This window comes from Labrus mixtus, chromosome 6 (assembly GCF_963584025.1).
Source record: "Labrus mixtus chromosome 6, fLabMix1.1, whole genome shotgun sequence".
In the NCBI taxonomy this organism is placed as follows: domain Eukaryota; kingdom Metazoa; phylum Chordata; class Actinopteri; order Labriformes; family Labridae; genus Labrus; species Labrus mixtus.
In genome coordinates, this window is record NC_083617.1 from 5,431,639 (window position 1) to 5,710,099 (window position 278,461).

Consider the following 278,461-nt stretch of genomic DNA (forward strand, 5'->3'; position numbering starts at 1 on the left):
TTGACACAGAATGACCGAGATCTAAAGACACTTATATGACATTAAAAATAAGCAGTCAGTATGTTATTCTTCTTTTCTCTTGACTAAAACAGCTTCATACACAAGGTCGTCTCGTCCATGTAAACATAATGTAAACACGGCTCCGACAACAACACAGCCAGCAGGACTCGAGCTTCTGACTCATTGTAGACAGTCATGACTCACAGAGACATTTAAGGAGGATATACTTCATATAATAGTTTAAATTGTAATGAAACTAATTTTCATTTAATTCTATATTGTGGATTTCATTTTGTTGAGAAAAAACAACAAATGATTTCAATATTGAAAATAAGAAACTTTAATACATAACAAGGCGGAGACAGTGACTGTAAATGGTTAAACTCTGATTAGAATTTTGGCTCCTCAATCCTCAGAAGACAGACTAAACAAACTTTTATTTCTACATATCTTAAGGATAAAATGAAATCAGGCGTCTTGGAAGTAAGCGTCCAGATCTTCCGTCATCTCAACCAAACCCTGGGCAGCGTTCGCCGTCGCCTCTCGAGCTGCGCCGGATCCTTGGGCTGCAGATTTTTCCTGCAACCTCTGTGGTGCGTCCATCTCTTTCTTTATTTCTTTGCCTCCTCCCAAAACTCTCTGGCTCTCGATAAAGTATTGGTTCGGATGATTGAGAGAGAAAGTGGAGTCCTCAGTCTGCTCAATAGAGAAACATAAGTGAGAGAGAGAGGGAAATAGGAATAGCGGGGTTAGTTTTCAGTGAAGTGGCCTCTCTTCACAGGAATGGATTAGGACATTAACTCACATGTTTTTTTTTTAATATTTACAATAACGAGGAGGGCCGGCTTTCACAGCCAAATGAGAGTTAAGTCCTCTGACTACTTAATCAGAGCACAGAGAGACGATGAAATGTCATTTCAGGACATAAAATGTCAAAATCACTCAGGGCGAGTAAAAACTAATGAATCAATTACCAGAGCAAGCTCTCTCTTTGACCTTTTCATAATTTTCAAATAATAATGGAATTGTGATTGGTTTTTGTAGAAGTTTTCACATCAAAAGAGAGGGAACATTTTATATTACTATGATGGATTTGTACATAACTTTCACCAGCTTCCATTAGAGTGAAGACAACAGGTTTTGTTTACACTTTTTAAGCACCCTACGGACATTTAACAAGTATTACTGTTGTTTAACGTTTGTTATCAGATTTTGGCTTCTTAAGAAAGTCAATTTGTTTCATTTTTCTATGAAAAGAGTTTGTTTATTTAACACGACTGCAGACAATATATTTGTTTTTCCCCTCATTGTTTGCATGCACTACATAGAAATACATTAGCTAACAAATTAACCAAGTATTTAACACAAAAGTCAATCAACAGTGAGCTGGGGCGCTGGTGGTCTATTGGTTGGTCCATGCACTCCATGTACGAAGGCTGGTGTCCTCGGGGCGGGGTAGCACGGGTTCAGGTCTGATCTGTGGCCCCTTCCCCGTGTGTCATTCCCCCACTCTCTCTCTGAGTTGTACTCTATCTCCACTGTCTTGTCTATACAATAAATTTGGCTTAGAAGCCAAATGTATATTTATCCATTGAGGAATTAAAGGGACAGTACAACATTTTGTGAAAGATGCCTATTTGATTTCTAATATAGCTAGGTGAAAAAAGTATTCTCCGCCAAGCTCGACCTTCGTTGTTCAAAAAGAAGCCAATGCAGAAATGCAAAAAACTGCAGTTCATTGAGTGTCCACTTAATGATGCTAAATAAACCCAAGGATCCCCCATGTCAAAATCCCCATTTTTACAACTGACGTGCTAACAGCGTGGTAAAAAAAACGATTTTTCTCTCTATTACTCTTTTCTTTATTGTTAAAAACTATGGGGGTTGCTTTTCATTAAAACACAAATAATTTGAATACCACACCCTTATTACTTAGAGATACACCTACATTTGCATAGTTTGGGGGCGTGGCTTAGTTGACTGACAGGTGGGCATGTTGTAGCTAAAGGCCTGCCTCATCAACACCCCTTTACATGTTTCTAGAATGACGCAAAGTTATGTGAAGATGGCCTTTTCAATATGGCAACCACTAGCTTTGACTTCAAAACACCTCTTCATGAACCAATGGGGTGACAACACTGAGACGACGTCCATCATCTACACAGTCTACACTCACAAATTCCTGTTAAGCTCGGAGCCATTAGCTAAGTAATGCAGCTAAGTTTAAATCGCTTTTTGTGAATTCAACACTGATGTGTGTGTGAGAGACACAATGAGAGACATGAAGAGTTTGTAAGATAGGTGACATTTTGAACATTTGAAGCAGCCAGTCTTTGTGTTCCAGTCTTTATACTTAAACTAAGATCATCTAAGCTAAGTGTCACTATATACATACTGCACAGACATGAGTTTAAACACCTTTAATCAAACTCTCACTAAAAAGCCTTTAAGTGTAATTAAGTGCACTCGTCACAGAAAAAGAAACCTGTCGTTATGATTTCTGTGCTCACTCCAAGGATTCAATCACCTCTTCAAAAAAAGACACAGTTTAATTCAGTTTGTTTAGCGGGGACCTGTGACTTTTCTGCTGAGATGAGTTGTAAGAGCACTTGTACAATTTATTAAACAACCAGAGAATTTCAAGCTGTGCTGCTGGTGTGTCATGTTACTCTAATACTGTGAAAGGGGCCTTGAGTTTTTGATGAATTGATCCGACATATTAACTGGGTGCCAGACTCAGCTGGATATCATTCCTTTAATGTCTCAAGTAAGTAAGAGTTTAAGGCCTTTTTTTTTTTTTTCCCAATCACTGCTTTCCTCTATAACCAGGACCTTGAAAGGGATGATGACTCAAGCATCCAAAAACAGCTTAAATGTGATGAGTATCCGCAGGGGACAAAACAGGACAAGGTGCTAACGGTCCTGAGTTTTCATCCATGACATGTACAAACCAAACTTCTGCTTCTATAACACGTATCCCAAGTGAACCCTGCTTCAAATTAAATCTGAGCTTACATTGTGTGTCAGCTCAAAGTACTTCTGGCAGGCGAGTTGATAGTGCATCCCTTTAACCAGCTCCAGGATCTGCAAAAAAAAAGAAAAAGGTGACATGGAGAAAAGGTCTGAGGGTGCTGGTTAGCTTCACTGTTTTCTTGCAGCATAACCGGATGCACATCAGATACTGACTTATTACATTTAACAAAGGATATCGACAACATTTTGTGTTGATGCAGCTCTGACTCAAACTTCTTTTAATCGGCTTTCGGTCTAGTACCGACACAAACGTTCCTCATTAATCATAATGACAGCTCACAATACATCCTTCACAAGATCTGTGTGAAAAAGTAATGAAAACAGATCACAGGCTTATTTGGGCTCATTTGAATATTCAAGTCCCTGAGTCAACGCTTTGTAGAACAACCGCTGGCAACGATTACACCTTCAAGTCGTCTGGCAAATCTCAATTTTGTGATCCCCCCCCCCCCCCCCTTTCTGGTTTTCTTAAGCTCTATAAAGTTGCAAAAGTATGGACTGAAGATTTTTCAAAGTCCTGGATTTGGTCGGGTCATAGCAGAGCTCTCATATTCTTGTATTTGCCAGTGTAGTGTGAGCGGGACAGCAGACTCACGGTGTCTGTCCTCATGAAATAATAAATCCAAGGTCTGCAGCAGTCACTAAACTCATCAGAGGAGTGTGTCTGTATTTTTGCTCCGTCATTATTTCCCATACATCCTGAAGGCTGCCTCAAGCATGACACAGCCACAAGCATGCTCCAAACCAGGGCTGCAGCGAGGAGCTCTTTTAGTTCCTGACAGATATTGCATTTTTATTTTATTTTATTTAATGTAATGGTGTACCAGGAACATTTGCAAAAACGCACTCTGAACACCGACGATAAAAGGGAAAACACTTGCTGTGCTGTGAGCTTTATTGCTTTTTTATTCTCTTAATACAAAAGGGGCAAACACTGCACTGATGAGATATCACTGCTTTACTTCAAATTACTTTTGAGTTTTACTCCAGAAGACTGAGCAGGAATTAAATAGATATCAAGTATCAGTCAAATATCAGTTGTGTATTTAATAAACTTTATACTTTACATGAAGTGTTGCTAAGATTAGTCCAAACGCTCTCAGCCACTGAGAACCACAGACCCATTTTTGGTTTCAGAGATATCTGTTGTTTTGTATCTATAGTTTATTGCAGTGGTTCTCAACTGGTCTAGCCTAAGGACCCATCACCAATTCCTTCATAAAAATTGTGACCCAAATTTCTGATATATTTTGTCAACCAATCAGATCTATTGAATAAAAAAATAGTCCAGTTTGGACCTCAAATGATATGAAACATGTGGGGCAACAAAGAGAAGGAACAAAACCATCATTTTTAAAAAACAATTCATAGACTTTTTGACATTTTTTCCCCACACAACCATGACCCATTGGAAAAGGCTCAAGCTCAAATACTTTTGGGTCCCCACCCACCAGTTGAGAAACACTGGTTTAATGCAACCAGTGATAAAAAATTAAAAAAACCCTTCCCCAGTGAAAGCAGATCAAGAAGGCTAAAGGGCTGACTGATCATTTGAGAGCCGTACAGTTACTGTAGACACGACACAACTCACCTGACTGATTCCACTGGGAGACACCTTGTAGAACTGGAGCTTCTGTTTCAGCAGCTCGGGGTCACTGTGACGGAATGGACATCCTGAAAACATAGAATCGAACTGTCTTTAAATAAATGAACTTATAAAGAAACAAAAAAGCAACAGAAACAAAATGAAATGTATTTGAATAAATTAGATGTATAAATAAACAATTCAGATACAAAGAGCTATAGATGTAGATCATTTGATCATCATAATGTCCATTCTTAGCTCTGACACTATCTCCAAGTGTAGTACATTAACCAAAGAGTCTGATGATAACAGCTGAGTGGAACATCACATGTGAATGGCTGCTCACAACAGCTGTCAACTCACCATGATGGTCGCCTTGGCTGGGTGCGTTTGATAAAATCACCTTCATGCAACTGTAGGGGGTGTAGTCTGTCCGTTTGCCTTCTTTGCCAAACATGTGGCGAATGCTGTAGGCGTACTGTTTGTCGAACTACAGAGAGAGAGAGAAGGGGGGGGAGAGAGAGAGAGAAGGGGGGGGAGAGAGAGAGAGAAGGGGGGGGAGAGAGAGAGAGAAGGGGGGAGAGAGGAGGAGAAGGCATTAGTGAGGATGAGAGTGTAAGAGGGACAAGGTTGGGGTGAAAAGAGACGTTGTCATACATCATGTCAGATCTGACAGGGTGTTTTCCTCTATGAAATATCGAGCTATTAGAGAGAACCTGCTGTAGACGTGTCACCGTACTCCACAGGGCTGAATTATGGAGAGTGTAACCTGGACATCTTCCCCCTCATTACTGTTGCCCCTTGTCCTGCAGAGCACATTGTTACAGCATGAAGACCACGATTTACCCACTTTTTATTCCTAAAGAAAAAACAGCGCTCTTCTTTTTTTTTTTACAGATTCTTGTTAAAGGCAGAGTCAGTAGATTTTGTCCTAAAAATAGTAAAATATAAATTGGAACTCCTTCAGTCCACCAAAAAAATGAGTACAACTCAAAATCCCACAATCCTTCAGTCCACCAAAAAAACAAGTCGAGGGAGCACAGATAGCTTAGCGGTTATGTTGCGCACTCCACGTACAGAGGCTATAGTCCTCATCGCAGCTGCTGTGGGAATCTGACCTTGGCCTCTTCGTTGCATGTCATCCCCCTCTCTCTCCTCCAAACATTTTCTCTCTCTTCAGCTCTCCTATCTAATACAAGTCCACAAAAAAATAACTTTAAAAAATAAATAAAAACAAGTCCAACTCAAAATCCCAGAATCCTTCAGTCCACATAACAATAAGTCAAACACAAAGTTCGACTCTGGGTTTTACTCAGTTCCAACTTGTAAAAAATATGCAAAGGGAACAATCAGATACTCAGTTCTGTTCAGTTTATTAAATTTAATTCAACAAACAAAATAAAATGAATTTTATTGGATGGTTAAGGTGTTGCCTTCCAATAGATCTAAAAAGAGAAAGGCTTCCCTCTGAGAGAATCTTTAATATTAAGTTAGTCACGGGGGAAATGTTTCTGTAGTCTTCTTCCCTCTAAATATCAGACCTGATCTCCTCAGTGATCAAAGACCAGATCAGAGACAAAACGGGCAAGTTGAGGATATAAACTTTGATTTAAAGACATTGTGACAAACTGTTTTTAGACTGAATAATTAAAGTAGAAAACGAAGGGCAGATTGAGTCATGTCACAAATATTTTTAAATCTCATCTTTTGATTTGCCGGTCTCCGATCGTATTCATGTTTTATATGACTTTATTGTGAGAGGGATGAAATTATGCGAGCCCTGGTTAAATATTTAGAAGAAGAAAAAAAAAACCTTTACACAAGTTCCAAAATCACAGAACATCAAGGTCGAGGACATGAGTAAACTTCATCAATAAAGTCAAGAGTGCCAGACCTCCTAAAACCTTCACACCGTCTCCTGTCCAGTTGCTCTAAAGACCCCCCCCAAAAAACCTTCATACTTTTAATGAGGGTCATTCTACACAATCTTCACAGCCAACCTTTTTTTTTGTTTATGTGCCACCATAAAAAAAATGAATCACAAGGACCCTGCCTCTAAAAATCAAACAGCGTTCGTCGACACGTGCCGAACAGAATCACCACGACTGCAGCCATCATAACACATTAACGTCGCAGTAAAAAGCCCTGAACTTGCTAATGTGACAAGCTGCAGCGGCAATTTAAAAAGCCATAAAATCTTCTTTAAGTACAGTAAATCAAATATTAATTATGTAGAGCTTCGAAGGATTCAAGAGGCAATTTCCTGATTTAAGACCCCCCCCCTTACTCTATTCAAACTTATCTTGGAACTCCACTGGCACTAGAGTGTGTTTAATATGTATTATGTGAAATAATTGGGATGTTAAAAAATCTTATGTAGTCTAAGTAAAAGTGAGCAAAGGCTTGAAACGAGGTGATATTAAACTTTCACTTCTTTCAGATGATGCAGTTTTTTCTTTTTGTCTTTTTCTGCTTAAGTTGCAGATTCAAAATCTTCAGGGGAACAAACTGAAACAGCTTCACCTTTAAAAGGGAGACTAAAATATAGTTACACCTTAGAGTAAAATGTTTTTGACCTGCCAGTTTCTAAAAACAACAGATCTGTCATCAAAACCAGTGTACTGATCAAAGTCAGACCGATATGAGATTTTTGGGGCCGATATTGATATTGGGGAGAGAAAAAATCTGATACCGATATGTCGGCCGATATCTTTCTTAGATCTGTGTCAGATCTTTAAAGATAGATACACACATTTATTACGTTGATCCATCAAATGCAGTTATCAAACATTTGTGGAAAAGACACAGTACATAACGAAGATGGTTGCTCAACTGGAAAGTTACTGTGCATGTACGTGTATCACCGCTTGAAACTCTGGAGAGTGATGATGCTTTTGTAAAAAAAAATATAGCGCCCTCCGCTGGTGACAGAGAACTGCTAGTGTAAAACAATGAAACTCAAATGAAATGCTATTTGACTGGTGAATAAATCAAGTAATAACTGAACATATCTGTGATAAAAGTAGGCAATACCGATAGTCACTGGATATTCTAATATCGGCCGATATTATCGACTGGCTGATAAATCGGTCGGGTTATTATACAGATGTTATATAATACAGCTTGAAATGTCTTTTTTCTTTACTCATATTGAATGCAACTCCTCTACATTGGATCTGTTCACCGTTTCTCTCAGGTGTAAACTGAGTTCCTGCACTTCTACCTTCATGTCAGATGATCCTGGGTATGCCAGCTGACCTCCGACCTGAGGGAATCACTACAGAATCAGAGAAGCGAGTCCAAACACAAGGGCATAAAATGCATTAAAAGGAACACAGCCACAGATCTTCTAGAGCACATCACGGCTCGGGGGGCTACATCACCATAACATCCCCCCCCCCCTGCCCACACCCGACACTCTAGGACACATTCACAAAAACCTGCGGCAACTGAGAGAGAAATAGGACACAATCAAAGGGATTACGTATGTGTGTGTGTGTGTGTGTGTGTGTGTGTGTGTATGTGTAAACTTGGCAAGGCTTCTTAGGCTCAGTCCATAGTGACTGATTTGCCTGTAGCACTGATTTCTCCTGAATGTAACACCATTTAAAATACTTCCCCTTTTTTTTAATCTGCACTGCAGGCCTTAGAAGAACCTAGAAACAATAAAAGGTTGTAGACCATAAAATACTTATAAAGTTTAGAAGTTTGATGTTGCAGAAAGGAGAAAATGGGCAGTTTTTTAAAGGTCATTAACACCAAATGCACAAGGAGAACTTTAAAGTAAAAGGTAAGGGGGACAAATTAAATCTGCAGATTCCCTTTACCCTTTACATCTGCTGCAAACATCAAACACAGTAAAACATGTGACATTTTTAAACAAAACATGGACTAAAGACCAACATAAAATCAAACAACAGTCTCTGTTCTAGATAAAATGTCAGACCCAGAAACGGCTGAGAAAAAGGGATTTATGCGTTCATACAGGTTAGCAAAGAGGGAGCCAGGGGCTAAAACAACAAGTGCTGGTATAAATAAAAAAAAACACCAACATTGGTGTACATTAATAACCCAACTTTAAGAGCAGCTAATGTGAGGTGTCATCTGATGAATCTCTTTTATTGTTTGAAAAGCGCCCAGAGGAATCCGACGCATTATGTGAAAAATGGTGTCAGTTAGTGGAAATTAATTAACCTGAAGTTAACATCTGTAACACAAGCAGTTCAAACCAAGTCCTACCCCAAGGCCGCACAAAACACTCAAGTGTGCTGCAAATAGACACGCAGCCAAATGAATAGGCTAACCTCCACGGAAAGAAAAATGGACATATCAAGTTGATTTCATCCATTTCCTCCCTCCCTCTGGTCTAATATTACATCGCCTTCTTCCTCCAGGCCTCCCTTTCGGCATCGCTGCCTCCCATCTTTTTCTCGGCGCCTGTCGCATACTAATGAGGAAGCCTTTTGTGCAGCCTGCCACAAAGTGCAGTCTCTGACTTAACACATACATCATTGTGAGAGCTGCGATGTGTTCAGCACCATTCTGCTGCTTCTGCTGTGAAACAAATGCCGGGATTTTGTGCACAGCCCATCGCACTTTCTCTGGGAGAGTGGGTACACGAGAACTAAGACACCTTTTCGAAATGGAGCACCAAAGTGGGCTGTAACACGAGTTCAGTGTGCTGTATCTGCCACGAGGCTGTTCCTCAGGGCCAATAACAGATACTAGGACAGCAGACGGCAGCACAGAAGGATGCTGCTTTATAAGCACAACACAAAACAGCAGTCAGTGACAAGGCTACTTACTCATGAACTAATCTTTGAAGTCCAGGATTTAAAAAAAAAGAAGATGTTTCTCTTGATAAATTAAATCTTTAGCAAAGAGAGACAGATAACTAAGGTCGCTTTCACAAATGAAGGCCGGTGGACTCGGTGCGATTCAGGGGGTGAAGTGTCAACAGCTGTGCACTTTTCATTTGGTTCAGTTTGGTTTCACACTGCGCTTTGCCACCCGCCACTAGTTGGGGCTGTAGCTCCGGTCAGTGGCTACTGCTAGCCGGCCTAATGCTGCACGATGACCCGAAAGTGAATATGACCCCCACGCTCTGCAAACTTATCTGACATCGTTTACAGGTTCAACCCACAATGCTTTTTGGTTCACTTCCCTTGTTTGGTCCTGAACGCGTTACTACCTACAGCAAACCGAACTCTGGTGCACTCTGGTTTTTAAGCGGACCAGAGTTTGGTTCTTTGGCTGTACCGGAGTTTGTTGGAGCATTCGCATCACCCCAAACCAGACCAAACAGGGTATCTGACAACGAGCACCAGAGTTTGTTTCAAACAGACCAAACAGCTTAGGTATGAATGCACCCTAAGATTTAAAATGGTTCCCTTGACTTTTGAACTTCACGTATTACTGGAGCTCTTTTTTGAAGCTTATGTAACATTAGCAATGCAACCTTGTACATTCTCTGCATCCTTTCCCCTTTCAGTGTTTATCCCAATGTGAAGGTCAAATGCTCATTGCAATAATAGTAAACCATCAGCATAAAACTCTTTACAAAAAATGAAAATGGAAGTAGTTTAAGTTAAGTAAGTTAGGCCTCTTACATGGAGCAAAAACAAAACTAAAGTATATGGGAAAACATGAACCGTGCTGTAATTGTTTCTTTTAAATCTTGATTTGAATTCAAGTTTATAGTTTTTCTTAAATATGTTGTGTAATTAATTTGAGTGAGAGTTGAGTAAAAACTGCATATCTGTAACCTTTACAGATCATTCTTGTTTACAGACTTTGAAGTTGGATTCTGCACACTTTTTGGACTTCTGCGCTTTAACCTATGAACCGTGCATTTGCACTTTTTATGTTTTCTCTTTTGGCAATGCTTCATTACGTTTATGTGACTCTCCCTGCAACCAATCTAACCTACAGGTTCAAATAAAATACCCTGAACCTAACTGGGCGGATGAGTCACAAAGAGTAGAGAAGTTGAAAAGTGCGGCTTTAAACTGTGCAAAAGTCCTTGTCACACACGCTACACCTTGTTTACTCAGAAATGGTCTTTCTTCAACGTTTTTTCTTTTCAAAACAGAAAAAGAGGTTTAAAAAAAAAAAACCTTCAAAGTGTCCGACAAAGCATCAGATTTGATTGAGCAGCTTTAAACGTGAAGGACTCTGGGTGTATCTTTTTTGCATCAGAGTCATGCAAGAGTCCTTTGATGCGTCTTCTGTTCACTGCTGAAACGGTGACACCAGCAGGAAAACAGAGACTTGAAAAATATTCCCCCAGCACGCACGGACTCGGTTTATGGCTGATGCAAGACATGTTCACGGGCAGAAAGAGTTCAACTACCTGAAGTTATGTGATGCCAGCCACGGGATTTACCATTATAAGTCATGTTAACAGACAAAACAGAGACCACCAGAGACAAGGCTCATGATTGATAATGTATTTTTATCATCTATTTATTTTTAATTCCTCAAACCACTTCTGAAGTGAGTGAATGCACGCTGCCTTTTTTATATTTCCCACCACAAAGACTCTCGACAACAGGGGTGTTGAAATTCATCGTTCCTGCCGAGCATCCCAATGCGGACGTGGACGTTTCTGCACCGATGCAGTGACAGAACATAACAGATTATTACATACAGCTGAATGTATATAATCTATCTGTTTTGGTTTACAATGCAAAGAGATTTAAGTTGACCATTTATTTCTAATGCCCTCTCTGAATAAAAAATGGAGTTCATGTTTATCTGACTGCTTGTCTTCATCGATGAATAAGTAGCCGTAGTATGTGCAGAAATATAGAAAACTGAGGATGCAATCCATCGTGATGTCGATTTGAATCGAATCATTGGCAGGATAATCATAACTGAATTGAAACATGAGACCATTGAAGATACACAGCCCTACCCGACTGGCCCTAATTTTTTTTTGTTAAAATTACAAGGTTCCTGGTTCGAATTCCCGTTGAAAAGAGCCTCTCTGTGTGGAGTAGTGTGGGCTCTCTCCGGGTACTTCCTCCCACAGTCCAAAGATGAATTGACACTAAATAACCCGTAGGTGTGAATGTGTCTGTCTCTATATGTCCTGTGATTGACTGGTGAACAGTCCAGGGTGTAACCCCGCCTCTTGCCCAACGACAGCTGGGATCGGCTCCAGCCCCCAGCGACCCCGAACGGAAAAAGCAGTACAGATAATGGAAGGATGGATTGAATACAGGACAAAATCGGCAAAAAGATAAGAGATACCCGATGTCCACAGGGGGCGCCAACATCAACACAAACCAAAAGTTCCTCACTGGAGCTTTAATTAAAAAAAAACACCACGACAAATCATGATGCAAAAGCCATGTCTTCACATCATGTCTTCAGATTGTTTTATATTATCGAGAATCAAACTTGTGCTGCGTTCACATGATCGCTTGATCTCACAAAGCCAGGTGCCTTTAAAGTTAAGATGTTTTGGGCAGCGATAGAGGAAAATAAATTCATTTCTAAATAAAGAGTAGACGTGCTACAAATAAAATGTATCTTAGTTTTGTCAGAAAATAGTTAGAAGACCTAGACTGACTATAAAGACAGTTTTTCCAATTACATTTCTGTCATCCAACTACCGCTATCATTTTTGCTCATATAAAACATTGAAATAAGTACCTAAAACATGTTGTTTTTGTTTCTTTTATGGCACAGAATGAAGTAAATTCCCTTCGACTGAAAGCTCATCTTTATGTTTCACAAGCTTGATAGTGCATCTCGGGAAATGACACGATGTATAAACAGAATTTCTAAAAACGGCCCATTATTCAAAAAGCCTTATTATTCAAAAACGAATCAAACACCACAGAAGAGTCTGAATCATACCTCACCTCAGAGACGCGTCAGCACAGACGAGGCATTCAAGGATGTTCCAACAGTATTAGCCCTCTCATATTCTTAAAAGCAAATCAGTACAATCCAGGCAATTATCTATTGAACAGGAAGTCGTTTTCTCTATGGACAAATAGGAAATGCATTCACACTTTTTTTAAGGCCGGAGTTTGACCCATGTTCTCAAACCAAGCTGAGTCAGACACTCAATAACATCATGTTTGAAGATGTTCAAGGCCGAGGTAAGAAAACTAAACCAAATGCCGCAGCTGTTGAATATTATAATCACGTCATATTAAATGACCCGAACAAGTGCATGATTAAATCAAATCACTGTACCAACCACCATGTGTTATCTCCAGTCGTTAGTAGCTCTTTTCCTCACGGCAGTTCTTTCCACTAAGAACCGTTTTAAGGTCTTTACTACGCCTCTGTTTTTTTATTAAGAGACACAATGACTGAATCAACAGCCACTTACGTCTTCATTAGCCTCGTCGCAGTGCTGAGTGCAAATAAAGACGCCAGTTAACTTTTTTTCTTTAAATCGATACACCTTTGAATCACCAATGAAACCAGCTTGTTGAGTGTTGAATAGCACTCTGAAGAGGCTGAAGTCAGGGCACTTGTGTTCAAGGACAAAGACAGACACGGCTCTAGGATTTGAACAGGTTGTGGAGAATCCAGAGGGGAGAAAAGTGTACGGTTACAATCTTTAACAATGATTCTCTGAGTGAAGAGACCACCTGTCCAGCTCTGTACATTTGGAATATGTAACCGAGTGGAGAGAAAGTCTCGATATGATAGAGAACACTGTTTAAGATTAATTTGCCAGACAGAAAAAAAATGTGATCTTGTTTTGAGAATGAAGTTTGATAAAGTGATTTAAATAATATAACAGGAAAGCAGGACTTTCTTCTTACCTTTGTTAAATACTGATTTAGTTATTTAAGCTTCTTCAGATCTTATTATAACACAGCACTGTGCTACATGATAAGGGCCAAAGAAAATAAGCAGCATCCACTGAATCATTGTTTTGACATCCTAAAATGGATTTATGAATTTAATTTAATCTTTAAAAAAACATAGACTGTATAAAATGGACGTAGTCTCTGTGACATCACCAATTAGTTTATAAAGTAGTGTTTTGAAGCCAAACAATGGCAGTCACCATATTGGAAATTTAACTGGCTTTTGGTCAGTCTTGTACCAGGCAAGTAAGAGTTGGATCTGAGGCATTAATTTTACTTAACAGCTACAACTACTGAACTGTCAGGTACTCTAAAGCTTCATAAAATCAAAAAGGTTGGGGGTGGGGATTCTTGTTTACTTAACATTGGTGTTAAGGGGGCTTCTTGCACATTTGCAGGCAGCCTCAGGGACACAATAAAAGAGCTGCTTTTTGCATCATGGGAGTCATAATGTGTATTTTCACCTCGGTTGATTATTTGTTATGTTTTGCTCCTTTTACGAGTTTGATATAATTGTCAGTCATTTGCAGTGGGCGATATTTTACCTTATTTTTACCTGTGCTTTGGTGTGGTGGGAGTCTAGACAAAGAGGGTGAGAGGGTTAGAATATTTTCTGTTGACAGTCATTGGTATCCTTATCATTGTAGTTATCATCGTCTTTTGGACCTTTCGTTCAGAACTTTTCCACCCTATTTTCTAATAAATCAACATATATGGACTTTGAATTTTATTTAGATACAAAGGAGTCACAGGTACAGGCCCACTCAGTCTCAGCGTAGCATCCTTTAATCTAAGCCGCCACGATAATTGGCTTCACGTTTCAACACCAGAGGTTAAAAGAGTTGTCGTATTAAAGATGTAGAAATTACCTTGTCTGCATCCACTTTGCCTCTTATGAACTCTGACCTCCAGAACTGCAGCGCCTGCTCCAGAGAGAGGCCGATGCCTTTGAGGAAGAGGCCGTACTGCATGCGACCACCATGGCGGAGATGGTGGTTCTCTCTGAGGCTCTGGTGGAGCTGCCTCATACAGAGCGGGAAGGACTTTCCTGAAAGCTGAAGGGAGACAACATTTTTTTTTTTTACTTGCATACAGATACACGGATCATATATCTGAACCTGCACCTATCTCTTCTTATCTTTCACTGCACAAAACCTTTGGTGTACCATAATGACTATCCAAGACTCAATCTCCCCCTGTAGGCAGCCTGTCACCGAGCATATCAGGACTGTTCACTTGACATATCAAGATGAGATATTCAACGCAACTTACCGAATCAATTTGTTCCAGGGAGATTTTCCCAACATTCTTCTGGATGCTGTAATCCTGTCCCACGTAGGCATGACTACAATAACAACAAATAAAAAAAAACATTACAAAGGATGTGCCAAAAAGGACAGAATTTATTATAAGCAGAAGTAATCATACAATTTCAGGCACAATGAGGGCTGCATTAAAAACTGATTTAATGCTGGAAGAACTTTTCCTTTATGTGTAATCAGGTGATTTGGTTAAAAATGAGGCAAAGACCTACAACATGAGACAGGAAATCTAAGTAACAATTAGGGCTGAGTAAAAATATAAACCCATCAGTGCATTGCAATATAGATTTTTTCCCAATTTAATATGGATCAGAAAAATCCACAAATAGATTTTCTACATTGTGATGAACATCCACTTCCTGTTTGGGCACTGTGGGTGCCACCATAGGGGAACCCACATTTTACTTTTGAATAGACAATGTCTGTGAAATACATTTTGGAGTCAGTTTTATCTAAATCAACACAAATTATGCACACATAATTTTACAAATTTCAGCAGGTACTGTAATGAATTACCGTAAAAACCTGATGCACTACCTATGATTGTTCCCTGGAAATGTCCTCACACACACCCAGTTTGCAACACTACCAATGAAAAGACTTTCATCAGTGGGTCATAGGATCAATCAGCACTGTGTTACTTCATTGTGTGATTAACAGGAGGGCTATCCCATGAAAATAAATGACATTATGACTCATCAGCCTATGAAGTTTACGGGGTAAACGATAAGTGTTTTTCTTGTAGGTACATCATAGGAGTTTGTTCTGATGCTGAAACAAAAAGGAATAAAAAGTCCAACCGCTTTGGGAAAAAGCTAATTTCATTCAACTGACAAAATCGCTAGCAGGGAAAGCCCTTCTTAAGAGACATTCATGCTCAGTATTTTTTTTTTTAATTCCATGACCTTGGAAACCCTTGAGTCCCGTGTGTGTGTGTGAGAGCTTTACATCACATTGTGTTCCCCTAACCGTAGAGATTATTGGCCTGCCCTCTAATCTCAACAACCTGCCCACTAATCCCCAGCAACAATCAGGCAACATGACTTTGTCCACCCCTATATTCATGTTCTCTCTTTAATCTAAGTAGGATGAAAGCGCTCACCTTCAGTAATAAAGATGTAATTAAGTCTGCTGCCACTAAGTCATAATTCAATGAAAGCCCTATCTTGTAGCTGATTTACATATTTCTTTAGATGGTGAACAAGTTTAAGGCTTTAATATGAAGTTATCTAAAGGGGGTCACCTTAGCGCAGAAGTCGCCTGACAATTTAATGAAATGCATTTGAGCTATTTTTGGAGAATACTGTAATGAAGAATTGATTTAAGAATTTAAATGAACAGACTTAGTTTGCATTTCAGGCTCAAACACAGAACCATTCATATTCACTGCAAAACAACAGGCAGCCTACATATCACAGGCACTGATCACAGTCGCTCACTTTACATATCCCAACCATATGTTATTCTGCCTATGCATGAGGCATACTAAGCTCTGTTTTATCTGTTTTCCCCATGAAAATTATGCAAAAATCAGGCATTTTTATGAATAAATCAAACAAATTTGAATATCCAAATTGTCCAATAATGAACTGATCACTGAGAGCATTGTAGGAGGAACAGAGCACATGATGCATTGTCCTAATTACTTCAGGACTGAGTAACTTCAACAATAGGAATAGATGATTCTGCACACGTCGCCCTGCACCACAAGTTCACAAAACATCTGGACTTGTCTACAGCGACAGATTGAGTTTACCCAGTTCTGCCACAAGCCTCCAAAAGTCCTACAGTGCCAGAGATCAATCCTGCTAAATCTCTTTTTTTTTCTCTTTTCCCTCCAACACATTCCTGGCCAAGTGGCTGCAAAGTTATTAATCCTTCTGCTTACCTGAGGTGGTTAAGGAGCGGTTGGAGCCGTTCATCAGACTGCACGGATGGTAACGAGCGCGCTGTCAGCTGCAGAGGAGAAGGACATCACATGAGTCGTGATAAATCGTGTGGGTCAAAGGACGGGAGCAGGAACATTGTTAAGTGTAAAGATTAAGTACCACAAAGAACAATGATGAAAATAAGAGGCCACGGCTTTGGAGCTAGAGACGACTGAATCAAACTGCATTTGAGAATTTAAAGAATTTGTATTTTTAAACTTAAGTAAGTATATGCATTGTTTTTTATAACACATGCAAACTGATCAGAATCATGCCAAATGGGACAGTTCACTGTGGTATCATCATCAAGCACAGATTAGATTAGATTTCATTATTTCAAACATACTAATAAAAAATAGAGTAGATAAATAATAAATACCAAAAGCAATAAACAATATGAAAACTTATCAAACCAGACAAAGATATCAGCCACAAATCAAACATGTGAGCTGCTCTTTGTGGGCGTTTCGGTGGTTCGATTACAAAACATGTAAAAAATAAATTAAGACTTCTTAATAACAGATTTAAATTACATACAAAACTAGTGAACAAGATTTCAATTTAGTAAATGCTTGGTGGTAGGTAGTGTTGTAGTCAAGACAACACTAATCGAGACCAGAGAGCTCTGAGGCCGAGACAAGACCAAGATCATAAATATCACAGATATGATCTTGGTGCGGGGGGCGTGTCACTCAGACTGTAACCAGTGCAACCTTATCTTTATACAGTAAAGTAACTTGTGCCCAAATGAAAAGGATCAGCGCTCAATGGGAGTGAGAAAGATCTTGCTTGTTTAAATAACACTCGTATGGGTTAAAGATATATTTAACATCTGACTGGAACTTTTAGTTTGGCGCCCCCTGTGGACAAAGCAGTACCTCTTATCTCTTTGCTGATCTTGTCCTGTTCATGTGTAAGTAAATGGTAAATGGATTTGAGCTTGTATATTTCTTTCCTAGTCTTCTGACTACTCAAAGTGCTTTTACACCTCAGGTCACACCTACACATTCACACACTGATGACAGAGGCTGCTGTGTAGAGCGTCCATCAGTTTTAGCTAATCCCATTCATACACATTCAAAAGCCTCCATCAAAGCAAAGGGAGCAACTCGGTGCATCTTAAGTGCCTGAGGACACAATCGGACATGTGGCTGCAGGAACTGGGGATCGAACCACCAACCTTCCAGTTAAGAGACGACCGACTCTACCACTGAGCCAAAGCCGCCCCATCGTGTTTTCTGTTGAAAAATATAATTTTGCTATCTATATAACGGTCTAATATGTGACTGACTGTGAATCTTTGCTGAGGAGAATGTCAACAGAGGCTGTTTCAACAGCTTGCCGTTTATCGCCTCATCTGAGAATTACCCCACAGCAGCAGTTACAGGCATAAAAAATAACTATAGAGAAATAATCCATCTTGTTGCTGGTGGTCTTGTTTACTTTTGTTGCCCTTGTGCAACATTAGTATTAATTTCTGTCTGTTTCATAAACATAAAAAAATCTCCTCACAGGAGCGTTAAGAAAAGACGGATGGACGTCCATCCCCAACAAATGAATGCAATCAGGGACAAGTACACCACTTCAAGGTCTGCTTTACTCATACACAAAAAAAAAACTGCTTAATGTGCTATACTTGTTATTTCTGTTAAAATGAACAGCAAACCAATAACTGGAGTCATACGGTGCAGCAGCTTTCAATTTCATGCCTTTTTAATGACACATTTTCTGCAATGCTTCCTTGTTGTCCCCACCGGAGGAGAATAACCATTAGAGTAACAACACAAACAGTCACAATGGCACAGATACAAGAAAAATAGTTTGGGAGTATTATTCCATTCCAGCAGTTAGTGGTCCGGATAATTACCAGGAAATGGGAAAAATGGCAGAACTGGACAAGGTTGCTGTCTCTATTTGTTTATCTGTTTTGATCTATTTTTTATTTTTATTTGGAAAAGATGCTCCTGTCTGTTGCCATGATGGAGGACAAGTGTTCAAGATTAAGATCAACATGTATTTTTTTCTGTTAACAATGTTAACAGTAAGTTACCAACCACATTTTTTCCGAGGAGCTCGTCAGCTCTAGGTTCCTCAGGATTGTTGGTGGGGACAACACACAGCAGAAGCCAGGCTCTTGAGTAGAAGGAGCTCCCCCAACCCTCAGCGAGGTGATCGGGCACTACTACCACCCGACCTCCCTGACGCCCAGCCACCACCATCGGACTGTGTCGTCCCCACAACAACCGCGGTCCTCATTCATGCACTGCCTGCTCCGACCTCCACCTCAGCGGCGAGGAAGTGTGGACAACAGGAATGCAATACAAAGGAAGAATCCTTCCTGCATCTTATCCCATTTTTCTTAACAATGAGTAAGGTCTTTAACCTGCTCTTTTGTAAAGCACCTCGAGATAACACTTTTTTGGTGCTATACAAATAATTATTGATTGATTGAAATACAACATGAAGACCAAAACAAAATCTAGTGTGCAATCATGAATGGACAATACAGTGAAGGGCGTTCTTCACTTTCTTTACACACATTTTTGTTGTTTCTGAGAGAAAGAAACACATAATAAGAGCAGCAGGTCAAGGTTTGATGCTCATGTTACTCAGTATGCATCCTGAGTGCTTCCATTTGTCAACTGGTTATTGTTAAAGGTCACAGGCTAAGCGGAGCCAACTCTACATCATGAACACAGTCAATACCAAGAAACAGGCCGATTCATAACGACCACACAATGAAATACGAAGAACCAACAAGACAGTATCTGGTTCAACAATAACATAACCTGTTTTATTACTGGTATCCTTATTGAAACTAGACACCTTGTCTTTTCCTTTTCCTGGTTACATAAACTCAAGACAAACAATGTCTGCTGCAAATTAATCTAACTATACTCAGAACACCTGGCTTAGGCGGAGTGATGTTGTACTTTACATCAGCACTTACGCAATGCCTCCTGCCCAATCAGATTGCTTGGTAAGAACTAACTGTTGTATAATCATGTCTGAACAACACCCAAGAGGGTTGAAGTTGAACTCACTTATACGATAACTGACCCCTCATATTGATTGCAGAATTCTCCACCACACTGTTGAATTACAAAGACGTTTTGTGAATGCATTTATCCTCACTGTGTGAATATTTCCGACTCTGATGGTGACGAGAACAGGAATCACTGACTAAATCATAAGTTAATGTCTTTTCTGATATTCTGCATTTTGTGCTTGTTCTGATATAGCTCAGGTTTTCGTATGCTAATCTCCTCTTTGCTACTATTTCCACTTCTCTCTATCTCATTGCAAATCGTAATTCTTCAAAGATTACAACAGGTAGAGAACTCGCACATTCTGCAGGCTGAGGACATAAAATCTACATAAAACCAGATTAGATAGGCTTAGTCAGGACAGTGATGATGATGTGCTTATCTTGAAGCCGTCATCATTTCCTGTGTGTCTGTAAGTCACCTTGTTTGTAGATTTCTTACAATCCATAATAGAACAAGTCAACTCATTATCTATTTAGTGCAACTGCAAAATACTGCTGAGCAAGCCGATGCCTTTTTCTTCGTGAGAAACCTTCACCCTGTTGAAACTGTAGCTCAGTTGTCTCCTCACATGCATTATAAAAATTGCCTCTGGATCCCCAAAACATCATGTTCCAGCTCCCTCGGGGCATTCAGTGCAATGCACGAGCACGTCGATACAGCGCCACCACAGACCCCCTTCCGCTGCTTTTAAAAAACCATCATGCCCGAAGGGAAAATATGCACTTTCATACTAGCTGTCCCCAGAATTCCCTCCAGACATTTTATGTCATGTATGCATACTTAGTCCCCTCATTTGAACGCTGAGATTTCTCAAGGTTCCCTCGGGGCACTAAAGGGTACAGCCACAGTTGGGACTTTAATAATCTTGCTTGTGGAACCAGGCGTACAGTGCTAGGGGAATGTATTTGCATAATGCACAAGTACAGGGAGAGGATGTAACAGAAAAAAAAAGTTGTGTAAAATAATGGGGAGAAAAGTTGTCAGAAATGGTCATTTTTTAAGACAAAGTTGTTGTACTGAAAATCTTCACATTGTAAGAGGTTTCTGCACGCTTAGTCGATGAACTGGTTTACTGTCATCACCCTCGCTAGTCGGCACCAGAATCCCTACTCTGTAAAACAAATTGTAAATATTTTGGCCAATGATGCCGCTCAAATGTTGCGCTCAAACTGCAACACAGTCACCTGCCACTAGTTGGGGCCGTAGCTCCAGTTAATAGGCCGTCTCTCCCAGCTCTACTACCTGGATGTAAACAACTACAGTAAACAGACGACATCTAGTAGGAACAGTTCAGTTTGTCATTATTCAACACAGGCATGTTGACATTAACCTGCAAGGAGGATAGACGCTGGTTGTGCTAGCACTGCTAACGTTAGCCAAAATAAAATAAATAAAAAAATCACCTTGTTTACAAGCAGACAACTTTAAATAAATTGTGCTCAATTTTGACTGTTTCCAAGTGTTTTCTTACTTTTAGACTAGTCAGTCAGTCTGAACTTATATGAAAAAAATGTAAAGGAAATGAGTCGCCTATAGGAACATCCCTACATCTTTTCACCCCTGCCATACATTATCCCACTGTCGTCTTCATCTTCTTCTTTTTTGTTCCACAGTTAAACTCTCTTCTGGCCAATTAACTTCTGTTCATGTTTCCTTCATTCATGTCACAAGCGCCGCCGTGTGAAGTCATGACGTATTGACGCGGTCAGTCAGATTGGCAGGGAAATTCATTTTAGAGCGTTGTATGTTGATATTTGGCACCAAATAATTGTATCACACAAGACGGGTAAACTATATATTGCTGTATCCATATTTAGTTCCACCTTAAGTGTATACAAAAAGAAGCAGTTAAGCGTCCTTAATGCACAAGCTCTAAGGTTGTTTTTGATCTTTTTGCTATATTACAGAACAAGAGTTTTATAACACTAATACGAGTATCTGTTTCAGCCTCTAATGCTGCCTTAACATGTACCATGTACTTTAAGAGTACGTCAGTCAGTGCAATCTACCAAAAAACAATTCTGTTCAACAAGAAAATCAACCAGTTTGAGTAAATTAAGGTTTTTTTCAATGACAAACAACAGCAGTGATGTGCTTGGAGTGAATGCAATGTTAATAGTAGTAATGTTGCAGTCAACATTACATTGACTGCAAGCACAGCACTGCTATATATTTAAGCTGAATGCCAGAATTCACAATTTTTCCACGCTTAAGTTCAACAGTGAAGAGTTGCAAACACTTACAGCGAGAGCTTTGGATAGTCGAGTGCGGAAATCGTTGAGGACGATGGCGACGATGTCCTGTTGAGGGATGTACACGTAGCCAGCTTTGAGGTACACTTTCCTCATTCGCACGAGATCCAGGGCATCTTGGAAAGGAACCTTAGAAATTACACACAATTAGCTGAGGACCAAAACACATTCCCTTGAAGTTTAAATTCTATTTGCATGCACGGTCACCATCCCATGGGCCTTCATCATGTCTACCTCCTAAAATTAAAACAAGGAGTTTGACTTAATCAGGTGATGTTCGATAAAGTTGGTTTGATTTTTGGATTCACTGAAAGAACAAGAGTGTCAGGAGGAAAGTTTAAAATGTAAATTTCACATCTTGTTACAGTCCATGGCATTTTTTCTCTTTCCTTCTGTTAACAGACTGTCGACATAAATTCACTCGACTGTGAAAGGCCACAGCAGTGATCTGACAATCAGCCAATTATTTTTCAGGCTCTCCTTCATTCTCTCTCTTTTTTTTTTTTTTTTTAAACTTTCTCCTCTCTGTGTGCATTTACTAATTCAACCCAAATGATGTCATAACTAAGGATTCTGAGATGCAGAGTCTATATTTCTGAGAGCATCAATTGGCCAATAAGTAGATTTAAACCGCCTCAGGGACACGTATCTGAACATTTATTTAATACAATAAGAAGGGCCAAACATAGGCCCTGAAGGTAGTAGTTGAGCAGACAAATCAGCAATTTACTTCAATATAGTCAATGATTCAGACAGACTAGGCAGCTCACTGGCCCGCTGCTGTAGATCAGGTTATGATCCCACAGTTTCAGAGACACTGATAAGGAAGTCGCAACAATGGGGAGCGATGGCTGAAGTTACTTCAATTCAAATTTACAAATTGACACTTTTCTTTAAATTCTGCCCATGTTTTAAAGTTTTAAATCACTTTAGAGGGCTGCAAGGTGTGTGTGTGATGTCAGCTATTAGATCAATATCTAATGACACCTCTCGCCATCGGTTAGATCGACAAGTCATCGCAATACAGGACCGATGTCATTTAAAGGCTTTATATGCAATTTTTTGATCCAGCAGATGTCGCCCTTGAGCACCAGCATGAAACCAAAACAACTCGCGCTGCATTGTTGAGTTAGCATGCTAATGCTAGCGATCTTTATTATGCTCGTATCTTCACACTGCATGTAAATTTACCTGAAATGAGCGTGATCTAGAAACACAGTTAAGCAGTGAGTACAGTATGTTATTCTTCTTTTCTCTAGTCCCTCAATTAAACAACTTTTATACACGAGGGGAGGAGTCAGCCGGCCGTCCTGGCGATGTAAACAAAGTGAAGATAGGACTCTGAAAACTCTGAAAACATCACAGACAGTGGGACTCGGGTGTTACACCCATTGTAGACAGTCATTACTCACAGAGTTATTTTCAGAGGATATTCTTGATTTATATTACATTTAAGTGTGAAAAATTGCATATAGCCTTTAAGCACATTTTTATCATTTTGAAATGCTGCCGTTTAGCAGAACGTCTGCTAAGTTTTTTCTCTGTTGTTCCAAAATTCTGAATATTTCTTTGTCAAGCAACAATAAATAATAACTGTGTCGCAAACTTAAGCCCTGTGTCCACCATGATTTTTTTCTGAGCGCCAGCTTTATTCAGTTGATTTCAAGGAGAGAGCGTTTGCAGCAGCAAGCAGCCGTCAAGAGAAAAGGCACAGCGCCCAGCGCTTTTATTTCCTGAGCGCTCCGCCTTTTTTGTGCGGCTTCTCCAAGCGCTTGACTTAAAAATCGTTCAACTTTTCAGAAAGGCCCTCTTTTCAATATGTTTGATATTCCCTGTATTTTTGCCTCCTGTGTCTGTGCCTCTTTGCTGAATGTCTGCAGGGTTAAAAATGATCTCAAATAAAAAACATGCAGTAAAAAGTAACGGAGCAGAGTCGGACATACAGCAGACGTTGTCGACAGACTGTTGTCATAGAGACATGACGGTCAGCAGTTCTTTTCTTCTCAGCGCACAAATGCTTCATGCAAGAGCTCCTGAGTGAGCAGCCAGCACTTTTCTGCTCGGGAAAAATGCGCTAGGTGGACACTTGGCCTTATGGCGGTGAATGAAGCTTCTTGTAATAATATAAAGAAAAAGTTTGAAGATGGTGAGGAGGATTATTCTACTCGTCTGTTGAGAAGATACATATTCCAAGATATAGAGAAGTTATGACTTTCTCAATAAAACATTAAGTTGATGGCACCATGCCCAGATGACTCGCAAATTGTATTCACTGTAGAATAATACTGTATAATAAAATCTGTTTCATGGAGGCATACGCACTTCACGTTCTTAACGGACAGAACAGAGGGAGAGAACGGAGGAACTCACTTTGTAGAAGTCCTGACTCTCCAGCGTGACTCCACTGACGGCGTAACTGGAGTTGACAAGTTTTTCCCTCAGAGTCTCCTTCTCCTCGACAGTAATCTGAAAAGTTATTGATGAGGATGATGAGTTTCAGTACGGAGCTGTGGAGGCAGAACTGTGTCAGAGTTAATACACTGAAGGTTGAGGATCGTGGAAAGCAAACATTATTTATCAGATGAGTGCGCTGTCGCTCGTCTTTGCCTGACACGTTATGTGACGATGAATTATAAACAGATTTTTTTTTCCAAAATCATTTTTCTTCAGCTTCATGTTGTGAAAACCTGTCAAGTGGTTCTCTTAAAGAAATCACTTAAAAAGAAAGAAAGTGAAAACACAACTTTTACCATGTTTTTACTTTTGATAAGGAAAGCTATAACTCTTTAAAAACATAATTATGAATACACATCTGGAATATTGTTTGATCACAAATCAATCTTAGACGTAAAAACTATACTTCAGGAAACACTCGAGTAGTCCTTTTACAGCGATCAAACAGCTCCATCTAGTGGAGCTCAACTGAACACCTTCAGTATGTTGTGAATGGGAACACCCCTCCTCTGTTATGGCAGGAGGGAGCACACAGAGCAGCACACCTGGACATGAAGCAGTTTTCATTTTTCAGCTGCACGGCTATCTTTAAAAAAAGAAGGCCTCTTATTGGGCAGTTTAAATATAACATATATATCAGCACAAATACACCTTAAAGTATGCACAGACTCAGTACGAATCTCCATTCAGACAGTGTTCTAACTTGTCATATAAATGCTGCAGCGTTGGGAGTACATATAGCCTGGCGGTTATGCAGCATGCCACATATAGTCTACAGCAGTGGTTCTCAACTGGTGGGTTGGGACCCAGAAGTGGGTCACAGAGCCATTTTTAGTGGGTCACGAGTCAAAAAGTCTGTAAAGCTCTTTTTAAACATGTTTAAGACGTTTGGACTTTGTATACAATTGATCGGCTTCTCTTTAGTTGTTTTTTTTTTGATAGAAGATTGTATTCAGTTAATTTGTGTATTTGCTATCATTTGTAACTCATTAAAATTCCCGGTTTTCAATTGTTATTGTTACTCCCCTCATCCCCTTGCCATCTCGGGGAACATAACATGTATCATTCTAGAAATACTGGAACCCCACAGAGCCAGAGGAGACATTTACTTTACAAAATGTTTGCTGAAGGACAAAAGTGTCCCTAAGCCACGGATAACATAGAAGAAAATAAATCCATTTTTGCAGGAACGTATATTTTAAGTAGCAGAATTCGCCTGTATAAAGTATGCTCTCCCCACAAAAAGAGACAAATATTTACCTTGTCATATTGCAGATTATTTCGCTTAAGAAATTCCACCTTGAGTGATGAACCCAGGTCATTAAAGCGGTAGCGGAAAAGATCAACTTCCTGTTGTATAAACCAACGTCTCAGGTCCTCCCTTTAAGATACAACAATGAATATTGTTATTCAATTGATCCAGCCATTACCATTAAAGTGTTTTTTATGATGTTTAAATTAACCAAGAATCAAAAATGATATACAGCAAACGCAGACTTACGTTTGGGAGTAGGCAAGTCTGAGAATGAAATGGGAGATATGGTCCTTTCTTCGTTTCTCGATCTCACTCGTTCCATTCAGAGGTTTTTTGTCATCCTTAATGAGTTAAAACAGGTACAGCATACATGAGGGCTGTCACGATACCAGCACTGTAAACTTTAATATGATACTTGTAAAAAAACTCAAACAATATTGATACCCATTTAGAAACCGTAGCAACAAAAGTAAAAGTCCTAGGCACCGAATATTGGGTAATTTCTTCAGTCAAACTCCTTAGACAGTGTCATTAGTTCTGCTCTCTGTTCGTAAGAGACAAAAATTTAACTTTTGCAACTTTGAGATACCAAAAAGACTTGAGAAACACCGGTATTTTTTACAGACCACCATGGTTCTGTCTTTTACTCTAACAGCAGGTATGAGTTACGAATATGACTGAATATCTGTGTTTCTCTAAAAGCTATGGTACTATTGAGCATCGATCATTAAAGTAACAGTTTCTATCCTTCAAAACACAAGGTATTGAGAAGTGTTGAAAATGTGACAACCTTAGTATAACTACCAAACACAAAGCCAGATTTCTAAGGGAGTGTTGTGATCGAATGCACCCGTTTATAAGAAAAAGCAAACTTCTTACAACAGGTGTTTTAAAGATACCTGCATGCTATCTTTGCCTTTGGGCTACAGTAACGTATCCTTATATTGGCAAGACAGCTGTCCACTCTACGTCCTCTTCTTGTCACTATGTGGTCACTTCGGTTGTGTTTTGAAACTTTCATAGACGACCGAGACAGTAGATGCCATGTTGTTCATAAACTTCTGTTTTGGTTGTCTGCACACTGCACTATCACTAAATGATTGATTCCTGGTGATAACGGGTTTATTACAGCCAAAAAAAAAGGTCAGTACTGCTTAGGTGTAAAACTGTTTCGATGAAAGTTAATCTAAACATACTCACAGCCTCTGGTCTGTAAGGAAAGTTCAGGTTTTTTAACTCTTTCTCCAGTTTATGTGAATACTGTTCAGAGAGTTTCACGTAGCTCACTCCCAAATTCTCGACGGTCTTCAACACTGCAGAGGAACCAAAAGCAGATTGAAATGTTATGTTCTTTCTTAAAACATTAAAACAGATTAGTCAAAAACAGTAAACTTATTTGACTATTACATACTAAGGTCTTACATTTCAGTCTCTCCACAGCAAACGTCTCAAACTCAGTGAGGGAGATGTTTTCCAGAGGAGGCTGCCCATAGAACTGCAGAATGTGTTCATACTCCGTCTGAGAGTTGGCAATGATCTTCCTCCTTCTTACAGAAAACTCCATGATTCCTGGTGGGAAGGGGAAAACAAGCAACGTATATTTCAGAGTGGTACAAAAAAGGAAAAGGCGAACCAGACAGTAGGCCACTTTAGGTCATTTACTAGAATAATATGTATAAGATAAGATAGGATAATACTTTATTGATCCCTAGAGGGGAAATTCGGGCGTTGCAGCAGCACAGACAAGAAAGCTCAAAATACACATTAAACAGAATAGATAAGATAAATAAAAACAAAACAGGGGGTATATACAGTACAAAATGAATGATGAAGTTAACTATGCAGGGAATTGTGACAGTATTTGCAGAGAATGACAAGATAAAGTGACAAGTGATGATTAAAGTGACTTGGTATGATAAATAGCTGCAAGTAATGTAAACAGCAGAGAAGAGAGGCAGTGTTGTACCACAGTAATGCAGAGTGCAGTTATATAATATAATGTAGTATAATATAATATAATATAGTGCAATATGAACAATATAGTGTAATATAATGAAATGTTATATAATATAGACTAATATAATAAAATATATAGAATGTACAGTATATATATATATATATATATATATATATATATATATATAACTACCTATTTACACATATTTTTACTAACTGTGAACATGTGCCATAGATGTAAGTTAATTATCTCTGCATCTGTCTTTGCTGTAGATATAGATACTGATCCATTTAGGCTGACTTTTTAAATAAAGAGCTTCACTGCACATCCCTAAAATGTGCAGCAGACAGTGCAGCATCCATTAAACATGCGTTTCATAACACAAACCAACATACTCCAGATGTTGTGGAGAAAGTAAAGTAGAAGTAAAACAACATCTGTGTAAGTGGAATATGTTTAAATGGGTTCTAGACAAAGTCTTTTATTGATATACAAGCAGGGAAAGGCCCTTCAAAGCCACCATTACAAAGACAATTGACACTACATAGCGATTTATAAAAACAGCAAAACACATCAGAGTGATATTTCATTTAGTCGAAACATAAGCCGTTTTGGTTTTGGTAACAACACCGTTTATATTCCTAACAGGTAACAGTAGGTCTTATAAACATAAGCAGAAAGAAATAAACAGAGACATAATCAAAATATGCGTGAGCAACTTCTACATGGTCGGACATGCTAGCTAACTTACAATCAACTACATTCAGAAAAAGAGTCTGAAATAAACAGGTCAACAATTTATTACACCAACTACGAGCAAATGTAACATTTGTATGAATAGTTTTTGTGGTTACGTACCGATTAGATGATAATAGCAGGCTCTCCTCAGCTCAATCCCGCCAAACAAAGTGGGCTGTTCAACGAACGCGGGTAAAACGATGACGTTTTTTGGACTAACCCGGAAGAGATGGCCTGTTGTCCTGGTAACGAGCGAGCGTTCGTTCGGTCATTCCGCACGGCCCGCCGTATCTGCCTCCGCGAATGAGAAGTCAAATAACTTTATATTTTTAATCTAACAAAAGTTATTTTGGGGTTTTGGGGTTGTTGTGGACTAAAATTATGGTAAAATAGTATTTGTTTGTGAAATTCAAACAGTTTAAGAGGCATTTTCCTCATTCGAAAATCACATTTTAACGAAATTAAACAACCCTCCAACCTTCTTGAATATATTTCTGGGAAGAAAAAAAGATTCAGTATTATTATTATTATTAGTAGAATTATTCAGTATTATTATTATTATTATTATTATTATTATTATTATTACTATTAGTATTAGTATTAATATTCAGTATTATTATTATTATTATTATTATTATTCAGTATTCAGTATTGATTCAGACTGTGATAAGGATTTTATCAAATGTATTTTAAGTGTTTAAACCTCTCTTGTTACTCTTTAACCACCTGTGACGTGTTATATTTCTAATTATTAGAAGAATGTGGGAAAAAGACGTTTAAATTCAGTAAATTAAAGTAAACATACTAAAAATCCAGAGGTTTGTTTTTTTCTGTATTTTCTTTTTCCCCCCTCTTCTTTTGTGCTTATAACAACACTTCCTTGCACTGTTTCCTGTGAACTTCAATTTGATTTAATCATTTGCACTAACTGGCTGATGCATGTCTGTAAACAGGTGATGTATATTGGAAATTTGAAGCTACTCGTGTTGTCTTTTTCACGGCATGTCTTTGTGTGGATGTAATATCTTGTATTTAATTTATATTAAAAAAAACACACACTTTACATCCTACTGTGAAGCCCTCATGATTTTCTAATATCATATTATGTCGTATTATGTTCGTCATCAAGATAAGCATGTGATTGCCAGTGCTCTGCTGCCATCTAGTGTCTCAAGTGGTACACACATGTTTACATAATCACTGCAGGACGAATCAGTAACACCACCATGTTAACTTACAATGTCAGAAATACTCAAACATGCCCTGTTAGGAAGTTTTGAGAGGAGGCACTTACTTAAATAATATACTTGATATTTGGAGAGCTTAATTTGCTATTTAAGATAGACTGGGTTAATCAACAGAATTCAGTCAGTTCTTTTTTTTAATTAATAAATCAATCAATCAAACTTTTATTTATAAAGCACCTCTCAGACAAATTCAGCTGCAGTTCAAAGTGTTATACAAGGAGCGGAAAAGTGATTGACAAAAGGTAGTTTGTAAAAACAATTTAGAGACTAATGCACACCAATAAGAATTTAAAAAAATATTACAGTAAAAAAAGATGTACAATAAAATAATCAGAGACAAGAAATAAAAGCAATAAGATAACAACAGGAGCGCTTCTGGTATCCCTCAGACCACATTTGCTCATGGAAGGGAATACTTTAAAAAAAAAATTGAGGAAAACTTAAGACCCCAAAACATTGGTATAAATGACCCAAGTCCAGGCACAACATATATAGGGCCACTACACCCTGAAGAAGGCACAAGCCAATACACATTGGTGTATTTTAAATGTCCCAAGCCTTATGAATTAAAGGCCTTAACTTGGAAAATTTATACCAATATGTTTTTAGTTTGAATTTATTTATTTAATAGGGACAATGCAATTTAACATCATTTCAATACAAAGCATGAAACTGATGTGCTGCATAAAGAGTATATTGCTAATTTCCAACTTGTGTCCCCAGTTGGGCCTTTGATTAAAAACACAGATTAAAATGTACAACATTCAGTTACATAAAACCCCATAACACTATATAAAATACATGTACAACAATAGAAATGCTATAAACCAGTTTAAAATAAAGTTTGAATATATTAATTAAAACAATTAACCAATAATGTGTTTATAAAGTAAGATAGACATAAAGTAGTCATGATACGAAATAATATAAATATTAAAACCATAAATCATATACTAAAATTGTAATTAAAAAGCCACCACCAACACTTTAACACACTAGGTGGCGGTAATGCGCCTAAAAGCGGAGTATCGCCCGCCATAAGAAGAAGACGTCGCATTCTGCACTCTGCTGCCTAGCAACAAGTATTGGCGAGCTGCTACTCTCATGCGCAACGTAGTTAGCTGGTGTGGAGCTTCGCGTCTAGATAGCAACGCGTTTTTATTCCGTAAATATCACAAGTTTGCTCAGTTGTCGACCGTAATTTAACTCAACCTGCCGTTTCGAAGGGGGAACATTAGCGTTGAGCATTAATTCGCTGTTTGCCATTAACGGGCGGCGGCGCAAGGAGGTTTATTTTCTCCGCGGAAAGTGGCTAGCCTTTAGCTAAGTAACGTTAACATCAGAGCGTTTCCTCTCTACGGAGACGAGCAGAGGGAGGTTGGAGATACCGGGATGCGATTGTTCGTTAGCTGGCCGGTTAGCCTTTCTAATGTTGGCGGACACTGGATGAGCTGAAACGTTATATAACAGGTAAGACATTGCCCACTCCGTCCTTTCATCCTCCCTCATAAGCACTGCCCTTTTTCTCAGGCAGCTTTTAACGGACTCCAGCAGCTGGTTTGCTACCTGAAGCTGCCAGCTGTTCAACAGGTCACATTTTGACTCGGGTTTAAAAATTTTTTTAAAAAAAAGGTGATTTCAGGAAGTTAATAATGCAACTAATCTTCTAACAAACTTAGGATATTATAGCAACTCTACCAACTATCATATCATCATGTCATGACAAGTATCTTAATATTCCGTGCCCTAAAATGTTTACTTGAAGGGGCCCCACCCTGAGGCCTTGAAACAAGTAACTGAGTCTGTTAAAATCAACTTAAACTCCTTTTAGGGAGGTTTAAAGTGTTATCTTTCACATATTAAAAACAAATGTGCGCATTAATGCCTAGGATTAACGCTGTTTTTATAAGTCAGGTTATGCCAGTCATTTCTAAAGCTGGGGGGCTTTGCACTGCCTGTAGTGGCAATCTAACAACAAAAAGTGCCACTGGAGGGAATTTTAAGTCATTTATTTATCAACAATCTTAAATACACCAACAAAAAGATGGGTGTATAGGCCTATTCTGCATCAGACGAAACTAGCTCATAAACATAGATAAAGTCTAAACGCGCCAGACAACATCTTTACACACTTGTGGTTGAAAAACTGTGTGGCTTCCACTAATTCCCTATCCCCACTCATCTGTGTCACCCCTTTCTACCTACCTGTGGCTGTAATTACCAACTATGCCCAGGTGCGCAGGGGAGGTTTGCAGCAGAAAACGTCCACACACACAAACCACAACACACATGAAATTGGCGACAACACTGCCAGCAAAGCTTGCACATTTTGTGAGAAAACTTCCAGGTAAACAAAAGACTGGCAGATAATCTACACCAGACGCCACAACTACTAAAACAAAGACAAGAAAGTACGACGAGTCATTTCTCATTCTCGGCTTCACCTGTACAAAGGTGGGTAATGAGAGAGCCACATCCTATCTGTGAGATTTGCTGCACTTTCCCCAATCAGGACAAAATACAGATCAAAGTTGGATATTGAAAAAGAAGTAAGAGTGGCAATTTGGCAGCTGCACCCAGGACTTGACAAGAAATGTACAAAACAAGCCCACACTGGTCAATGAAACTATTACAGGACTGGAAGTATAAATTTGAGATTTTTAAACGGAGTTGTTCATGTTCAGAGAGTCTGGTTTAAAAAAATATGTTTAGACTTAGAGCAATGAGTGTTGTGTCTAGAAAAGTTGTAAGTTTTATGTTGCAGTACTTTTAATTACTTCTTCTGTGAAGGCTGTTATTTTTTTCAGTTTGTTGTCACACGCTAAAGTTGCTATTCTTTACTTTTTTGTAGATAATTGTTCCAACTAAAATCTGAAAATATATGAATTTGTTGGCAAAGGGCATGACTGTGAGTGTGATTAGTGTATGTTGATGAGGAGGGGTGAGGTGGACGTCTTGAAATCATTTTCATCTGCCAAAGGGATCCCGGAAGAAAATGTCTGGGAACCCCTGTGTTATGCCGACATTGTTAGGACAGAAAAGGACAATCAAAGAACCACAATATAGATCTGTGTCATTATATGCCAATATCAGGCTTCTTGACAAACATCAGGCCACTGGCCAAAATGTGGCATGTACTGTAGTCAGTAGCCAATGTGTATCTGGTGTGGTGCATGCTGGAAAGCTAGTATACCTAACTGTTGAGTTGATTAATAATGTTAGTAACAATCCAGCTTACGTTTTCAGGTATTTTTTAAATTAATGTTGGAGAAATATGATATTTTTGAAGATAAAAGACATATTACACTGATAGAAAATAGAGTGGGATTTTCTGGCACAACTTCAACTAACAAGGTGCATGAAGTGTGAAAAGCTTGAAGAGGTCAAAATGCTCCAGCAACACTTGTAGTATGAAGAGAAACTTTATTAACAAATTAGACCCACACATTTCGGCTCGTGTCCTTCATCAGGGTCATAGAAAATCATTCCTGATTAACTGGCCAGTGAATGTCAGCAATATTTGAAATGTAATATTAGTCATTTTTGTCTCTTTAATAACTATGTTCCTCTCTTCTCCAAATATGTGTTGTGGTATAGGACATAGCAACCTTCATAACATTCCTATTTCACTCAGTTTCTTCAAATCCTCAAACATATTTGACCACACTTAGTTATTGCACTGAGAGAATAGATGACTAAACGCATGTAAAAGGAAGGAAGAAAGAAAGAGGTCTTGGGTCTTCAATAAACATGAGTTAGTTCACTTTCAATGACTGCAAATGTTTTACATAATGCAATTATTCAAAACGAAATGTTTCAAGAGGAGTAAAAATAAAGAGAAGGCTGTTTATTTTCAACCATGTTTTGCCTTCATGCTTTAACAGCTCCTGCGTCATGCAGGTCCCTTTTTAGTTGATGAATAATTTCTACTACATGCGTATTGTGACTCAGTAGTAGCAGACGAGCTGTTGGACACCACAGCCACTCACTAGGGTGTCAGTGTTCACTGCGAACAGCTTTCCCTCAATATGTTGTTAAGCACTCCAGCAGCTACACACATGTAAATGTGGAAGACCCGGTTGCCATGTGGAGTCTGCTGCTTGCAGCGCTAATGGAAGAATAAACACATCGCACTGTCACTCCAAACATCTCCCTTGTAAAATTTACAACATTTAATTTAATGGGAGCACACATAAGAGTTCAAAAGGATTCACTGTTTATGTAAAGCTTTTAACTAGAGTGCAGTCATTCCACTATGAAGTTCTTTTTAGTGTGATTCTAAAACCAGTACGATTTCACAACATTCGGTATGATGTAAAACAAAAAAACGCGAACATGAGACGATTGGATTGGATTTCAATACAGACTCAGCAAAATTGGTGCCATGAAAACTGTTTGCATTTGAACTCTACTTAATTTAGAGGGCAGAAAGTTTCAACTTAAATTCAACCAGCGACAGTATAGCAAACCATACTGGACTAATCACAACATAACACACTTGAAAATTAACAGAAATGATCAACATTTGATAAACATGTCACTAGCACAAATTCATTGTGCTACAGATGTAAATCATATGTAATAAAACTCAAGGTAATATTTGGACTGTGCAAAATTTTGCTGTTTTACTGTCACTCATAGTATCTAAATGTGTGTCTTTAAAAATGAAATTTTTTATGTCTTATACACTTCATGGTTTATGTGTTCCTGTCACAAAGTGGAAAATACCCATACAGAGTGGAACTGAGGAAGCCAACCAGACATCACCATCATGTTGGAGGAGGACATGGAAGTGGCCATCAAGGTGGTCGTGGTCGGCAATGGAGCTGTCGGCAAGTCCAGTATGATCCAACGCTACTGCAAGGGCATCTTCACTAAGGACTACAAAAAGACCATTGGAGTGGATTTTCTGGAAAGGCAGATAGTGTAAGAACTATATTTCACTGTAGTTATCATTCCTGTAATACTTTATGTCATTTATCTTTCAATGTCTCTTTTTTTCCCTTGGAGTTTTTGATGTCTTATTTGAAGCACTTTGAATTGTTGTGAAATTGAAATGTTCTGTAGGATCGGTAGGATCATAATAGCTGAAGATGAAGTTATTTGATTTAGGGTTTCAAGGGCAAAGTAACTTTTACCTCAAATCTATCTCTTTCTTGTGCAAGCTATTTCTCAGCAAAGCCTTGAGGGAGTTTTATTACATCCTGTCTGTTTGTATATTTAATCCACCAAATAGTCAACGCTGTTGGTAATCCATTAATAGATATTCTCTCATCCCCTGCCCCTCGCCCACTATGTTCTAGAGAGAGACATTTTCTTCTAGTATGCTCCTTCTTCAGATTTTTTAACACCTTTCTGGCCTTTATTTGATAGACTGACTCAGCTTTATTTCAGGGTTGAGGTTTTACTTGGTAAGCCACTTGTACCCCTGTAAAACACACTTGCAGTATAAACAGATTAATGTACTTGGAAACAGTGAGATATGAAGTAAAGGTTTGGCAAACAAACATGTATACAACAGAATAACTTGTTTTATGTGCTGGGAAGGATATTATTATACTGACTTTGCAAAAGTGGTGTCATAACTACCTTTATTACCACCTTGTTGTTTTAGTGTAAATGATGAAGAGATACGACTAATGCTGTGGGACACCGCTGGGCAGGAGGAGTTTGACGCTATCACCAAGGCCTACTACCGCGGTAAGACCCCACCGCTGTGACAGCTGAAACACTGCTGCCCTCTGACCTTTCTGCCTGCTCGGGCCGAGTTTCTAATTTGTCACAGATTTTGTGGTTTACTGGCAGCTCGGTTTTCAGTCAAAGTTGGATTGTTTTGTTCTGAATGTTTGTACATCCTTGAGGAGGATTATTTTGCATCATGTTTATATCAGACTTTAAAGAATGATCAGAGTGAAAACATGAAGTGTTGTTCTGTTGTCTTGCATTCCAGGGGCCCAGGCGTGTGTTCTAGTTTTCTCTACCACAGACAGGGATTCATTTCAGGCTATCGACAGCTGGAGGGAGAAGGTGGAGGCAGAGGTGGGAGATATTCCTACAGTTCTAGTGCAGAACAAAATTGACCTCCTTGAGGAAACTGTAATAAAAAAGTAAGTCATGATATCTTCTTTGAAAGCTCAAGCTCTGCATATGCAATTCATTTTATAGAAGTAAAGGTGTTGCCTATGTGTTGTAATTAAAGCCGTTTGACTTTTTCTTTGCATTGCAGCGAGGAGGCTGAAGGTTTGGCAAAAAGGCTGAAGCTGAGATTTTATCGAGCGTCAGTGAAAGAGGATCTTAATGTCAACGAAGGTAGGTTACTTAATTGTAGACAACTAGTAAATGCAAATGAAAGAGTCTCATTATGTGTGATCCTCTTGTAACACGTCTTCCTGTTCACTCTGTTTAGTTTTTAAATACTTGGCTGAGAAGTATCTCCAGAGACTCAAACAGCAAACAGCAGAGGAGACAGAGGTAGTGCATACAACAAGCAATAAAATAGGTAAGGAAATCTGTGTGGGCATCCCTTTTTCTGTTACATTTTAAGCTGTATCTTTTTGTAGGATGACATCATCTCAAATTGTGTTTTCTTAAAGGTGTTTTTAATACAAGTAGTAATGTCTGCAACCAGAGCTCCAGCAACGGCAGAGAGGTGATCACTCTGCGACCAAACAAACAAAGGACCAAGAAGAGTAAAAATCCTTTTGGAAGCTGCAGTCTTGTCTAAATGAAGCTCCACTCATTTTAGTGAGACTAGTTTGGTCTTTGTTGTACTCTGTCCATGGGGCCACATTGATTGACCAAAGCCCACACAGACTGGGAAACACTCTTCTAATGCTACCTTAATAAACTCAACTCTAATCCAAATCCATTTCCCAGTATTGCTGGTTGAATTTTCTTCGCTTTAACCGCGATCTGAGCACAAAAAAAGCATGTCAATGTTTGTACACTCCTGAGTCCTCCTTGTGGTAGCCTGAGGTAACAGCAACAACTGCGTATAACACCCATGTATATTCTGTAATGGATGAAATGACACCTCACAAAAAAAAAATATTTTTACACTACTCTATTTCTGTTTGAACATTTCAGCTGTGTAATATGTCTGCATGTATTTCAGAAGATACTCACATTATTTTGTACCATATTTTTTCAAACTTTAAAAAGAATATGGTTCAAACTATGCTGTGTACACTATCGAACCCAGAGTATATTCTCTGTGCAAAAGTATTTTTGTACAAATCACAACAGTGTTGAGTGATTATTATTTTCTCTCAAGTGTTGACATAGTGCCAAATCTGCTCCGTCTGAGCTGTAACTAAATATGAATACTGCAGTGGTATGGATGTAACATGAAATAAGTAGAATGTGCTCCTATGTATAACCAAATATCAATAACACTAGATAATCTTCTAAATGTCTGCTTGCAATCAACTCATTAACATACATGTTAATTACTTCAAGGACTTTGTGATGCAAAACATGAGTTGACTTTTGCTCCCTGCTCATTAAGTCAAAGCATCTCAATTCACCATCAGTTATAGCACTATGTTTGTAAATGTTTACATTTGAATCTTTCACTGTGCTTTTCTTTTTGACTTTGGTACGGCTTTGAGTGACCGCTCGGTCAGATTAATTACTGTTTCTGTACATTTTTCAAATTGCACTGTATTTTCTAACATTTCTAACCTTAGACATTCTTCTGTGAGGCTCCTTTAGTATCAAATCATTCTATTTAAAATAGAAATACAAAACGTGTGCACACTTCATCATTTTTAGGTACAAATAGTTTTAAAAAAAAAGGCAAAACTCAGCCGTGTCTGTTTCTGTGGTATGAACTCATGTGCACAAAGTAAATCTGTGCTCTCTGAAGGTACAAAAAGCGGACCAGGCAGAATATTTGACTTGTGTGTGCTGCGATTATGCAAGAAATCGAAGTCTGCTCTCACTTTACAAGGGTACTCGTGTAGTGAATGGTGCCTGAACCAATGCTAAGTCCTCAAATCAGCTAGCTGTGGACTGTATGTTACTGCCTGGTCTGATTTAAAACATTAAATTTTTTTAACTTCTCTGACAGACAACTCTTTACTAAGCAGAAAGAAATATGTGTTGAAGTCTTATATATCCTGTCAGAACATTTCATTTTCTAAACAATTGAATGTGTTTAACTTGGATTAAGAGAACTCAAACATCTTGGAGTAAGAGTGAGCATGCACATGAATGATTCAAAGCTGTTTTTTAGATCGTGCTCAATTTGAACCATTGATACTAAAATGGTGTCACATTTCCAGCACTCTCGTTTGGTTGTATGTAAACAGTGCTGTTCTGAAAAGTGTCTCATAATGTGTAATGCATGTACCTTCTTACACATCAGTGAATGTCATACCATGGTTGCAATGCCACAATGCCTTGTCCATGTTTACATTCTTCCCCATTGACCTCCATCAAGCATTCAATGCCTTCTATCGCTGTTTGTTTGAAATTGCCTGCAGAACATCTGTAAATAACTTCTCGAGCTTTCTTTTCTTTGTATCAATGTGTTTCCTTTGCCTTTTTTTGACTGAATTGATTTAAGCGCACTTTATCATCAAGATGGCATATAATCCTAAAGAACCACACGTCAACACTAACCATTACTTATGTGCTGTCACTCAGGTGTTGTAATCTGTTTCTTAATGTCTAACTGACGTCGTCAACCAATTTCATGAACATTTAAAAATAGACAAAACTTTCAGTGTGACAAAAACAACAATCGTTGGATTTCCTGTTTTAACAGTTAACATTTGTATCGCAACTTGAGGTGTTCAACACAGGTGTCCACCTTGTGTTTTAGGGGGAAAGTTGATGGAAATGAAACATAAATAAAACTTTTTTTTTTTCTTGTGCATTTGTCGTGTCATTTCAAGTGCAAAAAAACTCTTCTGCCTGCTCAATATTTAAACCCAAACTCTACTTTCAGTCTTTCACTTTTCTGCATACAGTGAAAGTTGAAGCAAATATGGACTAGATATCTTTTAAAAGTATACTGGGGGGCGCAGATGGCCTAGCAGTAAGGTCGCACCCCATGAGCAGTGGCTGGGGTCCACTGGGCTGGCAGCCTGGGTTCGGGTCCGGCCTGTGGCTCCTTTCCTGCATGACATTCCCTCTCTCTCCCTCGCTGGTTTCCTACTGTTATCTACTGACCTGTCAAAATAAAGACAAAACGCCCCCAAAATATCTTAATTTAAAAAAAAGTGCATACTGTTGCTAAAGGATGCTACTGCCTGGAACTTTGACCAGTGCCTCACATAAAAGTTGAATAAGTAACCTGCACTGGTGTGGAAGATCCTTTTTGACCTCAGAAACGCTGTCGTACAAAAGAGTCTCTCTTCCTCAGCAGGTGGGAGTGAACTCGAGCTCCACCCGCTGGGACAGATCACATGTTTTGGTTGGGAGTGCCTGAAAATGCTTACAAGAAGTAGACAGGAGTTAACACTTCATGGTCACACTTACCAATGTTTACAGCTCACTGTGTGTCACAGAAACACCTCCCTTTTGCTTCCTTTTTACATGAGATGGTTTTGGGGGAATTTATTAAATAGGTCAGTCAGAGAATTAAAATAAATATGGTGAACACAGATGTGTACTGAATGAATAATGACGTATTTGTAAGTTATCTTTAATTTGTAAGAAGTTAATTTTGAATGTGTGTAAATACTGGATGGTTAAACAAGTGTTCATTTAGGCTCTCACAGATTATGTATAATAGCATTTTAATCCTATTAAAATACCACAATGTAGGTTGAACACACCCCAAACACCAACATAAAAACAGCTTTCTATATATTCTAATCTGCATTAGGATAACTTAGACATACTCAAAGACTGCTGTTCTGAACATTGATTAGAAAGAGTGTTTTTATTCACTTTTATTTTTATTTTTTTTACACATTATCCGACAGTAAAACCGCTCAGTGCAAATACAAACTAAACTCCACAGCTTAATGTGACGTGTGTAGCCTCCACACAAAGAGGTAGTGAGTGTGTGCACATCTCAAATCCTTACCAAGTGAAGTGTTTGATTTAAACTGTGAGAAACAAGAGAAACATACTCTTTAACATTGGAATCATTGCAATGGATGGATCAATTGTGCACTTTTGTGTGCAACATGTGAAACCCCATTGTGTGTTCTATATATGAAGCAGAATATTGTAAAAGGCTGACAATAATTTGAAGGTATAACTTGACGATTTCAGAAAAAAAATGTTATTCCTTCAGGGTGATTGATGGGGATTGTTAGGCTTTCCTGTATTTTGGCCCTAAGCTTCATTATCACATTAAATAAGGGATCATTTACTGCCTCGCAAAGTTAATAAAGGGTTAAAAAAGTACTTCAAGAGATTATTGGCATTAAAGACAAGTTTTATGTTTAGGTGACAAGTCTTATTGACATCCATTGGCTTTTGGGTCGTCCAGCTTCTGGTTATCCATTATCTTGATGTTCTTTTCAGCATTCTCAACGTTCCTCACTAGAGTCTCGAGCCTCCTCTTGATCTTCTTCTGATCCTCCAGAGCGCAGCTGATCACTACGGCCTGGAACTTCTGGTCGATGGCAACAGGCGGGGCCTCGGTCACACAGGCGGCAAGCAGGGCCAGCAGCCGCTGGCGCCCGCTCGCCATGTCGTCCAGTAACTTTTTCGCCATCTCATCGATAATAGATGTGGCATTGCGCAGCGCCTCCTCCTGCTGGGAGTTTCTGATGGTGCCCACAGAGATCTCCACAGACAGCGTGCGGCCCATCAGACGGTCTGCAGTTAAATCTAACTCTTCCCTCTCTCCTAGAAAACACAGAACAAGCAGGAAATCAAATATAAGATCACATAAGGAATCCAAGCAGTGGCTATTTGTCTCAATGCATATACATTTTATAAATCAAATATTATAGGGTAACTGCGAGATTGCACTAGATCTCTGTAAGTTCTAACCTCCTCATCTGTCCTGTATGTACAGTCCTGTGTAGTTTGCTGCATGTGGTCAGTGTAGAGCTTTTTACTAGGGGTGGGTGGAGAAATTATATGAAGCATAGTAACATGAATTTACAAAAAAAGACACAAAGTATCAATCTTAGATTATAAATGAAAACATTAGTAAAACTATGCTTATTGAAAATGATTAACATTCATTTATTTTCTAATCCCCCGGTTGCTGAATGGGAGACATAACATTGTTTTTTTGTACAAGTTGAATTGTTGAATAAACACATAAAAGTTTCTGACCTAGACTCTTTAGACAATAGTGCATTTCATGTAATGTTTACGTCATGTTTTTATGACCGTGTAAGGCACTCAGTAGTGTCGTGGTACTTGTGGAAATCGGTCTCATCTTGGAATCTGAGGTAGTTTTACTTGGTTTTGTCTCAGTCTCAGACTGCGTGGACTCGAATCAAGACCGGTTTCTGTGATATTTATGGTCTTGGTCTTGTCTCGGTTTTGATCCTTAAATGTCTCGGTCTCTGAGCACACTGGTCTCGGTTAGTGTGGTCTTGACAACAACACTACAAATCACTGAACTAAGTTTGACAGACTTAAAGCTTTATTAGATAAAACAGATGTTTACTGAGGATCCCTTTAGGTATATCATTTTGTTGTTGTTGCTCTTCTTCGTCTCTATCTGTCTCTCTATTTCAGCATCGCCCTCTACCCCCTCTCAACCCAAACACAGATTTGACAGATGGCTGTTCATCATGAGTCTGGTTCTGCTCGAGGTTTCTGCCTCTTGTAGGAAGTTTTTACTTTCCACTGTTACTTTGCTAAATTTTGCTCAGTGCTGTGCTCATGGTGGATTAATGTTGGGTCTTTGTAGAAAGTAAAACAAAGAGTAAGGGTCTTGATATAACTTTTGTTATGAACTAGTGCTATACAAATAAAAAATGTATTGATATTTTACTGCTGACTTCATAAGAAATTGCTCTCTCGCAGGGATAATAAAGACAACCTTGAACCTTGATATATCACAATATTCTTGTATAACATCAAAGTTATTCTGGTAATATCAAATTTTATATTTTCTGTCTTACATCCAAGTCCTTTTTATATATATGTGTCGGCTTTTTATCCTGAAGGGAGTCGCCTTTTATATCTCATAACATGAAGAATATTTTAAATTGAGAACATAAACTGAGATCTTGGTTCATGCTTGGGTGGGGTGCAGAATCTCATGTTGCCTCGTTCCCTCCCCTGAGATTCTTGAAGAACCACCACCCTACTCCAGCGCTCAAAGCATAACCTCATTGGATAACAATGTTACAGTGAAATCCCAGTTTTTACAAGGTGGAATCAGACTCTCAAAGTTGAAGAAGTCAGAAGCCTCACCGGCACAGATGTTGCGCATTTCTTGACTGTTCTGTATGGACTGAAGCATTTCCAGGATGCACTCTCGTTCCTGCTCCATGGCCGATGCTGTTTCACGCAAAGCCTCCACCCTGACAGGACAAAAAAAACACAACACATGACCACTGACATCCGTACAACCACATCCTTTCGCAAGAAAACATAACGGGCTGCTGTAAAGAGACAGTAATAATGGCAAATCTGAGAATCAAATTCATTCTCATTTTATTACACTACACTAGAATAAGTTACCCCAATACACACCTTTTTATTTTCAATAAACTTTTTAGATATTTATTTATTTAGACTTGACTCGTTGTCGTAGCTCCTTTAATTTTCTTAGAGGTAGTTTTTTTTTTTTTTTTACATGAACATACTTATCATTAAATTAGTTCTAAATTGCCTGAAACAGCCCCTGAAGCGTCCTGCATGTACCGCACATGTTCCGGCCTGTTACTGTACCTCATTTCCAGCTGATCCAAATTTTCCAGGAGGCGTCCGGAGCGATCAGCCATGGACATCGTCCTGCTGAACTTGCACGGACCGTCGGTCATTTTCGCGTGGATTTTCGCCTGAGCCATGATGTTGAAGAATGGTTAGCCTACTTTAATGATCCGTATACCGGAGAGAAAATCCTCACTGCGTGCGCCGACACTCTGAACTGTCCGGCAGACTGAACGCTCCTCTCTCTCTCTCTCTCTCTCTCTCCGCCTGCAGCAGCTCCCAAGGGTGAACATTTCCAAACATGGGCTGTGACTTCCTTCAGTCCTGTCCTCGTAGAAGTTTCCCGAGCAGTCCAGAACAGAGGTTCCCAATACCAGGTCGGAGGACCCCCTGGAGGTCCCCTAGGAGGCTACAGTGGGTCCCAATAAACACTTAAATAAATAAATAAATGCCACTTTGACGGTTCTGGTTATTTAGTTGTTACTCCTGCATTATTTATAGGTGATTGTAAATCTTAACTTTAAGGAAATAAGGTTAAATTGCTGTATTACAACTTTGGGACACTAGAGGAAAACTTTTAGGCGGGATTTTGTTTAAAGTGGTTAATTTTTAACATGCAGGCAAAGGTAAAAAATAGGGGGGAGAAACATGATGTCAGGTCGAGGTCGCTTTGTGCAAGAGAAGATAAAACAAAGCCATTATGCATTAAATACTGAAAAAAGAACAGAGTGTATGTGGGCTTGTATGTACAGTACATGCACCTGTTTGCAGAACAAAATGTTCTAATTATTGGCACTTTCACCATCTACTAAAACAGATAGATAATATTCATTCCTGTCGTTAACGTTATGACGTTTTTTATATTTAATAATCCTGATCTTTCAGCCCTGTTCTTATCAGCTTGCTGAAGTTTTTACTTCTTCCCACTCCTCGAAATCGAAACAGAACGTATTTGAGAGCTTCTTTTGTAAGACGTTGTTCATTTGTCTCCTTTTTTAAAGTTCACTTTTCTTCTCTTTATTTTACATTTCCAAAATAAACTAACCTTTTTGTAATTACTGTCTTCTTTGCATCAAAATGAGAAGACCACATTGAAGCCTACATGTGACTTCCGCTGTGAAATTAGAGGGTGAGTGCTAAATACTACTACGTGGACTTACAAATCCTGATTAACTTGATCCATGAGTGTAAAAACTGTTTACAACCTGAGCTACATTCTCTTTAAGTATACTGTAAAGTTTTTCTCTCATTTTGTTGATTTATGCGGCAAAACAAACTGAGGTAAAGTGAACAAAAACAGTAAATGAAACTTTAAACTCGATACAGTGATTTGAAGACATTAAGAGGTCTAAATCCAACATGAAGATCCTACATGACAAAACTTAAGAAAAGGACATTCCCACCATTAGACAGGCCTTTCTTACGTTTCTTGAAATGCACTGGATTCAAAGTCTGCCATGAAACCCGAGACAGCCACTGGAGACGCAGTTGTGGTCACAGGTCAAGGGACGGCATTTTGCACGGTCATCGATGCCATGTATAGCACACATGTCGTCAAACAGAAGTGACGAGTCTCCACAACAGATGACCTTGCATAAATCCACGAGCTAACCTTCTTAAACATGCCGTCTGCTGGAATGAGTGAAATGAGAGGCCTCGTGAGATGGGAATGAGCTGTATTGACTTGTTTATTGTCATATACTGATAAATGTTTATATTGATTAAAACAGAAAAGCTTAATAGCGACATACATTTATTGAAATCATTCTGAACATAAATACCTGGTACAAAACATTTCAAATATAATGTCTGAAGAATGTTAGACGTTGTTTTTAATCATCGCCTTAAAACTCTAAGAGACTTCTTTTAAGAGCTTCTTCCAACTCTGAAAAAAAAGAGGAAAAAAGCAGAATATATTACTCAAATGTAATGCATGTGCAAACTACACACTGAACACTACAACAGCATCAAACCACATGTGGCCCTACACAACACATTGTTAATAACAGTTGTGACTTATAAAGGCCACATATTATGCAAAATACACAATGTGTTCCTAACCTGCCTACAAACCCCCCAATTAAAAGAAAAGTCCATCCTCTCCGTCTTTTGCCTGCTGCTCTTTTCAGAAAATGTGTGCGCAAACAGGCCGTTTGGAGATTTTCCCTCATGACATCACAAAGGGCAGTGACCCCTCCCCCAGGTGGGTGACACTCCCACAGCTAGGTGTTTGTTCTGCCCTCTGAGTCTGCCTTCTCACCGTGAACAATAGGACATGGAGCGAGAAAGCCCGAGCCACCCAAGCCCTTCCAGAGAGGGGGCGTGGTCAGACACAGCTCATTTACATATTTAAAGGTACAGACACAGAAACAGTCTGTTCTGAGCAGGGCTGAAATAGAGGGGTTTATAGGCATGATCAAATACAGGATCAGAGTGGATTTAGAAAAAGAAACTTCACAGACATGTTCTGGAGAGCTCTGAGACTTATTTAAACTGGTTGAAAAGGAGGAAAATAAGTGACCTTTAATTAAATATTGATATTCTCCATATTCACGTTAACATTTTCAGAGCAAAGACTAAACTTACTGTCAATAATTTATTATTTACTTTAAACAGGTTTATCCTGTCATTTCACAGAGTTTGTAATAAGCATGTTATATTTTGGTTTTAGTTGTCTGTCGCCACTCTTGAGGCCAAATACATTTGCAAGAATGCAGAAGAATTCAGAAGATAGAATAACCTAACAGACAATGCAGCTACTGCACTTGTAACCGTGGGCTGCGACGAGTGATAAACGTTCTCATGGGAAGCCAGAGGATTACATTCTTAGGGATATAAACATTTACAGTACCTTCAGACTCCCTTGATTCTTCTTCTGCACTCACAGAGACTCCATGGTCCATCTCCTCCTCAGAATCATCTGGAACACAACACGACATGACTTACACATTTAACATGCATTGTAAAAAATACAAGGAATTATGAGTCTACATAGTGTAAAAGTAAGGGGTTTATAATGTTCAGCTTTTTGTTGAATATAGTATTCCTAGTCTTAATTGCATTAATAGTTGAGCTACAGTCTTCTGTATTGATATTAAATATATTTAATACACATTTTATTGCATTGGATAAAACTAGCCGACAGAACAGTGATGCTCTATAAATGCTACTTATAGAGGAATGAGTTACACCATTGTTATGTTTTTGTTGTTGCCTACTTTCTTGCACTTCCATCTCCTTGTTGGCCTGATCCATGTTCATGACCTCGTCCAGTACGTCGTCTTCAATCTCTACAATGACAACAAACAGCAGAATGAAACGCTGCACAGACGCTGATAATAAGACGTCAAAGGGTTTAAACTGTATTTACCATCGGTGTTTGGTTTGACCTCCTGAGCGTCGAGGATTTTTACAGTGGTCGGCTCGACTTTTACGCCTTTGCTGCAGGTTCTGGATGTTGTCCTGCAAGGTTCCAGTGTGCAGTGTTGGGAGTGATGGTGTTTATGGAAACTCGGTACGTCTGTAAATGTCTCTTGGCAAGCTTCGCATTGTACTTCGAATGTCTTGACCAGGATAAAAGCTTGGTGTTTTGTGTGAATGTGAGTCTTGATCCGCGCGTAGGAAGGCAAACATGTACCGCAGTGATCACACACAAACTGACATTTGCCTTCAGCAGACAGATTCTTCATGCACTGTGTATATGTAGCCTTCCTTTCCTCTTTGCTTGTGTCGGAACCCATGCATGGACATGTCGGCTGATTGGTGCTTTCAACAACAGTGGGCTGACCAACCTCATCCATACAGTAGTAGTCCTTACTGTGAAGACTCTTGTAATGCTCCAAGAACTCTCCCTCAGACTCAAACTGCATGCTGTCGCAGAGGCCGCAGAAGTGGAAACTCTTCAACTCCCCGTTGTGCTCGTTCATGCAATGTCTGCGCACGGTGGACTCTTTGAAGAACTTCTGCGGGCAGTGTCCACAGATGTATCTCTGGTAGCTGTGACTGCTCAAGTCCTTGCAGTGTTTGTGCACGTCGGCTTCTGAGTCGAAGATGTCCTCGCACATTCTGCACATCCAGGTCTGACCTGCTGGTGGAGAAGGAGTCTCCAAGGTGCTCTGCAGGACTCTGGACTTTGAGGATAAACGTGGGGCGACTCCGCTGCTGGTGGACGGCTTGGCATCCATGACAGCGGCCAGCTCCTCTGGCACTTCCTGTTCAGTGTAATAGGTGTGTCCACTGTGAGCTTCTGACACATGCGACAAGATGTCTTGATACCGAGGCATTTCCACTTTGCACTTACAGCAGTAGAAGAGGAAGTTAGAGAGATGAGCGCCCCCGTGCATGCGACTCATATGCAGGCGGGCTATTGAGGACTCTCCCATGTGTTTGCCACACACGCCACACTGATGAAAAATCTGGTTCACGGCCAAGAGATGTTTACTGGCTGCAGCCTCCTCTGGATACTGTTGACCACACTCGCAGAACCATAACGTCGTAGTGTTGCCATTCACACTCATGCTCTGTTTCTGCCGTTTGGCTGGAGATTCTTCACCATCTCTCCTCTTCTTGTTTCTTTTTTGAAGAGGTGTTTCAGGGCCCGTGGACTGTCTCTTCCTCTGGGCCTCTTCAGCCTTCTGGGCGTGTTGAACGTCTCTAAACCTGCAGTGCTGAAGGATGGCTTTCGCCATCGTTTGGTTGACCTCCACATCGTGCTGGGTCGACTCCTTGTGCATATCAATTTCAGCTTGGCTGAGGAAGATTTTACAGCATAGGGAACACTGCCCTCTCACTTGCAGCTGCTTCATCACCTGTGCTATGGTTTTATCAGCCTTGGCTACTGCACAGCCCTGTCTGCAGTGCACGCTAATGAGGAAAAATAAAGAAAGGAAAAATCAGTTCTTCACTTCTGAAAAATAATCTGTCTGCGATGCAAGAATGTGACATCAACAGATAATAATCATCCTACATGCACAGAATAAATGAGAATGAAACTTACTTGAAATGAGCTTGAGCAGTCTGATGTGAGGTCAGTACTTTGAAACATAGAGAGCAGCGGACACTAAATGTTGTATCCCTGCACAAAGTGACCAGACGATTCTTCACATATTGCGGGATGGGAACTGGCAGCGCTCTTCCTCTAGTTTCTGTACAAAGAATAGAAGAGTAGAAAGGTACATGTATTCATATTTCTAGGAAAGCATCTAAGCTATTTCTTTTAGACAGTCACACAAGCACAATTGGAAAATCAGCCTGAAATGACAACCAAAGTAGTTCAGAATATTTCCCTTATCTAGCATGCATCGGAAACTATCATACTTTAAGGATGCATTTTGCAGTCGCATGATTACAATCACATTCATAAAAATGATATTTATACATGATTATCAATAACAAAATCCCTGTGACTGCATATAATCAGAAGATTATTAGATATATTAGATTTTTTTTTAAATTGACATGTGAAGTTCTAATGGAAATCTACAGAAAATAAATTCCTAAGCAAACTTTACCATTCATGGCGAGTGACTCTGTGAAGTGATTTTTGGCGGACATGTGCTGAAGACACTCATCTCGGAGGTTAAACAGGAGGTAGCAGGCAGGGCAGGCAAAACAGGAAATCCACTGATAGATCTGATTAATGCTGTGACCGTCAGGGGAAGATGACGATACCTGGTATAAGAAACAACAGAATTCAAGTTGTTATTCTTATTTCAGAAAGTAACAGAGGAACCATAAAATCAGATACAGTGAAGTGCACAAACCTTAGACTCCAGATGTTTCTTCCACGCTTCTTTAGTTTGAAAATGTTGACCACAGGCAACACAAGCTAAGAGCTGGGATTGAATTCCTTTAAGATTGATGGCTGGGTCGCAGGGGGAGTGATCAAACCTACACACAAGATATATTATTGGTGAACATGTCATAATGGTTTGAAGCTGTTCCACAAAAACTGAACAGAAGAGAGAAGGATCACCTTTTTAAGTGCCCACCCAGGAGGGGTGCACTGTCATAGACTCGACAACAGTTGACCACTGGACAGACGTGTCTGGTTGAACTCTCTCTCGGGAAAGGAGCTGCTCTGACTCTTCTTCCAAAACCAGTGCTGATCACTCCAGGTCTAGCACCTTCAGAAACACAGAGGTACGTTGAAATAACTTTTACAGAGCCATTTGCACCTCTCCAACACAAAGTAAGTAGCACTGTTAAAAGTCGCTGTGTGTCTGTCTCTTAAATCAAAATGACATTTTGATCATACATGTGAAACATGTGGATCATGGGTAGCAATGCTGACAGCTATGCAACAGATGAACCATTTACCTGGCATCTTTAACCACATGTCTACACAGTGCTTTGCTTCCCGATTAGCTCCATTTGCAGGGCTAAAAGATACCCCCTGTTGTCCATGAGCTCTTTGTGAGATTTGCTTCTCCTAAAAAGAAACATGAAGACATGATTAAGAACATGACAGAGCATTTTAATTTATGATAAAACCAACATTTAATGGTTTTATCATGTTACAGAACGTGTCAAATGTTCATTAATGTTGGTTTTCTAAGCTACAAAGGAAGAATAATGTTGTTTGGAGGAAAAACAATTCAGTTCATTCTAGGATAACTTCACCATTTCCCCCACATGGTGGCACCGTTGCTGCTGCAACTGGCTTTACTTGACGCCACATACAAGCCCTTTTCATTTGGCCGGCCATGGACGAAAAGCTGCCCTTTAAAAAGGTTTTGATCAAGCCCTTCCAGGGTAGCCATAAAACGTTAATTTAAAATATCACCTTTTCCTAGAGTTTTTCTACGACTTTGACAGCATTGAAGCTTCAGACTTGAATTTTCAGAGCAGTGAATGACTATTCTGCATCACTGCTTAATCTGTTTTAGGCATCGTAAGGGTATCGTATCCTTGGTCCTGAAAAGTAGGTCCCACAAAATGCATTAGGCTCTATCTAGTTTTAATTTCCTGTTTCAGGTTTTGCAAATTAAACGTGAAAGATTCGATAACAACACAAAACTAGTCATTTAATTTGGGTTAGGGTTAAGGTCATGTACATAGGCTATAGTCCTCCTCATGGTGGCAATGGGTTCAAATCTGACCTCTGTTGCATGTTATCTCCAACTCTCTCCTCCCAACATTTCCTCTCTCTCTGTAGCTGTCCTACCTGATAAAAGGCATTTAAAGCCCAAAAACAACTTAGAAAGGAAAAAGTGCTATCAGCACTGATTAGATTAAAGTGGGAACAAGAATTTTTTTTTTTACAACTTTGCTCGCATGCTTTTCCATCACTTCATAAAATGAACAACCCAATGGAGGAAAATTGTCTAGTATTGAAGTAACCTTACCTTGAATGCTCTGCATTTATTTGCTCTTTCCTTTTTCTCTAGAGCTACCTGGTGTGCTAGTCTGTCCAAAGTTGATGTAACACGCCTCCTCTGACAGGTGATTTCATCTTCAACCTACAGAAGAATATGTTGAAAATTTCAGAACGCTGCAGAAAGATATTAAATTATTGTGCTAAAAAAAAAGATTTATTTTCAGCCACTCACAGTGCCTGCCCATGATGAACATCCCTCATCCTCACTATCATCGCTCAGTAGATCAATACATTCCAATACTGGTCTGACTTGGCCCTCCTGAAACGGTACGAGACACCATGTCATTTAGAAATGTAGAGGTTCACATCTAGGCCTGAATCAAAGCAACACAGAAACTTTGCCTTGCATAACTACTCATGCCCCTTAATCTTATCCATCTGTTGCTTAACATCAAATTAAAGTGTAACATAATAGATGTCCACTTTTTGGATTGCTCTTTTTAAATAATCAAATAGTAATTCTTAGCCCAAATGAGACTGTTTTGAAATCAATTTTAGATTTGTTTAGGATTTGTCCAACCAGGGGTGAATCTTTTTTTTTTTAAACGCACTATCCAAGAAGAACAAAAAAAAGCAATTCAGTCTGATTAAAAGTCCAGTCAATGTCAACAGACAGAAAATGCAGTTTGACCTTTGATTAACTGTTTTTAACAGAGAAAGTGTACACATAACTTACTGATACAAACTCCACTTCCTCCACCTCATCTTCGTCCGCTTGGCTTGGAGAAGACATTTATCTGAGGAAAACAAGGCTCATGTTACTTTCAAAGATGCAGCCCTTATGTAGATCATGCATGTAAGTGGAGGGGCTGTAGCCTAACATATATAATATGGTTAACAGGATCCAGCCGGACGGGTGTGAATCGTTACTTTAGACCTTTAAGAGACAGGCTTGTTGACGAATGCAAAGTAATGCATGACCATTTGTTTTTTCACATTTGCCACAACAGCTGAATTACGCATAAGCTCAGGGGTTCACAAACTTTTCAACGTGTGACCCCCTAAATAAGGGTGCAAGAGACCCCCCACTGTCCAGAGAGGTGGTTAAGGCCACCACCACACCCACTCAATAATAGGACTACCCAAACACAAATTATATATAGTATTGTATTGTATTGAAAGGCTAGATGCATAATACAAGTAACTTTCATGTATAGACTTAAGCAATGAGTGGACATACAAACTTACTGAATAGGCACACAGGTGTGTCCATCTTTATGTGCAAAAAGCAGCAGACACCTTCATTGTTGCTGCCATTTGCAAACTTACATTTTAAGTATTTTTACACATTGATTTCACTTAGTGACTGGGTTTAATTCGCAAATCAACTTATTTTTGGATCTATGTTTACAATAATGAGTAAAATATACAATCTTAAGTTATTTAAATGTTAATCAATGCTTTTGGAAGGCATTTCGCGACCACCCCTCTCAGTGTCTCCACTTTGGGAACCCCTGCCATCAACAGATTCACATGAATACGTCAAAAGCTTTTTACATTTGATGACCTTGCTAACAGTAGTTCTTACAGCAGGCAGCTGTTGAAACGACGTGAGGAAAGGTTACTAAAATAGCACATGTTTATATATTTGAAAATCCACCTTACAACATTTTTTTTGCATTCAGTAAAACTTCAGTAGAGTTTACTTCAACTCGAGGCTTCTGTAAAAATAACAAAACTTAACTTACGCCTGTGCTATGCCAGCCAGTTTCACCAACAACAGTTTCACCAAAAATTCAACATAGCGACTTCCTCCTCGCTTCCTAATCGGAGAGTTTATGTTCAGTACTGCCACTGGTGGGTGGAAGCGAAATTGCGATTCTTAAAAAAAAAAAAAAAAAAAAATCAGTGTTGTTGCAGTACAGCTTTCGGCCACTGGCGGCAGCACTGAGCGCCACCCAGAGAAGAAGCGGCAAACTGAAATCACTGTGTTCAGGAGCTTCTCGGATGCTCGGAGTTCTCAGTGTCAAACGATGCTTTGTCGGCTTCAGTTCGTTCATAAGCTTAATTACGTAATTTCGGAACAACAAGGACGTTATAAGACATGGTCAACTACATTTTATTTCTGAGTAGTAACCCAAGTCACTCCTCGTGGAAACAAGCAAACAGTAACAGACCAAGGAATTACTTTTCCACGTGGGAAACTCATTTTTTCGACCGTGTGGACGCTACGTGAACGCGCTGCATCAGTTTGTGCATCACACCCACTTTAAATGAATAAATAAATCAAATATGTGGCTGACAAGTTCGTCTGTTAGTTGGTGACTTCATATTGCCAACCAGCATCTTTAAAAGCAGCGAAACGGTGACATGAACGCTTCAATCCGGGTTCCGTCTGGGCTCTGGGTAAGCTAACATTAGCCGACGTTTCCCATAGCAACGACTTCAACTGTTCTTAAGTTATGCATTATAAACAAGATGAAGTCGGACTTTTTGTTGGTTGAGTATGGTTTAAATAGAATGAGGAAGCTGGACATTACAATACCTACTTGTTATTCTTGTGACGCCTCATTTGAGAAAGTGGTAGCTTGCTGCAACATCCCATATCAAAGTAAATGCAGCTGGTTTAGTCTGCAACGTCACTTCGACTGTAAATGAAGCGCTCCTTTTTCTACACGGGGTGTGCCGTACGGGCGGGGTTACCAATCTTCCCTGTTTGATTTTCTTGGCTAAGGTTGTGAAGTTGTGGCCAACTACAGGTATGTTACCTGCAGACTTGAATAGAACAACAATATAGAAAGTAGGCTACATAAATACATAGATTTTAAGCCAATCTGTATCCACATATCACATTCCCAAAGTGGGCCGCGGTACACTGTTAGGGGGGTCGCAAGATTCCTTTCAAAAACATATAAAAATGGTTTAAAATTGGATGTTTCACCCATTCATTTGAAAATACAGTAGGTTAAAAAAGTAGTTTCTTACAATAAATTACAAAAATAATATGATGGTGTTTGGGCTATTGTTTGCTGTTTTAATGCCAGTGTTTTGACCTAGTGCATCAAATGTGGGGTCCCAAGTATCTATCACCGCTATAATGGGGGTCGCAAGCTGAAAAGTTTGGGAACCCCTGACATAGGGCTATTTAAAATGGCAAATTGTTTGTAAGAGGTGATTCAAGATTCAAGATTTTTATTTGTCACATGCTCATACAGATGTGCAGTGAAATGTAAAGACTGTTCCGCAAGGCCATGCAATAAACACTCAAATTGCTAATACACATAAATACAGTAAAATAGAAATATAATGTAACATTTAAAAATAAATATTTGAATATACAAAATGTAAAGTGTCAGTGTGTAAAGTGTTCAGGGTGTCAAAGTGCAATGTGCAGATTGGAATGTGTGGTGTGTGTGCATCATGCAGTCACAGTTCTGTTTTGTTTTTAACTGAGGAGAGTGGAGTTAACAGTCCGGACAGCCTGAGGAAAGAAACTCTTCCTGAGTCTTTCTGTGTTCGCCTTGATGTGTCGAAGTCGCCTGCCAGAGGGTAGCCACGTAAACAGTCCGTTACTGATGATCAGTTAAAATACAATTTACATGTTAATCAATGCAACAAAAAGTTGTTTGTCTGTAAGTGCACAAATAAGAGTGCTTATGTTGTAACTTTACAGCACTTAGTAATAAACCATACTCAATTCAAATCCAGCCGTCCTTTGTAAGGTTTTATAGATTTACTGTACATAGAAGTTGCTGTATTTATTTAACTTAACTAAACTTTTCATCTACTATAAACAAAACACACTGACAAATTAGAAAAATGTACATTTGTTGCAAATAACACAATTTAAATTCTTTATTCGGAATAACCCCCTTGAGATGTGTCATTTCACTTTTAGGGGGGATCCTTAAATACAGAGATGTACATACAGAAAAATAGACAAGACATTTAACAGAGCAACAGACAAAAAACAAAAAACAGGGAGAGAAAAAAAACACAACTATGTCAAATGATGATAAGGCATACAAGAGCCTACTCACAGCAGAGCATAAAATCCAATCACAGATCATAAGAAAAAAAAGTAATTTGTAATTTGTGTAAAGGTGTTGAAGCAGTGTTATTATGGACAGTTCACAGTATCACAGGTTAAACTACAACTTAAAACTCCCCCCCCCCCCAGTAGGTCTTGCAAAATAGATTGTAAAAGGTCACATAATATACAAAATACACTTTACTATGTTCCTCTAACACTAATATGTGTCCTTAGTCTGTCTACAAACCCCCCAATTATGAGAAAAATCCATCCTCTCCATCTTTTACCTGCTCCACTTTTCAGAAAATGTGTACTCAAACAGGCCGTTAGGAGATTCATGACATCACAAAGGGCAGTAACCCCTCCCCCAGGTGGGTGACACTCCCACAGCTAGGTGTTTGTTCTGCCCTCTGACTCTCCCTACTCAACATAAACAACAGGACATGGTGCAAGAAATCCCAAGCCACATCCCTTTCCAGAGGGGCGTGGTCAAACACAGCTCATTTACATATTTAAAGGTACAGACACAGAAACAGCATGTTCTGAGCAGGGCTGAAATAGAGGGGTTTATAGACATGATCAAATACAGGATCAGAGTGGATTTAGAACAAGGAACTTCATCGATGCATCGGTTCAACATTCATATCAGCTGATACCGGCCCTGTTGACAGACATCGGCAAATAATGTGGCATGAAGCGAAGTCAGTAGCCGATGTTTATTTGTTGTGCTAAATCTGTTTAATGCTGACATGTAGTACACCAAACTGCTGATTCATAGAAGAGTTTTTTTTATTGGGCAGATGAAGTCACCTGTTGAAACGAACTCTGACTTGTTTTCATTTTCAAACATGAGAGAAAATGTTGGCATGGTGGAAGTCTTACACCAAAATAAGTCACAAAACAAACAAACCGCAGTATCAGATTCTGCAATCGGCTGAATTGTTATTTGAAACATTGGCATTAGCCCTGATTTTTTTTTTATCAATCAGTGCATCTCTGCTTCAAATCTTCAATTCTTCTTTTTGAAAATGATATTACATGATGTATTTCCAACATGCTAAATATTTGACACATATATGCAATATTCTTCTGTTGCTATTTTTTTCTGTATCGGCCTTTTCACAATTGCAAATAAAACATTTTGCTCTCAGTATACCTCCTTGCTTGCCTGAGTCTTTCGTCCAGTTAAAGAAAGAAAAACACATGAAATGACACGAGTTCATCCCAAAAAATTACATAACAGCGTGGATTATGATGTCATTGTTTCCCTCCCTCACTCTGAAAGTATGTGGCTCATTTGAGAGCCTGTCTTTACAACAAGGTGTATTTAAAGTGTCCTTATAACGCAAAAATAAACCTATGATCAACTAACAGACATTACAAATAATTGTGTTTAAATAGTAATTAACAGGATCATAATGCAACAAATGATCCCTGCAGCACACTGCTGTTGATCATCACAGACGTGGATTCATTCTCTTCTATTATTCATTATTGTATTGTTATTAGTGTTATCATTATATCTTTTTGGGCAGCAGTCTGTGCAGCAGATTATACTGCGATGCTCGGATGAATGTGCTGACTCTGCCTGCCCCTGTTGTAAAAATAAATAAATAAATAAACTAGACGACTGTGCTGAGTCATGCATTGTATACCTCACTATAATGTTATCAATAGTCTGGGCTGTTGTCTTTGCAACTACATGCTCTCCACGGATTGCTGTGCGATGCTCTGCGTGTGTCAGTCAGTGTCTTTATTCTCATCTTGAGCTTTCAGCGACATAACGGAGGGAGAGGAGCCAGCTGTCTGAGGGCTGCGGGATCTGCCCTACATCTCGCCTTTTTACGATGATTGCTGCGGCGTTTTTGGTCCTGCTGCGGCCGTACAGCATCCAATGTGTGCTGCTGCTGTTGTTGCTCTTGCTCGGGACTATAGCGACAATTTTGTTTTTCTGCTGCTGGCACCGCAGGCTTCGCAATGGAAAACATCCAATAAAATCTGTGCTCTCCGGACGCACCAGGAGCCGCGGTGAGTAGCGCAGGCCAGCCGCATCTCCGCACGATGACAGCTCATCTCTGTGCACTTACATGCTCCGTATGAAGTCATATAGTCTATTTATTATGTGTTAGCAAGCAGCAAAGTCAATATCACCTACCTGTTTCTGCAGTGGGAGCTGTGGGAGAAATCAAACACTTCATGTAGGCGTCAATAAGTGTGAAGACTCTGTGATAGGATGTTTTTAGTTAAGTCTGTTATCAACCAAATGCATTACTATAGTTAATACTTGCACTGTCATTCTTCATGTAAGGCATATTCTTCTCATTCTAACATCTGTTATCTGTCTTGTAGTTGGCCTCCGATCACATCATTTCCGATCAGAGGTAGGATAAACTTTTCTCATTATGGATCAGAGTCATTTCATTCTAACATCTCTTTTTTTTAAAATCTGCAGTTATTTGTCTGAAAGCATCACGTAGCATGCACCCTTAAGATCTTTACAGGACTTAAATGACAAATGGTCCTGCCCAACAGCTAGTTTCTTTAGACTTTACAGAAGTCGACTATTTTAAGGACCATGATGTACGCATTGCGCATGTTATCCCAGTAAATAATGGAGGTGATTTTGCACTTATATTCTTTAAGGAAGGTTCAAGCTCTTTAAAGTTTATCAATCAGAGCAAACGTTAGTATGAGAGAGCCCTTAAATAAAAAAAACTCTGTTAAATGATTTATAATATAAGCAATATTATGTTTGATGCTCAAATGCGTCAAGCACAGTTTCACTCGACTTACTTCCGTTAACTTTCTTCCCCTTCAAAATAAAACATAATCTCCAAATTATTCAAAGTGTATGAAAATGGCCTCAAAACATATCCACTGCAAATCATGGCTTTTTAAATGTGTATAATTGCAAGAGCTGTCTTAGTAAACACAGTAATGTTTACATGACTGATCATTCTGAAATTGTCTAAAATAAAACTAACTTTTTTATCTGGCACAGTTCAGTAAATTTCTTCTTAACGCATCAATAATGTTTTTTTATTTTATGCAAGAATATTGCCTAATAAAAGGGACAAATAAAACATGTCTACAGTCAAGATAATGCATGAAGATAACCAAAACTAAGACAGCAACAGTGGAAAAAGTCAAACAAACAGCACAAGAACATTTAAAAAAAATAAAAAAATAAAAAATAAATCCCTTATAAATGACAATTTATATACCTCAAGTGAATGAGTGTGTGGAAGCCCTAACAGAAATGCATCAACATATATGATCTTACTCAGTTTCCTGTGATAATAAGTTTTGTTTCTGTTTGTTTTTCTCAAGATCTCGACTGATTAACCTTTTTTAATGTCGAGATAACAACGCTGGTTTTCCTGTGATAATGAGTTAATTTGTTAAATTGTTTTCTTGAGATCCAGAGAAAAATTACTGCAGCATCATCTTGAAATAAAGACATGAGTAAGTAGAGATTTCAAGCAAACAAACTGAAATTTCAAATAAAATGTAAGGATGTTTTGTCCACTTAGGGCTTCTGTATGTGTAAACATTTTACTTAAGAATTCAATTTTCAGTGCCATGTTTAATTTCTATGAGTGTCCAACAACCCATTGGTTCATGAATTACATTAATTTTAAAACAGTGTCAGCACAAAAACAAAGTTATCAGTTTTATTGTGAAAAAAAAAAAGGCAAAGATTTCAAAAGCTTGCCTTTCTGTGCAGGTTGTTATTGAACCACAGGACACTGGATCCTTGTTGGCTCAGTACTGTGGCTGCTGGGGATTCAGTATCATGTTCAAGGACACAACAGCAGGATTGCTGAGCTGTAATGTCCAAGAACAGTCTCCCTGGTCTTTATTTCCAAATATAATAAGTCCAACAACAAACAGCTCCTCAAGAAAACCTCAGAAAGGAGCTAAAGAAGAAAGCAACATGTCAAAGTGTTACACTCAAAATCTGCTCTCTTTGGAGTGCAATCCTTTAGTGATTTAGAGTTGCTGTGTCATCTTCCGGAGCATCTCTGACTCTGAAATCTAGGTCATCTACCTTTTATAGTGCCTCCCTACCTTGTTCATTTTATAATGACACCTTTTAATTTCTCTTGCCCAGTCTGCTGAGAGCATAATCTGCCGCCAGCTTGATGTTTGCTCATGCTTCCCAGGGCTTCAGGCACAGTCCACGTCATGTGAGAAGGAGCATACACGCTCGGGTGACGGAGGAGAAGCCCAATCTGGTCGAGATTCCGGAGAGTGAACCTGATTCATCATCCGGTCTCAGAAAGCGCAAAGTGAAGAAGAGAGTCCTGCCAGAATTTTACCAGTCTGTGCAAGTCACCCCCACACGCAAACCTGTAGGTACCTCCCTCTAACAGTAAATGTGATTAGTTATTAAAATACCTTTGTTTGCTTGCTCCCCTTCCACAGGGACATCAGTGCCACTCTGAATCTGGTAAGGATTCAGACATTTGTCAAAAGGAAACTACTTGTTTACAGGGTCTCAAACTTGCTCTTCCAGGATGGTCATTATTGGTCCTCATTCAAATGAAATGTGTTTTTGTTATGGGGTTCTTACCTTGTTTCCATGTGTGTGTTGTTTAGTTAGAGATGAAAAAATATGGACAAAAAAGTCCTATAAACATGTTATCTCAAACAGTCACATTCACTTTCCCATAGAGGGGGATCTCAAAGTAATTTCAAAGCACCTTTCAATGTCATCTCTATAGACCCTAAATAATCTGAACACGTTCTGTTTAAGAGGAAATCATTTTATTTTAAATGATGAAACACATGTATTTGTCACTGCAGCTTATATAATGTTATATATTAAAATAAGGCCTTCGTGCTCTGGTGTCTTCACATACAGCATGCCTATTCTAAAGGTAGTGCAGTCCTGTGTGTTACAAAAAGATGAGCTATTTATGCAACATTTACACCCAAAAAAAACCCCATTGGTCCATGCATCATTTTCACAAGATGATCATGCGGGATTTTCTCGAGGGAGAGCACAACAAATCTCTTTCTATTAGCTCTTTATCAGTCTGGTTTGACAGATTTACAATTAAGTGCTCAAACGATTATCCTCCATTTTTTAGATTTCTGTTCATGTAGTCAGCATGCTGCTACGTGTCCACTTTCTAATCCTTTCTAAGTAGATTTAACAATTTATCATGTTGGCATGGCAACACAATATGTATCCTCATGGAGCAACAGTTCAGCTATTCAGAAACTCACCACAGTTAAAAGGAAAGTAACAAGTATGCCAGTTTTACACCTGACCCATATGTTGATCCGGGTCTAAAGGTGAAAAAAAAAAACACAGCTGGGAATATGAACCGAAGGCCTCGTGCACGTTGAACCCTTTTTTGTTGTATTTGGATTTCTTTCCTCACCGGTGAATATATTATTCCTGTTACAGAAGAATTATGCTTCCACACTGACATAATCACAGAGTCAGTGGGTGTTTTTGAATGTGTCTAAATGTCAGTGTCATATATTGTATCCAGAATATTAACCATCCTACACAGCTTTTATCCCCGACTGCAAAGCTGTGACTGCTGCATGAAATTCTAATTCAGTACCCGCCTTGACATGACAATGATGTTTGAACTGTTTGTGTTCAAAGGCAGCTATTGATCTGTGTGATGCTGTTGTAACTTCCTGCTTCCATTAGTTGTGTGTTATCCTACAGATAACCAACACAAACGGTTTGCAGCTATTTAATCTTAGCCATTGTCAGCAAAAAAGACCAATCCAAAGATTGAAATCGATGGGATTCTTGCCATGCCTAATACCACAGAGGGTATGAAGAATGGACGATGCCCCTCCCCATAGTAGAATAATGAAGCCAAAATACCCCCGGTTATTGCCACTGACATGTGCTGGTGAAGAGTCGCAGTTTTCGACGCCACGCCCCTGCCGCTAACCAAAACACACGTTAAACCTATACAGTTAAAAAAGCAAAGATCCCCCAGGTCAGTTCAGTCACTACAGAACAGATTCTTGTGTTGGTTTGAAGCAAACACTCACATGTATGGAAGTTGTGTGAGTTCTCGTTCTGTTTCCTCTCGCTGTTTCTGCTCCACTCTGCTAATCTGGTGCACACAGCAACGCAGAGGCCTCATTGGTCAACAGAGCTGTCAATCTTGGCATTTCATACCTTTTATTTAGCATCAATTAACGAAGACTAAACTTCTAAAATAGAAAGATTACTGGCGCACAAATCAGCATGATAATAGCTAACATTAACAAAATTATTTGACATGTATTTAGATATTATGGTTTGAAAAATGTCCGATCTGTAACCAAAGAGGAGTCAGGGTTTATGACCTATACTGCAGCCAGTCAGCAGGGGGCGCTCCAAATCTTTTAGTTTCCCTTGAGGACATTGTCCATTCTTTATTCAGTCTATGGGTCAAAACAGATTTTAGTTTTTTTTTTTTGTTGTGTTGATGTGTTATTTGGGAAGGAGCAATGATGAACCTGACCTTGCTCAGATGATGAACAATCATGTGTTTGATGCTCATAGTGTCATTAATATTACAAAAAGGAGAATGGTTTAAGGAATTGCCTTAACCACATCAAGGTTATAATTTTGGAGGTTTATGTTCTCATTAAATCCTCATAATGTGCTTTAAGTGTGCAGACTTGACTATGCTGCATAAACTAGGGCAGGCCTAGATCAGCACTCCATGCATCATTCATGATATATTTGCATGTGCAGCCCATACTAAACTGTGCTAAATGAATAATCCAGAAGGGTTATCATGAACCATATTTTGGTGTTTTCTAACTGATGGTTTATTTAATTGACCCTGACCAGTTTGACTTATAACCGTCTGTATTTCACATAACAGGTCGAGTAACTGAAGACACACAGACTTTTTATTTGATGTATTTTTTTAAACAGTGTGCAACACAAAAATGGAATATGAATGCACACGACCTCACATTTGGTAGATTTTAATAATACATCAGGATGACTCTGCTCCTCTTTTAGGAACTAGAAATTCAGGCATTTGAAGTGGGCTAAATAGGCTTTTTGAACTCATGGATGTCCTCCAATAGCTATATTTTCTAAAATAACTGACAAAGGTTGTCAAATTGAGGTCCTTATGCCAAGTTTTCAACAGCTCCTGAGCAAAGAATAATAGTTATTAAAATTCCAAGCATTCCCTAATGGAGTGGATAAGCCTTGCATTATTAGATGATGGGGGAGGACGTCTAATAGTTCAACTTATTCTTATCCCAGTACAGTTAGCGTTTTATAGAAAAGAAAGTTAAAAACTGACTCAGGGGAATATAAATGTATTCCTATAGCAGCCCACTCAATATTTATTTCATTATATGGGGACCTTTCCTTTCCTGGAATCATACTATTCATTTTCCATGGTGAGAATTGTGTATTAGCAGAAAGCTTATCAACTGTGCAACACTAAGCTGCCTTTTCCAGCACTTGAGTTTTAGCCCATGATGAAAAGTGATGCAATGATAAAAGAGCTGCTAATATTAACCGCGTTCTGCTTGAAACAGCTCGGCAGACTGACCCAGCTCTAAAAACAGATTCTCACTGCTGCTGCTATTTTGAGACTTTAAAAAAATGAATAAAATATCATTTAAATGAACAAATACAACCTTATAAGGTGATGCTATCTGCAGATTTATGACTTGATTTTAACATGTTAGAAGTGCTAATTAAATGCTTTTTTTTTGTATCATTGTGTTGCCCCACCCTTTCCTTCTCCCTCAGGATGTGTTAACCTGCATTTGTTCTGTTGCTCAAACTCAGGTGTGTCAGGGTGCAGCAGGAAATTGCAACAGAAAGTGACTCATCAATAACTCCTCATGGGCAATTATTCCCCCCCCCCCCCCCCCCCCCCCCGATGTTATTGAAATGGGAAAATGTGAGAGATTTATCAGAGAACAACATTAAAGACATACTTCTTCATAAGGAGACGACTTTGATGGTATAATAGATGTTTGATTTCATTTTCTGGGTGTAAGGGGGTTAACATTTAAACCCAGTTGAAGCCACTTAACCCAAGTGCAATCCTTCTTTTGTGCACCCGTGGTCCACTCAAAGTTCTCAGGAGCTAATTGGCTCGACACATACGAATGCTTTCGCTTTGCCCAGTTTTGGTTTACACACCGGCTAAAGTGCAAACAGTTACGTAATTGTGTCCAGAGTCCTCGCAGCAGTCTTCTCCGTTGGGGATCTGTTGAGCAAGTCCCTGCCATGGCAATCTGTAGCAGTAGCACTTGTCCTCCTGTTACCCCCGCGTTTGATGCATTTGGAGTCACCAAGCAACACCTTCGCGCAGGGATGGCGCTCTAACACCGCGGACGCTGCTGCTGCTGCTGCTGTTGTTGCCTTTACCCGGGTTATGACGCGGAGACGCATGCAGTCTGCTGTCTGCTCTCGCATCACGGTCCAGCTTTGCCTCGACAAGCACACGGCGTAACATCCCTCCTCTCAGCCCACTGGAGATCTGACATCACCCCGCATCCCTAATGCACACATAAGGGGACGAACTCGTGGCCGGAGCATCTCTCTAAGGGCGTGGCACCTTTTTGGATATTGACGCACGAAATGTGTGACCGAAGGGTTGGAAGCTAATAAGGCGTAAACAGGACTGTTATTTTTCCTCCAGCTGACAAGTCTCCATGTATACAGTGGTAAGTCTTATTTCTGACCTGGCGGGGGAGCCAGATGCTATTGATTTCACATTGCCTTTATTTGCCTCATTTTTTTTGTATTGTTATGGATCATAAGAGCTTTCTGAGTCGAGTTAAGGAGCGTCCTCGTACCTAACATGCGCCCACATTGCGCACTTTGACCTGCGATGGTGAGAAATTATGGGATTTTTTTGAAGCGTGGGTTTTTTTTTTCCGGTGTTGTGATCCTGTATGGAGTCAAGACAAGCATTGTTCTCCTTTTTTTCCTTATCCCGGCTTTCTTTTGTCTCACAGAGCTCCAGTTCAGGGAACCCTTCCCTGCACGGATCCATGTCTTCCTCGGCGGATTTTTCAGACGAGGATGATTACAGTGTTAAATCAGGCTCGGCATCTCCGGCACCCGGGGACACTTTACCCTGGAACCTGCCCAGACATGAGAGGTCCAAGAGGAAGATCCAGGGAGGATCCGTGCTGGATCCGGCAGAGAGAGCGGTGCTCAGGATCGCAGGTGAGAGGCAGCCTTCCCTGACATCCACTCATTATTCTGTAACAAGGACAAAACAATGCAATCCACCTCTCTGCAATACGCTCAGCATATGGAGAGTACATGAGCATGCTCAGGAGTGTGTTTTTCTGGTATTCCCGGTTTTATTTGGGGGCTGTCATGACGGATCACTTGTGGTGCATGTGTCGGTATCTTGGTCTTCATTTCCTCTGTACATGGTGCCTATAAGAAATCACAAGTTTATTAAATATGTAGGGTCATTTAAAAACAAAACAAAACAAAAACATTATTTAGTCCTACATAAGCTACAATATATTTGACTTTTTTTTATCAGTAATATGCACATGTATTAGGATATAAACCATTTAATGAGATAGAAGCACACAAGGACGAGTCTTATGTGCTCACAAGTCGATAACAAAAGTCAGGTTTTCAGATAAAATAACAGAAATCCTTCTATAATAAATGGCCTCTTGTTTGTTTGCTCACTTGGTGACCAACTTGGACGTTTTATAGCTCTAAAGTAGGCCTGTTTCATCGTGATACTTTGATACTGCTTGAGGTTATAAAAATCCATCCCAGTCCTGAATACAAGGAGGGCTTGATTAAAACACAATGTAGCAGATTTCTGTAAAAAAAAAAAAGGGTCTATTTTTCTTTTCCTGTAGCTAATCTCGCACCTCACTGCGTTAATGTGTGCCCATTCAAGGCAGCTGACAGGACAGTATAGCTGCAAACATTAAGCTTTGGACATCTGACCAAAGCTATTTGAAGTCTAGCAGGTGGATTACTGTGAAAAAAGAAAGTGGTCCGTGTTACCAGCCGGTACAGAAACGCCTGACAAGGAAATTTCAGTAAAAAAACACTGTAAAAAATGAGCGACTCATTCAGCCTGACTTTGACATCGTGTTTTACCCACTGATGAAAATGAGTGCAAACCTGATCAGATACGATGAGATGTGGGCGCTTGTGTTAAGAAAGCAAAATATTATTTTTATTTTATGCGTATTTTAGCAACAATATCGGTGCAATGGACTTGTCAAGACAGACATTTTTTGCAGCGCGGGCCTTCCTATCAATGTCGTTCACTCCGGAGAGGAAGTGTCGCCCATTGGACAGAGCGCAGACAAGGGAGGGATGTAGGGCGTTTCCTTCTGTGCAACAACAGCGCCGATCACTCTTGCAGCACATATACACACATGCACATATACACACATGCACACACACACACACACACGCTGTGTCCCCGTCCGCCGCTGGTGAATGTCCAGTTTGTGGAGTCCGGGTTATGGCTCAGTACGCAGCGCAGGCTAATACTCTCTCGGACGAACAGGAATACCTTCAAGCCTATGAGGATGTTTTGGAGAAATACAAAGGTAGGATCGATGCTGATTGGACATTGGTTTTGGGTTTTGAGGCGATGAAGAAATTGCCCCCGATTGCTTTGCTTGACAGTTCAATAAATGTCAGCATTGCCCCCCCCCTCCTCCTCCTCCTCTCTGTGGTGGCTGCCTGGTGTTAGTGTCTTTATCCCTGCAGTGGAAAAGTGGGAATATTTCCTGCATGACATCACATTCAGGCTGAATATTTATATCCAGGACAAAGACTTTATTATGAGGCTTTTTAATGATCTTATTCGATCATTAGATAAGAGGATAATGAATGTTTTTTTTTAGCTGTTTGAATGGATGTATCTACTCACCCTGAAATGTGTCTGGAAATCATTTCAAGCCAGCTGATTGCCTTGTCAGACTTTATCATCACATTGAAAGGTCAATCAGAAAAACCAAGTCGGTATAGTTCAAATATTTGATTCTTTCATGATGCAAATGATCTCTTTATGTGTTATTTAGGGGGGATATTATAGGACAATCATTGACTGATTGTTCCTCATTTAACCTATGTGGTGTCTCAAGGCAGAGAGGACAATGACATAGCAGGGTGAGGCGTTAGCTCCTGTCAGTAGCTCATGTCACTTTATGTAGCTGCTCCTTTTGAAAACCATGCCATTAATTACAGCAAATCCATCACACAAAGGAGGTCCATGTTCTCCCGTGTCTCTTTGACAGCTCAAAACCACACACGTGCAGTCTGAGGCCAGGCGTGCGCTGGGGAGCTGAATTCAAACTGACAGCGGCAGTTTTTTTAACTCTTTTGCTTCATCACAGGCAAAACAACGGTGAAGCGTGGCCTGTGTGCCGTTGTGTTGAACGCCTGTTGTGACCATGTCGAGTGTTGTTTGTGTTCAGCAGAGCAGAGTCATCTGTGTTTTAAGGCTAAAACAGGCTGGAGGCTGATGTGATCATATGATGTAGCATCATTAGGAAGATGTAGCTCTGTTCTTAAGGCAGAGGAGCTGTGACACAATGAGCTCACTCATCCTTCCTGTGTCCTTCTTCTATCATCAACAGCCGTTCTGGGACATGTTTTTACCTTTAAATTATTGATTTTTTGGGGGGAATATTTGACCAGTTGTTGCATGAATAATGAACCACACAAAGAAGGGTAAGGCTTTTTTTTGTATTATGATTTAAAACAACACATTTCAAGCTTGATGGATGTATTTAAGCTTTGGAAAGATCTGAATAGTCACAATTTTTGTTAAAAATGTAGTGTCATCTTCATTTCTTGTTACTTGTTTTTCATTCATAAACGTGTGGCTGTTGAGTAATCCTGGTGGGGACTTGAGATCAGCTGGTGGGCTAATCATTACATCCACGCAAACTCACCTTTAACATGTTTTCCATCAGCTGTTTGTACACGTGTTGCCTCATTGCATACCAGCTTGGACAGCAAGACTCTCTTAACATTTATTTACTCCAGGTCAGTTCAGATTAGAGACAGGATATAGCAATGAATTCAGAAGTTCTTTGTAGAGTCCCTTGACTGCTTGTGTCTGATGATAATATAGGACAAGATAAGGTATGATAAGATAAGACCGAGCTTTATTAGATGAAGATGGACTTTATTGTCCCAGTGGGGAAACTTGCCTTGGACTGAAGGAAATTCTGTTGCCAAAAAGGAAAAGTGTTAAATTGAAAGACACCGTGCCTACGATAAGTAAAATAAAGGAATGCTGAGTTTTGTAACGGTACAAACAATAACCTTTACAATGGCGGGAAAAAACAATTATTTTACAATATGTCAAGATGAAATGTTTTAATTTGAGAGGGAAGCTCGACAAAGATTCTTCATTGAGGTTAATTTGAAGTAAACTGTACATTTGAGTTAAAGGCTGGACGATGAGTCAGAGAAATCTTTATGTCAGCGTCTAATACCCTCTTCCTTCTTAACACAATCCTGTCCCTTAATGTCAAATTGTCTTCCCAGGTACAAAGATGACCTAGATCAGTTCATTGTTTCCATATAAAAAAGATTGTTTCCTCGTCCACAGCGAAGACATATCTCTTTTGGGGCGCTGGCTAAGTGCTATGAAAAAGCTCCTGTTCTATAATTTGCGTTGTATTTGCAGCAGAGCCCCGAGCTTCTCTCCATGTGATGCATGGAGAATCAAAGAGGGACATTTTTCACAGGAAAAAATAAAATCAGCAACAGTAACCAAACAAACACAGCCTAACAGACCAGTAAACAGAACAGCCAATGGGTCAGCTGTAAAGTAGGTTGCATAATTGTCTTTGTCTCACCCAATTTAAGATTTTGGATCGGACAGTTTTTACAGTTTCGGTTTGGCCTCACAGTCATCCATTATTTCTGAGTGATGCTCGCTGTCACTTCCAGATAACAGATAAAAGCAGGAGGACAAAAAAAGTTCAGGCTTCATCGGAGTGAGCCAGTGCATGGTGTTACCTTTTGTGATCCCAATTTGTTCGAAGTATACTGAAAAGAAATCATTGATAAAGGAAGTGCTGTCTCGACTGTGTTTTAAAGGAGCGAGGGTTAAAGATTTTTAGTGACTAAGCATAACAGTTTCCATTGACTGGAGGCATGTTTAAGGTCTTATACCTCCGGCTATAAGGCATGCCACACTAATTAGGTGTTAGGCTTAATAGCACCCTGAACACAGGAATCGCTTTGGGCTGAAATTCAATGCAGGCTTTTACAAAAGACTGTAAACTTGAGGAGTGAGCTAAAGACATGGTTTCAGCGGTTAATGGGCAGAGTGGCTGCGTGGGATCAAACTGTTCCAGCAGAGCCTGTTCGGTAGGCCTTCAGCGTGCAGGGGTCATAAAGTTCCCCAACACTTGATCATCCTCTGACATCAGGGGAGATTTAATGGATTAGACATTTGGTGGTTCAGTCAGCTGTTCTCATGGGTTCATTTTGTTTTTGAGACGCCATATGGTATTAAAAAAAAACAACTGACAAGAGATTAAAAGTGAAGTTTAGAGTTTTCATTCCTGCAAATTATAGCAATAATATTTTAATCCAAGCTTATACTTTTGTCTATACTGGACTTAATACTATTATGATATAATTTGGCTTAATAGGGTACTAGCTACAATTCTATCTCTAAAAGAACACTACAGCCAGTGAGCTAAAAATCTGTTCTGCTCACTAACACAATTTCCGAAACCACATACTTACATACTGCATACTAACCCTTAGTTAGCAACACATTAAACCTTGGAAAAGCTAGCTATGCTCAGTCAATTTAACAACAACATTCATCAGTTTATTACAAATACAGCTACTTAATCATTTTAATATCATTTGGAAACATATAAAATGTATTTCAGTACGGTTACTTTTATTTGAATGCCGCTGGCGAGCTCTGCGATTGGATAGTCTGAGAGCTGCAATGCATTGTGGGGAGGTATAGTACGACCAGAGTGCTCCCGTCTCTTACTATTTTATTTCTCGAATAAACAAAATTGCATGATTTCGTATCACACTCAGTGTGACGTCATATTTAGTGTGAATAGTATGAAAGTATGCGGCTTCAGACGCAGCCTAACATCCGAGCATTCGAAAGCTCACAGCCTGAGAGTTTTATGAAAAAAGGGAGTGCTGGATACTGATTAGTAGGAATTTTCTATGAAGAAAATATACGTAATCTTTTCCCTGAATGTGAAAAGATTCATTCAGAGTGTTTGCTACAGAACCAGTCTTTAGGTTGCCGCCTATGTAAGCTGTATGTAATAGGAAGGTGTGGTCTGTAAGTGTCTGACATTTCTTCCTGTGAATCATTCTTGTCCCCATTATGACTTAAGCTCTCTTCAAAAGAAGGATTTCTGCAGATACATTAAAGAAACGTATGATTATTCAAATCAATCTTTTATGTGTTCATTATCTTGCATCAGGGACCAGTGAGAGAGCATTGTGTTTTCTGCACAGTCACTGCCTTTGTCCATCCTGCTGGGCCGTGCCCAGCCCAACCCCTCTGCTCTATGTCGACAGCCCACTCATCACATTCAAACGGCCCAGCTAGCGGCCCACACACACACGGCAGGCTGCCTCCATGGACACTGTCTGCTACCATACAAAAGACACTTTGTTTTTTATGTGAGCAGCATCCAAGTTCCAGAGACTTGTTCATGTGTCAAGTTGATGGTGTGACGCTTTGGCTTTTAGCTGCGATTTGGACGCCAAGAAGCCACACTTTTGAGAGTGGTCTGTACCCACCTCACTCAGCAGGCAGATGAACAGTCTGTAAGGCATGTTGTTAACAAACAGTTGGCCACTGCAGCTTCCCTAAAACAGACCTCTAAACGTCTGTCTTCTTAAGTTGAAATTCAGCTTAGTTTTCAGGTGAAGAACAGGAACATTTCTCTGGGAGGAAATGCTTAGAGGAGAGAGTAGTGGAATGATATGCAGCAAAGGGCCAATGTTGGATTTGAACCCACAGCTGCTGCGAAGAGGTTAATTTTAAAAACAAGTCAGACTTTATTTTCTAGAACTTCATTTTTTTTATATTCACACAGTTGAAAAAAAAGGTGCATTTGGTTTGAGAGCAAACAACCAACATTTGGTATAATCACGGGGTTATCTAATTATTAAGGGTCATTTCACAGCTACCGCAGCCAAATTCCTAAGTGCTTATGGCACACTAAGTGCATTAGATTTTTTTTTGGATCAGTATCCAACCCTGGCTGAACTTGGTGCAACCTGATTTCAAAATAAGCGTCTAGCAGGAACTGATTTGAAACTCATACAGCTGCCGGTGGTTTCAGTTTACAGGTTTAAAGATCAGATCTGTATATCTGGTTTTTCTTTTAGCTGCAATGAGCAATGTTTTATCTGGATGTTTTGATGTTGATGTCTGTCAGTTTTACAGAGTTTGATCTAAAAGTTAGAATTAAAAACAAAACAAAAATGAAAACCTTGCAGTAAATACACAGCTAGAGGTGTTCCAGTAGTTATAACTGTACCTCCTCAGCTACTGCCTTAAATGTGTCATTGTGAATTGGGGGATACACCGGCCAACACAGTATACCTACACATCAATAATATTTATCATGGCTACCTCCAACAGGTCTCAGAGCAGCAAAGAAGAACACTGCGCTGCTCTCAAAGAGTAACATTAGTAAGAGCCAGACAATGTACGCTTTAAGTGTTTTTCAATGACACTTACTAAGTCTGTCTACTTTTAAATTTCATGTTAAGATGATTAAAAATGGGAAAAACACTTTTTCAGTGTTAAATATCAAGATTTTATTCTTCTGTGGAATTTGGAGTAAGGGATTCCTTTGGTGAAGTGAGCCTATAGCTATACAACAATTTCAGTTATCACATCCATACAGCCTTTGCAGCACTGCCAACGACTTTAATATTACAGTGATAATATGCAGTGATTTACCAAAATATAAATACAGCATTTTAACGCTGACCCGACTCATTGGTGCCAAAAATTTACATTTATATATATTTTTTAAATATTTTTTCTCTAAATAGAGTTTCCTGCCAATTTGACTCACTGCTTCTCCACTTCAGGATTCCTCACAGTGGCACTAATGACATGAGTGAGGGTAACATGAGGAGAAGTTTATTGACCAAAAAAGTAGATGATAGGGAGATAAAAAGAAAAATAAGAAGACAGTGATGTGTTAATGATGAACAGCAGGGGAAAGAAGTGAAAGGCGGAGGTTATCAATCAATCAATCAATCAATCAATCAATCAATCAAACTTTATTTATACAGCACCTTTCAGACAAATTAAATTGCAGTTCAAAGTGCTTAACAAGAGTGCAGAAAAGTTATTGACAAAAAGTAGTTCATAAAATCATTGAGAGACCAATGCACACCAATAAGAATTAAAAATAAAATATATGTATAAAAATAAAATACAATAAAATACGACACATAAAAGCAACAAGATATTTAAAAAATAATAATGATGTCATATGGTCACCAAATGTCAGTGATTGAAAACATTAACCCTCCACTTTTTTTTTTAGGAACATTCTTCAGTTAATCAGAAATAATGCTGTATCATTGTGGTTGTCTTGCAATAAATAAATTATCACAGAAGGGCTGCACCCTGATATATTCGTTATCGTGGGCCATGTATGGCATGGTATTGTTTGTGATCTTCCTTGCCATTCTCATCCCTGATAATATAATTTATCCCACTTTTTTCAGGGATCAAACTATAAAGTACAAGTCATTATTGGTATCAGGATGGAATTTTTTTTTTTTATCAGAACGCCTCTATACAGAGCTTTATATGTTCTTATGCCGAAAGATAATATTGTACTTGTGGCAAAGCCTTTCATTGATCTAATCAATAGACTTCATTTCAAATGGGCGTTGTAATTCAAAACCAGCAGAGCTCTCAGAAAGCTTCCACCTGACCCATCAGTCTTCAGCTACAGAAATCTGACTCCCTGATTCAATCTTGATTATTCTTACATGTATCATTTAGATATATATGGTTTGTCCTGAGTCTAACTTTGATGCAGTCCCATGCAGACGTGTGTCCGAGTGAGATGCCTGATCAGTGTTGTATTTGTGAATGTTGTATTTATATGCTGTCATGGTGATGGGAAGAGGAGCATGACCGAACCTCATTCCACCGCTCTGACATGAGATCATCTAATGCGTCTCTGTCCCACCCTGACTCATGCTCCACAGCCTCTCTCTCTCTCTCTCTCTCTCTCTCACTCTCTCTCTCTCTCACTCCAGCATGCAGCAGATGCTGGGAAGCAATCCCACATTAGAAACAGGAAACAGATTTCTCCAATATTTCTCCGCTGTTTCATAGCTGGCTAGGAAGAAAGTAGTTCCATCTGGTTTCGATGACTCTTCAGTTTTCTTTTTTAAAATCTGAACTCTTATGAACTGTCTGATATCAGCTGAAATGATATACAGCTCATGGATGTAGCATAAAAAGTGTGAGAAGAGGATTTGGTCATCAGTGAGCCATGAGTGAAGTGATTTTACCCCTCTGTCTGCTATATTTAAAGTAATGTGATGTGTCAGACTTATTCTGCTGTTGTAGTGATGATTTTTCACCAGTAGGGGGATGGGCTTCTTTTTGAAGATGTGGCTCTCACTGATGTCTAAGAAGGTTTTTTTTTTATTTCAAGGCTGATTTCTGAATTGGGCAGGACCACAAAAGCCTGAAAAATTAATAAGAGATTGTTGGCCTTTTTGATGTGAGGAAAATCGGTGATGTTTGATATCATTGTTCAATGTAATTTCAGATGAATTGGACATAATAGCTACAGTGTTACAGTTAACGATGTTTCAGCCATCAGCATATTTTGCAGTTTTTGTGGTTGTAACTCATTTTCTCTCTTAAATCCAATATATCTAAAAAAAAATTAGAAAGTGTTGTCTCTTTTTCACCACATGGTCGCTGTCATCCACATGCTGCCTCACCCTTATCTCCTTCTCAGCCAACACGAAAGCGAACGTCAAGGAATGTGCAACCAATCATTGGTTGAACGTCTTCACCCTCACGGTCCGCACCAGAATTACTCCTCGGTTAAACAAATGGTTATTATTTTTATATGTAGGCCCTCGATGCAAGTCAAATATTATGCTCAAACTGCAACCATAGACTGGATGTAGTTACTGCTAATGGGCCTGCTCTCCCCGCTCTACTGCGCAGATGTAAACAAGCTCAGTAAACGGATAGCGTCTCGTAGGAGCAGGCAGAAGCCTCGAGGTTTGGCAGTATTCTGATCTAGAAATTCGAGATAAAAAATATATATAGGCAGTATCAGGCTTATCTTGCATATTGACCGGAGCAACCATAACCACATTGTCTAGAGATGTTAACCTGCAGGGGAGACCGATAGCTGGCGGTGCTAGCGTTTGTAACTTGAGCCACAATCAGCAATGCAAATTACATGACTGTATTCTGAGTGTTTTCTTATCTTTAGTCTAGTCGACCAGGAAATAAGTTAACTAGGAACATCCCTATTAACATCACAGTCATCCCCAAACTGACACAAATAAATCAGGGTAGCTGAGGGCTACCTGCAGCATCAGCTGAGAGCCAATGGTGTGATCTGATAGGACAAATATTTGCATGCTTGGTGCAGATGCATGGTTTGAGTAATATGATTTTTCTGATACTTGTTGTGTTTGAGGCAGTCTTTTGTGTTTTGTTTTCCATTGATTTTTATATCTAGATAGGAATAAAACATTGTATTGTTTGTGCAGCTTTTACTGAAAGAAGCTCTTATTAGTTGATTTGAGCCCATTTGGTATGCGGTTATTAGAGAGCAAGACTAATTCAGCGTGACTAAGCGTTACTTCATCTAGGATGACGCTGAAAAGCAGGAACCTTTGCTTACTGTGCTCTTCACATTTAAAGTTGGTGTCAAGGAAATTTGTGGGGTTTTTTTCTCTTTGGGAGAGAAACAGATTCTTTCGTGCAAAAAAAAATTGACCTCCTCCCGTTCACAAATCACTCAAATGTGACAGTTGCAGCTGTTGCACATATGGAGGTATTGAAGTGTTAGCAACCGTGTGTGTGTGTTTGTTCATGTTTGTAAGTGTGTATTAGCAGTCATTAATGCTTCCTCTCTCCCTGTCCTTGACTCCGCTGAGTGCCTCTGTAGTGATACCGCGTAGATTAGAGTGCTGTGCCAGTTTCACCTTCATACTCTGTTTGCTTTTCATCAACGGTTGCACAATGTTTCTGCTAAACCAAAGTGGTTATTTCGTTTCACATCTTAACAGACCTAAAACTAATGTCACTTATGGTGTTGATTAAAAACCTTTTAAATCACATTTTGCGCTATTGCGGCTTGAAATTGAGGCAATTTTGTTGAGGAAAAGGCGGAAATTTTGTGAAGCTGCGGCTCATACCCTGCCTCTCGGGTGTGCATGTTCTTCATCTCTAGCACTTAGCAGGAATTAGCTTTAGAAAAGCTGATAATGTCTGCACAGAAGCCGAGAGTTTTTTTTGCCTTTTTTCTCTCCGTTTTAAGACTGCAGACTAAAGAAAAACTCTGACTGGAAGAGCTTCTTTCAAACGTCTGGCAACCTGTTTCATTTGCAGAGCGGTTTCAGTCACATATTTGAGATGCTGCCCTGCCCAATCCGAGACGACTGAGTGTTGCATGCTCACTTACAAAGAATGAGGAAAATGCATGTGCGACTATCTCCCCTCCACTTATTTTGTTTACCACTGCCGGTAACAGAATACCATGTAAACAACCTTGCCGAAGAAGATGCACTGGACTCCATTTTTGTGCTGAGTCACCACTCCTCTGGGCCTCTATTAAAATGATCAATGTACATTAAACCATTAAAAAAAAAATCAATGTGACAAGTCTGACCAGGGTAAAACTATCCAATATTAGAATTTCAGATTACTGTTGCAACTAGCCGTTAATAGGCAGCACGTCTGTCTTCATGTCAGTCCATCACATCTTAATGAGTGTCTCTATTGCACATTCATCAGGTCAAAATACTTCATGACCAATACCTGCAAAATGATGCCTTCAGCTGTGCCTTCTGTGTAGGGCAATTACTAAATATTAGCATGTTGAAAAGGTACTAGCAATGCAGAAATTGTATATGCTTGAGGATTCGTCTGCATCATCCCTCAGAGGATGTTAGCATGCTGCTCTTAGCATTTGGTTTAAAGCAGTGATTCTTCTTATCCTGGATGTTTGTGGCCAGGATCCTACGCTGCTGTGCAAGAGGTTTACTTTAACGATACAATGATTGATTTAATAGATTATATGAGCATTTTTTGTCAAACTAAGATCAAATATCCAGTGTTACGTAGATACAGTATACTGTATGTACAACAAAATCCGGGCCTCTGCCATGCAAAAGAGATCCTTGTACTCAAACAAAGCTAATGCAAACATGCCTCTGCTTACTGAGCTGGTTTGTGACACAAGAGCTGTGAAATGAGAGCTGTTGAGCAACAATGTCTGGCGCGTCCTTGTCACAGGCTGGAAGGTTGAGGGCTTTTCTAGTGTAGTCTTTATGACTGTTTTGATTTCCCTCCCATGCGAGGTCAAGCGGATTACACAGGCTGGGTTTTGATTGCTAGGACTTTTTTTTTTTCACTCCGCTCTGCTCAGAATTTGAGGATATTTTAGGCACCCTGATGTAACAAGATGCCAAAGGCTGACACCAGCCCCCTTGTGCCAGACAATCCCCTTAAAAAAATAACAATTTCTCTACCCCACTGTTTGGAAAATTTGACAAAATCTGGTTATTCGAGATCTGGGTGAAGTGCTGTCTGTTCTGCATTATGTCAAATTTCCTAAAGTTCTGTGTGTGTGTTGCTGGGAGCTGTTTAGTATCACCCCTGCAGGCGTATGAGTGTCATATCCTGAAACTCTAGTTTTTGAGTATTTGAATGCAACACAAGACAAATGTATCTGAAAATGTAGAAACTTTTCTTACGGATGGATTGATCTCTCTCACAACAAAATAAGACCATATGAACAGAATTCAAGCCCTTTCCAGGAATACATAAAATCGACTCTTCTATATGTTAGACTCTCCTCTACCACAGGTGCTCACTTCAGTCATCTATCTCCTACGTGGAAATGAAGGACGTCACCTAAGTGGTACAGATTATGTGGTCTGCAGTTGCAGGGGCAGCGTGGTTTAGGGTTGTGGCTATTAATAGCCACAACGCACATGTGCTCTGCCGAGGTCTACAAATAAGTGTCTGAGGAGCTCTGCGGCTGTGTTTGAATGCTGTGCTCGACTTTTGGCTTTGAGCAGGTTGTACTGTAGACGGGGGACACACAGGCTAAAACTGTCTGGACATATTGGTTGTTAATTTAAGAATAGCTCCTGTGTGTAATTTTCAGCATTGTTTGCTGTTTTGATTGACAGAAACCACTTGAGTATGCTCACACTGATTACACAAGACTGCACTGCAAACTCCTACTTAATTACTACTGGTCTGACTTCCTATCATGGTGCAAATTTGCCTCTAAAGGAAATTTGAATTACTATATTTTGACAACATCTTAAAGGGCCACAAATGTCAAGAGGTTCAGATGTGATGTGTAATGAGTGTTTTTAGTTTGGCTTAAAACATCAAGCTGGGGCGCTGGTGGCGCAGTGGTTAGTGCGCGCGCCCCATGTACGGATGCTGTCGTCTCAAGCGGGCGGCCCGGGCTCACATCCCACCTGTGGCCTCTTTCCCGCATGTCATTCCCCACTCTCTCTCTCTCCCTGATTTCCGACTCTATCCACTGTCCTATCTATCCATTTAAAAAAGGCCCAAAAAGCCCAAAAATAAATCTTTAAAAAAAAAAAAAAACATCAAGCAAAAAAAGTCAGAGGCCACACCCTTTTTTAAAGGTGTATCCATCACCTCTGGTAAATATGAACTATCTAGTTACCTGAGTTTAGAGTGAAAAACAGAAACTTCTGTACAGTTCTACTGTTATTGCATGAAGTACTACATTTATTACAATAAAGACTTTTTCTTCATACCTTAAATACTTAAAAACACATCCTAAAGTCCACCCTTGCTTTTTTAGTCTCGATCATAGATTTCTTTATTAATTTTTTTAAGTTTAGTTCCAGTCCTTTCTTTTGCTTTTTTAAAATAAAGTTAAAAGCCAGACTAACCTTCACAGGGAGTGATTCTTTTTTTGCTGTTGTATGGGTTATGGGGTTTACAATGTGTCTGTTTGGAAAAATGCATTTTGTTTGTTGTCTCTTCATGAAAAAACACATGTGTGCAGTTTATGAATGATTAAGAAACATGTCTTTATTGGCAGCTGTAGAAAGGCCATCAGTCACTTACTGTAGCTCTGAGGTGAAATCACAGAATGTATTAGGTGTGGCAGAAAGTATTTATAATACCTCATTAAAAAGTCTTTATATCGATTTGATATCTGATCTGATCTTATCTTTATTACTTTTCTTGTTAGGAACAATTCATGTTGGACTACTGTTTAAAGGCTGAGAGGATTCAACGTCTTTATGAGTCATAAAAGCTTCAGTCTCTGCTTACATTTTGATCAAAGATCCTCAAGAGGGCACCAAACTATTAAACACACCTTCTTATTTTCACATGTAAGCACAGGTACAGAAATAACTTATCTCACAGCGTTTTTATTCCTGCTTCAAAGATTCTGCTTCTATTTTTACTGCTCGCATTGATGCACCTCTGCATGAAGGGTTCAGCTGCTGACAAATGATTTTCACACCCCTTTGCGTCAGTGATGTTGATCTGAGCCTATTAATCATGCTTCTTTTTTTTATCAGTGGTCTGTGTAGTTTGTGAAGTACAGTGTAGCCTCCTGCTGGGCACGTCTGAACGCTGGGTCAACCTCTGCCCTTTGCTCTCAGCCGGACAGATTCCTGGAATACTTCCTCTGCGAATCTATATTAATGAACTTTTCCGTCGAGGTTCATATATTATGCAGCAAAAGAGCTTAGAAATGGGCTTTACTAACCAAATTGGTGTGCTACTGCAGACTGCACAGCTTTATCTCTCTGTTAATTCATCTGTGGAGCCACAAGGACAGACTCATCAGCAGTGACACAGCAGAACTGTCTTCCACTGCATCACATCTTCAATACAAAGACGGATTATTTCCTTATTCCTCTGGATTCTTTTATTAACAAATATTGTTTCCGCAGACTATCAAGTGAAACATCGATGTACTGTATTAGCTTACTTAACAGGCTCTGTGCCAGCCCTTGATCTGGATGTGACAAATAATTGTCAGACCAACCCACTTTACAATTCTCTGCAGCCTTTTCACATGCACTATTTTTAGCTGAACTAAATGAAAGAATCTGCAGACAGTACAGTCGCAGAGCTCTTAAGGTACCCCAGTTATTCTGGAAGTGCATTTTTCACATCATTCACAAGCCTCTGTTGTGTTTTTTTTTTCATCTTACACAAACTGTCAAATGCACGTACCATGAAATCATAAAAACTGAATTTTGTCCTGACGGATGCAAACATTTAAATTTCTCAATTTTACTGTAGCTTTAGAATTAGTCGTTGGTTTAAGGTGGTCGTAAAAAAATAAATCCAACAAGTAACTCTGAACGGACCAACTTCCAATGAAATTCAGTTCCTTACTTTTGGGATTTTTTTTAGGTTGGATCATGAAAAGCGTTGATTACTCTTCACCTGCACGGGTCTCGGTTTGTCTCTACTGTTGTAAACATTGTGGTGACGCTTGGCAGCTGAACAATAGAGAGATGATTATCTGAAAACTCTTGCAAGCTTGAAAGTCAAGATTTTTTCGGTTGAACATGATTAGAGCGCTCAAAACACATTTGACAAGGTGTTTCCGTTTATAAAATGTATCAGGCTGTAATCAGATATTATGTTGAATTGCTCTTAAATTGCAGCTTAAATAAACTGGCTCTATCATTGCCTAAGTGCATTGGAAGCATCCAGAGGCATGTGGTTTTGAGAGCAAGAATAACACTAAACCGCGTGGAAAGTCGAAACAGTGAGTAGCCATGGAAAACCTGACAGGACTCGCTCTGGATGCTTGATGAGAAAGGGAGTCACGGCTGCCCTAGAGGCTGGTAGGCAGGCAGGCAGGCAGGCAGGCAGGCAGCAGAGAAGAGGAAGACAGCTAACTGCTTCCTCAGTTGCTTATCCAGCCGCGTACCTGAACCTCGATCCTCTGGACAGCCCTCAGGAGCTGCTGCAGAGGATGAAGTACCTGCGTAAGACTGAGAGGGAGCAGAGAGCTCACATGGTAACTCTCATGTGCTGCATGGGTCAGTATTCATCTTACTGCTTAACGTCATTTCCTTGATTGATTGGGTCGTGTCTGTGCTTGTTCATTGCTAATACTTGGTAAGATATCCTCGAGCAAAACTCGTTTAGTGAGCTGCACTGAGGGAAGGGAGGGGAGAGGTTATCTGTGCTGTTGGTCCTGTGGTCAAAGTTCAGGAAAAAACGTCTTTTTCCACATTGTTTTTGAGAGAAAATGTGGCAATGTCTTGCCGGCAGATTGCTGTTCATGTTATTGAATGTACACGTGAACAGTGTGTTCATAGAGGATCACTCAGAAGGGTTTTGTCAAGCAGAGACGTGGAAAATGAGTCACGGCTGTGGTAACTGGCCTGTATCCATCTTTGCTCTGAAACTGGAAAAATACAGCGATGACAAATCAAAGTTGTTCATTATGTCGAAGAGAGGAAAACATAATATTGAAAGTTTCATTCTTATTTCCCAGATGAATAGGAGTTGAGTTTGAGCAGACATAACTGGATGTTCACTATTTTCTTTTAAATTGCATCAATTTGCGTCTTGGTTTTTTGCTTCTGGCTGCAGGAAGTCATGTTGCTATGGCGATGTGGAATTAAAAAAAAACATGTGGTCAGCAGCAGTCAGGAGCGAGTGATGCCATGTAAGCCTCTGGAAAATGACATCCTCCCTAAAAGCCACTGGGACTCGTGTGTCTTTCATACAAAACTTAAAAAAAAAAAACTTTCATTGACTCCTTTGCACACTGACTCTGTGCAACAGGGAGCTTGAGACAAATCTACAACAATGAGCTGTTTGTTACCACTTAAAATAATACAGCCTAATAGTCTACATCAGTGGTTCTCAACCCACCACCAACTGATCATGACAAATCGCTACCCAAATGTATGATATTTTTCAACTAATCAGAGTTATTTAATGACAAAGTGTGCAGTTTTGTCCTCAGACGGTACAAACATGTGACGCAGAGGAATTAAATTGTACAAAACAAATATGTTTAAAGTCTTTTTTTTCCAGGCACACAATCTCGACCCACTAAAAACAGTTCTGCGACCCACTTTTGGGTCCCGACCCACCTGTTGAGAACCACTGGTCTACATGCAAGGCACTTACAAAAGAGAATTAAGGTGGTCTAATGATCATGGTGATTCATCGAAGGAGGTTAATGTTGCCCAAAACGCTTCTGTGGTGTTTCCTTTATAATGTCAAATAATTCACACAACGTTTTCTTTCTCCTTTCTCTCTCTCCTCCTCAGATGAAAGAGACAGAGTGCAGAAAAAGACGTTTACAAAATGGATAAACCAGCATCTGGTGAAGGTAAGAACGAATGTGTGAAAGTTGTTTTTCCCCTCCCTTTCTCTTCTAACATTGACGATGACAGAACATGTCAAAGTTAAAGTTCCTGTATATAAGAATCTCATTCATCTCTGTCCAGTGTTTCCATAAATACAGAAAGGAAACCACGTTAAAAATCCCACTTTCATTTCAAGTATCAACAAATCAATTCTCTCCAACATAAACAATCAATTTAAGAAACGTAGACAGTGTTGACAATCACTGCTCTCCATGCTAGGCCCTAACATGCTAACATTCCTCCCCAGATATTATTAACGTCTGCTTAAAGTCATTTAACACAACATGTGATGTTACACCGCTGTAGCAACAGGTTGTCTTTTGGTGACTCAGGAATTAATCGCTCACTACAACGTTTCATCTGTCTGTGCGAGTTAATGAAACACTTAAACAGCCAGACAGGCGCTGACATGTCTCACCTAATATCTCTCTGTGAAGTGAATCAGTGTCTTGTGTAATGTGATTCAAGCGTCAGTGGTACAATGAACATTGCTTTTCCCTAAAAATCACATTATTTTATGTTATGCCAAGTACAAATGTAGTCCTGTCATTCATTTATTAAAGGGAATTATTTCTTCCCATTACTCCCCCTTTCCTGAAGTGTACTGGATATCTTCCAGGTAGACAGTGTCTTGTCAGCAATAACTTTAAGAGTTGTCTTGATAGGAAAATGTTTTACTTTAAAGGCTTTATATGTGATTTTTCACACTTAAATGTAGAAATCAAGTATATCCTCTGAAAATAACTCTGTGAGTCATGACTGTCTACAATGGGTGTAACACCCGAGTCCCACTGGCTGTGATGTTTTCAGAGTTTTCAGAGTCCTATCTTCACTTTGTTTACATCGCCCGGACGACCGGCTGACTCCTCCCCTCGCGTATAAAAGTTGTTTAATTGAGGGACTAGAGAAAAGAAGAATAACATACTGTACTCACTGCTTAACTGTGTTTCTAGATCACGCTCATTTCAGGTAAATTTACATGCAGTGTGAAGATACGAGCATAATAAAGATCGCTAGCATTAGCGTGCTAACACAACAATGCAGCGCGAGTTGTTTTGGTTTCATGCTGGTGCTCAAGGGCGACATCTGCTGGATCAAAAAAAATCACATATAAAGCCTTTAAAGAAAATTCTAGTCAAAATCTAACGATATCGATATCTGTTTGGAAACCACAGCAAAACAAATGAATAGAAGTCCTTGGCAGCTAATGAAAACTTACACAAGTAATGATATAATGGATGACGATGATGATGGTTTTGTTTGATTATGATGACTTTAGGTTGGTTTTGATGCAGTTAAATGCCTTACATAACCGCTAGGCTATCTGGCCCACTATATACATTCACATATTTGCATGCTGACATTAGCCTTGCCCTGAGCACAGCCTTACAAAGCTGCTTTTGTCGATGCAGACTCCTGTCGTATTATTTGGTGTTCTTAAACTGCTAGCATTGCTAATAACACATCTTTATGGCGGCTTCAGCCTTAGACTTCTTCCTCCGAAAATGCAAATAATGTTCAACCATGTTAGAGACTGGTGGGCCACTGGTTTCCCTCCTGCCAAGTTGTATTTCTTGTTTTGCTCCTGAGGGTTTTTGCGCCCTTTGATGATCATCTTCAAAGCTTGAGTTGGACATAAACCTGCCCTGAGGGTGAATTTAAGGGTTCCGCCAATTAGATCAATCCTCGCTTTATGGCGATGGAGCCTCTCATGAATCAGTGCTAATGACCGGTTTTATATTCCAGTTGTGCCTCGAGGAAGTGCTGGCTGCAGCTCACTGGGTCACCCAGCTTGATGAGAATCTTTTAGTAAATCATGTAAATTTAATCTCAATACTCGCAGAAAAAAAAATCAGTAAATCAGATTTTTCATGCAGAACTGCGAACATGAAAAGTGCATAAACGACAAAGGAATTACATGCGTGTAAAAACGAGCGGCTGGAACGTGTTGAACTGGAGTTAATGGTTTAATGGGGGGAATCTGTAATGTTTGACAGCTAGATTTCAGCAGGCCTCACGCATGGTCGGTGAAAACTCAGAGGTGCTGAGTAATAGTTGGGGGTCTGCTTGTCTGACCCAATAACATAAGGGTCCAGGTCTATTTTGGCTCCACAGCTGTGGCTGCTATCTGGGATTACAGTTGCTGAAAGCCCTGTGTGAAAGCAGGTCAGCAGGCTGCAGGGTGATTTCAGAGGCGCAGTATTTAGGACAGGAAGGAGAGATGGGCCTGCTGGAAGGAAGAAGCCTCGGACCGGAGCTGACAAGTGCCACGCTTAAGTGCTTAGATGAAGTGTCACAATGATGTCCTGCACAAGGTGTTATGTAGAGTGCTGTATGGCACATTCATTTCTGTTCTGAGGGAATTGTGAATGAAAAAGGGAACCACAACAGGGTTCTTAAAAACGTGGCTCTAATGGAAACTGAAAAACTGAATGGCATGAGCAATACGCTATTATGGCAATACATATTTATACTTGACATTTTTGTTTTTTATTGGTGCTGTATTGTTGTATTGTACTTGTTTTCTACATATCTGTATACATATTCTTTTCTGCATCTTAATTATGTTTTGTTTAGTTGTTTTTTTTTAACTCTGTGATATTTTAGCATTATTTAGTTGGAGGCTTCAAATAAGCTCATTGAGTTTTCTGCCTCTTCCTGCACTGAATGTTGTCTATTTTGTTTTTTGTTTAATATGTTTTTTTTGTCCCTTACTGTGCAAATAAATAAATACTAATACTACTGTAAGTTATATCAAGTGGAAGAATGTGGATGACTTTTTGGTCTGTGAAATAGTCCTGAAAGTGTTCTTGCTTGACAAATGCAAATGTTATTCTTGGCTTGAAATGACACGCTGATAAAGGCTGATCACGATGTATTACGGGCTACTAGGTGTCCAGATACATGCAGACATGTTTCTACCAGAAAAGTATAATGCAGAAAACAATGTAGAGCAATTGAGGAATTGTGTCATCACTTAGTTTTTCCAGCTGAACGAAAATCAGTGACAGCACATCGTAGAGTTTTACAGCTGAGCAGACGGTGGTCAGCACTAGAATTTTTAATTATTTGTAATACGACATCATCTTTTGTTTCTGTATGAATTGAAGTTATAGTTGCACAGTGCACACTTAAAAGTTATTTTTTTAACAAAGTGCTTGTTTAGTTTGGTCAATAGATCAGGCGCCCCGTATACAGAGGCTACAGTCCTCGCTGCGTTACACACAGGTCGACTCCAGGACTCTGTCTACCCCAATCTTTCCTCTCAACAATTTCTGTCTGTCTTCAGGTGTTCTATCAATAAAGGCAAAATTGCCAAAAATAGTCTTTAAAAAATCTGTTTATTGAATAACAATTAGGTTATCTCTCTCCTCACGCCCCCACAAAATGAATATTGGTATCCGTCTTAAAATCTTTGCCTTATTATTAGAGACTTTCAAACAGAACCAACCTTGAGTACATGTAGTATTAGTAGTATTTATTTATTTGCACAGTAAGGGGCAAAAAACATATTAAACGAATAACAAATTAGACAACATTCAGTGCAGGAAGAGGCAGAAAACTCAATGAGCTTATTTGAAGCCTCCAACTAAATAATGCTAAAATATCACAGAGTTAAAAAAAAACAACTAAACAAAACATAATTAAGATGCAGAAAAGAATATGTATACAGATATGTAGAAAAAATGTATTAACTGCATACAGTAACAATAAAAAACAAAAATGTCAAGTAATTGTATAAATATGTACGTTAAGTCATAATGAACAATTGTTTAACTGTTGACGAACAGTAGGATACCACAGTTTGCTCACATTTTTCTTTCCGTCTCTTTCCAGGTACGAAAACATATCAATGACCTGTACGAAGACCTACGAGATGGACATAACCTGATCTCACTGCTGGAGGTTCTGTCTGGAGACACATTGGTGAGTTAACGTTTTTCTGCGATCTTTATTTCACTTTGTTTTGGTTCATGTAGAATTGAGTGAAATCACAAAACACTTAAACACTTTCCCCTTCTGTGAATATCTTCACCTGACTGAAGCAGCTGGTCTTCTTTTTTAATGATGTAACTGATGCAAGGATGAAATTCTAGGAGTTGATTATTAGAAATCAGATCTGTTGTGATTTTGAATCCACTCATTCAATCATATTTTCTGTAAATTATTTCATGTTTTGACCCTGTTTATATTACTGTTCTATTTAGAGATAGCTATGCAATTAACTGATTTGCTCATCACTGAGATTAGCTGGGCCGGGCTTCTAGATAAAAACAATACAAAGTAGGGAAGTCTAGAGCTGTGCAGTTTTCTTTTCTTTACATATATTCTGTTGGCTACAGTCATGGATGGGACGCTTTGTGCCAAAGTATTAGTCCGAGTGCTCAAGCAGCAGCATTGTTCAGTGGGATGTTAAACGCGTCTTACAAATAGATTTATTTTCTTTGGTTGTATTTTCCAGCAAGTTCTTCAATAATAAATGATTAACACAGTTCATCCTGCTAACCTGCCTATTTTAACGCTTATTTAACTTCTTTCTAAATATTCTTTAATTTGTATGGATGTAATGTGTTTGTAAAGAACAGATAACTTAAAGGATATGATCACATAGACAATGAAACCTACAAAATACAAAAATGGTTGTAATACATTGTAACTAAAATAAAATATATGAGAGATTTGAACAAGAAAAAGCTATTTTTACTACTAGTGCCCGACTGATATGGAATTTTTCATTACTGATATCTATATTAGGGAGAGAAAAAAAATCCAGTTATATCAACTACTTGTTTAAAACACCCCTGAATGTCTACATGGATAAGGCACCAATCTTTTAGTTTGTACAGGCTATGATTGTAAAATTTCCACGCCCTTGTTTTTTCATGCATGCCCTGTATTCAAATACCACAACTACACGAGAAGTCATTAAGCCTCTCTGTGTCAGATTCCTGGAGGATCTCAGCTGGCGATGACTCTGTTCTGAATTCTTGCAAAACGTTGTTGCACTTCTGTGGAATCAGAGCACAGCACCTGACACATGGCCCAGAATGAGAATGTTCCATTGTTTCCACAAAATGTTCTGTGATTGAGTCATGTTACGATCGTGAACAGTTTATTATTTGAGTGAAGAAAGTTGTGCAGCTATATCAATCAAAACACCATCAATCAATCTGTATTTGTATAGCGCCAATAATAAATGTCATCCAAAGATCATTTAACAAAAGAGCAGGTCCAGACTGTACTCTTAGTTTTGTTATTTACAAAGACCCAACATAATTCACAAAAAGCACAACACTTAGAAACATTCAGCAAAGTAACAGTGGTGAGGAAAAACTGAATTTAAAAGGCTTAAACCTCGAGCAGAACCAGACTCATGTTGAACAACAATGTGCTGCGACTGTGTTGGGCTTTCAGAAAGAGACATAGAATGAGACAAACAAACAACAACAACAACTGCAGCTAATGCAGACTTATTGATCCAATGCCAGTAGTAGAGGTGAAGGTAACTGTGGCATTAGCAGGAACAGCTAAGTATGATAATCGACAGATAACACTTACTTTCTCTTTCTCTCTCTCTACTGCTTGTGTAATTGAATTTTGGATGGATGAAATAATGATTGTGGAAATGATGCTACACCTTACTCGCAAAGCAGGATCTAACTTATTTATAAAAGCATAGATAGAATCAAAAAGGGCTGTCAATGTTAAACAGTTAGAATATCTTGTAGCTAATCCTGATAACAAACAAAGTCCGGCAGTCTAATCTGAAAGTCCGAGGCACTCTGATGGTGTATAAAAATTCAGACTGCCTTTCCACACTACGGACTTTGTTTGTTATCAGGACAGTCAAATATCTACAAGCTATTCCACTTCCGTCCCCTGTCCTTGAAGAGCACCTGATTACTGCACTGACCCAGTGCAGCGCTCGCTTCTACCCTCTTTTAAGTGATGAAATCTTCATGTGGGTCCAACATTATTTTTGGAAACTGTAAAGCAAAAACTGCAAGAATTAAATAGTTTAAAAAGTAATATTGTGAGTAACTTACGTCCAAATCGTGTTATTTTGACCCAAAATATTGAACAGATGATTTCATTAGTGGCCCCTATGTTCATGTAGAGTTCAAATTCAGAATATTTGTTCCCAATCCTGCACATATAGAGCACACAGTGTGCGTATAGCTGCAGAACTTTGGAGTTAGATGATGGCTATTAAAGTTCTGCACGTCATCCAGCAGACCTTTTTTCTGTATTATTTCATTTATCCGTTAACAGGTCATTCTTTCTATAGTCTTTGTGCAGCCCTGACTTCCTTAATGTTATCATGCTTACTGTATATGAACTGCATGCATTCCTGTGCAAGGAGCCCCCAGCTGTTACTCCCTCTCCAGTGTAACTAACTTTCATCCAATAAGTAGCTATCTGTTTTCTGTTTACATCCTGTTTCCTTTCTACTTTCCTTCTCCTCCTCCTCCTCCTCCTCCTCGGCTCTTTGATTATGGTTTCTGTCCATTGTCCTTCTTCCTTTTGATTTGGCCGCCATGTGTGTCCATGTCTTCCTTTCTCCCCCCCCCCCCATGTGTTGCCTTTTCGGGTGATAAGCCAAGGGAGCGTGATTTTCTGAAGACATTGCGGTTGGTGAGTGGGACAGAAGCATGCGCAGTTGAGCAGCATGATGATGGAGACACGGTGGATGATGATAAGGGGGTACGTGTGGCCTGCCCCCCCAATCCACCCACCCACCCATCCACCTTACCCCTCTTTTAACAAAAACTAAATCAGAGCGTGTTGTGGTCGGTTAACAGGAATGAAGAATCAATCCCACTGTATGATTTGTCTTTTGCTGTAGCAGAGATTATAGTTCTTATATAGGCTTTTTTTTTTTAAATGTTGCTAAATTTGTGATTACTTTGAGAAATGTTGTGTCACAAAAACCACCTCTTTTGATCAAGAATAAAAATCCCAGATTACATAATCAGATGACACTGATGATGCAGAGAAATGATCTAAAGACCCAAACATCTTCATGCTTCATGATTTGAATACACGTGTGAGACAAAAAAAAAAGCCACAAAGCAATACATTTGGCGTTTGCAAAAGTATAATCAGTCAATAAATCACGACAAAGATGAGCCCTGAAGCTTGGGTCTTTGTATCTATTTCAGTAGCTTTGCCCATCATTGAGCCATACGATCAAAGCACTCCGAGCATTGGTGAGCATAAGGACATTTTTCATCTGCTGCTTTTTTGGGTAATTGCTATTTTGAAACCTCAAGAGGGCCTCGTAATTGAATGAGATCCAGTGAACGTAAAGCCTGGGGAGTGGGGTTTATAAAATCGTATCGCTTTGCTATGGAGATGAGCTGGATTCTTCTCTTTAAGCTTTACAGCCTAAGAAACACGGCTGAAAGCAGCACAGGTCCTTTCACTGCTGCTGCTGCTGCATCTTGGCTTCAACGCATTTTCCATTCCATTACCTCATGCTGTGGCCCGAATATTCAAATGTATTAGCCAATAAGAAGAGATTAAATACAAACGAAGCATCGCTCTTAATTAAAAAAAAAAAATCACATTTAATGAAAAAGCGCAGTGAAACAAATGTTCAATATGTTTCCGCTACGATTAAGACGGTTGTGTGTGTTGTCTAGCGTTGTGTTAAAATCTTGAAGGCCTTTTTAGATATGCACATGGTTGGAAAATGTTGTGTACATGCACAGATTTTGAGCAGGCCTGCAGAAATGGCTACTTTTGCCATTGGTAGAGTTTTTTGTGTGTTCTTTTAACCTCACCAGATCAGAGGGTAAGCATGTCCTGTAACCTCATGCTACTAATCATTTTTCCAAAATGTGTTCTCTCCGATCTTAAGTCAAACCTGATCACGATACATGTCCCCTGCTCCCTCTTTTGTGTCCACAGCCTCGGGAGAGAGGGAGGATGCGCTTTCACAGACTGCAGAATGTACAGATAGCACTGGATTTTCTCAAGAGGCGGCAGGTATGGATCAATCAAAGTAAAAAATGTCTCCTCTTGTTCTTCTGTCACACTTTGGTTGAAGAATAGAATCTTTTTTTTTTGCAAACAATTGTCTTCAAAACATTTGAATGTTTAGATTTATGGATTAAGCTTGAAAATCTGTAGTAAATTTAAGATTAAAATCCATCAAAGAGTGAGGAAATAGCAAAAGTCATTCCTCGGTTTTCTGCCTTTCCTTTCCCATTTCCTCCAGCCTGAATGTGCATGTTATTAAATATGAATTTTCACATGTTGACACAGGATTGCAAACTCTCTAAAAGGCGCTTACCGCTGAATAGCAAAGGTTAAAGTGTCTGTTTATGTGTGCAGCTGCATTGAACTCTGTGAATTGCATCATGTTGTAAAAAGGCAAATACATAATTGAACTGAGACAGCTTCACACAGTGGTGATTACTTAGACTCTGCCCGTTCTACCAACATCGCACTCATGGCACCTTACGGTATGAGAAATGACAATTCGGCTGCCTGCCGCTAATTATAATAGCAGCATTTGAGGAGGCCTGACGGGGGAATCACATCAGCAGGGGGTTCAGGGAGCTTTGATTGCCCTCCCCTCCCCCCCCTCCGCGCTACAGTCGGGGTGTTGTGAGGAACACGATCAGGCTGAGCCGCAGCCAGATGTGACGTAAGACTTGAGACAAAGGATTCATAGATGGTCACAAATGAGTTGTTCTGTTGTCTTAGCTAACACTACACAACAGACGCATGCATTGAATCACAGCAGTCATTAAATGTAAAATGATCTCACTGTTTGATCTTCCCTAAATCTCCCCCTGCAGCATATTGATTTTAATTATTACAGATGATTAGGCGGGCACTGGAGGGATTAATGAATCACTTCTGTATTGAACATGTGGAGACTCTTTTTATGATTCACACCTCAAATTCTTTAAAGACACGGGATTATGATCTCCCATAAGTGGTGTGTATTTGTGTATTTTTTAGGATTATAGCATTAAATTTGTAATAGCATCATCATTTATTCATTTATTTCAACCCATTGAGGGTAAGCAATGGTGCTGAGCTACAAACAGCAACAGAGAAGATACAAATAAAATCATCAGAGAGGTCCAGGGGTTAGCAATAAAGGCAGAAACATGGATAAAAACACAGAAAAAGTCATAATATTAGCATGTAAAATGCTTGTTTTCATACTCCCTGTTACCTCACAGTCTCAGGATTACAGTAACAGTGATCCACGACATAAAGGAATGACTATATCGCCCTCTTGTGGTGCTTTTTTAAATAAAGGGAAATGTGGATGTGTTTCAACTTATTATTACACCAAATAAATGTTAAGTTGAATCCTTTTATTTTACCATTTAAGAGCAGGGATTTAGGGTTTGAATTATGCAACATATTTATCATGTGTGTCTTTTCGTTAGGTCAAACTTGTAAATATCAGGAACGACGACATCACAGATGGAAACCCAAAACTGACCCTGGGATTGATCTGGACCATAATTCTGCACTTTCAGGTGAGTGTTCTCATCTTTTTGTTTTTGTTATTCATCTGTTTTTAGGTAATTAGGTTTATTTTTTTGCACAGAAACTAGATTATTACCTCCTTCATTTCCTTGTATATATACAACTTAAGTTATGTATCTTAAATCCTTCTTGCTGTGTATCTTATGTTTGAAGTTTAAAGGTGTCTAGAATGCAAAAGACATGCCGGCATATGTTCAGATTAAGTTACATAAAAGCATGTCAAAGCACTCCAGATCAGTTTTTTATCATTTATGTGTTCCCACCCATAAGATGGATGTTCCTATCTTTGACCACAAGATGTCAAACATGTGCAGCAGACATCCTGCTGGGTGTGTGACTGCGGTCTTACTCATTTCACATCACAGTGTCTACACGGCTCCCTTAAGTTCATGTTGGATTCTGCTCTGGTTGTAACTTGATGTGTTAATATCGGGTGGCTCCGTGTCGCTGAAATGTCTTTACAGGATGATGTGAGGCATGAAAACCTCATTGACTCAGTTGTAGGAGCCTAAATGCACTTCATAATGAAGTCTGGTCTGCATGCAAAAATCTTTTAGTTTACAAATTATACACAGTAATTTACATGATTAATTGATTAAAGAGTATGTGAAAGGAATACTTTCATTTACAGTATTAACATATTGATATAGTTACAGCTCAGATGCACAGTAATATAACAAGTTAAATGTTTTAATGATTATCTTTATAATTTACTTGGATCAGTTAAATGCATGAAATGTCACGAGTGTTAAGGTGACTATATTGCTGCTTCCTCGTTACTATTGTTAGGGTTGGGTTAGTTACTGCACCCCTTTAAGGTGCGTTGATCTTGTGAGTGGAGACGCTAGTGGAGTTAATTGAGCGTCTTCTTTCAGTGGAAAACTACACCAGCTGTGATTACGTTTTTTTTTTTTGCTGTGTGCAATCAAGTAAATGCAATGTGTGATTCTACTTTGTCCTTTGCTGTCAAAAGAGCTGTAGCATTACCTTGTGCACCTGTTTTGCATATTCTAACGCTTGTTTGTTTATACAAATTATCTTTCTGTAGAGCACTCTAGTAATAAGTGATTCAGTTGGCTTCATAAAAAAAAGCAAATATACCGGCAAGTAATGCATTGAGTTGAGAGTTGAGGCATTTGTGCAAAAAAAAAGTCTGAACAGTAAAATGTGCAGCTACGTTTACAAAATACTTTTAAAGAGTTGTAATGGTTTGCTCTCCCTGAATGTTCTCAGAAATGTTCTCTCAGGGAATACTCTTCATTTTATTGCTGAAGTGACATAATTCATGTCTAGTGGGTTTGCTCTGTGTGTGCATGCCAGGAGATTCCAGGTGTCCAAGGAAGTATTCACATCTTTCCAAAAATTCTTCTTCTAACTTAAGCGCTCTCTCTCTCTCTCTCTCTCTCTCTCTCTCTCTCTCTCTCTCTCTCTCTCTCTCTCTCTCTCTCTCTCTCTCGCCCTCTCTCGCTCTCTTTCGTTGGATTATTAATATCTTTGGCACAACACACACGGCTGAGTTGTTGATTAGCAGTAGCATTGCACTTTCCTTTCAGACTTGAAGGCTGTGATTGTCATGGCATTGAGCTGGTTTATTATGTTACAACAAGAACACATATGTGTGACTAATGCGCTAAATGAAATAACGAAGGGAAAAGTAGTTGGTATCATTTTTTGCCTGGACTCAAACGCGCTGACAGGTAGCGTCTGTGATGATGCCAACACCTGCCGCTGTCATTCACACGCAAGCCCCTGAGCATACGATCCAGCAGCAGCGGGCCTGTTTCTTCTTGATTTGGGTGGATGAGAGAAACACTTCAGGAGAAAATGCAGAGCTTCAGCCATGGTACACACCTTTTGGCTTATATAAGCGAAGCTGACAGCAGATGGACATGTATGAACCGAGCACAGATTTTTATATAACGCGCCTTTGTGTGACGGGATGGGTTCCTGTCTACATGACAGAGGTTGTTGTGGGGGACATACTTATCGTGCTTTTCTTATTGCTGCAGGCTAGTTTTATTTTTTTCCAAATGAGCTTATATAAATCGAGTGATGTTGCAGCTGAACTCTTGGCCTCAAAGCTGCTGGTTTACTGTTACACTGCTGGAGTTTAGTTAAGGTGTTTCAGACACCGTCCATTGTTTGATCATGTCTGCACAGATAAGAGGCCGATTTCATTTCAAAAAGTGCCTCTGTTGGATTCCTCACAATATGTGACCTCTCTATATTTTCACCTGAGGCATGCTATTGAGAGAACATTGGGCTTTAGTAGCTGTTAAAAAGTAATCGGGTGCTTCTTGTTCGTCTTGTTTTCTTTTTCTTCCTGATGTGAGGTCACTTTCTCTGTGTGTCATAGGGTTGCCACAAAGCCAGAATTTAAAACGAGATAATACAAGCACAAATCAAATCATGTCAATAACCATTTCAATACCAAAGCAACAAACATAGAAGTCCTAGGTAAGGTTGTGAAATACTTCAATACTTGGATACTTTTGAATTGCATGTGATTTAAAATGCAATACTTTCTCTGTTATTGTATTGGTCACGAGTATCAGGAAGTACAGAAGCTTTAGAATAAACAAAAGTCTACAGTCATATTTTAACCCGGAAGCTGCAACGAGTAGAGGTGGGGAAAGAAATCGAGATTCTTTTCTTCTGAGATTTTAAATCGATTCATAACTGCCAAAGATTTTTTTTTTTGAGCTCATCAGTCCCTCCCCGCTAAGCGCTAAGGCTAGCTCTTTAACTCAGTGTGATGCCAAATGGAGCGGCAAGAAATTCAGCCAGTCCCACAGATGACTGGAGTAGATCCTGAAGCATGTACCAATCTAAAAATAGACTTTGAAACATGAATCCAGAATCAATTTGAATCGAAAATGGATCTCAATCGAATCATGACCCCAAGAATCGAAATGGAATCGATACATCCCAAAGACTCCCAAAGACTCCCAGCCCTGGTATCGAGCAACAACCTGATCACATGTGATGATTGAGAGAGATTATTTAAAAATTTGTCTGAACCCTATTTTTGGGGACAACTGCAGACACTGTCTAAATTGCACAAATACATTGGCAGTGTTTCAGGACTGAAATGTTGCCAATGTATTTGTGCAATGTAGACAAAAAAAAAGTGTAGGAGTTTGTGTGCAATGTTACCCAGTGTTGTGTATTTTTGTCGCTGTGGAATCAATACAGGTGGAGATATCGTTGGATTGTGACGAACTTACTAGAATGTAATGTGTGTTTTAGTGGCTGGTGACGGGTTCACTGTCATCACATTCTTCTTTTGAGTCTTGTCTTGTTTGTTTTGCCCTCATGTTCTCTCACTTTTACTGCGTGTTAAGTACTTTTTTCACTCATTTATCATGATTCAGTTTTCTCATTCATTCACACTTTCTTCAACATTGTCACCGATTCAAACTGTACCAAGGACAGGGTTTAGAAATCTTACTAAACTTTTCAACTTTACTGAAATGTATCACGTACCAAAATAATCTGTTACTGCAATCATCCCAGTATTTGGTAATAATACCATGATATGACCATACATACTGTATGAGATTGGGTAATCAGGAGACTGTAGTCTGAACCGTGTGGGCTGTCAGGTGACTTTGACCTTCAGGGAAACTTCACTGGCGTTCAAATATTGTGAGCTCACAGTGACACTCTGTTATTTTTAGTTGAGCTGAGAGGTGACATTACATTTACTGTTTCACACGCTGCTTTATTTTTCTCTTCCTGGCTGTGTATTTGAAGTATTCATTCATACATGCTTCTACACTGTACTTGTGCCCTCGCTCTGTTAGGCTTTCTAATCTTATAGTTGCTGTGATGGTTTTTATACGGTGAATCACGTCCTGGTCCGAGTTTTCCCCTCTTGTGAACTGCCATGGTGGTGATCTGGTCCGATAATAGTGTTTGTTTAAACCGTTGGACTTAAACCCGACCTCTGGCTCGTCCATTGTACGTAGCCTGATTAATAGACAAAGTGAAAGCACTTTGTTGTCCAGCTCGGATTTGTCCCTGCTCCTGCTGCTCTCGTTGACCCACGCTGTCCTGGTTTTTTTTTTTTTCAAAAGCTGTCTGACTGGCTGGGACTCTTGTTTGCCTCATGAGGCCAAAACTTGCTGAGCCAAAATTTCTCACAGCATAATATGTGGCCATCAGCGGGAAGCACTTGCGGTTTAAACAGCGTCCTGCCTTCACCCCTCATTATAGACACAAATATTTGGAGTCGGCTGTGACGCGCACATGCACATGTTTACTGTGTAGACGAAGCAGACTATCCAGCCCAGGAACAGGTCTGTCCACAAGTCTTTTTTTTCCTTCTCGCCCAGCTGAGAGCCGCAAGCACGTGGGGGCCTTGTCAGTGTGTGCATTTATGGCGTTTGTGCTGGATTAGCAAAGCCGGAGAAATGTTTCAAAGGTCAGGAAGGATTCCAGTGTGAGAGGAGAGACCCAGAGAGCGAGCACACGAGCATGCGGTGAGAGAGAGAGAGAGAGGGAGGGAGACTGAGAGGCTGACCGGCTTTCAGCTGTGAGTCTATGAGAGTGAATGAAAAAGGAAAAGCAAACTGCTTCATATCTGGGCTGCCGGTTTGTCTGTCACTGCTTTTTAGCCTGCTGTGAAAATGGCTTTCTGTCAGTGGGAGAGTTGCTCTTCAGATCAAGCTGTGCTCTTTGGATACTAAACACAGCACGCTGTTGGCAGTTTGTCGATGGGTAAGGGACCGTATGACTGTCAGCCATGGGAAACATCTGTGGGTGTGTTCGGGGCCCTAAGGAGGAATGCTACGTCGACCCCAAGAAAGCTCCGCTGAGGCCCGACTCCAGAGAGCTCAAAGGCCGCCGCTACTTTCAAAGGAAGAAGAGGAAATCCGACTTTCAGCTCGGTGAATCTTTCAGGATTCCTCAAGGGGAGGCCTGCGCAAGCAATGCCATTAGTGAGGAGACTGAAGAGCGGCAAGGCGGCCCGGTCGAGGACACAAAAGAGACCCAAGCAAAGCTGCTGGAAGTGCAACCACAGGTGGAGAAACATCTATCCAGGCAAGAAAGCATCAGCCGAGGTGTTTACGTCGGAGAGGTGCCCGTTTTAATCCTCAGAGATCCCTGTGATCCATCTCATGTCAAGAGGCTAGCTTACAGGTCGGGAAGGACTTCCACAGAGCAGACGGACAGAGATAGAAGCCGGTCCACCGTGGAAGGAAAGCTTCGATGCGTTAACACGACCTCCAGAGGGGCCTCGGCTAAAGACGGTCTGCTCGTGAAGAAGCTGCTCCAGCGGCAGCTAAGGAGGGCCGTCAGCTTCGGAGCAGTGGAGCACATGCTACAGCCTTTGAGGGCCAACGACAGACAAGGCAGCGAGGAAAGGTTCGCCAAGATTATATTGGGCTCTCAAGCGAACAGGAGGAGGAGACGGAGGACCATCACCTGCTCTGGTTACGAAGAACATCTACAAGCTCCCGCCAAATGTATTTCAAGTCAACACCAGGTAAACGAGGAAACGTGTTGTTAATACACGATGCTGGTGTGATTCGTGGTAGATCATTAAAAGATTTTATTGGATGTAAAGTCAACATTGCCAAAGCTGGAAGTTAAGCACGAGAATGAAACAATCTGATAAAGTAAGGCATTTACTTAGAGCAACAGGTCTTCATTTTGTTAATCTAATTATCTCATTACATCATTTTAGACCCCCATCAGAGGAGTCCATTGTTCTTGTTCAATTGTTCATTGAGCATTATGTCATCATTGTTGCTACTTTCTGTGAGTTCACAGCCATTTTTAGACACTTAATAACCCCCAAAAAAATCTCCCACATCTTAAGAAGAATGTAAACTACAGGCCTCACTTGTACAGACGACTGTGTGCGCAATCAGATGAACCTGACTGAACTGTTTATTTATGCTGCTTAAATGTATGTTAGGACAGGAACAGTATGTTGACATTTTTGTTCAAACCTGATCAGAAGTTTACCAATTGAATAATGTGCATACACAACGTTACACTCTTGGTTTTTAAAAAAGTTGCACAGCATCAGCAGAAACAGAAATTCATTTTAAAGGCAGAATGTTCAACATTTTACACATTTTACACTAAAACAGAAATCAAGTATCTCCTCTGTAAATGTCTCTCTGAGTCATTACTGTCTACAATGAGTGAGAAGCTTGAGTCCCGCTGGCTGTGTTGTTGTCAGAGCTGTGTTTACATGGACGGGACGGCCTTGTGTATAAAGCTGTTTCAGTCAAGGACAGGGGGAAAAGAAGAAGAACATACTTACTGCTCATTTGAATGTCACATAACTGAAGCTACAAGTGCGCTAACATTAGCATGCTAACACAACAATGCAGACCACAGGCAATCGCAGCTGCGAGCCGAGAACATTTTTTCCGTCGCTTGTGCTTTAATTGTGGTTAATTATGGTGCGTTCTAATTGATAACTCCTACGTTTGAACGCGAGTGAAGGGCGGTTGGAGGTGTGTCGCTGGAGGAGAGCGGAGGCTTCAGAACAGAGGAAGGTGTCGCCTAACAGCAGTTTGTTGTTTGTCTTGGTTTTGATGTCGCTGGTGCTCAAGGGCGATCAAAAAGTCGCACATTCTCTCTGAGAGAATAGGTCTGATTTTTATGTCATTGATTCATTATCTCAGTGATCTCACCACAGCTGATGTCTAGAAGGTGTGTTGTTTTAGTGAATTGAGTAGCTCATTCGGACACTGAAGTGGGTGCATGTATTGAAATTAAAACTTTGTCTCTAACTGTGGGTTAACTGTAAATCCAATATATTCATTGTTGCTGCTCTGTTTGTCTCTATTCTTCTCTGTATCCCACTTTTCAAGCCCAACTCAGTCTCAGCAGATGTTCATCATTCTGCCTCTTAAAGGAAGTTTTTCCTTGTCACTAACTTTGCTTAAATGTTGCTTGGTGCTCATGACTGATTCATGTTGGGTCTTTAGAGATAATTTAACAAAGAGTAAGGTCTTTTACCTGCTCTTCTGTAAAGTGTCTTGATATAACATTTGTTATGAATTGGCGCTATACAAATAAAGATTGATGGATTGATGAACTATGTTTACTAGTATAGAGTTGTTGTCCGTCCCCTCTTCTTGCACATTGGTCACTGTTAATGCATGATTCTAAATACTGTGTATTTTAATGGCTTTGTTTGACAATCTGCACATTATAAAACCTGTTTATAGTCTAGTTGTTGCCAGTCTTTTACAGAGTAAGAACAGGGTTATGGTTCTTCAGTGACAGACTTTGTATCATATTGATATCAATCATTCATACTTTTATATGTTTACAAAAAAAAGGACATCATTATTGATTGACACAAAATCTCTTCCTTGGTCAACAACAACTTTCAAAATGGTGCACTCACTTTACTACTTTTTAAACTTACAAATATCTTTTGAAAGTGATTGACCGCAAACTGTTTGAATGTCAATTTGGCTTAATGAGAAGGCACATGATGTATCTCATTGTCTCTCTTTAGGAAAGACAATTAAGAAAAGATAATGAATGTGTCTGGATCTGTAGGATAATAAGGTTTTACTGCAGTCTTCACCTGCTGGCACTGGCTGAGAATTAGGAGTTTTCATCTCCTTCTTTAGTGGTTTTGCTTTTTGGCTTCATATTAAGACATTCACTGAATGTGGCAATGTGGGTTTTTTTAAATGTCCTTCTGTCTGCATTCAAAGTTATTATTTGGCAAACAATAACCCAGAAATCACACATTATAGTTTGTTTGACACAGAAGGTATCACCTGGTTTCCAGCATACTTAGAGATCTGAAACTATTGTTAGAATAAAGACACAGGGACAGTGGGGTCTTGTTGAGTTTTTATCTCAGTCTATTTGAATTTGTTGTCCTTTTTTATGTTGTATTGGAAACTTCAACCTGTGCTGTGGGAAACAGACTTGTTCTAGACGGAGGTGATCCTCGTTTGTCTGGATCGGTTGGTGTTTGACACATTTCCGTTGCTGAAATAGTCATCGTATTATAGTTTTAGACGGACTTAAGGACTTAAAACCGCTTTGTATCAGAGGTATTGTTAAACTCCTTCCCTTCTTTTTCTTAATTTAATTCCAGAAAATTGTCCAGTGTTGGAAACAATACAATCTTGATTGGCAGGTCTGTGGACGGATTCTTCTCATTTTTTCTTTATGACTGTGTTACTTTGTCTTTGTTAAGCTTGTTTGAGCTGCAGAGTTTGTTTCTGTTTTGTTTCTGTTCATCTCTGTAATTGCTGTGACTCATATCACCCGGATGCAAACTAAATTCCACCTGTTGGGAAAAACCCATATTGATGAGTTGATTGGTTGATAGATTGATTGGTGTAAAACGTACTCTTTATTTCTCTGCTGCTTTGCTCTGATTATCTTCCATGTCAAACACTTTATTTACATTCAATTGTTTGGGTAACAGGAAGAATATAGTCTTAAATGTTTGAATCAGTCAGTATAACTGGTGGTTTGTTGTTATAGTTGTAAATAGAAACTTTACCTCAGATGTCATAAATGTGCTTTGAACCTGGGCCTGCCAACAACACTGTGGCCTCAACCTGTGAAGTGGCCATGTTTGTTTGAGCTCAACGTCAGCCTAATTATCAGTATAACATGTTGTAAAGTGTTGGGTAATTCATTACACAACTGTAACTCCCACTTGTGACCTGCTGACATTTTCCATGTTTGATGTGCAAACAGAACTGTAAAATAAACACATGAAGAAGGTTTGCATCTAATTCATTTCTTTAGTCTTTCCCTAAAAATCTTTCGTATTTTTATGCATTTATTTAGCGATAGGACAGTGGACAGAGTCTGACACTGGGTAGAGAGAGAGTGGGGACAGACATGCAGGAAAGGGGCCACAGGTCGGACTAGAGCACAAACTCGAACTCATTTGTGGTGGTGCATTAGATGGCATCGCTTTTGAGGAGTGGCCGTAATTGTTTTCATGTAGTTATGGTGAAATCTTAATTTCACAGGGTTATTTTTCAGTTTCTCTGGGTTGGGCCTTCTAGCGAGAGTAAGGACAAAACATGATGGAGAGGCGTTTTGGTATCATGCAGCACAGATCTTGAACTTGAAGCCTCAACTCTGACCACCTTTAAGTCCAAGCTAAAAAACATTTTTCTACATTGCCTAGTCTACCGTCTGATGGCTGCATATGTATTTTTACACTCACTTTGAATCATTGTTGTAATTATTTTTAACTATGCGCCTGTTGTCTGGACTTTAGCTGTTTCATTGCATTTAAAATCTTTAACTCCACTTAATTTTAATCGTCAATCGGCACCTTTGTTTTCTTTCATTACCCTTGAAAGCACTTTGAATTACCTCAGTGTATGAAATGTTCTTTACAGACCTAGATGCTCCATGCCTCTGAATTGACAACAGTCCCTAATTATTTTAAAATCTTACGTTTCTATTTCATGCAGATCTCGGAGATCCATGTGACAGGGGGGTCCGAGGACATGACAGCCAAGGAAAGGCTGCTGCTCTGGTCCAAGCAGATAACAGAGGGCTATGTGGGAGTACGGTGTGACAACTTCACCACCTCCTGGAGGGATGGGAGGCTTTTTAACGCCATCATTCATAAATACAGGTATTGTAACTGCAGAAGAGAAAGCTACTTCATGATTATAGAATTCTTATGTCCACTTCTTCTTCCTTTTTTTTTTAAAATCGACTTTTCCCTGCCTTACTGTTGTTTCTTTCTCTTCATTTCAGGCCCGACATGATAGACATGAGCCGCATGTCGGCACAGACCAACAGATCAAATCTAGAGCATGCCTTTGGGGTAGCTGAACAGCTGGGGGTGGCAAGACTGCTGGACCCTGAGGGTGAGGACACACACAGTCATGTTTGGTTTGAAAAAAACTCCTTTTAAACTTTGTGGAGATAAATCAGGGGAGAGGCACTTGGAATTTAGCTTGAGGAGTATTTCCTCTGACTAAAGATCATGTTGCATTTCTGACCTTTGACATTTACCTTTCTCATCAGACGTAGACGTTCAGTCTCCCGATGAGAAATCGGTCATCACATACGTCTCCACACTGTACGACGCCTTCCCCAAGGCACCTGATGGCGTTGATGGAATCAGTCCTCATGTAAGTTGATGGCACCGGTCCGCCAGTTACTCCACCCAATCTGAGTGAAAGTGCTGAAGAGTGCATTAATGACGGATATCGTTTTTCTCTGAACAGGATGTCGATATCAAATGGGTGGAGTACCAGAACATGATCAAATACCTCAGCCAGTGGATCAAACACAATGTGGCCATGATGTCAGATAGATCATTCCCAAACAACCCTGTGGAACTCAAGGTACAGAATAATTTAATCAGTATTATAAGCTTTACGATGCACAAGTGAAGCCCAAGCCTTCACATTCTTTTAGCGTTGTATATGCATAAAGCATCAATAATTATCTGCTTCAAATAGCCCGTGTGCAGAGCCTGCCTGCTGTAACTGAGACTTAAAGTGATGTTGAAGGATATGAGATGGCAGCAGTCCATTTACTGCAAGAAGTCAATAGCTTTTAACGGTGAAAGAGCTTTGGTGCAGCCGTTACAAAGACAAGGGGAGAAAGAACACGTGCAGTGAGATTTCTCCTGGTTAATATCTCTTCTTGAGAAAAAAAAAATGCACTTTTAAAAGCAGATTATAAACCCTCCTTGTGTCATCAGTTTATGACTGAGCTGTGTGTGTTTGTGTACTTGTGCATGTGCATGTACCTCAAGTATGCTGAACTGTTCTTTATGCGTTACATCAACGCCCACTGGACTTTAAAAATGTATCTTCTAACTAACTTACTGCACCTTTTGTGTTTTTTATTTTTTATTTTTATTTTTTATATTTTATATTTTACATTTTTAAATTATATTTTATATATTGTTATAGCTTCTTATACTGTATTATTTAAGTTGTTGCTAGTTCTGCTTTATTTCCTTGTTAATTGTTTAGCACCAATACACCAAGTCAAATTCCTCGTATGTGTAAATGTACTTGGCAATAAACCCCGATTCTGATTCTGAAGGTATTTGCATACATGTATATAGTATAGCAAGTGCTATGTCGCTTAATGTGAATGATTTGTGCTTTATAAATAAAGTTTGACTTCTTTAACATGTGTGTGTAATCTCCTCCTCCTTTCTTTCCTCAGGCACTTTATACACAGTATCTGCAGTTTAAAGAAAATGAAATCCCGCTGAAGGAGAACGAGAAGACAAAAATCCAGGATCTCTACAAAATGCTTGAGGTACACAAACGCAAACCAGAGGAAGCATGTGGCTTTGATCACACGTTGCCATGATTGCAGTTTTACACACTGTAGTAACAACAATTCGGTCTTTGCGGTATGTCTGCAGATGTGGATCGAGTTTGGACGTATTCAGTTACCCCAGGGTCATCATCCAAACGATGTGGAAAAGGAATGGGGGAAATTGATTGTTGCCATGTTGGAAAGAGAGAAGAGCCTGAGGCCTGAGGTTGAAAGGTATGTAGAGGCCTGGCAACATGAATACTCTGTCTTTCTTGGTTCAACATAACGGAGACAGATTGCATCTAAGTCCCGCCCACATCAAATGAAAAAACAAGTCATTTGCTCTTCAGTGATTTATGAATTGCATGAAGGGGTCTTGTCATCACTGTATGCCTGATAGAAAGAGACAGAAACATGTCTAAAGGCTGCAAAGTGGTGGGATGCACAGACACCAGGGTAAAGAACCCAGTTATAACTTATACAAGCAACTAAATGGAAAACAAAGTATTTAAGTAGGCAAAGAAAAGAACAGGATTCAGGCATCAGCAAACAACACTGCACATTCAAATTAGTGAGGGTCAGGATCCCTCAATCAGTGGAGGTTTTAAGATATTATAGTAGTCATTTCAGCGACCATGGCTCAGTGGTATACAGTAGCCATCTCACAACCTGAAGGTCAGGTGTCAAACACCAGCTCCTGCAGTCACATGTTGTTCTCGGGCCAGACTCTGAACCCAAATTTACTCCCATTGAAACGGGAATGTGTATGAATACTTATGGACAAGTTGCATAGCAGCCTCTGCCATCAGTGTGTGAATGTGTAGGTGTGTACTGCAGTGTAAAAAGCACTTTGAGTAGTCAGAGGAATAGATTAGCACTATACAAGCTATTTACAAATAGTAAATTTAAATTTCAATTAACTTTCCTCCGGTTGTACTGGGGCTCTAAAATGTCTTCTGACATGCTGATGTCTTGCCTTTTTGTGAGTGTTGCAGCACTTTCCTGCAGATTGTGGGACTGATTTTTTTTCTCTCCTCGGGTAGGCGTGGCTCTTTACAGTTTAAGGGCTGATCTATAGAGACTTAATAGCTCAATATTATAGGTTACAACTTTAAGAGACACAAAGTTGGTGATGGATATGACAAAACGTGTAATTGCTTGAGGCAACATACAAGGTTGTAAAGAAAAAAAGTAACGTAGACATGTCCTGGTTTTCTATGTGAAATGCTTAACATACTGTAAACTAGCAAGGCTGTCACAATTTTGTACAAACCTTTGAAACTTTTCAATACTTTAAAAAGAACGTTTATGAAAATGATACATCTCTGTTATTTTAATGATAATGACATGATTTAATGACAAATATGTACCTAACATTGAAAGTGTATTTGTGAAACCTACACATCGTGCTGGAGTTTCCCTGGAATTTTTGTCCCTTAAAAAACAGAAATGACCAATAACAGGTGGCCTAGGACTTGTATTTATGTAGCTGCGGTATCGAAGCAGATGGTATCATTAATTGTTTAAAACTCAGGTTTCGTGATAACCCTACTAGCCAACATGCTCCATGAGTCAGCATAATACTCCTGAGGTTGGTGCATGCAGCGTGCACCAGCATCAAATTGCAGGCTCGCTCACGCCTCTACTGAAACTGAACACTGGGCGTCAGAATCTGGGTTTGATTTTTAAAATGAGAGTGTAAATCCCCTCACTTAACATTTGCTCTCTTTGATTGGTACCAGGATTTCCGAGGTTTTTGTGCACAGTTTTGATGAATGTATTAATCAGATTTACCGCACATCTACTTGTACTATTTGCAAATGAAAAGAGGTGTTGTTCTGCTTTAACAGAGGATCAAGTGATTTGCAGACTAGGCAAAAGAAAAACAAAGGAATCTTTTTAACAAACCGCTTTCATGGACTACAGCTTAGCAAGTAAATCAGGACGATCTATTTACTTGAAAGGAGGGTAAATCTGATATCATGGGATGCTTCAGTGAAGATGTTTTATGTTTATTGACGTGTCTGCTCTCTCATGGCAAGCTCAGTCAAGTTTCAGAGCTCCTTTTCCAATGTTTGTTTGCAGGAAATATTTCATTTCCAAGGAACATCAATTTTCATATTTTGCACATTGTTGACATTGTTTTAGTTTACCATCTCCCTCATAAACACGGCGTATTTACAGCATTAAAGAAAGTTGGGTGTGGTAAAAACAGGCACAAAAAGCCATTCTAGCAGAGAGGCAGGGCTTTGTACAGTCTCAACGTGTACAAAGGTGTACTGTCTCAACCTGCTGTTTGATTTTCGTCCCCTGAGGGCAGCAAAATTATTTTCAGGGTGGGATTCATTTTACACGCTCCTCACCTGGATGGCCCTATAAATAAGAGCACGGTGAGAGCCGCCCCATCAGTAAGCTCTGCAAAAGCTTGGAGTCAAACTGTCAAGGTTAGGGCGAGGCTTGTGTCCTTACAGATGGATATTTAGGAGAACAAATGTAGCAGCGGTAGCCTGAGTGGCTTCCGAGTAACAGCATAGTGAAGAAGGATGGCTTACTTTAGCGGGTTATCGTCTATTAGCAACGGCAGCTTCACCAGTCTCGCTTCCAATGACACCATCATCACTGAGCCGTTACAAATGAACAGCTCAGTCTTTCTCAATAACAACATTTCCTTTGGATCCAGGTGAAGTGACAGCGTGTTTGACTTTTGTGAAGATTTTCTTTTGTTTTTAACTTAAGTGATAACTGCTTTTGCTAAAAAAAAAAAATGTAATCTTTCTGTGTTTGGTAGGCTGGAAATGTTGCAGCAGATTGCCAACAGGGTCCAACGTGACTGTGTTCATGGAGAGGACAAGCTGGCGTTGGCAAGAACCGCCCTGCAGTCTGTAAGTTTTCTGCAGACTCTGTTGGACTTATACTACTTTTATATGCTGTGATGACATCGTACAGAGTTTTCAATACCTTTCTTTTTATTCTCTCAAAGGATGCAAAACGTCTCGAGTCTGGTATCCAGTTTCTTAATGAAGCAGAGATTGCCGGCTACCTTTTGGAGTGTGAAAACATCCTCAGACAACAAGTGGTTGACATCCAGATTCTTCTGGATGGGAAGTTCCCCTTTGCAGACCAGCTTGTCCAAAGGTACAGAGCTAGACCGCTTGCAAAAAAAAATAATTCACTAGTTTGCTATGAATATGAATTGAACTCACTTTTTCTTTTCCTTTTTCAACACAGGGTATCAAAACTCCGGGATGACCTGCTGTCTCTGAGAGCCGAGTGCTCGTCTGTGTACAGCCATGGCCGCACGCTGACAACAGAACAAACCAAAATGATGATCTCCGGCATCACACAAAGCCTGAACTCTGGTTTCTCGCAGAACATCAACTCAAGCTTGACACCATCCTTTTCTCCTGCACTCACTCCAGGGGGGTTAGGTACCCCTGGATCCACGTTCACCTCTAGCCTTACACCGTGCCTCACCCCGTCCTTGACACCTGCCTTGACCCCCGGCATGCAGCCTTCTTCAGTCCAGAGCTACATGGGGAGTGGTGGCGGCATGGACCCGAGCAGCCTCAGGCATTTGAAACACATGCAGATCCGCAAGCCCTTACTGAAATCCTCGCTGGCGGATTCCAACATGACAGAAGAGGAGGTCAACATGAAATTTGTTCAGGACCTCCTAAACTGGGTGGAAGAGATACAGGTGAGTAAATCAGCGTAAAGTGATTTCTAATGCGCTGTGGCTTTAATTCTGCAGAGTACTGAGTATTTGAATCTGTTTTTCTTTTGTTTTAAGATGACACTTGATCGTTCAGAGTGGGGATCAGATTTGCCGAGTGTGGAAACACATTTGGACAGCCACAAAAGTGTGCACAGAGCCATCGAAGAATTTCAGATGAGTCTTAAAGATGCCAAACTGAGTGAGGTAAGCATTTTGGGTATTTCTGAATCTTCTATCTTATAATCTCTATGAAAATAAAAACGATCATAAATAATCTTAAACTCAATTTTTGTCTTAAATTTTGCTGCAGTTGCATAAAATTAAAAGAAAAAAACTGTTTGTCTTTTCTCAGATTCAGATGAACATGCCCCTGAAACTAGCCTATTCAGACAAACTGAACAACCTGGAGATGCAGTATGAGAGGCTGTTGGTAAGTGGTCTGTTTACCTTTTTAAAGTTACATCGTAAAATGTGTCTGTTCATGTGAGTTTTGTAGGCTCAACTCATGTTTGCCCCTTTTTTTTCTTCAGATCTGTTCGAGAGAGCGTCAAAGCCACCTGGAGAGCCTGCATGACTTTGTGTCACAGGCGACTCAGGAGCTCATCTGGCTGAATGAGAAGGAGGAGGAGGAGGTTGCCTTCGACTGGAGTGATCGCAACAACGGCATCTCGAAGAAAAGAGACTACCATGCTGTAAGTTAGCTGTTTTTTAAATTATTTGACTTATTACTTAATCTGTGAAATCCTCATTGCAGACAGAAAAACAGAGGCTTATTCAAGGGCTTATATGCAACATAACAGCAATCTCAGGAAAGGAGCTAAAAGCAGACATAAGAACAAAGCACAAGAACCCAAAGCAACGTCGCAGATGTCACTGACTCTGCACACCTTTCGTACTCTGACAGAAAAGCTGTGAGGGCCTGACAAGCAAAAAGAAAGAAAAGATAGTTGATAGTTTGAGATGATGGAAAGAATGCTTCTTTACAATGACTGACTGTCAGAGATATTAAGGTTTAATCTCTTCCCACAGGACCTGATGAGGGAGCTGGATGAAAAGGAGGAAGTGATCAAGTCTGTGCAGGACAGGGCAGAACGCCTTTTGATCAAGAACCACCCCGCCAGGCTCACTATTGAAGTAAGCCCTGCATGCTTTTTTTCTTCTGTATTGTAAGCTCTGCGGTCAGTATAATTATTGTCATCACTTTTTTAGAATAGCAGAAGTGTCTCCACCCTGCATTCATCGCTGCAATAATCGAAAGCTCTTTTCATCTTGTACCTGTAATTTTCCTGCTGTTATACCTGGATTATGTTTTTTTTTGTCTTCCAGGCATACAGAGCTGCCATGCAGACACAGTGGAGCTGGATTTTACAGCTCTGCTCATGCGTCGAGCAACACCTCAAGGAGAATGCTGTTTATTTTGAGGTTAGCCTCTGGCTGTTTTTTTTTTGTCTGTAAAAATTGGCAACGTGTCTTTGTCTCTCACATTCTAATTCATCATTCTTCTTCTTCTTCTGTGCAGTATTTCAGTGATGCCAAAGACTCCATGGACTACCTTAGGAACCTGCAAGATGCCATTCAAAGAAAATACACCTGCGATCGAACGAGCAGTCTACACAGACTGGAGGACCTCCTTCAGGAGTCAATGGTAAACAGATACATGAAGAGTGAGTGCAGATGGAGATTGTTGCAAAAAAGGAAAAAAAAATACATGTTTTTTTTTTTTTTTTTGCTGGGTGTGTCCATAGGAGGAGAAAGAGCAGCTTCTTCAGTACCGCAGCACTGTAGCTGGATTAGTGGGCAGGGCCAAGAATATCGTGCAGCTGAAACCCAGGAACCCTGACAGCCCTGTGAGATCCTCCATCCCTGTTAAAGCCATCTGTGATTACCGACAGATAGAGGTATACAGAAGTCCCTCTTCTCCATAATATCCCAGTATGATTTGAAAGATTCAAACATGGCCGTGCCTTTGTGACGTCTTTCTCAGATCACCATTTATAAGGACGATGAGTGCGTGTTGGCCAATAACTCACACCGGGCAAAGTGGAAGGTCATCAATCTAGCCGGGAACGAAGCCATGGTGCCCTCTGTCTGCTTCACTGTGCCTCCACCAAACAAAGAGGCTGTTGATATGGCAACAAGGTGAGATGCTAGTGTCTGGAACTGGAATGCATAAGCCCTGCAAAACTGAAATGGGTGGTTAATTTGATTTGATTTCCTTGCAGAACTGAACAGTTATACCAGAATGTCCTGGCACTGTGGCACCACTCCCACATCAACATGAAGAGTGTGGTGTCGTGGCATTATCTCATGGCTGATATACGAGCCATCCGCAACTGGAATGTGTCCTCGGTATGTTTGGATTACTGTTTTGCTCTTTTAGATCTCCAGCTGATGATCGATCATGTTGATAAGGTTCAGTTTATAAGTTTTTAAAGTTGTTTTATATCCCATGTATCTATCTCACCCAAACAGATAAAGACCATGTTGCCAGGCGAGCATCAGCAGGTCTTGAGCAACCTGCAGTCGCACTTTGACGAGTACCTGGAGGACAGCGAGGAGTCCGAGGTCTTCACGGTTGCGGACTGCGCCCAGCTAGAGAGAGACGTGCTGGCCTGCAAGGAGTACTACCAGGAACTGCTCAGATCTGCAGAAAGAGGCAAGGCTCACATTCCCATTCTCACCCTGTAAACTAGTACCTGCCGGTGCAAATTGAACAAAAACATCCGGGGGGAAACACATGGACCTTAAGCCTGTTAGTCTTTAGTTAATGCCTTTTGGAATTTTGTTGTTTTAAAGGCTTGTTTGTTAAAACACGTTTCTATGGAGATGGTTTTCTTAGCTCTGAATGAGCAGCCACAGATGCAAAATAGAGGAGAGGACATTTTTTTTAGAATACTAATATTGTATTTTGAGGACTGCAGAATGTTTTTTTTATTTCAACCGGGACACAGATATATTTATGAACACTAATTTATATTACTTGACTCCTCTTTTGCGCATTAACTTTTCATCTTTTAAAAAACAATGTGTGCATGACTACGCTTAAGTAGTGTACAAAGTGCTATGATTTAGAGGAACTGCATCAGGTCCTTGCCAACAGGATTATGATGCCATCTAGTGGTGACTATTTGTCTTGCTGCTTTATGTATAAAATCAAATGTGGGTTTAACACTCTTTTTGTTTTGTATGTAGTATCACCTGTTAAATTGTTGTGATTTTTAAAAATGATGACTAGTTTTAGCTCCAACAAAACTTTCCCATAACTTTTTGACAGTCAAATGTAATTGGTTGATTGATATTCTAATGGCATTATTTGTGCTCATTTCCACAGAGGAACACGAGGAGTCTGTGTACAACCATTACATCTCAGAAATACGCAACTTCCGCATGCATCTGGAGGCTCATGAAGAACACCTGATCAGGCAGCTCCGTACGCCTCTGGAGAGAGACGACCTGGACCAGAGCCTGCAGCGCATCACTGAACACGAGGTATCCATCTCGGTACAAATGATCTCTTCAAATTGTGAAATCCTCAGCCGTGGTTTTACTAAAATCGTGATTTTCTACATGCTACCTTGCAGAATAAGACATCAGAGCTGGATAAATTGAGAGGGGACCTTGACGTCATGAAGGAGAAGTGTGAGGTGTTCCTCAGACAGGCTGCAGGTTCTCCTTCAGTGCCGAAGCTTTCCTCTGAACTCTCCGTCCTTGTTCAGAGCATGGGCCAAGTGTCCTCTATGTCCTCCATTTATATGGACAAGTAAGACTAACTTCTTTGTGCAAGAGTCGAAACAGTGACTTTTCGATATTTTGACTATTTATTAAATGGATTTAAAAAATGAATGTAACGGGGTTCTCTTATTTTGCAGACTGAAAACAGTGAGCTTGGTGGTGAAGCACAGTCAGAGTGCTGAGGCGCTTGTGAAGGCCTACGAATCCAAACTCTACGAGGAAGATGCCATGAACTCTGATGTCAAGTCCATTGAGGCGGTCATTTCAACACTGAAGGTAAACTAAATGTCGGATTCAGCATTTCACCAACTTTGGCAAACTTTTTTTCTTAGCTCACTTTTGAGACATCTCTCCTTCAATGTGATTTTTAGCAATGGCGGACAGAGATCGACGAGCAGCAGGAGGTGTTTCATGACATGGAGGACGAGCTGCAGAAAGCGCGAGTCGTCAGCGAACGCATGTTCAAGGCGCACAACGAACGTGACTTTGACCTGGACTGGCACAAGGAGAAGGCCGATCAGCTGAGTGAGAGATGGCAGAACATTCACTCCCAGATTGACAGCAGGTCAGTGTTCACTGCTTCTTAAAGCATTCAGCATTCAAATATTACAAGTTTGATTATTTCTGTTGACTATAACTTTTCAATTTCAGGCTAAGGGACCTGGATGGTATCGGCAAATCATTGAAACACTACAGAGACTCCTTCAGTAATCTCGATGAATGGGCGAGAGAAATGGAAGCATCCCAGCTGAAGGCCCAAGAAAACAAACCTGAAGATAGCAAGGCGCTGGCTGAGCTGTTAAACACACAGAAGGTAAAACAAGGATTCAGCTCTTGAAAACAAGACAAAGAGTTTACATTTATTTGGATTGCTAAATATGCATTTCAAATATTTGCCTTTTTTCAGGTCCTTGTCGCTGAAATCGAACAGAAACAAGGCAGAATTGACGAGTGTCAGAAGTACTCTGAGCATTACTCGTCCTCCATTAAGGTAAACTGTTTTTTCAACAATTTTTTTTTACCGATGCTTATTAAGCTTTCTTATGGTTTTACAATATGTGCATTTAGCAACTTGTGTAATTTCTACTTCAGCTTTGTTGGGCAAGGGTCAAGTGAAGATCTGAACTGAAAAACTAGGTTTCACCTGAGAAGGAAAACAACCTTGTAACCTCTCACATCTCTTTCCAGGATTATGAACTTCAGCTGATGACCTTCAGAGCGATGGTCGATTCCCAGCACAAATCCCCTCTGAAGAAACGGAGGATGCAGAGCTGTTCTGATTCCATTCAGCAGGAGGTAAAACGGTTAATACACTTACTGAGGACTGGAGGCTTGAGCTCTTAGTAAAACACATCTCAATGACAAACTTGTGTTCTTTTTTTTGTCTTTGTCACACAGTTCATGGATCTCCGAACACGCTACACCGCTCTGGTTACCCTCATGACGCAGTATGTGAAGTTTGCAAGTGAGACGCTGAAGAGAACGGAAGAAGAGGAGGTGAGAGAACCATCTCTGAATATTTCATGGATTTCCATACTTGCTTCCATACACTATAGCGGCTCATGCAGCACATTTTTAGACTTGTGGGGGCTATATGGATGCTTTAAATTGTACATTTTCTCCTTGCATTTTCTCTTTGCATGGTTCCTAGACCTTCTGGTTTGCATTCAAAATGTTAACCTCATTCTTATGTTCATTAAATAATGAAGTAACAGACAATGTATTTCTAAGCCTTCTCTGCCATAAGTTCTTTAATTCCTCCAAGGGTCGTATTTCTTTATTTTTGTGGTCGGCTCGTCGTGAGTGGAGATCTTTGCTTCAGTGCCCAGAAGAAGCAAAGGAAATGCATGTGTGCATGAATATTTATGAGTATAGCTGGTGATGGTGACCTGCTGGGAGGAGAGAGACTTTTTTATTCCTCGACAGAAAGTCTTTCTCGTGTAGAACTTTCTACAAGACATGCAGCCTCTCCAGGAGTTTGTGTCCATATTTGTTTTGAGATGTATTCTCAGATCAATTTTCTTAAATTGTCATGAGAAGGGAATCTGAGGGTAAAGACACTGATCAAATCAATGACAAGTACTTTAAAAATGTTTTTTATAGAACCAGATTCCTTATTCGTAAGTGTTAAACCTGCAAAATATCGCCAATTTCAAAATCAGGCGATCTTGAAACTGCACTTTCCTGGAGGGATTGTTTGATATTTCTGCAGCTTTCTGGTAAGAAGTAAGAATTTCATGCTTTTTTACAATATGGATTGAGCTTTTAAAAAAAAAGTGGATGACATATTTTTTTGCATTATAGAACAGAAAGGCTAATGACAAAGCAGAGAATACAAAGCGGACAGAGAGCATGGAGCTCCAGAAAGCCGAAGGGGAAGTAGAGGTTAGTCAACTTAGACAACAAATCCTGGACCAGGAGGCTCTGCTGGTTGAACAGCAAGAACAGCTGGAAGAGTTGGAAGGAGAAGTGGAAACACAACAGAAGACGATTGATGATCTAACCTTTCAGAAATCACAACTTGAGCATGACGTTCAGCAGTATAGCACCAGGTTAGACATAGCAGTTAAAGACAAAGCTGCCAGTGACGAGGAATTAAGCCATGCAAAACAGCTAATAGAGCAGTTAGAGGCCAAGTGGGCGCTCACTCAGGCAAACCTAGAGGACATCTTGAAAAAAACAAATGAAGATCAGGAAAAACAAGGCCCCCAACTTCAGAGGATGTTGCACATCGAGGAAAACATTGAGGAACAGTTGCAAAGTGAAGTCCACTCTGCGGTACCAGAGAGTCAGTTGACAGTTCACAGTGAGTTATCTGCAGTTAGAGAAAATGAAAGAAAGATGGGAGAAGCCCTTCAGCAGAAACAGGAGGAGCTAGACTTGGTGCAGAAAAAAGCAGAGATGGCTGAAGAGAAAGCAGAAAGTTATAAAAAGCTGTTGGATGACAGCAATAACAGGGTGAAGAAACTGCAGATGGACATGGAGAATGAAAGGAGTACCATGAGGCAGAAAATAGAGGATGTCCAGCAGGAAGCACATAACATGAAGAAATCCATCTATGAACTTCAGGAGGAAATCAGATCTCTCCAGAGAGAAAAGTCTTCGTTGGAGCAAAGCACATTTTTCCAAAGCACCGAGGTGGAAGGTCTCAAAGAGCAGCTGAAGGTCACACAAGGAGAGCTGCATAAGAAAAGCTCTGTGGAGCAGGACAATGTTTTTAAAATCAACAACTTGGAAGAGGAGGTAACGTCAAAGCAGGCCGTAATAGATCAGCTGAAGTCTAAATGCAACGAGCTCACGAGGATAAACGCCTCGTCTGATAGCGACGTAAGAGGCCTTCAGATCCAAACAGAGTCGCTGGAAAAAGAACGATCATTTTCCGAGCAAAAGATCAAGTCCTTAAAGAGCGAGATAGAGAGCTGGAAACAGCAGCTTCAAGCGGCTAACGATGAAAATAACTCAATGAGGAGATCCGATCAGGCGTCGCATCTCAAATGCAAGAACCTCGAGGCAGAAATTCAAAAAAGTGAATTAGTTGCTGTACAGCTGCAGAAAACGGTAGACGAGTTGAAGCAGATGAATACAGAAATGGAAAACAATCTGAAGAACGCGAGAGTTAAACTCGATCAGGTGAAGATGGAAATGGACAGTAAAGATCAGCAGGTTAAAATCTTACAGTCTCAGGCAGAGAGCACCAAGTCTCAGGTTAGAATTATTGAGGAGGAACTAAATAGGAAATCCATAACCTACCATGAGCTCCAAATGAAACTGCAGGATTACAGTGAGGAGGTAAGGGACATGAACGAGCTGCAGCAGAAAATCAAAACATTCAACTCTAAAATGATCAATTACGAGAGTGAGATATCCAATCTGAAATTAGAGCTGAAGTCGGTGTTTGCTGAGAGGAACTCTGCAAATGAAAAGATCCACATGCAAAACATTGAAATTAATGATTTGAACATGACGCTAATGGAAAAAAGCGCAGAACTGCAAAAAGAAACCGCTGAGAGTCAAAAACATCGCAACAAAGTCCAGGCGTTAGAAGATGAGCTTTTTAATCAAAAGATCAGTATGAAAGGGGTAAACTGCAGCTCAGAGGAAATTATAGAGAACCTAAAGCAGGAGATGTATTCACTCCAGAACGACAAGAAAGCAACAGAGAGGAAGCTAGAGACTTTGAATATTAAAATGTCAGAGTTGAACTCTTCCCTGCAGAGAACTAGGGAGGAATTGTCGAAAGAGACCCAAGAGAGACGAGCCAAAGAATCTAAAATATCGCAGCTCGAGTCTGAGCTTCAGAGAACCAAAGTGACAATAAAAGAAGCGGCGTCGAATTCTGACAAATCTCGATCAAATCTGCAACATGAAAACACGATCCTTAAGAGGGAGAGAGGGGAGGCGGCGGAGAAAAACATCTTGCTGGGATCGGAAGTCAGAACGCTGAAAGAAAAGCTGCAGGGAGCTCAAAGAGAAGCTGAACAGAAGCAAAGAGAAAACTCTAATCTGCAGCTGAAGGCCGAGCAGATGGAGGATCAACTTGAGAAGTGCAAGAAAATGTTAGAGGAGTTAAAAAACAAACTAGACCTTCAGAAAGAGGGCTACGAGAGGCAGCTGGTGCTGGTGCAGACGGAAATAGAGAAAAAGCTTGTTTTACTGCAATCTGAAATCTTGAATGAAAGTGGCAATTCAAATCAGCAATTGCACGGTGCAGGAGTGGCAGACCTGGTGAACAAGTATTTCAAACAAGACATCACACAGATAACAGTTCATCAAAACATGGCTGAAACAAAACAACAGACAGACCGACAGCTGCAGATCAAAATGGACAAACTGGAGCAAGACAGAACAAAGCTCGAGCTTGAGCTCTCAAAGGCAAAATCGCAAATCGCCCAACTGGAAGACAAGCTGAAACTTAGCTCGAAAACAAGCACTCAGCAGCGCAATGAGCAGTCAAACGAGTCGGCCAAGGTGAAACAGCTCCTGGCAGAAAGTGAGCGGAAACTGATGATGAAGGACAGGGAGGCAAAATCTCTTCAGGGGCAGATAGATTTGTACGTCAAAGAGATTAAAAGTCTGAAGGAAATGCTGTCAACGCTCGGGGTCAACATGAAGGCTGAGAACCAGATGATGAACTATGGGAAAGACAACGAGGCTGCTTTGTTGAAGATGGGACAAGCAGCGATGCAGACAGCAGTTCCCTCATATCGATGTCCAAAATGCAACTGGGAGGACGAGGATCTCAAAATGAAAGTGTCCTCACAGGTAAGGAGGAAGTTAGCTCAGCTATACTGCAACACAATATCATAGTCATTATCAAGTAAAGATAATTTACTGATTGTTATCTTTAGCTTTTCTGGTTATCTATAACAGCGAACAATAATCTTCTGTAACTAAAAGAGATCTTCCATGTCATGTCTACAGATATCAACAAAGGAGAGAGAAAACCCTCTAGAAGGGCAGAAACGAGTCACACAAGACAAAATGGAAGTGATTCATTCAAGCCTTCCTGATTCACCAACAAAGAAAGTTTTGAATAGCTCTAGTAATCAAACGTCCACTGTGCTCCAAAAAGAAACGCAGAATGTCACCAGTACGAGCCAGACCAAATCCGAAGAGCCCACTGCTGTGGCGACGCAGGGATATTTGGCTCTGTGTGGGCTGACAGACAAACAGACGACTAAAATACACAGAGTCATCCGGACGACGACGTATCAGATCAACGAAACATGTGACGGTGTTAGCACGTCAGAGAAGAAAGCAGACAGGGAAGACAAACTGAAGAGTGCAGTGTATTCAACTTCTCAAAAGTTCCCAGAAACCAAAGGCAACACAAATATTCAAAGCTTAATCAAATTTAAGTTCTTGGATCAAGAGATTTTGCGGAAGTTGGAGGTGGGCCTCATCACAATGGAAGAGGTGCAGGCCTCACTCGCTCAGTACATCGGCAAACCAACTACGATTGCTGGGGTTTACGTGGAGTCCAGTAAAAAGAAGATATCCTTCCAGGAAGCTGCTGAGAAAGGCTTCTTAGCTAACACATACGCTCTTGAGTTTCTCGAGGCTCAGGCTGTGTCAGGAAGCCTGACAGATCTGTCCACAGGACAAATGCACTCGGTAGAGGAGGCCCTGGAGAGAGGTATCATAGAAAAAGGCTTGAAAGATAAACTAATGGAGGCAGAGAAAGCGGTTAGCGGGTACGCTTATGCTGGCCGAAAGCTGTCCGTGTTTCAAGCTATGGATAACAAAATTCTGGATAGATTCAAAGCCAAGAAGATCCTTGAAGTCCAGGTAGCAACTGGAGGATTGATCGACCCAGAGACCGGCGTCAGGGTGCCGGCTTGCATTGCTGTTGACCATGGTCTTTTGAACGAAGAGTTTCTTCAGGGTCTATATGATCCAACCAGTAACCCCAAAGGTTTCCACAACCCTGACACTGGACAGAAAGCATACTACGCAGAAATACTCAAGACCTGTCTTTTTGACGTGGACGGCGGCGTGTTCCTCTTCCCATTCGGTCAGAGACATCTAACAATCAACTCGCCCACAAGTTGCCATAGAGCTTCTGTTGTCATCAGCAGTTCTGGCAATGAAATGTCAGCTTACGAAGCTTACAAAGCGGGACACATTGACAAGAGGACCTACCATTTTCTGTCACAGCAGGAAAGTGAGTGGAAGGAAAAGTCAACGGTCGACACCAACGGAAGCCCACGTCACATCATAGCTGATGTCAGAAGTGGCCGACAACTTTGTCTAGAGTCCGCAGTAAGTCAGAGGTACCTCGAAGCATCTGAGCTCGAGAGCTACCGCAGCGGGCTTCTCAGTATCTGCGAGATCGCAGACATCATATATTCAAGGATGGTCGTTGTGGAAGATGTAAACAGCCCAATCGCTGGTCTTTGGGACGTCAATCAGAAGAAGAGGATATCAATACTTCAGGGTTTTCAGCAGGGTTTTACCGATAAAAACACAGCGCTACGCCTGTTGGAGGCCCAGGCCTGCACTGGAGGAATCTGCGACCCCGCTTCTGGGGAGAAGGTTCCTCTCTCGGACGCTCTCAACAGAGGTTTATTAGACGAGGGATTGAGCCAGCAGCTCCAACAGTTTGAGCAGGCGTACAATGGCATCGTCCATCCCAAGACTTCAAAGGCCGTGTCCATTTCCAAGGCCGTTCAGGAAAATCTCTTCCCAAAGGATGCCGGTTTCCGCTGCATTGAATTCCAGCTCCTGACTGGAGGATTGATAAACCCGGACACTCATGACAGAGTCTCACTTGAGGAGGTCATCCAGAGCGGCCTGATTGACAAAGCCACTGCCGCTGTACTCAAAGATGAGAAATTCCTCAACAAAAGCCTCACCTGTCCAAAGACCAAGAGAAGAATCGCATTCAGGGAGGCGCTCGAGAGAAGCGTGTTCGACTGCCACACAGGGTTAAGGTTACTTGAGGCCATAAAGATTCATGGTTTTGGAGCCAAATCGACATTTCATCATATTTGGACATATAAGCAATAAGCAGTTGTACATAGCAAAAACTAAAAAAAAAAAAAAAAGTTTGTGTTTGTCTGTGAAGTTACCCTTCATGACTTCACTGTTGAATAACCTTTTCAGTTCATTTCTCTTCATACAGTGGTTGATGCATCTTACAATGATATCTGAGCTTTGGTGTTTAAACTCTCATTAAAATGTTTGTTTTTTTAGGTATCCCACCATTTAAGGATTTGCCGCTTGCTTTCTTTCTTTAAGCAGATTTAACATTGTTGTCAAACCCCCCCATCTGTTTGAATTTCTAGAGGTCTGTTGATGAGGAGAAGAGAGAGCATGGTGATAAAGTTAGCAAACTATTGCACTGGATGTCCAATGTGAAACAGACTTCAAACAATGGTGGAAATGCCCAGAAAGATAGCAATGCCAACACAGACGCTTCTAATAAGCCCCAGGTAAATAACGTGTGCTGTTTGTGGTGTTTTCATTGTGTCTTGTTGTTCATACCCTGCCACATATGTTTGTACATGAGACAATGCTTTTGGTTTGATGGTGAAGAGTATTTTTCTAGCATAATCATATCACAGCAATTTGGTGTCACAGTGAATGATTTATAATAATAAAAGAATCACTGTCTACTTTCTGATCATTTTATTTATAGGGTTTCTAATTACTTTATCAGATCTGATGTTTCCCCCTGTCACTTAGCTCCCAATGAGATGTTTTGTTTTATTACTGATTTCATGAACGGACTCACATGTATGTTGCACAAGCACAAATAATTCAGAACAATCAGCCCAACTGGTTATCGATGTAACACAATACATTTCCCATGTTTGTCTAAGAAACCATTCACTCCACATTTAGTCCGAAGCTGACATTATGCTACTTAATTAGGATTTAAAAGTATAATTTCACTAATGCATAATAGCAAACGTTAGCAATGCAATACCATTTTAGTTGTGATAGATTAGCGTCAACGAGCAGTTTGGTAATTTTTAAGGTCAGTCCAACTTATTGACGTATTAGAAAGAGACTAAATAAGGAGTGCAGATTCTGTCTTGTTTCAAAGGTTTTCGCTTACTTGGCAAAATCTGGCACATTTCCAATTTTCACTGTTGCTATTTGTATACACGTTGTACTTTTATGTTACCAGTTCAGACCTGTGTCAAATATTGAGATAAACAATGTATCAATAATCAGTGTAAGAGCAAACTATCAGGCCTCTTAATCACACTATTATTTTATTGCATTTGAGTAATCAGTGAAGCTTTTGCTGTTTTATCAACTATAAGCACAGGATGCTGACATTTTAATATTATTTTTTGTAAACATAACAAACACAGTTAAAGTTAAATGTAGGAGCATGAATGAAATGTTTTATTATTATTGGTATTAATTAGAAAATGTTCTGACTTTATTCCACATAAATATATGTCAGTAAGGTTTATCTTTGCTAAAAAAAAATGTTTTTGATTAAAAAAGTGTATATTTTAACATTTTATATTAATCTTATAGTTTGTTTAATTTGCATTTATATATTAAAACAGAAAAATATTGTCGATAAAAAGATCAAAATCAACAAATTTAATGCCATAATGACAGCTTTGGACTTCTACTCTATAACTATAATAAGTTATTATAATTTGACACATTGAAAACATTTCTCTTATTCAGTTTCTGACTACAGTGAAAATTTTCCTCATTTTCTGACCATTCATTGAAAGCAAATGGAAAATACCCAAAGCTGCGAAATACATCAGTAGACAAAAGAAATCCAAAATAACGATGGAGATAAATCAACTCCTCGTTATTGCATACATAACAGAGCTCCAACAAACTTTAGAGTCTCTGCAGAGTTGTTCTATCGGAGTGATTTTACATTCCTTTTTTTAAAGTATTTATCAATTTAAAGAAAATCTACATTTAACATATTTCATCAAAGTTAATAGAAAACCCTTAATGGGATGTTTTATAACGATTTGAGTGTGTGTGAATGTGTGATCATTTGTGAGCTTTGTTTCTTCTTACTATTATCACACTGGTGGCAACAAAATTGTATAATAATAATAATAATTAGAAATGTAATCATACAGTCAAAGTAGAGCTACATTTCACAGGTTATCATGTATTAATGTGCTATGATTCTATGTTTAAGGTGTCAGTGGAAGAAATGGTCACTAAGAAGGAACAAATTGCAGAAGCATTGAGAGCCACCCAAATGATGCTGAACAAACACAGTGACAAGTAAGTCAAGCTACTGTTGACCCGCTCTGAACTTAAGACTTAGTCCACCTTGAGCAGCCTCAGGCTCACCCTTTGTGTCTTTGTGTCTCACAGGATGACAGAAGAGGAAAGAGAAAAGGCCCAGGAGCAGCTGAAGACGCTGAATCAGGCGTACAGTGAACTCTCTCAACATTGTTCGGATCAGACGTCCTCTGCAGAAGAGGTTGGGCTCTTGGCTGTTTCTTTTACTGCGTGGTTTGCATTTCTGTCCTATAATGTGTTATGAAACAGTGCCACCTGATGTTCGGCTGCATGACTAACCTTTTTACCTTCTCTCCAGTACAATTTGAATTGTCTTTTGCATCTCTCTCTCTCTCTCTCTCTCTCTTTCTCTCTTTATTTATTTACACTCGATGATGAGGGACAGAAAACAAGATTTAGGAAATCTGAGTATGCTGTGAACATGCTTTGCTGCACCCGGCTTTGGTCTGATAGTCACCATAATTAATGTTTTCAACCTGAAACATACACAGTAAATCAGATTGGATGCATACCCATTTGCCAAACAGTGTGTGATTTAACTAACCAACCTCTTTTTGCAAGATGCTGGAAAACTGCATTCCCTGATGCATGATAGCTTTATATGTCACACTCCTGTTGCAACCATGAAGCAGATTTGCACTCGTGCACATGATGTTTTAACATGTCTCCTTTTGTCTGCTGGTGAGTTAATATTTTGTCTTGTTTTTGAATACTTCAAATCAAAATTAATTTACTCTAAATACAAAATATGGTACTAAAAATCACTTCAGTAATTTTTGACATTTTCCTTTTTACCTTAGGATTCTAACTCCAGTGATGCTAAGCTTGTAACTGTACCCACAAGTGTCCCGATGGATGTCATGCCTGGAGTTTCCCCTCCAAAGACTGAGACCTCCAACCTCTCTAAGTCCAACCAGCCTGTGTGTCTGACCTCTGACGATGCGTTCAAACAACATGACGTTTATAAATCCAACCTGAACCATTCCCCAAAGTTGAATGAAGCAGACAAGTGCATACAGGGTTCACACATCACTTCTGTGTCTCTCTCTGATATAACGTCGGCGAGGGAAGGGGCCACATGTAACGACCCGATCATTAAACTGATAGATATCAAACAGGTCGGTGATGGAGTGGAGGTGTGCTACAGCGGGGACACACTGTCCCTGGAGGGGGCGTTTCAGTCTGGTGTAATACCTGCCTCCGTCTATGTAGAGATTCTTCAGAAGCAAAAGAGCCGTCATGATGTGATGGATTTGAGCTCTACCGCAGATCAGACACCCCTAGATGTGCAGGAGGTTGAGGCTAGTGAAGTCAACAGTCTGATATTAAAGTGCCTCAGCAGAAATAAATCACTGACACCAGGAAGGAGTATTCACACCCTCAGCTCATCTGGCGAGGCTTCAAGTGATCGGGAGAACATGTCGAGGCCGTCGGGTGCTGAGGTGGATGTAGCTGACTTCAAAGAAAGTCAAGATGTGCCAGAGGATGTTATGAGTAGTATATCAAACCTCCAGAATGCCGATAGACTGAAGGTGGATGCAGCGGTTCAGTGCGATATGATGAGCTCAAGCAGCACACTCATAGTACTCAGGAATCAGCAGTTTGTTGGACTTGTGTTGCCTCCCTTTGGGGAAAACCAAACAGTGTCTGAATCATTCCTGCGTAGTCAACAACAAATCACCACAGACAAGTTTACAAGCAGATGGTTTAGCGATCGGAGCAAAATAGCAGCTTTTTACATTCCAGAAAACTCCGAGGTGGTCGATATCGACTCTGCCGTCCAGCATGGTTTTATCGACTGCTTTACAGCAGAGGTTTTGAAATCTATAGAAATCCCTGATGTGTTCCCTGATGTGGATGAACTTAATGAGAAGTTTTCATCTTGGCTCATGTATAAAAAACTCACACTTGATGGATGCTGTAATGCTGCGGATGTTTCAAGTGTAGAAAACATCCCGACTACAGCTGAGGCCGAGCAGCTGTTCATCTCCTACCTAATGTTGAACAGTTACATTGACCCAAACACAGGACGGAGGGTTCTCATACTCGACACACAGCTCAGTCAGATGGTTCAAATCTTTCTCCGGGATTCAACATTTTCTGAAAACGCTGAGAAAAATGTAACCTCTTTGACTTTAGATGTCGGTCATCAATCAGACGTGGTCGGTTTGGAGAGCCCGTTGCACATAAATGAGGAAACAGAGGAGATGATGAAATACACACAAGACACATTTGCTCCTCCTTATCTCGTCTCCTCTGCCAATGGAAGAATTTCATTTGAAGAAAAAATATATGCAAATGACGAGGCACTAAAACAGCATCCGCTCAGAGATTTTTTAGTTTGTAATGACACTGATATGGAAAACGCAGAGCCTGAAGAAGCAGATGAAACCGTGTGTCAAAGCTGGACAAAGTCAGGAGAATCCGCAGAGAGACTTTTTGAAAATACTTTACAACATGATAGCGTTGGAGGCGACTGTGAAGGTGACGAAGTTCCTTCTCTTCCAGACATTTCAGACTCATCATCGTTAGGGATGTTTGACTGTGAAATGACTGTGAAATCCTTCCACCAAACAATCACCTACACCCACGACGCTGACTCACTTTGCAGTGAATCAGAGAAAGTAGATTTCAGCCAGGCTGACTTTTTTTGTTCGGAGGACTTTTCGGAGGCTGAAAATGAGCAAGACTACGTGGTTCATCTTCTAAAAGCAGAAATAGAGGAAGTGTCTGTTGTAGATGTCACCTCTGGGAGACATAAACTAGAGGAACTGGAGGAAGCTCCCGGTGAGCGAATGGTTGAAGAGATGAAAAAACTGCTTCAGATGGATTCAGATGAAGAAGACGTTATTGTGGAAGATGAGGAGAGCACAATGTTTGATTCAAAACAGGCAGACTCAGATTTTAGCATATCCTCAAATACACTTCTTTCCATGGGTACAGAGAAGAACCTTTTGGGGACAAGTTGCACCAATAGTTTCAGTGAGTCATTGAAGTCAGAATTGGTCGAAGATGACCGCAAAACAAACATTTATCAAGAAGAGAGCAGCGCTCATTTCATTCCTGATGATCACAATCTGGGCTCTAATATTATTAATGAAGCTGAAAGCACACCGGAGCCGGTCGAGAGGAAGGTTGCTGTCCTTGTGCTTAATCTGACCAATCAGGAAGCTAATATCAAAGAGATGGAGAGTGAGAGTGGAGATGCAGAGGTGGATTGGGAGACAACAGGAAACGTAGATAAGATGAGTAATTCTCCACATCGTTCCCCTCCCTCGGTCGGTGCTCATGAGACCGCGATGATCTCACCCTCGTTGTGGCGTCAGGTTACTGCGGAGTGCGTTCATCACGCTGAGGGAGAGCATTTACCGGCCGAAGACGATGACTCACAGGGTGCAATCAATCTGATGGACACAGCTGATGAATCAAGCGCTGTGATAGAAAACTCTGCTACAGCTACACAGTCACGTCCAGCTCGTCTGAGTGACAGGATTAGTCCTGAAGTTCAATATTCAGCATCTGCTAATTCAGAATCTGACATTTCTACCACTGATAATGAGTGTTTCATCGTTGGGTATGATGTCGAAATGGGAAACCAGACAATAGGCGAAAGCGAATTAGACATTTCTTCATCGCATCGCAATGTGTTTCTCGGGGAAAGTCAAATTGAGAACGACACATGTACAGTTCGGTCACCTTTGGACACCGAGCCAACTTTAAGTGGAGATTACTCATCGCTCGGGGCTTTGGTTGAGAGTGCAGTCGTTTCTGTCTCCAGGGGTACTTGTAACAATGATGACAACATTGCAAAAGATGGCAGCAGAACAGCATTACCTCAGCAGGCAGCACTTGATTCAGAAAGCGAATTAAGTGTTGAAACTGAGCCACAATGTTCTCATAACGGCCCGGGTATGTTTGTTCAGAGATCTCCTCAGTCTCCTGTTGTTTTTGATGAAGAGGCTTCAACCAATACAACCAGTCTGAAGTGTTTTAATGTACAGGATTCAGAAGGTTACACTCTTTTGTCAGGTTCACACGGCATTGAGTTAAGCCCACACAGTCTTCCCCAAGAGAGGCAACACAGGGACATACTTCCAGATTCCAGTGACATGAATCAGATCTCTTTGTCAATGAATACACAAATGCCAAAGGCAGAAGATAAACTAAATGCAGATATCGGTGCAGAGATGAATCCAGGAATGTCTGAAAGTGTAATGGGTGTAGGATTAGGATCTGATATTCAATCAAAGGAATTAAAATCAGATCAATGTGCTGCTGAGCATCACCAGGAAGCTGCTGATTTCCTGTCAGAGAGCTGCAGTACATCTTCAGCTCCATCTTTGTTTTCTGAGGCTGTAAGGACATGTTCAGATGACCCGGAGGTATTGCTTGAAGCGATTAGTGTCAGTGATTTGCAAAAGGCACAAACACAAGACAGTGACTGCACGATTGCTATAATTGCAAATACTCCACAAAATACAGACGAAGAGAGAGACACATTGCACGGACTTATAGAGAGCGCTCAACCCGATCTCCTCATGGACCTGCTGAAGCAAAATGCCCCCGATGTGAGCAACAAAGAAGGGGGAAGCTCGGAGCTGATCCTGCAGGGGGACAAAGACGGTGAGAAGACAGAAAAGTCTGAGGCTCCAAACATCCAGCTGCAGCTGCTGGAGGTTCTCAAGTCTGTTTCCTCGAGCCAAGACCTGTCGATGCTTCAGGAAGTGATGGACACGCTGAACTCTGCTCTGGGGGGGGATTCTCAGGAGGAGCGGAGGCACATACTGGAGAGCATCAAGGAGGAGAGCTCAGGGGGGGAAGATGAGGGATCGGAAGGGGGTGACTGTCAATCTGCTGCGACAAGTCACCGATCGTCTCCTCAGTCGCCCGTCCGGTCAGATACCTGCAAAGTAGAGGAAGTCAAAAACAAGGTCGATTTTTATGTTGATGTTAAACACTCCTTTAGTTTTTGAAATAAGAAACATATGCTTTACTATTGTTTTGACTTTTCCTCTCCAACAGCTGTACTCAATCCAGGATTACTTGGAGTGTGTGGGGAGACTTCAGGATCACGCTGATGTTTTAGATGATGTCGGAAATGACCTTTTAATGCAGGCTCCTCTGGGTAACCACATGGAAGAACTGCAGATCCAAATAGAGGAATGTCAGGTTAGAAATAAACCACTTAATCATGTTTTTTTTATTGTATTGTCACATTATAGCATATGTGTTCTCAATTTTTCATTTATGTACATCCATATGTATGCATTCGATTTGTGCTTTTTTATCCAGTCTCTGGAGTCCCAGCTTTCTAAACTGGCTGGTGTCCTGACAGCTGATTTTGAGAAAGCCAAACAGCTCATGAATTCTGCTGATGAGGGCGTTCCCATACAGATCCAACAAGATTTGGCCTCCACATATATGGAGCTGGAGCCTAACTTTAGGGCTGTTTCACAGATGTGTGCAGACAGGGGTCACTCCCTGATTCAGGCGATGGAAGCAGGAAAGGCAAGTGGTCAATGCTGGTGATTAATATAAAATGATGTAATAGATGAATCAGCTGTTAATACTTAAAATGTGATTTTTAGGTACATTTGGAGTCAACTTACCAGAAGCATCTCAGTGATCTTAAGGAGTTAGCAGGCATCATCCAACACAGCTCTGAGATGAATGACAGGGATTTGAACACATGTGATGTGGAGTTACTGAAAGATTTAATTCAACAGAACAGGGTATCTTTAAAATCCCATTTAAAAAAAAAATAAAAATCAGTTTGTACACTTACAAACCACAACAACATCCTCAGCATATTTCTGTCTTCTCTTCCAGGACACTGAGAGCAATCTGCAGAAAGAAGCTCGACTCAAGTTAGAGGACATCACATTCGAAATCCAGTGCTTTATTTCTGAGCATGCTCAGTTCCTGAGTCCGGCTCAGAGCAGCTGCCTCCTAAAGTTCCTCAGCAGCACTCAGAGAGCATTCAGGGAGCAGACCGACAGACTTCTTACCCAGAGGAGCGACCTAGAGGTCCTTCTGGACACCTGGGAGAAAGAGAACCAGCAGAAGGTTTGCCTGCGGATATACTGTACTAACAGAACAAAAATACATCATGTTTTGTGCTAATCCTTACAATGCATGTAGAGTGGGCTGTGTAGGCCATGTTATGAGACAGATTTAAGCATTGCTGTTGTAGCATGAAGTGTGGATAGGAGTAAAAAGTACATCAATTCAAACTGAGGCAGAAAAAGCAAAAATGTTCAGGTTAGCAAAAATAACTAATTTATGGCAAGACATTTCTCAAATGTTCTTCATCTGATTGCTAGATCAGTCAGCTCCAAAAAACAGTGAGTTTATTTTGTAAATGTATGCAATATTTGTGTTGATTCTAGTGTATTTAAATATATAACTGGACTTTGAAAGTGTCTTTATGATGTATTAAGAAGCATCCAACGTTTTAACATTTGTATGTGTAAGTGAATTATTGCCTTTCTTTTCAGGTTCTCCTTTGAATGCTTTAACCACATTGCATGTTCAAGTGCCCCGTCACTCCTGCAGACTAACCTTTGTGCTGGTTGTATCCTACAGGCCTCGAAGACACCAGTGAACAAGTATTTGCAGGCAATAAAGCTTCTTTATGGGAAAACTTTCAACAATAACAAGCTGGACTGAATGTCTCCTTTAGAAGACCAAAGTGGCATACGGCAAAAAAAAGCATGTTCACAGCATATTAGGGTTTTCACACACTTGTGATAGAGGGAATTATTGTCTTTTGCATGTTTCCTTTATATGCTTCAAATGTTTCCTCAACCTTGTTTTGTCTTTTGTGTTCTCCAAAAGTGACTGGGATGGGTTTTCAGGGTTTGTTATGTGGTGAGAATATGAAACCTCCCTTTTTTTTGAGTGTTTATTTTGTTGTTTTTATCTTGATTTACAGTCCTTGCAGGAGAAACACAAGGAATTCACAGATAAGTTGGAGGAAGTGTGTGATAACCTCACCCTGACAGAAAACCACCTGATTGGTCACCAGCAACAGGCTGAACATGCAGAGAGCGTCACAGACCTGCAGCAGTACCAACAGGAACATCAGGTTTGAAATAATAACCCTCCTTTATGCACAGTATGTTTCTAAGTATGTTATCATCAGTTCAGATCCGTCTTGACCGCACTACTTCCTCTGTTTGTTCTGAAGAATCTGCAAAAAGATGTGTTGACCAACGCCAGTGCCTTAAATGAAGTCATCACCAGTACCAAAAAATTTCTGGAGGAAAACCGCAACAAGCTGACGCCGGATGAAATCGCCGTCATTGAGAGCAAGTTAGAGGAGGCTAAAAGCAAAGCGAAGGTCATCGACCAGCGGGCCGAAGAGTCCAGGAAAGATCTGGAGAAGGTTGTTACCACGGCTATAAAACAGGAGAGTGAAAAGGTCAGTTTAAATGAGCTTTACATGTATTTGGAAAATATGTAATGCATCAGATTTAACAAGCAGTGTAATAACAAAATTGCTAAAATGAAGGTATGATAATATTTATAAACTCCTCTATTCAGTATTGTGTTATCAATCTGTCTCTTCAGGCCGCAGCTGTTGAGCGCCTTGAAGAAAGTAAGAACAAAATCGAGGGTCTTCTGGACTGGATATCAAACATAGGGAATCAAAACGAGAACGGTCTGGTTCAAACTGACCATGTAAGTAAAGAGAACGGAAACCTGCCTGAAGAAACCTCAGCTCAGGGACTGATAGGAGACGATGACGATGCCAACGGAAACGCATTACAGACCTCTGAAATGGACGTCGACGGAGAGACCAGTGACAAGAAAGACGCCTCTCTGGATCTCGATAAGCAATATGACAGAGTCAAGGTACAGCTGTTTGTTGAGAGAAGGTTAAAGTTTGTCCAGGATTTCATTCCTACGAGTAGGATCTTTGCAGGCTGGGACTCTCTTTCAAATCCCAGAGAATTACTTCTGCCAGATCATCACAGTTCAATATAAAATATGAGAAATAACATGACTAAACTAGACATGTCTTCTTCAATTTATAATCTGGTTTCACAGTAATTGCAGACAGGCCCCGCTGCCAAAAGAAAACACCCAAATAATATTTTGTTTGACATTTAGAAAATTAAATGTCAAGTCAAGTGTTATCTGGAAAATTTGCCGTTTAATTGTGACATCTGGTATTAGAAGGGATATTTGACATCATAGGACTTTAAAGATCTATTCTAAGATATGTTTAAATAGTTTAGGAGAAGTTAATTAGAAGTTATTGAAACAGATAGGGGATTAAAATCTTACAGTAGATACTGCAGCTTTTAAAGTCAGTGAAAACAAATTGTTATAAAACATGGATTTTAATTTAGTTTGGATTATTTAAAAATGAGAATAAAAATGACTGCAATTTGTGTCGCTGTTGTATCCTGAAGACTTTGTTCTTCCCCACAGGCCCGTCATCAGGAGATCCTGTCCCAGCAGCAGGATCTGATCATGGCCACACAATCAGCTCAGGCTCTCCTCGACAAACAAGCAGACGTGCTGTCTCCGCAGGAGAAGGAGAAACTCCAGAAGAACATCCAGGAGCTGAAGGGGCGCTACGACGCCTCGCTGACGCAGGCCGAGCAGCAGATGAAGCAGGTGCAGTGTGTGCAGGAGGAGCTGAAGAAGTTCCAGGATGACACTGAGGAGTTCGAGGGCTGGTTGGGCCAGGCGGAGGGTGAAGTGGACGAGCTGGGAGCCCCTGCTAGTTCCCTAAATATCCTCTCTGATAAACTCCTGCGACAGAAAAGCTTCTCAGAAGATGTGATCTCGCACAAAGGGGACCTTCGCTTTATCACCATTTCAGGACAGAAAGTTCTGGATGTGGCTAAAGCTTGTGGACTAAACGACCCTGCAGCTAAAAGTGCTCAGCTGAACGTGGATACTTCAGGAACCTGTTCTGCTGTCAAGGACAAGTTGGACTCAGCAGCCAGCAGATACAAAACACTCCATTCAAAGGTATTCATTTTGACAGAAAGGTTGCAATGGCTTGATTTTGCCACTAGGTGGGAGCATTGTCTTCAATGAAAAGCCATGTAATGCCTCATTAAAATGTCATACTTTTCTATCTTATCACACATGAAGCTTAATTTAATTTCCTTTCTTTCAGTGCAATCAGCTTGGCGACAACCTCAAAGACGTGGTGGACAAATACAAGAAGTACGACGAGTCGAGCGCCGGTCTTTTGACGTGGCTCAACAGCTCAGAGGAGGAGGCGAGAAATCAGCAATCAGAGGCCATCGCAGCCGAGCCACAAACACTACAGAAACAGCTGGAGGACACCAAGGCAAGAGAAACGGAACGCCAGGGCTGTAGTGGTTAGGCTTGGTGTCAAGTTGAACTGAACTTTTCTTTGGAAAGTCTGATTCATGGGAGTTTTATGAGACGTCTCTAAACATTGCATTACATTTAGAGGAACATTGTTTTTGCACAGTGATAGTATAAAAAGACTGGTGTGCATCCTTGACTGAGCTCATCTTTGTTCTTACTACAACTCTCATAAACTCAGTTTGAATTTAAATGGATGTTCTGTTATGCATGATCTAGTTAAAGATAAAAATAATCACTTTTTTTTTAGAATGAACACATCCAGCATTTAGAGCTTTTACTATGATAGAGGGCCATGGCACAACAGACCTGTCTTACCATATACAGTGTTTCCACTGCCTTAAGTACAGAGTGGCTATTTATAGCTCTCTGTTCAGATTCAAATCCACATGTGAATAGTTTAACTCTGGTTATTTGTGCCGGCATACTCTTGCAGGGGGATAAGAAACTCAGCTGTCTCTGTCAAAGCTTTGGCTGCAGATCGCTCAAACATTTCTCTGTAGGGAGGTAGTGACTTACGGCACAGATATGCCCAGATAAGAGGCGCCTGAAGGCCTACTATGGAGCAGTGTGCTTTTGGCCTCGGCAGGCAGTTACAACAAACTATATCTGAGGAATGACTCGATATTTCCACAGATATTGTTCAGGGCTTTCTCACACAATTTCACTCCAATGTTTTTATTTTCATTCAAGCATCCTGGCAAAAATACAATCAGTACGATCCAGTGTGAATATAAGGAGAGGATATCCTTTAATGTGTAAACAGTGTCATATTCTCATCCCTCTTCTTGCTCATTGATCCACAGGCCCTTCAAGGTCAGATGACGGGACATCAGACGGCGATTGACACACTTCGCAAAACAGCTGAGTCTTTGATAACTTCTGAGGGAGACCTGCTGAGCAACTCAGATGAGATCCAGGAGACAGTAGGTGAGCGAGAAACTAAATGAGGTATCTGATGGTGCAACGTGCACATGATATCTGAGGGTGAAAACAAGTTTATGACAGCAGTTGTTTTCACACATTCACTGGGAAGACTGCATGCCCATGAAATCTTCCTGAGTTGCTTATTAACACACGTCACTCACAATGTGAAGTTTTCTCTGCTGGACAGTAGAGTGGGGAGGGTCTCAAGAGGCAACACATGACGTTAAAAAAAAACTGTGCAACTGTGTCCCACACTATAATGACAGTTTTTCCCCCTTTATATCAATGTTTCATGTAATTGAACATATTCACTGTATCAAAAGAGGAGTAGAAAAGAACATACTCGAGTCGTGAGCAGAAAAGAGGAAGAAGCAGCTACATAACATCCATTACAACTGCACTGGTTGCTTACTTTTATACATATGCCAAGACTCTCACCCACTCGGTTGCGGTGAATTTTACCTGACTTTGACCTGCTGCGTTCAAATATCGACTCAACCCGATGTGTGAACAAAGCAGAAACGTTACTACTACTGACAGGAAAAAGTTTGTTAAAGCCAGGGTGAAACATTTTGGGGAAGTTTTCTTGAGTTTGTGCATGTGGGAAGAAACAAAATCAAATAAAGATGTGTAAATTCTGTCTAGTCAACCTTTCGTTGACACTCTGTTGAAGGGATAAGAGTGTTAGTCTTTAGATATGCAGGTTTAGGGATGCCAAAGTTTGAAAGAACTCCTTTTGAAATTAAATATTTAAAAGACCGGCTCAAAGTTTATAAATCACGAAGCCCTGGAAAATGTCAGTGTTGCAGTTTGATACTTGTTAGTAGGCAGGTTCATAAGCAAGCAAAGACTGTTTCTTGGTTTCTACCTTTCAAAAATGTTCAATATTTACTGATGTTTAAAAGTTATCAGAGTTAAAAAAAAGAAATAGCTTTTGGAGTCAAATTTTTATTTCCATTGGCTCATTCTAAAAAAAGCTTTTACTCCGAAGCTTTGTGAATATAATTGTCTTGTCACTTGCTTTATCAAACTCGCTTATGTCATATATGCTTTGCTTTTTTTTTTTTAATAATGAGCCCAAGACAATGAGAAATCAAAGCCCTTCTAGAAATGACGTGATGTTTTTCCATTCATTGCAGATGACATCGTGGAGCGCTATGACAACGTGTCTAAGTCTGTAAGTGACCGCAATGAGAAACTGCAGATCACCCTGACTCGCTCCATGAGTGTCCAGGACGGTTTGGACGAGATGATCGGATGGATGGAGGGAGTGGAGGCCAGTGTGAAGGAGACGGGAACAATTCCTCTGGACTCTGCATCCCTAGGAGACATCCTCAGCAAAGAAGCAGTATGTAGCAGTCCAATAACTATCAACTATGTCTATGATTTTACTTTTTACATGGTTTATTATTAGCTCCATAATAAGCTTTAATTTCACTTCATAAAGATGTTTAAGTTGCTGTTGTCCATCCTTGTGTTTTTTTAAGGCCTTAGAGCAGGACATAGCAAGTCGACAGAGCAGCGTCTCAACCATGAAAGCCAAAGTGAAGAAGTTTGTGGAGACGGCAGATCCCTCCGCTGCCGCCCTCCTGCAGTCTAAGATGGACGCTCTCTCCCAGCGCTTCACGGACGCCTGTGACAAGCACAAGCAGAAAGTCACGCAGCTCGAGGAGCTGAAGGAGAAGGTGGACCAGTTTGAGGAGGTCGCAGATAAAGTGCAGCAGTTTGTTGTGAAGCGCACACAAGCTCTGAACGAGACGGACGGGCCGGGGAAAACCTTCGATGAAGTGTCTCAGCTCATGCAGGTAACAACACTGCTGACGCTTGGTTATGGTCCTTCAAGGATATATTTGATGTCTGTCAGCGTTACTTGTTATCAAAATAACTGATCTATCTGTATGAATTTACTCTAGAACACCAAAGCTGAGATGGCAGAGCATGCCGGTGATTTGGAGAAGCTGCAGACGCTCTCCAAGGAGCTTTCTGAAATCAGCTCTGATGGGAACAAATCCCAGATCCAGAACAGGATGGACAATCTCTCAAATACTTTCAACACCTTCAAAGACACTGTCAAAGAAAAGTAAGTTTGGACAAGGGAATAAGAAGGTCTTGTATTCCCCATTTAAAGTATTAATTATAGCCTGTTATTACTGTTTGTGTAGTGTTAGCAATGCAAACCTGAATGAACTGTTTAACTGCTCCTTGTTCCAGGGAAGAGGAGGTATCATCCTGTCAGGACCAGCTTGGAGAGTTCAGATCTGCTGCTGGCGCTCTCACAAAGTGGCTGGAGGAGACCAATGAGAAAGTACCTGCGGTTCACGCGGGCGTCAGCGTGAAGACTCTGGAGAAGGACCTGCACATTGTAACTGTGAGTCATGAGATAAATAACACAGTCTACTGTAAACAGAGACATTGTTATTCCCTTAAATATTTTTATCTTACTGCACTTTTAAGTGCTGGAACAGAAGTTATTGATGTCATACTTTGCACCTTGCTGAATCGTGGATTCTCTGTGTTTTAGGAATAGATAGATGTAAGTGTGTTTTAATAGATTTCAGTCCTATCCTCCCTTAACTCCCTACTATGCAACCTGCTCTTCTCTGCCAACTCATGACGGGCACGGAGGGATGATTTGTTGAAAGACACGTGGGAGTGAAACACTATGTTGTCAAACAGAAAGACTTTTTTCTGTGCAAGATGTTACAGACAGGATCAGAGACGTAGACTCCTACTGGGCCTGCACAATGTCAGAAAAATAAGCTATGTGTGATAAAGAGTTGTCATAATACCAGGATATTAAGATAAGATATGATACTAATAAAATACGAACAATGTCTATATCTGTTTCGATACCACAGCAGAAAAAATAGAAGTCCTAGGGACCCAATATTAGGTGATTTCTTGTTTTTAATCATCACAAATTACAAACAAACTCCTGCACACTGTCTAAATTGTAGAAATATGCTGGCAACATGTTAACACTTTTGGATACTTTCAATCATTAAAATTATGAAGGTTATATCATTTGATTATATTTATCAAAAAGTATTTAATTATCAAAAGATTTGACAACCTTAGTGCAAGCATTATTCAATATTGCAGTAACTATATGAGGTGCATTACCCAATTTTAAAGAGAGAATATTAACTATAACTCACAGTTTCTGTGTCTATCCACTGTTTTTTTTAAAGAAATCTGTTTTAAATATGTCCCAAAATAAATCATGAAAAAAGTCTTTCACCATGAAATTGGCACCAAATAATCTGAGAGTAGCTAAAAGCTAACTCGAGCTTTAGTGTAAAAGAATGATATTTTACCCAGACCTCTATCCCAAATACTTCAGTACACATGCTAATTTTAAAAAATGACATTGCTTTTTTACATTAAATCATTTTTCTTATTAATTTCTATAAATAATAACCATCGCTATGTGTTTGTCCTGTGATAACAATGAAATCAGGATTAATTGTGTAGCTCTAATTCCTTCTACAATGTAAAGTGAAAAGAAAAGAATAGGGCCACATGTTTTCCACATTTATTGTAACATTACTATTTTAAACACTCTCCTTTTTCAGTGTTCTGAACACTTTGCTCTAAACATAAAAACGTATCTGTGTGATTGATGTATCATCAGGGATTATTGGATGAATGGACGTCCAAAGACCCTGCTGTCAAAGACCTGAACAGTAAAGGATCGGAGCTCTGCAACCTTATTACCGTCCTCACATCCCCTGCCAAGACAAAGACCTCTAACAAGTCGGGTGAGTAGAACAGACCTGACCTCATGTGTTTGAACTACTCAGTGGAATGGGAAGCATGGTGTTTGGGTGGACTTCTAAGAGAGCTGTATGATCACTAACACTCAGACATCCAGTCTGCCTGTCCTTCATACAAGCTTTGTGTTGTGTCTTTGCATCAGCTCTTACTAATGGTGGTGGTCCAGGAAGCCATTCCTACCTAACCAATAAAGGTAATCAAGTGTGTGTTGGTGGTGTGCTGGAAATACATGGTCAGTGGTGTGATGTGATGTGTTGGTATTACGGCTGTTTTTTCCAAACTGTGCTATGGCTGTAGTGGCTCTTTACATCTTTACAACATCTTTAACAACGTGTTCAGATATGATAACGATAACTTGTAACTTTAGCCTCATATTTTACACTCTGGCTCCAAACTCGTGCTTATAGAATTATGTTTGATGTCTTCAGAGCTGATGGTTATTCAGCAGAACATATCATATGTCAACGAGGGATACACGAGCCTCGGGGAAAAGTTGAAGAGTCGAGCGGCAGAGTTGAGTAGTTCAGTGGAGGAGGTGAAAGATGCCCAAAAGGAGACAGAGGACATGATGACGTGGCTGAAGGACATGAAAAAGACCGCAGCCTCATGGAACAGTGCCCCAACAGAGAAGGATTCAGTGAAAACACAGCTTGAACAGCAGAAGGTACAGACTCATCCAAATTAACTTCAACAATTGAATTTGATCTGAAAGTGCTCACAGCTCCTTCATTACTGTGATCTGCTGTGAAGAAGAGTCCTATGACATATTGCAAGATACGTTTACAAGAATGTGTTGTATTCCTTTAGGAATGTGAGGATGGCATGAAGCAAAAGCGGGAGCAGCTCCAGAAGCTCAGAGAGAAGCTCCTCAACTTGATTAAGACTCACCCAAACTCCCCCGAGGCAGCCAAATGGAAGCAGATGCTTGCAGAAATAGGTATGATCCGAGCGGCTGTCTCCAGATGGCCCATGTAATTTATGTCACTGAAACTGCATGTAAGGTGTGGTACATCACACATGTAAAAATGTATCGCGTTGCAGCGCTGACCTTCCCTTAAAAGCTTTCTCAAAATGTCCTCTATGTGACACTAAGTGTGATATTGTACTAGCACCTACTGCCCTCTGCCACCCCATTTAAATTAACACATAAGTAGTGCCAAGTCCTGCACAGTGGGAGCATGGCTAAGGGAGAACAGTTGGACAGTGGATTGAAAGGTGCTGTTTTGCTGACTCAAGTGCACCGTTGTGATTGCTCTGCCCCCCACCTGTTCAGATGCTGCTTGGGCAGATATCAGCGGCTCCGTAGAGGAGAGGAAGCAGCACCTGGAGCAGTCCAACAAGAACCTGGACGTCTTCCAAACAACTGAGCTGCAGCTTGGTCAGTGGCTTTCAGAAAAGGAGATGATGATGAGTGTCCTTGGACCCCTCTCGATAGACCCCAACATGCTGAAGATGCAGAAGCAACAGGTTCAGGTAAGCACGGTGCATGTTGTCAGGAATAAGTGTATGCTTGTACATCATTAAAGAGAGAGCATTGAGTTGCACCAGCTATGTGTAAGTTCAAACGTAGCCTAGCTTGAACTTCATTTTAGGACATGTTTTTTTACACTACTTACTTTGAAGGTAACATTTAAGGTGTTGCACCAGGGGAGATGTCCTCATTGAAATATGGTTATCATGGTGTATTATTTTGAAAGGTTGGATAACATGGAGGGATGATGAGGAGGAATGGGTTTAATAGATTACTGTCAGAGATAATAGAGTACCCTAAGTTTATTTGGCGCTATCACCACTCAAAGTTACAGTTTATTTTGCACTAGCTGTAGATCAAAGTTGTCGACTTCAGTTATCACCAAATGATGCTATATTTTACAGACTCTTTCTCTGCTGTTAGTTGATAAACAGCAGTTAACTGACGTTTGTTCAGAGACAATAAGGCACAAAAGGAAACACTGTAACAAACACCGCTTTCAGAAAAATACTTTTCATTGATTTGCGACATGAAGAGAAAATGCTGTTTTGGTTGGTTTGGATGTTACGCTTTACTAGTTAAGATGAACCTTACGTCCATGTGGTGCAGCCAAACAATGAAGCTACTTGGGCTACAAACTAACCACTTTACAAGTAAGGTTAAGTGTGGGCTTTGCACCCCAATTTGAAACAGAACTTATACATAGCTGGTTCAACAGGCCAAAGTACTTTTGTTGCCTTCTTGAAGGAATATTCATATTGACTGACTTTCGCCTCCAGATCCTCCAGAACGAGTTTAAGAGCCGCCAACCTCAATATGAGCGACTCCAGGAAACCGCTACGGCCATCCTGAGCTCATCAGCCAACCAGGACCCCTCAAGTGGGAAGCTGGTGAAGGAGCAGCTCGCTAACGTATCCCAGAAATGGCAAGGCCTCACGGGACAGCTGGACCAGAGAGACGGCCTGATCGACCAGGCCGTGGTGAAGACGGGGCAGTTCCAGGAGTTACTGAGGAGCATCAGTCAAACGGCCGCTCAGTTGGAGAATCAGCTCACCAACCATCAGGGCAACAGCACCCAGCCCGACGCTGTGAAGAAGCAGTTAGAGGACGTCCAAAACATCTCCTCTCAACTGAGAGAGGAGAGAAAGAAGCTGAAGGAGGCCGAGGCAGTCAACGGCGAGCTCACAGCGATGGTGACTGAGGACTATCTCAAAGCAGACTTAGCCAGGCAGCTGGAGAGTGTCAGCAAACCTTTCAAACAATTGGAAGAGAAAGCAGGTTCGGCCTTTTAACCTAACCTAATAATAAAATGTTGTAATGTTTGGAAGGAAAGAACAATGAGTCAGAGTTAAATATATATTTGTCCTATGACAACAAGAAAGGCTCAAGTGTATTAATCAAAATCCCTCTGGCGAGAATTCAAACAGTCTTGTCAAATTGTATTAAAACCTTTCTTTTATGTTTATCATGCAGTGTTGCTGCTTTAATTATATAAAAAAATGTGAATGAAAGTAATCTACAACAGTACTACTGCCTGTTGTTGCAGCTTTAAAGTCACTTTAACATGATTTTTTTTTTTTTCTGTTGCAGCAAAACGTGTCGAGCAGCTCAACTCAACCTTTGCCAGCTCCCAGCAGTTCCACCAGACCTCCAAAGACTTCCACTCGTGGCTGGACCAGAAGCTTCAGGATCAGTCAAAGCCCCAGTCCATCTCTTCTAAAGCAGACGTTCTGCAAAATACCCTGGAGGAGCACAGCAGTTTCAAGAAGGCTCTCGGTGAACACGAGGGAGCTTATTCCACCATCATCGGGGAAGGGGAGATGCTTCTGAAGAACACCGAGGGTGCCGAGAAGTTGGCACTTCAAGGGCAGCTTTCGACGCTCTCTTCTAACTGGGAGGAGGTGAAGAAGAACTCGGTGGAACAGGCCGACAAACTCCAGACGGCCCTGCAGAGGTCTCTGAAGTTTCAGGAGCATGCAGAGAAGCTCGGCTCTTGGATTCAGGAGTGTGAAGCTAGTGAGGGCAAAGTGAAGCTCAACGTCGATCCTGTGGCCGTGGAGAGCTCCATCTCTCAGGTGAAAGCTCTGCTGAAAGATGTAGACAAGCACAGAGGGATGGTGGAGCAGCTCAACACGGCTGCGGATACCCTTCTTGAGGTTGCCAACACAGACACTGACACCGTCAAAGAGGAGAAGGCCAGCATTAACAAAAGAGTGGACAATGTTGCAGAGGGTCTACAGAGCAAAAGGGAGTCCCTTGAGAAGCTCTCACATACTGTTAAGGAATTTAATGACGCTTATAAAGAGGCGAAGGGTCAGCTTGAGGGGGCAAAGAAGCAGGTGGATGCTTATGAATCACAGGGAATGCAGGCGCACAGCAACAAGAACCTGACCAACATGAAAGCCCAACAGAAAAGTTTAGAGGGAGTGCAGAACCAGTTGGAGCACCTGAAGACCTTGGCCAAAGACCTAGTGGTAGAGATCCCAGATGCCGATGGAGTGACAGACCTCTTACTGCAAGCAGACAGCGTGGAAAAAGACTACAGCACCCTCAACAAGAAACTAGAGGAGACGTGTCAAGTCCTGGAGGGTAAACTACAGGGAATCGGCCAGTTCCAGAACAGCATCCGCGAGATGTTCACCCGCTTCACAGACCTGGACGATGAGCTGGATAGCATGGCTCCGGTGGATCTGGACTTGGCCACTCTGAAAGAACAGCAGGAGAGCATTCAGAGCTTCGTGGCTAAGCTGCAAGAGCTAATGGCCAACACAGCCAATGCTGGAGACAGCTGTAAGAAAATGCTTGAGAGTGAAAGCTCTCCTGACCTGTTGGGCCTGAAGAGAGACCTGGACGCTCTGAGTAAGCAGTGTGGTAAACTGCTGGACCGGGCCAAAGGCAGAGAGGTGCAGGTGCAGAGCACTCTCACCAAACTGGAGGAGTTGTACGATAAACTCCACGTATCAGAAGATAAACTTACTAAGGCTGTCGACAAGGAGGCGTCCCAGGAGGCGGTTGGCATGGAAACAGACGTCATCAACCAACAGCTGGAGGCCTTTAAGGTACGGTGCAAATTCAACACTTTTCTTAAAATGCAAGAACAGAGAATTTACTTCAATTCAAGTGGTTAAATAAAAGGTAAATACAAGTCTGACTTTCCTGGTAGTGTAGTGAACCATCAATTAAACCCAAATAATTCTGCTTCTACATGATTTCTTAGCCTTATTTATTGTCTGTAGACTTAAGACTTCATTGTTGCCTTCATGTTGACCAGTGATGGGTATAATGTGAAGACAAGTCAAAAAAGCAGGGAGTGTTTGATTTCTTTTTTACTTTTTACTTCCCTTAAAATAAAAATCAGGTATCAAAGTATTTGTTGAATAATTTTTCATAGAGGCAATTATTGATATAATGTTTCAGCCTATATAGTTATAAAACAATCAATAGCTATACGACAATAATATGGAAAGATTTATATTTTCTAAAAACGAACACATTTACTACTTATATTTAGGATTACAAAATATAATTTGGGGGTTATTCTGGTTTGGAACTTATTTTCAGAGCACTTCTATTAAGCAGAACAAAAGTATTACTTATGATACTTTGATCTTAACATCAAGTCCATCCTCTCCGTCTTTTCCCTGCTCCACTTTTCAGAAAATGTGTGCTCAAACAGGCTGTTTGGAGATTTTCCCTTCATGACATCACAAAGGGCAGTAACCCCTCCCCCGGGTGGGTGACACTCCCACAGTTAGGTGTTTGTTCTGCCCTCTGAGTCTGCCTTCTCACTGTAAACAATAGGGCATGGAGCGAGAAAGCCCGAGCCATCCTAACCCTTCCAGAGAGGGGGCGTGGTCAGACACAGCAAATTTACATTTAAAGGTACAGACACAGGGGTGTCACAGGGCTGAAATAGAGGGGTTTATAGGCATGATCAAAGAAACTTCACAGACATGTTTTGGGGAGGTCTTATTTAAACTTGTTGAAAAGGAGGAGAATATGTGACCTTTAACTAATCTAATACATTTTGTTTATAAGAAGCACAACATGCAAAACTGTAATTAAGTTAGATATTTAGTTTTTAAAGCAAGTCAAACAATCCTTATCTTGATAAAAGACCAGTGAGACACATGTCCTCTTAGGTATTAAAACTGGCAGTTACTGATAAATGCTTTTTTTAAATCACTATTTTATAGATTAAACTAGCCTGAAGTTAAATTGGCTCATTGATTTTGCATATTATTTCAAAATATTGACATTCTTATCATTACATGAATAACAATTAGGCATTTAAATTCTGCCTTCCATTGTGGGAGATTACCATCCTGCTCTTCACTGCTCCACACACAGCAATCCTCCAGGGACTGCTGCTCTATTGAGGGCATCTGGTGTTAACAAAGAGCTCCGGCCCATATGCAGTGATGGTGCGGGAGGGATGAACCATCGCAGCCAGGTGGTCACCAGCAGGGTGTCACTTGATTCAATGGTCTCAGTAATGAAGCCAGGCCAAAGTCCTGATCTCTTAACATTGATAGTGTTGTTCTTTAACATTTGAGAGCTCAACGCTTGACGTTATCTCTGGCTCTAAGCTTGGAGTGGCCTGATATTTATTCAGTCAATTTAATGCAGACACCAGAAGGGGAAGTGATGGGCAGCGTCATTATAGTGTCCTTAAACCCAGTTTGTTTTATTTTGCACTCGGCTTGGTTGTCATTAATACTAATAGTGAGGAGTACGTTTGGGTAATGTGGTTTGATAAGGGCTCAAAAGTTCAATTCAATTCCCATTTATTGGTCACATATGCAATTACACATAGAACACTGAGAAATGAAATGTTTTTGGTACCTGTCCAGCCAAGAATGACACACATTATATGAATAAAATACATTTAAAATACAGGGAAATAAACTATCTAGAGCATGAGAAAGTTATTTTTTTAGGTTAAAATAATGGGTACCTCAGCAGCCAAGCGCTATTCAGCACACAACATGAAAAACATCTTTTTTTTTTTAAATACTCTTTATTGAAAATTTCAATCCATGAAAAACATTTTAAATACAAAAAGAAAACCCTTGAGTCCAGTAAACATAAAATGTTTTTTTTAAAATACAATATTGAATAAAGTGTAAAAATTAATAAATTATATGTTGTACATTGGTATAAATGAAGTATTAATTCGATGGTAAAGACCACCTACATGTGATGTGCAACAAACAGTACTGCAGTGCATTCAAATGTTGTAAACACTGCATGTTTGGCTGACTATTTCTTTCAGTCACTGGGATTATAGTACAGTTAATAAAGCTAAATGATGCCTGATAATTGTTATGAAGAAGCTGCTTTGCAATTCTGTGTCTCTGAAAATATTTACTTCTGAAACCTTAGCTGTACTTACGTTTTTAAGATTGTATTACTGATGCAGAGGAGCCCAAACACACACCGCTTCTCCATTGTCTTTATAATCTGTTTTAAGCATGTTACTCTTAAAATCATGGACGCCTTTGTTGGTGTCAATGAGGGATAAATCAAGAGGCAGCCATTAGCAAGATTTACAGACAGCTGCAAAAATATTTTAAAAGCCTGTAAATTCCTGTGGAGGTTTCGAAAAGAGGATTAACCTATATTCAGAGGTGAAATTAGGAAATACTTGGAGCATAATGTATACAGCCGTGCATAGGCAAATGACACAGATCTGGCCTAAGATGTAGGTCAGAGGATTTTTTTTTTTTTCAATTAAGGGGGTGCGTAGGAGGGTTGCACAAACCTCCACTTGTGTTACATGGATTAAAATATCATTGGGGTGTCTGAGGTGGGGGTTGGGGGTGTCGGTTTGGTTTTTAAAGGCCTCACAGGGTAACTATTAAAGAAAGTGATTGATTCAGATTGTTGCTGGGCAGCGTTGTCATGGTGCATGTTTCTTTACCCCCTCTTTGTCCTGTGGCTGCCCTGGGTTGAGAGGGCGCACACAGCCCTCAGCTGCTGGTGGAAACTCCCCTCTGTAGCCTCGGGAGGAGATGTATCAAAAAACAGCAAAGTGATGATTGAAACTTGAGTTGTTTTTTTATTCGGTTGAAGATTTAACAAAGTCACATGGTTCTATCAAATTTAGTTTTATCCATGTGATCTGGTTCTTTAGGTTAAGTGGGCTTCGCTGGCAGCCGGTGGGAGAAAGTAATAAACAGAGAAAGACAGCGCTCGTCTCTTTCATGTGCTGTTACCATTTTAGGTTAAGTTTTGAAAGAGACACGCCTGACTTCATGTGTTTACTCTCGTTTTTTTTTTACATGAGAGTTGTAGGAGCTGGACTGAGGGGAAACTGGTGTATGTAAATGTCTATGTGCACCTTAAAGGGGGGTTTTAGTGACTCAACACTACTGGGGGGGGGGGGGGGGGGGGGTTTGGCGTGGGTGTCTATTCTCTCCTTACAGACATTACATCATCAGTGTCTCTTGCAGTTCAGAAATGAATCACACTGTAGCTAACCTGGCTCATTGACGTTGATGAGGGAAAAAGTGTCATTGTGGCCACACAGTGTTTCTTACTCACTGCCACATAGCAATGATACACTCTTTTTAAAGTGTAACATGTAACTCCTCTGGGTCACATCAGGAAGGGTACACTTTTTTCTGTTTTTGGCTGAAGGTTTCATTTTTATGCAACGTTTTTCAAGATTTCTAGAAGCTTAGAAACATTTTATTTCTTACAATGCAGACCTTTATGTGAAGCTTTAAAACAGCCCTTTACTGAAACTTTATTGTTGTAAGACAAGTTTATAAAAAAAACACTTAACTCCTGCAACACATGAAAACCTTCTTAAAAGCAGTTGAATGTAACAGCCTCCGGTCTTGAAAAATGAAGCCGTTCGACGAGTGTCCACTAGAGGCTGACTCCAGGAACACCGGAAGTCACATACACACAACAGGAGAAAAAGCTGGTTTTACAGCATACATTAACATGTTTACAGCCTGGTATATAAAAACAAAATAGGTCTGATTAGTTATTGTCATCACTCGCACACACTGTATGGGGGCAGATTTTTTTTCAAACGGCTCCGTTTTGATTTTATGAACGATACATATTATCTATAGTTAAGCGCGTAGCTACATGATTGACAGGTGGTGGTGATGTAACAGTTTGTCAAGAGGTTTAAAACACACCTCACCTCCAGCTCTCAGCCTGTCGTTATGTTGACTAAAAGTTAGGATGAGACAGCATTTCCAGCATGGCGGCTGCTGCTGATGAGCCTCCGGAGGCCCCTGCAGGAACAGATGGCCGACGTCACTCAGGCTTCAAACATTCATATTTACAGTCTGTGTTTCTTCATGCTGTAGTATATTACAACACTGTAGCGTGCTTGGTTTGCTATGTAGCAACTGAACCGGATCTCTTAAAGCTCCTGTCAGGAATCTTTGGTGGACAAAGCGATAAGTCTTATCTCTTGACTGATCTCGTCCTGTACATTTTTAATCACTGTTTCCTGATGATAGATCTCCTCCTGCTGTCTTTAAGGAGTCGATCGTATCACTCATTGTGAATCTTTGCTTTGGAAAATGTAACTGACTTTGTCTACCAGGCGGCAGTGATTACAGGCATTTAGAACAACTGTTTAGAAATGATTAATCTTGTCTTTGATAATCAGTATTCATTTCACTGTTGCATAACCAACTGAAAACTCCACGCAGGAGCTTCAAACAGTAGGGAACATTAATCCATTTGTGCCGTCATGCAAACACTTTTAATGCAGAATTCAGAAAGCTGACCTCCAAATGTATTTATCTGGTAAAATTAAAATCTTGAACAAACATTAAGAACAAAAGCAGAAGATCTTATTTAAAGATGACTATATTTCTAACTGGTGAGATTTGCTTATGCTTAGTGACCTCTTATAGAGAGTCCATGTTCTTCCAGCCTCCGACTCAAGTTTGGCTCATAGTTGTGGCTGCACTGTTTAGAAACTCCTCTGTACCTGATTGTTTGGAGAGAGTGACAAGTGTTGAACTCGTAAGGGTTATTTTTAGTCCTTGGATTGGAAAAGAAGTGTCCTCTTTTCACCCTTTAACTTTTGGTCTGAATGGTAGAGTTAACACTTTATTTAAGTCAAATGGGGCTTTGGAGAGAAAGGGACCTGCAGCAGCCACTGAATCACAAGAGGAATCATTTGTTTTAATTCATTCAAGCACCTGAATATTTATAAAGCATACAAGACTCAGTGGCTTATAATCCTTTCTGTGACTCCCACCATGTCTTAAATGCTTATTTATCTCTTTCCGTCTCCTCTTGTGCATACAAGAAGTTGTGATTGTTGAGCTCCTCACCGTGCTACTGGGGTGAAGACTTTGCAGGAAACCAAAAATAAATTCCTTTCATTATCCTCTCTATCCTCTTTTTCTTGTCCTATACCCCGGTCACTGGACATAAAAAGCGCCTTCATGCACTTGGCAGAGCTGTCGGTGTTAAATTACCTGGGACCTGTGCCTCCCTCAGCATTCCTCAGTAATTAAGAATATCTGCAGGGTCCACAGCAACCCGTCCACGAGAGGAAAACAGAGGGCAGGGAGAGGGAAAAAAAGGGAAAAAACGTGTGTCTATTTCAGCATAGTGTGATGTCATCAAAGTGGGAGCTGCTGCTGCCTGTTGGTCTAAGTTTTTATATGTGAAGTAGAAAAAGGCTGGTGCGTATCTTTCCCCCCTCCCCGTCCCTTTAGTCACTCGAAAAAAAAAGAAGAAAGAGGAAAAGTCAGTGGTTATGTCAGGATGCAGAAGACGGCTTAGAAGTGAAGTCATATGGGCCATGCTGACATAAGGGGGAATTAGAAAGAGGGGGGGGGGAGGGTCATGTGTCCACCAATCAACATGTGACGGAGCGGCTCTGAGCACAAATGGAGTTGTGGCAGATGTTGTCTGAATAATGAGCGGGGGCGGGGCATGAAGCCCTCTGCCAGGAGGGTGTCTGTCATTGCGAGGGAGCGATGAGAGAGAAAGGGCAGGCTTTTTTTTTTTTTGTTTATCCACGAGTACCAGCTCTCCTCAGAACACTGCCCCACAGTTTTTTGCTTTGAGCCTGCTGGATTTGTCTGTGGATATTATCACTTTTTGCACTGAAGATTTTGTACTTTTTATCGTGAGGATGCTGTAAAGGATTTCAGGGAGAAAGAAGCACTTTGGACCACAGAAATAGTGATTAAGTTTTGGCAATGCACTGAGAGGCGCCCCGAGGAATATTTGTGGGTGGCTGTATTTAAAGAGTGGATTATCATTCCTGCTGTGGAGCATAAAGCTGCTAGAGGAGCGAGCGTGGTTTGGGATTGTTTTTATATTGTTGCCATGTTTGTATTTTTGGAGACTTTATTATTATTTTTTATCTAGATCAACTTTATTTTGTTAATATTATTTTTAAAGAAGCACCTTCAGATTTATTTTTTAAACATAAGTAGGAGCATTTTGTATTTATTTCTTACCTTCTTTCCTTTTAAGAAATATAATTTCAAACACAGTTCATCCTGTGCTCCTTTTTTTTAAATGACCTGCACTAAAGCAACAATTACCTCAGAGGGGTTCCCTACATCCCAAGCCTTTCCTTTGTAGTGAGCAGTGTCAATTGTTTTTAGCATGGGGAAGCCGCTGAGCAGACCAGATTGCCTCAGACAAAACCCATCCTGTGTGGGGAAGGGGGAGGAGGAGGACCTGAACATCGACGACTGCTATGTGCCCCAGAGATCCATTTATGACACCGTGCGGCTCAACGAGCAGATCGACTCGGGCTCTAAAGGCAGCCTTTCCTCTCGCCACTTCACGGGCACCTTACCTTACACTCACCGCACATTAGACCTCAGCAGCCTGTGTGGGAATGGAGCCCTCTCTGCCTCCAACTCCTTCGAGCTCCGAACCCGCAAACCTGCTTTACTGGACGAGCGTGTCGTCTTCGATGGACTCAAACTCAACGGGCACATAATAAGGCCGAATGACACAGTGCTGCCAAAGTCCCGTCTCCAGGGAGGCGAGAAGAAGGACCATCCTCATCACCGACGCTCGTGGAGGACGTTTGCTCCCACTAATTTGAGCGAGTACGCGAGCCGCAGCGGAACGTTGTGCTCAGGGAGTGCTGAAAGACCCGGGTTGATCAACGGCAAGCGAGGGCAGAGCATGACCAGCTCGCTGACATCCGAAGAGGACTCGGGACTTTACAGCCCCACCGTGGACAGAGAGCGACATGCACATAGATCCCACAAAAGAGCAGGGCCCGGCACAAGGAGCCTCTCATCTTCAGAGGCGATGCACATGTCCGGGGACCTGAGAACTGGGCGGTCACTTAGCTCAGGACAAGAGGAGTTCCCGTTCTCTCCTGCGCGGGACAACCGATCTCTGTATCACAGCGGCGGCTTGGTCCAGGAGCCGCTCAAATCTGAATCTGGTGTGGTGGATGTAAACGGAAAACACACTCTCAGCAATGGAGAATACAAACACTCCACGGGGAGGTTATCTTCCAGGAGTCATAACGAAAGCTTAGGTTGGCGCTCCAGGACTTTGACGGACTACGACGAGCTGTCGACAGCTGAGCTGCTAGAGGATGTGTCATACAAGGACGACTGTGAGCTGGTCAGCGTGGTGGTGACGCAGCCTGAGACATGTGGAAACTCTGTAACTTTACCCATAGACAGCCGGCAGCCGACTCAGCCATGTACTGAGAAGCAAGGAGCGTCCAAATACAACATGGAGGAGCTTGAAGAGTTTCTTCAGACTGTGGAGGCCTGCCTGCCAAAAAGCTTACACACGTTCGAGCACCCAGAGGAGCATGAGATCGAGGCCTTGCTGAGTGCCATCGCTGCGTGTCCTGAAATGGACCTCAAGGGTTATTTCTCCCCACAGGTGCCCAAAAACATCCTCCTCCTTCATCGCCAGTGTTCCCTCATTAATCACTCCACTGAATGTTTCAATAGATGAGGCGTCTCTTTGATGAGTAATTTGCAGCTGTTCGGTTGTTTCTTTTCCTTACACAGCTTATTACATGATGAGTAGAACTCTGTCGGCGTGATAGTTCACAACTGAGATCAAACTCTGCTTTTCTAGAAACCGATGACTGGTTGGAGAGTTTTTTTGTGTCAGTTGGATTTTTTTACACTAAACCTCAGGTGTTGCGGTCACAGTCATTGCTGCTGATTCAGGATGACTTTCTGGCATCATTCAGTACTTTTCCTTTTGTACAATCAGGATCTAAATCCAAATATAATGTTGCCTTACTAAAAAAATGAAGGTTTATTTTGGGGCTTTTTTTTTGCCTCTATTTTAGAGACTGGACAGTGGATAGAGTCAGAAATCTGGGACAGAGAGAGAGTGGGGAAGGACATAAGGGAAAGGAGCCACAGGTCGGATTTGAACCCCAACCACCAGCTTAGAGGACTAAGCCTCCGTACATGGTGTGGGCGCACTAAACACTAGGCTACCGGCGCCCCATAATGTTGCCTTACTGATATGATTTGGAAAACAGATTAATCGGAAACTCTGAAAGAAAAGGTTTTTTTTTTTTTAAGACAGCGTTGAGGTAGGAATATCATTTTAAAAATAGAAACCAAATGCTTCAATAGCTTTCAATATGAATGAATGATGAATGATTCTATCTTTAAATTCTCACTTCTTAAACAACAGGTTAAACTCTCTTCCAAATAATCCTGAATATACTGTAATTTTATCAGTCATATAATCGTTCCACTGTGTTTTGTTTGATTTGTCTTTAGGATTTCCAGAAAGCAGACATTGACCCATTGCACACACAGCTTCAAGACATCAACTCCCTCGGCCAGGGTCTGATCCAAACTGCTGCTAAGGGCACCAGCACCAAGAAGCTTGAGGATGACCTGGAGGAAGTCAACACAAAGTGGAATACCCTCAACAAAAAGGTGGGTTTGATTCTCCCAGTCTCACTTGTTGATCTTTGCTTGTGAATAATGGTCCAAAATGGAAAAAAAAAGATGTTGGCATAGTAATGAGTCATTCATTCTCACTATTTGTTATAGTGTTATCCTTTTGATGAATTACTGGGCGCAGTTTTGGGTTGGCCCCTGAAGCAGGTGACTTCAATATTTACCATGTGGTTTGCAGATTGCTGAGCGCTCAGCCCAGCTGCACGAAGCCCTGCTGCGCTGTGGGAGGTTCCAGGATGCTTTGGAGTCACTGCTCAGCTGGTTGACTGACACAGAGGAGCTGGTGGCCAATCAGAAACCTCCGTCTGCAGAGTTCAAAGTCGTCAAAGCGCAGATCCAAGAGCAGAAAGTAAGCTGGTCACGTGGTCAACACTAACACTCAAAAGCACACCAGCGGTTCTGTTTTAATCTTTCCGCTTTAACACCACACAGTGTTATGACTCTGCCATTCATCTTGTTTAACTGACATCTATTGTTAAAGTTGAGTACACTACAAAAGCTTTAAGTTTATTGGACGCTTAATTTGTGCCTGTTAGATTTACTGTTTTTCACCACCTAGCAATGCCCTCGGTGAGAGCATGTTTTAAGGCACCCAATAACTCTCCTCCTTTTGTTTGGCTTTGACAGCTCTTACAGAGACTGCTGGATGACCGAAAGCCAACAGTGGAGCTGATAAAGAAAGAGGGAGGGAAGGTTGCAGAACTGGCCGAGTCTGTGGATAAGGAGAAGGTTGCAAAAGAGATCGAATGCCTCGGGCAGAGGTGGGACAGTCTGCTGAAGAAGGCTGAAAACAGGTCTGTATAAACAAGTGTAATATTATACAAGCCTCTAAATGCAATACTTCACAATTAAAGTCGGAGATAAAGAGGCTCGCCCAATACCTTTACCATGACCTTTTACCTACTTTTTGATCATGTTTAACTTTTACAGACAGTCAGAACCCCTATATTCTTCACTTAAAGGAATATAACAGAAAAAGCACATAAACACAGATGAGACTATGAATACCACTCTCTATGTTTCTGTTGTAAATAAGAGGCCAGTGAGCAGTTATATTAGGCAGACTGGGAACTGTCTTTGTTTCTGTTTCCATTCTCTGTACTAATCTAAGCTAACTTGCCTCAGGCAGTATTTGCATGTGGACTGTGCAGACGGAAGAGAAATAATCTGCTCATGTTGCTCTCCGCAAAAAGCATTTAAAGCCTCTTTCAAGAAATGTCAAGCTAATGACTTGAAATGAAGAGTTGAATGTTCAAATCTGTTTGAATTCTAAAATTGACATACTCATTAATTTCCTCATCTCATGAAACTCAAATTACGCTGGATCAAATTCATGACTGGGCTGTGAAACATTATTTAAGTTTTGCTTTCTGTCCAAATAACACATATTGCTAATAGCTATGTGCAAAATAAATCTGCCTGTCTCTCTGTGAATTGTATTACTGTGTTACTAATTATGTTCTGCTCAACTGTCTCAGGCACAAGCAACTGGAGAGCATCTTAGTGGTCACTCAGCAGTTCCATGAGACCCTGGAGCCACTGAGCGAGTGGCTCGCAGCTACAGAGAAACAGCTGGCTAACTCTGAGCCCATCGGCACCGAGACGTCAAAACTGGAAGATCAGATTTCTCAGCATAAGGTAAAATCCAGAATCTCTCATCATCAGTACTTCTTTTTTCGACCCATTTGAATTCAGTTTCATTATTTCCGCTTGTTATTTTTAGTTTGTGCTTTTTCATTATTTCCCATTATGTTTTCATATTTTTATTTTATTTGTTTGTGTTTCCGTTTGTGTCATGTGTCCTTGGTTCGTTTCCCATCGCCCCCCCTCCCTCGGTCAGGCCTTAGAGGAGGAGATAATGAAACACAGTAAAGACCTGTTTCAGGCCGTCAGTCTGGGTCAGATGCTCAAAACTGTGAGCTCAGTGGACGATAAGGAGTTTGTTCAGTCCAAACTGGACACCACCCAGGCCAGTTACATAGAGCTCCAGGAGCGATGCAGGAGGAAAGCCGAGATGCTGCAGCAGGCTCTGGCTAACGCCCAGCTGTTTGGAGAGGACGAGGTGGACCTCATGAACTGGCTCAACGAGGTCCACGTGAAGCTGAGCGAGGTGTCTGTGGAGGACTACAAAATAAGTGTTCTTGAAAAGCAGCTGGCAGAACAACGGGTACACACTCCTCCTCCTCCTCAGGCCAAGCATTATGTTGTCATTTCATTTAAGTTTCATCCATCATGTTTCAGTTGATTATAGTTATTTGTGTGTCCTGCATTGTTTTCAGCGAGAAGTTTTTATCCCTCCATCTTAATGACTTTCTAAGGTTATATTTTCCTTCCAGGCACTACAGAGTGATATTGAGTTGAGAAAGAAGAATGTTGACCAGGCCATCTCTAACGGGATGGAGCTTCTGAAACAATCAACAGGCATGTCTGACTTTATCTTTTCTTTTCTGATCACAGGTCATTCAGTAAAATCCAAGCAAAAAGTTCTTCCTCTATAATAAGCTCTACTGCCTTTTTTAAAGTTTTTCAAAGTTGTTAATGACCAAATTATTAGTTAGTTAGTTATAGATTTTTTTTTGGAAGTTAATTTTTTTGCTGCTAAGAATTCAACTTAAAGATGTCCCCTCAAGTTCGATCATCAGACAAGTATCCATAGACTGTATGAAACATGGACGTAGTCTCAGTGAAGTCACACATCGGTTTCTAAAGAGGCTTTAAGCCAAACGCTGTCAGGCACCATGTTGGAAATGCTGACTTCATCCTACTTTTTAAGCAATCTAGAAACTAGCAAAGATATAAAACTGAGGCTGGTGTTTAGCCTCCTGGCAAAAAGCTACAACATTCCCACCTGTCAGTCAAATCAATCACGCCCATAATTATGCAAATTTCTGCATAACTCTTTCTATAATTATAATCAAAACAGATGAGTTAAAACAAACACATTTTAACCCCAGTACAGTATCTATGGATAAAGAAATTAGCTATAGACCAAAATATTTTTTGGACCAGGCTGTATATTTCTATTGTTTAAAAACAAGGGACCTAATGGGAATCCCTTTGCAATTGTAGCCAGCCTTAATTGGAAACTCAAGAAACTGCTTTCTTTTTCATTTTTACATCGACTATAATCTTTAACATCCAAGGCTGCAACTTCGAAAAACCTTGCATGGTCAAAGATTAGTCAGATCTATAACCCTGTAGACCCAATGTCTCTGTGGAACTGCTAAATGTTACCTCCAACACTATTTCTTGTCATGACATCACTGACATGAATCTTTTTTCAGCTGCATCTCCATAATGCAGAACAAATGCAAAACACCTTTAATGACAATTAACTTTCTCTATACAGGTGATGAAGTTGTTGTAATTCAAGGAAAACTGGACGGAATCAAAACAAAGTACGCTGAGATCAACTCTGTGAGTGACAATGTTTTGAAGAAGCTGGAGAAGGTTCTGAACCTCTCCTCGAAGCTGCAGCACACTCATGAGGATCTGAGCTCCTGGCTGGAGAAAGTTGAGACTGAGACCAGAACGTTTGCTGAGCAGGAGCCAGTGGGAGAGCAGCTTGTTCATGCACAAAGCAGGAAGAAGGTAAGAAGAAATACATTGTCAATATTCAACATTAAAACCTCCAAGACCGTCTGAGTGAGCTGTTTTTTCTGTGTTTGACGTAACCCTGCACAGGACTTGCTGAAGGAGACCAAAGACAAAAAATCCTCAATGGACAAGCTGAATGAGTTAAGCAGTTCTCTCCTGGATCTGATCCCCTGGCACGCTCGGGAGGGTCTGGACAAGCTGGTGACTGAGGATAATGAGCGATACAGAGCCGTCTCTGACACCATCAACCAGCAGGTCGACCAGATCAATGCTGATATACTCAAGTCACAGCAGGTACACCAGCTGATAGACAATGTGTTTGGCTATTCCACTACTTGAATTAATGCATTTTTCAAGAGTTGTATCATTCGCAGTAGTAGATAATGTTTCTTTTCTGTTTCCAGTTTGAGCAGGCTGCAGACTCTGAACTCTCCTGGCTCACTGAGGCTGAGAAGAAGTTGCTCTCGATGGGCGAGATCAGGCTGGAGCAGGACCAAACCACAGCCCAGCTCCAAGCACAGAAGGTTAGCCTGTCATAATGTGTGTGTGTGTGTGTGTGTGTGTGTGTGTGTGTGTGTGTGTGTGTGTGTGTGTGTGTGTGTGTGTGTATGGATAGACACAGGCCTCCATCTAAGCAAAGTACAGTAAACACAGCGGTTTTGTTTTTGGAACAGCCAGCTTAACTCACTCTACCGGTTTTCTAGATCTTCTCTATGGACATCATGAGGCACAAAGACGCTGTGGATGATATTGTAAAAACTGGAAAGGCCATCATGAACAGCAAAAACCCAGAGGAGAAAGAGATGTTGAAGGTGAAGACATTACATTTTAATTATTAACATGTCATCACTTGTTTGTTTTTTCATTACATGGACATAAGTTTAATGGCGCTCTTGTTTCTCAACCAGGCCAAGACCCAGACTCTCCTGGAGAAATACGGTGTCGTCAGTCAGCTGAACTCAGAGCGCTGTCTGCAGCTGGAGCGTGCTCAGTCTCTGGCCAGTCAGTTCTGGGAGACCTACGAGGAGATGTGGCCGTGGCTCCAGGAGACCTTGAGCACCTTCAGTCAGCTTCCTCTACCTGCCATCGAGTACGAGGCGCTGAGGCAGCAGCAAGAGGAACTCAGGGTAAAAAGAAAACACACCTCACAGATGCTCATTACAAAAGTTTTAATGACTCAAAGCAACTGTTTTAATAATGTGCCGACTCCTTTGCAGCAAATGCGAGAGCTGATCTCCGAGCACAAGCCTCACATCGACAAGATGAATAAGACCGGACCTCAGTTACTCGAGCTCAGTCCAGTGGAGGGAGCGCCCATCAGAGAGAAGTACACAGCATCAGACAAACTGTACACCCAGCTCAAGGCTGATGTCACTCAGAGAGCTGCTACTCTGGATGAGGCCATCTCCAAATCTACACAGGTAAGGAGAAGACGTACAATGGATGACCCATAGGAAATGTTTTGATCCTTATTGGATATTAATATTTGATTATGATTTTTATTTTTATTATTAAACTCTTCTGTACATGTTGCATTCATGTTTTTAAAAGTTTCTTCTGCCAGATGAAGTTTGCATGGTCGCTTTGCAGCCATGATAAAGAAAGGTTTCCTTTTTAAATATGAATAATCTGCCAATAAGATGAAAATTTTCTTGTATTAAGTACGTTATCATTGAAAATAGGCAGTTTAATTGAGATTATGAGAAGCTTTATGATTGGTTGGTTTTACATATTGAGCATATTTTAAGCCTTAACTAGGTTAACCACAGTTATTCATTGCATGTGTTTACTTGATGTATCTATTAATTAAGTCAAGAAACATGAGCAAGTATTGCAAAACGTCCACCACAATTTTCCAGGAACTGAGCTGTTTTATTTATAAGAATATAAACAATAACATGAAACAGACAAAAACAGCAAATTATTACATTTGGAAGCAGAGAAACAGATCGTTCTAGTATCATAAAAGTGATATTATTTTCAGTCAATTAACTTATTCTGCTTCATTTTACACACAGGCATTTCATCACAGAAGTTAGCATATTATTTATTCTCAGACAAACATTGGCCGTCTATAAATCTGGAGTCAAACACTTTACAGCCTCCTGAAGTGACATTAACCTCACAGTATAATGTATGGATTCACTCTGAGGTGTTTCTGTCTTTGTCCTTCACCAGTTCCATGATAAAATCGACCCGATGCTGGAATCCCTGGAGCGGATAGCTGAGCGTCTGCGCCAGCCTCCGTCCATCTCGGTGGAGCTGGACAAGATCAAGGAGCAGATTACAGAGAATAAATCCTTCTCTGTGGATCTGGAGAAGCTGCAGCCGTCTTATGGGACACTGAAGGAGCGTGGCGAGGAGATGATCGCTCGGTCTCGAGGAGCCGACGAGGACATTTCAGCCAAAGGTATGATACACATCATCTTGTTTTTTTAAATTGTTTTTCTCTCAGAGGATTTTGTAATACGCTTAAAGCCAAATGAGACAAATAGCATATTAATAAGGCAACAGTAGAAAAATATTAGAGGCATGCATATATCTTTTATTTCTCCCCCCTAGAAACATGTGTCATTATTAGAAATACACAAACAAAAAGGCACCAGGGTTGAGCAGGCACATTCCACATTGCCACATTAAGAACAGTAAAGTTCAGAACCATAAAGATAAACAGAATCCTGTGGCAGTAACAGTGATACCTGATGCAGTACAGTAGCTCTTCCCTACCACCCACCACTCACCCATCATCCCAAACATGTTTCCTGGATTATCAATAAGGCACACTGACTTGGAGTTAACTTGCAGTGCAACAACCTCCACAGAGTCAGGTCTGTGTCAAGGGTCAAATAAAAAAAAAAAACACTTCAAGCTTATGTTGTTTCGGTCTGATGGAAGTTAGATGATAAGTGTTCCCAGGTCTTAAAAAACTTTTTTCTCCACCATAGTAAGATTATCCTGCATTTCTAATTTGAGACAGGACATAACATCCCGAAAGCTTTTACTTGAAGTTTTAATTCACAAAGCCCTAAAAACATTTTCCCAGGTGTGATTTTATGTGAATACCGATCTATTTCATAGCAAGAAACAAAGAGCAAACACTTTCTCATTAAAGCTGTCCACATGTGTGAGATTTGTTCCCCCAGCACACACCGCTGAGGTTAACATGCTGATGTCTGTGCCTTCTGTTTGTGTTCTACATCTTAACACTGTTAATTGATTTATTGTATATTCACTGTTTTTTAATCACACAAGCTGTTCAAGACAAACTGGACCAGATGGTGTTCCTCTGGAGCGACATCCAGGCCTTACTGGAGGAGCGGGAGGCTAAGCTGCTGGATGTGATGGACCTGGCAGACAAGTTCTGGTGCGACCACTGTGCTCTGATCGTCACAATCAAAGACAGCCAGGACCTGCTGAGGGAGCTGGAGGAGCCTGGCGTCGACCCGTCAGTCGTCAAACAGCAGCAGGAGTTTGTGGAGGTAGACAGATTCTCCAGAAATGACTCGGCTTATTGACTCAACGTGAGAGTGGTTTAGAGCAATGGAGGAAAAACTGCTTTTGATTCTTACAGGGATTCAAGGAGGAGATCGATGGGCTGCAGGAAGAACTTGAAGTGGTTCAAAACCAGGGTGCAGAGCTGATGACCGCCTGCGGGGAACCTGATAAACCTGTGATAAAGAAAAGTCTCGATGAGGTACAGATTATAGAGAAAGCCATCTTATAAAGACAGAAGACTTTGGAGAGTCCTTAAGGCTTTCTTTTGTTGCATATGGCTTGTTGGTGAAGATTTTATATGATCTTTCAGGTGAATTCAGCGTGGGAATATCTCAATAAGACGTGGAAGGAGAGAGTGGAGGGACTGGAGGAGGCCATGCAGGCTGCTGTGCAGTTTCAGGATGGCCTACAGGTACTTATAACACGTCTGTACTGTATTTTCTTCAAGGAAGGGAGAAAGGAAAGTCATTTTCTGAACACAATCAAACAAGATCATTAATTTTTTTTATTTTCTTTAATGGGAGGGATTTTTCTTGTCTCAGGCTTTTTGGTGAAATTGTGGCGCAATTTTTCCATAACTTACCCCAAAACAGACTTTTCAAAACTTTCTTAATTTCACTTTTAAGATGTTTACTGTATAACTCGTTAAAAAATAAAGTAGTTCTTCGGAGCTCAAATAAGTGTTTAAATTTGGACGCACACAGTGAGCCACTTTATGTAAAGCGTTTCAGATGAAACCACTGATTACCCTGCTTTGCTGCTTTTATTGCAGTGGAGTGAAGTGATACAACATTTTATGAGAGACCTGTTCATTTTGAAACAATAAACACAAACCGCAGAGCTGTGCTATTATTGGCTCAAACTTTAAAAGAAAGAGTCTTCTGCTTTACTTTTACTTTCATTTAAGATCCCCATTTATTCTTCTTTAAGATTACAGTTTTGTATTACAGGGCTTGCCTTTCATTTTTTGTCTTTTTACCCAATTTGTCAGCCGCATAGATTTACGAGAGGCTAACTGTAAGATGTAGAGCTTAACACGACACTGAATGAAACATGACTCCCCGTGCACAAAGCTTTGTTTGCCAGTAACAATGGCTTCCCACCTTGTTTTCAGGGTATGTTCGACTGGGTGGACATTCTTGAGAGCAAACTGGATTCAATGTCACCTGTAGGCACGGACCTGGAAACTGTCAAACAGCAGATGGTCGAGCTCAAGGTACAGTCTTGTATTTGTATTTCTGTAAACATGATGTGCATCGACCTTGGAGTATTTATTCCTTACATTGCTGCAGTATTCATTGTCACAGAAGATCTCTTATGTAGCAGCTGTGTTTATGTTGCTTTAATCATAACCTGCCCTAGTTTCCCTTTTTATCCCCGTACAAAAGCTCTACAGAAAAAAAAAAGCAGTCACACTGTTTGATGTACAATAAGACGCATTGTTCAGCTAACAGGGAATAATGAACTGTCCATGAAGCTTTGTGCTTCTGTTGACTGACTGGGTGTACCACTGTATGATTCAGGAGTTCAAAGGAGAGGCGTACCAGCTGCAAATTGAGATGGAGCGCCTGAACCACCAGGCAGGCCTCCTGCTGAAGAAGGTGACAGAGGAGGCGGATCGCAGCGCCATCCAGGAGCCAATGTCCGAGCTCAAGATGCTCTGGGACAACCTGGATGAGAAGATCATCAGCAGACAGGTCAGAATAGAAAATAAGCGTGCAGACAGAAAGCTTCAAAATATATTGCTGGGGAAATTAAGATATATAGTTTAAACAGATATGTGATTACTTACTGATACTGATCTATGTTGCTTTTTGCTCTTTTAATACATACAAAACATCCTGAACAATGGTTCCAACATGCAGTGGAATGTGTTGTATGCGGGTCAGTGTGTATCTAATGGTTTAATCTGTCATTAATCCAGCACAAACTGGAGGGAGGCCTTCTGGCTCTGGGGCAGTTTCAGCACGCACTGGACGAGCTGCTGGCCTGGATGAGCCACACCGAGGAGCTTCTGAACGAGCAGAGGAAGGCAGGAGGAGACCCCAAAGCCATCGAGATAGAGCTCGCCAAGCACCATGTATGAAAAAAAGTCAACCCCACATTACATTGAATGCATGAAAATGGAAAAAGCCAGCAATGGATTTAGTCACAATTTGCTGTATTTTCTCTCTCAAAATGAACCTTTACCCATGCAGCTTTATGTCCCTGTGCTTCCTAACGTCAAGACATTTCTGTCTGCTTTATCTCTTCAGGTTCTCCAAAATGACGTTTTGGCTCACAAGGCGACGGTTGAGACAGTCAATAAAGCCGGTACTGATCTGGTGGAGTCCAGTGCTGGAGAGGAAGCTTCCAGTCTTCAGAGCAAGCTGGAAAACCTGAACCAGCGGTGGAAAGCCATCCTGGAGAAGACGACGCAGAGGAAGCAGCAACTGGAGAGTTCTCTGCTTCAGGTATAACGATCATTTTCACCCCAACTGTATCAACTTTGGACATATTTGTGTTTATTTATTGTTCTTTTTTTAAGCCTTGATTTATCCTTTTCTACCAGAGAGCAGGAATGTTTCGTCAAAGCCACACGATGCTCTTGGAGAAGTCTCCTCCCTTCCTTTTGCTTCCTGCAGAGTTTATTTTCAGAACCTTGACATTTAGCGAGGGGGCTTTGATCCGAGAGAGGAGGAGAAATGTTTGTCAAGTTTCTGACAGAGTTTTACAAGATGAGAATGAGGAGAATTTCTCAGTAAGATCTGCCAAAAATCCAATGAGCACAGCTTTCTTTAGGGCCCAGTTTACTCCCAGACAGACAGACAGACAGACTAAAAATGAAGTATCTAAAAACAGACAGAAGAAAGATAACTAAGAACTGTCCAGTGTGGAAAACTGGATTATAAATGTCTGAAAAATACAAATAAATAAATAAAGGATTATAATATAGGAATCTAAATATATTCAAATGCATATGCGATAGTTTTCTGTAAATGAGTGTGCATGTTTTTATTCCTGCCCATTTAATAGTATAATGGCATTTAAGAGAAAGGACTGTATCACTCACTCCTGCATCTCAGTGTTATCAGCCCAGTTCAATTGTAACAGTTTTACATTGAACTTAAAATAAGTAGCTTGTTTTTAGTGATCTGCATCTAATTCATTACATTTCAGGGTTTTTATTCATTCAATCTGCAGTTGTAGCAAAATGAATCCAAGGAATTAATAACTCAGACATCCTCCTCTCTGAGCTAGAGGTTGCTAACAATACGTGTGTGTGTGTGTGTGTGTGTGTGAGACACCTTTTGTCCTGACTCAGGTTGTTTTGTGTTGTAGGCCCAAGGTTTCCATGGTGAGATAGAAGATATGCAGCAATGGCTGAAAGACACAGAACGTCAGCTGTTGGCATCAAAGGCTGTGGGAGGCTTACCAGACACGGCCCGGGAGCAGCTTAACGCCCATCTGGTATGTGTTTAACAATATGAAAGGCCACATACAGATGGCAGGCTCGTAAGGAGACGACTGTGTCTTTTCTGTGTTTTTATCTGAAGTGTGAAAATTAAATGACACTGCAAAATACATGACTTGCATCGCCATGCAGGAGACGACAAAAAAGCCTTTAAAGCGTTGCAAATTGATTCGGCCGTGTCCGACGATGATGAATTTAGGAATGTTTACCTTCTTTGTTTTCCTTTTTTTTCCCCCCTAATGGTGAAACTCAAGACAGTCTCACAACAAGCTCTCCCAGAATACGCATCGGTGTCGACCAAAAACAATAAGATTTGTTGAAAGAAATAACTTCCATCAGACTTGTAACACTACACTGTTTGTGGGAGCAGTCTCTGCATGTCTCACTGCGTTTCATTCTTTCACCTTTTTTGGACTAAATTTGGACACACAAAAATAAAGACTGACAAACTCATCACTTACACTTCGCTTATTGCAGAGGATTAAATTCAGCTCTGTCTTCTTTATTGGCATGAATTAAATAAAGACATTCAGATTAAAGTTAAGGAAATGAAAGTCAAGAAGGAAAGAAAGAAACAAAGTCTGCATAGTTTAGTCATCTGAACTGCTTGTCATTTTCCACACAAAAAAAGTAAGGAGACATTTTGTAAACAATAAAACAACAAACAAAAAAACCTAGAATAAATAGAAGCAGAGAAACATTATTGCAGTGGTATTTAAAAAAAAACTTGTGGAGTAACACATCGGTACTTTCTCTGTATTCATTCATTCATTTATGAAGAACATTTAAAAATAACAAATAAAATATACAGACAAACAAAGCAAATAAGACTGAGAGCGTACTTTCTGTAATGTCTTGATTTTTTTTAAGTTGTCATGTTCGTAAATGTTGTCAGAAACGATTCTAGTCCGACCTCTTTCTTAATTCAAGCTTCATCAGTTATTCCAATGCTTAAGCTTTGCATCAGAATCAGAATCAGAATCGGGGTTTATTGCCAAGTACATTTACACATACGAGGAATTTGACTTGGTGTATTGGTGAATACAAGCTATTACAATATATAAAATAGAATTTAAAAATGTAAAATATAAAAAATAAAAAACACAAAATGTACAAAAGATGCAATGTAGGAGCTGTGCAGTGGACTATGAGAAAAAAGTGTGAATATGGTGAACATAGACATGTTGATATGTAAATGGATGGACTCTGGATGTTTTAAGAGTTATTAGTCGTATTGACTTGGACGTGATAATTGAGGACGGGAAGATTTTTTAGAACTGCATGGTGACACACAGGCATAGTGGCTCTTGATTGCCTTTTCTTTTTCATATGCACTAATATCTAAAGACTGCAAAAGGACTGATTGTAAAACCATCATAGATGAACATTCTGAGATATTGCCTTTAAAAAAAATGATTGTACAGTAGGACTGTAAGACTTTCACTTTGCTGACCCAAACTAAAGTCTAGCTGTTATCCAATCTGTTTTAGTGAACCCATCTCTCATCTTGTGTCATTGTGCTCCCTTCTTCCAGGAGTTGTGTTCTGCCTTGGAGGTGAAGGAGGAGCTGTATCAGGAGCTGATGAACAAGGGTCAGCAGCTGCTCGCCGTGACGCCCGAGGGCTCCGACAGCAACACGGAGCAGGACCTCGGCAACCTCAAGGACAAATGGGAGGCTGTGCAGGGGAAGGTCGCTGAGAGAAAGGTATGCGGTCAGAGCTCGTGGTGAGAACAGAAACCCTAATGAATCATAACTTCAGCTTTCAGGCCCCGGAGAGAGAGAGAGAGATCGACCGACAGACACTTGAGCCGTGACGCTGTAGTTGTAAGCCTCTAATCCTGGGGCTGGTAATGAATGGTGTAAGGAGGGAGGTGGCTACACTGTAGATCCCAGCAGGAGTGTTACTGAGTCCCAGAAACAGTTGGCCTTGTCTCATAAGTTTCCATGGTGGAGCGTTGATTAATAATGGAGCTAAAATTGTTATTAGAGCTCAAATGAAGAGCCAATTATTTTTTCTCTGTGACACATATTAACTAGTCCTTTGAGGGCATTTTCTTCTGTCCTAAATAAACACAGTTCCCTCTCTCCCTTTGCACTCTTCTTCCAGATATGGAGATGCTCTTTCTGGCTGCTCCACGGTTTGCCTTTGCTTCCTATTTAGTTTGGTCCTCATCCAGAGAATTCAGAGTCTGCTAGATCTTAGAGCTGCAGCTGCCGGCCAAACTCTCCGCAGCAATTTGACACCCCTCTAGACGAGTGTGTTCTATTTTTAAGCAGAGAGAAAATGACTGTAATAATGAAATAAGCAGTGACTTCTTCACTGTAGTTCTGTATTGAGCATTACCCTCAACATGAGCCTCAATAAGTGAGAGGAACACATTAGAACTCTCATCAGGTTATTAACGCTATTAGCCCAGCGTTGACGAGACTTTGCCAAGGTCCCCGGCCGTAACAAATGGATGTTTGTCAGCGGTGGAGTCAGCAGTGGATGTTTCTCTCATTCAATTAAGAGCTCATCATTCCCCCTCCGGAGACGTCGACTTCCTCTGTTTAAATAGAGGTCATGTTTGGCACAACTGACGTGTAATTGTTTAATCCAGTGTTGTAGCAACCACATGGTTTGTTTTTCAGCATTGTGCAGTGTGACACAGGTATAAATAGTTTCTCTGTTTGGACAGAAAAAAGATAACAGGATTATTATTTCCCCTCAATGAGCAGCGGACCCTGATGGTGATGTTGTTGTTTTTCCGTCTGCAGGTGAAACTAGAGGAAGCCTTGACGTTGGCGACAGATTTCCACAACTCTCTCCAGGACTTCATCAACTGGCTCACACAGGCGGAGCAGACGCTGAACATGGTGTCGCCCGCCTCCCTCATGCTGGAGACCATCATGTTTCAGATCGATGAGCACAAGGTGATTTTTGTTAGCAGAAATGAAATCCTAATGACATAATGTTTATTTGTAATGATTTTAATGTATTCTTCTGATGCTAAAGTAGAAGCAGTTCAACGCAACTTTATGTTTTAGTCCAGCAGTGAGCAACTAATTTATTTCATTTTAATTACAAATATAATAAATGATGAAGAACAAGAATATGACTGCATGCAAACAGTTGGGAGAATTGCCTAAAAAAAACAACAGGGACTTCTAGAGAGGAATTGTCCAAGCACAATATTAAAAGTAATGGTTATAATTTATACACAATATTTATGCTTCTGTCAGTATTTAAAACATATCGAACAAGAATAATCAGGACGGTAACTTGGCAGCAGGGCAACCTCGAATATCCATCTTTGTGCGAGCAAACATAAGTCGCAAACAGACTGAAAAAAAACCCTCTGTCCAGGGATGTACAAGTTAGCAATAGCAGTGATTTACAGTCTCAGAACATACAGGCATGATACAGTATGTCTTAAAGCGTTTCACGAGTACTAGAAAGATAAAAATAACAAAACAAAAACAATGATAGAATAGAAAACAGCGTAGGTTTTACAAAGGCAAAGTATAAGTTGAAGTCTGCTTATAGACAGTGAATGATTTGAAATGAGCACAGAATGACTCCATCTCCTTTTCATAATTTAGTGCGTAACTCATTAGCACATCCCAACACGATTCACATTTCCCCCTCCGTCAATTAAAAATCCTTCTGATCATTAACAACTGACCTGAACCTCCTGCGCCCTCTCTGCAGATGTTTGTGACCGAGGTGAACTCCCACAGGGAGCACATCATCGAGCTGGATAAGACGGGCACACATTTGAAATACTTCAGCCAGAAACAGGATGTGGTCCTGATCAAGAACCTGCTGCTCAGCGTGCAGGGCCGCTGGGAGAAGCTGGTGCAGCGTTCTGTTGAGCGCGGCCGTCTGCTGGACGATGCCAGGAAGAGAGCGAAACAGGTACATATTTCTCCTGGCTCTGATATGGGCATTGTTTCACTGCTTTTAGGACATTTTTATTATCATTGGAAACTCGGTCCATTTGATGTCATGCCCATTTTGTAGTCTTCAGCCTGTTATAGCTTTTTCATTAGTGCGGGCCCTCTTCTGTTCCCTTGGCTCTGGAAACCTGATCGTCTAAACATTTTACAGGCCTCTGCAATAAATCAAATGAAATCATACCTTTTTCAAAACGCTTTCCGCAATTGTTTGTTTCTTCATTCTTCATTAGTTCCACGAGACTTGGAACAAACTGATGGAGTGGCTGGACGAGTCCGAGAAGACGCTGGACTCGGAAGTGGAAATTGCCAACGATCCGGACAAAATTAAGACTCAGCTGACGCAACACAAGGTGTCTGATCATCATCTTATCTTGATTTACTGCGGGAAAAAGAATGACCCCTTAAAATAACCAGAGACCCTCTGACAGCATCTACAGCACAGTTTCAGTCATTAAACAGAAACGACGCCTGCGTTCAATCCAAGTCTGAGTTATGAGGCAGCTCTTACACGCTCCATGCTTAATGTGTGATATGTTTAGTGAAAGCTATTTATGGGAATGGCTGTATCTGCAGAATGCGTTAGTCGTGCATTTGCTTGCGTATCGGACTACCCACTCCTCATGTTGTCTGTGCAGTGTTATGCAGGAATGTTGTACTAATCCTATCATAATCCCAGGATGGACCAAGTGTATTAGAGGATGACCTTGCTTTTGGATACTTTTAATCCCTTGGTAGCAGTGGCTTTTAAGTTTTGACCCCTTTTTTGTTTCCTTTACAGAATAGTGTGTCCTTAATCGCATAACACACAGATTAAGAATTAAGATGCTGTGTGACATGCCAACAGTAACAGGGAGACATTCTGCACTGATGTAATCCCCCCACACATCTAAAGACAGAGACAGTAAAATGACTTTATTGCTCAGATGATACTATATCTAACGATTGTTTCTTATACACAGGAGTTCCAACGAGCCCTGGGCAGCAAACACTCCGTGTACGACACCACCTCTCGAACAGGGCGGGCCCTGAAGGACAAGACCTCCCTCCAGGATGATAATCAGAAGCTGGACGACATGCTGAGCGAGCTGAGGGACAAGTGGGACACTGTTTGTGGGAAGTCAGTAGAAAGGTAAAGATACATCTCCTAGCATAGCTTAGCATCAGGCACAGAATCTTAATGAGGGTTTATTGTCTATACGGTTCATGCTTTTGTTTTTCATATGTGATTTGGTCCATAACAAAAAGGAAATTAAATGAAAATGCATAAAATGGTTAAATAAGATATATTCATATATAAAACATATGTGGAATAAGTATTTTAAAGGAGAAAGAGCGGTATAGTTTGTATACAAATGTGTTAGATGTTGCAAAAGGAGTATGCAAAAGTTTACAGTGGGACACTTATTTGTTGTTTTCTTCATTTATTTTTTTATGAACAAGTGAGGAGAAACACTTCCACAAATCAGGTGACCTCAGGGGGTCATGTGGTCCAAAGCAAGGAACGATATACATTAGAAATAAATATTAGAAATACAAGACAGTCATAGTAAAGGACCACAAGACCTACATTATGCATAGAAGACTTACAATAGGAGCGTCATAGTTCAAAACAAATATACATAAATATACAAAAAATATATACACAACTCCAGCAGGTAAAAGCCTGCAGTACCTGGAGCATTACCTGAAACTAAATAGCTTGAATAACATGACGTGAACATCAGAAAAACCCGTCATAATGACATTTAATACAAGGAGAAAAGATATAGTAATAGAGGCAGCTCTATAATATAAAAGTAGTGATAGGACGAGGGGCTCCAAATGTCACATGTGGTGATTATTTACAAGAAATGTTAGCAACTTTTTCTTGTGCGTACTTTGTCTTCCTTCTGTCTTTGGATATATTTTGTGTCCAGCACTCATTACTCAACTGTGTGATATTTTTTACCAGTACTTGAGAAGTCCTCTTCACGGATTGTAAATACATTTTGCTCTCCTGCAGGCAAAACAAACTAGAGGAGGCCTTGTTGTTCTCAGGCCAGTTCACCGACGCTCTCCAGGCTCTCATTGACTGGCTGTACAGAGTGGAACCTCAGATGGCTGAGGACCAGCCCGTACATGGAGACATAGACCTGGTTCTCAACCTGATTGACAACCACAAGGTAACAAAAGACCCACAAGACCCACAAGACAAGCATGACCAAAGCTCTAAAAATATCTCTGTAGAGCTGCTAGTTTACACACTGGTGTAAAAAAAGGAAGCAGCATCGAAACTCAAACACGAGCACAGTACTTCTCACTGGTGCATTAACACCAGCCTTTGCTTTTTACACTGATTGTTTCTCATCACAATAGAAAACAAAGGACTTTGGAACGGCACTGAAGGGGAAAGCATTGTACTGTAGTACTTTTCCATTGAGAGTCCCTGTTCTTTGAAGTTTGCTGGAAAGCTGCTGTTATATTTGCTCATGTCTAATGTTTTGATCAATAACTGCAACTTCATCAGCAACAGAGCAGAACTTGTTTCTTGTTGCATCAACAGCTAGACTTTTTTAGACTCAGACAACTTTATTAATCCCAGTGTAATTCGATTCCACAGTCCAGTACGTTTTTTGAAGTTGGATTAATTTGTATCATCAATAAATTAAAATTTCCGTTGGATTTATTTGTTATAAATACCCAAAAAAGAAACATGAAGTACACAGATCTTTATACTTTTTGTAAATTTACCTCTTTTATCTCTAATCTGTCTAATGATTTTTGTCAAGTACAGATATGAGAAGAGTGCATGGTTTTCTAATGGTATTGTTCTTTTAAACGTCTTTTTATTGATAATCAACACTGAAAAAAACAGCAGCGTTACAGGAAAAGGATTTTTTTTGTAACTAGCAATTGCACTCTCATATATTACAAAGCAGCAATCTATCCAAACCAAACACTCACAGCTGATCATAAAAGCTATGCTCTGAATAATGGATGGAAAAGATAATGTTTCAGACAGTTATAATAAATATTTATCTGTCCTTGATCGACCATAAAGTAATCAGAGTAACATTTAGAGCAAGAGCGTGCATGCTTTTTTTTTTTTTTTTTTTTTAAGCATCGGGATAATTATTGTGTCCCTTGTTGATTGATCGTTGCAGGTTTTCCAGAAGGAGTTGGGAAAGCGGACGGTAGGCGTTCAGGCCCTCAAACGATCGGCGAGGGAGCTGATAGAGAACACCAGCGATGACTCGTCCTGGGTCAAAGTCCAGATGCAGGAGCTGAGCACTCGCTGGGAGACGGTGTGCAACCTCTCTGTGTCCAAACAGGCCCGGCTGGAGCAGGCTCTGTGTCAGGTACTGCAGAGGAGGCCTTAACACGGGTTAGATAGAAGGTGCTCTTACTCTGTGAGCCTGACTGATGTGTGTGTCCTGTTATTGCAGGCTGAGGAGTTTCACTCTACTGTTCACATCCTGCTGGAGTGGCTGGCTGAGGCAGAGCAGAGTCTGCGTTTCCATGGCAGCCTGCCTGACGATGAGGAGGCTCTGCAGGCGCTCATCGAACAACACAAGGCAAGACATTCAAATATTTACAGTCTACAGTACGTTTCAGCTTGCCTACAATAAACAAGCTTAAATAAACTGAGAGGCACTGGTTCGACTCGGTTGGTGGAGAGGGCGCCCTATGAGAGGAATTTTAACTGTTTATGACACATTGAATTTACTGTGTTGTTGATGCCTCTTGATGGCATTAGTTACTTCAGAATCAGAATTGAGTTTTATTGCCGATTACTTATTTATTATAAGGAATTTGATTTGGTGTATTAGTGCTAAACAATTAACAAGGAAATAACTCAGAACTAGCAACAACTTAAATAATACAGTATAAGAAGCTATTACAATATATAAAATAGAATTAAAACATTTAAAATATAAAATATAACAATATAAAAAAGACAAAATGTACAAAAGGTGCAATGTAGGAGCTGTGCAGTGGACTATGAGATGGTCACTTAGACACAGCAGCCTTTGCCATCAGTGTGTGAATGTGTAGGTTTAGCATGCAGTGCAAAAGCGCTTTGAGTAGTCAGACAACGAGAAAAGCACTAAACAAGAACGAAGAACTCTATTGTAAGGCTTTGTTTGTCGAGGTGCCAAAATAAACAAGAATTCAAAAGTTCCTCACATAAGCTTCAAGAAGTTAAATTTAGTTTTTATGACTGTGTTTGTTGTTTTAACAAATCAGTGAAACCTGCTGGCATGTTTTTGACATATACACTCACTCCAACATTTAAAATGTTTTATTATTATTTGCTGAGATATTATTCTTTATTCTTTTATTTGACCTCTATTTAGCCGGATTGTGTCTTAACGTTTCTCTTTCTGCCCAGGGAAACCCGGTCAATTTACACATTATACATGAGATTTTCCACTTTCCACAACTCTTTTCCATTTGCTGTTTTTCAGGAGTTCATGAAGAAACTGGAAGAAAAGCGAGTGGCTCTAAATAAAGCGACCAGTATGGGGGAGGCTATTCTGACCATCTGCCATCCAGACTCTATCACAACCATCAAACACTGGAACACCATCATTAAGGCCCGGTTTGAAGAGGTCAGTGCACAGCTGCATCCCTGCACACATGCCAGGCTGCTCTGTCATACCCGTTGGTTTAAAAGTTGGACGCTTCTGGCTTCAATAGAAGAAGCCTTTCTGCACAAATCACCACTCTGGGCAGCGTCAGAAAAATGATTGTTATTCTGTGCAACGTTAATGTTCCAGGTGCAGGCTTGGGCCAGGCAGCACCAGCAGCGACTGGCCACGGCTCTCACCGAGCTGTTAACCACTCAGGACCTGCTGGAGAATCTGCTGACCTGGCTGCAGTGGGCCGAGACCAACCTCAACAACAAGGACAAAGAGGTGCTGCCGCAGGAGCTCGAGGAGGTCAAAAGCCTCATAGCAGATCACCAGGTATAGTGAAACTCGGATAACTGCGAAGCTGTTCTGCTTCCTGAAGTTGACTTGTAAGAAAGTGCACATACAGCATGAAGTAGACGCACACTTTTTGGTTGTCCTTGCAGGCTTTCATGGAGGAAATGACCAGGAAGCAACCAGATGTTGACACAATCACAAAGACACACAAAAGGAAGGCTGCCCCCGAGCCCCAGATCCAGTCTCACATCCCCGTGCTCGGCAAAGGAAGACCTGGAAGTATGTACCACATAAATACAGCTCACACAGAGCGTGAACCTGAGCCATCTGGCCCAGTGCTGAGTCGCTGCAGGGTGACACCACATTGTGTCAGTTTTAACACCTGGGATGATGTCACTGTTAATCCTTTTTTGTCTTTCACTAACAGGAAAACGTTCTCCGACACAAACAATGTATGCGTCAGCAACACAACCTCCCATTGAGACCAAAAACCCCAGAGTGAACCTGCTGGTCACTAAGTGGCAGCACGTGTGGCTGCTCGCTTTGGACCGCAGGAGGAAACTCAACGATGCTTTGGACAGACTGGAGGAGGTAATCAAGCTGTACTGGCTTTTTTTTTTCCTGATGTTTTTTTTTTTTGCAGTTTCTGGTTGCTCATATCTCTTTTCTTTTTGTTTTCAGTTGAAGGAATTTGCCAACTTTGACTTTGATGTGTGGCGGAAGCGCTACATGCGCTGGATGAACCATAAAAAGTCCCGCGTCATGGACTTCTTCCGTCGCATCGATAAAGATCAAGATGGCAAAGTGACGCGACAGGAGTTCATAGAGGGCATTCTCTCCTCCAGTGAGTATGATACATATGAGGTTACAATGTACCGCAGTCAGAGAAAAGCTCTTTTTTAACACTTCATGGGCTCTTCAATAGAATTCCCCACCAGTCGTCTGGAGATGAGCGCTGTGGCAGACATATTCGACAGAGACGGCGACGGCTACATCGACTACTACGAGTTCGTGGCAGCCCTTCATCCCAACAAGGACGCCTACAAACCTCTAACAGACGCCGACAAAATTGAAGATGAGGTGACGCAAACTCTCATGCCCGGCATTTCTAAATCCAGAGACATTACACGAGAATTGTGAGTCAATAAAAAATGTTTTTTTCTGGTTTTAGGTTACACGTCAAGTAGCAAAATGCAAATGTCCAAAACGATTCCAAGTGGAGCAAATTGGTGCCAACAAATACCGGGTAAGGATACTTTGATAATTGAACATCTCTAAGCAATGCCATGATTTAAAAAAAAGCTGTGGAAGGTAGGTGTTGAATTTGCTGCAATAAATGTCAAAGATACTTTAAAAAAATGTCTAATAATTCTATATTTTATTGTTTCCTCACATCACCAGTTCTACCTTGGAAACCAGGTACATATCCAAGTCCTCTTCTGTTTTTAGTCTTCTTCTGCTCTCAAACCTTGTGTGCTGCTCATTTACCATGTTTGCTTTCCAAGTAACACTCTCTGCCCAGATTCCTGGCTGATGTTGAAAGACTGAAACTCAGAAGTAGAAATAAAGATATAAGGCTGTCTGATTGACTCCGTAAGGAACATTGGACTAAGGTTACCTCTAAGTCCAAGATGAAGTCAAAACATAACTTTTTCTAAAGAGACAAACGAAGAATCAGCCGTCTTGTGTTTTTAAGTTTTACGATTCATGCCTATTTTAGATTATTCTGATGCCAAAGATCAAACGTTATAAAGATCCAGGTGATCGTTAGCGTAGCAAATGTTTATTTATCTGCTTTTGAGTTTCAGAAATGCAGTATAAAAGTGCCAAAACCATTTCAGCACATGTTTTTTTTATATCGGTCCACAGGCATAAGTTCATCTGCTGGGCTGTTTTAAAACAAAAAAAAAAACGCTTTCTGTGTGCTTGCCTTTGGCGCTTCAGTCTCATGGGAATGACTTACTTTATCATTGGCTGACACTTTTATTTATCAATTTATCTTAACCTCAATGATGTCAATGAATACTTTGCTTTTTTGTTTTTTTATTTAACTGAACATGTCTTGAAGAAATTGCATGTTGCAATTTAAAAACTCATGGGTTCATGTATGCCACATGCTTTCTTGTTGCAGTAAGATTAATAATGGGCGGTGTTAGAAAGAGGTTTTAGATTGAAGGAGATTGTATTTATGTTTCACACAACATTGAATTGAAATCATATCTTTTGACAGTTTGGTCTGGTTCACTGCTTACATGACTCCTTAATCGGCGATGAGACAATAGCAAACAGGGAAAATCAAAATCATGCCCCCAACCTACACGTTGCCGTTTTGGAAAGCTGTATTCTGGTAAATGGTTATTCTTAAGATGTGTCTTGTGCCTCGTTTTTTCCTTCAGATCATCATCACCTTTAATGTATTTGATCACTAAAAATCACCAGCGGCATTCAAATCATTCTGATAATCATATAAGTGAGGGATTATATCACCAGCTGAAGAGATATCATGAGATAGTAGGCACTTAGCTGAGGGTCATCAGTGTTTGGTCATGTCTGCGTGTCGCACCGTGGTGGATTAGACAGAACCGATCAGAACCATTCCTCATGTTGTTCTCAGTGTGTCATTGGAGCTAGCTGCATTGGGTCTGCATCAGTGTGAATGCATCCTGAGTCATAGCTGTAGAGAAGTGCAACAAAGTTCAGGAGATTGCTTTTTGTCCGCCTGATCATGATGTGAAATTGCTTCTTTTTTTTTTTTTCATTGTTGTTGTTGTTTTGATGGAACGCATGCGGCTGTGATTGTCTCGTGTGTTTTTGTGCTAATGCTCGCGGTCACATCCAACTGGCCGACTTCTGACAACTGTCACCTCATAATCCTCCAGCCATTCACACCCATGACACGCTCAGTGTTTGGTGTGTGTGGCTGCTGAGATGAAGGCAAATTATTATTATACTCTAGTGCCTCCTAGTGGTGTGACAATGTGCCTTCAGTTTATGTGGGTTTTTCTTACAGGCTAATTACACAATAGCTGAAGCATGACTCTGCCAAATTAAGTCAGACATTATGGCCTGAAAACCACAAATTAGCTGAAATTATTTTTAAAATGTCATAAAAGGGCTTTTTTAAGTCAAGTGTGCAAAGCTGTAATATGTGGTTTAAACAGATGGGACAGTTTTTATCAGATAAAGTTGAAACAGATACCAACGTAGAGCCTGAATGAAACTAAAGCTTTCACACTGATTCTGATATTTTAGAGGTAATCTAATTAAACTATGTGATTCTTAAGTATCTGTCATTTGTCCCAAAAATATGACAAATGAATTTTAAGTTACATGAAGTCTGTTTTCTGACATTTTTAACACGATTAAGATTTAAAAAAAATCAATGATATGTACAGATATCAATACACAATGTTTAAAATAACCCATCGACAATTATGCCAGGCTCTACATGAAGGCTTTTAAATATGAGATAACAAACATGAAGTTTAGTATCAAAAGGATACTCTATTGTGAAAAGTTACGCAGGAGGAGTACATTTAGTAACATTTAGATCACATACGTTGACACACATTTATAGAAGAAATCCAGTTGGATTGATCTTTGGTGTAATTTGTGTCTTTGAGAATGAAAATGTTTTTCTGCTTTAATCTGTTTGTATAAAAATCTGTGCAACATGGAAACCAAATCAGTCCTGAATCGGGCACAAATGATCTTTTAATGGCTGTTTTAATTTGAAATTTTTGCACTTTATATATAAATTAAATTTGTCACTTTCCAAAATAAAATCAAGAATAAACGTGGAATAAGTCAGATTGTGCACAGCAGTCTGGTTTCCAGTGTTGCACAGCCTGTAGCCTGTAGTGACTGAGTGCTCACACTCAGGTCAGTGTTTTCACACGTCCCCTCTTTGTTTTCCTTCCCCCCCCCTCCTCCCCCCCCCCCCCCCCCTTCTCCGCTGTAGTTTGGAGACTCTCAGCAGCTCCGGCTGGTACGGATCTTGCGCAGCACTGTGATGGTGCGGGTGGGAGGAGGCTGGATGGCTCTGGATGAGTTCTTGGTAAAGAACGATCCCTGTCGAGGTGAGTTCAAGAGTTCACCACAGGAGCGCCCCCAAAGCACGGCCGGTAGACCGCTGGATGATAAACACACCTAGTCCTCTGTATTATTTTGTTTTCTCTTAGACTGTGTTGTTGTTTTTACAGAGAAAAAGAAAGTTGGCTAATCCATGTCTCAATCCACATCACTCTTAGAAGTATTCTATTCATTGAAATAGTCATCTTTTATATGGTTTAATAACTTCACATGTTTATTTAAAGTAACAGACTGTGACAGAATTAAGTGTTTTCTTGGCTCCAGATCCATTAAGAGTCTAATCCTCAGTTTGAATATAAGTGGACAAAAACTACTGAGACGCTCTTCCTGTTTCTCTTCTTGCTTCGTGCTTTTATTTTGGAGGTTTAATTCTTCTTCTGGAGGTCTGTTCTTACTTAACACAACACAGCGCTCCAAAATGAATATCTGATACTTTAAAAAAAAGTGAAGGAAAATATCTTTAAAATGTTGTTTATGTCAGCAGATTTGTCTGAGAAGATTCAGAGGTACACGTTCTGCTCTCAGATGTGCTCCTACTTGATGAAAGCTTCCTATATCTGTGCCCACATGCAGTCTTGAAATCTCTATGCTCTCTTCTTGTTTCTGCTGTCGCCTGTAATAATCTTTGATTTCTGTTTCTTCCTGCCAATCCTTCCTCCTGCTCGACATGATATCGTTCCTTCTAGTTCATCACCACGGGAGCAAAATGTTGCGCTCGGAATCAAACTCTTCAATTACTCAGTCTCCTATAGGTTGGCAAATCTCACAATATCTCACCATGCTCCATGAACCCACCCACAGTGGTATGTGTGTCTGCACAGCCGAGCGTGTGTACTGCTTGTGTTGGTGCTGGTGTGTACTTCTGTAGCGGTGTGTGACGATCATCATCCACATAAAAACCAGCTCCACTCACAGTCGTCCGTCATTCAGTCACAGTTGGTGTTCATGCATGCGGTTGTTTGTGTGTGAGTCACACCACCTGCTGACACTTTCGCTGAGTCTTTTTTGTTGTTGGGATTTGACGCGCCTCGTTAGCTCTTTTTTTTCTCTCTCAGCATGAAACGAGCGGCGGCTCTGAGTCGAGCTTCTTTTGCAGTTCTGCAGGTTTGCTTGACAATCAAACAAACATTTAAAAAAAACCCCATGAAGGTTTGATGGACCCTTAACTGTCATTAACCTGGAATGATAAAACAGTATAACATCATCATCACAGTTAACGATGAAGTCGCTCTTTAACAGAGCAGGAAAAAAAAAAAATCCTACTTTTGATTGACAGTCAGGCTTGTGATGAAAACTGCATGTCAGCAAGTTTGTTCCTAACACACCTGGTGCCAGTTTGTTTTTGGTTTACATGGGAAGTTTATGTTTCCTTGGTTTTTGTCATTCTTTTCATTTGGGCTGTGTTTTGGTTCGGTGGGTGTTATGGTGCACTTTGATTTGTTTGAATCTTTTCACCGTTTTGTTTAGCAGTCCAAGCAAACTCGTTGCTTGTTGGAGAAACGTCAAGTTTCTTTTTCAACGTCTGCAGCAGAAGTTTGGTTTCTTTTGGACAAGATGTGAAACTGACATCTCGTATTTTGTTTGAAAGCATTTACTTTATGTTAAATAAGGCTGTCACATCCTGGTAACACTTTATTTCACAGGTCCGTATATGACTAATAATTTCTTGGAAGTAAAAATGTTAATGTTCAGCTTTTTATAAGGAAACCTAATTAATAATTATAATTCTTAAATCTCTACATTTCCAACAAAAAAAAAAAAACAATGATTAGAAATCTGACTTTTTGATGCCAAACTAAAATGGTATTAATATTGAAGCATATATTCAACATGTTTCATTAAATAAGTTTCTAACCCTAATGAATAATGAAGAAATATTTGCCATTAGTGTTGTAGTCAAGACCACACTAACCGACACCAGACCAAGACCAAGGCGGGGCGAGGCCGAGACCAAGGCCATAAATATCAGTGAAAAATCTCCATCTTGTGTGCAGCGGGCGTGTCACTCATTTAGACCGTGACACCGGGAAGGTTGCGGCCGTAACCGGGGGACAAAAATCTAATTATGAATACATTTTAATAAATTTTGTTTATTTAGAAAGTAATGACGTGGAAAAATATTTTAAATTAAATCAGGAGCCAATTAGTCTGAAACCGAGTAGAAATGTTTTCAATTCCAAGACCGAGAGCTTCAAAAAGTGGTCTCTATTCCAAGTACTACAACACTATTTGCTTTAGTCTCAATGATTATTTATATTCCAGCATAATCACTACTAAATGACATAGTTATTCCAGGAAACTTTCTATGAAATTATTAGGAATTCAGAGACTCAGAGTGTAAAATAAAGTGTGGACTCATTTTTCCTCATCACCACAAACAACCTGCTGAAAGTCATCACAGTTGTGTTTCTATCGTGAAGCTCATTTGAAGTGTCGTTTCCTCAGCTAAAGGCAGGACCAACATGGAGCTGCGAGAGAAGTTCATCCTCCCAGAAGGCACCACTCAGGTGATGGCGAGCTTCCGCTACCGAGGCCGCAGATCTCGCCCGTCGTCCAGAGGAGCTTCTCCCACCAGATCCATGTCAAGTCAGAGCTGCCCCGTCCCCGCACACCAAGCAGCGATCGCCAGCGTCAAGGTAAGAGGAGCCGCTCCGCTGCCACATTCCCCCTCACTCTGCACATTGATCATTCCCCACCATGATTTCCCTCATGTATCAGCATTCTTTGTTTTCCATCATTTGATCATGTTTTTTTTTGTTACTTCCTACATCTTGAGTTTCTCATATTTATTTTTTGATTTTTTTGAATCCATGTCTGTGTTTTTGATTTTATTTGCCATTGTTCCTCAGACTCCCCAACACATTACCCGCAATTATGATAAGCCCTGGCTTACAAACAGCAAACCCTCCACTCCTCTTAAATCATCAGACTCCTTTGGGAGCCAGGGTTCATCCTCAGAGGTATCGTCATATACAGAACATGATGTGTGGAACGCTTCATTATTACGACCCAACTGAAATCTACGGCATGCTCGTCTGAACAGAGACTCTCTGTATGATTTACAATTTGATCCTCCAAAAACAAAAACATGACAGATCTGAAAGATATCAGTCTTACAAACTGGTTCAAGGTGTTACAGACTTCAGTTGGGTCTATAAGCTCTGACTGTTTTGATCCCTAAAGGTCTGAATGATTAATTCTTGCCTTGTTAAAAATATCTGTCTCTTTTCAATGCAATCATATTGTGAATTCTTGTTTATAAAATCTATGCATGTATGATTATTTCTTGACTAATTAGCTACAGGTTGACAATAATTTAAATACCAACAGCTTCATGTTTAACATATACCTCCCATACTAACTGCTCTACAGAGAGCTCCAGCAGTTCTTGATATTTAAAGGATTTTAGAGGTCAAATGTCATACTAACTCCACTCATATTGTCAATATTTGTAGTTCCATTAAGTGTCTGAAACATTGTTTTGTAAAGCACTGAACATTAAGCTACAATTCTTTACAAATTAGAGTTATTCAATCTCTTTTTTTTTGCAGGGTACGCCGGTTCAAGGCAGTAAATTACGCCTGCCTGGGTTCATGTCAGGTAAAGGATTTCAGTCGGGCGAAGAGGGAACGCTGATCAGCGCCGCTGTACTGAAAGCTCGAGCAGGTGGTGAGTAGAGAGCGATACGTCTGAGTGATTCTTCAGTTTATTTCAACTAGTTTTTGTTTTGACACTTTTCAGGTTATTGTTGAAGAAGGAGTTGGTCCTTGTAGCTTTGACTAGAAATATATAAGCAGTAAAAACAGTTCACTAAATGAAAGTGATGGCATGTTGGTTTATTTAGTTTTAGTAGTTTAAGTGTAGTCATGCATCATAATGCAGACCGATGTGAGGTTCAGTGTAACTCTATCAACATGAAACATGCTGGTCTCGCTCAGCTTCCTGAGTACACTGGGATTTAAATGATGTTCAGAGGGAAGAGGCTAAATCTATCCATCTATCTGCATATCATTGACTTCTGATTGTTCTGTAGACTAAGTTAATATCAACATAGACCCTGAAAAAAAAAATATATATATCATCTTCCTTTTCTGACTAAATACTTTTGACAAGGCACCCTTACTGCATCAAAAACAAAAATACACATGACCTTAAAATAGACACTTTGAAAGCACCGTTCAACATATACGAGCTTCTAACCCTTAACTGTTCAAACGTTGAACTTCCAATTCTGAATAATATCTGTATTGAAACTCATTTTCACACTAAACACAGTCTTTGGACAGTCTTGTCCAAATCAGAAAACAAAAATACAACCAACAAAAGGTTTAAGAAAGATTTACTAGCACGGTGAAAAAGAAACTCGAGTCACATGAAATATCTGTCCGATTAGTTCCCTAACTAAAGTGAGTAAACACAGAATCACACAGCTAGCCTGATGTTAGTGCTTTAATGAATAATAGCACCGGAACAGATGTTGAAAAAATAATAATATTGATGAAATATGGAAACGGTTGTACAAAAATAGCTGAAAGAAACTGAGTGTGTATTAGTCGTCATCCAAAGATGACCTATGGAGAGTGGAGGAAGGCTGCCTTGAATTATTAATTTGATGTAACACCATGAGCTATGCTAACAGAGGCTATTAGCAACATAATTTAAAAATAAAACCAACTTCCTGCACTGCATCTCAAAAGTTATTAATTGTTTTAAGTTCATTAATTGTTCTCTTTGTTTTTATCTGTAGAGTCGAGAAAGAACTCCAGCCGACCTGGAAGTAAAGCAGGAAGCAGAGGGAGCAGTCGCAGAGGGAGCGACGCCTCTGACTTTGACATCTCGGACATCCAGTCCGTGTGCTCAGACGCGTCCGAAACAGTCGGCGACTCGGCCCGAGCGACGCCGCGTTCTGCGTCGCGACAACGCGGAGGCAAACCCTCCAAGATCCCCACTCCTCAGAGAAAAACCACTCCCACGAGCAAACTGGCCAAGGGATCCAAGCGATAGTCAGTGGCCTTGAAAAACACAAAACCCAGGAGCTAGTTGCACCCTAAACACGTGATGGACACTGGAGATATCTAACTTAAAGACTGCAATTGTGTTGAGTGTTATTTAAATTGTTGCGAAGATGTAAAATATTCTGTTGAGAGGAAATATGGTTTAATATTTTGTGAGAATGGAACGTCAATGGCCTTTTGTTTTTAATGTATTTTATTTTCTGTGAAAAATGTCAAATTGTTTTTATCGTATTTTATTTTATTGATGATGAACCCGTAGAGGTTTGACGAACACTAGAAAATCTTGGGATGACTACACCGCACGGTTAGCTAACATTTCTAAACACACTAATGAAGGGCAACACGCAGGATAGCGCTCTGAAAGTTACTGAATGTACTGTAATTTATGTTGGCTCATGTTTCGGAGTAGATGGTGCATTATGGTACCATTTGAGACACTGCAATTATCTATTTAAGTGCTATGATATACTGCCACCACGCATTTAAAGGGCAATGCAATATACTACAATAAACCCCAGTAAGCACTGCAGAAACCTTTGAAAACACTATTTAAGGCAAGTAGCAGCAACCTCGTAACCATGACGCTTTGAAGTCCTGTTTGTTTGTGAGCAGCTGAAGTCCCTGTTTTGTTTGGCCACTTCACAGCAGTGTGTTCATTGACCTTTAAAAGGTGCCACTCCATGTAGACATTCTATTGTGCATCCATGTCAATGTATGGTTAATTTCGGTAGAGCTGAAATTGTTACTGTAACATTACTTTGTAATAAACCTGCTTGCAGCAAACCACCAGAAACTGGTGGAGACCACACACTGTGTCATCACTTGTTTTAGCTTTTTTTTATTTATTATCCATGCCAGCAGCGTTCTTAGAGGAAGAGTCCTTCTGAGTTTGATCATCCCCTGACTTTTCCTCCTGAACTATTGCAATTGGTTTTGGTGTTGATTTTGGCGCCCCCTGTGGACAGAGCAGCACCTCTTGTCTCCGCTGATCTTCTCCTGTACATGTGTAAGTAGTGTTTTCTGATGGAAGAATCTCATCCTGTGTTCTGTTAACGGTCTGATTTATCACTCATCAGGAGTGTTTGTCTTGAAAAATGTAGAAAGTATCATTTCAGCTTCATGTTCTTAAAGACTTAAAACACCAACTCTGCTGCTGTGGTTTAAGACATTCATAGTCATAATAGAAAAATGATCCATCTTGTTGCTGATGGTCTTGTGTAGTTATTCATGAAGACGCATCAGTATTAATACTTATCTGTTTCAGAACCAGCTCAAAACTCCTCACAGGAGCTTTAATAATTGAATATTGTTTTGGTGGATTGCTTTGAATATTTTGACCTTTTTTACCGTGCCATCATCAGGTCATTGTCTTAACATCCAATGAAATATAGAAAATATTTCTTCCTGATAAATTGTACATGCTACAGCATGCTCCTTACCCTGAATGTTTCATAAAGTCCAATCAAAAGTCTAATTTTGATTTCTTGATTCAGATTCAGACAACTTCATTAATCCCAGAAGGGCAATTCAGTTTCACGGCCTATCGAGTCATTGGTGATGAAAAAGTATTCAAATACCACACACATTAGACCAATCCTATAAGCATTTGCTTATTTTTGTGTTGAGTGCCAATAAGTAAATGTTAGCATACTGTCTGAAGGTTAGTACAGTTAGCATATTCTAATCATTAGCTTGTTAACACTGCATACTGTCTGAAGGTTAGTACAGTTAGCATATTCTAATCATTAGCTTGTTAACACTGGCATTGTTAGCATGCTTAGTTCCCCATGTCCAATGGGCCTAATCAGACGCCCTGCTTGTCAACAGTCAAGGCAAGCAACTGCTTTGGGTCCCAGACCAGTAGGGGCTCCCTGAGAGCTCACAAACTTTAATCATAAGCAGTGGCCAAAAATGTGCAAATTTTGCAATGACAGTAGGAAACCTCCCTAAGATGGCCCCATATAATAGCACTCACTCTAAATACAGTAGATAGATACTTTATTGATCCAGAGGGAAGTTCAAAGCATCCAGTAGCAGCTTACAAAGACATGCACGACATGAAACATTTGTTACAAATAAACAACAACCGCTGACCCCCTCCCATACATATATATTAACCGGAAACAAAGATTCAAGGAAGCCCCTACATGAATTAAAATAAAGTGCAATTAAAAATAGACGTATACAAAGAAATGTACATAACCTGTGCAGGGATAAAAATCTATGTGCAATTTAAAACCTATAAACAGTTAAGAACCGCCGCTAAAATTAGACCTGTAGAAAAAAATAAAAAGTGTAGACCGGAAAATCTCTCATTGCCCTGCTTAGCGTTAGCATTCATTATTGTATTGAAAACCAAAGTTTGCCAATGAAAGTCAACAGAGGAATTATGTGTCTATATGAGAGAAAAAAATAACAGTTAAAAAGAGGAGTAAGCTTCGGGACATTGGCAGACATAATTGTAATGAATGCCGGTTGGAGAGCCCTTCAATACAATTTTCCCTAGGGCCCCAACAGACTCGTAGAATCGTCACTGCTCCTAATTTTACTTTATTTATCAGGAATGAATGTACGCCACAATGCTTCATACTGGTTAAAGACAGCTTAAAGCAATTATTTTGTAATTTGACAATCAGATCACTTGCTCTTCTAAATTAGCAAAAAATGTGTGATTGGCTTTAAGAATAACAACACTGACTTCTATTTAAAAAAAATCTCTGGATATGCTAAATGAATGACTGTATCCTATCTGTGTGTTTCATTTTGCCGTCCGTTTCCACGGTTTCCCTGTAGTCTGGTTTTGGGTCGTATTGAGGTGGTTTAGTGCTGAAGGTGTGGTCTGCTCTGGGAGGAATGTTTGCAGAGCGTCTTGTGTTTAGCTGTGACATACTGCATCTTTCTCTCAGTGAGACTCTGCGGATGATAAAACACCGTCCTGAATGAACATACACTAAAAATCAGTGTGACTGTTTTTAAAAGCCATTATAGATTTACATTTTGTCTCCTCACAGCAGTCTTACCAAGGTCTTCCAGTACATCTGCAAAGAGATGATTAAAGTCTCAGCTGAGTAAAATACCGGTACATAAAAACTTTTGTTAGAGCTACATTTAGTAAAGCTTTTTCAAGTGAATCAACTTCTTCTTCTATGTTCCTGTGATTTTCTTCTTTCGACAGCATTTACCTGCATGTATCACCTGTCATCTTCACTTTCCTTCATGTGATGACTGGCTTAACTGGACTTGTACTGTGGGTGTAACTGGCCTATGAGAGGAGTCAGATCCTGTGGGGACCAAAGGTGGAGTGGAGCTCAGGGGTCAGGCTCCTCTGAGAGCCACAGCTTTAGTCTGAATGGTCGTCCTGTTCAGCTCACACACCGACCCAGGGATGGCACTTTAGAGCTGGATACCTCCTCACACCAGGAACGTGGAAAGACCCGTCAGCAGGAGCCACTGGGACTTTCTGTTACAGGAATATGTGAGTAACATTGTCTGTTCATTGTCTTTATTTTAAAGTTAATGGCATAAGGAAGTGAGATATTAGATAATTTGAGGTAGTCTATGATGTTGTTTTGCTGATCAGAGACTAATAAAGTTTGATGAGCTGTGTGTGTCCTCTCATAAGGAAGGGAAAACGTTGCTTTCATGGTTAAAGTAATACAGTTTATAATGTTTTTAAGAAGCAGAATCTTACAACATAATGTGTTTTTAATCTAAGTTGAGAAATTGCATCAAAGAAATGAAAGTATTTAGTGTTGAAAATGGACTTAATTGTGAGTTCTCTAGTTTTGATCTGATAATTGATAAGGTTAGGTTAGGCCAAGAAATTTGACATCACATTTTTTTGGTTTAAGTTTAATTGACTTTTATTTAAAATCCTCTTGTACACTCATATCAGTTAATGTAGTTTACAAATGACTGATTGGCATTATTTCTGTACTACAGGCACTTATAGCCCCGGACCCCAAAAGAAATTGAAAATGCCAGCCTACAAAGACATGTTGGTGTTTGCAGCACTTTGTGCCATTTTCGGACTGACCCAATGTCAAAAATTACCAAGTAAGTTTACATTTTTTAAACAATTTTTAAATGACTAAAGCTGATGTTTCTCCACTGCATGAAGAAAACTGATACTGGAGCATCACAGAAACAATCATTTCTGATAGTTATGTGAGGCTGGATTTGTTGGACACGCTTCCTTTATGACAGAAACCTTGTGAAACACTTTTGCAATTTCAATTAGGCGCTTTTTAGCTACACAAACATGATCAGCGTGGATCAGTAATAACAACTTTTTATATGCTATCATTATTGGCTGCTTGGATTTTAGACTCTTAGATTCAACACTGTACTATTGTAATATGACCAGCAGATGGCAGTGTTTTTCTTGCCTTGTTCCCAGCAGTCACACCAGTCTGGTATTTCCCGCTCTCATCAGTGACTTGGTGGAGACTGAAAGGTCAAAGAGGTCATGCTTAGGTTAAGTTGTGAACGGGAGCCTTTGTAGCCATGTATCTAAGTAACCGATGTCATAAATGAACTGAACATAAAATGAAACAGTCTATCAGCGGAGATAGGATGAGAGCCAATGTTCCAATGCCAAAGTCGTGTGCATTGAGTTTTTCTTTTTGTTATATATAGGGTTTTTTTGACTCTTACTTTTCACCATTTATAATCATATTTGTTCAGTATTTTTCTAATCTAACAGGAAACACCACAGACACGCTGATCTCACTCAAAGTGCAGAACAAAGCGCTCAGTGTTAAGACTTCAGGAGCCAAATCCAACAGTGAAAGAAAGTAAACAGCCTTTTAAACAGGTTTAATAGATTACCTCATGTACCTGAGAGATGGCATTATTAATAACAAGTGATGTAGCCGTTTAAATAAGTCAGCAGTGATGTAAGATTTACAAGCAGCTCAGCACCTTTGATGCCGTGTTAGTGTGACGCGTGGCTAATCTCGGTGTTTGTGCTGCGAGGTTTTGATCTGCTGGAGGAGTTTCATGTGCCCGAATCGAAAGGAGTGAGGAGAGTGGACGGTTCTCAACCCGAGGCGGTGGCCTACAGAGTCAACCCCTCGATCCATCTACGCAAGACCATGAGGTAAAGTACTATAACACCTGAGCCCTCTCATTTCACTGAGGATTTAGATTTCTTAAAAAAGTAACTTAAAAGAGCCTTAAAATTATATTTCAGCCAATCTCAAGGTTTCTCAACTGGCAGCAGTGTTTTAGTTAATCATGACATCACTGTTAGGTGTGATTGCAGGTGCAATAAGGTACTCTTCTGACCACACACATTGAAGGGGGAAACTTAATACCAGTTAGAAACAGTCCAGCCAATCATGATGTCACAGGGTCCTTTGTTACACCTGTACACACATCATGACCACATCTATAACACGATGCATTGAGGTCTGCAAACCAGTTTTTTTCTGCATTGAAGGTCAAGTAGGAGGGTTAGAAATATACATTAAAATGAGAACTACATTCAGTGTGTAAAACAGAAATACTGATCCCAACTTCTTAACTTAAATAGTTTCCATTTGGTGGTTGTTTTCTTCATATCATTAAAGGTTGTATTTCAGTGTTTTATAGAAAAGGGGAATCACATTGGTGTTGCAATGTTACGGATCCCCTAAGGGGCCATGGGGCAGGAAACAAGTTTCTCATGCACACCAGAAACTATTCCCAGAGCACAAGAACTATGTCTGGTGCTCTTGGAGAATGTGCACAGACAATATTTTCTCATGAGCACAAGAAACTATCTCACACACGATACCTTCCTGTGCGCATGGGAAACTTTCTCGTGCTCACAAGATCGTTTCTGGTGAGCAGCAGATAGTTGCGGTTACCTGAATTTTTTTTTTTACATTTCTGCCAGTGTCCCTTTAGGAGCTCCATACAGTATATGACAAATATATTGAAACCTCACACATGTATGACTGTACCAATCAAAAGGCCCAGTTCTTTCCAACACACCCAGTTTAAAGTTACCATTAAAGGTATAATAAGCTACCTTCGATCCAGCAGATGTCATACTTTAGTACCAGTCGCTCAGACCAAAACAAAACTTTACTTTGGCCAGACCTCCTCTGTCCCTCAGCGCACCACCTCCCCTCCTCTTGTAGTGTTCCATCTGAGTGAAGCTTTCTGTAACACTGATCTCCAGTCTGATATGTAGGATATAAAACCAAACAATATCTTTTCTTCAGTTTGGAAAGTCTGTTGGTACCCCTGAAATTTGCACCCTTGCGACGACACTCCACCATTATGCCTCGACAAACAGTATCTCTGAGTGGGTGGGGCTCTCTCTCTTCCACCACAAGTGGCAAGGCTAATGATTGGAGGAACGGAGGGATGGTGTCACACTGAGAAAACATGTATCGAACGAGTTTGAGCCATTAGGTGACACATTGACATACTAAAGGAGGTGCTGCCGCGTCAGTGTGAACACAGAGCTCAGAACAACAAACACAGATGAGGGAGTTTGACTTCTCTTCTTTTTTACAAAGTCACAACTCAACAATATATTTAGTTAGGAAAGTGCTTTAATGTCATATCCCAATGAAATTGTTGAATATGTTGAAATAAAATCTATAAATACAGATCCTGGAGGGTACAGTAAATAATAGCGCTGGTCATCATTTTTTGTCCAAATTGAATTGTCGAAGGACGTATTACACTATTTCCATTAGCATGCTCACATAGTAAAAAAAAAAAGATGGTTAACATTGTACAACTGCTAAACATCAACATATAAGCATTGTATTGTGTGCATATTTACAAGCAGATGTTAGATTTTAGCTCAAAACACTGCCGACCTCACAGAGCTACTAGCATGTCGGCAGACTCTTTGTCTTGTTTAACTTTGAATTCTCATATTCTGGCGCTGGAAGCAGCATTGTCTTTGAATTAACTGAAAAATGTGCTTTGTTCAAAAGAAACAAAGATGGGTTGTCTGCTGGTGCATCATAAAAGTTAAAGGATAGTGTCATATGCTAATGTGACATTTAGACATAAGATTAGAGTAGCTGTTTTTCCTTTACTCTTCCTTTAATAAATAAAACCCGTATGTTCCCACAGAGCCCCTAATTGTTTTATAAAGATCGTTGGCTATCTTTGATCCGACTTTCTAAACCTCACTTTGTGCCACAGCGACGTGTATCCAGATGGACTCCCCTCTGATTACTCCGTCATCGCAACATTTAAAATAACCAAGGACGCTGCTAAGAAATCCTGGGACCTGTGGCAGGTCAGTGACCCTGAGGGACGAGAGCAAGTGGGCCTGCGTTTCCAAGGCGACACGCGCTCTCTGGACTTCTTCTACAGCAGCCCTCGCGGGAGCCAGATGCTGAGGACGTTTCATGGCGTGAAGAAGTTGTTCGATGGCGAGTGGCACAAGCTGGCGCTGAGCGTGAAGGGCAACCAGGTGAAGCTGCTGATAGACTGTGAGGAGGTCAGCGTTGAGTCCATCGACGAGGCGAGGCCGGTCATCCAGCGAGGATTCACTTCCATCGTGAAGCGGGCTGCAGGCGACCGCTCTTTGTCTGTAAGTTAAATATCCGGGGACTTCGATGTATCTTCTTGAATCTTTCAACTTCCTTTCATTTGCGTTACAACTTTCAGTCCTCATTCAATCTTGTATCTCGTGCCAGGTTGACCTCCAGCAGATGGAGGTGTCATGTGACCCAGAGCAGGCTTATTCAGAGGGCTGCTGTGAGCTTTCAAATGTGGTGAGTCTGCCGTCATTCAACATGGTTTCTCTCCTTCTTCCAGAGAAAGTTTTTAGTGTTCAATCATTCTCTAATTTTTCTGTTCATCGCAGTGTGGGGGGTATGCAGAAATTGGCCTAACAGCTGGAAGAGCATCTTGCAAATGTATGAACGGACAACCTGGCATTCAGGGACCACCGGGGCCAAAGGTGAATTTTCATGCACGATGAGGATTTAGCTGAACCTACTGAAGAGACATTTGTGCTAACATTTGTTTAAAATTCTTCTTCAGGGTCACAGAGGTCTCCCAGGAGAACCCGGAGACGCAGGAAGACAGGGAAACTGGGTAAATACATTTACAATAGACATACACTTGGTGAGAAACACTAATTGATGACTTTTTTCTAGCTTTAAACCTAAGAGTCAGTCCCTTATTCCTGAAAAACAAAATATAGACTTTTACGACAGTAATGCCACTCAGTCATGCAGTAACTTCTGGGCCTCCATGCCTGTGTGGTGGTGACTGTACAGGATCTGCAGAAACCAGCAAATACGACGTGGATGTAGCTGCAAAGCTGAGCAGATACAGCTCATTCCAAATCTTTGAGATCTGATCTGTTTTGATTTTATGGAAGTTTTGCATAATTAGAGGTGTGACTGACATGACTTCAAGCAGAGGCGTTGTAGTTGTTTTCCACGAGGCTTAAGGCCCACCTTCACTCCATGTCGCTGCATGTTAAAAGGTAGACCTAAAGTTAGGTTGAGATAGCATTTTTAATATGACGACCCCCAGTGTTGGGCTTCAAAACTCCCCTTCAGAACCCAGAGGGTGACATCATTGAGGCTACGTCCAAGGTTGATACAGTCTATGATTTAATTGAATTGAGACTGGCGAGATGCTTTGAAGGGGCATTTATTGCAGTAGGACTTTTGTACACCATCTGTAAACCTCTAGGCGATCTACTGAAAACCTGCTCTTGAGACCCCAGCACTATATTATTGTTGTTCATTTTGGTCATGTGATAAATTACCAAGAAACGGGTACAATTTGTCATCGACCAAGACATTTGACATTGGGTCAGTATATTGATCGGTGTACTAGCAGATGACCAACAATACTTTTGAGGCAGATACTGTTACAGGAAAAACTCCATTCTTAATCTCACGTGACACGGGATAATTGCATGTTCTAGTGAAGTAGGAATATGGCCTTCCTGTTGCAGCACAACAAAGAGTTAAACCGATCTGTGGGTGACATTGTAAAACCTTGTGAGACAGCGGCGAAGCTGTGGAAAATGGCAACAGAAGTACAGCTGAGACACGACAGGATGGAAACAGATCTGGAAGCAGAAGCGCTTAGCGATAGTAAACATAGGGGCTCCATTCAGAGTCTGCAAACTCATGTCCGCTTTGCAAAAGATTCAGGGGGGAAGCCAAGATAAACATGTACTGATACACATTGGACAATAAATTTGTTTTTGTAGTTCTGAAATATCCATTTGCATGTTTAAACACAGGAATAGAATATAGGATTCAAGAGAATCTGGCAAACTATCACAGGTTTTTTTTTAATGGTTTTGCAATTCCATTTGGAAGAAACTGAGCCAAACTTAATGAATCCCACACACACAGGGAAAACAAGGCCGTTGAGCAATAACCCTCCAAGTGTCTGGTAGTAAGTGGCATTACTGTTCTGAACTGTTCTGTTAAATGTTTGCCATGTTTTCTTTCTTAAATGTTTTCAGTTGGCGGTTAAGTCAAACTAGTTCACAATCCAAACGGTGAAAGAAAAGACAAGTTTGGAGAGTATTAAATGAACACAATGTTCAGCTATCAGGAGCCTGTTAAAAAGGCTTCAGCAAATACACTCATATTTTGTATCCTTCGGGGAGCTGCAGTGCAGGCGTGATTATTTCCACTTTAAATTTATGACTTGTTAATTATTTGACGCTTAGCAGTCACTCTTCTGTTGGATCAGATCTGTGAGTCTTTGCACAACTGTCCGGAGAACATGTGTTCAATGAGGGAGGTTCTTTCTAAACAAATGTGACGGTGTTGCATTTAACATCCCCCTTGCATTCAAGGAAATCCCCCCACCCCCCCACCCCCCCTGTGCTGCTCCCTGCAAACACATGTATTCTAACATTTAAAGCACATTTCCAGAGCTGTGCATGCTACACATTGATGTCCTGAATTGCAGCTGTAGCTCATCTGGGAGTAAACATCTGTCTTGTGTAAGTCGTTAGAGTTTTGACCTCCTGCCAGCTTGTGAATCACGGAGCCCCAACATGTTTATCTCCTCCCCTGCTGGCATTCGACGAGGGCATTTCCTGGCACAGATATATGAACTGTCCATCTCAGGTGGTGGGTGGTCCCAATGCTTCTCGGAGCTATGCCGCCTTAAAAAAAATGTTGTAAAGTTCACGGTCATGCCTTTGGCCGCACTGTCGGCCATCTTTGAGGTTAACCTGCGCCCAGCTGACTTTGCTCAAAAGTGTTAGGTGAGATGGTCAAATAAACTTCTAACACAAAGGCACCGTGGCCTTTCTCAATCTGTTTGTTGATTCAGGGAAACACAGCCAAATGGAAAACACTTTTACTACTGAGGAAGTCAACATCTGTGCAAACAATACTCCTCCGTTATGTTGCCTTTATGACTAATGTTCCCTAAATCCTGCTGAATATGCATGTGTATATTTTCCACCAATGTGACATTTATATAATGTTCACAATTTTAACTCTTTTCTTTTAATGTTAAAGAGAAGACTTTGGGAGTTACACCCTATTCCATTGTTGAAGAGAGTTAGATTAACATATCAGTACCACTCTCATATCTGAGTAGGAAATATAAAGCTTAAGCCAGGAGACGGTTAACGTAAAGATTTACAGCAGTGGCAGAAAATCAAGCTATACATTGTGCACTGCTAGCCCAGGTGTCTCTCGTAAAAGATATTTCAGATCATTCTAGATAACTCCTTGTTGAAGTTGACTTACTAGCCCGGATTTGTCGGCTATAAAGTTCAAATATAAAGTTAATAGCTCCTCTCAGGCACACTGAAATGCACCAATTGGGTTTTTTCTACACACTAAACAAAGGAATGCATAAGAATAAGTGAGATTTAGAGGTTCTGATCGGCTCTCTTCAAACCGAGCTAGGCTAGCTGTTTCCCCTGTTTTCAGTCTTTATGCTAGGCTAACTCCCTGCCGGATGTAGCTTCATATAAAAGTAATGCAACTTTTTGGGTTATCCCTTTTGTCTTCCTGAAAGTTAGAAATGTCTATCATATGACGCTACAGCCAGATGTTTGTTAGCTCAGCTTTAAGGTATAATATGAGACTTTCAGAGTAGAGGTCCAATATCAGTCGCACTTTAGCACCAGTCTCTCAAGCCAAGACGAAGCTGTCCCTGAGTGCACCACTTCCCCTCCTCCCTTAACCCCTCCCTTAGTGTTCTGACCGTGTGAAGCCGTTTCTATGACTGGTCTCCATTCAGATACGTAGCCCGAAGTTTGATTGTTGGTTTTTCTTGAATTGTACTCCCTACCATTATGCCTCTACCAACAGCATCCCTGAGTGGGGGAGCTTTTCTCGCTTCCCCCCACGTGGTAGCAGGGCTAAAGGTCGGACGAGGTTGGGTTCAAGTGAAAGAAACATGTTCCAGCCTCTGAGCGACATAAACAACCTGAGGGAAGCGCCGTCCCATCAATATGAACACAGAGCTGAGAACAACAAAGACAGAGAGAGTTCGACTTATTAGAAAGTTGTTACAGCCAACATTTAGTTAGGATAGAGCTTTAATAGCACATAAAAATGGTAGATTGTATATCTTAAAAAAGGAAAGTCAGACCAATATATTAAGTTAGGTCATAATAGATATCTGCGATTGTAGATGTTGTACCTTTAACTCTCTTCAAATTTAAGTAAAGCTCTTATAATTCACTGATCATTACTAATTGTCAAACATGTCATCTTTAGCAGTACTTGAAAACTCCCCTGAAAATTAATTTTAAGAAGATATTTTGTTATCTCATTTACAGTCAGACCTTATGTTTCCCCTTTTTGTAAGTCTATATGCTAAGCTAAGCTAACCCCCTCTGGCCCCAAGTTTAATACTTATTGTGCAACCTCAAGAGTGCATTTGACATGGTGCTATAAAGCATACGAGTGTGCTTGACAAAAATAAAAGATGTCTTTATTCAATATCTGCTTTGCGGCTACGACTTCAGACACATCAACAGCTGCTTTCTGATCTTTATTTGGAGATTAATTGTGTTTATGAGTAAACTGTTTCTCTGCCTGGTGCATCCAAAGTTTAGTCTCTGTAAAGTTATGATTAGTGACTTTCTCACAGTGGGAAGAGTTAATGATGTTCACATGTAATGCTCCATTTCTCACACTGGTCCGTTTACAAACAACCAGCCTCGGGGGTACAAAGTCTAGCTTGTGATTAAGGGAATCTTGTTTTGCAGGGGATCAGGGGAAAGACAGGAGACTACGGCAACCTGGGGGAGACGGGCCTGAAGGTAAGATTTGCTATCAGGGTTCAGTTTGGCTCGTGAATGACACATGAATGAAACCTCACACACTCTCATGTCCTCAGGGTGAAGTGGGAATCAAAGGCGAGAAAGGAATGAGAGGACTCTGGGGCCAAGTGGTAACTCATCACACTCAGATTTATCAATATCTTTTCCTCTGAAATGTTACAAATCTGTATTAATGAGCTTTGTATTAACAGGGAGAAAGAGGTCCGAAGGGGCTGAAAGGATTAAACGGGGCTGCAGGCTTCAAGGTAAACTCCGCCACATGAGTTCAGGCTTTAACTGGCTGTTTAATTAGGTAATCTGCTGCCAGTTATTGACTTTTCATTGGATTCCTGTGCAGTTCGTAGCTCAAGCTGTATAACTTTATAGATAACCCAGAGGGTTTCATGTCGACATTTGACTCTAATTAAAGGGAGTTCGGGGGCCACCTGGAGATATCGGAGTGACTGGGGAACCAGGAGAAGTTGTAAGCTAAACTTTTAGCCTCCGCGGTAAGCCCTTTTTTGCAAGTCATTATGCAATTACTGTATCACTAACACTGTGACCTCCTTGAAGGGCCCTCAAGGCGAGAGGGGATATGAAGGGATTCCTGGGTTTCAAGGAGTCAAGGTACTCGTGTTTCCTCCGTCTTTTGTCATCTGTTTATCTCTATGCAGGATTTAATTCCATCATGCTTTGATTTTTCTAGGGTGAAAAAGGGACCACTGGGGCAGAAGGGAGTACTGGATCCAGAGGAAAGCAGGTGAGCGGTTGGGGGATTCCCTGCTGAGGATTGTCATGCTAACAGATTTTTTTAACTATGATACGACGCCAGCAAAATTTTAACATGTTTGATACCAAGGCAACAAAAAAAATAAGTTTAAGTCATCCAATTGTGTGTACATTTTGTGTCATTCCTGTTTTAAATTTCCCCAAAATGAAAACTCCTGCACACTGTTTAAAGTGCACAAATACCTTGGAAACACTTCTAATATGTTCGTGCTATTGAGCCAGTGCTCTCTCTCTTCTGTAGTTTTTTCGGTACTTTTAGATTCTATACAGATCATTAAATTAATGGAGAATATATCTTTAAAACACAGTATATCAAAAAAAGTATCAAAGTGTCGAAAATTCTGACAGTCTTACTGCTAAATATCCTGAAGTAGACGGTCTTAATTCTTTGTCAACTTCCTTCAAAATCCTCTTATTTGAGTGCGGAGAGCCAGTAAATCATTTCAAATGTGGTAAAACACTGGGACAGAGCTCTGTGTTTGGCCTATGTGCCGTCTCCATAAACAATATTAGTTCATGTGGACGATTCTGGCTGAGACCTGAAGGCCTGAGCTACATCAACATCAGCCGGTGAGTCATTGAAACAAGAGCCTCAACCACAGCGATAACCGTCTCAATTGTATAGAAAACAAAGGCTTCTTTGATGTCCTGTGTTGCTTTTTGGAATTGAATGTGTTCCATGTGATGTTTAAGTCTTAACTCATGTCGCTCCATATGATAATTTGTCAGGGTATTGTTGGGGATCCTGGAGACAGGGGCACTGCTGGAGAGAAAGGGAAGCCTGTATGTATCACAAATTAAACGTAATAATCTGAAAAATTATGATTATGTCGTAAAAAAAAGTTAATGTTTTGAAGTTTGATAGCTGTGTCTTTTGTCTGAACGTGTGAAAAATAGGGGATCCAAGGACGTGTGGGTGGAGCTGGCACCATCGGTCCAAAGGTGATGATTCACACGGAGCATATATTTACATATTTAATGTGTCTGTTTTCTACTAATGCTTGTGTTTCCCCAGGGCATTGTTGGAGATCCAGGCATATATGGAAGAGATGGCGATCCAGGATTAGAGGTATTATCCTCCGCAGACAATGACATCTGAATGGATTTTAGAAGAAGTGCACTTTTATGATCGTAAGTTTGATGTATTTCTTGCAGGCTTATCAAGGACCACAAGGTCTCAGTGGAAAACTCGGGAAAAGTGGAGCAAAGGTAGCTGTCTCATATTGTTTAGTTTTGTATATTATCGTGCAATTAAGTTGTTTTTTGGCTGATTTATCTGTTGTGGTTTGTCTATTTTACAGGGGGAGAAAGGCACCCTTGGGCCAGCAGGAGAAATGGGTCCCCAAGGCCGAACTGTAAGTCACTTTTTCAGTCACTGAAGACAAGCTCATCGTGCATTTCCTATGTAAAGTAGTTCACCATCTTAAAAGAAAAACGTCAAAGTATAAAGCAGTCCTTTAGGTCGGTTTAATAAATGTTTTATTCTCGAGGGCCCAAGAGGTTACAAGGGTTCTGCAGGGAAGCCAGGAAGACCCGGATTTATCGGCCCACCGGGACCTACTGTAAGTGCTCCAGATGATTTTTCAGGGCTTCTCCTAACACTAGTTCATTTTCTTCAAGCCATTAAACGTTGTCATGTCTTCACAGGGACATGTGGGTGTGCCTGGAAAACAAGGACCCAAGGTAAATATATCCTCATCCATTACCCATTAGCACTGACAGCTAAATTACCACTTTATACCACCAAGGGAAGGAAGTCAAATAGAATCAATCCAACCACACTATTCAGGATCTGTAGATGTACAGCAGGTCTGTGAAGTTCTAAATCCTTCTATATTAAATATTTACAATCCAATAAACAGTGTTTTTTTCATTTGCCTTGTGCAGGGTAACACTGGAATCCAGGGAATTCAAGGAGTCAAAGCTGAGCAGGTACAGCCTTGAACTTCTCATCAGATGTGATCATCCCTACATCAGAGTGGTTCTCTTTTTTCTTACTGTGAATTTTCTCTTGTTAAAGGGAGAAAAAGGAGGCAAAGGGCCACAAGGGAAGGTGAGCTGTGACTCTGATATGTTTATATAATGTTTCCATTCTAACATAAAGCCACTACCAGTTACACACAACCACTCACATGTCTTGGCACATCCCATTTATGTGAATTATGTCTGCAGACTTAGACATGAGCAAGGTAAAAATACAAAACTTTTTAATTAAAAACTTGTGATTTTGGCGCCCCCTGTGGACAAAGCGGTACCTCTTAACTCTATGCTGATGAGATTGTCCTGTACATGTTTATGTTTAAACAAAAAAGTAATCTTGCTTTCTCTTAACAACCAATCGTATCTCTCATTGTGAATCTTTACCATTTAAAAAACACAAATACTTTTCCTTCAGTGTGCTGTTATCACGTTGTCTCACACTTTTAGCCCCTTTGCAGCAGTTTCAGGCAAGAAAAAATAACTACACAGAAATCATATAGAGGCATCAATATTCATTTAATTCTGTTTCATAACCAAATAAAAATCTTGCACACTTTCTCAGGGCCTTGTCACTGAAAGGAGCCGCCCTACAAGTGATCGTTTCCTTACGCTATAGGCTGCGTTTGTCACGTTCACTGTTTAGAAACCAAACTGTCTGAAAACCTGATATCAATCCAACAAGAGACATTCCACACTTATGTTTAGCATCTGTATATGAAATGAGTGCAGAACCACCCACAAGTCACCCAAAATGAATATTGCACATTTCCGTGGTGTTCTCTGCAATCATGATTTATGATCATGATTGGAGAAACCAGTTCCTTTAAGAATTTGTGTCTTATCTTTCAAATGCAGGTCTTTGCACATTTCTAAACTTACATTTTGTATGCCCAAAAATACTTGTGTTTTACTTCTAGTTTCTTTTTTTATCAACAATACATAAAAGTAGTTTGTACTTTGTTTCATCTTTAATTTTCATCTGACATTATAAAATGTGTTTTCTTTAACTTTGTGTTCATGGAAAACCAATATGTAAATGTATTCTGATGGATGAACTGGCTCGGTTCTGCCTGCACTTCTGCTCATGTTGTTAACCTGCTCTGTAGGTTGGAGACAGGGGCGAGCAGGGTCCTCTGGGAGGACGGGGGAAGCGCGGGCCGGCGGGCCCACCTGGACGTTCAGGTACTGTCGGTGTCAAAGGAGTTCGAGGTGAAGGAGGACCAGATGGCTTTCAGGGGCCTCCGGGTCCACCAGTAAGTAGAATATCAGCCTTTCAGTCTTTAGCTTTTTTGGCTGATACAGCAAGTGTTGCAATGCTACAGCAGAGTACAGTATGAGTGTACACTGTAATGGCCTCTACTACATTTGGCACTTCATCTATCTGCTAATGATGGCGCAGAAACAGCAGCGTAATCATTTTCAGTAATGGCTTAACTGACTGACACACTTAAAGTGTTTGCTGACAGCTTTGGTGGGAAGAACACATTTAAAGAGTTACACATTAGCCCGTAGCTAATAATGACTCACAGCAAGGGTTTCATTTAGTGTGGCTATAAATCCATAATGAGCCTTCAGGAAATATTTCTGGCTCCATGTGTTCATCGCGTCTCTCTGAGCAGCAGCCGTTGCTTCAGTGTACCGTGTTCTGTAATGTTCCGTACTACACGTCCCTCAGTTGGGTCACTTCCAGTGATGGATGTGGTAATGATTTTCTTACACAGGGACCGACTCTCCCCGCTCAACACGTGATCGAGGTTTGTAAGAAAGTGGTCATGGAGCAGATGTCCACCTTTGCCAACTCAGTGAAGAGGACGTGCGCTGCAGTGTGCCCTCTGTATGGGGACGTGCCCATGGGCGCCCCTGGTCCCTCCGGACAGAAAGGACCCCCCGGACCTCCCGTGAGTGATTTATAGATACGATGTTCATTGTTCAAGCTGGAAAAAGATTGCAACGTTTTTATTTTTCACTGAATAACTGATGTGGTGTTGCTGTCTAAGGTCCTGCAGACCTTCAGCTAACAGGCTGCCAGAGTGCAGCACACGGTCCATACATTGTTCGTTATTTGGCTCCCCGGGCGAGTAAAATGCAAACACATTGCGAGGGTCTGGACCGGACTACGAGAGCTGGAGTATTTGGCAGAAGAAACTTGCAATGAAAACATTACGATTTTCCACGTCTCCATGAGGACAAATAAGGAGTCACAGACTAGACACTTGGTCTGTGTTGAACGGGGCTTTTTGGAGAGACTCGAGGCTGTCCTTGGATTGAAAAGCCTTTTCCACATTATTATACAGTTCAGAACCAATTCATGTTGCACAACTCCTTTAATCACAGCGACTATCAGCCTGATAAATGCTCTTGAAGCCGTGATTATATTCAAACGTATCACTATATTAGATTATGGTGGGTATGCCTCATGTGGTGGGGCTCAATGCTAAATTGAGAACAGGGATGAACCAGTACTGTAGCATGTTTTCACAACAACGTGTCACATGACCAGCAGAGGAGATCTCTTCAGTTTTGTGCACAAAGCTGGTCAAACAACGTTAAGGAATGACTTGAAAACAAGGAGACTAATGATTTATTTTCCTATTGATGTTGTCGTCAGGGCGACCCCGGTAACGATGGTGTTGTTGGAGAAGTGGGACTTCAGGGCTTCTATGGCGAAGCTGGAGACCCAGGCCGACAAGGAGACACAGGTGTGGAAAAAATACTAATCTGACGGATGATTTTATTTCTATGAATATATTGAATAAGAACACCAACACTATAACTCACTGATGCTTGTTGTAGCATGAACCAGTAGTGGAAAAAGAATTCAGACGAGCTGATTTTTTGGGGGCCGAGGGCCGAACAGCAAGCTGTAAACACATCACTTACGTGTAATCACCTTGTAAAGTTGCTGTTGTGAACGTGCTGGCAATCAGTAGCTTATTTGCACTTCCAACTGACATTTAGCAACATTACTGTTTATTTGGAGGCGTGTTTATGGCTCCCTTTTTCACTTAGTGGTTCTTTGATTTATTTTAATGAAGCTAAATGTTGACTCAAGCATGACTTGATCAGTTTATTTTCTTACTTTAATTACGAGCTCTGCAGAGACAATAGATGACAAAATTCCCCTGGTGATGTCATCATGATGTCATCAGTGGGTTATCGCTACCTAAGCTTGGACATTACGAAACATTTTTAATCAGAAAGCCGCCTTGGGGCGCCATGTAGCCTAGCCTAGCCTAGCCTAGCCTAGAAGTTCTAGCGCTATCCCCTAAATACAGAGACTATAGTCCTTGAAGCTGGACGCCCGTGTTGGACTTTGACCTTCAGCACTTTGCCGCATGTGATTCCCCCCACTCTCTCACCCCTGGTTCCTACACTATCTGCTGTCTTCCTCTGTGGTAGTTTTAAACGTATAGGCTAACATATGAGTGTAGCATGATGTCACACTAACACTACATTCCTGTGCCAGGTCAATGAAAATGAGGAATATTTACAAGGTGTTTTAAACATATTTTAATAATGATGTCAGTAACACATATGGTCGATGATCAACATGTACAAAGTGGACTGGAGTCCTGGGGGAATTATTTTTGACCTGTCTGCTTTTAATCCTATGTGTGTGTGTATTTCTGTGTTGCAGGTGATAGAGGAGAGCAGGGTGACAAGGGGGCCAAGGGTCATGGCCTAACTGGCTACACTGGAGATCAGGGACCAAAGGGTGAATTCATCTTCAATACCTAATGATGCTTGATGACTTTAAAATGAGGCATTACAGTAACTGATGAGAACATCTGGACCTGCCACATCATTTTTTACAAACTAGTATCAGCTGAGTGTGTACTTGAAATCCCAGGACAGTGAGAGGAGAAGTGTTATAGTAAGAGGAGTGTGATATTTGCCAAAAAGGAAATAATTTTTCTTTGTAATTCTCTGTTCTTGGAAACCGTGAAAGGCGGTCTTACTCAGCTTACTGAGCAGACAAACAATCCAGAAGACTAAAACATGTTTTTTTTTGTCTGGATCACAGGTCAGCGTGGACGTCTGGGCAGAGCCTTTAACGGGCAGCCAGGAAAACAGGGTGAGAGGGGACACGTAGGCCGGCCTGGACTCAGGGGCCACCCAGGTCTCAGAGGACCTCCAGGTGTTTGTGTCACCTCTGGGTGTGCTCAGCTGGAATCCATCAGCCAGACGACTCAGCCGGCACCGCGGAGGTTGAGGAATCGCCAGTAGAGGAATGCAAAAGAGTCTATGTGGACAGTTTATCAAATAGTGAGGAGGAAAACATGGTAGATGTTTTTTTTTGTTAATATGTTATTGTTGAAATAAATTGACATTTTCATGTAAATATGCATCCAAACTGAACTCCTGGGAACATTCTCACCTCAAGAGAACAACACCAGTATGACTGAAAAAGATAGTGGTAACAAATATTTGTACAAAAAGGCCGCTTCATTTGATAGTTATATTTAAACAGAGTCGACGCTGTCTTTTAAACATCTGTTCTTTATAATAAAAATCCAAAAATGGTATTGATGTTTTTTTTTACTATCAGGGTCATTGCACAGAATTCTTGGCCCCGATAGTCCAGAGTCCAAGTCAAGTCTCAAGTCTTTGAGGGGCACGTCCAAGTCTAGGCTTTGTAGTTTTAATAGGTGATAATAAAATGAATGTTTTTAAGTCATAACAAAGCAAATCCAGCAAATGCAAGTAGTTTCCCTTTATTGAAATACATGACCCTTTTTACATTTGGTTTTGTTATATATTAATATAAGGTTAATGTATACATTTGGTCAATTGTGCCTTGTTGGTTTATATTATATATATACACACACACACACACACACACACACACACACACACACACACACACACACACACACACACACACACAAGACGTTGTACATCAATGTTTTAACAGGAGGGACGTACTGGAGCACCTCTTTCTCTCTAATCACCTGCAGAGCAGCAGGTTCTATTCACCACACATACCCTAGGGTTACAGAGTGAGGTAAGAACGTTTACTAGTTAAATTAATGTGTGAGGCCATCTTGTACGAATAAATAACAAGAAAAAGGTTTAAAAAAAATGGTCCTTGACTGTACCTAAGATCTAAAGTATATGTGGGAAACACTACTCTGTATCAGCTGCAGGTGATGTGCTTGCTCTGGTGTCATCTGTTCAGTGTGGCCACATGCACACCAACTGCAAAAGGGTTACGCTGGACAGGAGGGAATGACATTCAGCGTTTAATGTCAGTGAGCCAAAAATACACAATAAAAAGATCGTGCACAAGACCCAAATCATGAGTCTGCGTCGAGTCTTTGAAGAGCATGTCTGGAGTCACTTTGATGTGAGACTGAAGTGCAACTCAAGTCCAAGTCTGAACATTAAATCCACATCCCATCAACAGCTATTAACGGGCCCTTTGTACTTCTAGTCCCCTTTTTCCCCCCAGCCTCACGCCCCTGCATACTACTGTGTGAAAGCTTGTACATGTTCATGATCACAGCTGAGTAACTGTCATGGGATCTGAGAGGTAGTGGGCTAGTCTTCTTCATTTCTAAACTAACTTATGGACAAAGCTATAAATGAAAGCTAGCTCCGTCCAGATAGTTTAGAACTGAAGAAGCCTTTTGGCTCTTCAACCACGTCCAGTTGCTTTTGGATCAAGATTTAATAATGCCTTTTTATATGTTCCATATTTTTGTGAAAAAGAAAACATAATAATACCATTAAAGTTTTTTTTGTTTAAACCTTGATCCGTTTTTCTACATTGCGTGGGGTTCAAATGTAACTTAAAGGCTCAGATTGTTTTTACGGTATTCTACTGTAGTGTATTGTATGAAAAGGATCCCATGGAGAAATTAGTCCTTCAAGACCAGAATTTTTACTCTAAAAACCTGAGGTTGAGGTGAGGTTTAAGCAGAATGGCGATGGTGGAAACGTGAGTCAGAGTCAAAGAAAGCAGTGTGTTGTGAATGTATAAAGTGTGCCACAGCTTGACAGACAAGCACTTTAAGTGGATGTTCTTTCAATGGGTACAGTTCCCCGCAAGACTTTGTATATCCGCAGTTAATGACTACAGCTGCCTGCGGTTGAACTTCCTTTTTATTAGTCATCTTAACCTCTTAATGTGTAAAAAAGCCAGGGTTAAAAAAATACTGGAATACTTGAGGAAATTGAGAAAGATTATTTCCGAGGCAAAAAACTTTTTTTAGATACAATCTTCTGGGTGGAAAACACCAACAAAGTGACTCTTTATATTATATTATGTAATTTATCTGATCAGTACAATGTCATTTGAGAATAGCTCCAAAGGTACGCTGGCTGGTTCATTGGCATTCCTCTGAAGATAAGGAACATTTTTGTGGTTGGATCACTTTTGAGATGATTGATCACACTCTTGTTTCGCTTCTTCGAAGAAGTACTGCACAAACGATAGACAGGATGCAATCCTTAATATTGGCCCAAGATTTAAAACCAGAGATGGAAGATGCAATGGTGTTCCCCAGAATGCGAGACCAAGATGCAAATAGTCTAAAACCTAATCTAAAAACTCCCGCTTTCGCTAATTTCCGACTCTATCCACTGTCCTATCTCTACAATTAAAGCACATAAAGCCAGAAAAACAAATCTTAAAAAAAAAAAAAAGGGTTAGGGTTAGGGGGTAATGAATCATCATGATCTTAAAAATGACTCTAATGGTTGAGATTGGCCAGATCTGCACAATGTTGGATGGCAATCTGACTAAGCCAGAGTGCTACCAGAAGCACCTGACTAAGCCAAAAACATGTGCTCTTGGATTTGTCTGGTTCCAAGGCTAAGTATGTTGCTATGGAATCAGACGATTTTCTTTTGAAAACTATTTCTTGGCAATTTTTTTGCCAAATATGTATCTGTCACACCTTTTTTCTTGGCAAAAAAAATGTAGATTCAGACTCTCTTGTCAGGCGATGCTACCAGAGTTAGCAATGCAGTTTTCTTTCAAGTTAGACGTCCATTTAAAAGTTTGGAGATCCCAACAGTAAGGATTTCTGGTTACAATTTTAGTGCTTTGACATCCTAATTATGTTTCATTAGTTGTCATGCTTGAGCTAAGCTGTAAACTTGAAAAGTTAAATACCTAATAAACAGTGATTTTTTTTTTTTGTAGCAGTTGTTGTAGTGATGAACACAAACAATGACGCAAACAGCAATGCTCACCACATGGAGGCTCAGAACATGACTGTTGGTACTTGGATTCTTCACAGCAACACAGTCTGTACGGAGCGTAAAAAGCTGCATGGTCTAGCAGAATGGAGACTGGGCATTGCTTGAGGGTTTTAGATATCGCTTCTGTCTAGCTGTAGTTGGGCTGTGCTGTGTCACGGGCAGCTCCCTGCTTTGTGGACAAAGGGGGACAAAGGGCTCGTCGAGTTGAGAGAGATAATGATTTAGTGTTTACCAGAGTTATTCTAATGGATAAACACTTCTAAAAGGGAAGCCTCATAGGGATCTCTGCATGTGGCTCTTCAAGGGACATTATTGGCTCACATTTGTTTCCTCTAAGAAGCTCGTCGACTGTAGCTCTTCCTCGTCCATCCCCTCTGTGACGGCAGCATGGTGTGTGCCATGCTGCTCTGGATTCTGCGGCCACTTCTGTCATGGAAACTATTACTCATCCCCGATTATCCTCTGAATTTTCATTCTGGGCTCAGACACTTGATTCATGATCACTATTTATCTCTGTGGCAAACCAAACAAGTGATGATGATAAATGCAAGCTTAAAACGCTGGTGAGCTGATTAAAACGACCCGGCACGGCCAAGCTTCAAAGCCATGGCACACAATCAGAGGTTATTGGAGAGAGGGGCTTCGTCCTGTCCTCGGGGGAAGTTGTTTAAAAAAAGTTTCAGATTGACTGCCAGACAGTGAAAATGTTAGTTGATGTAAGTTGTAAAATAGGTAATTGTGTTTGGTAGAAGTGAAAGTGAGCAGTGTGCCGCTGTTGTAAGGTCCAACTAAAGATTTCATCAACTATCCTGAAACGAATTTCCAGCATATTCCCATTCAAACACGTTGGCAGAGAAAGATGTGTCAGGCTGGGTGAATGATATAAACAAATGTTTTCTGGTTCGTTTGGTTCTTCGGGATTTGGAGGAACAATTTCCTCATTTGTGTAATCCAATGCTGGTTTATTTTTAGCATTTAATTCATTCAGCATATTTAAAGCATGAGCGTAGTCTATTTTTTGTTCGAGTAGAATTGACTCATGTTGCCTTGGTTGTATGCAGAAAAACAGACCGCATGGCAGAAAAAGAGGGGAAATGTATTGACCAAAGTGCAATCTAGGAACCCATCTGCCCACTTCAAATCAAAACCGGGCTTTTAATAATCTCTTTAAACCCATATGTGCATCCAAGTAGAGATAACTATCCTGTAGTGGATGTGGCCTGTAAACCACAACCCCATTCCTGCATCAAACGTTGATAGTGAAAGTTCAAAGTCTCCTTACTTTACTCAGCACATTGAAAATGAAGTTCTGTCTGCATCTCTTATCATATATTTGGACATCCAACTGGCTACACTGGAGGCTCCAACTAACGGCCATTACCCCCAGATGAAAAAGACTAAAAAGGGCAAGGCAAGAATCCGGCCTTTATTCCTTTTGGCTGACACTGAGGGGCCGTGTCATGGGAACAGTTGGTAACTTATAAGACTAACTAACACTTGTGAATAGCCATTTTAAAAAAGACCTTTTATCTAATTTTAGAGCATCTTTGATTTTCCCGCCTGAAGGCAAATCTTCTGTCAAAAAGAAGTTATAAAATATGGCCTTGTGTTTTGTGAATTTGAAGCATGAAACAGCATTTCTCTGAAAAGCTAAAAAAACGTCTGTACTGACTTTATAATCTGCATCTACCTCCTTGATGAGAATAGTTAAAAAACATTATATTGCCTTTTATACCTTAAGAGTTTAGGTGTTTTACAGCAGTCACATACATACATACACATAGAAGGCACAATCTAGCATGATGACAGATTTCCCCTTTGACTGTTGGCTTCAGACAGACAGACAGAGCTAAAGGGTTAGATTAGGACAACCTTGATATCAAACTAGAAATCTTTATTCTGCTTCGCAATGCTTGTTTTATATTAAAAACTTGTCTTTGGCAAATCCTTATGGGTTTCTCCCCCCTCGAGCTGAATAGTTATACATCAAATAAAACAGACTGAGAAGGAAAAACTCTGCACAGAGCTCATAAACCTGCAGCCTGAGAAGACGAGAACACTTTGTATTTGATCACAGAACACACAGAAAGGAGAGCCCTGTTTCAGACTATTGCTGTATTTAAGAGTCCAGGAGCAACTGAAGACACATAAATAAGCAGAGATTGTGCTTGATATGATGTAAAATTCACATTAATTTTCTCTAGCCCGGAAGAATTAAATTCTCCCTATCATCAAAAATGGTTCAATGTACTTCATCCTGTAGCAACTACCATAAAGTTCAACTTTAATATCAAACCGTATTCAGACCTGTTTTGATATTACAGCAACAAAAATAGAAGTCCTAGTCTCCCAATATTGGGGTTATTTCTTGTTTTTAATTACCAAAAATGGAAGGCAAATTCCTGCACACTGTCAGTGCTCTCTGTCATTTGTTCGCAGCATTTTTGGTTAAATTTTGGTCGGAGCTTTTTAAAAGCTTCCATGCTTTTTGATACTGTGGATCGTTAAATAACAGAGATTGCATTTTTCATGTCTTTTGAAACGCATATTAAAAAGGGATGACAGTTTTGACAACCTTAGAACAACTGATTTTAACATCTGATTTGGTTAAGTTCTCTTTGGTGCACTTTAAATTATATATTTAATATCAAATGTAACATATTATTAATACATTGCATCCTGCTCTCTTAAGGCTAGGGCTTTGTCAGGCCTATCATATTTATTATGTAATCTCGTTCTCTGCTATATGTAATCGATGTCATATTTGGAAATTTGACCACAGTCCAGTCATATTGATGAATGTTCAGGCCTCAGAAGACAACGAAAGTGGCCTCTGGTAGGAAAAAACAATGAGAACACAGATTTTCTGTCCCGTGTTTTCCTTCAAGTGCACCTCGTGTTGGTTACAAACCAGAGGACAGTCAACAGAGACAGAAAATTACTCAGCATTGGAAAGTCTACTCTCAGCGGCAGGTTGGCCCCTCCCAGGCTTCTTATTCCAACACAGTATTTTCCTGTGGGATCCAGCAGAGTGTGCTGAGGCTCAGGGTCAACCAGGACACCATCAGGGAAACTCTGCTGTCTTATAGGAGTACCCATTGAGTAAAAACGATATACTAAACCTCCAAACCCAGTTGGATGTTTTGGTGTGAAACTATTAGCAACAAGAAAGAAACAAGAATATAAAGAGTAAAAGTAATTCTCATTTACATGTTCTTTTTTAAAGAGTACTATTTTATTGTTGGTAAATCAGTACACTATAGATCTGTGGTGATGGCAGAGTAACTTTAGATATGATATGATGTGATGTGCGATATGTGGCCCAAGATAACAACAACGTGATGACTCAGCGATTCTGCGATGCTTAATATATTAAAAGACAATCATGTATCATGATACATCATGATTTCTGATGAATTCAGTCCCTGCAAATTTGGTCTCAGTTCCACCTCTTATCATGACACTCTCATTCATGTCATAACAGCGACTTTTGAGTCATTAAGTGGTTAGATGGTGAGTCAAATTGCCAGATAAATTTGTTTAGATTGATTTTTTAAAATAGAAATATCATTATTTGATACCAGTCTATCCTGTTTGTATCACAAGAGTCAGGATAACGATATATTACTGTGGCGATTTTTAGTCTCGTACCTATTTTAGATCATAACAACGCAGGATTTTACAAGAGGACCACATATTGTCTGTTCAATCTTAGTTTTTGAAGGAAGGACTGGAAGTGAGGCGCCGGATAGCGGTTATTTTACACCCCATGTACAGAGGCTTTAGTCCTCGTCACGGCGGCTGTGGGTTCGATTCCAACCTCTGCCCTTTGTTTCATGTCATCCCCCACTCTCTCTCCTCCCAATATTTCCTGTCTCTCTACCGCTGTCCTTTCTAATGGAGGTAAAATTACCCCAAAAATATAACTGAGAAAAGAAAAGACTGGTAATGCTGTGGCTCTCACATCAATAAGAGCAGTAAAAACTACAATATTTTTCCCATGAACTACTAATACAAAGAGCCACTTTACAAAACAACAAGTTCCTCATAATTCCATTTACAACAACTTATATTAGTTTACTTTTAGCCCCAGTAGAAGTCATAAATAATTCCTTTAAAACCAAACCAATAACTCAAAAGATGTATTGAGTGAAAGTAAAAGCTTGTGGCTGCAAATAACTATTTAAATGTTCTTTTTAAAGCTTGAAATGAAAAGGATCTTCTTTAATGAATGGAATTTAAAAAAAATGTTTCTTGTGGATATCTCTAACACACTGGGAATCCCAGATCTCATACACTCAGCCGCCTTTTAAATATCAACTGAATAAACTGTGTTGTAGTGTGTTCAAGCTTTTTTAATCTCTAAAGAGAACCTGCAAATACTGAGGCTGTTGTTAGTTGATGCAGAGCAGGCTGCCACTGAGTCCAAACATGATAAAACTTGCTCGAGTGAATCAAACTGAGATCTGTCTGCTGTACAGATAGCAGATTCAGTTCTGCATTTCTAACGACTTCCAGCTGTTGGTGCAGAAAAAAAAGGCACTGCAGTAGCTCTTCACACCTTGTTCACTGCTGACTTGTAGAACATAATCTGCTGTCCATTTGGGTGATGAATTGGGATTCAGAGAAGGAGCCGTGTAATGCCTTGCAGAGCATTTTCAGGTTATACTGAAGGAACAATGGGCAGTGCAGTATATACCTCTCTGTATACTTAAACTCTCTGGCTGATCTTGTGCTCGTTTTGCATCCAAAAAAAACTCCATGTTCTGTGCTTGTTGTGCCCCTAGCAACCCTCACGCGATCCAATCCCTCAACAGTTGGAAGGAGGCTGAGCTCATTACTATTATTTTCCTTTTGGACTGTCAGAGATGGGACGTCTGCTTCACTATTTCATGCTCTCCTTATCTGCTTCTCTTTCCACCCATGGTAATTGAGGGTGGCTACAGGCCAGTAAAAGTCCGGAGTGAGGGGTTGGGGGGGTGTGGAGAGGAAGAAGGACAGGAACAGAGGAGACGGAGAGAGAGAGAGAGCTGCTGGAAAGGGCAGGCTTTCATTCAGCAGAGAAACATGTGCGCTTCTCCCCAAATTCACTTTATGTAAACCCAGGGCTGTGAACAGTATTGATCCCTGGCACTCAATGAGAGGACTAACGGGAATCCAAACAAGGGCTTGGACGCTTACCGGTAACCTTTTGTTCACTTTACCTTATTTCTGTGATTGCAAATTATTGTATATCTGAATTTAGCAAAGCGTGTTTTAAGGTTAGAAGCTATGAGTGTGCAACTGTGCTTATCTTTCAATCAAAAGACAGCTTCAACCTAAAATCTGAGGTTTGTTTATTTGATTATTAAGTGAACATGTTGAGCTGACTTTACTTTAATTATTTATTTTTCAGTGTGTTACGATGTTGTTTAGCACTCTGTCAACCTTTAGCTCACTGTCCTACAATCTGTGCTGCAGCAGTTACATATTGAAGACATTAAGCTCAGTTATCAGTCCCTTGTTTGCGCTTCTGTCATGCAAGGAATGAATGGAATCACCTCAGGAGAATTCCTGGCCAAAACCAATTCTCGTAAAAAGATTCCTCTTTTTATATTTCTTGAATTTGTGCAGGCATACTGCAGAGTGCACCACAGTATTGCATGTATAGTACCCATAAGGTTTTTACAAATGTGAAAATTGTTTGGGGCAAGAGTAGAAAATATCAGGAAGAGGAAATGTTGGCTGAAAAGGGATAAGACCCCAATGAGCTTATGTTTTACAAGACATTATTCGACTGTCTAAATTAGTTGAACAGATTTCTACGAAGAACAACTGATAGGGCTTGGCTTCCCCTGAAGAATTTGGCAGCAGTAAATACTCTTTATCTTGGCAAAAGTTCACCCTAAGCAGCAGTTGTTGTTTCTGGAATGGAACCGCTTCCCTTTGCCATATTTATAGCAGATAACTTTAACTTCATCAACTTAAGGGAAGTTTAGGCCAGCAGTTGCATCACACAAAAATAAATATGCCAAACAAATAGAGAGAAAAAAAAACCATGATGTCCTTCTAAACTCAGTAATTCAAACATTGTTGCATGGTTTCATATGGATGAAAAATGTCCTTCTCGACAGGGAAGTTCAGTTCCTCAAAGGACAGAACCAAACCAGAACCAGAGTCTTGTACTTTGGTTAAAATCCATTTAATGAGTCGGTGACGCCCACCCTGAAGGAGTGAAAAGTTATCTGGTGAAATGTGAGAAATCATTTGTTCAGCAGGTTCCTGGACAGCATATCCAGCTGGAACAAACTAAGTCTCACATAAATCTTTTTAAGTTTGCAACAAACAACCGTCCCAGCGGTTAAATCAATGTCATGTGGTAGGTTTATTAACTGCCAGAAGGTCGTCAAATTTCATATTGGAGTCAAATCCTAACCTGCGCCTCAAGTGCACCTGTTGTTTCTGCTACATTATGCACGCATTCCTACTTTACGCATTTCAGCGAATCATGTGTAATGTTGCATTTTTATTCCTGGACGTGGGTTGCTTCCCCTTCATCATGACTACATGTGTTTGGTCACAGTCCACAGTCGGAATTTCTCTGTCTGATGGTGTAAATGAATGCCATGTGGCTCGAGCCGAGGTGTAGAAACACACAGTTTGGGGAAAGTCAATCGAGGGGAAAGTCATCCTGGCTGGACCCCGCCAGTGAGGGGGTTTTCCAACAGTCTCCTCCAGCTCTCTAGTGGGGGAACAATTCAGAAGTAAACTTCTTGCACAACTTAACACCCCCTTCAAATGTGTTTCTTCAACGTGGAGTTACATGGGGGGAAAAATGCAGTCATGTTAAAGAGTGTTACCCCTCTTTGGCTCTACAGGAATAAACCATTTGAGAGATCAAGGGATACATCCTTGACACTAGTCCTTTGACCTTCATGTGCAACTATCAGAAAAAAAGTTATGAATAAGGTGAATCGTCAGTTCCTTCCTATCAAATTCCTTCCACGAGTCTTGCCTCTAACATTGTATGCAGCATATCTGGTCTTCATTTCAGACTGCTTCCTTTTAGGATGTCAGCAGTTTCTTTGGAAACTACTAAAAAGATAATTTTAGCAGCCACGTCGAAAAACATATGATAAGACGTGTGCTGTGCTCACACGATAATCCTACTGATTATCTCCAAATGTAAACACATTGCTGCTGACTACAGCGAAAAGCGGTATGTTACATGCCATTGTTTTGTGACATACGATGAGTGGAATCATTTAAGAATGGATCATGGCTGCTAGCACCACAAATTGATTATCATATGCTCCCGCTACCTACTCTGTGTCAAGGTCTAATTCACAAAGCATACTGTGCTAATGACATTAAGGCACAAACACTAACATGTCTTAGTCTTGTTTTGCACCTCAGGGGGGAGAGAAGCTATAAGCACCTCCATTCCCTGTGCAGAGCTGAGCTCTCATGCTGAGGTAGCTTATTTCCATCCTCCTATAGAAGATGAGCTTCAAGGGAGAGTCTTGGACAAAAAAACACTTGCATCCCCACCACGTGTACCGGCTCCAGATCGCGCCTCACATGTGGATGAAGGAATCAAGTGTTTTGTTAAAATTTCATAAAATGGTCTTCATATGATTAATCCAACAAGAGTAAACGTTTAAAGCCAAGAGTTTCAGTCAAATGCTTTCAACAGACTGCTAAATGACCATACTGACCATGTTGCCTGTGTTTTATGCAACATCTACCGTAAGTTGGGCTACTATGCTAACATTTGCATTCATTCTTACAATTATTAGCACAACACAAAAACTTGTGATGATGAGGTTTTACAGATATTTGGTCATAAACTAAAGTTTCTCTTGATTGTAATTGTATTCAATTAAATGGAATTTTAAAATTATGATAGTGATACAGAGAGGGATAACCATTGGCACTGAACATTTTTGTACAACAGCGATGTACAGTATGTGCACCAAATTTGATGTTAATCAATCCAAGAGTTTGGAGACATTTCGTTAAAAAGGGATATATAACCTTACTTAAGCTTTACGACGGGGGCGTCATATCGTGTGAACCCTAATGTAGATTATTTTGGATTACAGTTTTAGGTGTGAAAACTTGTGAAAGCTCCTGTGAAGAGTTTTGAACTAGTTGTGAAACAAACTGAACTAATACTGTTTGTTTCTTTATGAACGGCGAAAGCAAACAAGATCATCAGGAACAAGATAACAATTTATATAAGTTCATTCTTTAATGCCTGAGACGACTGTGACAGGGTGTGACAGACAGAGTGGTTAACTACATGCTGCAAAAACAGACTTCATTTACATTTTACAGGGCAAATATTCACCATAAGTGGTACATTACACTGATAAAGCAAGCAGGGCTAAACACTGCTTACACCATGTACCGGACAAAATCAACAAAGAGGCAAGAGATACCACGGTGTCCATAGGGGGCGCCAAACTCAACACAGGGAGTTCCTCACAGGAGCTTTAAGACTTGCTTTCAGGTTAGATCAGGTATCATTTCTTGAGTTATTATTTTTATCTGCCAGCCACATAACATTGAGGTTAAACACGGTCCTATGTTTGGATATGTTTGTTCATTATCCTGTAGGAGAAATATTTCAAGAGTCAGCACTCAGTCATACAGCAAGGGTGTTGTTCTGCAGGTGTAGATGGAAGCCTTAGGGCCTTGCACAGCAAACTTCTTACAGGTTGAGTCTATCACTCAGATAATGGTTGTAGGGCAAAACATCAGCACAATGGAGGCTGTTAAACCAGATTAGATGAATTAATTACATCTAAAAAGTGGAGCTGGAAGGAGTTTCAAAGTATGGAAGCAAATCAAAAGACATTTAATTATCAGTGCAAATTGTTAAGGTAACACTTTCCCCGAATATCTGATACCATATGTTCAGACTTGTTTATATTTTAAATCCTTTTGCCAAGGTGTAATATAATCTTTCACAAGAATCACACAGCTGCTCTTGTATGTTTTGTGTGTGTGTGCTCAAGCAACAGCAAACAGAAACTGATCGAGGTTACTTCATCTGCTGGTAGGAAGGATGGCATTAGAACTGGTTCTACCCATGAGGAAAGAAAAAGTGTGGGAGAGAAACTTTTCTGGGCAGTCATTTTGTGTTTGGGCCAAGGGCGGGCAGAGATTGGCAAATGGCAGCAGATTTGAGGAAACAGCTGATAATCCCACAGGAAACGCAGAGCGCTGGTTTAATGGCGGTTGTGGTCAGAGGTTCAGTGGATTATTTATTTAGTAAAGCTGACAGTGCCATGTGAGGATTTGGTTGATGAAGCTTGAAAGGAATATGCTTAGGTGTACTAAGGCGATGGCAGTGTGCAGAAGGATTGGAGGGACAGACTGTGCCACATTGAGGATTGATACAAGCTTTAGGGTAAACTTAGTGGTCAAAGTGAGTAAATCAAGGATTTTTGATGTAGCAGTGGGTGGTAGTACATGAAAGCAATTTAGGGGAAAAGGAACGATGGGAAGTGCTCTTCAGTGGAGACATTCAACCATGTCTTAGTCACTGTGGTTAATGGGTAGTGCCGCTCCTTTGATGAGCAAAGCATGGTGCTCATTTTAGTTTCTCTTTCTCTTTCTTAATATAACTTTTAACTTTCCATTACACCAAATGTGTTGCTTAGTCCTACATTGAAAAACTGTCCCGATCATATGTCACACATGGTCACATTGATGAATTAGTCTTTCGGGTCATTATGTAGCTGTTTGGGCTTCACTGTTTTCGGTTCCCTCCCACCTCCTGTCTCGAGTCAAAACAGGCAGTTGTTGTCAGAAAAATAAAAATCTGACAAATCAATAGAGAAAACTTAAATCTAGCTGATGAGGGAAGTGTAGCATTTTAGAAACTAAACAGCCAAATACTGTTTTTAGGAGTAGGTGGAGACAGAAGACACAGATTGGAAAGGGTGAATATGATACAAAAATGTTCAAGATGGATTGTGACATTATTTCTTTTTTTATTAGCACGTGAGGTCTGCATTTTGTAAAAGTAACTCCAAAATAACCGATTACACTGGTCAAACAGTTAAGAATTTGTTACTCAGCTTTACAACAAGAATCCAAATAGAACATTTGTCTCTGTTGTCAATGCCTTAAATTTGCCAAAAAATCAAAATAATGGACTGTAATTTTACTAATTTATGTCGTACCATTGGACCAGTTGATGAAACCATTAGTCATCTGACTATTCTGTTCTTTCTTGGCTTGATTGTATCTCTCTCCATCATTTTGACATTTGCCAGACTTCCTCCACTGTACCTTTTTCTGGCCTTTTATATGGAGATTCAAATGACCACAAACAATGGAGAGTCCTGTCAGATCTGTGCTCGACTTGGGCCATGTCCTAAGCACAATGCATACAGTATTATTGTCACCAAGTCAGCTTGTATGAGCATACTTCTCTGCACTTATGTCTATCTTGTAAGTTGCCAGGCTTTGTTAAATGCAAATATGAGTTCATTGCAATGTACATAGATCACTTCATGAATAATTCCATTAATAAACTATAGAAAAATACAAAGTGCTTATTTATGCATGTACTCCCTGCTGTCTCATTTGAGTCATACCCATTCATGTAGTAACATTTTGAACAGGCCAGAATAAATTGCAGCTTAATGAAAACTCAAAAGTCTTGATACATTTCCCTTTGTCTAGACAGGAACACCACAGTTAAAGTGTCACAAAAGCTTGCATTGTCTTTTTCTTTTTCCCTGCAATACAAGGCATGTCTTTCCCTTTCCCCGTAGGTGCACAATTGGAACTTGGTACCGCTGCATAATGGGTTACAAAGCGCCATCCATGCAATGTGTCTTAAGATGTCTATGCTTCATGCTTCTCCATTTGTTTAGTGCAGCTCAAGATGAAGACCTAAGAAGTAAGAATTCTTCTGTCTTCATTTTTCTCACACTTTTTATGCTTATAATCCATATATTCACAACTTTAAAGTGCATACAACTGGCAAAGGTGATTCAGTGTACTGTAAATGCATTTCATGTTGTGTATTTCACCAAAATAGATACCATTTCTCAAAACCATTATTTTACATTACTGACTGTATATTTCCTGTCTGCTTCAGGTTGTAGGACTGCGCCGTGTGATTTGGTCTTTATTTTAGACGGCTCATGGAGTGTCGAAGATGTCAATTTTGAACTAGTTAGACGATGGCTCGTCAACATAACAACAAGCTTCAACATTGGACAGAAGTTTACCCAGGTTGGAGTCGTCCAGTACAGCGATGACCCCGTTTTAGAGATACCTCTGGGGAAGTACAATTCTAACAAAGACCTCCTCAAAGCCATGGAGTCCATCGAGTACATGGGGGGAAACACAAGGACAGGGACAGCCATTAAGTTTGCCACAGACAAACTGTTTGGCCTTTCTGAGCGTGGCCCATCAGGCATTTCCAGAATCGCTGTTGTCCTCACAGACGGAAAGTCGCAAGATGAGGTTTTGAAAGCAGCCGAGGCAGCAAGAAAAAAAGGAGTAATTATGTTTGCAATCGGTGTTGGGTCGGAGACAGAAACAGCTGAGTTGAGAGACATTGCAAACAAGCCGGCTTCAACTTACGTGTTCTCAGTTGAGGACTACAAATCTATTTCCAGGATTATTCAGGTCATACGACAAAAACTGTGTGAAGGTAAGTATCAGCTGATCAATTGGAAGTTTAAGGTGTTGTTCTTCTCAAATATTGTATTCATGACAGTATTGGGCGAATCTCCTCACCTCAAGTCCCCTGTCATAGGTGTAATGTCGAAAAAAAAATCAGGAAATTACCCAGATTGGCAAAGTGTGAGAACACAGACATGAATCAGTTGATCTGAGCAATAGACTTTCACCTGTTTGCTACAAGCCCATTTGGATCAACTTTGGTGTTCTTTTAAAAATAGATACGTCGATTTCAAAGGATATACCGTCATTCCCCATACTCCCAATCGTCCTTTATGTTCGGACAGGATGTTAAAAAATGCATCCACTAGAGGCCGCAGTGTTGCACAGACCTCCACTTTTCCTTCGATGCCGTCCAACTGACATTCAGTTTATAGTTCCTAACTTACTCGCATAATCTTTTCTCAAAAAGTTCTGCCATTTCCAAAATATCCTTCTTCGTTTGGGTTTTTTGATATCAACGGACAAAAGAGTCACCAGAGAGTTCAAAGCCTAAAACTCTCGCCTAAACCAAACTGAGTTTTATGTATCAACAGCCAAGCTCCACTCTCAGGATAAATCTGGAAAGTTTTCTCATCTGTGAGATTGTGAATGTGTGAAAACTGCTTCTATCTAATTTGTCTCCATCATGTGCTAGTAGTCTATGAATCAATGTTTTTGTCTATGCTTCCATTTCCATGTTTTGTCCTTTGCAGAGACTGTTTGTCCAGCAAGAATTCCTATAGATTCCCGTGAAGAAAAGGGCTTTGACCTTCTGTTACGTTTAAATTTGGCTAAAAAAGCAAAGAAGACAAAAGGAGCCTTTTACGGCTCTAAGGCCTACGAAGTCACATCTCGCCTGGACTTGAGTGAAGCTACACGGTATTCGTTTTGCATTTACTTTCTCTTGGTAATCACCAGTGTATTCACAACAAGATCTGTTACTGACTTCTGAATTTGGTCACCCAGGAACCTCTTTCCAGATGGGCTGCCACCGTCATACGTTTTTGTTGCCACAATGAGGTATAAAGGATCAGTGACGATGGAGGACTGGGATTTATGGAGAATACAGACACGGGATGGGAGACCTCAGATGGCAGTGACTCTGAACGGACTGGACCGCACCGTCATGTTCACGACAACAAGCACAGCACCAAGTGGAATTCAGACGGTTACATTTTCCCAACAAACAACAAGGGTAAAGCAACACTCCATTATGAACCTTTAAAATTCTTATTAAGATGAGGGTACATTTCTAAGGTACAACTTCTCAGCCTTCGAAACAGTTGTATTATTAATGCACTCATGCGGTGTCAGAATAATCAGAAAGTCCCAACAAAGTTTACATGAATCACTCAAGTAGAAACAGCAATTCAATCTGTCAAAATTTTAGTACCCCACTTGCTGATTTGTTATTATGCTGAAAATCCAATGTAAATGTGTTGTTGGAAAGAAACACTTTTTTCCACACAGACAATGTTAGATATTGTAATAGGTTGTATCCAAGCAGCAACCCCCAGCATTACAAATTTAGCCAATGTGGAAGTGCAAAAAACTGCAGTTCCTTGAGTGTCCACTTGAGGCTGGCTCCAAAATCCACCAAAATCCCACTTACACCCATATGAAAATGCTCATTTTTAGAGCAGAAATAGACTTGTTTACAGCCTGGTACAAAACACGGTTTTGGTCTGATTGGCTTAATTCTATATAGGTCAAAACTGAAGAGGTGTTTTTTTTCATTTAACTTATCTGTTTTAAATTAAAGGCTAAAAGTTATGCATAATTAAGGGAAGGCTTAGTTTACTGACAGTTGGACGTGTTGTAGCTGTTTGCCATGAGGCTTAAAGCCCGCCTCGGCACCACCTCTTTGCCTGTTACAGTATTGGCAGAAAGTTATTTTGAGTCAGCATTTCCCAACATTGGGATTCTCTCTTTCAGAAAACCAGTTGTTGACGTCACTGAGACTACTTCCAAGTTTTATACAGTCTATCTAGTGACCTAGATAACTTTTGAAGAGCATGAGTGCAGGGTGTGGCTTCTGTTGCTATTGAGTTGCATAATGGGAAAAGTAAGAGGCAGTATTGTTGGAACCTGACGCATTGTAGGGATTTAAATACTGCCACTGCTTTGATGCTTGTCCAAATTGGTCCCATATGAGTGCTCCACCTTGATTAAGGTATATTGCTACATTGATGAAGTACTCCTAAAGAGTCTGATTGATGCTGTTATGCCATCAAAGCATGGTGTAAATGTGTGTACATAGTTCAACAGACACTCATCTATATTATAACAGAAATACAAGTTGAGGTCAATTAGGCAGAGCAGCTTTCTACATTGGAAAAAAAAATCCATCTTCAGCAGTCTTCTGTTTCTGAGTCATAATACAATTCAATACAGCTCAGAGGGCAAAGCATGTCCTTTCAACAGCATGTAATACTTAACCAATCAACCATAATCCTCCTCACTTCACTTCAGTGTAGCTTGTATAAACCTGTAGAGCCTCAGACGTCTATCAGAAAAGTAGGCGCCGTAGTGAAACAGTGCAGATAAAGTCCTTAAACTTGAAGAAATAGCACAACCATATAATCGATGATCTTCAGACAGGCAGATTATCTGAATTCCATCCATCCATTATCTATACTGCTTTTTCCCCGTTTGGGGTTGAAGGGGGTGCCGGAGCCAATCTCAGCTGTCATTGGGCGAGAGGCGGGGTTACACCCTGGACTGTGACAATATCTGAGCAGTCTGTTACTCAAGCACACAAACACTGTGGAACTCATTATCTTTTAAACCACATTTTAACTCTCAGAATATGTTCACATTGACTCCATCTGGACCATCATACAATATAACGTGTGATGTTAAGCCTACTTTCCACAAGCTCAAAAAAGTTGTATTTCTTTCAAATTGCGACCCATTATTGTTTTTTTAGGTATTAAGACATCAACTCAAAATTAGTTTCTGAGTTTGTGCTTCTTGCTCTCAAATACAATCACAACACTGTACTACTTCCCACAAGGGGACTTTTTGCCACTATGAAGTGTATTAATGACTATTTCCTGTTCTTTTGTTGCAACAAAAGAAGCTGTTTGATGAGGCATGGCACCAGATGAGGCTGCTGGTCACTGAGGAGGATGTGACTCTTTATGTTGATGACCTGGAAATCGAGTCCCTATCCTTGGAGCCCCCAGTTGGCATTTTCATCAATGGAAAAACCCAAGTTGGAAAATATGTCCGAAAGGAAACAACAGTGCCAGTAAGTTGAACATCAACAACCCTATTCTCTTAAAATACATAATGCTTGGTTCCCAGGGAAGTAATATAGAAAATTACAGAAAAAGAGAACACTTTGTTTAGTGAGTAGCTCAGCAAAACTTGATACTGATATATGATTAAACAGGATCACACAGTGCTGAGGTTTATAGCTGCATCCTTAGTGGCACGTTTAGCCCTCTGGGTTAATAAATCTTTGGCTCAATGAGCTGTTTTCCTAAAGTCCTTATTCATCTTTGTTTTATTTGTCTCAACTGACCCATTTTGTGCCAAAATGTGTATATCTCTGGGTTGTTATTTGCTCTGGAACTGTTTTACTGTGTGCAGTTTTATATTCCATATGTATAATTTAATAGTTGTGATAACAGTATGGAAAAGAAGGCTGATCGCATACATTTTATTGTTTTAATTGTAAAAACTGTGTAAATCTACAAAAAGCTAATGCGGCTGTGGCTCAGTGGTAGAGTCGGTTGTCCCTCAACCAGAATGTGTACGAATGGGATTAGTTACTTCTGATGGTCACTTTACATAGCAACCTCTGCCATCAGTGTGTGAATGTGTAGTTGTGATATGAGTAGTCAGAAGACTAGAAAAGCGCTTTACAAACTCAAGTCCATTTACCATAGCTTACCAATACCTTAGCAATAAGGCTAGTTTGGCATTGCTGCATTTGTGTCATGACAGAGAGTAGCTAAGTACCTATTTTCTAAAATGAAATCCTTTATATAACAAGCTATTTTTGATACTGATACTTGTTTTTAATACATTTAATAATATGTAATCACTGACAAGATTTATACCATGTGAAATAATAGGACACACGCAGGAACGTCCTTGTTAAAAAATAGGGAGTACATAACTCATTCAAGACTTTTACATCTCCTATGCCAGCCTGTATGTTTACACATCATTAGAGCAGTGAGTGTTAACATGAACCACAGCTTGGAAGTGAGTTTTATTGTGTGCAGTAATCCATTGTTACAATGTCCATCTAGTTTGAAGCCATTTAACAAAAAGTGTATGCACTTATACGAGTATCATTTGTGGATGAACACACTTACAATTTGAAACAGATTTTATAGACTGTACACCAAAATGGCCTCGATGTAATTTAATATGATGTGAAATCATGAAGAAAAAAGAGCAGTTCTTTCATGTTCGAGCCCTCACTGCTTTCATAAAGGAAAATGTAAACTATATTGTTTAACACTGATCCATCACATCGTTTTACTTTAGTTTTCAAAAGGCTGGAAATAATATAAATCATATGTGAGGATGTCGTCCCGTTCGCATGGTAACCAAAGTGAAAACGACTATGGGACTTTCTGGAGCCATTTTACTACCAACGTCAACAAAATTCCAAATAATGGAAGAACAGAGTAACGTGGATGCAGAACACGTCCAACACTGAGGGAGGTCTGGCAACATGTAGTTGCACAATGTCCTTTAGCTGTTACTCAACAGCAATTCCAGTTCATTGGTTTCAAAGCTCTGATAAACCTGAAATAAGTGCTGCAAAATTACCCCCATTATTACAGTTGGGTTGTTTCTGAACTCATTGGGAACTTCTTTGTGTTTATTTGATTAAGAAATTATGTTCTTTTTTTAAAAATTTGTTTAGTTTGAAATTCAGAAACTTCGCATCTACTGTGACCCGGAGCAGAACACCCGAGAGACGGCGTGTGAAATACCTGGAGTTGTAAGTACCGCGGCCTGCTGGGCTATGAACTTTGTTTTTCAGTCCAAAGGCAACAAAGATAACTTCTTCTCACCTACTTCTCACCTTGTCAAACCACATCTGTTTCTGCTCAGGAAATGCACCGCACAATTTCACCGCCAGTTAAAACTCCACACACCTCACTGCATGGCATCAAATGTTTGTCTCGCTTTGCAGTGCATCAGCTCAGCCTCCCCGAGTATTGTGTAATGAAAGTGCAAACGTAGCATATTCTCTCGCAGTCACATCTGTTTGTGAATAAAATAATTTGTTGGAGAAGGTCCCAAACCTTTTGTGCTCAGTACATATTTTATTGTATTCTGGCTTCAGCTGTGTTTATGAGGCAGTGGCTGCATTGTTATCTTGGCTATATGAAATAGTTTACAACCACAAGCTACTATTTTCTGTGAGCCTGTTGGATAAGAAAGGTCAAAAGAGATATCAGAACCTTACTTCTCAAATGTTTGCCAAGAACCACTGTTCTCTTCTTTCTGTCTCTGTGCTTTTAGATTATTCCTCTGCAAATAAATCTTACAGTCAGTGCTGCATATTCTTTTTTTCTTTTTCATTATATTGACTACATCATCAATAATGTCATCTCTGCAGCTCTAAGATGCATACTTTGCTTTTACACTTGTCTGGTCTTGTTCATTACAGCCTTGTTTTGTTGATAACAGTGCTCCAACAGCCCTGACTACGCTGAACCAACTCTCGAGCCTTGTGTTTGTCCTCCTGGACCCCCCGGACTTCCAGGAATAAAGGTAAGTGGCCTAAGACAACCCTGTTAATCTTTGCATCGTGTCATTTCACCGTCTTGTTTACAGCACTACACATTAGTGTTATATGTGACGCAAAACAAGCGCCAGACAAAGAGCCTCATCCTTATGTCTGCCCAAGTGGTTTGCAAGACGCATCAGGCTGGTGTATCTGCAATGTGATAAATATTACTGTAATGAACCTCCAGTATTTCCCACACTTAGACTTTAGACCAATACTACAGTTTCCTGTGTATACAAGCCCTTTTAGTATCAAATGTATTTATTTATTGTCTTGATCCGTGATTAATCAGTTAGCGCAGACTTGACGCTTGCTCTGCCCCCCCCACACTGTGTGCTAAAAAAAAAAATCCTATTGCATCTCTCCTGTAAATTAATAGATTGTAATTTCAACTTTTCTGTTAGGATATATGTCAACTTATGCCGCTGTTTTGTAAGAAACAGCCCTGTTTCTTTGTGGCCTGTGAATCCCCACTGATTTTTCCTATGGCGGGGGGTGTTGGGCTCATAATACAATCGTTTAGGGCCCCACTTTGTCCAGTGGGTTCCCGGAAAAATAAGGCTTCAGAAAATAAAATGCACAAACTTTCAAAAGAGGCTATACCCAGCTCACCAAATTGCATACATTTGTTCGATATTTACAACTCAAATATGTTCTGTAAACTCAGCACTTAAAAGAGCACAATGTCTTTTTCTTCAGCAAGGAAGAGGAAATTTGTGCTGAATTCCCAGGTGATGTCTAAATGCTGCTCTGCGTGTCTAATAAGTGACAAACACATGAGGTTGCACTCTACCAACAGGTCAAATTCGATTAGAGTCATTACAGCTTGTAAACATTGGTTTTCATTGGGCCAGAGACTTTGCTGTGTGGGCTGTTTTGCACATTTTAATTACACAGTTAACTTTAAGAAATTTGCAGTTTTACAAATTATGTAAACACTAAATAGCCTCTTTCCTCCAGTTAGGCTAATTGTGGCTTGCCATTATGAGTCAGTTCTGGTTTTTCTTGTAAGATCCTGTTGTACTGTACTGTTGGCTTAAGCAAACCGGTACACTGCCAATATAAACACTGGTTAATGTGGAAAAGTACCAAATAAAGGAGTAAAACCTACGTGTTTGTCTTTATTGATGACATGGAATCAACCAAATAATAGCAGCCCCGGTCATAAAAGCCTTTACACAAGGGCCTTGGAGATTTACTTTAGGAACAAGTCTTTTAGTGAATAAAACCTCCATGGGTTCAGGCGTGTTTGTGTTTATAAGATCCCTGCTGTGCTTTAACTACGTTTAATAATAGATCCAAAATGTTGGGACCATTGCTGGCTTGCAGATGTTCCTTATAACCCCACATAGAGCATTTTTACAACTCACCAGCTTGCTCTGCATGATTCGAAGAGAAATATGATCAACACTCTATAAGCCTGAGAAAAGAATATTATTACCAGAGATGTTTTAAAGGGATTATTTAATACAGCTTTGAGGTTGCATGAAGATTTGTTTGCGATACAAAAGATTAAATGTCCCCATTCCACTTTCTTTAGGGAGACGAAGGAAACATTGGCAAATCGGGTCAGCCTGGACCTGCTGGTGCTGATGGTAAGCCTGTGAGTACTACATAGTTCAATATACAAACATACAGAATATAACCTCCAGAAACATCACAACAGAGTCTCCACAACATCTGAGACTTTGCCAAAACCAGATGAGTTGATGTATCTGATTAGGTCATGACAGTTACTGCTTGTAAATGCTATGTGGTCTGGACTGCTTCGGCATTTAAAAAACTGTGGTAAACACACTTATTGCCTTATTTTCCAATGGGTAAATACAAAACATCTCTGGTTGTACCACTGGTGGCAGGAGAGTGGTGATTTGTGTGTGATGAAAAGCGTCCAAAAGTGAACCACATGTTCTACAGCATGATCAAAAACCCAGAGAAAGAATCTACCCCTCAGGCTCAAATCCATTAAAGGACATGCAAACAGATGAATGGGTTCAAATGTTTAACCAAATGTTTTCGTCTCATGTCTTCTTTCATTTTTAAGGGTAACCCTGGAACTAGAGGGAGTCCAGGGCTGCCAGGCCCACCAGGAGTGGAGGTAAACGAAAAATAAATGATTCAACTTTAATATAAAATTCATCATGGAAAAGAGGGAATTGAAATTGGGTTTTCCTGTTTTACTCCGATCAGGGAAAACGTGGGCCAGATGGGAACAAAGGCGAGCAAGGGAGGCCTGGTGTTTCGGTAGGAAGGTCAAAAAACGCTTTTTCTGGCGCAATCGAAATTGTTATCGAGCTGCAACACTAATTTATGACTACTAAAGAATAATTTTTAATACAAGTCTGTTCTTTCAGGGTGAGAGGGGTGTTCCTGGATTACAAGGATCGCCTGGAAAACCTGGAGAGAAGGTGATAATATTTTTCTGCTTGTTATTAGTGTAGCTAGATGGTGTTTGATACTAGGTATCAAATGTCAACTCAAGCACCTAAAGTGAGTTAAATCACTAAATGCATGTATAAAACACACACTGCATTGTCTGGGCAAATCTTTAACGAGATCAAATGTGAAATTAACAGGAAACCCCTGCTAGACACATCAACGTGAACTGTTCTAACATTGTTGCATCAATCATGCTAGAAGCCATATGTTATACATATAAAGCCAGATCCCCTGAGAGATTAAAAAGTACATCCTCTCAGATATACAGAGGGACAAGAGCCCTTTGTAGGGGGACCACGAGGGCCATCAGAGACTTTTTAAGCATGTTAATGTTTCCTGGCTTTTGTTCTGCTTTATTCTTAAGAAGCTCAAAGACTTGGACTTCTCCTTGAAACTTTAGGGAGGCAAAACGTTGTTCTTAATCTTTGCTAGCCTTATGTTTTCCCATGGCATCGTGTCCTTCTTGTTTCTTAGCCTCCCAAGTACAGTAAGGTTTGGGTGGAGATGCAAGGACAACAACTGGTAGACTGGTAAATGAATCTCAAGGACAACATACATGATTCCTTCTCTGACCCTGAGATTTTACGAAAAATAATATTCAGACGACACATAGAGTCCAACAAAGCAGAACATGCTGTACCCCCACCGAGGTAGAAATGTCTGTCTCGTCAGCAAGAAAAACGCCCTGTAAATGTTAACGCCATCTGCATTACAGCATGTTTTTACGAAAAAGACTAAATAAAATAAAATAAAGAAACACACATCTTTAACCAGCAGGAGAAACCTGGCAGGGGTTGGTATGCTAGTAGGGGTGTTATGGTATTTGTGTTCGTCCCAAATCAACAGGCCATTACACATGGCAGTATCCACCCCCCAATCCTGGTGTCGCTAATCTGTTTGCCAACTGCCATTAAACAACAAACACAGAAGAAGAAGCAGACACAACAAAACACCAGAAGGTGTCTCAGTCCAAAATAAATGAGAGAAACCTAGAATTATGCAGTGTTGCCTTTTTCCTGTCGTACTGAACTCGTACTGGATCTTGACCCCAAAACCAAGGTACGAACGAAACCGCGACTACTCGTTACACCCCTACTGGCAGGTCTACATCTTTCACACTAAGAGCCAGGGTGAGAATATCTCAGCCTTTGGCGGCATCAAAAAATCTAGAAGAAATACACTGTTAGAAATCAATAAACCATCTAAAGGAAGATTAGCCCACAGACAGAGGTGCCTCAGCTGGATAAGCCCAGGCTATAACACATTCATGCAATTGAACAATGTGTAACAAGGCATAAGCATACAAGCCACATGGGGAAAGCACCTGTGTTACAGCTGCCACAAGCAATCCAAGAGAAAGAGAAAGCAAATTGATCCAATGATCCATACAAGCAAGCGACGCTCCAGCAGTTATTGCTCAATAAGAAGTAGAAAGGCCTCGACTGCAGTTACAGCCAAGTTAAACTGAAGCCTTGTAGCCAGAGCTCTAACCAGAACAATCCAGAAAGCTCTGTTTGTTTGATGTTCATCTGAACTACATTTGCATTTTAACTCTAAGCGTAGTGAGGTAATGCATCCTGTCCAGATTGCATCACCTCTGTTATATCGTCCTACCTTGTAATCAGTGTGACCACAGGAAGCCCCCTCCAGAACACTGCAAGCAGTTGATGTCATTTTGAAAACAGTCTCAGCTGTCTGCAGAAACACAGATACACCTGGATCAAACCCTTCTGTACCCTCTGCCCCATTATTAAAGTAACAATTATAGGCCCAGGATGTATGAGAAGTTTTAAAGGACTATCCTTTCAACTGTCATTGATCAGTGAAGTACTTTGAGTTTTGGATTAACAAAACAAAAGATGGAGAACAGAATCAGGGACCGCCCTCCCAACCATTAATGACTTACCGTCTCTTTTTTTTTTTTTTAAATCACAATTCTAATTGTACTTAAATCAAAGACCACTTATGGCTTTTACTGTTCAACGTGCTGGTTTACAAGGCCATAATTAAACATCTTAGTTTAATGGTCCGAGGCATCATAAATGATGAGATGAGTGTATAGAAGAGGTGCGCTCCCAGTGATTTTCCATCTCTGTTCCATGGCAAACATCTTTCAAATAAATTCGATACAAAGTCAAACAAGTTCTTCAAATAGCTTAAAAGTTTACATTATTGCAGATACAAGAAATGTATGTCTTCACACATGCTCTCAGTGACTTCACCCTTTCCCATCTACAGTCGCTCTACTGGGAATGCTGTCTCAACCTAATTTTCAATCAATCTAGAAACAGGCACAGGGTCGGAGCTGAGGGAAAATTAAGCTTCCTGGCAAACAGCTGTTATGCGCCCTTCAAAGAATCAACTCAGCCTCCCCCTTTATTATGCCAATTCATTGATTTGTGATTATTGCAGGCTGTACACATGTTTATTTCTGTTCTAAAAAAACAACTTTTTAACATGAAACATATTTGGATTTACTTAGCTGTTGGAGCTAGCTTCAAGTGGGCACTCGAGGAACACTTTTGCTCTTCTGTTCTGGCTGAACTTTTTGAAACTAAATGTTGTTGCTTCTAATTCACATTAAACCACCCCATGCTGTTCTAAAACAATTTGATTAAATCAAAAGTTAATCAACATAGTGACCGTCTGCAGTCTGTTACCATGATAGCAGAATTTAACATCAAAACCCCAACATGCTGATATGGATCATGAAACATGACATTATACTTGTATGATGTAGACCATTTTCACGTTCAAACATCAACTACAACTGGGTATGGTGGAAAGAGGTCTTTATGTATTTGGTCATAAACTGAAAATATTGTTTTTGTTATCAAGGAAATGACAGTTCATTTCAAACATGGACATGTGTACCAAAGTTGAAGCTAACCATCCCATCCTGTATATGAGGTATTCCACTCATTAGCCAAAATATATCAATCACAACTTGTTATAGTGTGAAAACTCAGGCGTCATTAGAGTCAGCACATTTCCTCCTCTGGGGACCGTAATTGTCTGTAGAAAAGTTTCCCATTAATCCATGAAATCATTGTTGAGAAACCGTACGTTGGTCCGGACGCATGTGGTGGACTGACCGACCAATCGACCAAGTTCAGATTTATCATCAGCATTCAACTTTAATCAATGCTTCGTTGGAGCCAAAGGAAATTACCCAAAATTTCGGTCTAGTAACAATTTATCTAAATGCTTGGCCACACAGTGTTTACACTTCAGTAAAGCCAAAGACCCTGCATACACCACAGAACAATCTCCGATAACCAAGAGGTCTCCAAACAACAGGGAGCATCCTCGCTGTCTCAAATTTAGAGGGAATCCTCGTCAAGTATAAAACTTTCTTTGGATATAAACAGATTTACATCCACCTACCTAAATGTTTCCATATTGTAAGACCACCCAAGGGTGTAGGCTCTTTTTCCTGGCATAGGATCCAGAGATTCGAAACATGCAATGTCTGCTAAATTAAGTCACAGGAACATAATTCAAGATACTGTAACAAGATGAAGAAAGAGTGTTTGCCAAAAGAAATGGGCTGTGTTTGTGTATTCACAGTCAGTGATTCTTGTTCATGACCACAGTCATTCATCACCTTACAGGAACATTGTTTTACTAATTATGTGGGTAACAAGTCTGTGCTATTGATCTCTATAGTTCATTAATTTAACTATTTTGGCAACATTCATTTGGACAGAATCAGCCTCCCTAATTGGAAACCCACAGCATGGTTATGGGAGTGAGGGTGTCTGTTAGTTAAAGCTCTTTATCCTATCTGCCTATGAAAACAGGCTCTCCTGCACATGTAAGATGTGCAAACACAGCAGTCACTGCTTACACTTCTTATGTGAACAGCTGTCTATGCTTTATGCTCACACAAACTGGTAAGCCCTAGCATTTGGACACAATCCAACAAAACAGTCAAGCATACAGCATCATGAAGACAAAAAAAGCAAAACAGTGTGCTTCAATGGTTGTGTTTTTTCTGGCTAAGATCCATCACTTCTAGCCAGTCAGCCTTTAAATCCCTTTTAAAATGTATTTTTTTGAGGTAAGCAACACCTGCTAACAGTACTTTGATAAAGACAAAAGCTGGAGAGATTTTTGATCAATATTTTGCTACCAATGGAACATGTACAGATATTCCTGCAACCAGCAGGACAGAAACTGTCGACACTTTGACCATCATTTCTTTTTATAGACAAATATTTTTGCAAACGAAGCCACAAGATAAATGTTGTCAACCGCAAAAATTCCCTGAACCAGTCAGTATGTAATATGGTCACATGATGGAGTTGATTAGCATATTATTCAATGATGTAATATTGTTCCACATGTTGTTTGCAATTCTGAAAATATGACAGTGCACAGCGCATCACTCCCCTAAGTTGCACAACCATTCAAGAGGGGGTTGATCAATATCTTGTTATGGGTCAACAACAAGCGTGATTTTTTAAATTCCAGAATGACGCTATGAAACGAATGAGTACCTAACATTTCTGTCCAAGAACTTGCTAAAATCCACTGCTAAATAATATCAAACACTGAACACATCAACTGTATTTGTGACCATACTGATTTTATATTGATTCTAGGATGGCAATTGTCCCACTCTTTAAACCGTATGAATGCCAGATTAATCACTGAAAGTTCAAATAAGCAATGTCATGTTAGTCAAGAGGGATGTAGGAACTAGATTGCATCAAATGATCATTAAAAATCTTCTCACTTTTCCCAGGGCTCAATAGGATCCACGGGAATTTCAGGGCTACCGGGAACAGCAGGGCCAATGGTAAGATGAAAAAAAATGAAATACTGAACATGGCACAGGATATATAACAGGTTTTACATGATGGTATAATATTCCCAGGGTGAAAAGGGGACTATGGGACCTGCTGGGCCCTCCGGTTACCCAGGAGAACCTGTATGTATGACAGATGTAGAATCAAATCCTAAGTTTGTGTGCCATAACAAACACGTTTCAAAACCCTATTCTCTGATTTCAGGGTCTACCCGGGAGGGATGGAAAAGATGGATTTCCAGGGAGACCTGGTGAAAAGGTCTGTTTCCAGCATTTTACAAAGTTCATTCATGGATGAGGAGAAGAATAGAGGCATGAGGTTGGCTTAGCATACATATTTATTCTTAACAGACGTTGCTGCTCCCAAAAGTTGTGTTGTTGATGTTTGGCAACCATGGAAATGCACTACAGCGCTGGTGTCTCCCTCGTCTTTTTCCAAACTCAATATGACAACTACAATAAACACCAAAGGCATTCTTCATGCTTTAGATAAATGCCTTCGTAATCAATCCAATAGTACGAGACATTTATGTGTGAAACTAATTGTTCATCATTAACTTTTTATAACAATGCGATGTGTTAATAATGTTTGTTTTTTTCCCCATGTATTAAGGGAGAAACTGGGACCAGTGGCATTCCTGGTGTGGATGGACGGGAAGGCCATCCCGTGAGTTTTAACCACAGACATTAATCATTGTACATGATGTGTATTTTGAAGGATGTGTGAGCTATACGTTTTCACTCAGAAAAGAAGGATTTCACCCAAATTGGGAATAAATCAAAAAATAAATGTAAGATTTTAATCCACTGAGGGAAATTTTAGATTGGGCTCTCTGGTAGAGACTGTCGTCTGTCAACCGGAAGGTCGGGGGTTCGGTCCCCATGTCCTGCAGCCACATGTCCAATGTGTCCTTTGGGCAAGACACTTAACCCCAAGTTGCTCCCGCTGATTTGTCAGCGGTGTATGAATGGGATTAGTTACTTCTGATGGACACTTTACGTAGCAACTTCTACCATTGGTGTGTGAATGGGTGTGAATTGGTAGGTGTGACCTGCGGTGTAAAACCGTTTTGAGTCATCAGAAGACTATACAAGCTTAAGTCCATTTACCATTTACCAGATGAAAGGTAATTTCATTATGTCTTCCAAAGTTATTGAAAAACAAATGCTAATTGTGGCTGATATTAAATTATTCTGTCAGTAACTGAACATTAAAATAGGCTTGTGATTCTGCACAAGAGCCAATTTACAAATCAAAGCTTTGCACACATTACATTTTTTTTTTTTTTACAGCTCTATGACTGCAGTGTGTGAACATACTGTCAGCAGTACAGAGAGTCCCCCTCCCCCCCCCCCCCCCCCCCCCCCCCCCCGCTGACAGCAAGTAAATTAGGGGTATTCCCCTGTAGTTCATCCCAGGATAACCCTGTTATGTAACAAGCAGTCTCATGCTATAATCCAAGGCAGTGAAAGTAACTCATCGGGGGAATGCTGTGCTGCTCTGGAAGATCTGTTTTAGGAAGAAAGTGTTTCAACTGGGAAGCCACCCCACTGATCATGATTATTAGTGCGGTCCAAAAGTTTGTGATGGGTCTACAAAAGATGACTCAGTTGCTCCACAAGGCTGTAAGCCATGTTTCCCCAGCAGAACCAAAGAGTTAGCCATGTATCCAGGGAGACAAAGTTCATGATGTAGCTCCTCGAGTTAAAACAAGACAAAGGCAGCTCTTCAGTGTATGCCTCAAGATGGGGATTTCCTCACCCATGGGTGGAGTGTGAGTGCCTTGGGTGGCTGTTTCTATATTCCTGTCTCTCTTCCTGCCTATCTAATCTATTCCCTATGCGCATATGTTACTAAAAATGTCGTCCGAGGCAACGACGCAGCATCTGCAAGCATTTATCTCAGAATAAAATGAAAGAGTTGAGAAGCTTCCAAGGGTAGATTTGCTGCATGTGTTGAACAACAAAATAAATGAATTAAAACCATGAATCCATACATATCTGCCCTGGCTCAGTTACTTGTTTTAAGTAGAATTTCATTGACATCTACCGGTACTTGTTTCATTATGGTATTTATCAGAATATAAAATATGTGTGAAAATCTCAATTACAGGATGTTCAAGTCATCTAAGGATCATACAGTTTGACATAGCAATGAAACCTTAGAGAGTGCTATATTAGTGAACATCAGGCTTGTTTTCTTCTTTTAGAGAGATTGTTTTAACTTAATGATTAAGAATAAGAACTGAGCCTCAAAAAGCCAAAACCACATTTCTCCACTTTTCCTGTTAAACCAACCAACCGTAACTAGGGATTGCACATTTTAGTTAAAATTCCATGTTCACCATGTTTAACCATTAGTTGCTTTTATTGAGAAATGGCTATAATTGTTACAGACACAATGGAATAATTGACTTGTGGTGAAAGTGAGTAAACTGGAAACATAACAAAATGCCTCCAAATAATTCCATTTTATGTATTTCTTAAATATGTTGTGTGCACAATCAAGTTTTATCTGTTGCCTTGCTCCCAGGGTATGCCTGGATTGCCAGGGATTGCCGGTCTGGATGGAGCAAAGGTGAGTAAGATGTTCAAAATGCATGAGTTATAGAAACATATAAAACGTTTTGCATAATTCTTAGTGATTATGTTTGAATGATGTGATTATTTTTTAAGGGGGAATCCGGATTACCTGGTCTGAGGGGCTTCACAGGATCATCTGGACCACCTGTAAGTCATGAGTAAGACTATTTGTGGACAGGTTTTTATATGCTGAATCAGATGTGTTGACAAGATTTTGTCTCTGCTGTAGGGTGAGGTTGGTTTACCTGGCACACCTGGGTTAAAAGGACAAACCGGACCTAAGGTAATTACATATGCCTGTTTTTGAAATCCTGTTTGAGCCTCTTTAAAGAGCTGTGCTGTTAGTGATACAAAGCCGCAATGACGCTAGCAGAAGTAATGTCTGACTTTTATTCTACCAGCAGTCATCAAGGGGACTTAATAGTCTTTAAAAATGGATTAACTGTGTCATACGTATAATCTGAGTTTATCCCCCTCTACAGCCCTCGGGCTGTGAGCACAGCAGCCCAAACTGTGACCCAGAAAAGTCAATAACGCAAATCAATCAACACAAGCTAGCATTAGAAAGTGACAAGCTGCAGGCTGAGCCATGTCAGGCAAGATGCAGTCCACACAGGCTGCAAACAAGCAAAGCGGTTCAATATGGCATGTCATATTATGACATAACTTTCCCTTTATCATCCAGTCTATCATCCAGTCTATGCATAATGCATCGTGTTGAATATGAACACAAGCTTGGATAGTGGTATTCATAGAGCTCTCCAACCATAGAGACGTTTGAAATGCATAGAAAGCCGTTTGGCAAGGGAGCATTGCATATTCTGTTAGGTCACTGTTTTTCCTAAAATACAACTTTGCACGAGTGACGATTATTTGGCCACAACAGCAGTGCTAAATTAAGCTAAGATTAGCTTCTAGATGCTTTCGTCAGTGGAATCTTATTGGAAACGTAAGCAGTCTGGGCTCGTCTGGGCTGGAGGCTCTGTCTCCGGATCACTTTTCATTAGCTGATCTGCTTTGAACAGGCCAATGTGTATTGGTCAATGGCACACGAGTGAAACCCAGTTTTTGGACAGGCTGGCGATACTCTGATTTTATGGCTGAGATTCAGACTGCAATTACCGAGGCTGTTCAACTGGAAATGAAAACATACGACTAGACGCTATCAAAAGTCGAGCATGAGAACAGCACAACCTTGTGGAGGTATGCTGCAGTGCAGCCAGTGATAGGATGTGATGTAATTCCGTTGTATGTTTTTATTAGAATATGACATGTTTTTAATCTTTATCAAGGGGAATAAGGGCGAAGGTGGAATTCCAGGCACACAAGGGACACCAGGACCTGTGGTATGTTTTTTAAAGAATCTACAGTTAACCAGGGACGATGTGTATAATGTCAATACAAATACATTTTGATAGTTTGCAGAATATTGAAACCCCATATTTAATTGAAAGACAATATTTCCAATGTTGAAACTCAGAAATGTCATTGGACATTATACGATTATTTTGAATTTGACACCTGCAACATTTTTCAAAGAAAAAAAAAGAGAAGTCGGGACAGTAAGATCACGGACACCCAATATTGTTTTTTTACCTCTTCCCCTGCGTACTGAGATTTCCTTCATACTCCCTGAATCTTTTAATGATAGTATAATGTGGATGATGAAAACCCCAGATGAAGTTAAAGAACCCCTCACCAACTTCACTCCAGAAAGATTCTCTCTTTATACCCAATCATGTTTCTAACCAGTTGCCATATAATCTTGTTAACTTGTGCAGTTCCATCAGGTGTTTTTTGTATTTTATAACTTTTCCAGTCTCTTTGTGTTATTTTTAATTAAACATGGGCTTTCAATGTTTTGCAAATCATTGCATTCTGTTTTTATTTACATTTTACACAATGTCCCACCTTTTCAGAAATTGGGTTAGTAAAATACTCAGGGTTATCAGTAAAACTCTGAGTGAACTGAGGAGTTTCCATGACCTGTTTTCAGTACTATAATACGTAGAGTAAGTTTATTTCCGTTTGAATGAATTTCTCTTTCTGTTGAATACTTTTAAAGGGGAGTGCAGGAGAACCAGGGAGAGAAGGTCAGCCGGGGCACCCAGGCATGCCAGGCCTGAAGGGCGGCAAGGTATTTCTACTAACATGTTTTTCTAACCTTGCCCTAACACTAATGTTTCTTCCCATTTCCTTCAGCTGGGACATTTTCACATGTAAGATTTCTGATAATGTGTCAGTAGCTCAGTCTGTAGGGACTTGGGTTGGGAACCGGAGGGTGGCCAGTTCAAGTGCCAGTACGGACCAAGTCTGGAAATGGGTCTGGTAACTGGAGAGGTGCTAGTTCACTTCCTGAGCACTGCTGAGGTGCTCTTGAGCAAGGCACCGAACCCTTCCCCCATCTCTCCATTAGTGCATGTCCAAAGGATCCTGTTCATGCATGTGTGTGTATTTCAGCCTGTGTGTGTAGTATGTTGAACAACACAGTGTAAAATGTAATATCCCCTCGTGTAATTATAAGTACATCTTCTTCTTAAATTCATTTTTGTTGCTTACTCGTGAGAGTGAGCGCAGGTGGGTCAATAATTAAAAGAATGTTGGTTTCTATTGAATATTTCATGTAACTTTGTGCAAAAATAGAATTGTATAAATGACTTAACCTACATAAATTATACGCAACAGACATGCATCAATCAGAACTGGTGTTTTTTTTTTTCAGCAATTACTCTGTGCTCATTTTTGAAAAGTGTCCTAAGACTCTGTATAAGTAGTACATTAATGTATTGTGCATGTTCATGTTTGTGTAAGTCATTTGCTACCCTGTTTTTTTTTATGTTATTTAAAGTTATAATCCATTTCTATTTCATCAGGGACAAAGAGGAAGTCAAGGTGAAAGAGGAGAGACGGTAAGACTCAAGCCAAAATGACACTACAAGCGACGCTTACTTAGTCACACAAGCAGCTCGCGCCATGATTGTGTTGACTTCTGTGTTGCTTATCTAAAATAACGCCTCAGATTTAGAAGTTGACGATACATTACAAGCTTTACATCAACACATGTGCAAATTCTCCCCATTGGGTGAAGGGGTGGTCCACAAGAACAGTTGTTTTTATCCAATGTTTTTTTAGATTGTATTCAACACTGTAGTTCAATGACTAGATAATGACTAGCAGTAGAGATATATCGTCTTTGCAGCAATTGATATATTTAAAGAATTCAGTGGAAATAAAGCGTCATGTCTGACATATTTCTTACAGTTTTGGAAAACAACAATGTGTCAGCTCTTTTCATACGTTGGAATTATAGCTGGAAATTTGCTGTTCTTACTTCCAGCATGGTTTTACGCTTAACTAAATCAATTTGATGTCAGGCAAACAAAATTAACTCAAGGAATGGAACAAGGAATCATAGCCATATTTATATAATCCAAAGTGTTTAAAGAGCGTATTTAAAACCCATTAACTCCCATTCACTGTTGTAAATAAGCATCAATCACATGTTGACTGGATTTTTAGCATGACAGACTTAAACTGTAGTACTATCGACAGGATAGTACCAGATTTACAAACAGGGATTTTATATGTATTTGTGACTTAACATCTGTTTTGTTTCCTCGTCAGGGAATGAAAGGTGAAAAAGGAGTGAATGGTCGACCAGGGGAACATGTGAGTTTGAGCCTTTGTATGATTTAATGTCATATAATGGGTTAGGGGAAGGGGATTTAGGGTTAGGGTTAGCCAAAATGTGTATTGGTCTGTTGTAGTAGGGTACTAAAGAAACTGTAACTTCATTTTAAATGTGGATAGCGCCATCATGTGGCCATTTATTATGCATTGTATTAGTTTTACTGTGAGACAAGGAAATAAGATGTTTCTACTTGGAATCCTTGGTGCAACAAACATCGTATTTATTCACATTATCTTGGTTTTGACCACTTTTATGTTCTTTCATTTGCGTTCATGAGTTTTGGCCAATATGACATAACATGCAAATTCATGTATAACTGTAATCTTGCTAAGTAGAGATAAGGACATGGGAAGTTAACACTGCAGATTTCTAACTTAGCCTATAGGTGGTGCTATAACAGCATGTTGCACACTGAGTGCTCATGATTCTGATTTGTGTTACATTTTTATTTGTATTTCACTGCAAAATTAAAAAAAAAAAAAAATCATCCAGAGTCTCTATTAATGTGCATTTTGATTCATATCTACATTAAGGCTTCACAAATATGAACATACTTTGGGTGTTTTTCATCTTTTTTGGAGGTATGGGCTCTCTAAGTGCTTTCTCATTTTAAATGAGTTATCCTGACTTTCATTGACAGGGCTCGACCGGGCCAACAGGACTAAAAGGAGAGGTATGTTAAGCTGAACTCACTAATCACTGTACCTCCATCCATCCTCATACCTCCAGCCAACCTTCATTGTTGTGTGTATTTCTAACTCTCGGGTGGTATTTTTGCCAGAAAGGGACAACAGGGGATCCGGGGCAGAGAGGTCAAGAAGGTCAAGTGGGACGACCTGGACAGTCTGGTCACTCAGGCCCACCTGGCGCCCGAGGGCTGCAGGGGGACACTGGTACCCCGGGCCCACCTGGACCTGAAGGACGATCTGTATGTTTGCAAAACTATCCTGTGCTAATAACTTTGAATAGTTAGTTATAGGGTTGTCATGATGCGGAATATGTATTGCCGTTTTTTTTTTTTTTTACTTTGGTATCTTGAAACCATTGATCATTAAAATAACGGAGATTGTATTGTTTTAAAACATGTTAAGAAAAAACATCAAAGAATCACATTTTTTTGCCAACCTTATGATGTTTGTATCAAATGTTGACTAACAAAAAAAGTATAAAATCATCCCAATCTCATATGGTCTATCAATTTTCATTCCAGGCAAGTCAAATGTCGGACAGTCACATACGCCAGATCTGCAGAGAGATTCTTCAGTGTGAGTTTCACTCAAAGACTGTATAAAGAATGGACAGCGCAACACCTTACGTTAAGTGAAGCCAAAATTGTAGAGCACCCCCTACTGACTGGTTGGAGTATAGGCTATAAACCCCGCCTCCTGCATGTTAACCGATGGGACACGGGTTAAATTAGAAAAACACCCATCACTACAGACTTTAATGATGATGTGCTTCTTTGTGTTTTAACCTCACATCTCACATCTTTCCATTGTCATAGCTGAGCTACCTTTATTGTTGCTGAGCAACCAGCAGGGTACCTGTACAAGATGTCAAAGTCGACCTGGATCTCCTGGTCCTCCAGGTCAAACTGGGCCCCAGGGACTCAGGGGTTTTCCTGGACTTAGTGGTTCCAGGGGACAGCCAGGCTTCCCTGGTCGGCCTGGGCACCGTGGAATTAACGGTCTGAAAGGTAAGACCGGTGTCAAATTGAACAGTCAGTAGATAAAAGGCTTTTGTTTGAGGCTTTAGCAAGTACTTTTGTGTTTCTAGGGGAACCAGGTTTGGAAGGTGAGAGAGGGAGTCCTGGTCGATCCACCATTGGAGACCAAGGGCCACCTGGGCCCCCAGGTAAGAAATGTGGATCCTAATATACTGAGGATATTCAAAAGATTTCAGATATGGCGGCCATGACTTAGTATTTTTATCTCCACAGGTCCAATGGGTCCCCAGGGGTACGGTAAGCCAGGTCCTCCAGGTAAACCTGGGTCTCCTGGTATAAGCGGAGCAGAGGGCAAAAGTGGAAATCCTGGCATCCCCGGTCAGCCTGGGGTCTGCGATCCATCCATGTGCTATGGTAGCATGATGAGGAGGGATGCTTACAGCAAAGGGCCAAACTATTGATGTAATGCATCGTTTCAAGCTGTCATGGAACAAACAGACATTCTCAGGAAGATCTCATCTTAATAGTTTTACTCTGTCGTGGCAATAAAAACAGACCTCCTCCAACAACATGTGTGTGATCTCAGACAGTCAACAGATCCAGATCCCTTCATACTTTCATTGGTATTTTGTATTATTTACATGTCGTTTTTTAAATGCTTTGTGCTTTTTTAAAGGTGTTACGATACTTTAGAATAGGCTCCATTGGATCCCTCTCATCTGAACACCTGAAACTCATGAACTATATGTATGTCTGGATTTTTCTTTGGCCAGAGTTGCTGGTACAAATTTCCCATATTGTCCCCTGATGTTTCTTTTTTTGCATGTTACTCCTTATATTTTCTATGCACATTAATTAGGTGCAGGTCCGTTAGAAACATGACTTCTCTCTTTCTAGGTGAATTATATCACCAATAGGTAACGTGTGGAATTTGCACGTTTTACCATAAGACTGTAAGTCTTGTTTCATGTAGCTGATAATGAGCTGCTGTAGGCCTGAGTTTCTATAGCAGTGGTTCAAACATTTTTTTTTTTCCTTTGAGTCGCCCCCTCCTCCTACTTGTATCTAAGAAAAGCTGAGCCCCCCCCTCCCCCCGAGGACCCACATGAAAAGAGGGATACATTGCTGTCAAAAATTAACTTCAAGTTTTAATTGTTTTAATTGATAGAATTGGCCAACACACACTTCGTATTACTAAAAGACCTCTGTATTAACTTTGCAGTAAGTGTGTCATGATTTTTAGTGAATATGTGCAAATCTTTTTTTTTTACAACCTCAGAGAAAACTAGACTTTGCGCCCCCTCTGAGATTTGGTTGGGAACCAATCTTCTATGGCATTCAGTTGAATCTAAAGTACCTATCTCATATGACAACAGCAAATACTTTATATCATGAATGAATCCTTCACATTAAACATTAATTTTAACAACATTGTATTCCACTTTCAAAATGATGTTTCTTGATTGAAGAAAATGCTTCTTATTTTTTTGGAACAATTATGTCAACAGTGTCCTTGAGGCTTCCCTCTCATTACTGTAGCAGGTATTTTATTGTTATTTATAAGAAAAAGAAAAAAAAGGTTAAGGCTGTCTATTTCAACAACGATGTGTCTTTAACAGCTTTAGTATTTTTTTGTTTACCTTTTTGTAAAAATGACTTTTGTATGGATCTTTTTTTTTTAAGAATAAAAATATCTTAAAGATTTGTGAACTTGGTTGATTCTGTTCTTTTACGTTTGAGGTGGATTTTGTCACATCATAAATCCAATATTGTCCTTCTGATGTGTTCTAGATGTTTAACTTTTTACAGCACTATCTAAACGGATCATTTGATAATTACAGTGTACGAAAATATGAAGCTGGAGTTGAGGATTCACAGCTCAAGTCTGTGTCGGATGTGTTTTATCTATCAAAGTTCAGAAACAACATCTCTGAGCACCAGATGGCGCTGTGTGGTAACATCTCATCATTTGCAGGAATAACTTCACCTATGAGGGACGTTTCCTCTTTCTCTCTCTCTTTTTTTTTTGCATAGCAGCCTCCCATCTCACATGGGAACATCTGACTGTTTATGTTTTTAATTATCCCACCATTCTTACTTCAACATGTTGTTTACTTAATACTCCTATGAGAGCGGAGCTTTTTGTATTAAGGCTGTTAGCCTTCGTTTAAAATTACAGTCTGCATTGTCCTATAGTTATAGAGATCAAAATCACTTTAGAGTATAAACATCTGCAGTTGGTCTGAGGTTTTAAAAAATGAATTTGCAGTTTATCTTTATCAGCCTTTGTGGTACTTCTATCTACCCCTGATCTGTTTCTATGTGGGAAATATGGTTTGACTGTATTTTTTGTGCAGCACATTAAAAGTGGAGCTATTTTAAGTTGATAGACTGTTTGATAAAATATTGTTTTACTTATCCCATTATTATGACTCATTGTGAAAAAAAAACCCAACAGGTTCCTTGTTGTTGCTGAATTCAGCTGCAGCCCTCTCCCATAAACACGCAGACTTCAATAACTTGAGGTGATTAAAAGGCTCTGTCATTATTCTTTCACTCGTTAAGACGGCCTCTCAGATTTCAAGTGTCTCCTTTTACACTCCTGCGCCGCCACATTCATCATGGGAGCGGGGCTGGAAGTTTTACTGCGGCCGCTAGAGGTGGATGCAAAAACAAGAGTTGAGAGTGGGATGGACTCAGAGGGCAACTATCCCCAAAACGCTCTCAGGAGGTGAAAAAAAGAAGAAGAAGAAGAAGAAAAATGCGAGCCGGGACATGAGTGGAGTGCAACTCTTGTCTGTTCATTTTTCTGACACAGTTGAACACATTTCATCCACTGGAAACTCCGGGGTTATCCCTCGACTTAATGGGCGTACCTCCGGTTTTTTTTTTTTTGCATCACAGAGGAGTAAGGTGAGGGACAGGGTCACAGCTCCATAAATACTTGGTGTGGCACAGCAGAGACTTCTGGATGGACCCTGGAGGAATAAAAACCGGAGAGGAGCAGCGACTGTTGATACCTAATTTGTAGAAAGGGCTGAACACCGGGGAAAGTTGTGGTGCATCTTCCCAAAAATGGAAAATCTATGATTCTGCATTAGCAGAGATATAACTCCTTTTTTTTTTTTTTTTTTTTAAAGAGTGCGATGTAGGTCATCTTCAAAACTCAACATTTTGTCAAGATGACAGCGCTTTCACCTTTGCACCGTGCTGTATTCGGACTCGCGTGGAGCTGCTTGAGTTTTCTGTCCTGCACTCATTGCGGGTTAAGTGACAACCATGTGCACTCGAGTTTTATTTACAGGAGATTGCGCAATCACGAACGCAGGGAGATCCAGAGAGAGATCCTCTCCATCCTGGGCTTGCCTCACCGGCCGAGGCCCTTCAGTCCCGGGAAGCAGGCGTCCTCGGCGCCGCTCTTCATGCTCGACCTGTACAACGCCATGGCCGTGGAGGAGGAGGAGGTCGGCCCGGGGAAGAGCTTCAGTGCCAAGGCTCAAGGGCACTCCAGGAAGGGTTACTACAGCCCGCAGCATGCCGGGTACTCCCGCGTGCCACTGCCCTATCGCGCGGCCCCTCTGTTAGGCCACAGCCCCGCGCTCACCTCAGCGCACGAGAACAACTTTCTCAATGATGCCGACATGGTGATGAGTTTTGTCAACTTAGGTAAGTTGCATTAAAGTGCATTAAAATGCATTTTATCACCTGTTTACCTATTTAATATTTTGTATAAATTAGAACGCAGGCAACAAAGTCTTCCTTTTATTTAGCTTCAGTGCTGCAGCACATTTATACAGAAATACCAAAAAGTAAAAAAGAATCCCTATCCAACTCATCTACATTCCTTCCACAGTTTAGGAAATTTGAGGTATTATTTGACATTTTCCTGGAGTATCTTAAGTCTGTGTCTGTGATGCAAAGCTTAATAAAACGAACATGTAAAATTTGCAATGTGTCCAAACTACAGACAGATCATTTAAAATCCAGCAGCATGAAAGCCTTCCACGTTTTTTTGAGCATTACACATATTGTAATCCCCTTTAATGTACGTTGTGTTACTTTCAGCACAAGCAGTTTATTAATCTTGCCTAAATTCTTTTCACGCATGTAGATTTTAGACGCATTTTTCAGACATCAGTCTTCCTCTGGCCCTCTAATGTGCTCAGTTGCTCTTTTTTTTCCGCCTTGTGTGAAATATTTCGTGTTTAACAGAATTAGACCTAAAACATTTTGACCTTTCGCAATTTGTCTGCTTTCTATTAAAAGGAGAAGCTGATCTGGAGAGTGATTGTGTTTGTTCGGTAGCCGGGACCCTTTAACCCCGCAGTTCAGAGAAACTTATCAAGATGACTGTCTGACCTTGAGAAAATTGGTCTAAATGATTTCCTGTTGTTAAAAAGGGGAGTGATATTGACTTATGTCTGTTTGTATTGAGGCACATGTCACTGAGAAAAAAGAAGCAGCTCTGTCTTTCATATTTGCACAATTTAGAGTATGTCATTATTCTTTAATGAGAGTTAAAATATAAGGAAGCATGGCATTAAAAAAATCACTCAAAAAATGACATTTAAGGGGGAAAACAAACCGGGGAAAAAAGGCCATGCACCAATTTACATTGTGTTGCAGTGTTGATTTAATTTTCTTAATACAAATCAAAACATGTAAAATGTTTTGTGTAGTGTTGCTTGGGAGTCTAATCCCTCACCTTGGCCTGAGCCCATCTGTTTCCACTTACCACTACAGCAGGGCATGTACACTGTCAGCCTTGAAAGCTCCGCTCTCGTTCTGGGGACTGTCAGTGAAGTGTTCAATGGGGCTCTGTCTTTATTACAGTACAACCACATATAGCTGCTGACCTCAACTGTTTTACTAACGTCTGAGCCGCGTTTCATGCAGTTTAATACGCTTACTGTAACCGTCGGAGCTTACAATGTTTAAATAAGAAGCCCCGCTTTTTTAACCTTCATAAATATACATGATGCAGAGACAGCAGTTTTCAATTAAACAAACAGAATACTGATTCTGTCGTGGTGCACAGAGTACATACACCTCTTGCAGACGATCAAGTCCTGAGTATCTTATCTGTAGAGATTAGAAAGTTAAATTCTTTATGCTCTCGGTGGCACTTCTGCTTCGCATTACTGCCCGTGGCTAACCTAATGGAACACGCTCAGTGGGTAAAAGTCAGACCTGACCTCTGACTTGTGTGTGTTAAGTAGCGGCAGGCGCTCTCACTTGATAAAATATCAGGGAAATGCACTGCATGATATCGCCCGAGGATGTCAGACGGTCCCCCCCTGACCTCAGCCGCATGCCTCTTCTCTGCAGCCCTGCAGGGGAGCGACACTGTGGTAGTGACTTTATCCTTGTTTATTTTCATAATATTGATAAGGTGCTTTGATGCCTCATCTTCCCTGCAAAAATAGAAAGCAGGCTTCTCCATAAAAAAAACCCAGTGATACATATCTTATTCCCCTCCCTGCAGCTGAATACATATCAAACATTTTCTCCAATGAAAGTCCTGAAAAGATCTCTAAAGTCCCTTAGTATTTTAAGAGTTATTTAGTTTAAAGTTATAACACACTTGTAGGGCATTGAAGCTACAGGAGGTCAGTGTGAGGTCAGAAACGAGGTCAGAGTAAGTCGCTCATATGACGTCGGAGGATCCTGTCTGGTCTTAACGCTCACTTGAGGAGCAGACCAAAGTGTCTTTAATTGAAATCAGCCTGTTTTTCTTAACTGACAGCCCATTCATCATGGCCAGAGAATGCAGTAAGGAACACAGTAGAGGGCCTGTCTGGGAACGGCTACCTGTATTCAGCTGACTGATTTAATGAACTGGAAAGTGCTTTTGTTGGTAGTGAAAATGTTTGGATTGGACCAGGAATGTAAAAGATGTGATAAATAACTTTTTTTTTTTTGCTGTGACCTTAAAGCCGCCATATTTCCTCCCTTTGAGCAACACGCATCACCAGTTGAAGTCATATTTTTTGGATCAGTGCATGTTTTTTTTTTTTCTTTTTTTTTTTGCTCCTGCCAGTAAAAATGAAATTCATCATAAAACATTTTTTCTCTCCCAGTCGAGAAAGACAAAGATTTCTCTCACCAACGGAGACACTACAAGGAGTTCCGCTTCGATCTGACTCAGATCCCGGAAGGCGAGGCGGTGACGGCTGCAGAGTTTCGGATCTATAAGGACCGCAGCCATGCACGCTACGACAACGTCACTCTGAAGGTGTCCATTCATCAAGTCGTCAAGGAGTATCAGAACAAGTAAGTACCTAATCAAGTAAACACACACACACACACACACACACACACAAGGCAGCAGTGGATTCTAATAGAGTACATTTACTTGTAGATAAAATATTGAGGTATATGCACTTCAAGTATTTCCATTTTCTGCTTTCTATACTTCAGATGCAAACTCTGTATTTTTACTGCACAACATTTATGTGACAGGTACTTCACAAGTTAACATCTAATACATGAGAATCAACCTGCAAAAATGATGAATGGTTACAGATTATCCACCAAAATGTGAAGAAGGAGCAAAATTTGTTTTCTAATCCATCAGCTTCACGTTAACAGGAAGCTTCATAAACGCTCATGTTTGCAACAATTCTTAAGAGTGCAGTCGGTGTGTTTTTTAATTGTGATGTTGTCGCTTTATTAAAGTAAAAGATCTCATTCTATAGATGTTATATTTTTATGTGTGAGGCTTTACAGTGTGTACGCTTATTGATATTTACTAAAATTCTAATAACACATTAAGTGGATAGTTTCAGATCTGTAGATAAATAATTACATATTTCCTAACTTAAAAAAATCAGGCTACTTAGTCACCTCCACCTCTAATATGGGTTCTAAATAAAACAATTAATTGTATGTTCACTCTTGATGACAGTGGTATCTTTCTTTTCCGTATGGGTCCTTTGGGCTTTTCTTTGATACAAATAAGGGGAGGAGGGGGTGTCGAGAGAAAAATGCTTGGGACTGTACATTGTATTAAACACTGTGTCAAACTAGAAATCACTTTGTAGAGTTTGAAAAGTAACTGTTTTTTTTTAAATTTGACAGAAATGAGTTTGGCCTCTTGAGAGTCTCAAACTAATCATAAATAATAATAAAAAAGAAACATTAAAAGGGTGGAGGGCCGACATCCAAACATTGTCCTGTCTGCAGATGCAAATAAGTGAAAAGGAAACCCAAATAGCTGTTACCCCCCCCCCCCCCCCCATTTTATCACAGATCAAACTGAACAAATGTGTTCCAAACAGTTATCTCAGCTCACAGTTAAACAGTCCCAACAGCCATTGTCTCGCACGGTTTGAAACTTTCCACTCCCACAGAACGCCTTTCTGTATCTCGCACTCTGCTCTCCTTCATTCGCACCGTGTCTGCCTTACAAATATAGTCTCTCGGATAAAGAGAACTCCATTAGCGAGTCGGCCACTTACGGAGCTTGGATGGTCCATCAGTTATCACTCGTCTTGTGTTGCCTGCCAAGCTGGCCGTGTCCCAGATGAGACCATGAGGGCCCATATGAGGGAAGGGAGGGGGGGGAAGGGGAGAGGAGGGGGGGTTCCCCTTTGGTGCTCCTGCGGTCACTGTTATGCCCACCACCTGCCTGTCTTAACAATATTCCGGAAGTTTAAACCATGACATAGCTGAATACACGAGGGTGTACTTAAAAGTGGGCCCACATTCGCTTGCCAAAAATGTGTGTGGGTGATTGAAGGGGAGATATGGCCCTCCTGGGCTTTGAAAAGGTCCGAGTCAATGGACTCTGCCGTCTTAAAGGGGAAGGCTGCTCCGTTGGAAGTTTTCACACACGTTTTCATGGGGAATAGCATGTTTTCATTAGTGTTCAGGAAGAAGGACTAATCTGTCCCAAGGTGAGACGCCTTAGAAACAACACTGGGATATACGTTTCTCAATAAATCACATTATGTTTTTTCCCCCTCTACAGTAATTCAAACGCTATGAAGAATTTAGTATTTTACTGAAAAATCTAACTTATTCTTTCAGTTTTGACTGAAAAAAACCCTCCATATTAAACTGTTTAACCACGTTTACTGACAATGCTTTTTAACTGGTTATTATAAGAAATCCACTTGATCATCAAAAGTAATGGTTAACTTGAGTTGTGGTTAACTCGTGGATTTTATAGAACACTAAAATCATTTTATTGGGCTGTGTTAAGTCTGAGAGTTAAAGCAGAATCCTCATTTTGGTTGAAGTTTAGCCTGGGACATTTGAAGCTTTTCCTCTATCCATGTCTGCTAAACTGGAACTATTACTGAGTAGTAAGAATAGTAAGAATGTGAGACTTGAGATGTGAAAATTAATGGTTCTATTTACACAAAGATAGATGTTTAGATTCACTTTTATTATCAAAAAACATATTGATTGTATCCTTGATTGTCAATTATCTATCTTTTTTAACATAATGAAGCAATATTATATTAGTATCTGAAACCGTAGGTGTAGACATAAACACTTGCTTGTTGGCAGTTTTTCTTCTTCACTGCCATTTCTGGCACTTTACTTTTTTTACAATAACTGACAACGCCCTCGCTGATAACGGTTAGTGTGTCCAAAAATCACATTCAAACGAATTTTTAATGATTGACAAAGTGTTCAAATACATTCTGAATGTAAGGGTTTGGCTAGTCTCCTCAATTTTTATCGCAAACACCAGCTCAGTTATCAGTACTTGTAAGTCGAAAGGGCACGCAAAGGGTCAAACTATAATCAAATTAAAAGTGCTCCGCCTGCTGGAAAAAGAGAAAAAACTTCAGTTATAGCTACCCTTTAAATTCCTGGAGGTAGAATATGGATCCCCCCCCCCCTTGCACATGAATGAAACTAAATAAACAAAGGGACTCTTATAAACATGGTGCTGTACATTGCTCCAGTACAACGGGGTCAAAAACTCTGTAGGGGGCCTTTAAAGTCAGAAAACAATATCATCAACACCTTTGTACACACTGACCTTAGCTACTGAACATGAATTTGTAACAGAAATTTTCAAAATGTTCGATACTTCATTAATTTCTCAGACCATGTGATTTAAAATGAAACGATCTGTGTTTTTGTCGAACTTTCTCAAGTCCTTGTGGAGTCTCGTGTAGATGCAAAAGCTACGTTTATGTGTCTTACTAACAGAGAGCCAATACAGGAGGAGACACTGTTAAAATATGTGGAGGAGTTTGAATGCAGAATATGGAAAATCGAAAACAGGAAACTACCCAATACTGGGTGCCTAAGACTTCTTTTTGTTGTGCTGTGGTATTGAAACAGGTATCGATATAATGTGATTCTTAGTAGTGTTTAGTAAAGTTTAAAATACTGGTATGGTAACCCTAATGGGGATGATGAGTGGCATGTGAACTGAATGTCAGGTAGACCGTCTTTTCTACCTCTATCCCCTCCTGTTAACACTCTCTGTGGAACAGAGGTATCCAAACATCACAGCCGAAGGAGCAGAATGACATTTTCCTCTCGGACATGGCTCGAGTAATCGTTCACATTTTACCAGAACAAAGTTAAAGTTATCACAGGATATTATCTTAATGCTGCTAAATTTTCAAAAAAAGGAAGTTCAGCAGAAAGTCACTCATAACAACCGACCTCAGGGTTGAATTCCACACCGAGGTGGAGATTTATTACACGTGTAATAAACACATGAATATCGTCGGAATTATTGGGGCCACATGGAAAATCTCGGCTCTCCGGTCCAGCGCCATGTAACCACAAAAAAACTGAACAGGCACTGCCTTATCCGATCTGCCACTTGAAAGAAGTCCAATGCAAATTGCGGAGCGGGGCTTTTTTTTTTCAACTCAAGGTTGATTGATGCCTTATGTCAGACTCATGATAAAAATACAACACAGGCCGATATTCATGATTCAAAACTCCTGAACAATCAAATAAGTAAAAGCTTTGGCCAATGTTTTTTCAAACAACTCTGCAGTTCATTAAGAGCCACGGCTTCAACAATATTGTGTTGCTTTTTATCTCCAGTTCACAGAAAAGAATTGATTGCTTTTATCATGTCAGCAGTTTTCAGTGATGGGGGGGCTTTTCAGAGAAGGAATGTTTCTCTCAGATTTGGACTCGTGTTAAAGAGTTTAGGCTGAAGCATTCATTTGTGATCAGTCAGTGATGCCTCGTTTGTCTGCTCCCCTCCAACTTTTTAAGACCTCTTAAGAACAAGCACATGGTTTCTCTTTTTTTGGGTTTCGTGAAAGCTGTGCAACAATTACAATTCCCCGGCAGTTTCTATTTGTTTTAAAGCTTTTAGAAACTGATTAATGAAGCAGTAAAGGTCACTGCTCTAAAAAAAAGCATGAATTATAAGCCTTAATCCAAACAAACCTGCAACATTTAAATCGTTATCACTGGATTACAAATCATCTGAAACAATCAGAAAACACGTTGTATGTGCACTGGGCTGTTGGGAGTGTGTGTCATTCAAACTGCTGTTTATTTGCTGCAGATGTTTTCTGTTTGTTTTTGTCCTACCTCCAGAGACGCAGAGACGTTCCTGCTCGACTCCAAAAGAGTCCAGTCCTCCGACGGGGGCTGGCTGGTGTTCGACATCACCGCCACCAGTAACCACTGGGTGATGAACCCGCAGCAGAACCTGGGCCTGCAGCTCTGCGTGGAGACTGCAGACGGTGAGCGGGGGGCTCAGTTTCTTTTCTACACATTTCACGTTTTTTAACTCGTTTGAATACTCCTTGGATTTATTTCCGTCTGTCGGATCCTAGAAAAGCACAGGAAGTTCATCTTTCTCAAATGTCTGCGTTTCGATAAATACTGATGCTTTCATTGACTTGAAAAACTTGCCTTGTATATTATTGTCTTTTTTTTTTTTACAACCTCTAAAATTGTGATTTACAAAAAGAATGAATGGTTGGCCCTGGATTTTATAAAGGTTTCCTAAAACATCCCGATCACCTTGAAAGAAGCTATAAAATGATAATATATCTAATTTTTCCTGAGTTTTTATTTACTTTCTGTTATTTTTAAAGGACGAAGTATCAACATGAAATCTGCTGGAATCATTGGGAGGAACGGGCCTCAGTCCAAGCAGCCGTTCCTGGTAGCTTTCTTCAAGGCCAGCGGGGTGTTGCTTCGCTCCGTCAGAGCCGCTGGTGGGAAGAAAAAGAACCACAATCGCAATAAATCAACCAATCAACAAGAATCATCGAGGGCACCCAAAACTGGAGGTATGGCCGTTTTTTTTTTATGATTGATTCAATCCTGCCTACACACATCGGATCCCTTCGTTTTAGACACATCTTTTTACCCTGCTATTTTTTCTATCACGCTGTGAATCCATCTGTCAGGCTCACCAGTTTCATTCTCCTGCGGCTATAAATCAACACAGTGAGTGACCTTAATGACAGCCGAGTAAACATATATCACATATAAAGGCCTCTCTTTTTCATCTGGTCAAAGGTCTGAATCTAAAGGTAATTTTTTTACTGTCAAAGTAGTTTTTACATTTTCGACTTTTAAACAAGGAATAAGAAATGGTTGGGGGAGGGGGAGTCCTATAATCACTTCAGGGGATAAAGCCTTTCCTTCCTCACTTCTGGTGCCGATCTCAGAACATAGCTGACATTCTTAGCCATATTAATGGCGAGTTACTTTATGTAAATCACGTTGTCGTCTTTTACTTTTTTATCTAGGGATTATAACAAACATGGCACGCTGGAGAGTCTCTTTCCCTCACCTTCCCCGTCTGATTGTTTCTCCAGAGTTTGAAAATAATCCTGTGAACAGAAGAACTAAAGGTGGTGGTGAGAGAGCTTCTGGATAGTGGCAGTGCTCTTTAATGTTCCCTCCAGAATATTTCATTACCAAGTATAAAGCTATTGGATTATAACTCTCTTGATCAGTTTGTCTTTGACATTGCTGTTTTTGTTCTTCTAAAATGACATGAGGGAAAAAACTGTCTGTTCCTCTAAAATCAAATGTTAAGAAACATCAACTGCTTTTTTGGCTTCATATGTTCATGCATCAACGTTTGACACTCTGCAGAGTGATGATACTTGTTGTAATCCATACATCAGACAATGCTGGTGAAATTGAACTGCTAGTTTTAGTCAACTCAAATTAAATGCTATTTGACTGGTGAATAAATCTAGTAATATCAGTGCATATCAGCGGTAAAATTAGCCGATACCGATAGTCACTGGATATGCTAATATCGGCCAATATTATCGGCTAGCTGATTTATCGGTCGTGCTCTAAGTGATTAAAAACTCATAGAGATATTTGTTCCCAATGTGTTTCCAAAAGCAAGAGGAATACATTTTTTCACTCAACATGGGCTGAATAAGAACAATTATGATTAGAAAATACCTTACAAAATTTCACAATATTATTGAGTCTAGCTAGGTCATACAATGCTCTCGTGTACTCACAGTGACCTTACTTATGTTGCTCGTCTTATTTGTGTTTCTGGTTCATTCGTTCAGAACCTTCAGAGTTTTTTGTAAACACATTTTTCAAATGTTACTTTCTGTCGTGAAAAAAAGAACCTTTCATATTTTTCAGATTACAACGTCAGTGAACAGAAACAAGCCTGCAAGAAGCACGAACTCTACGTCAGTTTCCGAGACTTGGGCTGGCAGGTGAGACAAAAACTCACTTTATATCCCACAAAACATTCAAAAACACGACTAACCCATGGGATCTGTACAGTGAATGTTTTAATTGAGCTTCAACTTGACACTCGGAGAACTTACCATGTGTCGTGAATAAAGACAGCTCATTCTTTTCTCTTCAGGATTGGATCATTGCACCTGAGGGCTATGCTGCTTTTTACTGCGACGGCGAATGCTCTTTTCCACTCAACGCACACATGAACGCAACAAATCATGCGATTGTGCAAACCCTGGTGAGTATTCTGCAGAGTGCATTGCACACATGTGTGCGGCAATAAAAAAGCGAGTTATAAGCCGCCATAATGTTCTTAGCAGTTATATTTCACTTGAAGCTGCGCTGCTGTTACGCCTCTTTCAAACCTGCTCGCTCTCATTTATAGGTCCATTTAATGTTTCCTGACAACGTGCCAAAGCCGTGCTGTGCCCCGACCAAGCTCAATGCAATATCGGTGCTTTACTTCGATGACAGCTCCAACGTCATCCTCAAGAAATACAGAAACATGGTGGTTCGGTCCTGTGGTTGCCATTAGCAGCCGGCCCAGACTTTAATTTATGCTACCTGGTGAGGACATCGCTGGAGAACACATGTGCTGCAGCTGTGATGTACAGTATTATGTATATAAAGTTTTACTACCTAATTTATTTTCTTCTTCTTTTTAAAAAAAAAATAGCACTGAATATTGTTATATTTAAATGATTAGGGGAACATTTTTTTTGATTTTGCTTTGCATCACTTATTATCTTTTGTGTCCATTGGCATATACTCTCTCTTCATTAGGTCTATATATGATAAATTATACGAGTTCACTATTCACTGGAGTCACAATACAGAAGACCGCTTCCCCCCCTCCCGGCTGCTCATTTTTCCACTTTTTTACGACACACTTGTGTGACAAATGCTCTCTTAACTCTGCAGCCGTCGTCAGTGTGTTATAATGTGTTTTTCTTTAATGCCGACTGTAATTCTTCTTAACAGACCAATAATTATACACGACTGTTTTCATTGTACGGCAATAAACTTTATTTATATTGTTATCATCATTAACATCACAGCTTTAAAAAGAGCTGTTGGAAATCAAATTAAGACTCCTGGAAAATAAATATAGCAAGTGTTCTCAGTATCTAAACCAAACTGCCCAAAGCTATTTTCAAGCTGTCACCATCTTTCAGCGCTGATACTATTTCACCTCTTCCAAGCACAGCTTCTCTCTCTTTTTTTTTTTGAGAAGAGGATTATGTCAGTCTGGAATGAAACTCTTCCATAAACACTGTTTTCTCACTTGGACTCTGCCAGAGCTGCAAATGTTTCTTTACTTCACACTAATTTGTGTGTTCTTTTGGGGAAAGTATATCTTGTACGATGTTGTGTATTTTAATAAATGTACCACTTGAAAAAAACTCTTTCGCTTGGCTTTTACTTGACCCCACAGCCTTCATGGCTCCATTTATTACAATACAAAAGGATGAAAAATGTCTGAAGTTTTTTAGCTTTTTTTCCCCCCCATCATGCAGCTGCGAGTCCTCAAGTCCTTTTTCCAACTCAAGGTGCCCTCTTATATTTCTGTTTGTAGCTCTGCGGATGTTTCACAAACTGTTGGGAGGACTACTGCTCAGATTTATAAATGTTTGACAAGAATGATATAAACTAGGGGGTCCACTCAGGGAGTCTGTTGACATGCTCTTGGGGAGGGGTAACGCTAGTCGTAGTTGACCTCCACAGACAGGAGGGGAACATTCAGGAGAGAAAGGTGTAGCATTTTTAAGTGACCCCTTCTTGATTATGGTAAATGGACTTGAGCTTGTATAGCGCTTCTCTAGTCTTCTGACAACTCAAAGTGCTTTTTTCACCACAGGTCACACCTACACATTCACACACTGATGGCAGAGGTTTCTATGTAAAGTGACCATCAGAAGTTACCGTAAAATCCGGAATATAAGTCGTACCGGTATATAAGACGCACCCTGTTTTGAAGGTCTCTTCAAAAAAATGTTTAAACTGACGCAAGGAACTTTTAAGATAAAAAATAGATATTAAAAGTGCGTCGATGCATTCATACATATGCATACGCGGCCGATGAAGCGTCGGGGGCAATTCTGGGTTAAGTGTCTTGCCCAAGGACACATCGGACATGTTGCTGCAGAAGCTGGGGATCGAACACTCGACCTTCAGGTTGACATGATGATGGTAATGACGATGGTTTTTGTTTGATAACGACGACTTATAAGATGGTTTCTATACTGATTAGAGCTCTCAAGAACTGCCCTCAATGTTGTGCTTTGCCTCTGGTCACTTCCTGTCAGCACCTGTGTGTCCAATCAGACTCAAAGCTGATCGTTTGCTCTTACTGACATTGTTCCCTCTTTTCTAGATCCTTGCTTGTGTTGTACTTACTCTCTGATGTACGTCGCTTTGGATAAAAGCGTCTGCTAAGTGAATTGGAGGATTGTAGAATTATAGAGACGACAGACTCTACTCTTCTGAGCCACAGCCGCCCCAATGGGGGAAAAGTAGCATCCATTTCATGATGTGTGTGATATGTATGGCACATCTCTGCGCGCTTACATTCTGTACAGTCATTGTTTCCAATGTTGCCATCTGCTGAGAGCTAAAGACTCAACAAAGTGGAGAACCGTAAACTAAACTGAGCGAGTGTCGTTTGCATTTCCTCCACTCAGGATAAGCAGGGTTTCCAGAAAGAGCACTATTTTTCCTGAGAAGTGCTCTGGTTTACCAGGTATTTTCTATGGTTTTGGGAAATCTAGGGATTAGGTTAAGGATTAATATTTATTTACACAACTGTGTTGACCTTCACTAAACACAGGATATGTACTGTTGCACTTCTCCCCCCCCACACTCCCACTTTTTATAACATTTTTTTCCCCTGACATGGCTGAACATTGAGTGACTGTATTTCACTTAATTAAAAGCAGTGGCTGGCCTGCCCAGATGTTATGTGGGCTCCTTCTAAAAAAGGAGTGTTGACATTCGGTGAATAGAAGAGGCCACCTGCTAACTTAACTCTTGGCTCGAGGGGTTGATTTGCATTCCTGCGGCCTGTTGCCTGGCATGATTACTCCTCACACTTCACAATCCCATCTACTGTTAAATATCGAGGATTCTTTCCAATTCTTCCGACATTTCTTCCCTTTTTTTTTTTTTCTTAACCTGGGAGCTGCTATGAATGAGCTTCTATTTAAGTTTTGCTAAACCTACACGGCCCTCTGGACAGAAAACCTCTTAACCACATGAAAGGGAAGGCTAACAATGGTCCATGCTCGGGGCAGATTAATATCTCGGCCCCTGCTCCTCTGACACCCCTGAGGTCAAAGAACAGGCTGCAGTGAGTCAGAGGTGCCTTGACATTCATCAGATCAGCACTGTCAGTGGCCACTTCTGAAACATGCTGGAAAAAGGTCACAACCCACTGTGCTTACTTTTGATGAAGGGTCTCTTATGGATTCTTCCTGTATAAAGACCTCAAGTGTATTATGTATGTCACAACATACTCCTGGCTTTACATAAACACAGTTACATAACGTCAGGATGTGTCTTCAGGTGCTGATTTTAACTTCTTCTCTTATACAAACATGTTTCTTCCTTTAACCTGATCGAGAAAACAGAGGGATATCTTTTAAGCAGCCGTTAAGATTATGTTCTCTTGTTCGGTAAAATGTGATATATTTAGGTAAGAGAGATCATCCCGAAGCTTTTCGCAGGTCAGTCAAAGCCTCCAAATCACTGGCTAAAGCAGAGAATATGAGAACAATGTGACACATCAAGCCACCGATCTTATCAGGTCACAGAAAGCGGTGTGTGTGTGTGAGGGAAGTCGATCCAGAGATGCACAGATTATTATCAGAGAAGCTGCCACTTTTAGTCGTCTGTTTTTTAAGCCCTCCGACTTTTAGAGGAGTGATGCCTCAGTCATCCACGTTGCAATGCTCTTTAACTAAAAGAGAGAACCATCTACGAGTCAAATCTGGGAGTCAGTAGTTCAGCCAGTCGAGCTGAAAAGCATCGACATCCTGTAGAATCTGCTTCCAGGTCTTTCATTCTTGATTTAAAGAATATTTAAGGACTCCAGTTTTAAGTCATTCTGCAACAGGTTCCCAGAGTTTGGGACAGAGAGCATGAAGAGGTCCTGAGAACGCAAAGAATACTGTCCCGTACTTTTCTGCATGATAAAAACACAGATGGATATAAATATTTGCCTAAAAATTTAATTTATGAAGCTGTTGATGGATGCAATAAAAAAGTTAAATATGTCATTAAATATTTGGCAACATGAGGTTCAGGAGGTCTCGGGGTCTCCCCCAGAATTCCTTTTGGCACACAACATTTATTTTCCTTCATTCTGAACTTCATTTCACCAATTTATTCCTTTTTGTAGCCGTCCAAATTTATGATCTAGTCTTGTCTCCTTTCTGTCTTCTTAAATTCTCATTTCGTGTTTCTCAGGCAATTCAATGATCGATGATTTATGTGAGTAGTTTTGTAAACATGCGGACTTGAAGACTTCTTGTGTTTCTGCACTATTTAAGCCCTGTTGCCCAGACAACACAACTCCTCCTGTTTTAAAAAGTTTCATTGCAATTCTTTAAGCACGACAGGCGAGCCTCGAGTGTGCAGGTTTGTTCATGACATGCAGACACTTCGAGTGCAGAAGGACATCGGCAGCAACCGGCGGCACAAAACAAGGTTAACATGAAAGATTAGAAGTCAAAACACAATCGACGTACTTAAGGGGAGACGTAACAGCGGACGTCTCTCACTCTGATCATCTGCAGAGCATTAAGCCGCTAATCCAGACAAATATGCAAGCGGCAGAGAGTGAGTGCAGACTGCCCACTAGTTTATCCACAATATACTTAGGAGGTTGTAAATATAGGCTTTAAGGGGGGGACCTGCCCAGCTATAGTTTATGTGTGGGAAACACTTCCCTGGATAATTACTGTCTCTTAGATCAACTGAAATCCTGAATTCTGGATTCATGTGAAAGGATCACATCCTTGGAAATAGTTCTGGTTCGTTTTCTAAGGAGGTGTTTGGAATATCAACATTTGAAGAGAATTAAAACGCTGTCGGTAATCCATGAAAAATTTACACAAACACGAGCATAAACTGTGAAACTAAACATTTGTTCAGCGTCTTAATGAGGTTTAATATATCCAGGACCTTTGCTTAAATGTTACAATATAAATACGGTTAATGGCCTGATTAATGGTCTGTAAAAATAATCGACAGGATGCTTATTTCTGTTACATTTTGGTCAATCTAATACGACTACAAAACATTAGAGTAACTGTTCCTTTGGCTCAGTAACTCCATGTTTCATCGTCGTACCCTGTGTTAACCAGGGGTCTTTTTCTTTCTGTGGCTCAACGTTTATTTTTACAGTGTCACCTTGCAGTCCACCGACGAGGCAAAGTGAAATTGTATCTAATAAAAATGTTGTGCAGTTTACCTAATTCATCTCCCCACATATGGTTCTCCTTATTTGTGTTCTGTGGGTGGGCCGTGGCTTCCATACAGCTCAATCAGTCCCCTCTTGAAAAAAAGGGGGCGAAACATATGGGTCACATTTTTACACGTTGTTTGGTATGACAAGGCTGCAGCAGGACCAAGCGAGGAATGCGTTCCCAACAGTAGAGCAACCCAGGGCGCAGAAACACTGTTATGTTTGTTTGTTATTCACATGCTCGCAGTAGCTTCCTGGGACGGAGAAAAGAGCAGTTTGGGGGGCTCTCAGAGTTACTACAGGCCGTTTGTAAACTCAAATGTCACTTTGAGTTACCATTAGAGGTGGCACCTGTGCGTTTAAAACGTGTCGTTATTCTTGAATCTTGTTCTTTCAGTCTTGGTTTAATGCAGTGGTTCTCAACTGGTGGGTTGGGATTCCAGTGGGTCGCCAATGTGTGCAAAAAAATTCTGTCAAAAAAGTCTACGAGGCCCTTTTTAAATACTTTTTTTTTGGGGTAAGTTTCTTTGTTCTGTTGGATGTTTTGCACCGCCTCAGGTCCAAACTGCAAAACCTTTCATTAAATACATTTCTTTGGTTGAGAAATAGCAGACATGTTGGTCACAATTTCTAGTTAAAGTCTTTATATTTGATTTTTCACACTTAAATATAATATAAATCAAGAATATCCTCTGAAAATAACTCTGTGAGTCATGACTGTCTACAATGGGTGTAACACCCGAGTCCCACTGTCTGTGATGTTTTCAGAGTTTTCAGAGTCCTATCTTCAGTTTGTTTACATCGCCTGGACGGCCGGCTGACTCCTCCCCTCACGTATAAAAGTTGTTTAATTGAGGGACTAGAGAAAAGAAGAATAACATACTGTACTCACTGCTTAACTGTGTTTCTAGATCACGCTCATTTCAGGTAAATTTACATGCAGTGTGAAGATACGAGCATAATAAAGATCGCTAGCATTAGCATGCTAACACAACAATGCAGCGCGAGTTGTTTTGGTTTCATGCTGGTGCTCAAGGGCGACATCTGATGGATCAAAAAATCTCATATAAAGCCTTTAAGGAGTTTGTTGGTGGGTCCTGAGGATAGACCAGTCGAGAACCACTGAACCAAGTTTAATAGGTCAGCTGATTTTCATCATTAAGTTTCCCCTTCTGAGACTATTTGTTAAATGCACTATGGAGATAATTCAAACCCTTTGTTGACTTGTTTTTTTAAACGCAGATGCGTTTTAAAGTCCAGATTGTCGGGCTCACACGCAACCAGGATGAAACGAACTTTCCGTGAGAATTACGGTCTGGTCGTTAGAAAATAAAAGCATCTGACACGAGAGGCTACAAACTGCTGCTCTTTTGTTGTGTTGCAGTACGTTATGTCCTCCTGTCAAGAAAACAATTTATGTCAGATAAAAAGGTTTAAACTCCTAAATAAAGCAGATGCACAGGATATCACCCTGTTTCTATAGCCAAACGTGTCTCTATCTTGTATTTAACTACTGATTTACTCACAGCTCTCAAAACCAGAGCTCACTATGCTGCCAAAAAAGGCTTCATTAGAAAAACATGGACATATCTGGGCTCAATAATAACCAGTGGAGGTTGAAAAAAGAACAAGCACAATACAGGGCCTGTGTCCACTAACAATAATCAAAATCAAGAAGAGGCAGGATTATCCAGTTCAACTTCCTCAACAACAACGGCGGAGGAGAAACGAGTCCTCACACTCTGTGCAGCACTTTGGTTGATTATATGTTGAGTGTATAGTTAATAAAGTTGACTTGACGAATTTTCCCTCACCCACCCAGACTCGTTTTTTTAGAATGAGTTATTCCCAGGTCTGGAGCTGGAGCGTTTTGAACCTGCTGCTCTTAGAAGATAAAAATATTTTGTTCAAGTCTTTAAATCTGAGGCGCAGACTTTGAGGTAATAGTCACTGTTGAAGCCAAGAGAACTGGAGTGATTCAGCCGTTTATATAGTGTTAAATGGAGGTTGACTCAGTGGACCTGCATCTGCCAGTGTGTGTCATTAACCTCCATTTAAACCAAAGACAAAAAACACATGTTTTTAATTACTTCTATAAAACCTCTTGATTCAGTTGCTCTCGGATGGTGCTCGAACGTTTCTTACATTATGTGTATTACGGTGTTGAAATTATGCAACCTGACAACCTTTACTTCTTGGAAAGCTTTAATAGATACAGTAAATGTCTGTAAAGGTTTCTTAGGCTCTTTAGTGTCGTCAGTCTTTGACTATTTCACTGAAATACTGTCCAAATCTTCAGTCAGGTATTTTCTGGGTCTTTATTGGACCAGAAAACTTTGGTACCAACTGAAATGAGTCCAAGCATCAGAAGCTATTACGGATATATTTAACAACTGCACAAAATCCCTTTATCTTGTAATTTGTGAGTCTAACTTGTCCCTTACTCCATAACCTCAAATTGTCCTCTTTAGTTTTGTGTGTCCATATTTTATGGATGAATAGTTAAAGATAGAGTCAGTAGCTTTTCCTAAATATACAGACTTATACAAAAGTAATGCCACTCAAACATCACTTGTGGAACTCCATACAAGTGTGGGGGTGACTGTCTGCATAGACTCCGTCCTTTGCTTGGATCTTTATGTTTTGTTTTGTTTTGTTTTGGTTGACCTGGGACGTTTCTGGTCGAGTAGCTGGTGTGTTTCCCCCAGCCAATAACAGCGCACGCAGGTGAGTTTAGGAGTGGGTACAATTCAGCGATCGGACGCTAATATGACGGGCTTGGCGGCAAAGAACAGAAAATAAAATGTAAAAAAAAAGACGCAAACATCCAAGCGGTTAAGCGCATTCCAAAATAGGGTGAACCTTAGCCTGCAGACTCGTAGTTGAGCTGCTTTCTTTTGGACAGGCAGGTGCCAAACACCGGTTAGCTTGTGCTAGCCTGATTAGCTTGAAGTGTAGGCACTCATGTCAAGTCATGTCATCTCAACTCAACTAAGTATGAAAACCTCTCAAAACCAAACATGACTTTATAAGGTTTCTGTTTATCCATCGTGAAAACTTCACATTTCATGATCTATATCATTCACAAAATGTGCCACAGCACTAATTTAGCAAGCCAATAGAGACGTCAACAGCCACCACTTCACCTAGTTCATGTGTATTCTGGCAGTTGTAAATTCTGCTGTGAAATTCGATTTCTATCCCACCAAGGACATGGATACAATGAAGGAAATCTCGAGACTTTATGAGCCAGTCAGGGCCGTAATCCATCCATGAACTCCTCCACGGTGCAATAGAAAAATCTGCACAATAAACATCTGGCTGCTTAGAAACATCCGCCTCAATAAATCCGTGACAAAGTGGTGTTAACAAGTGCCTCTGTGAAAAAAAAAAAAAAGGACAAAGATTGTAGAGTGTAAAAGTAAATGATACGAGTATTCTGCAGGCCAATTGATTATCACATATGGATTCTCGTGTTTTCAAACGCACACTTTATTAAATATAGACTCGCTGGTGTGAATAATCTCACCGGGTTCCTTTAAGCCTAACAGGCCCAGCAGGAGAAAATGCATTTTTATGAATCACTACTTAATGGTCGTGATCGTGTTTGGACTCAGACCAAACACAGGTCAGTGGCTTCTGTGACATAAAGCCTCAAGGTACTCTGCGGAATAATTACAGTAAGTATAATCTCTAACACACATGCTGTCTCTAAGGGGAGCTGTGGAAAGTTTGCTCAGAGCGGCCAAAGCCTTCCTGAAGACACTGTAAGGTAGGCTGTCCCTTTTTTCTTCTTCTTTTTTTTTTTTTTTTACAGCCTTTACATTTTCAACCCTTCATGTTGACATTTCCTCTGCATATTGGAAGATAATTTAAATGTTGTGCCAGATAGCCAAGCGGTTATGCTATGCGCACCATGTACAGAGGCGATGGTCCTTGTCGCAGCAGCCATGGGTTTGAACACGACCTCGGCCCTTTGCTGCATGTCATCATCCCCCTCTCTCTCCTCCCAGCACTTCCTGCCTCTCTTCAGCTGCCCTATCCAATAAATGCAAAAAGGCCCGAAAAATAACTTGAATTTAAAATGTGTTGGGCGATGAGCACAAGAGCAAGATTAAATGCTGTGTTCATTTATGTTCTTTTTTCTTGGCAGAAGATCCTCTCCATGATTTCAGTTTCACTAATACACATTTTTAATAGTCTGTTGCTATGATAGGGAGTAATTATTCTATCTTTACACTACATCCAACAAACTCAACGTCCATGTCGACTATGCTGTGATTGTTTCTTTCACGAGGATGTGAATGTGCTATTCGTTAGGCACCCGGACCTTTCTTGTTGTTACAGTTCGGTTCAATCCACACTGTTGAAATTGAAGACGGATGGAGGATGAAAATTGATTTAATCTGGATCCTGTTTTCTTTCTCCCACTCTGTTTTCAGTGTATATCTGAGAGCTTAAAAACCATCTTTCATGCCACGCTGCAAACCTGTGCTCCACAGAGCGCTGTTCTTCACATCTGTTTCTTTCTTAGTGCCTCGGAGAGAACGGTCTCTTTTATTTTTATATGCTCCTTTTTCCACTTCAGAAATATCTTTTGACGTTTGCACTGTTTGATTTGATTTAATATTTCGAGGCATTCATCATCTGCGAGGTCTCCAAAAGCATCATGTGTAAGAAATATTGTTCTCAGGAGGCATCTTACAACATAGCACAGAGACAAGTTTCTTCCTGTCAAGGCATATCTGTTTGATTCATCTAGACAATTGTAAAGAGTGCCGCCGTATTAGACAGTTTAACAGCCTTCAAATTAGAAACAATCAACATTATGCTCCTCATTTTGTTCTAGTCTGTTAATTTGTTTACAAATCTCCTGTCTCCTGAGATTTTAAATAGAGTCATAACTTCACAAAAATTTTTGGCTAATCAGTCACTCCCTGCTAAGTGCTAAAGCTCTTTAACTCAGTAGAATGCCAGCAAGAAATTCAGCCAGTCTCACAGATGACTGGAGTAGATCCTGAAGTATGTACTTATTAAAAAAATAGAATTAACGTTTTTAAATCGAATCATGACCCCAAGAATCAAAGTCAAATTGTGAGACACGCAAAGATTCCCAGATTCCCTTCTGTTTAGATTTCTATGTTTTGTAATAAGTCAACTCTTTTCTTCTTATACACCACGTCACACTTTTAAGTTTCCACTCACCTGCATGACATTGATTCCTCAAAGCAGGCAAACCCCTGAAGGCCAGTTCCTCTAAGTTACCCTCTGCAGCTGGTATTTGTCAAGATAAACCAGAGCAGCCGAGTCTCCTTGAAAGAAGAAATGGTAAAAAGGCCAGTTAGGGTTAATCGACTGATGCAGTCATCATGCACAGAGAAAGAGCCACAGAGAAAGAGCCACAGAGAAAGAGCCATAGAGAAAGAGCCACAGAGAAAGATACATTTACTGTAAAAAAAAAAGAAAAAAAAGTTGTTGTCTTTCTGGCAATGCAGAATTAAAATTTCAAATAATTGCAATGAAGAAATCAGTGGATCATTGCCCTGCATAAAAAGTTGCATAAGATAATGATTTAAACAACTATACGAACAAAAACATTTCTTGTAGAAAGTGTAACAGGTTTATATATGCACTGATTTAGATATTTTTCAGTGTGCTGTTTTTCATTATTTCCAGGCTCTGATTCATTCAAGCAAAGATTTACATACTCTATAAAACAATTAAAGGCCCAATAAAACAGTCAAACTGTGAAATTGTTTTTGGCAGTCTTAAATCATAATGGTCAGTACTGATTTGGTTTAATAGAAATTATATTTCGTTAAAAGTTTTATATTTGATAAAAAGTTTTTTTTTTCTAAATAATCAACAGTAAAAAGTTGCTGCACCAGTTTTCCTGTTCCTTAGAGGATCATGAATAAGTGATTAGAGGCAATGCGCCAAAAGGCAGTGAAACTTTTAGGGGGTGGCAACTGATAGAAATCAACCTTGAAGTCTGCTACAAGAAAGGCTTTTTTTTTCTCAGGGCCGATCATACGAGTCGCCCTCCTCCCCTGAGAGAGGCACAGGTCTCTCATCACAGAGCAGTTTAGCGTGGTGAGATGGTTGAATGCTAGGACTTCATTAAGCCCCCTCTATTGTTAACATCTGGGTTCCGAAGAATGGCTCTTTCTCTGGTAAATGTTGCCCCGGCTTAACAAGAGATTTTATTACACCATGCAGTTGACATTGGCAGCAGTGTCACGTCTGGCAGTGGAAACCCCTCAAATGTTAAGGTCACAGGAGATCAATCAAAGCAGCCTGTTTCCCAGAAGACTCCAATTTTAAGTAGAACCGTTCAATGTTTATCTAATCTTATTGTTATTGGAGATATAAAACATACACTGACTTTGTCTTAAAAACCTCTTTCACAGGGAAAACATCTCTATACAGATCTATTGAAGCAAACTAGAATTTGTATTTAAAAAATGTACTTTCTTCCTTCTGTTCCTGAACGCACCTATTTAATATTTCCAAATAATATCATCACTAGATTTCCCCCCTTTAAAAGTGTAACGCATATCTCCCACATTGCTCCACTTGTCACTTTGCTTTACACCATTTCCTCTCAGTTTCCATCCCCCCACCCCCTCTCTGTTTCACCCCCCTCCCATAGCAGGGATGTGGCTGCCATAGCAACTGCTGAGTCATCCTTCATCGCATGCAGTCATCCTCTCATACCATCCCCTCATGCAGCAAGGCTCTCTGTCCTCCTCGTGGCCTGCATTAGCGTATTGATCTGATGCTTCAATTTGCTAGATTAGTTTGAGCAGCCTTTTGCAGGACGGTCTCAGAGGACACTGAGGTGCAGCGGACTGAACAGCAGCTGTTCGGATGGGTAACGTACCCACTTCAGTGAAGCACTGCCTGAGCTATGAGCAACTCGTCCAGGACTACCCGTGGCTTAAACGCTGGCTGCAGGAGGAGAAGGTGGGCGTTGTTGTTTTTTTTTTTTGTTTCTAATCTGCTGCACATGCTCTGCCACATGACTCTCTCATGACAGAGGCTGCAGGAGTAAAGCAGCCAGCTACTGATGACAGCGCTGATGCTGCATACTGCTTATATAATAGTTCTCTCTCCATTGACATCTTGCTTTATTTTAACATGAGATGGAGGGGATTTTCTCAAAAATAAGAATGGTAAATTATTTTCTAATTGACTGTATGTGACAAAAGATATATTCAGGGTGCTTCTGTTTCCTCCATAGACTTTCCTCTGTTATGTAACTCCAGGGAGCTGCTGCCTCAGTCCAAAAAGTTTGGGATAATTTGGCAGGAGGGAAATTGCTTAACCTTCTGTTAGATGACAAACTGTTTGAATTACCACTTACATGTCACATGTTTGTATTCATTCATAGATTAAAAATTAACATTGAATCAAATCTGCTAAATATGGCATTAAGGCTCTTTTAGGAAAGAAAACAGAGAATAGAAAGCCTTCATTTTCATTATACAATTGTACAACAAATATAGAAATGCTTCACATCTAAGTGCACAAACATAAAGGCATTCACAGCTCAAAACAATTTGCATTCAAAGAAGAAGAGATGATGTATCGCACAGTAAAAGAAGTAACTTGCAACAAGTAGCCTAGAAAAAAAATCTATATGTTGCACAGGTAGAGAAATGTATTCGGTAGTAGAAAAATATGTATTGCACAGGTACAAAGTATACAGCAGAGAGAGGATATACTGTGTCTTGCACATTAGAAAATAGTAGCCTATTGCAATATTGAATTGAAATGAATTGCACTGGCTCAATTGCTAATTTAATTACTCTAGAAACTTCTACTTCATTGAAATGGAAAATATTGCAGATTTTATTTACATTATTTATACACAAATTGTTTGAATTAATCCACTGAGTCTTGTTAGCTGTGCAAGTTAATGCATAATTAACCTTTGATTCTTGTACATGAATTACATTTTGAGAGTTTTAATGTGTAATGTTTTGACTTTTAACTGTGGTATTACTAAAGTTAAAAACGGGGAATGCAAACAGCTTGACCTCAACCGTTCAATAAGTATGAAGGTTGTAAAAGCAATTGAGCTAGTGCATTCATCTTCAATCTCAATTAATCTTTTACAACCTTTATACTTATTGAATGGTCGAGGTCAAGCTGTTTGCATTCCCCTTTTGTAACTTTAGTAATACCACAGTTAAAAGTCAAAGCATGTGCATTCAAACTCTCAAAATGATCAATCAAAGGTTCTGTAATAATGATGCATTGACTTGCACAGCTAGCAATATTCAGTGGATTAATTCAAACAATACTGTAAATAAATACTGTGAATAAATACTGTGAATAAAAAGTGCATTATTTTCCCTTCAAATGAAGTAGAAGTTTCTAGAGTAAATAAATACGATTAGCTCATCACACTAATCCGAGCAGAAGCTAGCTTGGTAGTTAGCCCTGTTTCCTTTCACCACTGCTGTGCTAACCAGTACTATAAACAAGCTAGCTTCAGCAGAAAGTGTTTCGAGACATAAGTTTGCTAGTTGGTGAAGTTTAACACATATACTTCGTTCCGTTTATTGAGATTAGACAGCGTTAAAAGAAGAAGTGCAACTGGACCTGCATTTGTCAGGTACGCAAGAAACACAGCCAGATGGCGTAAAACGCTGCTCGATGCCAACAGGTGTTCTATCGAGAAGTGCTACCCGTCGAGATGTGCGACCGTGCGGCTCTGTGCAGTAGGCTACATGGAGCATTATTTGAAAGGGGCTTTTCTTCTATCGAGAAACGCTTCCTCTAAAATCTTAAATAAAGGACTATTTAAGTTATTATTAAAGCGATTCTGTACAGTGGGAGCATTAAACAATAGGAGATTATTGTCCTTTGAAATACGCAGAGTACCAAACTCTGACAAATAGCCGATGGCGTGGGTACTGAGTTAATATGAAATTATTTGTTATGGTTGCATTTTTTGACGGGGATACAGATAGGCATGAATAATAATGTTACCTAAAAGTTTATTTGGAGCCCTTGACGTCCCATAAAGTTTAAAAAAAATAATATCTCTGATTGTGTGCACAATATTAGGCCTATATCTTGATCCCACAAGTTAGTATCTTGTGCGCACACGATACATGTCTTGTTCTACACATGTCAATAGCCTATGTTGTGTGCTCAAATTGTTATCAATGTGCAGATTTTTTTTTTTTTTTACGCTTCAGGGACTCTGAAGAAATATGGGCCTACCATTTCACCTTGACACATTCTTTTTCTCAAGATATAATGTGGTTAAAATCAGGAAATACCCTGATCCTCTAAAAATCTCTTGTGGTTGTGGAGTTACCAGGGAGTTACCCTGACCCCTCTCCGAGTCTTTTTTTCTGTGTCACATCTCGTGAGTTTTTTTTGCATCCTAATGGCATGACAGGTTTATGTTTTGGGTCTCATGTTTCCTCTGGCTTTCGGGCAGACAGTTTGCGTTAGAAATAACTTGTCCTGGAGCTTCTTTCGCACGAAGAATGACTAAGTGTTTGTGTTGAGTGGTACTCCTCTCTTTACTCTTTTCTGTCTTTTTGTGTATTTTTCCAGACCATCACAGGACATGAGTACCCAGACTTTGTTAAAATAGTCGAGGTCGGGCCGAGGGATGGACTTCAAAATGAAAAGGTACACACTGTCATTTCAGTCATGAATCTCATTTATTTATGTCCTCCCTTGTTTTGTATAACTAAACACTATCAAAGCTGGAAACCCCCTTTTTTCCTGTTTCTTTTATACAAAATATAATCCACAACATATGGGTTGTGTGCCATAATTGCCAGGGGGCATGTGTTTCACATTTTCTTTGAAATTGAATAAGAAAGATGACATGGCTCCTGGCTTAGTTTACTCTGCTTAGCATGTCACTGCTTATCATTTCCTTACAGCAGGCCTGTAGCTTTACAAGAATGCACACAATGCAGAGCTAACAATATTTACCACAAAGTGTTATACACAGAAATATTGTATATTTTCAGAGAGCTCTAAATATTCAACAAGTGTCAGCATATGAATGAAGATATCAATGTGTTTAGCAGGGGAAAAAAACAAAACCTGCAAGATATGTGCTTGTTGTACCTCCCATCGTGAGTGGAATCAAATCCAGAAAGAGCGGTTTCATTGTTCCCCAGGAAATTGTTCCGACAGCGGTGAAAATCCAGCTGATAGACATGCTCTCAGGAACAGGCCTGACTGTGATCGAGGCCACCAGCTTTGTGTCTTCAAAGTGGGTACCGCAGGTAATAACTCTTCTTTGTGAACGGCAAGAGAGTGCTGAGTGATTTATTAGGCTCTCTTTCTTGTCTGCATAAGCACTGAGGAAAATGTGCTCCTCCTTTGGACATGAATATGCTTTAGAAAGAAGACTTTGAGATACTCAAGCCACCCTCTTGTTTTGACTGTCAGAAAATGCATCGGTTTTTACTTCCTGTAAAAGAAAAAAATCATGCCACCTATTTGTTTATACTATAAGTATGATATTCAAAAACATAATTATGCAGCCTAGATGCATGTGAAAACATACTGTATGTGCAGGTAATGTATTTCTGGGAACGTGACGTTCAGATGATGTTAAAGGTTTATTTTTCTACATCATATGTTTTCCTCCCCTTCATTCAGATGGCCGACCACACTGATGTACTCAAAGGCATCCAGAGAGCGCCTCATGTTCGGTACCCTGTTCTGACACCTAACATGCAAGGCTTTCAGGATGCCGTAAGCATACATTTTCAAATCAGCACAATATTTCCCCCCGCTATAAACCATAACTGTTTACCCGTACTTGTCAATTGTAATTAAATCTTGGCGCTACAGTCCTTTTTTTTTTTTTGGCAGATCATTCTTGCACTTACGTAACTGTGACTCTAACACGGTGTTAAAAGCGGTTATACAAGTTTGTTTTTCTCTCCTGTTTTAAGGTCGCAGCTGGTGCTACTGAGGTGGCGGTGTTCGGGTCAGCGTCTGAAACCTTCAGTAAAAAAAATATTAACTGCTCTATTGATGAAAGCATGCTGAGGTTTCAGGAAGTCATTAACACTGCCAAAGTGCAACAAATTCCAGTGCGCGGGTTAGTAGTAGTACGCTTGATGTTAATTGTCACTTATAATGACAGAAAGCACATATCTAAGGTTGTACTCTGATTTATGCCCTGATAATCTCTAAATTTAAACTGTTCAAATATTGTGGTTTCTATATGTAGGAGTAATGATACCTTTAAAGCAAACTTCCAGATGTTCACCAGGTTATATCTATGCATAAAGAAACCACTCGTCCAGATGGACATTAACGCAAACCAAACAGGGTTTTATATATTTAGCTGTGCCTTTTGTCAGACACGGAACGGCAAGCTGCCACTTGTAATTTGTGTTTTCTCTGATTTTTATGAGCCTCTCTGTCCAAAAAGAGCTCAAGACACTAGATAGACAGTTGATTCATGTCAACACTGTCACTTTCCAAATGCCAAGTGCTGTTTGTTGATTCAGAAATGGCACAGAACAATGATCTGGAAAACCAACAAAGTCTAATCAGCAATCAAATCTTCTAAATCCTTTTGTTTGCCTTTGAGATATCTCAGTGACAAACGGATAAAGAGCCAGAATAACAAACGCAAGAACTCATCAGAATTACATTATCCTCATTGAAACAGAAACCAGTCCATCTGACAGCAACAACATCAACAGGCATCAGTAAGCTAGTCTGTTGAATGTCACTTCAGCGATATCAAGAACACAGAAACAGCAGCGTGAAGTTGTCCATGTTAAAGTGTATTGCTGTAGCATTCAAAAAAGTTGTTGTTGTAATCAAAAACAGCATAAGGCGTTACATGAAAATATTCAAATTGCCACAAATGTCCATTTTCAGATATGTGTCCTGTGCCCTTGGATGCCCCCACGAGGGACACATTGAACCGTCCAAAGTTGCTCAGGTGAGAAATCATTCAAGACGAAACATGGCGCTGATGTAGACTTGTTATCAATGCTCTGGCTATTACATATTTCCCATGAATAATAAATGCATTTTAATTCTATGCAAAATACTACTATTGGGCCTTTTTACCAATGCAACCCCTTTGCAAGACTCATTAGTCATTTTGAAATGTTTGCATATCTTCATCTTTATTTACAGGTTCTAAATTGTAGAATCTGTACACGAGGTGTTGATTTCCAGCATGGGAAGTGTTCTGGCTTCTGTTTGTAGTCCAAGCTGTATTGACCAATAACGTGTCAACAGGCTTTGGTGTATACAGGAGAAACAGAACGTGTGGACAGCAAGAAAGAAAAGTAGAGAGTAGTTCTCCTCTCCTTTTGAGAACAGACCTGCATCACGATATTGTTATTTCTGCAAACTTAATTCACTTCAGTTGTAAGTAAATCATTAGAAAATCACGGTTTCTTTTCCGGGCTCGTAGCACTGGAGTGAGTCGGAGTGAAAGCCCGCTGTATAACTTATATTCTGCTGTTGAACTGAACTGAGACTCGACAGATGAACGGGTGCTGACAGGAAGTCGTTAATGCTAACCACTGGCTTCACCGGAATTATGTAGAAATTGACATTTGATTCCCAGAGGCGTAAATCGTCTATCAGACGATGATAAATGAAGATTTGAACTGTCTTTTGTATCTAAACTACAAAAGACAGGCTCGTTATTCAGCAGCATTGGATAACCTGTGGATGGGATGGTGTTTTTTCTTCTTCCTGAAGTATAAACCATCTCTGACTTGGATCCAGGTCAAAAAATCCCCTCCCTTTTTCTTTTTTTTTTCAGTTTAACGTCATGTGAATGAAAATGGTGTCCTGTGTTTGGTTTCAACCTCTTCATATTCCTCCTGTAACTGAGAGTTGGAATATAAATGATTAAAGAGACTTTAAATGTTCCCTTTTCTTTAGGTTGCAAAGAGGTTATATGAAATGGGCTGTTATGAGATCTCCTTGGGGGACACCATCGGCGTTGGTACCCCGGGCTCCATGGTTAAGATGCTGCAGAGTGTGATGAGAGAAGTACCCAGCAGCGCTCTAGCAGTTCACTGCCATGACACTTACGGGCAAGCTCTGGCTAACATCCTCATCGCTCTCCAGGTAAGAACTCATCAGATATTCTGAGACGACTATAGCTTAGCGTCAATAGCAGGGGAGGGGATGTGTTCGTGTGGTGTTGTAGTAGAAGAAGTCGTGATGAAGAAGGCTCTTAATATGTCCATTGTGAGATCCAAATAAGGACATGAAGACAAAAATAAGAAATTAAAAAACTTTACATGTATTATTATTTACTTGTGCGTCAAACTTTTACCCACTGTGGCGTCAAAGTGTTGCCTCATGAGCTTCATAATGTAAAGGATGATTTAAAACAAAGATGAACAAACACAAATATTCAGTTTTACTGTGATGGGATGCTCAATATTATTCAAAAGACTCAAATTAGAAGAAGAAAAAGCTCCATTATATCAGTCCATCAGCAAAGCTCTAATTATATAATAAATGAAAAAAGTGAAGATGATCTGTTGAAAAGAAATACCGTACAAACAACTGTCTAATCCCAAGTGCAGATTCATAAAAATCCATCCATCCTTCGGACATAAACTGTGGTACAAGAGCTGCCTTACTCTGGGTAAGAATGGCTTAAGGCGCCTGGTATTTCTCAAAGTTTTCTTAAAAGGAACGGGAACGGCTCCAAGGACCGAAAAGTGGGCCAAGAGGCGTGTGAGTTCTTGGAAAAAGCCTTAAAAAAAAAGGTGTTGAAAACATTAAAAACCTGGCAAACATCTAATAATCATCTTTGAACACAGAGGGAACTTTGAGATCGCTCCTAAAGGAGGACACGGTGAACAATCCTCGGGCCTCTCTGAGCAAAAAAACCCCAAAAAAAACCATGATAATTCAAGGAAGAGATGTGACATCCACCTCTGCTATGTGAAGACAATCATGACCCAAAAAAAAATGGCCTGGTCTTTGTAAGAGGTGTTGAAATTGTTAGAGATTCCTTCGTGATCGTCTGCAGCAGAGAGCCTGCAAACACTGGCATGGTTTGAAAAGGAGGCCCGCTCAGCTCGGGGAAGGAAGTTCAGATTCTCCAACCACAAAGCAGTGATGCATCATTCATTTGATCAGCCTCCAATGCTAAATTGCTCGACAGCTTCCCTCTCTGCTCTCCCTTCGCCAAGGAGTCATCGGGCACCCTCCCCTCCTCGTGCACATCCTTCTCTGTGTGATGAATATGAATACTGTTGTGGAGAACCGCAGGCCGATCATGGATAAATGCCCGGCCTTTGCATAAATCAATGTTGCTACTCGTGACAACGCGGAGAGCAGCATCCAGATGTCGAAGAAAAGTTGAAGTGGAGATTCTTGTTCCAGGATATCTTTCAGCTTCCCTTTTGTAAGTGCCAACATTGTAGAGATCACAAGTCTTTTCTGAAGGCTCTAAATCATCATTTTCTGCTGGGGATAATCACATGCTGAGCTGCTCCTCATCCATCTTGTCGGACAGTTTTTCAAGACATACGTTACGGTACGTTCAAAGGAAGCATATTTTCCTCATTATGACAAAAAATGAGGATTAGCAGTGTTTATTTTTTTTAACAAGAATCAGGCAAAAAAGATGTTAAAAGCTCTTCAACATTTTAATTTGGGGCTGATTTACATTTATTTTGGCATTTTAAGGTCGTTTAAAATCCCATCGAATTTCATAGCATGTAAGATAATAACCACATGTGGCATCATATTCATTACAAACCTTTGAGTGTGTGCCAGGCTGAAGTAGGCAGTCTGAAGAAGGGTACACACTTCAAGATGATGGTGCCGATTTTGGGTCGGATTTCCCCCCCTTCGGCCAGTCCTAAAGCTGGCTAGACACGAGACAATTTTAGGGCGATTTTGTGCTCGATTTGCCCCCAATCGTATCAGGCTGCTGCCAGTGTAATACCAGTGATGGCCAATGACAGAGAGCAGACCAGGACGCGTCACCAATCGGATGTTGTGTACTGTTACAGCTCAAAAACATGGCAGTGAACATAAACCCAACTCTGCCCCGAGCCAAGTGGAAACGTGAAAAAGAAGACGAGTTTGTGGAATCATGGCAACAACACAAGACGTGTAAAAGTGCCTTTATAACGTCTCATGCAAAACAGAACGCACACCAGGACAGCCAGCTTGTCTTCCATATTGGTTTTTCTTCTGAAGTCAAGTTTGATCAGGCGAGTTTCTGTGAGATCTCGTGTCTGTGGAATCATCACCACCAAACCAGAAAGTGTGTGGTCTCACAGCCTGGACGGATCGTCTAGTGTGTGCGTTTGGAGGATCAATCGGTTCAGATTTGAAAATCTGTGTAGCCAGCCAAAGCAAAGTCCCGATATTTGAATGGTTCTAAAGAATAAGCATGCCAGATTTTCCTCTGGTATGATAATTTGTTGTCATGTGTGGGATCTCTCACATTCGAACATCTGTTTCATAGTGTGGGCAAAACAGCAGACTACAGCATCTCAAAAAAACCTAAGAAAATGTATCATCATACACATGAAGAAAAACTTAGATCATTTTCTCTCTAATCTCAAACGTGTATATAACACACTATAAAAATAATCACTCACTATCATACTATTAAGATTTTCATATGTACCAGAGGGATCATCACAAACCTCATGTGATCTCCAGGAAACATGGAGTTCTTTGTTTTTGTTTGTTTTTGTATGTTTGTCAGTCAGTGGCTCTCACTTGGTACTTACTGCTTATTCTATTATTTCTATTTTATTTTATATTCTAAATTCATTTCTATATTTCCTACTGCTACATTGTGTGTGTGTGCAGCTGTAACAACTGGATTTCCCCCTGGGATTAGTGAAGTATTTCTGATTCTGACCCATTGGCTGTAATGATCCTCCTCTAAAAGAACGGGTACTTTTAATATTGTTAGAGCATCACCAGTGAATCAGTGAACTGCTCCGGGGGTAAAAGAGTGGATTTATGACGCCCTCACATTACCAGATAATCTAGGCCAAACATCAGTACCAACCAAGTGTCAGAAACAGTCTCCTGCCCAGATTGTCATAAGGGCATATCATGAAGTATGGCCAAAAATCAAGTCTAGATAGATAGATAGATAGATAGAGAGAGAGATAGATAGATAGATAGATAGATAGAGAGAGAGAGAGATAGATAGATAGAGAGAGAGAGAGAGAGAGAGAGAGAGAGAGAGAGAGAGAGATAGATAGATACTTTATTGATCCCAAGGGAAATTCAAAGCATCCAGTAGCAGGTTACAAGACGTACATGACATGAAACATTCGTTACAAATTAAGCCGCAAAACCGACACCCCCCTCCCTCCCCCCTCGATGAATCAAACTTAAACTGTGCAATTAAAAATAGATTTATACAAGAAATGTACATAACCTGTGCAGGGATAAAAATATATGTGAGATTTAAACAAGAACCTATAAACAGTTGAGGGAACAAATCTGTAATTAGACCTGAATATAAAAAATAAAAAGTCTAACGGGGCGCCCGTAGCGTAGTGGTTAGTGCGCTCGCCCCATGTGAGGAGGCTATAGTCCTCCGAGTGGCTGCCACAGGTTCGTGGCCAGTAGCCTTGTGGTTGGTGTGGAGGCAGTGGTCCTCCAAGTGGACTACCCAGGTTCAAGTCCAGCACGTGGCTCCTTTCCCGCATGTCGTTCCCCACTCTCTCCGTCCCCGATTTCTGACTCTATCCACTGTCCTATCTCTAAAATAAATGTAAGAGACCAAAAAATAAACATTTTTTTTAACTTTTTTTATTCATCAAGTTTAATATAAATCCCAAAAATAATATTAACATTCCCTTTTCTATTTAAAACTCCTCAAAAAACAAGATGTGTTTGCTCTCATCCTTCTGAAACTCACCGGTTTACCTGGACGTGCCCTTATCTTTAATGACGACGTGTCAGTTTTGGACCTCATGAATGTGTCCTCTGTTTTGGCGAGTATTGAGAACACACAAAACAAACGTGAAGCTACAATGGGACACTCAGGAAAAGCAGGAACCATCCGTCAACGGGGAAGAGGGGCATTAAGAAACATGATCTAAGCCTCCCCCACAAAGCGAGATGATTCACAAACTGCCCGCTGAAAAAAAAAACCCCAAAAAAACCCAGAATGTTAATGAGCACAAGATATTTCCTATGGGGCCTTCCATCACGGTACACAGATATTGTTTAGAAGAAGAAACTGTTCTCAGAAATGTAATTAGGATGTAAACCCCTGTGGACGGTCTCTCCTGTCCCGGTGCTTTTCTCCACTTTGCCCACAGCGAGTGTTAAAAGTGACATAAATCCAGACATAAAACAGAGGTAACACGGATATGGCTGTATCAGTTCTCTGGAGCATCGCATTGTCCCAGCAGAAGGGGGGGAAGCTCATCGGGGGCTGGGCGGGTCAGCAGATGTGAGGGGTTGGGGGGGGGGGGGGGGGGGGGGTGTCAGCACAAAGGCTCACCTATTCAGTGTCTGTTGTGGACAAAAGCATCTGAGAGCTAGGTGGATGGAAAGGGCCCTGGGGGGCTCCTAACTCATCTGTCGCTTGGCTGTTGAACTCTCCGACAATGCTGCGCTTAAAGGGCCGGTGGAAAACGATCTTTTCATTCGCTCGCTGCTCAACATGTGATGAATGGCGCCGCAGCTGCAGACGCAACGCACAGAAACTCTGGAAGCACTTGTTGCAAAGAGTGCACATTAGCTTTAACTCTCAGTTTCTTGGTCTATCTACTGTTCTTCATATTTTACAGAACATCTGGGTTTGCAACATGTCCCTTCTTAATCCAAAATAAATAAATTCCAAAAACAAAATGTATTTTTCTCTAATAATTTGGAACTAATTCATGCTAAGGTAGCTAATAAGTAGCTTTAGCTTCATTTGGCCTTTATACATGAACAGGCCTCAAACAGCTGGTCAAATGTAGACATTGACATTGACAAATTCACACTTTACAGGCTGTGTCTATTGTGAAGGATCATATTACATTAAGGATAAAAATTGTGATTAATTGCACGGCCCTACTGCACATATGAAACTACAGGCTAACGTAGCATTTACAGGACAACTTTCAAGGTTTTATTTCTTGGGCTTTTTGTGCCTTCCTTTTTATAGATAGGACAGAGGATAGAGACAGGAATCAGGGAAAGGACCACATGTCGGATTTAAACCCGGGTCCGTCTGCTTGGAGGACCACAGCCTCCGCACACCCAACAATTCAAAACAAATCAGCAGTATTGAAAAGAACGATGAAGAATGAATTCAATGAGAGTTCAGAGTTGTAATCCAAAAAAAAAAAAGATTCAGGTCCTTTTTTTTTATGGTTTTCATTTGTTAAACAAATATTTCCTTCACCAGATCGTCCTTCATAGTTCAACGTTTTAAGAAGAAACACAGAGAAAGCCTTTTTTGAGAGGACAGGATGTTTTTATTTACTCAATGTGTTTTCCTCTTCATCTTCCACAGTCTTACAGATGATGGATCACCGTGCTGCACGAAGCTTGACAACATAAAGTAGTAAAATAATTCACATTACTGAAGAGACAGTCAATCGTTTTTATACGTTTAGATTGCAGATGTTTACCATCTAACTTTAAGAATAAGTCAAACACTGATTAATTGTCGCTCTAAGTTGTTGAACAAATATTCACTGCACCAGAACATTCTTCATAGTCGACTCTGTCATGAAAAAAACCCTTATAAATTATTTATTTGAAGGAAATATTGTTTTCATTTACTCGATATGTTTTTATTTTGATTGTTTGTCCCTGTTGCTCTTCATCTGTTACACTGGAACATTGTGCTCCACAAAGTTGAGCAATATAAAGTTGCAAAAATAAATTCACATTTTTTAAAAAGACATTTTTTAAAGATAAAATACTGAAGTTGATTTTTCCGATAAAGTGAAACAAAACGTTTAAGAATGGATTCACTGTTGCTTGTTTGTTTAGAGTTGGACAAATATTCACTGCACTTCATCCTGCATGTTTCTTCTACAATTCATTTAGCAGACGCTTTTATCCAAAGCGACGTACGTCAGAGAGTGAGAACAACACAAGCAAGGATCTAGAAAAGAGGAAACAACGTTAATAAGTCTGATCGGACACACAGGTGCTGACGTACAAAAAGCACAACATCGACAGCTGTTCTTGAGAGTTTAATGAGCATCAAAACTATCCTATAATCCATTGTCCTATGTCTACAATAAAGGCATCAAGAGGCCAAAAAATGAATCTTTAAAAACAAAAAACATAACAATAAAGAAGCAGAAAACAGTCACATCATCCAAATGATATTTAGAAGAACATTTATAAGAATATTTAGTATTTGATAGCTCATATTTTGCAATCTAAGATAGTATAACTCTGCCATCTAACTGGCAAATAAAAAAGCTAATAAACTCATCTTCTTCTTTCTTCTAGTTTCCAGATGTTATCCGAGTATTTACGCTTTGAAAACATTCCTCATAGTTAACCATCCGGGCACAAGAAGGCTGTAAAAGTCCGTACAGACAAATAAAAACATAATAAAAGCATTTATTGCAGGCAGATTATGGTTTTGTTTACTTCCTTTTATCCTTAACTTGCCCTCGGTGCTAATCACTTGTGACATTGGAACATGTGTTCTGAAGCGAAGCTCGACAATTTTCATGCGTATAAAGTCGATTTTTTTAAACGTGCGTTCATTTGTGGACGTCAGAGTGTAAAAAGCTCAGCGGGGTCCTCGGCGGACCGTATTTAGAATGACTCATGGCAGCTGCCCTTGTGGCCACGGAGCATGATAGCAGCCGGGAATATTTAGCCCACCATTCGCTGAGCCGTAAGCAAGGTGGAAGTAAAAGATTTTTTGATCATAGCTTCTCATTACTGTGAGCCAGAAGTCCACACCACCAACTGGGAGAGAAATGAATTCCCCCAGCGCTGTCAGCCCTGAGTCATTCCTTTTGTTCCTGAGAAAGACATTCCTCAGTCTTTGTACCTTTTTTTTTCTTTCCAGGAGGTCTGTGGGGGGAGGGCGGGGGGGGCTTTGTTACAGACCTACTCCTGGCAGGTCACACAATGACAACGTATGTACTTAGATTTCACAGACTTGGCGAGGAAAATCATTTATTCTTAGCCGCAATTTTGGCGCATTGTGTGCGGCGGCTGCGGCTGGGGAATACGGTGTAACCTGTTTGTGCTCACACTCGAGCTCTCCGGTAACAACAACATCCATCTTCAGGATTTTGGTTTTGTCTCCGCGCGCGAGGCTTCGGTCGACCGCGACGGCTGTAGCTCGGTCAAAGAGTTTGATGTACTAACATTCAAAGATTGATTGTAATTGTGGTGATAACTTCAATATAACTTCATGTAGATCTCGTTCTATGCATTTTATTGGCTCATCGATGGGCGGTGTTGAAATTATGATTTTATGATTTATTGTTTTATGTGTTTAAAACTTAATATTTGTCGCCTGTATCATCACACGTCAGTGGTGAAGAAGGAAAACAACATTATCCAAACAATGAATAATTACACACTGTAGAGCTAAAATAAGAATCAGATATTTTATTAAACCACAAAATGTTGAAACCAAATACTAAAGATTCAACAAACTATGAATTCAAAAAAGAAAACCTACACAACACAATACGACCTCAGAATCAAATGTTTTGAGATAGAGGAAAGGAACTTTAAGAAATACATGTACGTCTACTTAATGAAGCAGCAACCTCAGGTGTTGAAGAATGCCGCAAAGACAGACGTGCAGACAGACGTGCAGTTCCTCCCGTGCCCACTGGCCGAAAACGCCTGTTAGGTCCGATGTTGAAATTCCCATTTTTACAGCTAGAAACATTTTTTTTTCTCACTTTATTGCTTTATTGCAATGTTCGTTTACAGTTTTCACTCACAACAGTGACTTCAGAATGCATTGCAACATTTTATTATTTTTTTAAAATCAGGAACACAACCAGAAAAAACACAACAAAACAGGACAAGACAAAAAAAAAACACAAAGCAACGAAAGAAAAATCATATTTATAATTATAATTATAATTTAAAAATAAGGGGGGATGGGTTGAGGAGGGTGAGGGGATGGGGGGGGGATTCAGCTTGAAATATGAACAAGTTCAGTGTTAATTGCTCATTTTTTATTTGTAAAAACTATACAGGGGGTTGAATTCACTTTAGAGAGAACTACACGAAGACGTACACCATTACCTTTCAAACCTTTTAGAAGCCTTTAGTTCAACACAGGTAAGGCAGGTTTAATTATACAGCACCAAAGAGCAACTCAGAGTGCTTTACACAGTGAAAAAACAGAGCATTAAGAACATTATTAAACAAGAAATGAGACATTAAAACACAAAATATATTCAAGTTGAAGCCCAACAGTTTGTTGTGTTGTTGTTGTGTGAATCCAGAAAACACTCTCCTGCTTAGGCGAGGAGACTTTTCTCCATAGGTCGCTTTTTTAAACAAAGTTTAAGAAACACCTTCAAGTCGACTCCTTAGTTGGACTTATTGCTATTTTTTTAAGTCATTTAGATGACGTTGTCCTGTCATTAGAGACATGGTGCTGAATCTAAAACGTGTTAAATGAGAGTGTGAACTTTGTGCTTTCCAGTCGTCAGTCACTTCTTTTTACACTTTCTCTCGTTTTATTTTCAGTACATTTAAAAGCTCCAACCACAGTCATGTCATTTTTAGAGAAAATAAAATCGATAATGTTTGATTAGATATTATGTATGACCGCTTCCTTACCCCGGTGGCCGGTTGTCCTGCATGCATGAGACTCAGTTATCCATGAACAGGTTGATATAGGAAGTGAAAAACTGATGGAGATTATAGACTTTTAATACTCAAATAAATCAAGATGTAAAGATGTAATTTATTTTATGTTTTATGTGTTTGTTTGGTCTCCTAGCTGCCCTCTGATATCTGGACTGTGCGTTCCAGTGTGGAGCTTATTTATGTGTTCCTGGGAGGAGGTTATATATGCGTCAGCAGCAGCTCTGTGACAGTTTCTTTCAGCTTCCTAGTTTATGTAGCCAGTGGTGAAGCATCCCTGCTTCGTATCCTTCAGTGAATACTCTCTCTCTCTCTCTCTCTCTCTCTGACGCACTTATGAAACCAAAATGGGAGCGTGTCCATCTTCAGCCCCGTCCACTCAGAGTATAGAATGTCAACAAACTTACCCCGAATCATGCGAGTTTTAAAAAAATGCACTGTGTCTTTACGCAGGAATGTATTGTTTTTCTACAGCCACAGCCGCTCTGGATATGGCTTTTTAACACCGAGAGCACATCTGGTTTCTGGACAGTGTGATGCTAACTGAGCGTTGGCAAGCTGGAGATGCTGACCACCAATTCCTGCACAATTAGTGTCCAGAGGAGCAGCGCACGCCGCTGAAGGCTCCGTTTTGTTCCTCTCGGAAACAGTACGCCGAAGGACCCCCGGCCTTACACGTTTAGCAGCTGAAAGCGAGAGGATTGGCATGGTAGATTACAACTCTGTGTTTATACTCCAAAAAAAAAAAAAACCCTGCCTCTTACAATATCCTGCTCTGGCTTAAACCAAGGTCTGGAAATCTCGTGCAGTGCACACACCGGAGTAGATCTCCTCCTCCTCCTCCTACCCCACCTCCTCCTCTTCCTCTGCCAACACAAACAGCAATTACGACTGGCTCAGACGTAGCCACTGAAAGAAGTAGGTTCTTGTCTGGAGGAAAAGCAGCCAATTAGCAGCATTGTTTCGAACAAAAAAAAAAAAAGGCAACTGAGATTCCTTTAATTTAAAGTGGCTCAGTTCTGCTCCACAGGGAGGTGGGGGGGGTGGGGGATTGAAGTCCTTCATGACCCGATGCCACTGAGAGGATCAGCGTGTTAATTTCGCCTCACTGTGGGATCCTCTGACATCTGGCTCTGCCACGGAAGCTGGAAAACATCTTTAATATTCTCATGGCGATCTCAGGGACATGTGGAAAACATCCCGAGACCTTCGTCCGTAATGACTGAAAAACTGAAAAACTGAAGGCCTGGCTTCTTCTTCTTCTTCTTCTTTTTCTGTTTTTTTTTCTTTTTGTGGCATGAAAGCAAAGTTATACCGGTGGTTTGGTTAGACACCTCTGTGAAAAAGAAGAACAGCACTTTTGTCTCCTTGTGTGAAACATGAAAAATGTAAATATAAAGCAAAATAAAAAAAACAACAACCTTCTTTCAGCATGAACAAAAGCAGTAAAGCAATATTTCCAGAGCAGCAGTTTAAGATGTTTGGTATGCTGCCTGACCAAATTATTAACATTCAAAAGAAACATTTAAAAACACATCGTTTGTTTTCATATGGAGGCCAGACCTTTGCAAGTGTACGCATTAAAAAATGAAAGTTTCCCACAAAATCTAACAATCATTTTGATTGTGAGCAGCCAATGAGCCAAACATCTGAAAACAAACTTATGGCAGATGTAAATACATCTATGTGCACAAAAACCACAACAGGGTGGAAACTTCTTTTTTTTTTTTTTTTAACCGAGGTCATCAGTGTAATAATTTATGGCTTAAATGATTATTTGCAGCAACTGCACATTGGTCCAGTAATGCTACAAGTCCTGTATTGTTGGGCCGGCTGTAAGAGTACACCCTCAAGGCTCAGGAAAAAAAATGTCTTCTCAATGTGGCAAGAAAGTGAATCCCCATGGTTTCAGGGCAAGAGTAGCGCTGTAAAAACATGAGTAACCAGGAGAATCAGAAACATATGAAACCTCCTGTTCAACATTTATAATATTCCCTTCTCGTATGAACAAGGCCGTGATTATGCGGCGGTGGTGGTTTGAGCTGACAAAGAGGATGACTAAGCCATATTACGGGACGTTCTGTGCCCACTCATCCTCAGGACATGAGCCCACAGTTCTCCTCGGCAGCTGTAAAACACGACCGCAGCGCTGTCAGGGGGCGCGCTGAACAATCTGACAGCACCAAGGATCTTTGTTTCCTGGCTTTTTTCTTTACCTGAGGTGAAGAAGCCCGTGTGTGTGGAGGCCCTGAATGTCTCTGTTGTGTGTCCTTGCAGATGGGGGTCTGTGTGGTGGACTCCGCAGTAGCCGGCCTGGGAGGCTGCCCGTACGCTCAGGGCTCATCTGGCAACGTTTCAACAGAGGATGTTCTCTACATGCTCCATGGCATGGGCATTGAGACTGTAAGTGTGCGTCTGTCAGACCTGCAGCTGTACTTTACGTCTCCTGGATCTCAACAAATCATCCAAACTCATACAATCCCCCCGAGTTCATTTACATAAACAGACCGCTCTGCAAACACACGGGCTCTGTAAATGTTTATTTTATAATATCAGTGGTTTTTGCACAACTTACACAAACCCACAGAGCTGCTGGCTCGTCTCTGGAACTATTTATATAACAACCCCTACCCCTGCTGGACAAATGTAGTCACTACAGTTTAGTTTTCTATCACCTGTTGCACATGTTCATTTCAATTCATAACCAGTTTAATTTAAAATTAACAATCAATGAATCAATGAATCTTTAGTTGTATGGCACAAATTCATAACAAATATTATCTCAAGACACTTTGCACAAAAACAGCAGGTCTAGACTTTACTCTTTTTTATATTATTTACAAAGACCCAACATGAATCCACCATGAGCACAGCACTTTGCAACATTGAGCAAACTTAACAGTCAGCAAAAGCGTACATGCATGCAATGATATTTTCTCTCATATAACATATTGTTATGCAACCTGGTCAAATACAACAGCGAGCATGAACCCATCAAGTCTCTCTTCTTTTTTTTTTAAGATTTATTTTTGGGCTTTTTGTGCCTTTATTTGAGAGACAGGACAGTAGATAGAGTAGGAAAAATCAGGGAGAGAGAGTAGGATAGTCATGCGGGAAAGGAGCCACAGGTTGGATTTGAACCTGGGCTGCCCGCTTGGAAGACTACAGCTTCCATACATGGGGCGCACGCACTAACCACTGCACCACTGCACCACCAGCGCCCCTAAGTCTCTCTTCCAAAAAGCAGTCAACATGCAATATCATTAGTAAGAGTAACATTTTGAACAGTTTCCAAACTTTCATGGATGTTTGTCTTGTTTCTAAAGTTTTAAATGGGCTTGCCCCCCCCCCCCCAGAAAAAGAAAAATATCAGGATAAATACCAGAGCATGAACCAGGGTAGACTGTACATGTATTAGTGCTGAGGCGTAGAACTAAATTTAATTAAAAATTCCTGGAACAAATTACCAGTACATATCAGGGAATGTGAAAACGACATAACCTTTAAAAGAAAACTCAAGCATTGGTTGAAAAAATAAAAATGAGTCTCATACTCATATATATATATAATATCTGTCCTCCCCTTCTGGGGGGCCTTCTGGCTCATTCTGCAATTTGAATGAGCTGATTACATGTGGCTCTGTTATTTCTTATGCGACAACTGTGTCCAATTTGTGTGTAAAATTGTCTGTGAGTTTTTTCTGTGTGCTGTTCTGTAGGCTGTCCTCTGAGGTTTCCTGTAATTATAAATCTGTCTGCCTTCGGACTACGGATGAAATTTAGCCTGTGGGCTAGCCCCGGCATATTTACATGGATGCTATTCGCTGATATGTTGATTGATTTGCACTGTCCTAATTCAATAAATAACTAAAAATTAAGAAATTAAAAAGAAGTTACAGGAGCATTCAAACACTTCCTTTAAGAGGCAGAACCAGACTCATGTTGAACACACGTCTGCTGAAGGGAATAGATGGCGATGAAACACCTTGTTGACTTGACGTTTTAACTGATTGTGTCTTTTTTTATTGTTTTTTATTTTATTTGCAGGGTGTGAACCTTCCCAAAGTCACAGAAGCCGGTGAATTCATCTGCAATCATTTATGTCGCAAAACAAACTCCAAGGTGGCCCAGGCACTAAACAGGACACCGTGATGTGTTTCTGTACAGAAGACGAGGGGAGAGTTAAGAGTTGAAATCTTTGACTTTTTTTTTGTTTTTTCCTCCAAAGTGCTTCCCCTGTTGTTGCTGCATTCAGAACTGTTGCCTCTGCTGCTGTGTTTTAAAGGATGCTGGTCCTCTCCAAGTTATTTCCTGAATCATCAAAGTATTTGGGATTGTTTTTTTTTGTGTGTCCTTTATGTAGCTTTCAATTCAATTGTTATGTTTTCAGAATCCGTAGTGGAGAGACAATTATGATCTACTGGAACATCGGATTGTTTGTGAGGTATTTTTGTTTGGCTTTTTCATGGTCAGAGGTTGTGAAAGTAAACTATGAAGGAGGTATTCATTTGGGATAAAATGTCCAAATGAATGAGGTCATGAGTTACTGTATAAGTGGCCTTATACCCATCTCTTTGCATTAATAAGGCGCTGACACTAACTGCAGAAGATGTCGGTCACTTTTGTTTTGTTTTGTTGTTCAGCGGCTCCAATGGAAAAGAAGAAAAAGAAAAAGTACCCGGTGCATCGTCTTCTTTCTGAACTCTGATAGTGATCCATATTAGACGAGGAGACAAGCTCCAAACACATGAGAAGCCCTTTGTGCTGTTTTTAATAAGAACATCTCCTCATACTTTCAGCTTTATTACCCGCTCAGATCCTGAGTGAACAGCAATTGAAGACAATTCTCTGAAGTGGTTTTTGATCTCAGGTTAGCCAAAGACGATTGAAGAAGTGCCCATTGATCGTACTATTTCCATTTAAAAAAAGGGTAACCATGTCATGAGCTTCTCCTCAGGAGGATCTTGTGTGTTAGTGTTTCATGTAATGTAATGTTTTCATGTGTCTCCTGTGTCATCTTGTGCTGTCTTTAAAATGAAATGAAATAAAACAGAGATTATACAAACAGACTGTTTCAGTGGGCTTTAATGAGATTTTATTCAAAAGTGAGGTGTCAATGAATACAGATGTGTGATTCACAAGTGGAAACTAGTAGCAGATAGTTGTTGTTTTATGTTTGCAAACGCTGGAGGGAAGAAATGCTGCTGTTTCTCTATCAGTCAGTTAATTGTTATTGCCATCATTACATCCGAGTAATAAATCAGACTAATAAGAAAGAGAAGAAGAAAGCCAGCTGGACTCCGGGAAAATAAATAAACTTGACTCTTGTGAATAGAGAACACAATAAAATGTGTAATTACATTTGCATAAATGTATTAGGATATGATAATTTCATACCCTCATTGGTCCTCCTTCATCATTTATGCATGTCATTCTCCATCAGACAGTTAGATGATCACACGCTGTCCACGCTGCGGATCGCTCTGGTGTCTCATGTTGTCTCAATCAAAAGTCTGTTTTTCTCACTGCAGGAAAGTTTGACTAAAAAGGCGAGGCACTGTTTATCTGCGTCTCCATCACAGCCTGGGGATTAGCTTTGACGCAATATTTTTCTTAGTGGATTTTTTTGGATTCAGACTTTGATGGAGATGGAGAATCTTTTTCATCTCATGATCATAAAACAAATGACTGAAGTGATGTGATGTGTGCTGAATCTCATCAAAGGGACGATCTTATTAGTTTTGGTTGCCTGGTACATGAAAAGCTGTTTTCAGACATTGTTCAAAAACAATGTGTATACAGTCATTTCAGAAAATCGTAGCATCTCCTATATGTCTCACAACTTGCCCCCACCCCCTACTTACCTGCAGACTTGCAATCCAATCAGTGGATTATGACTTTTGTGAAGGTCACAGCATTGCTATACACATTCAGGCTGTTTCACGCCCCTTACGATCAGGGGATAGCAAATCATGGCAAAATGTGTATTTTTTCTGCTTTAATAATTAATGCTTATTAACTATTTGAGTCAAAAATACTTTTTTGTTATAATTGCTTAAATTTAGGGTGGACCATGTTTATTCTGATGACCATGGGATCCACTATGCTGCTGGGCCCCAAAAAAAAAAGGTGATGATGAAACCTAGTGAGGCTCATACAGGCGCTGATAAAGATTAGAAACGCAAGTCACTAAATGAAAAGCCGAAAAATGGGGACGAGGAAGGACACCTGCCCGAATCTTCTGCGGAGGATTCTGGCATTGCTGATGGTCAGTCACCCTCGTCAGGGTCCACAGAGCGTTTGAACAAAACAAACAAAACAAAAACAAAATGTTGAGGAGACTGCCCCGGACCAGTAAGCTGGCACTGCTGGAGATCAAGACCCGGACAGTGAATAAACATGGATGCTTTATACCCTAAAACCATAACAACAGGCGTGCTTTATTATGAAGACATCAAAACCTATAGGTGCTCTTTTCCTGGCAGCTGGGTATTCATTTAATGCATTTTGTGTGTGAGGCACACCTTATGAATTATGTACGTTGTCCGTTTATCAATATTGAATGGAGTTTTGTTGATTTATTAGCTGAAATGTTGGTAACTAGCAGCTGAGTTTGTCTGATCTTTAGTCTGAGGAGAATGTGCACATAAAAATGAAATGTATACTTTATGCATGTGTGCAGGTCACTGGATCAGTTGCACTTAATTGTACATTCAGAAGTGTGTTTGTAGTAGGCAGGCTTGATTTGCCTTCAGCTGAGTTTTCAAATGTCACTGGGCAGGTGTTTGTGCACGCTGCTTGTGTGTGCGTCTGTGCGCATAAAGGTGTGTTTGCGCGTCAGCAATCCTCTATTTGAGAACACCATCACTCGAAAGATGGCATGTAGTGCTTTAATGATTGGAAAACTAGAGGAGCGCCATTCAAGTCCATTTACACGCGATCCCTTGTTTGCCATCAGTCAAACAAGGGATCTGCCAAGTACACTGTCCAGATGTCAAATCGATATTGAGATTTTCTTATTCAATCTTTCCCAGTTTGTCTTTTGTCTAAGCTTTCCATCCATAAGCTCTGTATTTGCAACTTTGACTATTTGATCATTACATTCAATTCTTGCTTTCATGTGTCGGTCTGGTTTTGAGATTTTGCATTTTTTTTGGGTGACAATAGGCAATAACTTTTTGCATATCTTACAAAAAATATCTTTCCGTATGCTTCAACCCTCTCTGCTGAGTTTTTACAAATACAGTTGGTATCTTTGCAGAATCTGAAAATTAAGTAAAACACTTTTACCTGCTGGTTTTAAAGAGTCAGGAGACCATCATTCACGCTTTTTAGACGTTCAGTTAACACTACGATCTCCTGCCCTCCAGCTAAAAAAGGATAAGAAGTTTAATTGGGAACAATGTGCTGTTGTTTTTCTCTGAGCAGCCGTCACCCAAACTAAGTGAAGCAGGATCTTTTTGAAGCCGAGTGTCACCCGAAGGCTTTCAGGTTATTCCTGCAGGCGCTTGCACAAAAACCAAATTTCAAGAGGAAGCTGCGGCGATAACCAAACCTCTATAAAACATGTTCTTTGGGAGGAAAATTGCAAAGTAAACCAGTAAAGGTGTAAACATCTCTGAACCCCCTTGAGGGGAAATTTAGGGTGAGAGGTTGCTCATACTCTGAGCGGGACATGAGGGGAAGATGTAAAAGAAAATAAGAGGCTGGAAAGAAAATTGTTCATTGATAACAGGAATCAAAAAGAGTGACGAAGAATGTCAAGAACACTGTCTTCACTTTGAAGCAGCACCTAACCCTAACAAAGAAAATAAATTGGAGATGTTTTTCTTTTAAACATAAAGAGCATTCGGAGAAAAGCCAGACCTTCACCTTCCTTCCTAAACTTTCTCTTCTTTATATACATCCTACATTTGCACAGCAGGAATTCTCTGGCTTTCAACCAGCAGGGGGGGGGGGTGTTTGCATGTGGCTGTTAGTTTACTTACAGTCATTGTGTGTGTGTGTGTGTGTGTGTGTGTGTGTGTGTGTGTGTGTGTGTGTGTGTGTGTGTGTGTGTGTGTGTGTGTGTGGGCGCAGCTTCCTCCCACGGTCCAGACATGATGACGGTGAGGTGAAAGATGGAGTCCAAACAGCGCGTAGCTGTGAAGCCGGTGCAGCTTCACCTCTCGTCTCCTAAATATTATTCCTTCTGTGGCATGAAAGTACAAAAATAATCATGATTTACATTATTTCAGAGCCAGAATACACAATATACTGTCATATAATGGGCATTTCATGTGTAGCAGTTTTATAAAGAGACAGCTAATGACTGTCCACACAACCCTTTTTTTTTTTTTTTTTGCCTTTATTGGATAGGACAGCAGAAGAGAGACAGGAAATGTTGGGAGGAGAGAGTAGGGGAGGACATAACCATGTCATAACCTGGCTCAAAGTCCATGACAAATATGAGAAAGGACACCAGCTAACTTCAGATAATAATGATTTATTTTAACAAAGTAAACTAAAGACTGGAGAACATCAAACATGGAGTGTGTCTGTCAGTAAAGTCAGTATTGTGGATGTGGATGTGTGGCATAAATCAAGTGTGGGTCGTTGTGACGCAAACTGGAACAATTTCCTACATGTGCAATGGTTGAGGATGTGAGTCCATGTCGCATTCGAGAGAGAGCGAGAGCCACCCTGGGGTTGAGCAACAGGCCCAGGTGCTCCAAATTGGATCAGTCCTAGTACTCTAGGAATCAGAATCAATAGCCTGTGTGACGGAGCGGCTCCGTCACTGACTGCAGTCAGCGCTGACACACACACATCCGCCAAACTTTTCCCTCTGCCAGTGCGCCTATAGTCATTCAGTAAATCACACCATCATCCTCCTTTCCCTCTCAGTTTCATAGCGCGATTAAGGGTGCACACTTGAGAGCTCTATTTTTGTTTTTCATACATATATATATATATATAGAGAGAGAGAGAGAGAGAGAGTCATAGCAGTATTACCGTTGGTGCGTTTCATATGCGCGCCGCTGTGTCCCGTTTGGGTGCCAAACAGAGTGGGCCCATTTCCGCATTCTAAATAGGCGGATGGGGCGCACATTGGTAATCACGTGATTGATTGGTTAATTAAATGTTTGTTTTCAATGTATCGCCACAGATACATTACCGAGGTGTTAATAAAATATGGATGAAAATGTGTAATTTAGTGATGAGTAGACCATATGAATTTAACAGGTTATAAATTGCTCATTCATGAGAAAGTGTGTTTTGTTTAAAATGTTATGCAATTCATAACGCCCAGTGGGAGGGGCTTCTTGCTTTTAAAAGATGGCTGCTTGCTGCTTTCAAGCAGTCTAGGATGGTTACAGGGAAGGTAACATGTTACAGCGAGAGTTTTTTTTTTTTTTGGAAGTACTGTTTGTTTGCTGTTTGTTTGGATTTTGTTTTTGGATGACTTCTGTTTTTGAAATAGTGTAAATAGTCTAAACATCCTTTTTTCCCCTGTTTTTGCATTTTTGCATTTTTGTAAATATCTATCACTGCACTTTGGGAGGCCGGCAAAAATAAAAACACTTCACTTACAGTCTGCGACTACGCCTGTTTTTAAGTTTTGGGTGGATTGCCAGAGGACCCCGTCACAGCCTGGTATTCAGTCAAGGCGGTGACCGTCGCAACATGCAGCAAAGGGTCAAAGTCGGATTCAAATCCACAGCCACTGTGACAGAGGACAATAGCCTCTGTACCCGCTAGGCTACAGCTCCTGCAGTTTCTGTGTGTTCTGTGAGTGGGTGTGATGATGAAGGTATACGTGCATGTAGGGATGTGATACCTTGATTAAAAAATGCTACCATAGCGTGACACGATGGACGTTGTCGATCGCTCTGTGCATTTTCTTGTCCGACTTCCTGTCCAGGTTGTTCTGTTCTGTCAGAATATGCGGTTTTAGTGCCGACTTCAAAACAAATTTGCCCCTCACAGGGACGATAAAGAACAACTGGAACTTTCATTTACAGTTGAATAAAACAAAGAAATCAGATTCAATCCAGCGTCTTCCTCCTACTTCTTGAGAATTCTCTGAGTCTTTCACCTGAAGCCCCTCAGCTTTTAATTCAACATTTTGGCATCACTCAGGTTCTTCCTGAATAATATCCTCTGGTAAAAAGAAGAAACAATGTCACTCACATGGTCTGGCTCCCTCAGCTGCATTATTTAAAGTGCTGCTGTTTGCCTATAAAGCGTTAAATTGTCTTTCCTTCTTTGATCACAGACCCCATGCCTTCCCTTTAGCGCATCGTCATAGAGGGACGATTCTCTTGCG

At 40.3% G+C, this 278,461-nt stretch overlaps 9 protein-coding genes across 18 annotated transcripts; 6 read left to right on the forward strand and 3 right to left on the reverse strand.

Moving 5' to 3' along the window:
• Positions 1–324: 324 nt before the first annotated feature.
• On the reverse strand, positions 325–28,620 carry prim2 (DNA primase subunit 2). Its single transcript, XM_061039600.1, has 14 exons — positions 28,535–28,620; positions 27,142–27,288; positions 26,920–27,032; positions 25,966–26,060; positions 25,725–25,845; positions 24,381–24,476; positions 22,002–22,139; positions 16,669–16,736; positions 14,731–14,803; positions 14,328–14,513; positions 4,982–5,108; positions 4,625–4,707; positions 3,016–3,084; positions 325–696 (listed from the first exon to the last, which is right to left on the reverse strand). Exons 2-14 carry the CDS (start codon positions 27,281–27,283, stop codon positions 469–471), a joined length of 1,539 nt encoding a protein of 512 aa, XP_060895583.1. The 5' UTR covers positions 27,284–27,288; positions 28,535–28,620; the 3' UTR covers positions 325–468.
• Positions 28,621–30,735: 2,115 nt separating this feature from the next.
• On the forward strand, positions 30,736–37,464 carry rab23 (RAB23, member RAS oncogene family). Of its 2 annotated transcripts, none has more exons than XM_061039602.1 (7): positions 30,736–31,131; positions 34,380–34,587; positions 35,276–35,361; positions 35,612–35,768; positions 35,888–35,970; positions 36,068–36,160; positions 36,255–37,464. In XM_061039602.1, the coding sequence occupies exons 2-7, from the start codon at positions 34,433–34,435 to the stop codon at positions 36,383–36,385; spliced, it is 705 nt and encodes a 234-aa protein (XP_060895585.1). In that variant the 5' UTR covers positions 30,736–31,131; positions 34,380–34,432; the 3' UTR covers positions 36,386–37,464. The 2 variants fall into 2 exon arrangements, with proteins under 2 accessions (XP_060895585.1, XP_060895584.1); XM_061039601.1 differs by lacking the exon at positions 30,736–31,131 and adding an exon at positions 31,910–32,115.
• A 2,070-nt stretch (positions 37,465–39,534) lies between these two features.
• bag2 (BCL2 associated athanogene 2) lies at positions 39,535–42,724 on the reverse strand. Its single transcript, XM_061039609.1, has 3 exons — positions 42,487–42,724; positions 42,007–42,116; positions 39,535–40,473 (listed from the first exon to the last, which is right to left on the reverse strand). The coding sequence occupies exons 1-3, from the start codon at positions 42,603–42,605 to the stop codon at positions 40,079–40,081; spliced, it is 624 nt and encodes a 207-aa protein (XP_060895592.1). The 5' UTR covers positions 42,606–42,724; the 3' UTR covers positions 39,535–40,078.
• A 1,414-nt stretch (positions 42,725–44,138) lies between these two features.
• On the reverse strand, positions 44,139–52,429 carry znf451 (zinc finger protein 451). Of its 6 annotated transcripts, none has more exons than XM_061039604.1 (13): positions 52,336–52,429; positions 50,523–50,583; positions 50,019–50,105; positions 49,815–49,928; positions 48,787–48,898; positions 48,443–48,593; positions 48,231–48,357; positions 47,979–48,138; positions 47,465–47,612; positions 45,839–47,331; positions 45,687–45,758; positions 45,320–45,388; positions 44,139–44,353 (listed from the first exon to the last, which is right to left on the reverse strand). In XM_061039604.1, exons 2-13 carry the CDS (start codon positions 50,577–50,579, stop codon positions 44,313–44,315), a joined length of 2,631 nt encoding a protein of 876 aa, XP_060895587.1. In that variant the 5' UTR covers positions 50,580–50,583; positions 52,336–52,429; the 3' UTR covers positions 44,139–44,312. The 6 variants fall into 6 exon arrangements, with proteins under 6 accessions (XP_060895587.1, XP_060895588.1, XP_060895586.1 ...); XM_061039605.1 differs by having other exon boundaries at positions 52,332–52,414; XM_061039603.1 differs by lacking the exon at positions 52,336–52,429 and adding an exon at positions 51,535–51,684.
• Positions 52,430–62,048: 9,619 nt separating this feature from the next.
• dst (dystonin) lies at positions 62,049–174,179 on the forward strand. Its single transcript, XM_061039610.1, has 102 exons — positions 62,049–63,003; positions 79,345–79,406; positions 83,281–83,370; positions 86,044–86,079; positions 87,358–87,435; positions 88,860–88,952; positions 98,400–98,566; positions 98,692–98,804; positions 98,965–99,071; positions 99,168–99,287; positions 100,126–100,221; positions 100,331–100,458; positions 103,013–103,106; positions 103,205–103,359; positions 103,453–103,921; positions 104,015–104,143; positions 104,292–104,369; positions 104,470–104,631; positions 104,969–105,073; positions 105,266–105,361; positions 105,459–105,584; positions 105,685–105,837; positions 105,924–106,078; positions 106,162–106,288; positions 106,412–106,595; positions 107,271–107,428; positions 107,521–107,699; positions 107,809–107,947; positions 108,043–108,236; positions 108,323–108,485; positions 108,579–108,662; positions 108,860–108,967; positions 109,070–109,168; positions 115,459–115,605; positions 117,309–117,397; positions 117,491–117,599; positions 118,219–122,349; positions 122,441–122,587; positions 122,711–122,926; positions 123,007–123,150; positions 123,248–123,484; positions 124,353–124,505; positions 124,608–124,841; positions 124,991–125,275; positions 125,858–126,406; positions 126,558–126,734; positions 127,582–127,705; positions 128,842–129,050; positions 129,190–129,507; positions 129,616–129,782; positions 129,914–130,070; positions 131,337–131,463; positions 131,622–131,672; positions 131,908–132,143; positions 132,287–132,416; positions 132,753–132,952; positions 133,730–134,228; positions 134,541–136,009; positions 144,683–144,844; positions 145,047–145,217; positions 145,496–145,662; positions 146,347–146,506; positions 146,709–147,035; positions 147,205–147,289; positions 148,218–148,459; positions 148,553–148,759; positions 148,870–148,989; positions 149,170–149,277; positions 149,374–149,592; positions 149,683–149,886; positions 150,644–150,875; positions 151,718–151,944; positions 152,037–152,159; positions 152,271–152,372; positions 153,075–153,176; positions 153,484–153,657; positions 153,885–154,040; positions 154,216–154,413; positions 155,282–155,410; positions 156,949–157,119; positions 158,173–158,328; positions 159,107–159,313; positions 159,585–159,704; positions 160,314–160,483; positions 161,357–161,516; positions 162,498–162,692; positions 162,780–162,908; positions 163,803–163,946; positions 164,115–164,303; positions 164,414–164,543; positions 164,692–164,855; positions 164,946–165,108; positions 165,190–165,344; positions 165,436–165,510; positions 165,666–165,683; positions 166,495–166,611; positions 168,226–168,343; positions 169,043–169,159; positions 170,802–170,992; positions 171,206–171,316; positions 171,908–172,025; positions 173,104–174,179. The coding sequence occupies exons 1-102, from the start codon at positions 62,727–62,729 to the stop codon at positions 173,358–173,360; spliced, it is 21,819 nt and encodes a 7,272-aa protein (XP_060895593.1). The 5' UTR covers positions 62,049–62,726; the 3' UTR covers positions 173,361–174,179.
• A 2,247-nt stretch (positions 174,180–176,426) lies between these two features.
• On the forward strand, positions 176,427–192,897 carry zmp:0000000760 (collagen alpha-1(IX) chain). Its single transcript, XM_061039612.1, has 27 exons — positions 176,427–176,846; positions 177,314–177,427; positions 178,349–178,472; positions 180,527–180,920; positions 181,027–181,104; positions 181,197–181,292; positions 181,376–181,429; positions 185,553–185,606; positions 185,684–185,737; positions 185,819–185,872; positions 186,037–186,090; positions 186,180–186,233; positions 186,313–186,366; positions 187,125–187,178; positions 187,293–187,337; positions 187,411–187,464; positions 187,551–187,604; positions 187,697–187,750; positions 187,886–187,957; positions 188,043–188,078; positions 188,283–188,327; positions 188,416–188,448; positions 189,482–189,628; positions 190,097–190,273; positions 190,984–191,074; positions 192,013–192,090; positions 192,400–192,897. The coding sequence occupies exons 1-27, from the start codon at positions 176,636–176,638 to the stop codon at positions 192,600–192,602; spliced, it is 2,538 nt and encodes an 845-aa protein (XP_060895595.1). The 5' UTR covers positions 176,427–176,635; the 3' UTR covers positions 192,603–192,897.
• A 7,508-nt stretch (positions 192,898–200,405) lies between these two features.
• On the forward strand, positions 200,406–229,917 carry col21a1 (collagen, type XXI, alpha 1). Of its 4 annotated transcripts, none has more exons than XM_061039614.1 (29): positions 200,439–200,767; positions 206,357–206,484; positions 206,686–207,246; positions 207,971–208,136; positions 208,224–208,452; positions 210,340–210,510; positions 212,149–212,226; positions 212,922–213,005; positions 214,562–214,624; positions 215,066–215,119; positions 215,212–215,265; positions 215,376–215,429; positions 220,211–220,264; positions 220,343–220,396; positions 220,479–220,532; positions 220,887–220,940; positions 222,807–222,851; positions 222,950–223,003; positions 223,086–223,139; positions 224,149–224,202; positions 224,922–224,993; positions 225,730–225,765; positions 226,481–226,525; positions 227,188–227,220; positions 227,329–227,475; positions 227,758–227,812; positions 228,052–228,243; positions 228,324–228,401; positions 228,487–229,917. In XM_061039614.1, the coding sequence occupies exons 2-29, from the start codon at positions 206,388–206,390 to the stop codon at positions 228,672–228,674; spliced, it is 2,880 nt and encodes a 959-aa protein (XP_060895597.1). In that variant the 5' UTR covers positions 200,439–200,767; positions 206,357–206,387; the 3' UTR covers positions 228,675–229,917. The 4 variants fall into 4 exon arrangements, with proteins under 4 accessions (XP_060895599.1, XP_060895597.1, XP_060895598.1 ...); XM_061039613.1 differs by having other exon boundaries at positions 200,447–200,767; positions 210,337–210,510; XM_061039615.1 differs by lacking the exon at positions 206,357–206,484 and having other exon boundaries at positions 200,442–200,767; positions 210,337–210,510.
• Positions 229,918–230,849: 932 nt separating this feature from the next.
• On the forward strand, positions 230,850–242,297 carry bmp5 (bone morphogenetic protein 5). The gene is made up of 7 exons (XM_061039617.1): positions 230,850–231,879; positions 234,294–234,486; positions 238,750–238,898; positions 239,256–239,453; positions 240,790–240,866; positions 241,022–241,132; positions 241,280–242,297. The coding sequence occupies exons 1-7, from the start codon at positions 231,396–231,398 to the stop codon at positions 241,427–241,429; spliced, it is 1,362 nt and encodes a 453-aa protein (XP_060895600.1). The 5' UTR covers positions 230,850–231,395; the 3' UTR covers positions 241,430–242,297.
• A 10,740-nt stretch (positions 242,298–253,037) lies between these two features.
• On the forward strand, positions 253,038–273,212 carry hmgcll1 (3-hydroxymethyl-3-methylglutaryl-CoA lyase like 1). Its single transcript, XM_061039618.1, has 9 exons — positions 253,038–253,324; positions 255,938–256,015; positions 256,519–256,626; positions 257,006–257,101; positions 257,305–257,453; positions 258,248–258,311; positions 259,274–259,462; positions 270,431–270,556; positions 272,200–273,212. Exons 1-9 carry the CDS (start codon positions 253,229–253,231, stop codon positions 272,302–272,304), a joined length of 1,011 nt encoding a protein of 336 aa, XP_060895601.1. The 5' UTR covers positions 253,038–253,228; the 3' UTR covers positions 272,305–273,212.
• The last annotated feature ends 5,249 nt before the right edge of the window (positions 273,213–278,461 follow it).

Excerpts from the sequence above, each read along its gene's own strand:
- bag2 (XM_061039609.1), bottom strand. The coding sequence starts at position 42,605 with ATGGCTCAGGCGAAAATCCACGCGAAAATGACCGACGGTCCGTGCAAG. Across the intron at positions 42,117-42,486 it reads TTGGATCAGCTGGAAATGAG|GGTGGAGGCTTTGCGTGAAA; the intron begins GTACAGTAACAG and ends TTGTCCTGTCAG. Across the intron at positions 40,474-42,006 it reads AATGCGCAACATCTGTGCCG|GAGAGAGGGAAGAGTTAGAT; the intron begins GTGAGGCTTCTG and ends TGTGTTTTCTAG.
- znf451 (XM_061039604.1), bottom strand. The coding sequence starts at position 50,579 with ATGTCTTCTCCAAGCCAAGCGGACGAAGATGAGGTGGAGGAAGTGGAG. Across the intron at positions 48,139-48,230 it reads AGAAACATCTGGAGTCTAAG|GTATCGTCATCTTCCCCTGA; the intron begins GTTTGTGCACTT and ends TTCTTATACCAG. Across the intron at positions 45,759-45,838 it reads GGTCAAACCAAACACCGATG|AGATTGAAGACGACGTACTG; the intron begins GTAAATACAGTT and ends TTGTCATTGTAG.
- prim2 (XM_061039600.1), bottom strand. The coding sequence starts at position 27,283 with ATGGAGTTTTCTGTAAGAAGGAGGAAGATCATTGCCAACTCTCAGACG. Across the intron at positions 24,477-25,724 it reads ATAATCTGCAATATGACAAG|ATTACTGTCGAGGAGAAGGA; the intron begins GTAAATATTTGT and ends ATAACTTTTCAG. Across the intron at positions 697-3,015 it reads ACTTTGAGCTGACACACAAT|ACTGAGGACTCCACTTTCTC; the intron begins GTAAGCTCAGAT and ends TCTATTGAGCAG.
- dst (XM_061039610.1), top strand. The coding sequence starts at position 62,727 with ATGGAGTCAAGACAAGCATTGTTCTCCTTTTTTTCCTTATCCCGGCTT. Across the intron at positions 107,948-108,042 it reads CGGTCATTTCAACACTGAAG|CAATGGCGGACAGAGATCGA; the intron begins GTAAACTAAATG and ends TGTGATTTTTAG. Across the intron at positions 160,484-161,356 it reads TGTGGGAAGTCAGTAGAAAG|GCAAAACAAACTAGAGGAGG; the intron begins GTAAAGATACAT and ends GCTCTCCTGCAG.
- zmp:0000000760 (XM_061039612.1), top strand. The coding sequence starts at position 176,636 with ATGAGAGGAGTCAGATCCTGTGGGGACCAAAGGTGGAGTGGAGCTCAG. Across the intron at positions 176,847-177,313 it reads ACTTTCTGTTACAGGAATAT|GCACTTATAGCCCCGGACCC; the intron begins GTGAGTAACATT and ends TCTGTACTACAG. Across the intron at positions 187,605-187,696 it reads TCGGGAAAAGTGGAGCAAAG|GGGGAGAAAGGCACCCTTGG; the intron begins GTAGCTGTCTCA and ends TCTATTTTACAG.
- bmp5 (XM_061039617.1), top strand. The coding sequence starts at position 231,396 with ATGACAGCGCTTTCACCTTTGCACCGTGCTGTATTCGGACTCGCGTGG. Across the intron at positions 238,899-239,255 it reads CTGCGTGGAGACTGCAGACG|GACGAAGTATCAACATGAAA; the intron begins GTGAGCGGGGGG and ends TTATTTTTAAAG. Across the intron at positions 241,133-241,279 it reads ATGCGATTGTGCAAACCCTG|GTCCATTTAATGTTTCCTGA; the intron begins GTGAGTATTCTG and ends TCTCATTTATAG.
- rab23 (XM_061039602.1), top strand. The coding sequence starts at position 34,433 with ATGTTGGAGGAGGACATGGAAGTGGCCATCAAGGTGGTCGTGGTCGGC. Across the intron at positions 34,588-35,275 it reads TTTCTGGAAAGGCAGATAGT|TGTAAATGATGAAGAGATAC; the intron begins GTAAGAACTATA and ends TTGTTGTTTTAG. Across the intron at positions 36,161-36,254 it reads TACAACAAGCAATAAAATAG|GTGTTTTTAATACAAGTAGT; the intron begins GTAAGGAAATCT and ends GTTTTCTTAAAG.
- col21a1 (XM_061039613.1), top strand. The coding sequence starts at position 206,388 with ATGGGTTACAAAGCGCCATCCATGCAATGTGTCTTAAGATGTCTATGC. Across the intron at positions 220,941-222,806 it reads ATGGACGGGAAGGCCATCCC|GGTATGCCTGGATTGCCAGG; the intron begins GTGAGTTTTAAC and ends CCTTGCTCCCAG. Across the intron at positions 225,766-226,480 it reads AAGGTGAAAGAGGAGAGACG|GGAATGAAAGGTGAAAAAGG; the intron begins GTAAGACTCAAG and ends TTTCCTCGTCAG.
- hmgcll1 (XM_061039618.1), top strand. The coding sequence starts at position 253,229 with ATGGGTAACGTACCCACTTCAGTGAAGCACTGCCTGAGCTATGAGCAA. Across the intron at positions 257,454-258,247 it reads CAACAAATTCCAGTGCGCGG|ATATGTGTCCTGTGCCCTTG; the intron begins GTTAGTAGTAGT and ends GTCCATTTTCAG. Across the intron at positions 258,312-259,273 it reads AACCGTCCAAAGTTGCTCAG|GTTGCAAAGAGGTTATATGA; the intron begins GTGAGAAATCAT and ends CCTTTTCTTTAG.